Source organism: Eptesicus fuscus, chromosome 21, assembly GCF_027574615.1.
Source record: "Eptesicus fuscus isolate TK198812 chromosome 21, DD_ASM_mEF_20220401, whole genome shotgun sequence".
Classification (NCBI taxonomy): domain Eukaryota; kingdom Metazoa; phylum Chordata; class Mammalia; order Chiroptera; family Vespertilionidae; genus Eptesicus; species Eptesicus fuscus.
The window spans coordinates 1,041,474-1,296,595 of NC_072493.1; the positions used below are offsets into that span (position 1 = coordinate 1,041,474).

General features: G+C 49.8%; 2 protein-coding genes, 1 long non-coding RNA gene and 1 other non-coding gene across 8 annotated transcripts; 1 reads left to right on the forward strand and 3 right to left on the reverse strand.

Annotated features, from left to right (window-relative positions):
* Nucleotides 1-6,963: 6,963 nt before the first annotated feature.
* Nucleotides 6,964-37,871, forward strand: AMFR (autocrine motility factor receptor). Of its 3 annotated transcripts, none has more exons than XM_054710023.1 (14): nt 6,964-7,388; nt 15,687-15,779; nt 18,927-19,091; nt 21,961-22,113; nt 24,585-24,625; nt 24,782-24,914; nt 25,734-25,867; nt 27,122-27,232; nt 27,755-27,945; nt 28,546-28,622; nt 31,976-32,110; nt 33,938-34,021; nt 35,220-35,404; nt 36,314-37,871. In XM_054710023.1, the coding sequence occupies exons 1-14, from the start codon at nt 7,122-7,124 to the stop codon at nt 36,459-36,461; spliced, it is 1,917 nt and encodes a 638-aa protein (XP_054565998.1). In that variant the 5' UTR covers nt 6,964-7,121; the 3' UTR covers nt 36,462-37,871. The 3 variants fall into 3 exon arrangements, with proteins under 3 accessions (XP_054565998.1, XP_054565997.1, XP_054565999.1); XM_054710022.1 differs by having other exon boundaries at nt 6,966-7,388; nt 28,546-28,649; XM_054710024.1 differs by lacking the exon at nt 6,964-7,388 and adding an exon at nt 8,244-8,325 and having other exon boundaries at nt 28,546-28,649.
* Nucleotides 37,872-42,687: 4,816 nt separating this feature from the next.
* On the reverse strand, nt 42,688-158,001 carry GNAO1 (G protein subunit alpha o1). 3 transcript variants are annotated; one of them, XM_008152325.3, is made up of 8 exons: nt 157,884-158,001; nt 157,630-157,672; nt 82,472-82,613; nt 60,012-60,172; nt 58,793-58,921; nt 57,726-57,855; nt 46,400-46,553; nt 42,688-42,875 (listed from the first exon to the last, which is right to left on the reverse strand). In XM_008152325.3, the coding sequence occupies exons 1-8, from the start codon at nt 157,999-158,001 to the stop codon at nt 42,688-42,690; spliced, it is 1,065 nt and encodes a 354-aa protein (XP_008150547.1). The 3 variants fall into 3 exon arrangements, with proteins under 3 accessions (XP_008150547.1, XP_054566398.1, XP_008150549.1); XM_054710423.1 differs by lacking the exon at nt 46,400-46,553 and adding an exon at nt 53,674-53,827; XM_008152327.3 differs by lacking the exons at nt 42,688-42,875; nt 46,400-46,553 and adding exons at nt 51,903-52,090; nt 53,674-53,827.
* Nucleotides 158,002-170,089: 12,088 nt separating this feature from the next.
* Nucleotides 170,090-170,164, reverse strand: MIR9338-2 (microRNA mir-9338-2). The gene is given in 1 exon segment (NR_130579.2): nt 170,090-170,164. It is a non-coding gene; the product is annotated as a microRNA mir-9338-2 (primary transcript).
* A 53,724-nt stretch (nt 170,165-223,888) lies between these two features.
* Nucleotides 223,889-227,543, reverse strand: LOC129147783 (uncharacterized). Its single transcript, XR_008555002.1, has 2 exons — nt 227,437-227,543; nt 223,889-224,231 (listed from the first exon to the last, which is right to left on the reverse strand). It is a non-coding gene; the product is annotated as an uncharacterized LOC129147783 (long non-coding RNA).
* Nucleotides 227,544-255,122: the final 27,579 nt, after the last annotated feature.

Sequence of the window (255,122 nt, forward strand, 5' to 3'; positions counted from 1 at the left end):
CACACGGCTATGCCGATGTGAAAGCTGTATCGTGTTTTTCCCTATTTCGACTTGAGAAAGTCAGACCAAGAGTCCCTGGGCAATTTTATTTATAAACATTCAAATTCATTTAGTTGAGGTCCTGTCAAACCTTCACATGGCTGCATATCAAGCAGTAACTGTAACTGGGCCTCTGCTCAAGTTGTAGGTGAGCTCCATACTCCAGGACCCAAAATGAGCAGGTTTCCTTTGAAAAAGCCCCTAGTTCTGTGGCTAGTCCTCTTCCCTCAAGGGCTAACAGTCCTGCCCTCTGGTTCACATTAGCATATTTCTAAATAATTACTTTATTGGTGAGCTCACTGATTAGCTGAGTCCTAAAACATTGGGGAAGGCAGAGTTGGAAACTGCTTGACCCAGCCCACTTTCCATGATTGCTTCTGAATCCAAGGGAAAAGCTACAAGCGACCACATTCCGGACCACATTAGCTCTTGCCACTTGGGGTGGGTGGAAAGAGGTAGCCTTTTTTTTTTTTTTTTTTGGTGTGTGTGTGTGATTTATAAAGTGCTGTCAGTAAAAGAGTGAATTGAGTCATCTGATTTGAGGCCACTCATGTCCTTTGTAACTTAAGCTCTGACCTAGAAATTCTTTTTTAATCACTGCTTTCCAGTATAAGTATTTGAGTCAGTCATCCATACACTGGGGTCGAGGTGAGAAAAACCTTTCATTTAAGCCAGCTGGATGATTAACCTTGGAATGTTGGAATGTAAGAGATCTGGGTTTGAATGTAATATTCATAACACACAAACATAAATTTTTAAAACTGCATTTGAACTGGTTAGTTGTAGTTGTATCCCCACACTCTTGTTCTGGTTTCTGGGAGGAAATAGGGATGTTTAAATATGATGTATTCCTACAGCATTGGAAGAGGGTTCAAGGACAGTTTAACAGTAAGGTCTTGGATAAATAAGCTTATCACACTTCTTCAAGAACTAAGTCTTAAATTGTGCATTCCAAGTCTCTACATACTAAATACTGAATAGTTTTTAAATGAGCTCTTGATTAACTGACATATTTTTGATTGCCTTCTCTGTTCAGGTTTGTTTATAAATGCATGCTCTTTTGTATTGTATAACTATAATATTTGTCATATTATTTTCCCTGAGTAATCCAAGTAGTACGTATTTTATCTAACACTACTAAATGGCACTGGGAAATACTCAATGGAAGATTGAGGGGGAAAAAACAAAAAGTTTTACTCAAATGTTTTAAATCATATTTAGCATTGAAAACCCATTTGAACAAAAATGAATTTTTTTTCTAAGTGATGAAGATGTTTGATTTTTTATTTTATTTTTTTGAATACTCACCTGAGGATATTTTTTTCCCCATTGATTTTTAGAGTGGAAGAGAGGGAAAGAGAGAAAAATATCGATCGATGTGAGAGAAACACATCGATTGGTTGTCTCCTGCATGAGTCCTGACCAGGGCCCAGGCTGGCGAGGAGCCTGCAGCCTAGGTACCTGCTCTTGACCAGAATCGAACCCAGGACCCTTCAGTCCCCAGGCTGATGCTCTATCCACCAAGCCAAACCGGCTAGGGCAAGACTTGTGATTTTTTAAAATGTAGGTAATACTTAAAATGGCATATGATAATCTATGAATTTGTGCTTTTAAGAGTCGGTCTGGGTTTTTATCATCTTACCTTGTAACTAGCATTGTGTGGCTCAATTATTACTTTGGATATTTAAGAGTTCCTTTAAGGGAGCGTTTTGTTTGGATAAAATAAATTAGTCCATTTTTTTCCTGCCATAATTAATTAGCAGTGAGAGGTAGAGGCCCTCTAGATTCAGCAGGCCAGCAAGCAGTCAGTTAAAAATTCCCTTTCTTAAATGACGTGACTCTCCTGCTTTCAGGTTTTTAATGACTTTTTAGTTTTTAAGTATTTGTTCAGTCATTTGAGATAATGATGGTGTAGCTTTTCACATTGGAATTCCTCAAACTTAATGTTTTTACTAGTTTATAGTGTTGGGGACAGTATGTGCCCATCACTAAGACTGTGTCACAGAGTGTGCATGGCCAGAGGGGGTTAGTGGTTTTTGACTGTAACGCAAGTCAGCTTCTGTAACATTAGGTTTCATTTTCCGTAATTATTCCACTCGTTTTCTATCACTTATTTGGGTTAAACTGGACTCACTTCGATTTCCCTTTGTTGCTTAAATATGTGATGAGAAACATAATACTATAATTTTCACTTCAGCCATAAAAGACACTTTAGTATTAGCTCCTATTATATTTATAAGGTTTGTTTTGGTGAAAAAAGGACAAAAACAACAGACGAAAGCCTAAGTCAGTGTAGATTGAGCCAGTTTAGGTGTAGTGTGTATTTTAATGATGGGCTGTATTGTTAGTCATATTGGGGAAATGTTGAGGGAAAGATCACTACATTTATAAACTTAAACTTGTGGTTACTGTGTTCACATCCTAGAGTACAGGCATCATTTAGAGTTGGGCTTGGAGAATTTTTCTCATATTAAGTTTTCTCGTATAAATATACAGAAAATGTATACAAAGAAACTGAAGTTTTGGTTATATTTTTATATTTGTAATTACAGTAAAAGTTCGATTAAAATGGTCAACTGTTGTTTTACATTTTTATTTTGTTGTCATTTCAATTAAAACAATTTAAAACAATGACTCTGTGACTGTGCACGCTACAGTTCGTATGCCATTCAAATGCGCAGGCTTCTTTTTCTTTTTAAATACTATTCTCATTGTCATTCAGCTGTGGGAAAAGCAATCTCTTATTTTTTTTTAAAATATATTTTATTGATTTTTTTTTTACAGAGAGGAAGAGAGAGGGATAGAGAGTTAGAAACATCGATCTGCTGCCAGGCACACACCCCACTGGGGATGTGCCCGCAACCACGGTACATGCCCTTGACCGGAATCGAACCCGGGACCTTTCAGTCCGCAGACCGACGCTCTATCCACTGAGCCACACCGGCTTCGGTGCAGGCTTCTTTTTCAGTGCCAGTGGCCAGGGGCCATTGGGTAAGAGGTAGACAAGCCTAACAGCGAGGGCCTGGTGCACAATGTTGGCCTCCCCCCTCCTCCATTGGGTGGGTTAGAAGTGCTCTTAGGCAGACTCGGTGTCTGGCAGTGTGAAGGGATCACACTGCATATGGAACCTGAAGACGCATTTAGAAGTTGCCACACAATCGCGTTAACTGCTGTGTGTTTTCATCACTGGGGACTTAGTTTCTTCTTCAGTAGAAGAGAGTTGACTCCTGCAGTTGGTTTATTTTTTTAAAAAAAATATTTTTTATTGATTTCACAGAGGAAGGGAGAGGGGGAGATAGAGAGAAACATCAGTGATGAGAGAGAATCATTGATTGGCTGCATCCTGCACGGGTATTGAACCTGCAACCATACCACATGCCCTTGACTGGAATTGAACCCAGGACCCTTCAGTCTGCAGGCTGACACTTTACTGAGCCAAACCACTAGGGCAGTGGTCGGCAAACCGTGGCTCGCGAGCCACCTGTGGCTCTTAGGCCCCTTGAGTGTGGCTCTTCCACAAAATACCACGTGCGGGCGCGCACGTACAGTACGATTGAAACTTCGTGGCCCACGCGCAGAAGTCGGTTTTCGGCCTGGGCGAGTCTATTTTGAAGAAGTGGCGTTAGAACACTCAAGGGGCCAAAGAGCCGCATGTGGCTCGCGAGCCGTGGTTTGCCAACCACTGCACTAGGACACTCCTATAGTTTTTTCTCAAACTTGCCTGGAAATCATGTTCTGTGACACCTTGCTTGCTGCTTATGCAATACTGTGTCATTTAATTTCAGCATCTTAAATAGAAACAATTCGCCCAAAATATGAGACTATATGTGTTATAAAAACCATAGCCTAAGGCTTTATATCTGAACAAAAGTTGAACGAAACCTGACAAAGTTATTGCAAAGTTCTGAAAATTTTACTACCTGTACATTTTATAGCAGACACCAAAGAGCTATGAAAAATTATGAAAGAAAAGCTAAAAATTGAAATGTACTCATTAACGTAGTTTTTTCCATACAAACTTGAGAACTTGGCTATTTTCCCTCATCTGCTGGGTATCGTAATGTCTGTCACATTGATCCCCCTGGGGAAACACCAGCTTTCCATGGAGTACCCATAAGGCTACTGGATTAGACAACTTCCTAGGTCGATGTTGAGAATCTTAACAGAACTACTCAGCCTTTCTCATGGGATGTTGAAAATCAAATGAGATGATGAAGATGAAAGGATTTCAAGTATTTTAAAACATGAAAATAGAAATAATGTATTGGGTGTGAATCTTACCCCACATAAACTGGTTTGTCTGAAATGAATTTTTTAAATTGAGTTTATTGGGGTGATATTAACAAAACTATATAGGTTTCAGGTGTACAATTCTCTAATACATCATCGGTATATTGTGTGTACACCACCCCAAATCAAGTCTTCCATCATCATTTATCTCCTCTATCCTTTTCTACCTTCCTCCACCCCTCTTTCCCTCTGGTAATCACCATACTGTTGTCTGTATGACACATTTTAAAATTTCATTGAAATCAAAATCAGCTGTCATCTCTCAAAGATGGTAGGAAATTCAGTCTCAGGCATTGGGAGTGGGGAGCCCACCCAGGACCCAGAGGAATCAATCCGGAAGGCATGGTGGTCTGAAATGAAGGTGGAGGTGTGGAGAGCGCAAGCCATGGTGGACTCCACAGGTACTTTTCTTGGCCAAGCTCAGCAGCCCTCTAGAGTCCGACGCCTTGCCTCCTGCCACATTTGGGCCTTGGGACTCCATTGACACAGTCGGGGCGCCTATGGCCCAGCCTTCCTGGGCACTGTGTCCTGCCTTGTCCCCTCCCCCGGTCCTCTCCTGGAGTAGGAGTACCGAGAGCCACTTTAGAAGGTGGGTAACCGTCCTTAACAACAACAAAGCGTCCTTCAGGGAAGGATGTGCAAAAGCGGGAGAGGAAGAAATGTTGGCAAAACAAAACTAATATCCTAGTAAAGTGTCCAGACGCAAACCTTTAAAAATCTTCTAAAATGCAAATAAAAAATTACTATAGAGTGGGTTAATTTCACCTATTCTCATATTGGATCTTCAGAAAGTTCAAGTTTTTAAAAGTTTACAGGAAGCTTAGACTATAGTTCTTACGTAGTCAGAATCAGAAATAGTTGCTGTTAAACACTTTACAAAGTCATTTCAGAAAACAGATTGAAGTGTTTTGTTTTAAGTAGTGAGTAATTCCACAGGAGTATAGCACTCTGAAATTTAAGATGGTGGAATATAATAAGGGGCGATCTATTAACAGCAATCCTTATTGGCAGGACAAGTTTGCTGTGGCATGTTGTGACTTGGATTGAATATAGGTCATCTGATAGTATGGTTTAGAAATTATGGGGGCTCAGATAAAGTAGAACACTTCCCTGGACAATTACTATCATTTTTTCAAAATAAAGCTTTATTTTACCAATGAAGATAAAAGTTTAGCATTTCAAATGAACTGAAGTCTACATACAGGCCTCACATAAAAAAGTGTGTGGCAACCACTTGCCCGCCCTCCCTGCCAAGGTGGAACTATTATGCTCCATTACAAGCCCTTTAATAGGATTTTTCTAAAAATTCCCAAGTGGACGGCAATAATCTTGAGAGATCCTCCTTTTGTTTTCTAATTGATTTTTAGAATTAGAGTATTAGGCATAAAAGAGACCTTGAAGATAATTTAGTCCTTTTGAAAGTTTGTAAGATTCAATAAATACATACTGAGCACCTACTGTGGGCCAGGTACTGTTAGAGGCCTTGAGGGTACAGTGAGGAATAAAACCCCAAAGTAACACTTTCGCTTGGTAGCTGTGTTTGTTTGTTTGGGTAATGGCTTTATTGAGCGGTAATTCACACTGAGATATACCTCACTAAACTGCAATCAGGTGACTTTTAGTCTATTCAGAGTTGTGCAACCATCACCACAATTTTAGAACATTTTCATTACTTCATAAAGAAGTCATATTTGGCTCTCCCCTCCCCACAGTTCCATCCTGCCCCCATCCCTAAGCAACCATTAATCTCCTTCCTGCATCTACAGATACATTAGCCTGTTCTGGACAGTCTACCTTTTGTTGGTCTGGGCTGCTTTCACTTAACGTGGTTTCAAAGTTTGTCCAGTTGCAGCATGTCATTACGTCACTCCTTTTATGGCCGAATAAAATTCCACTGTACCCCTTATTTATGGTTCATCCCTCCATGGACATGAGGGTCGTTCCACCCTTTGGCCAGTCCAGTAACGCTGCCGCCAACGCTGGTGCACAAGTTTTACGTGGGCGTGTGTTCCCATTCTTTGGCTGGAACGCTCCCGGCAGTGGAACTGGCCGAACTTTTTACAGAACCGAGTGGATCCATTTTACATTTCCTACCGGGTGTGGGGAAACACATTTTATTTCCTGCTAAATCAGGTCCGTTTAGACTGCTCCAGGCTCCTCGTGAACCGCAGGAAGTTGACGATCGGTTATTGGCGACACTGAAGCCTCGATTAGTAGTCTTTGTTTTGGGGTCAGGTCCCCTTATTGTTCCCTGTTACCCCCTGTCTCCGGCCACCGGCAGCCGCTGGGCCCCAGGGCTCAGGGTCACATGGGGGCGGGGGCGAAGGGACTGAACCGGCCGGACGCCTGGTGGTCCCGGGCCCCGCGGCCCGAGTTCCACGCCGTCAGCGCCGAGTGACGCGCGAAGGCTCGGCCCCGGGCGGTGTCGGTTGGGTCGGCGGCCCGGCCGAGCGGGCGGTGGGCGGAGGGGAATGCTGGGCGCTGGGACCCAGGGCCTGCGGCCGCGGCCCTACCCGGCCAGGCGGCGGCGCGACCGCTGGGGGCGGGGGACCGAGGCCGCGCCCCCGCGCCCGTCCCGCCCGCACCCCGCGGGAGGCGGCGACCCGCCCCGAGCCCGCGGAGGCTCTTCCGCGCCGGCAGGGGCAGCAGCGGCAGCGGCAGCGGCGCGAGCGGCCAGGAGCGGCCCGGCCCGGCCCGGCGCGGCGGCGGCAGCGACGCCAGAGCCCGTGGGCGCCGCGGGAGGCCGGCCGCAGCGCGGGGAGGCCTGGGGGCTGGAGCCCGCCGCGCCCGCCATGCCGCTGCTCTTCCTCGAGCGCTTCCCCTGGCCCAGCCTCCGCACCTACGCGGGCCTCAGCGGCCTGGCCCTGCTCGGCACCCTCGGCAGCGCCTACCGCGCGCTCAGCCGGCCCGAGGCCGCGGCCGCGCCGGCGCCGGGCGAGCCGGAGCCCATAACGGCCCCGCTGCAGCCGGACCCGGCCGCCATCGCCCGGCCGAGCGCGGGGGGCCCGGGGCTCCGCGACGTGGCCCAGTACCTGCTCTCCGACAGCCTGTTCGTGTGGGTGAGCGAGGCTGCCCGGCGGGGGGCGCGGGCGCGGGGCCGCCGAGGCCCCATTGTCGGCGGGGGCGTGGCTGGGTGGGGTCGCCGCCCCCGGGCCCCCGAGAGCGAGGTGGGGGGCCCGGAGCGCGGCGCCGAGGGGGCGGCGAGGTGTTGGGTCGGGGAGACGGGGGTCGTGAGGAGGGCGGCCCGAGGGGAGGGGCGCGGGGGGACACATGGTGGGGTGTCTGAGGGACCTCGTGGGGGACCGGAAGACCCCCAAGAGCAGGTCTCCACTGGGGAGTGTGTCCGGCCCGCCAGTGGCAGGCTCTTCCGTGAAATGGGGGCGGGGGGTCGAGCGGCCTCAGCCCGGGCTGTGACGCGGCGAGGCGGGCCGGGCCCGGACGTGCGCGCTGGGGACAGGCCGTCCCCACAACTTGGTGTTGGGCACAGACCCACCAGCGGAGCTGCCCGTCCCGCTGCTCCACTGATGACGCACCGCCTCCTCTCCTGTCCGAAGGCGGCCCGGCCCCCGGGATTGCCGAGGAGCCCGTGGCCGCCGGTGCGGAGGCGCCGGTGCGGGGCCGAGGCGGGTTCGCGTCTCCCACGGCGCCGGCCCGCCGGCCCTGGCCCGGCCCCTCCGGCCCGTGGTCGCAGGCCGCCCGGGTCCCGGCCGTCCGCTGGCGCGGGCGTCTGGGTCTCTCCGGCTCGCAGGCTCCCGCTGGGCTGCAGACGCCTGAGCTGCACCCGTGTGCGGGCGACACGCCGCTGGTTGGTGGTCGTTGACCGGCTGCACGGTGCGGGCTGGGGGCCGGGCTGCCTCCGGCCGGACGGGTCAGCGGGCGGCGGCCACGCTCCCCTCCCCTCCCCGCGCCGGCGGTGGGCTGGCAGCCGGCGGGCAGCACCGGACCCTAACGAACTCCTGACCCTGTTTCACACCCGCGTTTGCATTCGCGTTACAGGTAAACAACTTGAGGTGATGTGAGGAGGGCGTTCGCAGTGTGAAGGTTCCAGGTTTTGATGTTTTTAAGTGTAGGATATAAATGAATCTTGGAGAGGGATCCACTGTGGTATTTACAGAACCACCGCTCGATTGTTTAATGGTTTATCCCCCCTCGGAGTTTTTATTTTATTGTTTTACAAAATCCATGTTCAGATTTCAAGGTTAACACACCTCTTCATAAAAACAAAGCCTCTTGATTTTTTTCCTGTGAAAATTGTTAATTTAAGACATTTTTTTCTTCCTAGTGTTTTCAATAGCGGTCATGCCTCAAGCAAATTGATCGTTTCGTCCTGTCGATATGTTTTTCCTTTCTCGATTGAGATTCTTCCTGTTTTTCTTCCGTCGTTTCTCTTTGGTTTCCATACTTTCATCGTGGCCTGCCTTGGGTTCTGGGCCCTCCACGTGTTTGCTGTGAGTCTTCCTTCTCACCCAGTGAGGACATAGTTTCTGCTTTCGGAGCTGGTAGGGCTCACCATCTCAGACTCCCTCGGGTGGAGACGGCATAACCGGGGACTAGATGGTGGGGCGTTTGTGAGAGTGGATCCTCTTTGTGCCCTGCCCAGGGACTTTCAGATTCCATTTTAAAAAGCCAAGCAAGACAGACAAACACTGATCTCTCTGCCAGTTTGCAAATCCTGCTAGCTAGTGTTTGGCAGTTGGAATCTCTGAAATGTATCTTTATAGAGCGCAGTGTAGATTCAGGTAGGTCTGATGGCATCTCAGGAGGTTTTGATGAGTGAACTCAAAAACCTTTCAAAGGTGCCCTTTGGGGCACTCTGGAAGGCACGCCTGTGACATTTCCCCTCCCCTCAACAGTAGTCCATGTACAAACCAGGCAAAATTTGTAAGTGACAATAGACATGCAAAGAAAATACGGTGGAGTTTGGAAGAAGAGAAACGATGCCTCGGGAAGGATGCCTGGAAGGTGGTATTTGAACCCAGCCTTGGAAGAGGGGCGGGATCCAGCAAGCAGCACAGGCATTCCAGTAGAGAAAGCGGCCTCAGAGGTGTGTGGACAGTGTTCGTGTATACAGACAGGTCCGTAAACTGGGCTGTTCAAACTCGAGTGGCTCCTGATTTCAGAGCGAGCTTGGTTGGGAAGGTTAAGGGGAGTCTCAGGAGGTGGGGAAGTCACGTGACCCCTCTGTGTGAAAGAAAGGAAGAGGCGAGCAGCCCCTCTGAAGGTATTACTCAAAGTGTGGACACCTGGCAACTTGGTCCATTTTCACTTGGGGTGCTTGCAAAATGTAGATTCTCAGGCTCCACCTGGGGATCAATTCCAGGGAGAAGGAGGGAGCTTTGGAATCTTTGTTTTGATTAATGTCCAAGGCGATTTTAGGCACATCCATGGTAGAGAACTGATCAGGGAGAGGATGGGGTGTGGGGCTGATGTCTGGGTGTCTAGATCTAGCTGCAGCACTGAGGAGGATGGACATTACTTTGTGGGCCACAGGGTTACGGGGAGGAGGCGCTGTCAGGAGGAGGTGATCTTTCAGGGGCTGGTCTGTGGCAGCAGTGGGGAAGATGGGTTCGTGTAGATGGGAAGAAGCCAGGAGAGGTAGTGACCTAAGGCCTCCTCCCTGTAAGGAGGTCACTCCAGTGGCCCTCTGGCATGGACTTTGAGAATAGGTTGGGGAGGAGGCACCAGGATTCTTATATTGACAAATACTCGGGTTTGTCATGATCACTTGCTTCCTCGAGTCTTTCTGGAACTTTCATTAGAAAGTTTCACTCCAGATAAGTTTTATTTGTTATTCATTTCTAGGCTCATTTTATCTTTCCATATGTCCCTTCCATTAAGGCACCTCTTGAGTCATTCTGTCATTGTGAATTGTTCCGGTGTTTTGGCGTTTCCACTTCTTCATTCTTTTTATTACTCATTATTTTTATTACTTCCTCCTTTCTGTTTTTTTTTTTTTTTTGTATGGACTTGCAAAAGGACATGGTAAAATGGTGAAATAGAAATATGGAAATATGAAACAATAACTTAATTATATACAAATCTGACTCAATTATATGCAAATAAAATAATTTAAATAGAAGTCTCAAGGGAAAATAATCACCAGAAACAAAAATGGATAAAAGTAAACCGACCATTTAGAGCAGAGATTGGCAAACTGTGGTGGCCTGTTAGGCCCAACCTGTTCTTTTACAATCTGTCAACCAATAATGGTTTTTACATTTTTTTAAGGAGGCATATATGACATATATATTCGCATTTCGTTGCCCATTAAAAGAAAAGTAGCTGACTTCTGCTTTGGAGAGCCCATCTTCACATAACCATACAACTTCAGAACTGAAAATAATTTACGAGGCTTGAGTCTGTATGAGTTGAATATTCCAAAGAAAATTAGAGAAAAATGTTAGCTCCATAAATATTGGAGGTGTAGAAAGAGACTACTCATAAATAATAGGATATAAGTCTCAACAAACAACTTAATATAGGAGGAATCTTCCAGATCAGGGGGAAGAGACGGCTGTTTGGTTACTTGCTGGGTATGTACTGAGTGCTTTGCGTACACAGTCGCATTTATTTCCCTAGTGTTGCGAGAAGGGGAGTGAAGTGTAATACGGGGCCATGTGCCTCTGCATGTTATCGGCATCTTACACCGTCACTGGGAGGCTGCAGAGGGGTCAGCTCTTCCAGTTGTCCCTAAATGGTGTGTGGGGTGCGGTAGTTAGTGCTGGTGTTAAGCAGACTCAGAAATGTCCATGTTCATCATGTCCTTGAAGCAATTCCTGGTAGTTTACCACATTTCATCACAAGCTCATAAATAATGCCCCTTGGTGGCCAGCATTTTACTGAATGAAAAATACCTCCAAGGTTACACAGTGCTGAACGTGGCTAAGCCATGTGTTCTCACCCTCTTCTCTTTTCCTCGAAGGTCAAAGAAGCTTGTAATTTAGTTTCTAAAGTAGAGAAGTTATCCCTTTTTGGAATGACACAATATTTGTGAAATTAAGACATTTCCCTATAAATTTTTAGTTGCTTCCAGTTTTATGTAGTTTAAGCTTTTCTATAAAGTTCGCAAATGGTATCTTTTTCTTTTTACAAAACTTCCCTTTCTAGTATCTGTATAGTTTCTCAAGCCTTTTTTCCTTTGTCAGCTGATTGTAGTTGGCGCTCATTCAGTGCCAACAGGGATCCCCAATTTGAGGTGGATGAAGGAGGAAATTTTATTCAGTGCAAACAGCTCAATTATGATACAACAGGGCTGAGAACAGCACAGCTGTGAAACAGCTCAATGAGGAAGCAAGGCTGTGGGGCGGCCCAGGGGTGAGGCCCCTTTCCGGCTGGACAGCTCCGCTCTGCTCCAAACAAGATGTCTTCAGGGTTTCCACTGGAGTGGAGGAGTTTCACTCCTCAGTGGAAAGAGAAAGCGAACTCCCGAACTCCCGTGTCAGAGTGCAGCTGACTTTCTGTTTTCATGCAAATGAGGACTCCACATCTTCATAGTTTGATTGGTCCAAAAGGCACTGTCCTGATTGGTCAGAATGGAGCCACTCTGATTGGTTGGTGAAGATGCTGATGGTGGTACAGCTTCACAGCTCTGACTAGATTGGGAATGCCTCCGTCCTGCTGGTGAAATAGGATTCCAGGAACTCCTTTATAAGGGCCGGTTCAGGTAGCAGGAACACAGATCCTTCTCCCTTAAGTGCAATTTGGGTGAAGAGGACCCTGTTTAGAAATGGGTGCTATGCTCTGCTTTTACATTTTTTTTTTATTAAGGTATTATATGTGTACATATTTTACCATTGCCACCCCCCACCCCACTCCCATATATGCCCTCACCCCCCCAAGTTTTGCATCCGTTGGTTATGCTTATATGCATGCATACAAGTCCTTTGATTGATCTCTTATCTCCCCCACCTCTCCCTAACTTTCCCCCTGTAATTTGACAGTCTGTTTGATGCTTTACTGTCTCTGTATCTATCTTTTTGTTCAAGTTTATAATGTTCTTTATTATCCATAAATGAGTGAGATCATGTGGTACCTTTCTTTCATTGACTGGCTTATTTCACTTAACATAATGTTCTCCAATTCCATCCAGGTTGCTGCAAATGATGAGAATTCCTTCTTTTTTATGGCAGCATAGTATTCCATTGTGTAGATGTACCACAGTTTTCTGATCCAGTCATCTGCCGACGGGCACCTAGGCTGTTTCCAGATCTTAGCTATGGTGAACTGTGCTGCTATGAATGCTTTTACATTTGAGCCCACTTAGTCACCAGGAACCCTTCTTAGTATCTTCTTTCTCAGGGTCCACACTGCTTACCCTTGCTAATATTTAACTCTGCCATTGAAATTAAAATAGGAGCCCAGCAGGTGTGGCTCAGTGGTTGAAGTTGACCTGTGAACCAGGATGTCACAGTCAGGGCACATGTCTGGGTTTCCGGGCTCAATCCCTAGTAGGGAGCATGCAGGAGGCAACCAATCAAAGGTTCTCATCATTGATGTTTCTCTGTTTCCTCCCTTCCTCTCTGAAATCAATAAAGTATATATATTTTAAAATAAGAAATGGTAACGTGTGGGTGATAGGATTATGAGGGCTTTTTGTTTTGAGCTCTTATTTTTTAAAAATCAAAGATACAAAATTTGTACACCTTTCTTTGAATTTAGAAAAACTTCTTTTAAAAAGTTTAACTGAGAAATAGGAACTAATACTTTTTTTGTTTTGTAGTCCACGGTGTTGGAGAATGCTGCTTTGGGTAGAACAGTTATTAAGCGATTCTAAATTTGATTGCTTTCCTTTGCTCCCACAGCAGCCTGCTCGTTAGATGTCTCCAAGTTAGGTGTCGCGTAGACTTTAAAAGCTCTTTGGTTGGAGGTGCTAAATGTGTTAGATTCATTTCATTTCATGTGCTTGCGTGCAAAAGCAGGAAGAACTCTTTTTAAAAGCCTGCTGTAGTTCGGTTAGGGTACTTTTGACTGATTTTAAGAATCTTGTTCAGCTGGGGGATGTAGCCTGAGGGGTTGTGGTTGTGGTTTTGTCTTAGGACGATTTTCTTATCATGAGAGAGGTTTCCATTGACTGGTTTAGAAACACAATGGAGGTGAGCTTTTTAATATCTATTTCATTGCTTTAAAAATTAGGATCCTCATCCATTTGTTGGGATGTTTTGAATGGGCTGTTCTACTGGGAATCCTAAGTTAGGGATACAGGATGTTTTGGATAACTAATTGGAGATTTTCCCCCTGGTTATTTGAAGGATTTAATTACCACAACAGTTTCTATTTTCAGCAGAACTATTTTTGTTTCAGTTCTTTAAAAATGTGTCACACACTTCCTTGCCCCATTAGGCAGGCAGAATAGAACTAAACATAATCTAATGTTTTTCTAATGCAGGGGTTCTCAACCTTTCTAATGCCGCGACCCTTTAATACAGTTCCTCATGTTGTGGTGACCCCATCCATAAAATTATTTTCCTTGCTACTTCATAACTGTAATTTTGCTACTGTTAATGAATCGTAATGTAAATATCTGTGTTTTTCCAATGGTCTTAGGTGACCCACAGGTTGAGAACCGCTGCTGTAGAGCCTAAGACCATCGGAAAACACAGATATTCACATAAAAACAGTAGCAAAATTACAGTTATGAAGTAGCAACGAAAATAATTTTATGGTTGGGGTCACCACAACATGAGGAACTGTGTTAAAGGGTCGCGGCATTAGGAAGGCTGAGAACCACTGCTCTAAGGAATCAGGGCTGTTCTAATGAAGGGTGGATGATGTGAGATGCTAAGGGGAACCTGGAGAGATCTTAGGGAGCTTGCTTCCTTATATTACTATCTCTGGCTTTTCCCTCCCTCCCTCCGCCCCTCCCTCCATTCTTCCCTCCCTTCCTGTTTCAGTAAAAACAAACATTATTTGCTTCTTTAAAAAGTAGAGGGGAAAATGACCTGGGAAGAGGAATATGGCCACCTTAATGTAAACTTAGTGAATCAAAGACTGAAGCAGCCTGTACTTTGAGCTGGTGTTCGTTTTCATTTGCTCTAATGAAAGCCGTCTTTACTCTCTTTATCAAGGTTCTTGTGGCTTTCTGGGGTCATGCAGTGTTTTAAAAACCATTTGAGCACCAGGAATGTGTTATGCCACATTAGCCTCGTGGTTAGGGGCAGCCTACCCTTTCATTTTGTAAGCATTAGATTTGCCCATCTCTTTGATTTATTTTAAAAATTATATTTTTATTGATTTCAGAGAGAGAGAAACATCAATGATGAGAGAATCATTGATTGGCTGCCTCCTACATCCCCCCTACTGGGTACATGTGCCCTGACCAGGTATCAAATCTTGACCTCCTGGTTCATAGGTCAGCGTTCAACCATTGACCCACACCGACCAATTATTTTAAAAATTGCCCACCTACTGCTGAAGAAGGCCTTGATTTTGCATTGGTGTTTCATGGTGGCCTTTCAGTTCTCAGTCCCTCCTGCTAGTTTTCTTCTACCTCCTTACTGGTTTATTTTCCAATCCCTTCTGATGTCCCTGAACCTTGACTGTAAGGCCAACAGTAAGCATAGAGTACCTTTGATTGGCAGATCGTCCCATTACAATGAATTTTATTTATTTATTTTTTAATATTTTATTGATTTTTTTACAGAGAGGAAGAGAGAGGGATAGAGAGTTTGAAACATCGATGAGAGAGAAACATCGATCAGCTGCCTCTTGCACACCCCCTACTGGGGATGTGCCCGCAACCAAGGTACATGCCCTTGACCGGAATCGAACCTGGGACCCTTCAGTCCACAGGCCGATGCTCTATCCACTGAGCCAAACCGGTTTCGGCTACAATGAATTTTAAAATATACATGTGTATTTTAATTCTCAATTCTTAATGCTCTTGTGACTCTTTTGTGACCACCACATGCTTCTCCCCACCTCCTATTTGTTTGACAGGCAGGGCCGGGTATTTGGGTACTGAATTCTGCTGTTCATGATAAACCTCATTTTCTAGAAAACTTTTCTTTGCGGCTATCAAAATCTTTATGTAGGAAATGATGTACCTACAGTTTGTAAGGTACATAGAGTTTACACATGCAGTACAAAGTTTACACGGTTTGGTTAGGACTAAAGGGGAACGTGGCCTCTGGAGGGTACATTTTGGAACAGGCCTCTGAATTTCCTGGAGCCTCTCCTCCCTCTCCTATCCCCACACCACCGTGTAAAAGTGTGCCCTTCCGCTGTTACCTGTCTGGTGCAGGTAGAGAGCTGGAAAGGCTCAGCCATTGGGCATGATGGCTGGATTCCTAACGACCTTCGAGAGCTGCTTTGGTTTTCAACAGAAGGAAACAAACTTTCTCTCTTTGGTTTGTGTGCAGGTTCTAGTCAACACTGCTTGCTGTGTTTTGATGTTGATGGCTAAGCTAATCCAATGCATTGTGTTCGGCCCTCTTCGAGTGAGCGAGAGACAGGTAAGTCCAGACGGCAAGGATGGATTCTTAAGACCAGATTTTTTTTAGTTGATATAATTTGAAATTTCCAGAAAAGTTGCATGAATGCCACAAAGAATTTGATTCCGAGTTAACATTTTGTCTCATTTGCGTTAACATTTGCCTATTGTTTCTATATAGTACTTATTTTTTATGATCTGTTTGAGAGTAAGTTGTGGTCATAGGCCCATTCTCTCCAAATACTTAAGTGTGTATTTCCTAAGAGCAAGGACATTTTCTCATATAACTGGAGCACAATGGAATGGTCAAAATCAGGAAGTCCAGCATGGATAAAAATACTTGACATAATCCGCAGTCCATATTCAGTGTAGCCAAGTTGTCCCGATATTATTTATAGCTGCTTTCCCCATGACTTTTATGAATGTAGTTTTAAAAGATGCATAGATTTTAGTTTGAATAATCGTAACTATCAGTCTTTAAAGTATGGGATTCTTTTCCAAAGGAATTTACTGAGAGATTTTAATTTTTCCCTTTGGAAAAGTAATTTAGGACTGTTCTACAAGCAGGAAAGTAGGTGATTTCTTCTTCTTTTAGGTGAGACAGTCTGACTGAACATTATTCTCAGAATGCATATGTGAGCAGGACATGCTTTCAATAAAGAATGATTCCACAAGATACTGCACAGATCAGCAGTCCCCCAAAGCTTTTAGTGGATAGAGTATAGAATGCTGTGTTTTAAAATAAGAATTTAGAACTGGCCGTTGAAATAACAACGTACAAACAAAACTGTATTTTACTTTATCTCATCTCAGTGGTGAGACACAGGAACCTACTCCATTTAAGAGTACAATGGCTTCCCTCCTTCCTTACCCTTTTCAACCCAGATCTCCTGTTATCAGATCAGCAAGGTCTTAGTTTAGAGCTGAAATGCACTCACTGTGGGGGTGGGGCTCTTGGATGCTGTTATGAGCAGAACTGTTTGTTTTCCCAGAGACTTTTCGTGAGTATCATCACTTTCTCCAAAATATCAACTCCAGAGGTCTCCCAGATGGGATCAGTGGAATGTAGGCTTTTTTTTTTTGGGAGGATACAAAGCTTCTTTTGATGCTCTCTTCTTCAAGAAAAACTTTTGACTTGTGGGCCAGAAGTTGGTCAGGCCAGGCAAGCCAGCTAATTGCTGATGGATTGAGCTGGCACCGTGAGCCTTAGATACTATTGCTTTCTTTTCCTGAAATGTTAAGTATCCGTTTGAAACTTACAGAAAACAACCTCGGAGTATTCCAGAGATTTTTTCAAGACCTAGCGGTAATCATAATGGGCACATTTGTCACTCAGCTCTGTGTTCAGTTTTTTTCAGTATAGAGAACATTTTCATGTGGTTCTGTGATGACTTTTTGACTAATGTCATCCAGTAGCATTTATTAAGCATTATTTTGAGTTAGGACTCAACAGAATTGACATGGGCTTGCTCTGTGAGTGTTTACAGTTCAAGACTAGAGGAATGCCAGAGGCAAAGACAACCTAAAATGGGACAAATGTTAAAGTGTAGTCTAAAGTGGAGGCTTAGAACCAGGAAGTTTTTTAAGCACTTAATGCCTATTATGGTGGCACTTGCCTAAGCACTGTACGTATATTAACTTACTTAGTTCCCCAACATTTTATGAGGATGAGATATAAGCCATGAAAAGACCCCTGTAATAGGTGGGGACACCAAAGCTTGGGGATGTTAAGTGACTTTCCCAAAGTCACACAGCAGATAGATGGCGGAGGAAGATTCTCACCAGGCACACACTGTTCTAGGTTCACTGTCCGCTTTACCTGTCCCAGGTCTGAAACAGACACCCCACCAAGGGCTCCTGGTTCTTTGTTCTTTGTTCAGAGGGTGTACAGTCAGTGCCATCATAAAAGTTCCCGAGAGTTCTTTACATCGTCGTGTATCAAGTTGTTACACATTTAGGTTCAAGTTCAGTTTTTATTCAATTTTGCTTTTTCTGTTTTAATTTTTGACTTTGTGAAACATTGACATGATTCAAAACTATATATAAAGTATATTTAGAAGTCACAATTTTATCCCATCACTCCCATAGATGGCTTAATAGTATAGTATATTTTAATATCTGTTGGCTAGATGCCCCTCATTGCCCTTTTTGCAGTATAGGAAAGAGTTTTTAAAAAGTATGTTTTCATTGAAGTTGTTAGAGAGAGAGGAAGGGGGGGTGAGAGAGAGAGAGAGAGACATCGATGTGAGAGAGAAACAGAGATCAGTTGCCTTCTGTATGCACCCTGACCAGGGATCAAACCTGCAACCCAGGCATGTGCCCTGACCAGGAACCAAAATGGCAACCTTTCAGTGTCCAGGACAATGCCCAACCAACTGAGCCACACCTGCCAGGACCAGTATAGGAAAGATTTTAAAACTGGAAGTCCTCAGAGTAGGTAGGGAGAGCACAGTGAGGCAGATATGCACTGGTCATGGGATGTGCATTTTCATGGCTTCTTTGGAAGTCTGGTGGATGGCTCAGTAATGGTGAAGAAGTAGACGCTCATACAGAGACATTCATCACACCATTTTCTGAATGGCGAAAAACTACAGTTTCCGTGTTCATCTGTAACCGCTTAAATGATATATCCAGAGAATATTCACTGACATTGGAAAGGTTCTTACATATGATAAGTGGAATGTTAAGGCTGATGCCTTTTTATTGTGCATTTTTTTTGTACTTACATTGATTATGGGCTGCCAAATGAGCTTATGTTATTCTTGAATCTGAAGGCGTTTTAAAAAAGTCTACTCTTTTCTATGTTTGTTCTAAGAATCCAGAAAGCAGACATGGTAAAAATGCTGTAGCCCCCACCATTCCTTTCTATTTTGTGTTGGAAGTGTATGTGTTACTTAATTCATCAGGCACTAGACTAACAGCTCTCCCCTTTTGGTGGCTGAAATTCCTTAAGTGATTTAGGATTACACCCCAAATTTGCAAATTACTTTCCAGGTGACTTCTCTATTCTTCAGAGGGCTTATTTTTTCCTTTGCCTTTTATTTTCTGTGGACGCGATAGAGCTGAGAATAGAATATTTTCTCCATAGAAGTCAGCTTTTGTTATGTTAACTTCTCTTAAATTGGTCAGGTGTGATGGTACTAACCTTTGTCAACCTCTCTCTTTTTAGCACCTCAAAGACAAGTTCTGGAATTTTATTTTCTACAAGTTCATTTTCATCTTCGGTGTGCTGAACGTGCAGACGGTGGGAGAGGTGGTGATGTGGTGCCTCTGGTTTGCCGGACTCGTCTTTCTGCACCTGATGGTTCAGCTCTGCAAGGACCGATTTGAATATGTGAGTGTTGGCCACGCCCTTTGCTTGCTGTGTTGCCCTTTTGCCAGGTTTGTGTACTTTTCCGTGAATGAGCCGTATGAGGCGTGTTGGGGTAGCTCTCTAGAGGAAGGCTCCTGGATCTGGTACCCACTGACTGTTTCTTTTGTTTGTTGTTGTTCATCCTCACCCGAGGATATTTTTCCATTGATTTTTAGGGAGAGTGGAAGAGAGAGGGAAAGACAGAGAGAAACATCGATGTGAGAGAAACACATCGATTGGTTGCCTCCTGCACAAGCCCTGACCAGGGCCCGGGCCGGGGAGGAGCCTGCAGCCAAGGTGCTTGCCCTTGACTGGAATCGAATTCGGGTCCCTTTGGTCCGCAGGCCGATGCTCTATCTACTGAGCCAAACCGGCGGGGGTCCCACTGCTTGTTTCTTGAGGGACTTTCTGCAGCAGCTAAGGAGTGTGGGATCAGTGCCTCATAGGGAGGTTTCCTCCCCTATCCAGTCATGTATTCCATCACAGCCCACGTGGGGCCAGTTCACCTACACAAACTGTTTCCATCACAGCACAAGAAACCTTAATGTGTAAACTGAATAAAAGCTGGTCTCTTCCAGAAATTTTCTAGTCTCCTTTCATTTCCTCCCTCTTAGTCTGGTTCTTGGAGCTCTCATGCTGATTAGTTTCCACCGTTTCCACCCCTGGGCAAGGACTGAATTAGCTCTCTGGTTTCCTTGGTTCCAGGAGAAGCGAATCCTTTTCTGTCTGGGCACAAGATCTGCATCGTGGCTTTCGGTCAGATCAGAGCTCTGCAGGTGGACCCTCACTCTTGGGTGCTCCCAAACTAATTTCATGAACCTGGATAAACCTACAGTTCGGCCTCCAGTGAAACCCACTCCAGGGCCTTGTTTGCCCTTTCTTTACCCGTCATCATGGACCAGCGGCTCTTGCACCTCTGTGTGAGTTAGTTCGGTCTCAAAGGCTACAGCTTTCACAACTCAACCTCCCTAACGGGTTTGCTGTCTACACCTTCCTGCTCAGGACCTACAGCTCCAGGCCTTTTCTGAGCTGTTGCCTCTTCTTGCATATATTAGCATAGCATTATAGTAGGAAGTCTGCACCTGGAACATTTCAGTTGTCCTAGTCCTGACAGACTCCAAGTGCCCTCAAGTGGTTTTGGGGAGGAGGGCTAGAGCAAGATGAGAAAGAAACAACAGAAGTGGTGCTGTGCTGAGCCCTGTTAAATGTTAGAAGAGGGGATTACATGCCTCTGGAAATTGCTTCTAGAGGCTTATAATCCCACTGGTAAGAGGATCCTTGAGAATTTGAGATGAAAATATCTTACCTAATAATAGACAAACATGTAAATTGACTGTACCTTTGCTACGCCCATAGCCAATCAGAGTGACTATGCAAATTAACCAAAAAAAAGATGGCAGTTAATTTGCATACATAGGTACCCAGCACCTGTGTCCCAGGAACATCCTGGCACCCAGGTCACTGAGGTAAGGCCTGGTGCAGGAGTGGACCCCCTGCGATTGATCGCCTAAGCAGAAGCAGACCCCCTGCGATTGATCGCAGGGAAATGGGGCTCTGCTCCTGCTCAAGGCCGAAAGTGATCGATCGCAGGGAGCAGGAGCGGACCCCCAGCGATCGATTGCAGGGAGCTGGGGCTCCGCTTCTGCACAAGGCCGAAAGCAGACCCCCTGTGACCAATGGCAGGGGGCTGGGGCTCTGCTCCTGCCCTAGAGGCTTTTGGCCTGGGGAGGCCTGGGCAGGGGCAGAGCCCGCGATCAGAGGGAGCTGGCGGGCCCCTGCCCACACCTAAAGCTTCAGCCAGAGGCTTTAGGCCTGGGCAGGGCCCAGCCGTTGATTGGTGTGAACTATAGAGGAAACACCTTTTCTGACTGCACATTGGCTAAGCTTCCTGATGCCACTGGTAATATTCTTAGTAACTTGGGTAATAAGAATCCAAAAAGGTGATCTAGGGTTTTTCCACCACACTTCTGGAGAAAAAAATGAAGGTCCGCTGCTGGAGGGCTAAGAAATGTCATATCCTGCCCTAGCTGGTTTGACTCAGTGGATAGAGCCTCAGCCTGCAGACAGCAGGGTCTGGGTTCGATTCTGATCAAGGGCATGTAACTAGGTTGCAGGCTACTCCCTGGCCGGGGCCCAGATCAGGGCTCATGCAGGAGGCAACCAATCAAAGTGTTCCTCTCACTTTGATGTTTCTCTCTGTCTTTCCCTTTCTCTTCCACATTCTCTAAAAGTCAATGGAAACATATCCTCAGGTGAGGATTAAAAAGAAAGAAAGAAAGAAATGCATATCCTATGAAAGACACATCTTGAAAATGCCTAAAGAAAGTTGTCATTTTTTCTTGGTGAAGGGACTGGAGTCCGTGTTGATGAAAACACCTTGGTGGCTGCGGTGACTGGCAGTGGCTACAGCCCTGGGGTGATGGGGCTGGTGTCTTCCCCTGATCAGCCTGGTTGCCTCCCACAAAGGGAGGCCAGACTGCGGCTTAGGCCCGTGGGGATCGGGCCTAAGCCGTCAGTAGGACATCCCCTGAGGGCTCCCAGTATGTGAGAGGGGGCAGGATGGGCTGAGGGACGCCCCCACCCCCAGTGCATGAATTTCGTGCACCAGGCCCCTAGTAATGTATATTGTTGTATGCAGTAGGTTAAATGATAAAGGTCTCTATACTTCAGCTCATGTCATATTTTGGTTGGTTGGAGGATTTTGGCCATCTGGTAATGGGATGCTTTTCTGTGATTGGCATTGGGCCATGCAGCTATGCACGGATCCCCAGGCAAAGCCACCAAGATTAACCTTGAGTTTCTCACTGCTGCGAAGAAGAATGAGCTCCTTCTCCTGTTTTGTACATTTCAGCTCTCTTTTTCTCCCACCACACCGATGAGCAGCCATGGCCGAGTGCTGTCTCTGTTGATGGCGATGCTGCTCTCCTGCTGCGGGCTAGCGGTTATCTGCTGTGTCACGGGCTACATCCACGGGATGCACACGTTGGCTTTCATGGCCGTGGAGGTAAGATGCAGACAGGCTTTTGCTCTGATCACATTTCTGAATATTTTCAAGGAAGCTGGAGGAGTATGGACAGGTATTTGCACCCATGAAGTGACTGATGGACACCTGTCTTTCATTTTAACAAGCATTTTTTGAGTCTGTTTTGTGTTGGGTACTGGTACTGAATGCTTTTATTTGTGTTATTTCATGTATTTTTTTCTACAATCTAATTAAAAGTGGTTATTTTTGCCATCATTTAAGTAGTGCTTACTATATCCTAGGAATTGTTCTAAATGCCTTACCTGTATTGATTCATTTTTACATGTACTTACTCATTTCATTATTCCTGTTCATGAATAAGGACACGGGCGTAGAGGGTGGAGCGAATTGCTAAGGTTCCAGAGTGGCAAGTGGCACAGTCTAAGTCCAGAGACTCCCAAGTAGGAAGGTTTTCCCTTAAGACACTATAAGCCCTGATTAGTAGTAAGTGAAAAGGAGCACTCTGTACTTGTTTTTTCTTAGGTAGGGCAGGAATTGACATTTTATAGACTAATATAATATTTAAAATCTATTATTTTGAATGAATAATTTAGTGTTCATGTATATTTTAAAATTTGCTTTTTAGACCTTTCTGAAAATACCGATTTCTACTCAATAGAAGTCAAAATTCTCTGTGCTTACATTCTGAGCCTTTGCTTTTTACATCAGGCCAAAGACAAAATACTTTTTATATTGTCCATAATAGCTATTATTAATGAAAAAAAAGAAATAATAACTATATTAAGGCTGACGAGCTAATACCCAAAAACATTAAGTTGGAAGTACTAATTGGGAATTAGTTGGAATAGGGTTAAAATTTTTTTGCTTATAATAAAAAAATTTTTTTTTAGCTTAAGAGAGTTCATTTTTGAGTATAATATAGTAGTGTAAGTAAAATTAGAAAAGGAACATTTAAATACTTAATAAAAACATTTATAATCCTGGTTGAATACTTTCTATATGTGAAAAGTATGCAACTATATTTTCTCTCTTAAAAAATATTTTTATTGATTTCAAAGAGGAAGGGGAAGGGAGAGAGACATAGAAAAATCAATGATGAGAGTCATTGATCGGCTGGCTCCTGCACTCCCCCTTCTAGAGATTGAGCCTGCAACCTAGGCATGTGCCTTGACTGGGAATTGAACCGTGACTTCCTGGTTCATAGGTTGATGCTCAACCACTGAGCCATTCCAGCTGGGCCTATATTTTCTCTTGAAAAATATCTATCTAAAACTTTACACTGACTAGTGTCAATTAGCTTATTTTAAATATATTTTATTATAAACCATCATTTGAAGAATAATGTGTTTTCCTTTTTGGCTCTCTTTTAATTAATATTAAGCCAACCTTTGAACAAGGTATACCTAAAAATGAAGACACTTAAATCAGGCCTATGGATCATACTATAGTACATATTTTATTTCAATTCATTACTGTTTATTCTTTTAAGATAATTTATCACGCTATAGATTTGCTATTTTGAGCTAACTTATATTTTTATATTTATAGTGTTTCTCTTCTATGTATGGTAAAATATTTTCCATTTATAACTGGGAGTGTCCTAATCTCAAATATTAATTTAACAGTTCTGGCAGATTAAGAGGAAAATCTTAATTTCTATAATACAAAGACCACGAGGGTTTATTTTGTTTTTGTTTCCTTTATTCTCTTTTCGTGGAGTGCACACAGCGTGTGTGGAGAGCAGGGGCTCATATCTCGGAGAGTGCTGTCTAAACTATACTTTGGGTGTGGGGTCACCAAGTACCAAAAACCCTTCTTAGGTAATGAGCGGTGTAACTGAATGTTGTATAAAATAGAAGTGATCATCCACTACTAGGATGATTTCAGATTGTAGAAGGCAGCCTTAGGAGATGGACAGGTGTAATTGATTGTCACCTGTCAATAGAAAAGGGCTCAGAGAAGCTGGGTTGCTAGATGATGAAAATACTCCATGGAAATTTGAAGCAGATGAAAGAAAATGGTTGGTAAACTTGAACTACCTGCCCTTTTTCCTTTTCGTTTTATTGAGGTATAGTGACATACGGTGCTGTATAAGTTTATACAGCATCATGTCTTGACTTCATATACTGTGAAATGATTATCATAATAAATTTTGTTAACATCTATCATCTCATACCGACACCAAAACTGTTTTTTTTCCTTGTGATGAGAACTTTCAGGATCTGTTCTCGTCGCAACTTTCAAATACTAGTATAGCACACAACAGTGTCAACCAGAGTCCTCGTGTACATTACATCCCTAGGGCTTATTCTTATAACTGGAAATGTGTACACCTTTTGACCCCCTTCACCCAGTTCCCCACCCACACCCCTTGACAACCTACTTTTAAATTGAACTGAGCAATGTTTGACTTTATCATTTTGTAAAAGTAAGTTTGGCCTGAGGAATCCTAAATTTGACTAAAAAGAAAAATATGACTTTATTTTTTATAGTCTCTTCTTGTCACAGTGAGGACTGCTCATGTGATTTTGCGGTGAGTAGAAATTTGGGAGGGAGGTGATTGAGATCTATCCATACAGTTGATTTTAAGATATAAAATATATTAAAATGTGACTATCCTATATCATGTTTAAACCAAATTCAATTGTAACAAAAGAATATTAAGACGATTTTTCTGTATTCATTGCAGATACGTGATCCACCTTTGGGACCTCAATCACGAAGGGACATGGGAAGGGAAGGGAACGTATGTCTATTACACAGATTTTGTCATGGAGCTCACTCTCTTATCTCTGGACCTCATGCATCATATCCACATGTTGGTAAGTTTTCTCAGGGAGCACGAAGGTTTTCAGAGTCAGGAACCCTGGTTCGTACATTAATGAGGGAAACTGCTGGATGAACCATAGCAACGAGCGCAGCTGTGCCCGTCCCTCTCTGCCGCTGGGTATAAAGTGGTCCTGGAACCACTGCGCCCCGCTCCGGGGGAGTGTGCTGACTCTCCTGGGAGACTGGTTAACTCTATTGACCAAGTCAATAGATAATTCTTTAGCAAAAAGTTAAGGGAATTCCTTTTCCCATAGTTTCTGTGGGTTCTAATATTTCGTGGTTATTTTGTAGATGGTAATGGGAATTGTTGCAGAGTTAGCTACTTCATGGATTCATACATTTTCCATTTTTGTAGTTAAAACTGTCTTTGTACTTAAATCCTCCCCCTTCATTGTTTACGTTTTACTTTGGTGTGCAAGAAATGACAATGTTGAACTCCTTCATTGGTTAGTACTTAAATGATCTAATAATGGTGAGAATTAACATATTTGGCAGGCAGTTTATTTAAATTATAGTCTATCAAAGAAGTATTTAAAAATTACTGGGTTAGACTCACACATTTCTAAATACTTTGAAAGTAACTTTGAAAATATACCTAAAAATCCCCAAAAGACATGTATAGTTTTTGTTAGAAGAGCCACCCCCCCTCAACAGATGCTCAGAGATCACTGTTGACATTTTGTTTTATTTACGGCTTCTTTCCATATTCAAATGCATAACAATTAGAGCTTCTGTTGCACACCTCGCCTTCATCACTCGCAGGTTCACATTCATTTTTCATGTGTATTTTATTCTCTTCCCCTCTTGTTAAGTTATTTGGCAACATCTGGTTATCCATGGCCAGCTTGGTCATCTTCATGCAGCTGCGGTACCTGTTTCATGAGGTCCAGCGCCGAATCCGCCGGCACAAGAACTATTTGCATGTCGTTGGGAACATGGAAGCCAGGTGAGTAAGCACAAGTTGACATGGCCCGAGTTGTCTCAGTTTAGCTCTCTAATGATAACCGATCCCGGGTTAAATGAGAACTTGCTGTTGTGAACTGGTAACAGAATGGGGAAGATTGTAGGCTCTGGAGCCAGACTGCCTGGCTGTGAATCCCCACCTACTTGTGGTTGTGAGTGGTTCATTTGACTCTCTGTGTATTTCCTCTCGGGATGATAGCAGAACCTGGCTCCTGGAACTATTGGCAGGATTCATGGGAGGATAGGTGCAATCAACTTAGAATATTCTAGTACTGTGTACGTAGCATGTGCTCAGTAAATACTAGGTTCTTTTTTTCTGTTGAATTTATTGGGGTGACATTGGTTAATAAAATTATATAGGATTCACATATACAATGCTATAATAATCATCTATATATTGTATTGTGTGTTTACCACCCTAAGTAAACATTAGTTCTTATCGTTAAGTCAATTTTATCATCATCATTATTATATGGGAGCTTCCTTGGGCATCTGTCCTCCTTATTATTATTATTTTTAACATATATTTTTATTGCTTTCAAAGAGGAGAGAGAGGGAGAAAGAGATAAAAACATCAATGATGAGAGAGAATCATTGGTCGGCTGCCTCCTGCATGCCCCCCACTGGGGTTAAGCCCGCAACCCAGGCATGTGCCCTCGACCGGAATCGAATCCGGGACCCTTCAGTCCACAGGCCAATGCTCTATCCACTGAGCCAAAGCGGCTAGGGCTGTCCTCCTTGTTTTAAGAATGTGGGTCTCATTTATTCTTTACTCATGTGTATTTATTACACACACACATGCGCGCGCACACACACAAGCACACACACTCACACACTCTTATCCTCATTGAAGGAGGCACTCACTTGCCAGCCTGAGGCTAAACAAGCCTAAAAGTGTGAGATTAATGGGGACCCTCTTTGTGCCCGAGGGGACTGTTTGGCTCTTTGGGGGTCTTCACTCCTCTTCGCCCAGAAATGTTTCCTGAAGTCATCACTAACAGGAGTCATGGTCAGGACAGAGTTTCTGCCTATAAATCCCTCACTTGCTCTTTGATAGGCCATGAAGGAAAGCAGGCGTACTATTTTGGATGGCAACTTTTTACGGGGTCCTCTGTGACTGTGCTGATAGAAAAGCTCCTGTCTTCGTTCCCGGCTAGAACGAGACACCTCCTGGCCGCACAGGGCGCGTGGTGTACGCCGTGGAATTGATTCCTCGGGCGCATTCTGTCGTTCGCAGGTTTGCAGTTGCAACTCCAGAGGAGCTGGCTGTCAATAACGATGACTGTGCCATCTGCTGGGACTCCATGCAGGCTGCACGGAAGCTGCCCTGTGGCCATCTCTTCCACAAGTAGGAGCTCCGGGAAGGGCCACGTGGGATTGGACTTCTGCCTGGGACATGCGGGTGCTTTTGTGCCGGGCTCAGTATGAATCCTAGCAGGGGAGTTGGGGACGTTACCTCAGACTGACCAGGTGCCCTTCAGGATTTTGAAGAGAAGGCCAAGGTTATGACGGCGTTAGCAGCGAAGGTAGCGTGAGAGAACAGATCGTTGGAGTAGAGAATAATTCAGCCACGTGCATTTTCAGGTGCTCAAATAGGGCTTGGAAGGGTGATGGTGAGCCGTGTGATGAAGTCGTATTGGAGAAGGGTCTTGGTAGATGACCATGTATGTGAATGAATTAATGTTCACAGCTGAACATTCTAGGAGTATGTTAGAGTGAAGAGGTAATGTCAACAGATGTTTCTCAACATTTAAATCTCACCTAGTGGTAAATAGAAAGTAAAGTTACAACACATTTGATACATTCAGAGTACTTCTGGTGAGTCCTCACAAAATATGCTAAGGAGATGTCATTTTGCACTTTTTGGCAGCTCCTGTCTTCGTTCCTGGCTAGAACAAGACACCTCCTGCCCGACGTGCAGAATGTCTCTGAACATCGCTGACAATGATCGCGTCAGGGAGGATCATCCAGGAGAGAACTTGGATGAGAACCTGGTTCCTGTGGCAGCTGCTGAAGGCAGACCGCGCTTAAACCAGCACAACCACTTCTTCCACTTCGACGGTGAGCGGGTTTCAACCGCTGAAACAGTACCCAGGGGGTTGATGCTGCTTCAGTTGGGAACTGCCCTGACAGGCCATTGTAACACAGTATTTCAGTTTCAATTGAGAACGTTCAGAAGGTATCGATAGCGCCGAGGGGTTATTGTGGACCAGGCATTCTGCTGGATTCTGTGTGAAGGTGGCTGGCTGGGGCAGGGAGGAGGAGGAGTGGAATGGGCTCAGGCGTGCCTCCCAGGAGCGCTCCTGACCACTGTACTAGCTGGTGACCGTTGGTTCGCTGGTGTGGTGCTCACGCCTGGGGTGCAGGGTCACGGAGCCGCCTTCCCAGTGGGGTCTCAAGCAGAAGCAGAGCTGGGCCCTGTTCGTTTGCCCGCAGATACCAACGTTCTGCCGCCCAGCAGCGGGGAGGAGCGAGAATAGGAACCACACTTAAAGTTCCAAGGCCTTGGGCACCGTGTCAGGGGCTGTGGATCATCCTGTCATTCACACTGTCGGATTCCATAGATCCCAGGACTAAACTGGATGCGTCCACATTTCTCCTGGCATTCTCTTAGGAGGAGTGCTGTTCAGATCTCACACCGGTGCTGTCTCTCTGTTTCAGGGTCCCGGATTGCAAGTTGGCTGCCGAGCTTTTCAGTCGAAGTGATGCACACCACCAACATTCTAGGCATCACGCAGGCGAGCAACTCCCAGCTTAACGCAATGGTAGGGACTGCCAGCTGCTCAGAGAAGAGGCTTAGTGATGGGAGGGGAGGGGAGGCTAGACACGTGTGTGCTGAGAGCGACCTGGTTGGTCCTAACTTCGCTCTGGCAGAACGGCAGAATTTTTAGGGGCATTTTAGTTATTCACTGAGATCACTCAGATTCTTGTGTTTTACATTGGTTTGCAAAATTCTTTTTTACTTTGTGGTAGATCCTTTTCTGGGTACTGCGAAGTTCATTCTGTTGTGATCTAGACCAATCTTGGACTCTCCTGATTTTAGCCAAAATAGTTAGTGGGGGAATTATTGACTGGAGTGAATGATGTGCCTTTTATTAACAATTGTGCTAGGCCTACCAAATGTTTTTGTTTTGTTTTTTAATTAAAAAATATATATTTTTATTGACTTCAGAGAGGAAGGGAGAGGGAGAGTGGGATAGAAAGATCAATGATGAGAAAGAATCATTGATTGGCACGTCCCCCACTGGGGATCAAGCCCACAACCCGGGCGCGTGCCCTTGACCGGACTCAAACCTGGGACCCTTCAGTCCCAGGCTGATGCTCTATCCACCGAGCCAAACCGGCTAGGGCTAGATTCTTTGCATTTTTTTCTAACCTTTGTCACATGGTGAATTATTTTGCAGTGTTGGAGAAACATGTTGGACCATGGTTGAAATTTAGTCTTCATTGTGATAATAAGTGCAGGAGTGTTAACATGCATCCTACCTTAGACCTTCTTGAATAGGACCTCTGGCTGATGTGGGTAAGCCTGCCCAGTACGTCAGCAGGTCATTAGTCATTTGCTCATTTATTCATTAACTTAATGTATTTTTTTTAACAAATTTGTAACGAAAGCTTGCGACAGGCGATACATGACGTGAACAAGTAAACAAGGTGGGAGTGTTATTCTGTTGGGGAGACTGACTGTAAACAGAGGAGGTCATGCTGATGGGTGAGTGCTCTGAAGGCGGTGAGGCAGGGATGTGCAGGGGGTGGTAAAGGCCTCGGCATCAGACCCTTGAGAGAAATGATCAGGGTGAACCCTGAACCCTGCACAAAGCTCTGCTTGAAGTCACCGTTGGGGTGGGAGAGGGCAGGTGCACCTCGACAACCCGCTGACATTCATCTCTTGCCCTGACTGAGGCTCAGTCAGAGGAGGCATTCTGAGAAGTTCTCTCTGACGAGGTGATACTTAAACTGAGACACGGAGGATGAGAAGGAGGCAGATCGGAGGGGCCATGGCCACGAGGGGACGGAACTAAGCAGAAGGTGGCGAGTCAAGGCTGTGGGAATTCTCAGAAGACGAGGTTGGAGAAGTGCATGTGGACATGGCAGTGGAAGTGGTCGGTTAGCTGGAGAACAACAGCCGTTTGTGTGGCCTGAGGCGTTGAATACAAGATTGTGGTGGATTGAAAACTGCATGCAAGCTGAAGAAACGACAGTGCCTGACCGTATGCTATAAAAGGGAGCAGAGATGTGGTAGCTTGCTGGGGAAGAGGCATCAGGGGAGCTTTTTTGTTGTAGGTTTTTTTCCCAAACATCTTTGAACAGATCATTTATTCACAACTTGCACAACCTACAGAGGAGGATCAAGTGAAGTCACGCTGGCACTCAGCCAGGCCGTCGGCAGTTGAGGGCGGCACTGTGATGGGCAGAGATGGGCTGCAGCCGAATGCGGCCTGTCCCGGCTCGTGTCGGGCTCTGTGTGGAGACGGGTCAGGCAGCCGTGAAGCCGTGCAGGTGGCTCACGTCACCTGCCTCCTTACAAGACCAGAATGGCGTTCCTGGCGTTGGTGTGTAGAATACTCCTCCGGGAACAGCCTCTTTTGAGCATAACTAACTCACAAGAACCACCCGTTCTTTATGACGGTCCAGTGTTTAACTTACTGGGTTCTCTGGAAGGAGAGCTTTGGCCAAATAAAGTGAATCTTGGGCATTTTTAACTTGGGAAATGCGGGAAGCTGTTGAGCAGTAGGGATGAATGTCAGCGGGTTGTCGAGGTGCACCTGCCCTCTCCCACCCCAACAGAGACTTAAGCAGAGCTTTGTGCAGGGTTCAGGGTTCACCCTGATCTTCTCTCTCAAGGCCCTGACGCTGAGGCTCATTCCCCCTCTTTGTGCAGTTCTAGCAGCATGTTCCTTAGGAGCCACTCCTCTCCTGATAGTAGTAGACTACTGTACTCCATGGCAATTATATTTTTCCTTTCCCCCCCTTTTTCCACCAATAAAACCTTGACCATAAGCACTGTAAAGTACACATACGGAAGTAGAAAACAAGGTCTGGAGCCTCTCGGATGAAAGTCTGAGTGGTGGTGTGCTGACCCTGGTGCCTGCTCCCCCCTCGCACGCACCTAACCTGGAGCCCTAAGTGGACTGGCATTTCTAGAGTGCAGGTTTCAACCACGACTCCAGAGCGATATTAGCAGTTCACAGTCCTTTTTAAAAAAAAAAAAAAAAATTTTAATGATTTCAGAGAGGAAGGGAGAGGGAGAGATAGAAACATCAGTGATGACAGAGAATCATTGATTGGCTGCCTCCTGCACACCCCTACTGGGGATCGAACCCACAATCCAGGCATGTGCCCTTGACTGGAATCAAACCTGGTACCCCAGTCCACAGACCGACGTTCTATCCACTGAGCCAAACTGGCTAGGGCTAACAATTCACATTTATTTATAATCCTTTTTATTCAAATTAAGGTATTATTTACATACAGTAAATTCACCCTTTTCAGTATCCAGTTCTGTGAGTTTTGTCAAACTCATATAGTTGTGTAACTACCACCATTATCAACACAGAACAGTTCCATTCCCCTTCCCCCCAAATTCCATGGTGCCCCTTTGTAATCACTTTCTCTCCCCACCTCCACCCTCTGGCAACCACTATAATTTTGCTATTCCAAAGTGTCATATAAATGGAATTTTTGAGTTGGGATTCTTTCATGTGACATAATGCATTTGAATTTCACCCATGGGGTGTGAATCAGAAGTTTGTTCCTTTTTGGAACTATGTCTTTAAGGAGAACACATTTTTATACCCAACTTAATGTGCACTTTTAAAAACTGGAATATTCTCATTGAGCCTGTTTTAGGATCCAGTTGGACTTCTGTCCCTTTTTATTTTCAAATCGATGTCTCAAGTTATCTGTTGCATCCTGGAGAAGTATAAAAGGGAGTGTGGTTGCATGGTGATCTGCAGAATAGAAGTGGCCCCTTACCTTAGCTTTCATGGCAGATGCCAAGTTCAGTGCCCAGAGCCTGCCACACCAGGCCCTCCGGGAGGAGCTGTTGAGAGTGAACATTTCTGTGGCCTTTACCTTTGTATTCCTATAGGCTCATCAGATCCAAGAGATGTTTCCCCAGGTCCCATACCCGCTCGTGCTGCAGGACCTCCAGCTGACACGCTCAGTTGAAATAACCACAGACAACATTTTAGAAGGACGGATTCAAGTACCTTTTCCCACACAGGTGAACCGGGGTCTTAAGCATGACAAAGGGATTCTGTCTTCACAAAGATTTGATCCTCTAGAGACTTTTAGTTACTTTAACAACTAGATATTATTTATGATTTAATGAAGGGTTTCTGAAATTTGCCTAATGACTTTCCAAATTATGACTGAGAACAGACCTACCAAAGAGGCTCGGATTAAGACAGGAACAAATGTATTTAGATCATTATTTTTTTTGAGTGTGTGTAGACATACCCTGCAAACCAGCCTACCCTTGTCAGACCAGCAGGTCATATCATTGGTTCCTTTTGGACAAGGATTGGCATCCTTTTTCTGTGAAGGGCAGATAGGACTATTTTAGGCTTGGTGGGCCTTACAGCCTCTTTGTAACTTCTCACCTGTACCCTCATAGCACGAAGGCAGCTGTGGAGCACATGTAAATGAACGCAGGTGTGTTCTAGTGAAGCATGAGTTATAAAAGCAGGTGGAGGGTGAATCTGGCCCACGGGCTGTAGTTTGCCAGCCTGTCTCTAGGAGATAACGCCCTCGGCCCCGGTCGGCTGTGCACAGCGGCATGGTTTTCCCTTCGTTACGGTAGCTATGTGAGGCTGTGCTCTTGGCTTTTCTAAAAGGTCACGTTTCCTGGCCCACCTAGATAATCAAAGCCTAAGCGACTGTTACAGCAGAACAACTGGTCGCTATGACGTGCACTGACCACCAGGGGCAGACACTCAATGTAGGAGCTGCCCCCTGGTGGTCAGTGTGCCCCCACAGGGGGAGCCGCCGCTCAGCTAGAAGCCGGGCTCATGAGCCTCTCCCACCTCCGCAGCAGCACTAAGGAGCAGTGAGCCGAGTGGTAAGAAGCCTGCCACTACGGAGCAGCGAGCTGAGCCGTAAGGAGCCAGGGATCTGAATTGCGGGGATCGGGCCTAAGCCAGCAGTAGGATATCTCCTAAGGGGTCCCAGACTGTGAGAGGGCACAGGCTGGGCTGAGGGACACCTCACCCCAGTACACAAATTTTGTGCACCAGGCCTCTATTCACATATAACCCCATTGATGGGTACAAGAAATGTTAACATCTTAAAGGAAAGCTTTGTGGCAGGACCAGAGAATCATCTATCAAGAAATTATTCAACTTCTATATACAAAAACATGGAAATCTATGAATAAAACCCCAATACTTGAGAATCTTTGGAGGGGGTGGGCCTGGATTCGGCATCAAGTGGGCTGGGATACTCACTGTGGCTCGCTGGTCCTTGCCTGTTTGACCTTGCTGTTGGCTTTGGGTGTCCCAGCTGCAGACCCCGGGACAAGGAGTCAGTAATTAATTTGGGAAGTGTCCCAGGAAACAGGCGGCTCGTGGGGCTGTGAGAAGAGGAAGGGAAGGTGGCTAGTAAAGCGTTTGCTATCAAGCAGGTTCCGGGCGGGGCTGACTACAGCTGATCCCATGGGGGGCTTCTGGGATCCAGTTTTTGAATGCATTGTCCCTCCTGACAGCTGAGGAGCTGCTGTGTAGACACCAATTCCCAAAATTGGTTGGTTGAGGGCTGAGATGAAAAGAACAACAGCTCCTGTTTCACAGACGCTGAGATGAATGAGGCAGTCAGATCAGGGCTTCCCCAGCGTGTGTTGTCATGTGACCTGCTGCTGTCATTTTGTTTCTGTGCAGTTACTGATAGTAGAAGGGACACGGTCTGCACTCGTAGCAGCGTTGCCATTTCTGGGAGCTGTAGGCCTTGTTGGGGCTCAGACCGGCGGGACCTTAGCTCCCTCTGCCTCCGGGTGTTCCCTGTGCTGCACTTTAGGCTCGGACGGCTCTGGACTGACTGGTGCTGTCTCTTTCAGCGGTCAGATGGCATCAGACCTGCATTGAGCAGTCCTGCGGACAGGCCAAACGGTGACCTGGACGAGGGAGAGACTGCGGCCCAGGTGAGGCCTGACGCCAGAGGGAGGGAGAGTCGGGGGCTGGGGAGGAGATGTGTGTGCCTGGCAGTGGTCTTCGGTCCTGCCTTTTACAGAGTTCGTGAGGCTCAGGGCAAGAGCCTGAGAGAGGGCGTGCACCACGTCTGTCTCCGGGTTTAAGGTGAACCCCCCGCGCAGGCTGCCTCACCTGTGCGCATCCTCCTCCACTCACCACCAGTTCTTTCTAACCTCCCCTAGGCTCAGGCTCAGGCTCAGGAAGAGAGAGCTTAGGATGGGCCGTGTGACCCCAGTGTGTGTGCGTGTCCCTGTGTCTGTCATTTTCTCTCAGATCTCCCTGCCCCATCAGGTACCAGAAACCTTGACTATACTTGGGAACTTGAGCTGACTCTTTATGACCACCCCTCCCTTCGTGGGGGTCACATCCCCCTCTGAGGGGTTCTCTTGGGCAGGACCCATCCACAGAACAAGTGGAATCAAACTTGCTCTCCTCACACACTGATTTCTCAGTGTGTTGGTCACCACCAGTCCCGCTGTGCCCCAAACTCGAGGGATATGAGTCAGGCGACTGTTCTGCAATCTCCTCACTTGCTTGGCTGAGGCGGAGGGAGGTGAGGGTGCAGGTGACGGAGCAGCTCTTAGGCCTGTCCTCAGCCTCTTCCCCTCGTCCCTGTCGTGGCCTGGAGGTGGCAGCCATGCTGACACCGGGCAGCTGGGGCTGTGTCTGCGCACGGGAGCAGACATGCTTGGCACCTGCTTGAGCATGTGGGGGCCCAAACTGAGAGAATCCCATGTTTATATCCTCTTACACAAGAAACCACATGATCTTATATCTGTTTAAAAAGATCCTTAGAATTTACCCTCTTTATCTGCTTGGCTGTTTTCAGAGCCAGGAGAGGATATAAAATTTGTGTGGTGAGCATGATAAGACTTGTTTAAATTTTAGAGCAGTTATTAGAATTGAACAGAAAATTCCCAGAATGCAAAGCGGTGGTTAACGTTTTTCTTTCCAAGAGTGCAGTCTCCAGGCATGGGTGTAATTGTTTACCTGTTCAGTGTGAGTCAGGTTCTGCTGTTACTGGTGCCCACGCCCCACGCGTGGCCTCCCTGTGGGTCCCGGAGATTGCTCTCCGGGGCCTCTGGCCAGGGGGGATCTGCCTGGGAGGGCGGGCTGTGCTCACCCGGCCCCTCGCTTCCTCCTGTGCAGGCGGAGCGCGTGCCGCTGGCCCTCAGTCCTCGGCTGGAGGAGGCGCTGGACCTCAGCGAGGTGGAGGCAGAGCCCAGCGAGGGGGAGGACTTCGAGGCCCGGGGGAGCCGCTTCTCCAAGTCGGCCGACGAGAGGCAGCGCATGCTGGTCCAGCGCAAGGACGACCTCCTGCAGCAGGCGCGGAAGTGAGTGCCGGTCTGAACCCCGGGCAGAGCCAGCGGCCCAAGGCCCTTGTCACGTCGGGCCCACAGCAGGTCTTCTCAGACAGGTGCCAACATGGACAACCACTCCATGTCACCTAGACCAGGGGTCCTCACACTCTTCAAACAGGGGCCAGTTCACTGTCCCTCAGACCGTGGGAGGGCCGGACTATAGTTTACAAAAAACGATGAACAGATTCCTGTGCACACTGCACATATCTTATTTTGAAGTAAAAAAACAAAACGGCAGAAACGCCCGCATGTGGCCCGCGGGCCGAGGTTTGAGGATGCCTGGGTGACAGTCGGGCTTTAAACCCCTCGAGAAACCAGAGGATCTGGTAACATTGGGCTCCACTGGTGACTTCCGGCGGCTGCCGCGTCGCCGTCTTCTGTGACATCTTCAGCCACGTGTACCCGGACAGCGCTCTTGTGCCGCGTGCTCTAAGCTCTTTCCATTCGTTATTCGGACTGTTGGCAGCTCTGAGAGGGAGCGCTGTAGCTGTGCCCATCGACAGGCTCACAGCTGGAGAGGGCAACGCCGTGCGGCCCAGCCCGGGAGGCCGGTGCGGCCGGGGCCTGGGCTCCCGGGGACCGCCGGGCTTGTGGCCAAAGCCGTGGGGCCGGGGCCAGCACTGTGTTCGTTCGAGCAGGGTGGGCCTTGGTGACTGGGGAGGGGACAGCCAGAGGACGGACGGCTGGGCTGCCTCCTCCCCGGGCGGAGGACATTTGCTCCTCTGCTCAGGGGCGGGTCTTCCTCCTGGGGCAGAGCTGAGTGACAGCTTCGTGAAGGTGCCTGGAAAAGGAGGGGTGAAAAAGAGACGCGTCCTGTGTGTTTCTGTGTCTGTCCCAGAGCTTTCCTTGTGCCTCATGCAAATCCTTTGTTTTCTGTTCAAGGCGGTTCTTGAACCGAAGTTCTGAAGATGACTCGGCCTCAGAGAGCTGCCTGGCCTCGGAAGGCGTGACCTCCGACCCTGTGACCCTGCGTCGGAGGATGCTGGCTGCGGCCGCGGAACGGAGACTTCAGAAGCAGCAGACCTCCTAGCGCTTCCCGGCCCTGCCCAGCCGCCGCCCCGAGCGGCGCGCCCGCCGAGGAGGCCTCGCCCGCCCGCCCGCTGTCTGAAGGGGCCGGACTGCGTTGCCGCTGTACAAAGCATGTCCTCATAGTGTTCGGACAGCTGACAAATGTAACCCTTTTCGTAACCTTTCTGTGTGACATTTCTCCTCGTTAGAAACACTGCACATGTTCACTCTGGGCGTGATCTCCCTGGCAGTGCCTGGGCTTCTTGGTTGGGGGGAGGCCAGGAGGCAGCGGGCAGCCAGAGGCCCTGCGGCCGGCCCTTTGATGACTGCTTTATGCACAAGTCACACCGAGTGCTGGTGTCTCAGCCCCCGATCTGGCAGGAAGTGGGGATGGGGGCCGGTTCAGGACGAGTGGGATATGCAGCGGGAGCCCACGCCACACCACTGGAGGGTCTGTCTCCTGCTGTCCTTAGAGGCGTTCAGAGTGGCACGGGGGCCGGAACCGGGCTCCTGGACCCCGGGGCCGGCAGGGCATCTTGGAAAAATAACTCTTGGTTTGATACCTGGAGCAGCCAGGGTAGCGTGTGAGCGGGTGACCCGTGTGTCCCAGGCCATCCGGGACTTCCTTTCTGAGCCCCAACCAACGCTGGTTTTATTTCCGTTTATGCCGGTGCTGCTGCATCTCACGTGTTCACCCTGCGTGTCGTCCGCTCCTCTGCATGTCAGTGGCCCCCAGGTGTGTGTGTGGGGCGACAGCATGGAGGGGGTGCGCAGCAAGCTTTGGTTTATGGTTTGAATTCCTTGGTCAAGTAAATTAGGCACTGCCCGCGGCTGTGGGTTTGTCCTTGGAGAAAATGTGGGCTTAGAGATGGAGAGGACATTCGGGAGGGCTTTGCTGGAGAAATAAAAGCTGCCTTTCTGTCTTCTCTGGAGCCCTTCGTTCTCATTACTGTTCCTGTCGGTGTAAACGCGGAAAGGTAAGATATGGCATCCACCTGCTTGGAGCAGACGCAGGTCCTGGCCCTTTGCAAATCCATTTCACATTAACTTGAAGGATTTGAAACATGCAGTGATAGGTTACATAGTTCAGTTTTATGTCCTATTGGATTAAGTTTTTTTTCTCCTTAATGTTTGAAAACAGTTCTGATAGTCCTTTGGGGGAGAATCCAGTATTACCTAAAATTATTGGCAAAGTTAAATGTATTTTAAACGGAAAGTTTCTAGAATGTTGAAAAGTAATTGAAAAAAGAGTGATGAGTAAATGTCTAGGCCAAGATAATTTATTTCAATAAACCTTTCAGAAGCCTTACCTTTAAAACGCTGTTAGTACATTTCTGTGATTTAAAAAAAAACAAAATGTGTTTTGTTTTGCTGAGAGCATAGCTATTTGTTTTTATTGTAAAACAATAATAATAATAAAAAGCAATCTCGATTCTTAGTGTGCTGTGTGCCGCTGGAGCTGAGGCGTGGCCTCCAGAGGAGCCGTTGCTGGATCCATGTTGAGGGTGTGCCGTTTTGGGTGGAGGGTTTCCCATCCTTATGCCTGCGGGGGGCGCTGATTAAAGACGGCAGTGCGTGTTTCAGATGTGTGAGCAGAGGAATTGTTTGAAGGCAGTTTGAGGTCTTGAAACAGTGGCACCTCGCAGTGACAGTGATGGAAGCCGGCGTGGTGCCTTACCAGCTTCGAGTGACCCAGGAGACAAGTCCTAGACTCGCGGCTAGATTCTGCATCTGGATAGCTAAGGATTCTGGGTACTACCCACTCAGCTTTTGTCACTTCTTGGGGGCGTCTGGGATAGATGCCAAGGGCAGTGGCAGGAGCTAGACCAGTCCCCTCGGGTCCCTGTCCCATGGCCTCTCCCTGTCCTGGCTGCCTCCAGGTCAGGGAGCCTGTGTGCTTTGGAAGTGGTCTGTATTACTCCTTCCATTTCCTTGTGGGGTCCTATTTTGTTGAGATCTTGGGTTTGGGTCACCAAGTTTTGAGGCTTTTATGTGGACGTTTTGTGTTGCTACAAGTGCTAGGTGCCCAGGCGGCCACTGGGCCTCATTTCCCGCTTGAGCTGAGCACCCAGTGTGCCTGCAGATGTCCTCTCTCGGGGTGGCTCTCCCCGTTATGGGAGGGGAGCTGGGAGCCCCGCTGAAACGACCCAGCAGGTAAAAGGAGCCACGGCTTTGCATCGAGCTTGTTCCTGAAGAACCTGCCTGCTCGCCCGGACGCCCTCTGTCTGGAAGCCTCATCTCATCGCCCAGAAGTGGTCCCAAACCCGAGTGGGCGTTAGAGCCACTCGGGCTCGGCCCCCACGCTCCTCGCTGTAACTGCATCGGTCCCCCTGCATCCTTTCCTCAGACGATGCTCCGGACTCATTTTCAGGAAGATCAGGCCAAGAAAGTTCTGTTGGGAGAGAACCCTGCCAGAACACGGCTCACTTTTAGCAAACTTCAGCAATGCCGTATGCTGACCGTCACGGCCAAGCTGTGGCCGGAGTGCAACCTTCCCATCAACAGAGCTGGCATGGGCCTCCCTGTGCAGGTAAGTTGGGGTGAGGGGGGCTGGTGGGAAAAACACTGGGGTGGCCTGGCTGACCAGCAGGCTGGTCCTGGCTGAAGAGGGCCAGCTGGTTCTTTGTAACAGGAGGGAACTAGCTTGCTATCTGTCTCTGCAGGAGTATCATCCCCTACCAGTGGCCGGCAAACTGTGGCTCGTGAGCCGCGGTTTGCCGCTCTGTTGACTAATGAGTTTGCCGACCACTGCGTAAGGCATTACCCTTACCCAGAAGTTTTGACTTCAGGTTAAAGACATTAGTACATTAAAATGTTTTTTAAGTGTTTTTCCCTAAGGCAGTGGCTTGTGAGCCGCAGTTTGCCGGCCACTGCCCCACTCCACCTCCACTCGATTCCCAAGCCCTGGAGTTCCCCGGGCTGGCAGTCCCATCTGTTGGGGTGTGGAGAGGGTTCCAGTGACCTGACCTCCGAGGCCCTCCTATCTCCCTGGACCGCACGATGCAGCACTTGCCTGCCTGGCTGATCAGCGAGCCATGGGTGTGACGCAAGGACTTTGATGGGCCGTGCTCCTTCCCTCCGGGTCAGTGTCAGCCGATTGCTGCTTACCACAGCCATCGCCGGGCGGCCCCGGAGAGCGGGGGGCAGGCTGCGGCCCGGGGAGCCGAGCACTGGGCTCCCTCTGCCGGCTGTGCTGAGCTCAGCTGCCCCTTGTGTGTGTGGCCTGCAGGGGGCTTCCCAGCGCCCAGGTGCAGTAACAGGCTTCTAAAGATGGCCAAGTGGCCCAGCCGGCGTGGCTCAGTGGTCGAGCATCGACCTAGGAACCAGGAGGTCATGGTTTGATTCCCAGTCAGGGCCCTCACCAGGGTTTCGGGCTGGATTCCCAGTAGGGGGCGTGCAGGAGACAGCCGATTAATGGTTCTCATCATTGATGTTTCTCTCTCTCTCCCTTCCTCTCTGAAATTAATTAAAAAATATGTAAAAAAATAAAGATGTCCAGTTGGGGACAGAGGGTCCAGGCAATCTGGCCTCCTCCTTGGGACCACCCATTCTCCCCCTGCAGTGCAGCCACTGGGAACAGGAGGAACAGGAGCCTGTATTAGCAGGTTTGGGACTGCCCGCCCTCCCAGCTTTTCCCCTGCCCAATCCTCGATCCCACGCTACCCTCAGAAACAAAGCCAGCTGCACGTGGGGAGCCGGGAGCCTGGAGGAAGCGGGCACCGTGGGCAGGCTGGCCCATCCTCTGCCCTCCTTGCGCCCAGCTGGCTCCCCTTGGTGGCGGCACCGAGGGCACACGGAGAAGGCCATGGGGGTTCTCTCTCTGCCACCTCCAGCCTTGCCCGCCAGCCCCCCAGGGTCTGCGGCCCACTCAAGCCCTCCTTCCCTGTCCTGTGAAAACAGAGCCTGCGCGTGGGAGACCAGTACAGACAAACATTCTCTTTATTGAGCTACACATGAATTTTCCATTAGTCAGAGAAGTAGACTGGCAGTGTGTAAGATATCACAGAAACCTCACCGATTGGGAATAGAAAGGCTTAGAAAGACCGTGGGCTTTTTTTTTTTTTTTTCCAAGTTTTTTTTTTTTCTGTATTTTTAATTTTTTTGTGTTTAGTCATTTTGCCTCCTTTTTATCTGAAATGGCTGTGACTGGTCTTCAGCAAATGTCTTAAAAGTGAAACGGTGAAGAGGGTTGGGGTTTGAATACGAGTCAGAGTAGAAATGACAGGACTGGTCATGGAAACTGGCTTTCGTGTAAACACTGCATTCCATCTTTGCCTTTTAAATTTTTGTGTGTTTTTTTTCCTTTTCCATCTTGTGGCATTTAAAAAAAATGTGGGGGATTTTTTTTATTGTTGTTCTTTTTATCTGCGGCACAAACATCCATCCTCACATGAGAAAGAGTGGACACAGGTTACCGAAACAGAGGAGAAGGTGGACACACACACACACACACACACACACACACACACACACACGGAGCATCCATCTGAGACCGAGAAGCAAAAAACGTCAAAGGAAAACAACCCGCAACCGCGACCCCCAAAGACCAGGAAAGCTGCTGGCCGGTGTGGTGCACAGGGCTCATCGGGACAAAGAAACGAGACAACTGGCAAACGATGATGAAGGGCATCTGTCGAAGGGGGTGGCGGGAAAATGGTTTTCGATGGGGCTCTTTATGCATATGATCCGGATTCTTTGGGCCAATGAGAGCTGTGCTTTTTCTATACAAACCTGCGCTGAGTGTGTAGCTGGAGTGGTTGGGTGTGTGTGTGTGTGGGGGGGAGGGCGGGGGGTGTGCAAGCGCAGCCCGGTCTGAGCACATTCTGGAAACCTGGTGCGGACAGATAGGCCTGGCACCTCTGCAGGGATGCTGGCCCCACACCTGCCACTAGGTGAAATGGGGGAGAGGGGTGCAGATGTATGTTTCTTTATTCCAAAAAAAAAAAGAGAGAGAGAAATATGGATGTAATGGTGAGTTTTCCATTTTCCTTTTAAGCTACAAAGCACATGAGAAATGTTCTTTTTTTTTTCCTTTCAAATTCTAAATGTAGAGACTCAACTAAAACCGGGTTTCTACAGCATTCTACAGAAATACACAGCCGTCAGTCACTCTGGGGTCGTAGGTTAGACAGGGGCTTGATACAGAAAGGCTGTGTGTCTTACAAAGGCCAAAAGGTCATGCTACCAGGAGATCAAGGTCAACAGCAGAGAGTCCGTGAAGCAGTCTGTAGAGAGAGAGATAAGGGGGTCCAGTCGGACCAGTTTCTTTGCTTTTAAAAACCAACAAACCAACCAACCAACAAACCCTGGCGCATTGCTCATGTGTTGGAGGCGGGCAAGATGGGGCAGCATCGAAGGAAGATGAGAAGGAACCCCAGGAAGCCCAGCCCAGGCCCCTAGAGGCCTCCTCTGTGGTCAGGTCTGCAATCCAGCCCCTCCCTGTGGCCCCTCCTGCCCCCATCTCCCCCTCACCCCCTTCTCCCTAGCGCCCTGCATGTCCCTGCCCTCAGCTGCTCTGACAAAGCAGACCAAGTCTCCCTTTTCTGACTCTTGCCTGGTTAGCATGAAGAAAGACCAGGGGACAGTGGACTGGTCAGAGCAATGGTTCTTCTAAGTCCTTGAACCACCACCACCACCACCACCCAAAGAGAAGCGTCCTTCGTTTTCCTGTTGTTTTGGGGGGTGTAGGGCAGGGAGATGGTTAGGGCATTGGCCATTTTGGAAAGGATTTGGGGATTTGCAGAGAGCTGGGCAGAACTGAGAGCTTGGGGTAGAAGCAGAGATGGGCTGGACTGATGCCAGGCCACTTGGCCTCCCGCTGCTCGCAGACATGGGTCTCAGAGGGTGAACCTACGGGGCTGGTCTCCCAAGTCAGGACTCCATCACAGCTCGTGTGTGTGTGTGTGTGTGTGTGTGTGTGTGTGTGTGCGCGCATGCACGCGCGCAGGCACACAACTGCATGCTCATGGGCTGACCCACGAAAACCTTGATCTATGGGGTGGTAGTCAGTTCTGTTCGAAGCTCTTTCTAGTACAAACTAAAAAGAATTTTTTAATATATATTTGTATATATATATATATATATGTATATATATATAAGTTTTTGTTACGCCTTTTTTTAAGTTTATTTACCAACTTGCATTTGTCAGTGGTGTGTGGTGTGGTGTGTGTGTGTGTGTGTGTGTGTGTGTGCAAGCTTTTCTGAGTGCTGGAATCATTACCAAGTAGGTTGCTATACAGGACAAGAGGTCAGTACAAGCCGCAGCCCCGGAGGTTGTTGGCAATGATGATGTCGGTGACGGCGTCGAATACCACCTGGATGTTATTCGTGTCTGTGGCACAAGTCATGTGACAATAGATTTCTTTGTTGGGGGAGCGGTTTTTGCTTTCAAATTGTGCTTGGATGTAGGCGGCTGCGTCTTCGTAGGTATTGGGGCCTGTAATAAGACAGAACAGGGAGAGGCCCCGGTGAGAGCTGGCAGGGACGGGGTGGGAACCCCCAGGCCAGAGGCGGGCTGGGGCATTTCCCAGAAAGCAGGTGCGATGGGCCAAGAAGAGAGGAGGCTACAGACAGACACTCGCTCTCCAAAGGCGTCCTTGTATTTTACAGCCAAACCCACATGCGGCTCTGCATTCGCCTGGCTTCTGGCTTTTCAAGGTGTCTCACTGTTTCCACCCTGGATGGACCCAGGAGCCCTGGGCCGACAATGGCTACAGAAGGTCCCTTTGCTTTCTGGATGAGCACCCTGAGGCCCTGCCCCTGTCTGCCCTTCATAGCACTCACCCCTGGTCTAAACCAGTCCTGCTCGCCCGGCCAACATGGCTCAGTGGTTGAGCATTGACCTATGAACCAGGAGGTCATGGTTTGATTCCTGATCAGGGCACATGCCTGGGTTGCAGGCTCGATCCCCAGTAGGGGGTGTGCAGGAGGCAGCCAATCCAGGATTCTCTCTCATCATTGATGTTTCCATCTCCCTCTCCCTTCCTCTCTGAAATCAATAAAAATGTATTTTAAGCCGAAACCGGTTTGGCTCAGTGGATAGAGCGTCGGCCTGTGGACTGAAAGGTCCCAGGTTCGATTCTGGTCAAGGGCATGTACCTTGGTTGCGGGCACATCCCCTGTAGGGGGTGTGCAAGAGGCAGCTGATCGATGTTTCTCTCTCATCGATGTTTCTAGCTCTCTATCCCTCTCTCTTCCTCTCTGTAAAAAATCAATAAAATATATTTTTAAAAAAATGTATTTTAAAAAAGAAATAAAAAGAAACCAGCCCTGCTGCTCTGATAAACCAAGACAGTGGCCTCTGAGTGGGGGGAGCCCTGGCTGGTGGGGATCCAGGACTCCTGGTGTCACAGGGGATCCTGGGGGCCGAGCTGGACCTGCATGTCTCCCTGCACTTGGCAGGGCTGGGGTGCCCCTATGCAGTCCTAGTTCTTGGGTGAGTGGCCAGACTTAAGGGCGCTGGTATCCCCTGGGTGGGAGGTTTAAGGTGCTAGCAGCATGTGTAAGGCCAACTGGGCCCCGCTGCCCCCACCCTGTCCCTCGCTGTCCCCTTGATGCCGGCTGGGGCCTGGTGGGGGTATCTGGAGGATGCAAAGACAGTTCTGTTTAATCAGTTGCACTCCCAAACCCATGTGGCTCTGCCCTGTGGACAACTTTCAATCACCACAAAATACAGAGCAACACAGAATTTCCCAAGCGCCCAGCAAAGGGAGAAGCCTCAGTGCCACTAGGATCTGGGAGCTTGGAACCAATACCATCCGGTGCTGAGGGTGTGGGCCATACCCCCCGGCCCCACCCAGGCCCCACCCTCCTGCAGTGGGTGTGAGCTGCATGGGGAGGCGGGGGCTTGGGCTGCCCAAAGGCTTCTGCAGCCAGATAACCCAACGTGAGAGGTTGCGGGGGAGGGGAGGGTCATCCCTGGAGTCGGGGTCAGGACGAAGACCAGCTCTGCACAGCCCACACAGCCCAGAACCTCTCTCTCAGCCCATAAGCGGTGAGTCTGTAGTGAAGCCATCAAGTGAGTGGCAACTCGAAGACGAGACAGAGTGCCAGAGTGGACCCCATCAAGGAGATTGCTGTCCAGAGAGCACCAACACAGGGCACTGATTGAGGTGCAAGTGCCTGGGAATGACTCCGGGGATGCCCAGCTCGTGTCTTCTCAGCATCTGCTGAGTCCTCGCCCTTAACAGCCAGCACAGAGCTCGCCTTGGCCATCCAACTACTACCTGCCCCCCGCCTGTCCTCTGACCCTCTGCTTTGTGTCCCCCGTGGGCCTTGGCACCCCATGGGGCTACTTCGTTGGTGACGATCTGTCCTCCGTTGTGGTGCCGTTTGACCCAACAACAGTGCCGTGGTTGGGCCCCTCCGGCTGCTCTGCAGAACTCAGATGTTTCCCAGATTCAGACCGACTTCCCTGGGCGCAGCCAGTGCCTCCTCCTGCACAGCCACTGCGTGGGCCACGTCCCAGGCTCCATGGGGCTGGGTCGCAGGGGCCAAGGAAGAGCCTTAGGGTGGTGCCTGCCTGAGGGTCTGCCAGGTCCTCTGGCTCCTGAGACTCATCGGTCACCACCGCTTTCTCCAGCCTGAACTGGTCCCGCAGGGCCCTGGCTGAGGCTGGGAGAGAGGTCAGCAGTGGCCGCCTACAGACAGGGCCCTCCTCGGCCTGGGGACCTCCGGGCCTGTCCCGGGCCGCCCTGCAGAGGGCGCCTTCCACCTCCTCCACGGCAGCTCCCCCGGCCTTGGTTCCCATCCTCTGAGTAACCAACGACGGCCAGTGGGATGCAGACCAGGCCCCGGGCTCTGCTCTCCACTCACCCCTGCGGCCACCCCGCCCCGCAGGCACTGTGGTGCCCAGAGGAGGAACGGGCCAGGGGGTTCGCCTGCCCAAAGGTGCAGGTGGTCTGGCTCCAGAGGCTGCTTTCTGCCCCTGCCCGCCGGAGACATGCTCCTGACCGCTGCCCGACCCCAGCCTGCCGCCACCCCGGCGGCCACCCCTGCTCCTAGCACCCTGGGGTGGGTGGGAGCCTTGCTGATGGACAAGCAGTGGAGCACCAGTGACAGCCAGGCCGTGCTCAGAACAACCGACGGGCCTTTCTCCCCACGAGGGTCAGCGCCGGCACTTCCCCGCGGGGGTGGGGGGGGGCGGAGGGGAAGTGGGGCCCTGGGAGCCCAGGCCGTGCACGCCCCCCCTCCCTCGGGGCTGCCTGTGAGGGGTTCCTGGCTGAGCCAGCCTGCACACAGCCTCCTCTACTGCAGGGTGCAAAAGGGGCCCCCAGGAGCTTCCCCGTCCAGAGGGACGAAGGCTCTGCACTAGCCCCTAGCTGTGGCCCGGGGCCCGCCAGCCTACAGCAGCGCCTCCCTCGGCTGCCAGCCCGATGCCTCATCCACCGGCTGCAGGAGCTCCCTGTGGGGTCTGGGATACATTCCCCTGGGAGCCAGCTGGGAGGAAAAGCCCCAGAGGGGGTGGGAGAGAGGCAGGCAGGGAAGGAGGAGGCTGCGGAGAGGAGGAGGAGGAGGGTTTGGTTTGGGAAAAGATGGGAGGTGGAGGAAGAGGGGGAAAGCAGGCCTGATGCTGGAGGGGTGGAGGACCTGGCGGGACATGGGCCGGTCTCTGATGGTAGAGAAAGCAGGTGTGGTCACGCACAGGCCACGTGGCTACCCTTTCTAATTCAGGCCAGGTGCTGTGAGGCCAGCAGCCGCCTGGGGAGGTTAAGGGGAGGCCACTGGGGAGACCGGGGAGGCAGGAGACCTCCTCTGGAGGTGAGCAGGTGGAAGGGGGAGCCTGCTGCCCTGCCTTGCCAGCTCACTCCCAACTCACCTGGTCACAAGCACATGGATCAGAAGGCCCGTTTGCCCCCACACCCAGCCCGTTCCCGGAGCCACAGGTTCACGCCTGTGCAGGGGACCCCGGTCCCTGGGAGGCGTGGGGCCTTCTCCTGCACAGGGCCCCGAGACACCCACCTGTGTATTCAGGAAAGCAGATGGTCAGAGGTGACTTCTTGATCTTCTCCCCAAAGAGATCTTTCTTGTTGAGGAAGAGAATGATGGAGGTATCGATGAAGAACTTGTTGTTACAGATGGAGTCGAAGAGCATGAGAGACTCGTGCATGCGGTTCTGCGGCCGCAGGCGGGAGGGAGAGAGCGGGACAGACAGCGAGAGGGAGACACGGAGACAGGGAGAGATCAGAATTAGGTTTGAGAGAGAGGAGCTGGGCTACTCAGCAGCTCAGGAGGGGCTCCCGGGCCCGTGGCTTCTCGGGAGGCGGACAGACAGAATTGTGATCTGCTACACAGCACGGGGTTGCCCATGTCCAGCGCCCAGACCCATCTATGCCCCTTGTCTCAGGGCCAATGGCAGACAGTGACCCTACCATGGCTCCCCGGGTGAGGCTGAGGACCCGGGGACCGGGGCTCTCCCCCTGCGAAGTCCCCAGCCACAGGAGGGTCTCCCTGAATGTGTGTGCGTGGGTGTGTGTGCATGTGCATGTGTGCGTGTGCATGTGTGTGCTGGGGGTGGTGGTGATTGGATGGGAGCCCAGAGTTGGGCTTTGGCCCTTTCTGTCCAGACCTGCCCTCTTGAGCCCAATCTGTGGGTGGGGGTGTCCTCTGCGAGGGGCGAGGGACTGTGTAGGTCCCTCCTGTGACCTCGGGGAAGTCACACCTGGGGCCAGCCGTGTGGGGGAGACGCGTCTGCCCTGGCTGTCTGCAGGGGAGCCCGGGAGACGGGCCACACCTCCTTGTACACAAGTCCGTTTAGCAAATGAATGCGTGTGTTGGCCTCCAAATAAAGCAGAACCTCCAGGGACAGCCTCTTCCTGGGCCCAGGCCGAGGCCAGCTTCCTTTGTGGTGGGATGCCAGGCGCACACTCGGGGCTGGAGGGTGGAGGGTGGGGTGGGGGGAGGGGTCTCTTGGCAGTGTGGGGAGCCCGTCTCTCTGGGAACGAACCCCTTTCTGCACGGGAAGGTGACTTCCTGCGATGGACCTCCCTGGGGGAAGGGACAGCTGCCCTCGCCCTGGGAACATGTCCCCCTCACACCCAGCTCGCTGGGCCTGCAGCTCGGGCCTAGAGTGATTCCAGGGTACAGTCTCCCTCTGAAGTCAGAAGACTGAACCAAACCAGGGCAAGAGCAGAGAGCAGTGTGGGTGCCACTGGGCCTTATTCTCCGAGATTGGGGGGGGGGGGCACAGAGCGGGGCAGGAGGCAGCAGTAGGAGCTGAGGAAGCTGCCTGTTCTGTTGCCATGGCAACTTCCCCTATCTGAGCAGGAGGAGGGGAAGGTGGGGACACGTCCTCCACGGTCACTACGGCCCACTCTGCCGGCCGGCTCTGCACCCAGCACTTCCCCTGCCTCGTGTTGGTTAATCTCACCAACCCTTAGGGGCACGGGAGTGTCACGGGCCTCTCCAGGCACTCGGAGTGGTCTGTGGCCTTCAGAGGAGGAAACAATGAGGGTCATGATGGCCCAAGAGCGCCTCATCACACCTGTGACCCGCAAGGGTATCGGCCCCAGACCCTCGTTCTGCGGCCGAGGCTGGGGGGCGGGGCAGCCTGCGTCCTCTGTTGCTTCTCGGGAGCCACCAGACAACGGTCACTCCTCCCTCGGGGACCTGCCGCAAAGGTCCCTGTCCCTTTCCTCTGCTAAGCAGATTCGGCAAACCCACGTGATCTTATCACCCTCCTAGCCTCGACCAGTCACCTTCATTCTTGGTCCCCCCACAATCCTGTTCAGGGAAGAGCGAGACTCCTTGGCCCCGGGCATCTCAGAGCGTCCGTAAGGGGCAGGTGGCGGTCTCCCCGCGGGCCAAGGGCAGGGCCTGGGGCTGTGCGCTCAGCTCACTGGGCGCCGCGGAGGGCAGGGTACAGATGCTCCTTCACCACGGACTCTACAGGAAAGGCCCCCCACAGAGCCGCCTGCCCACAGCCACTCAACCCGGCGCTGCCAACGGCACGAGAGGCCCGCGCCCAGCCGCACCACGCGGTCCCGGCCGCACCGCAGTCCCGGCCGCACCGCGCGGTCCCGGCCGCACCGCACGGTCCCGGCCGCACCGCAGTCCCGGCCGCACCGCAGTCCCGGCATTGCTTTGTCTGCAGACACGGGGGTCACCGTGGGGACATAAGCCCAGGCGCTCCCAGGACCAGAGGGACCACCAGGGTGCGGAGCTGAGAGCGGGGAGGGGGTTTGGCTGGGCTGAAGGGCTCGTCCTCCAGGGGCCCCAAGCTTAGGTCTGGAGGAGGAGCCCAGGCCAAGACTGGCTAAGGACCCGACTGGCACAGTGCCCCCCCCCAGGCGGATGTGTGCCAGGCCCTCTGGGGCGGGGCTGCTCGGTGCAGCTGGGGCTGTGGGAACGGCCACAGGCTCCTGCTCTCCCAGAGCTCAGTCTGGTTGGGGAGAGGCAACGCCACACACGCCACACGCCACACACACCACAGGTCTGCAGGGCCCGGGAGGGGCCGGGGGGCAGAGGGCACGGCGCGCAGTCAGACCCGGATTCTCCGGGGGGGGGGGGGGCTCTGGAATGTCTGGAAAGAGGAGCTGATCCTGAAGGTGCGGGGGAGGAGGGGGCAGCGGGTGGCACTGAGCCCCCTCCGCGCCCCGCAGGCCTGATGGCCACCCCTCCCCGCACGGACCGGAGCCCATCACCAAGGAGCCAAGAGCCCAGGACACCCCACACTCGTGAGGGAAGAGCGGGCGCTTTTATTGACGTCGGTGACCAACAAATCCACGACGCGGCCAGTGAATTGTGACAACCACTAGAGATTTATTAGCCCACAGCCACTCTACTACAAAGTTACAGTTACTATGGGTGGGCGGAGGCGGCGGGATCGGAGGTGGGACCGCTGGGACCTACGGTAGAAGGTTTGGGAAGGAGGGAGGGGCGGCCAACCCACCCCTGCCTGGGACGGGGGAGGAGAGCAGAGCGGCTGCGGCAGCAGTGGGGAGGCCTGGGGGGCAGAACCAGGAGGGAAGGGCCTGGCTGCGGGGGCGGCAGCAGGGACTGGGGTGGGGGGAGAAGGGGCACAGGAGCAGAGGTGTGTGGAGCTGCTGGCTGCTGAGCAAGGGGTGCCCTCACCCTGGTGGTCTCGGTTCGGTGCGTGGGGCCGGGGGACGAACCCTTTCCTTCCAGAGGGACTCTGACCAAGAGGGCCATGGATTTAGGACTCGGGTGCTTCCTGCTTCTGCCCTGACAGGGGCCTTCATCTGCTGGGGTGGCATCTGCCTGGAGCCCCAGGACCCCCTGAGGGAAGCGCCCCCCCCACCCCGTCCGCTGCACTGGAGGTCGGGGAGCCTGACCACCATCACACAGCGGCACGGAACGGGCTCTCTGCTCGGGGTGGGGGCAGAGCCCACCCGTCCTCAGACCACAGTCCACAGGGCCAGTGCTTGGGCCCTGCCCCCCGTCAGGCCACACAGCCTTGGGGACCTCCTCAGTTCTCTGCACGGGAGTAAGCACAGGCCCGCCACAGCACGTCACACACGTCCCCCTCCACCCGCGACGGCGCCACACCCAGTCACCTTCAGCGGTTACGCCCCCTGGCGGAGCCGTCGGTGACAACGCGGACGGGCGACGCAGAGGACAGCGAGGGGATTTCGCCGCGGACCCCCTCTCCTCCGGGACTCGCACTGCACAGCCAAGGCCACCCTGTCAGGCCTGGAGGGTCCGAACGCGCAAGAAATGAAGCAGCATGGGGGGGGGCGGGGGGGGAGGGCAGGAAGGCCCAGGCGACCGGCTCCCCCTACTGCTGCCGCCGGGGCGGGCGGGGCCGGGCGGGCTCTTGCCGGCGCTCTGACCACTGTGCTGGAGGGGGCGGCGGTGAGGGGCGCCGTGGGCCTGGGGAGTCGGTGACTTCCACCTCTAGGACGATGGTGGGGTTCGGCCACATCCCCTTTTGTCGATTGCTTTTGAGTCTGGGGTCCCAGGGCAGAGGTAGGGGCACAGCTGGCCACCCCAGGGCGATGATGCCGGGAAATAACTGCTGTGTCTTCAATGCTGGGCAAAATGGCTTCAGGGGCCGGCTGCCTGTGACCGGACGTTGGTCTTCGGCTCCGGGGCCTGTCCCCTGCCGGCCCAGCGGCTGTGCAGGAGCAGCGCGAGGGGAATGAAAGCAGGGGGGCTGGGTGGAGGGGGCTCCTGCAGGCCGGCTGCCTGGGGGTTTCCCCGAAGGCTGGGCGACAGCGAGAGAGCCGAGCCAGGGATGGGCTCACCCGGGGGCCCCGTCCCTGCAGGCACTTGGCACTAGGGACAGCGCTTGAGGGGGGAGCCGGAACCTCGCAAGGCGCTCTTCCCATGGGCACACGGCTGCCTGGGCTGTGGGCCGCTGGCATCAGCCAACTGAAGTGCCGATGGCCGGAGGCCAGCCCAGGCCTCGGTCGCCGGAAGTTACCCTCCCCCCATTCCTACCGGAGGCCCTAGGACGCTCGTGGGGGAGGGGTATATGGCAGGGCACACTTCAGGGTGGTGGTCCCTCCTCTGCCCCGGGGGCCGGCAGGACACCAAGACGGAGGGAAGCTGGGACTGGCCTCGGGCTGGGTGCGCACCCCTCCCGGCCTCCCCCCTGCAGAGCCAGCCCCTGCGGCTGGAGTCGAATTCGCTGTAAATTCAGAAGGAAAAGCACAGCTGCTCACCCCCCGCCGACAGCGGCCCGAGACGGGGAGACGGGGAAGGCGATGCAAGCACGGCGTGAGGCCCCATCGCCGTGGACACGCTACCTCCCCTCCGCATCCCCGCCGCCCACCTCTTCCCTTCACCGCGGGACTCCGCCCTCCCACCATCCACCGCATGCCTTTGCAGTCAGTCAGACTCAGAACCAGAACCTTTTCCAGACCCACGAGGAGTCCCGGACGAGGGCTCCCCAAGGATGTGCCTGGAAGGAGGGCCCGGAGAAGGAAGGGCTTGCACCCCAGGGCTGAGATCCAAGCGGGGGAGGGAGGAGGCACTCGCCAGGCCTGAGCCCTTGGACCCACGCACAGCAGGCCCAGTCCCGGCCTGGCTTTTGATGACGGAGCTGCCCCGACCAGAGAGACCCCAGGAAAAGATGGTTCCCACTGCCCCTCCCCTTCCAGCGCCCCGCCCCACGGCTGCCCCTACCACCTGCACAACCCCAGAAGCCGGAGACCCTGGCACTGCCAGTCTGAGTCACCAACTGCAGGGGCTGCCCGTTCGGGGCCCCGACGGCGGCCTTGGCTCCACAGCTCCCTCCTGAGGATGACGCACTGGAGGCGGAGCGGAGGCGAGAGCTGCGGGCAGCAGGGTGGCCCGCCCCAGGCCTGGGTACTGGGACCCTGCCCAGCCCGTGTCACCATGTGCTCTGATGCCTGGGGCCGGGCGGCTGTGGTCGGTCCCTCCCCCTTCGGTGCCAGCCGCTGTGCTTGCTGGTGCAGAGAGTCTGAGAGGCCCGAGCTCTGGTTCCCGGGGATGGTGGGCACGGGCCGGGTGGGGGGCGGGCGGGAGGCCGGGCCGGGGCTCAGTAGAGGCCACAGCCCCGCAGGTTTTTGGCGATGATGACGTCCGTCACGGCGTCAAAGACAAACTGGATGTTGTTGGTGTCGGTGGCGCAGGTGATGTGGGTGTAGACTTCCTTGTGGGCCGACTTGTTCCTGCTCTCGTACTGGGCCTGGATGTAGGCCACGGCTTCCGTGAAGGCGCTGGGGCCTGCGGGAGAGCGGAGAAAGGGGACAGGTGAGGCGAGGCCACCGCCGGGGCCCCCGGTGACAGCCGAAGGAGAAACCCGGCGGGGTGAGGGAAACGCAACCGCTCAGCTGCAGACCCTGCAGGCGGGTCCTCTCCTGTCCGTGACCCCCCGAGCAGGCCCAGGTGGGTAGAAACTGGTGCGGTGAGCCCCTTGGCCTCCTCCTCACCCTCCCCTCAGGCTCCCCGTCCGGCCCTCGACTTGTTCCCTCCCTCGGGGTGTGCACATCGCTCCGCTCCTGGGGGAGCCCAGGCGGAGGGTTCCCAGGAGAGCAGCCGCTGTTTGGGGAGGAGAACCGGGAGCTTTGGTGGAAGCCCCCCCAGGCTCCAGGAACTGGGGCCCAGGCACGGGCAGGCTGCCAGGACCCTCGGAGGGAGGGCAGGAAGGGGGGCTGGCCTTGGGAGCCACCGCGCTAAGTCTGGGTGGCTGCTGTGCAGACTGGGAGGCACCTCCCTGGAGGGGGCCCAGCCCCTCAGAAGACAACTCTTTCCCAAACCTGGGCTGGAGGGGCCGGCAGGTCCTCACTCAGGCCTCCTCAGTCCCAAGCCAGACGTGGTGCCCGACCTACCCCGCCTGCTCCCCCTGCCTCCCAGGACACAGCGGAGGTTAGTCAGGGCGGCATCCCTGCACCCCCAACTTACAGCTAAGAGGGGGCTGGCTGGGGGTGTGGGGCCGCTGAGCCCCATCCACTTCTGGCTGCACGGAGCTGGGGGCCTGGATGCGGGGCAGTCGGCTTGATCTTGGGGCAGGGGAGGGAGGCCGGGGGCCTGGTCAGGCTGGGGACGCCCACTCACCTCTCTGACCAGGCCTGACTATCAGGGAGAGCTGGTGGGCCCCTGGGCTGCTCCGGCCGCCCGACAGTTAGGTAAACCCATGCAACATCATCATCATAGCACCCTCCCCAGGAGGCCCGGTCCCTGCCGCCTGTGCAGCTCCCTCACCTCCCAATAGGCCATTAGGATTTCGTAACCACCATGTGGGAGGTGTCATGACAGTTGTTAGTTATGACCACAATGGTCACAGGAAGAGATGTCCAGTGAGCACTTGCTGTGTGCCAGCTGCCAGGCCAAGCGCTCCATGTTCACGAGCTCACATGGCCCTCCCGGCTGCTCTGCGAGGGAGGGCTGGACAATCACTGTCATTATCCCCATTGCACAGACGTGAACACTGAGGCCCCGGGAGGTTCTGCAACCGGCTGCGAGTGGCAGAGCCAGGGGCAGGACGCTTGGGCTGCTGGGCTCGGCCCCGCGGTGACCCCAGCATGCTGGTGTTGCCCCCACTGATCATCTCTATTGACAGATGACCAAGCCGAGGCTGAGCTCACACAGCCAGGGCTCTGGCCCTGCCTCCCCTGGCCAGGTGGCCCCACTGGCTGCCCGGCGCCCCGCCCCCCTCACTACAGCACATGGTGGGGGGCTGCCTTTGGTTTTGTGTGGGATTCTCTGTGGTTGAGTCGGGCGCACCCTCAGGGCACACGCGGGGAGGCCGAGCTCCGGATGGGGGCCGGCTCCCCGGGCGCCTGGCGGCCAGGCTCCTGCGTCCCCACCTGTGTACTCGGGGAAGCAGATGGTCAGCGGGGACTTCCTGATCTTCTCCTCGAACAGGTCCTTCTTGTTGAGGAACAGGATGATGGACGTGTCCGTGAACCACTTGTTGTTGCAGATGCTGTCGAAGAGCTTCAGGGACTCGTGCATGCGGTTCTGCAACGGAGCGGAGAGGCGGGTGAGCGCCGGGGCGCGGCCAGACCTCCCCCCCGCCCCCGGCCACCACACAGCGGGACAAGCCACGGAAATGTCCACCGACGCGGCGGGACGCACCACCGAGGGACGGAGACAGGAGGACCCACAGGACAAGCGGGCGTGGTCCCGCCTCATTCCACACGCGGCAGGCTGGAGCGGAGCAGGGCGGGCGGGGTGGGGGCGCTGCCCCAGCCCTCCTCCCCCAGAGGGCTGACCCGGCTGGGGCAGCGAGGTCGCTGGGGGGACTCCAGCTCACGGAGAGGACATGCACCATGCACTCGGGGCAGGGCCACCACTATCCAACACGTCTACACGGAACCGTGGGCCATGCAGAGTCCTCTACCGGGCGTCATTCCGATTCGCCAGCGGGGGTGGGGGTGCACGCATTCCGTTGGGGCACATTAACCGAGGACAAAGAGATCCTCGAATTAATCCCGAGTTGGAAGCAGACACAAGGGGACAGCGTCTGGGGGGTGATCTTGCTGTGGGTGGAGATTGGGTTGGTTGGCTGGGCCATGGCTGGGCCATGGCTGGGCCATGGCTGGGCCATGGTTGGGCCATGGCTGGGTCATGGCTGGGCAGGGGTTCGGCTCCTGGTGAGCTGCTTAACCCGGCAAAACAGATGAAAACAGAGAGGAAGATAAAAGCCCAGCGGAAAACATGAGAGAAAGAGAGGGGAAAAAACCCTGAAAAATTGGTTCAACCAGTGTCAGGGCCGGGAAGTCAACGCAGGTCCGGCCTGGGGCCCCCGTGCAGGCTCAGAGGCCACGGCCCTGAGGGCCCGCGGACTGCGTGGCTGGAGATGGACGCGAGGGGGCGGGGCCCAGCCTGAGCCCAGCGCCTGGAGAGGGGGAGGCGAGAGTGGGCGGGCGGGCGTCACACAGCAAGTCACCCGCGGAGCCCGGACCTGCTGCTTTCAACTCGTAGCTGGTGGCTGCACTGGAGGGAGGCGCTCATACCTGCCCGGCGTGGAGGGTCCCTCAGAATCTGCTCATGATTTGGCCTTGGTTTGGCAAATTAGGGCCCTGTAGTGGTGGTGCCGGCGGTGGTGGTGACGTTGTGGCAGGCTGAGACCCGGTGCCGCCGAGGCCACTGGGTACGAGGGCAGGATGAGGCCCCGGGCTCCTGGGTGCGGTGGACACGGTGGCTGGGCGGTGGGCGGTGGGCGGCAGCCACCAGCTCCAGGAGCCACCTCCAGGCAGCTGTCCCGGGCAGTCCAGACTCTCACCTCAGGCCAGGGAGGGACCGTGGGGCTGACCAGAGAGGAAGGCCGGGACCGAGGGCTGGTCAGCAGGCCTCGTTCTTGCTTCCAGGGCAGAGTCCGTAGCCCACAACTTGTCCTTCGGCCACACTCCCGGACAGAGGAGCCGGTGGCTGCCACGCACCGCGTGGAGTCCCGAGTGCAGGCTGCCCTTCACAGCCGCGCCAGGCTGAGCGCCCACCGTCAGTCACCCTTTTGAGGAGCAGGACGTCGAGCGGCTGCCTCTTGGCAGGGCCAGCGCTGGACCCCGGGCCACGTCTGTCTGGTTCCCAGCCGCCCAGCGCAGCCGCGTGTCCTGGACAGACGGTCGTCAGCTTGGTTCCGTAGCAACGGTGTTGCTCTCGCTGCCGTGGGCGACGAGCCGCCTTCCCGGCCGCTGACCAGTTCTGACGCCCGTCCTGCCCCGCGGGCGCTGCTCTCTCCTGGGCTGTCCCGCTGGCTGCTTTGGGGAGGAAGGGCCCAGGAGGAGCCCGTCCCCCGCCTGGGCCCACCTGCCTCGGTTTCCCCAAGATCCTCCGCTCCAGCCCCAGGGAAGAAGGCAGGGCACACGGGGAGGAGGGGAGGCGAGTGAGAGGGACAGGAAAGGCAGGAAGGAAGAGGAGCGTGGAAGGAAAGCGCCCGGACACTGCCCAGCTCAGCAGCCAGGGCTGGGGAGGAGTTTGCAGACGGCTGGCCAGGCCGGACAGGGCAGGCAGACGGGAAAGGCTGCCCGAGCTCGGGGCCTGGCATCTGCCCAGCCCCACGGTTAACGGAGACCTGAGGGCCAGGGAGCTTCCGCCCCGTGGCTGCCAGGCCCACCCAGACATCCCTCTGCCCCTGCCCTGCTGCGGGCGGAGAGCCCTGCCCGTGCCCCGCGGCCTGGCACTTGGGTTGGAGCTGTCCGCAGGCCTGGCCGGCAGGACCCAGAGGAGAGGCCCGAGGGAGAGAAGCCCTCCCGACCCACTCTCCAGCCCTTCCCTTCCTCTGAAACCCACGGCCCTGCTTCCCACTCCAGGCGCCGCAGGGAGAGGTGAGCCAAGTGGATGGAGCTCGGACCCAGGGTGGCCACTCAGACCGCGAACGGCGGCCTGGAGCGCACAGTGGACCAAGGCAACAGCGACACGGGTGCCGGGCAGCCAGGAGCCGCCCGGGCTGGGGTGCGGTCAGGGTCGGGTCCAAGCACAGCACGGGGTGCACGTCTCTCCCCGCCCCCCGACGCCGGTGATGCCACAACCTGCCGAGGTCACTAATGAAGACGGCGCCACCAGAAAGAGCTGCACGGCTGAGGCCCCGAAGCCTCCCCCAGGACAAGGCAGGGCTGGGGGGGTTTTGCTGAACCCCAACTCAGGGGTGCAGCTGGGCCTGAGGAGGAAGGGCACGTGGGCACCCAGCCTGTGGTGCGAGTCCGGACCACCCACCCGGGCAGCGGCCTCGGCCCCATCTGCCCGAAGCCCCATTGTGTGTGGTCTCTCGGGACGGCGGCTGCTTCCCCCACAGCACTGCGCCCCGCGGCCCCCACCCCGCGGCCCCCACCCCGCGGCCCGTCAGAGCTTCACCGCCGCCGGGGGACCAGCAGGCAGGACTGGTGAGGAAACGGACCCAGAGAGAAGACAGGCCGGCATGACGCAGGCCTTCCTCCAACCTCATTGCTGCCCGAGAGGCTCGGGGCTTCGGGCCTGTGCGGGCTACAGACAGAGGAGCTGGCCAGTGCCACGGGCGTGACCCCAGTGCCACGGGCGTGACCCCACAGCCCAGGAGCCCCACTCCTGGGAGGGGCTGTGGGCTTGTCTCGGCACCCTCGGGGGTGGCCCACACCAACAGCCGGCTTCCCTGGCAGGCTGTGTGGCTGGAGGCCAGACGAGGACTCTCAGAGCCCCCCTGTCAGGACAACCACCAGTGACAGCACAACCACAGCCTCGGGGCGGCTGTGCCAGGAACCTTCACCTGGGCTCTAGTCCGTGGCCAGTGACCCCACAGGTAGCTACTACTGTCGCCCCGCCCCCGCCCCTTCGACAGGTAACAGGAACCGAGCGGAGAGGGTGCTGCCTGGATTGGGCAGCACACCGGGACTAGGAGCCGAGCGACCCAGCACCCTCGCCAGCTGAGCGACCCCCGCTGAGGCCGATGGCCATTCCGAGGCCCCAGATGGGACGCGATGCACATCAGAGGCAGCAACCTGGGCTGGTCTCCTCCAGAGGTGCCCGCCGCCCGGCCTCCCCCCTGCCCGGCGCCACCCTGCAGGCCTCCCCGCGCAGCAGCCCAGCCACCGCAGGGACGGCCGTCAGGGCTGAGAACTGCTCTTTCCGTCTCACGCACATTCTTGCCGACACCCCCGCCCCGATTCTTTTAGGACTGGCTTGCTTCGGGCCTGACCTGATGCCCCCAGACTCTGTCCTGTTTATCAGAGAGGACCCACTGCCTGAGTCTGTGTGTGTGGGGGGGTGCCTGTGAGCAGATGCCCACGGCCCCGCCCCAGCTGCCGGCCCGTGGCTGCCTTTTCTGTACCGGTGTCACCAGACATTCCCCAACCACGGCAACCCCAGCCGCTCTGGAGCTGCGTGGACCACCGCCGCGGTCTCACCCCACCGCGCCCACGCCTGGCGGGCCCAGGCCACTCACCGTGGTCTCGTCTTCGTGGAGCACCTGGTCGTAGCCGCTGAGCGCGACGCAGAAGATGATGGCCGTGACGTCCTCGAAGCAGTGGATCCACTTCTTGCGTTCAGACCGTTGGCCCCCGACGTCAAACAGCCTGCGGGGAGACAGGGAAGCTGGGGTGGTGGGCCGTGGGGCCCAGGCAGGTGGGAGGGGGTGCCGGTCAAGCCCCGGGGCCGGAGGAGGAGGAGGGGCTGGCCCTGCCCCGAGCAGCTCCAGGAGCCCCGCTCCAGGTGCCCAAAGACCGACACAGCCATTCGTGGGGGGTGGGGGGCGGCCTTCATTGCGGTCTGCCCCACCACCGCGCTGTGCTTACACGCAGCGAGTCCTACCCGCCCTCGCGTCTCCAGAGCCCTCCCAAGGGTGCGCCTCACCTGGCCAGGACACAGGGCTTCTACCTGTCTACCCCTCCCGGCCTCTCCTCCTGCTCCACCCGACACCCAGGCATCAGACCTATAGGCACGTGGGGCAGGACAGGGGCTCCCAGGCCTCAGTGTGCGAGGTCACCCAGGTGGCCATGCCACCCTCCGGCGGGCTCACACCTCGGGATCCGGTGCCGAGGCGCTCAGAGCTCGCTGTGTTCTGCTCCTGGGGAGAGCCTTGCTCCTCCCAGGCCTCGGTTTCCCCAGATGTGCTGGGAGAAGGTGGGCCAGCTGATCCCTAAGCCCCTTCTAGCTGAGATTATGTGGGTCCTTGGGGTCTCATGGGTATTGTTGGGCTTACCCATGCTCACCCTCTCCCCCTCCCACCAAGGTGTCCTGGGAGGTGACCCACCTTCTCCCCCTCAGAGGTCACCCAGGGACAGGCTTCCTCCCATGCCTCAGAGCCCCACTCCAGGACCCCTCTTCCGGGAAGGCTTCCTGCTGACCCCACCCTGAACTTGGTGGGAAACAGACCTACAGACAGGTCCCTTCTCCTAGCTAACTGCCTGTCCCCACGCGAGAGCTACAGAGGCAGGCCGCTACCTGGGGCTGAGGCCGAGGGGCTGGCAACACCCATGTCCTGGTTGGGGCTCGGAAGTCCCCCGGCCTCACCTGAAGTGAAGGTTCTTGAACGTGAAGTGGGTTTCTACGATGCCGGTGGTTTTGACCCTGGTTCGGAGGATGTCCTGCTCGGTGGGCTGGTAGTCGCTGGCGCCGATCCGATCCAGGCTGTCCAGGTAGCTGGGGACGGCACACAGGGGACCGTGGGGCAGGCTGCAGGCACAGCTCTGAGCTTGCTGGGCCACCCCCTCCAGAGCCCGGTCCCCCCAGCAGGGCCCCTCGAAGGCCATGGAGGGAATGATGGCACCACCTTGTCCAGGGCCAGGGGTGGGGGTGGGAGGGTGCCGCACATCCTCGAAGAGCCTCTAATTCAGACCACAGGGGCCTCTGTGCACAGCTCCAGGGACGCTCAGACGAGACCCCACTTTCCAATGAGACTAACGGGCTTATGATGCTGCTTTGTCGTTTCTTCATGACAAAACGATAATGGCCAACACCTGGACTCTATTCTTCACTGGTGATCAAGTTCCATCTTTAATTTCCAAGTTGCATGTACTACTCTATAGGTTACAGAACGGAGGGTCGATGAAGGTCAGACCTTGCCCAGCTGGGAGCTGGGCCTTGAGCCTGGACATCTGGCCCCCGAGTCCACCCTGGAGTCTCTGTAGTGTTCCCAAGAGGCCCCTAGCATCCGCCCGCCCTGCTGTGCCTCCTGAGAGTTTACCCAGGGGTCTGTGGGACGGGAGGTTCATAGGTCACATAGGGGGCAGTGGCTGGCCTGCCTGGGACCAGGTCTTTTGCACCAGGCCCCCACTTCTGGAGACAGACCAGGCCTTTGCACCCCACCTGCCCAGGCCGAGCACCTGGAAGGCTTTGGGGGTCTGTATGGGTTAGGTGTGAACCCAAAGCCAGGATGGGATCTGGGAAATCAGGACTGGGCTCCCCCAGGGCCAGCCAGGCATCCACTCCTCGTGCCTGGGGGCAGGGAGCCGCACACAGCGGGTAGGATCCCCAAGTGTCGGAGGCAGGGTGAGAGGCCCATCCTGCCTCTCCCTGTCACTGTCCCAGCGGCTCTGACCTCAGCCCCACCCAAGCCCTGCCCTCCACGCGGTCCCTGCTCTGCACGCGGTCCCTGCCCTCCACTCCACACAGTCCCTGCTCTCCACGGGGTCCCTGCCCTCCACTCCACACGGTCCCTGCCCTCCACGCGGTCCCTGCCCTCCACGCGGTCCCGGCCCCCCCGGCGGCCGCCCCCTGCCTGGTCACTCACTATTTGGCAGAGTCGTTGAGCTGATACTCCCGAGAGCGGTTGAAGCACTCCTGGATCCCCGAGTCGCCCCAGAGGCGCACCATGGCGGACAGCAGCTCCGGAGAGAAGGGCTCGGTGTCCTCCATCCGACTCACCACGTCGCACACCATCTTGGCGTCGGCCTGCGAGGAGACATGGGTGGGGCTGTGAGGCTCGGTGGGGACAGAGAACCTGCTGGACACCTGCCAGGGCGCCGGGACAATGCTCAGCCCCAGGCCTGGTCAGGAGAAGCGGGCCACTGTCTGAACATCTGCCCCCCCCGCAGCCCCGACCCCATGCCTCCGGATACGGGCACAGTCTGCTGTCCTAGGCCCCGAGGGACCAGCCCGCGCCAGGCTTCGGGGACTTCCAAAGCAGGGGTTTCCGACCGTGCCCGCAGCTCTGCGCCGGTGGGCAGGAGGGAGTGGGCAGGGCTCTGTTCTGCCCTCCAATACCCTGAGCAGCCCCGCTTTCACTCATTTTGAAGACTGGCATTTTGCAAAGTTCTTTTGGGGGAAATGTCAATGTTTTTGGCTAACAATTTTCTAGACTTCTTTTTTAAAAAAAATATTTTTATTGATCTCAGAGAGGAAGGGAGAGGAAGAGAGAGAGAGAGAAACATCAGTATGAGAGAGAATCATGGATCGGCTGCCTCCTGCACGCCCCACACTGGGGATCGAGCCTGCAACCCGGGCCTGTGCCCTGACCGGGAATCGAACTGTGACTGCGCTCACAGGCAGAGCTGGGACTCAGACCAGGAGCCTGACTCCAAGGCTGGCCTCTGTGATCAGACCCCCCGGTGCTGGGGCCGCCACCGACTACAGCACCTCAGAAGGCAAAGAGGCCAGGCGGAGGGGTCCACACCCAGGGGGACACGCATTTCCAGAAAGGTCCACGCTCTCCAGTGCCTCCGGAAATGACCTTTCAAATAAACGCTTGTCGCGGGGTCGGCTTCTCGAGGAACCTAAACCTGGACAGAGTGGCCACCTGAGCCCAGGCCCCAGGAAAACCATGTCCTCCGAGTCTGCACACATCTCTCTGGGCGACGGGACCTTGCTCAGCACACTCTCCGGACCCCAAAGCAAGGAGCCGGCCACCTGCCTCGTGGATGGAGTGCATGGTGAGACAGAGCCCCCGGAGGTGGCTGGGAGTGGGTGTGCTAGGCCCTAACCTCATGGGCCCCCCGGAATCTGGGTCTAATTCATGGGCACAACAGTTACTACTAGACCATTACTCTACTCTCAAGGCCTTTCAACCCCCTGCCTTCGGACTGCGCCAGAGGAGAGCCAGTCTCCCCGGTTCGTGGCCCGTGGCTCAGGAAGAGAGTGGGAGGGGCTGGCAATTCACAGGTGTCCTCTGGGGAGGGAGAGACACAGAGGAAATGAGGTCAGCACCGGGGAGATGTGTGGCCCACAAAAGATTCTGTGCCAAAGGCATGTGGACTCGTCTTCTGGGGAGACTTCCAGAATCGAGCTGCCCGGCTATGTAGCTATTTCCAGGCCAGGGCTGTCTGCTGCAGAAGGCCAATGAGAAAGTTCTGGCAGCTGGGTCCCCTCCGGACGCTTGCCCTGGGAAGGAAGCTGCTGCTGGCCTGGAGGCGGGCAGGCCACGCCCACGAGGCCAGCCCCGCCCCAGGCCCCGCCCCCAGACTCCTGGGCCTCCCTCCGCGGGCCTCCTGGCCTCCCCAGGGCCCTGGCTGGAGATGAGTTTCTTCAGGGCCCGGGCCTTGGGTGCCCTAGGCAGGCAGTGGCTCGGGGAGTGGGGAGGGGGAGAGGGGAGCAGGGGTGGTGCCTCCACCTGGGGCTAAAACCAGTGCGAGGCCTGTGACTCAGGGACCCACATGCTGCTGCTGCTCCCAGGTGGCGGGTGACCGGGAAGCCCCAGTCCTCTCCCGCTCTCAGCGTGCCTGCCCGCCTGCCCGTCTGTGGAATGCAGCCAGCGGACCCGGCCAGACCTTCCCACACGTCCTCCTTCGGGCCTGCCGCCAAGGGTTCTGCCAGGCCTGTGAGAAGGCAGTCAGGGCCTGAGGGTGGGCAGGGCAGGTGACTTCCTGCTGAGGGAGGGACACATTCCAGTCGGAGCACCCAGAGCCTCGTGACACCTCACAGGGAGGCCACGGTGAGGGTGTGCTTTATAATCGCCTCCCCCAAGCCGCCGTGGACTCCCAGGTTTGTCGCTCTGTGTGTGGCCTGCCGCCCTTCCCAGAGATGTGGTCACACCGGGAAGTGGGATGGGGTAAGGGGTGACCAGGGGATGTTGGCATCAGCCCAGCTGAGCCACTAGCCATGATGGCCACACGCTTGCCATTCACTGCCGGGGACTCGGAGGTGCCCAGGTGTACGCACCGTCTAGACTGGGATGCCTAACGTCACCGTACGTAACACTCAGGCCTTCAAAACCCTTCCCTTCTTTTCAGGGCGACATGGCCTTTCCGACAGACATCAGCGGCAAAGGGCGAACGTTTAATGAAGGGCCTCTGCCCTCCCGAGGGACGAGATGTCAAAAATGTGGGGAAGTGAACGGGAATTTTCACGCAGGTGACCCGGGTTCAAATCCTGCCTCTGCAGCTTTTTAGCTGCGCGACCTTGGACAGACCACTTAACCTCTCTGGGCCTCTGCTCTCATTCGTTCCCACCCCCCAGGGTTGTTTGTGCCGTTGAGACAGGCGAAGGATGGGACACAGCTTTGCAGCATAAAGAGCCCTGCAAATGTTAGTTATTATGAGCAAAGATGAAGTCCCTCAGACACAAACAACAAGCTGAAGGAAAGCGGGCCTGCTTTGTACAAGACGTCAGGCAAGCCTGATCCTCTTGATAACAATAATCACAGTAATTATAATAATAACCCCTTCCACTGGGGGAGCTGCTTTGGCCTTTCAGAGTTTCCCCTCCATCTCTAATCTTTTAGGCCAAGAGAAGTGTGAGTGCGTGAGTACACACACACACACACACACACACACACACACACACACAGTCCTCTGGTTGCAGGGAAAAGCCTCCATCCACTCCGCCCCGCCCTTGCGCTGCAGTTGTCCCGGCTCCCACCAGGGGGCAGGAGTGCACAGGCCAAGGGGAGAGGGAGCCAGAGCTGGACAAGCCGAGCACCAGCAGCCAGGCGGGGCAGGCCCATGGGCACAGCTGCCTTCCTTGGCTACAGGCTGTTCCTCCAGGGGAAGCGAGCGGCAGAGAGGCCCGGCAGGCATGGCAATGCCAGCAGGTGGAGAATGGCAGTGGCGGGAGCAGGGAGCATTCTGGGCACTTAGCGACGGCCAGCCCCAGCCCCCCAGGCCTCGGCATCTGTCTTTGTTAGTGGCAATGATGGGGGCACTGCAGGCATTTAGTGGTTGGAGACCAGGCGTGCTTGCGGCTCTTTCTTCCCTTGGGCTCAGGGGTCTTAGTTGCAGCAAGCTGTCAAATCGCAGGGTCTATGGGGTGGGGTGGGGGGTGATGGGGGGATCTGGGGACCTCCTAGATCTACCACTTGCCTTAGGGAAGGGAGCTTTCCTGGTTCCCCAGAAACATCCTGCAGCAGAACCAAGGATTTGGTGCTGTTTCCCCTCTTGTCCCCTTTCAAACCTGCCCAACCTTCTCCATCCAGCCATCCATCCATCCACGTATCCCGGTAACACCTAGCTAGGATGCATCTCTTTTGAACATCATGCATCGACCCACGTAGCCACCAGCTACTCTTGTTCACCCATCCACTCACTGCCACACCCGCCCATCTCCTTACCTTCCTCTGTCCTTCCCCGGCATCTGTCTATCCATTCATTATTCATGTGTGCACCATTTCTTTCCTTCCTCCCCATCTCTCTATAGCCACCCACCTATCCAGCCAACCCTATACTCATTTATCCACTGCACACCCACTACCGAAGGGTCTTGACCTTCAGAATGTTCATAGTGGTTGAGAAATGATGGCCCCCAATTGCCTGGACACAGATGAGGGGGAGCCGGGGGCTCCGGCCTGCTTGGGAGCTTTGTTGTCATGGTGACTCCTGGTCTCCTAGCTGCCACCTCCTCTGAAAAGGGAGCTGGAAGGTGAGCGCTCAGCCCCAAGGCCAGCAGGGCAGAGGGAAGGAAGGAGAGAGGGAGGGACCCCCTCCCTGTCCACCTGTCCCAGCAGCCCAGTGGCTGAGCGGACATTTGCCCTCCAGGGAGGCGGGCAGGACGACTGTTCCTGGGAACCCCGAAACCCAACCCCGCTGCCTTCTAAGCTGAAAGGGACAGGAGCTGCCTGCCCCCACCCCCACCCCCCCGCCATGCCGCTCCTTCCACTCCCTCTGCCCGGCCAGCAGCAGGCAGTGCCTTTGAAGTTGGGTCTTCTGTTCCCACTGCAAACTTTCCAACCGCTCAGAACCAAAATCAGAGGCCCACACCCGGCTCGCAATGTAAAACGCCACCCAGGTCTCCCTCCCCGCAGTGTCATCTTAATGAGATGGAGCCGGCTTCATGTTTTCTGAACTGCCAGGTAAGTTCTCTAGGACCCTGCCCTCCTTGTAGCTATGTGTATCCTCAGCAGAAGGTGCAGGGAACGACTTGAGGCGAGTCTGGGGTCTGCAGGCAGCTCAGCCCGCTGGCCGCGGCCCCGGCTCCGGAGGCTGAACACACGCGGCGCGAGGGGACCTGGGAAGGCAGCGGTGAGGTCGGTTGGGGGTTCTCTCCTCCATTTCATTCAACACAACACGTTCTGGGCCTCTCTTCCTTGGGGAGCCTGGCCAGCACCCCAACTTCCCTCCCCAGCCCACTGGCTAGGCAGCCCCTGCCGCCTTCCTCACTCAGCTCGGCACTGTCTCCCTGCTCACACTGCTGGCTGAGGGCCACGGGGGACCCCGAATGAACACCCCTGAATCACGACAGGGAGGTTTCCACTTCTCTTTCAAGGACTCTGACTGAAGGTGGGGAAAGAAGTCCCAGCTCGGTACCACCGAGTCTCTGACTCCCCTAAAGACTTGCGAATCATCCCTTTCGACAGAGAGGGAGCAGGAGGCTGAGGACGGGTCTCCTCTGGCCTCCGAGGCATTGTGAATGTGCTGACCCGCAACCCCAACTCTGTCCTCAATGACTAGGTCAGGGAAGGTCCCTGTCATGGGCTGGACTTGTGCCCACCCGCCCCCCCCCCCCCCCCCCAATTCATATGCTGAAGCCCTAACTGCCAGGACCTCAGAGTGTGGCTGTATTTGGAGAGCGCCTTGAAAGGGGTAATTAAGTTACAAGGCGGCCAGTGGGGTGGGCCCTCACCCATCGTGGCTGGTGTTTTTATAAGAGAGCAGGACACAGGCCGCGGGAAGACCACGTGAGGACAAGGGGAGCCAGCCGGCCACGCCCCGAGGCAAGGAGAGGGGCCTCAGGAGAAACCAGCCCTGAGGACTCCCTGGTCTGGAACTCTGGCCTCCAGAACTGTGAGAAAATAAATTTCTGTTGTTCAAGCCCCCCCTCCCCCGGCCCCCTCCCCTGGTCCTTTGTTATGGCAGCCTTGCGAACCAATACATAATCCAGCCCCCAGATGGGACTCTCCTTCAGGCTGAGAGTGGGGGTTCCCTCTCCATCATCCCAAACTCTATCTACAAGGCTGTGTAGGGTCTCACGCCTACCTCCTACCTCCCCCTGAACTTCATCCCGAGGCACCTTGCCCTCACTGGCCACCTGCCAGCTGCCCTGCTCCCTCTCTAGGTTTTGCACATACGCGGCAGGCTCACTTCCACCCCAGGGCCTTTGCACTGGCTCCTCTTGCCACCAAAAATCTTTGGGAGATAGGCTCCTTTTTTTCCCAGTCTGTTTAAAAATGACGCCCGAGAGGAAGTTTTCCGACAGCATCCTCCCCCCGCTAACGCAGGTGCCTCCTGTTCTCCCACGCCAGCTCCCTTTCCTTTACTAGCCCTGACCCCAAGGTGTCATCAGATGTTTGTTTCCTCCTCGGCTCTCTCCCACTTGGGGAGACGGTGAGTGCCATAGGGCGGATCATCACTCCCGCGAGGTGCTGAGACACGGCAGGTGTGAACAGAACCAGGATGCTGTCCCGACGCCACAGAGCGATGGAGAGGGAGGTGCCGGCTCTGTCCCACAGAGGTGAACGGTGCCCTCCCCGGCGCCTACCCGTGGCCGCTGCACGCTGGCACGAGCACACGCGAGGAACGCACACGCGGGGCGGTCGGCGAAATTCTGAAACCGAGTCACGCCCGGGTCGGGCCGTTTACAGAGGAGAAGGAATTTGTTTTATGATGTAACTAGAAGCCCACTGCACGAAGATTCGTGCAATAGACCTTCATTCACCTGGCTGCCTGCACCGGGGACCCAGGCCTTGGCTCTGGCCACCGCCTTCTGCCTTCTTTCAGGGTCGGGGCTTGGCCCCGGGCAGCGGCAGCGATCTGGGTGCCTCCCACCGGCCCGGGTCCTTCAGCCGCTCAGTGATCAGAGCAGCGGGAGGCCCTGCCCCTCCCGCTGGCCCGGGTCCTTCAGCCGCTCAGCGATGGGGGGCGGGGCAGCGCGTCGGGGCCGCCATCTTTACTGGGTTAATTTGCATAGCACCCTGATTGGCTGTGGGCATAGCGAAGGTACGGTCAATTAGCATATTACCCTTTTATTAGGTAGGATGTGTGTGACACACCAGAGGCGGGGGAAGGGGGTGACATCACGTGAATCTGTTCAGAAGTAGCAGAATGAGTGGTTGAAGGCCGCCTACAGCCCCCAGGGCCCTTCTCCACTGACCCTATGCGCACTGACCTCGGAGGTCCTGTTTCAGGCCGGGAGGTTCCAGAGGTGGTACCCGGATGGGACCACGTGCATCGACCGGGTGTGTGCTGGGCGCTCCTCACAGCATTCTTCCTACCCTCCCAGACACGTGTGAGGTGGAGTTATTTATAGACAGAAAACATGTTTTTCCACGATCATTCAATGGACTCTAGAGCAGCTGTTTTTAATAATTCATGTCAGAAAAGGGAAATGTCAGGGCAAGCCATGAACATGAAGTTGAGGACACAGGTGGGGCGAGGACTCAACACACGGTGATGATACCAGTAACGTGGGCGCCGGGGCCCAGTGGCGGGAGGCTGGCGGGGCTGGCTGTGCCCAGGGCACCTTCTGAGCAGCAGCCAGCATGCGACCCCGTCACCATAGGGCAAGGCTGACCAGGGAAAGAAGTCTGACTTGTCCCGAGTGTTATGGGAAGCCACGGAGGCTTAAAGGAGAGAAGAAATGCCCGAACAACGTGGCTCAGTGGTTGAGCATCGACCTATGAACCAGGAGGTCACGGCGGGGCCACATGTCCGGTGTTGCGGGCTTGACCCCCCCAGTGTGGGGTGTGCAGGAGGCAGCCGGTCCATGATTCTCTCTCGTCATTGATGCTTCTCTCTCCCTCTCCCTTCCTCTCTGAAATCAATAAAAATATATTTTAAAAAGTAAAGGAGAGAAGAAATGACATTCTGTTCTTGAAGCTCGCCGTGGCTGCTGTGGGTGCAGGAGAGCCAAAGAGAGGAGGCTACAGGGCACACGCAGGAGGCGGGTGCGGGCAACAGATGAGAGGCACCGGAGGTGTGGGAGGTCGGAGCCGGAAAGGCCCTTAGAAATAACGCCACCCACGCTCTCTCCGAGGTGGGCCATCCGAGATTTCGGTCTTGGCTCTGCCACTAAGTATCTGGGTAGACTGTCCAAGCCTTAGCACTCGCATCTGACCAGTAGTCCCCACTCCTCCGGTGCTGGGCTGTGAGGGTTGAAGGAGGTGATACACCCAACTGCTGTGCCAGCATGTGGTGAGCCGTCAGCAGACGTCGGCTGTTACTATGCCCCACGGCTGGCCCAGGGTGAGCGGGCTTCCGGCGGCCACCCATTCCTGCACCCGTTTAAGTCACCTGCCTGGCGTGACCACTCTGCCTCTCCTGGTTTACTTCTCAGCCTGCTTCTCTTCTCGACGCTGTAGGTTCTGTGAGGCCTACTCCTCCCAGGGGCTTCCGCTAGCAGCTCCCATGCCTGGCGCTCCCCATGCCGACTTAGTTAGTAATATTCTGATATAAATATAAATATAAACATAGATCTAAATATGCCTCCAACGCCCAGGCTTCCGTGGTCAGAGGGAGGCTTTCCGAAATCATTCAGGGAGTTATTCGGCACCCTGAGTCGACAGCTTGTTGGAAAAAGTGATTCAGAGACAAGAAAGGAAGGGAGAGAGGAAGGCGGGGAGAGGCCCGGGAGGAAGGAGAGGAGGGCCTTTGGGGGTGGGTGCAGCTGACTGGGGAGGGTGCTCGGTAAACGGTGAGCGCTGGGCAGTAGCCGCTCCTCAGTCACGTGCGGACGTCACGCCAGGCCCTTCTGGAAAGGCCTCTATCTGAGAGAATTCGAAGCAGCTGATGGGAGGAATCAGGCCCAGGGCCCCACCTCTCCAGCGCGGATTTGCTCCCATTTCACCCTTCAGTAAGGAGCCAGCAAAGCCTTCCTTCTCCGGGAGACCTGGGAAGGCTGGCCGGGCCCCCGCCGCCCCCCGCCCCCGTCCCCCGCCAGCACTGGGGGCTGCGCCTGGAGCGGGAAGGTGAGCGTGTCCGCCCGGGCTCTGGGCTCCGGGCCTTGCTGGGGCCGCTGACCTGCCTTTGGGGTCAGGCAGGCCTGGGGCTGGGTCCTGGCTCTGCCCCCTATCAGCTGTGTGCCCCAGGGCAAGTCACGCAACCTTTCTGAGCCTCGGTTTCCTCATCTGTAAAACGAGTCCAACCCGATTACTTACGGAGCTCACAGGGATCGGGCAAGCTTTGCCAAACCTCGGTCCTTTCTGTCCTGCTTTCGCCATCTCTGCCCAACCCGTGGAAGACCCCTGGCCTTGTGCGTGTCATGTTTCTTTACTTGGCTCAGGACACACTCCAGCGCCCACCCTCTGGCCTTGTTCTCTCTGGGCACCATGAGCTAGACGGGCTGCGTGCTTGCTTTCTGGCTTCGTAGGAAAAGAAACACATCCCTCTTGTGATGGAGAATGTGCCCGAGACTCAGCAGCGCCACGGAGCCCGGCCTGCGTGTGCTCCATACGAGGGGAGCTGTTACTTCCCCGCTGTCATCGCTGTCACCCAGAAGTGCAGGAGGGCGGGAGTGGCCGTGAGTCTCTCCAGGCACCTGCTTCAGGAGCCCTCCCCCAACGTGGGGCGCCAAGGCCTGGACCCCAGCCTGGGTTCCTCCCGCCCCTCTCTTCGCATACCACCTCGTGTTTGCACCTAGGACAAAATCGTCCTGCACAGAGAGAACTTATTTTTAAAAAAAATTATCTAGTTCTCCATAAAGGAGGGAATCCGCCGGGCCCAGCCCAGCTGCACACATTTTCCCATCGTCACAAAGCCCTCTCCTCAAATTCAGCAAAACCTGAATTTGGCCCTAGCTGGTTTGGCTCAGTGGATAGAGCGTCGGCCTGCGGACTGAAAGGTCCCAGGTTCGATTCCGGTCAAGGGCATGTACCTTGGCTGCAGGCACATCCCCAATAGGGGGTGTGCAGGAGGCAGCTGATCGATGTTTCTCTCTCATCGATGTTTCTGACTCTCTACCCCTCTCCCTTCCTCTCTGTAAAAAATCAATAAAATATATTAAAACAACAACAAAAAACACACCCTGAATTTGTAAGAAGGGTAAAGTACTCTGCCCAGCATTGCCTGGTGACTTGTCAATCTGGCCCAGATGACTAACCCAGAATTTCCTAATGCAACTCCACCAGGAAGATGTAACTTTCATTAAAAAAAATAAACGAATAGGAAACAACCCAAATCCCAAGCTTACGGAAAATGCTCCCCTACAGAAACAAACACGCAAGCGAACAAGCTGACCAAGCAGAGCAGGTGTGCAGGCCGGCCTGTGTCTGCAGAGGAGACGGGCTTGGGTGGGACTGGTGAGTCCCAGGTCCAAGAGCAGAATCGGCACTCTCCGGCGGTGTGAGCTCTGCAACTGGGGGTCAAGGTGGGCCCGTTGGGGAGGCTGCTATGTGGGTGAGGGGCAGGTGTGAGTGTTTCCTGGAGAGAGGGGTCGCCCTTGACTGAGCTGGGAAGCAGGTGGACTTAATCTGACCCCACCCTGGCACAGGGATCCCTTGTCCATCCCAAAGGGCTGTTTTCTCAGTGAGGTGACGGCTAATTCCTCACAGGCCTCGGTCCTTTAACCAGGACCTAGAGATGTTTTAAAAGCCGTTCACACTCAGAGGGCTCCGTCCCCGCCTGGGGGTTAGGCCTGGGGGACGCACTGTGAGGGGCCCGGCACCACTCTTGGGTAATGTGCCCCTTGTAGGAGGAGTTCTGGGGTGGCAACAGCTTCCAAAGAACCGGGGTGTCTCATTTTATTCCGAGAGAAGACACGTGGGTCCCAGAACCAAATCAGACTCTGGCCTGGAGCCCTGAGATCCCATCACAGCTTCTGCTCAGTTTCCCAGAAACCTCCCCCAAAGCAAGGCGCTCTGGCTGCAGACAAAGGTGTGCTTTCCTGTCCCCACTGCCCTGGGCCCGGGCCGCTGGGGCCCAGCAGGTTGGGGGGAGAGGTAACAGGCACCTGAGGGGTTCTGGTCTTTTGACCCCTGGATCCTTGACCTCCACAGCTGTTTGCCTGTTCCCCGGGCAGGGGCTGGGGCAGCCGGAGCCCAGTCCACTGCTGAAGCTGCTCCCGCGCGACCAGGGACCACCTCAGCAGCCCTGTTTGTGCAGGCGCCCTTGAACGCAGCCTTGGCCACCGGCTGCAGCTCAGCTCCGCCTGGGAAACGCACGCTCCGCCTGCAAGGCCGAAGGCCTCTGTTTAGCTGAGCTCAATTCCCCAGCCCCTCACCCTGGCAACGGGTCTTTGGGGGATTTACATCTCATGCATCACAACAGGGGAGCGGCCATTCAGCAAGTTGGTGGTGGGGGGGAACCCCACAACACAAAATCAGTGTGCCTTAACCCCTCCCCCCACCAAGAGCACAGCCACAAAACCAAACAGAATCAACAATAAAAATTTCCCACAAGCCCATTGGGCCTTGGCCGACAATCAACAACCAAACAGGAATTCAAACTTAATCAAACGTTCATGTCTTCCTTGTAAAGCTCAGGAAATCAGTAATTGGTTTTATAATTGAATTTTCTGATCACGTATCAAAGGAATGGGTCTTGCCAAAGGCCGAGGAAAGGCCTGGCTCCAGCAAGGACGGCCAGGCAGCTCTGGAAGGTCGGGGAGGGGCGCTGACTGCTGGTGGGCTAAGGCGAGAGCCCGGCATTTATAACCAGAGGAGCCGGCGACAGCAGAGCCTGCCCTGGCCAAGGGGTCTCCCCGCAACACTCACCCCAGGAGCCCTGTGTTTCTGAATCCTTTAGCAATGGTGGCCGAGGCACGCAGGGGGAAGATGGGGAGGCAGGAGGCAGGGAGACCGTGTGGGTAGGGAGTGAGGAGGCCTGTGGGGCAGGGCCTGCGCAGAGACTGGGAAGCCATAGGGGCCAAAGCCATTCTGGAAAGGAAGTGGGGCCCAGGAGAGGCAGGAGGAGTCCAAGGTCTTTGCCCTGAGCTACTTTGAGGAAGGAGGAGTTTTCAACATAAAGCAGGAAGGCAGAAGAATTGCTCTGTGCGGCCTGGCTCTGCACGGGTTGGGGCTGGGGTGCTGACGGACATGGGCACCCAGGCGCTAACAGGTCCAGCTCAGCTTTTGCGAGCCCTTGCTCGGTGCTTAACAGTCATCATTTAATTTAGTCTTCACAGCAGCCTACGGAGATGATCATTTTGGTCCCCATTTTACAAACCAGAAATGAGAGCTGTTGGGGCAGAGGTGAAGGGGCTGCCCACTCTGAGCTGTGGAGCTGGGGCTTGGAACCAGGACGGTCAGAGCCCAGAGTCCAGAAGCTCACCCCCTAATGAACACAACCTCTCTCCCTGCAGAGAGAAACATCTCGCAGCCAAAGAGAAATAACGAGAAAGGGGTCCCCACACGCAGGGATGGAAGCTCGAGAGCCAACAAATCGACATTCATTAGCTCACCGACTTAAAAACGTCCCTGGTAAAGGCGGGCCATAGACTGGAGAAGGTATTCACCACACGTGTATCTGACAAAGAACGTGTATCCAGGATGTATCTCAAAAAACCACCTCTCACAACCCATTAAAAAGAAAGAATGAGCCCTAGCTGGTTTGGCTCAATGGATTGAGCATCAGCCTGCGGACCAGAAGGTTCCAGGTTCGATTCTGGCCAAGGGTCGGGCTCGATCCACAGTAGGGGGTGTGCAAGAGGCAGCCAATCAATGATTCTCTCTCATCACTGATGTTTCTATCTCTCTCTCCCTCACCCTTCCTCTCTGAAGTCAATAAAATATATATATATGAAAGAATGAAAAACGCATGCAGATACTTTACAAGAGAAGATATACACATGGCCAAAAGGCACATTCAAAACTTGCTAAATATCACTGGTCATCGGGGAAGTGCAAGCTCAAAGCAGGATGGAGTATCACTCCATGCAAACAGGAATAGGACGAGTCTACGTGTTGATGACAGCGTGGGACGGCAGGGGCACTCATACGTTCTAAATAGTACAACACTTGCCCAAGCTGGTTTGGCTCAGTGGATAGAGTCCCGGGTTTGATTCCGGTCAAGGGCACATGCCTATGTTGTGGGCTCAATCCCCAGTAGGGGGCGTGCAGGACGCAGGCGATCCATGATTCTCTCTCATCATTGATGTTTCTATCTCTCTGTCCCTCTCAAGGAGAAAAAATATATTTTCAAAAAACACACACACAGACACAACCACTTTGGAATGTAGTTTGGAAGTTTCTCATAAAGTTAACACACCCTTACCATATGACCTAGCAATTCCACTCCTGGGTATCTACCAAGAGAAGTAAAAATGTAAAAATGCGTAGCCACACAAAAACTTGCCCGTCAGAGTTCTAGTGGCATTATTATTCACATCGACCCCTAGAATGACCCCTCAGATGCCCACCGACAGAGGACTAGATAAACAAAGGGTTTATACTTGGGTAGGCCGGAAGCTTGGCCATAAGGAAGTCCCGAGTGTGATGGAGAGAGAGCAGCAGGACCCACAGCCGGGCAGAGGGCCTGGGGGGCAGTTTGTCGGCATCCAGATCCCTCCAGTCCGGGATTGTGAGGGGAGGGTAGCAGCCCCTAGTTCTGCAGGCCTGGCCCTGCGGCTGTCGGGGGCTTGGCCAGGGCGGGGAGAGCACGCAACGGTCTGTGGGTGTCGGGGAGCTCCAGGTGCCCTGGTGGTGCCCTGGGACATGTGCCCACGTGCGGGGCGCGGGGCGAGGGTCAGTGAAAGGTGTACCTAATGTCTGCGACAGGCCCAGCGGCACCCCTGGCCCCCCCGCCTGCTCCGGAGGCTCTGCCGTCACACTCTCACCGAGCCACAGCCTCCCCTCCCCACCACGCAGGGAGCCTTCCAGATTGATCAGGACGAAACTGGCAGCTTCACGTGGCCGGTCATCTCCCCGCCGCCCCCAGACAGGGCGACCCTTGACACAGATGCAGCCACATAGCACTTGACTGTTTTTGTGCCCCGTTTGCTGGCTTCACCCCCACGGCTCGTGGCCGGGGGTGCCCGTCCGCACTGGTGCTCCCGTGGGGCTGGCTCCAGTGCGGGGCTGCCGGCTGCGGGAACACCAGCGCCCCCTTGAGAGGTCAGTCTTCAAAGGACACACAGGCCCTGCCTTTGAAATTCAGGTTTCTTTTTATTTTTGAAAAATTTTTATATGTTTATTGATTTCAAAGAGGAAGGGAGAGGGGGGGGAGAGAGATAGAAACATCAATGATGAGAGAGAATCATTGATCGGCTGCCTCCTGAATGCCCCACACCGGGGATCAAGTCCACAACCCTGGCATGTGCCCTGACCGGGAATCAAACCGTGACCTCCTGGTTCATAGGTCGATGCTCAACCACTGAGCCACCCCAGCCTGTTTTTTTTTCCTTTTGGATACAAAGGAAGAGCCTTCTGCTTGGCCATCACCTAAACTTAGCAATTAAGTTCTGCCAGAAGAACTGACAGACGTTTGTTTTGGGATTTATGGAACTGAAGTGGCGGGGCTGGCTGGAGGGGGCAGCTCAGAAGCCTGTAGGACCTGTGGGACAGGGACTTGCCGGAGGCCGCACAGCAGAGGGAGCTGGGCTGGGCCTGGCGCCAGCTTTCCTGTGAAGGGTCCCGTTCCGCTGCCACTGAGCTGAGGCCTGGCACTCCTCTGGGTCAGGGACCCCCACCTGACCAACACCCCGCCCCTCGATGCTCAGTCCCTGGCTCCTGCCCTCCAACGCGGGTCACAGTGAGGGCAGACGGCCCCGCGGCCTCTCTCCCCACCAGGCTGCGTGGCCGCTGAGACAGGCCGGGGGGGCTGCTTTCCCACCCCCCCTCTCCCCAGAGGAAGCAGCCTCGTTCCAGAGGGCAGGCCCGAGGCTCCTCTCCCCACCCAGCTCGGACACCACGGGACTTGGGGCCCAAGCCCGGGCCCCGGCACGCTCCCGATGGTGGCAATGGAGCCGTCTCTCCACCCACTCACCCCGGGGCTGGCGAGCCCCAGGAGCCAGGGAGGGGGCAGACGAGGCCTTCATTGCTGTCAGCACCTTGGCCTCATCTGCCCACAGGCCAGCGGCCACAGTGCGGCATCAGAGCCCACGGCTGCTTCCCCGGGCGCATCGGCGATTGCTGTGCACCAGCTCGGGGCCGGGGCCTGCGGAGGGGACTCTCCTGGGGGAAAGCCGAGATGGAGATGGTGGACCTGCCTCCGCATCGGACTGGGTCACAGCACACACCTGGGCCAGGCTGCTGGGCTCCCTCCCGGTCCACAGCCCTGGGACCTTGCAGAACGAGGACAGTGATGGAGTCGACGTCTCAATCGGGTCCTGCCGAGAAGCAGGGCGCCCTCGAGGGGGCGGGGCGAGGGGGTGAACGTGTGGAAAGTGGCCAGCACCGTGCGGGCCCCGGTGAGCGTGCGACCCCATCACACCGAGGAGGGAAACTGAGGCGCTCAGGTAGTGAAGGAGCCGGTCTGAGGTCACCAAGCTCAAGAAGGTGGATCAGCTTTGACCTGTGCCCTCAGCGCCCCCACGCAGCAGCGTCACTCTGAGGACACACCCTGGGCTCTTGCACTGGGCTCTCTGAGAGGGGAGGGAAGAGTTCCAGACCTGGGCTCCAGGCTGACGGCTGAGCCTTGGACTTGGGCCTGCGGTGGGTGGTCTCTGGGGCGGGGGTGGGGGGAGGCCCTTCACTATCAGGTGCACAGCCGCCGACCCTGAAAACAGTGGTGGACCCCCAGCCTGGCTGCCTTCCTCTCCTTGGCCAGCGGTCATCGGGGGACCGGCTGGCCTGGTACCGGGCACTGGGAAGGGGAAAGAGGGCTGGGAAAGAAGTGTATGTGTGGGGGGCGCCCACAGGGCTGGAAAAGCTGGACCTAATTTGGCAGTGAGCTATTTCAGGACTGTGCCCTGGGGACCTCGGACCAGCGATATCGGGGAGGGGAGTCTGGTAGTGCAGATGCCGGGCTGAGGAGGGAGGGCGGAGGGAGGGAGAGCCAGACTCCCAGCGCGGGCCGTCTGGGCCAGACGGGGTCTGTGGGGTCAGTGTGGAACACAGTCCTGCCGTGTTGGGAGGGTCACGGTGCATGGCGAGCACGCCCTGTCCGTGGCATTTGGCTGTCATAGCTGTAGAATCACCCCTACCTTACAGCTGAGGAACAGGTCGGGGCTGGGCGTGGAGGGAGCAGAGGTCAGGAGGGGTCAGAACACCCAGGAAGGGCTGCGGTCAGGAGCTGGGGCAGGGGGCAGGCAGCGGCTCTCGGGATGCACAGAGCCCCGACCAGAACCCAAACCAACAGGTTATGTCCTCGGGGGAACTCCCTCTCCTCCCAGGAGCCCCTCAGGCCACTGGAGCCTGCACTGCCTTGGCCACAGCGACTGGTTGAGGGAGAGCATGTGGCCCAGGAGGGGCCAAGGAGAGGGGGGACTCCGCCAGGACCTGGGGGCTGCTCAGGGGAGGACCACACAGGCACACCCCTGTCTCGGGATCTCAGGTCAGGAGTGGTGGGAGGACGCAAAACATGAACTGCTGTAACCCCCGCCTTGCGAGGTGAGGGAGAGATTTTGTGGGGTCCACGGCGAAGGCCACACAACGGGACAGAGGGGAGAGATGAAGAGAAGCCGGGACGTCATCTGAGCTGCCGAATCAGGCCTCGCCTGCAGCTGTACCTCCAGACTTCTTCTTCTTTTTTTTTTTAATATATATTTTTTAATTGATTTTTTTACAGAGAGCAAGGGAGAGGGATAGAGAGTTAGAAACATCGATGAGAGAGAAACATCGATCAGCTGCCTCCTGCACACCTCCTAGTGAGGATGTGTCCACAACCCAGGTACATGCCCTTGACCGGAATTGAACCTGGGACCCTTCAGTCCGCAGGCCGACGCTCTATCCACTGAGCCAAACCGGTTAGGGCTCCAGACTTCTTAATCGACGGGCCAGTTGACTTGATTTTTCCTGGGCCACTCTGTTACTTACAACCCCAAGTGTCCTGACTCACCCATACCGAGGGGGTCTTTGGCGGTGATTCGAGACCACTGCGGGCTGGCTTGCAGATACAGGAGGGGAGGAAGCAGAGGAAAGCAGCAGATGGGCGTGTGTGTGTGTGTGTGTGTGTGTGTGTGGCTGTGGGAGGGGCAGACAGATTTTGGTTTTCCTAGGGAGGCCCCCCCGCCGACTCCCCACGGGTGGGGTGTGGTACTACCTGCCTCCCCCCCCCCCCCCCAGGAGCAGGGTCTCTGAGCTGGGAAGGGACCCAGATACCACCTTGGCCATCCACCCACACCCAGCCTGTGACTCACACACAGACTCTCGCCCAGAGCTGTAAGAGGCCATGGGAATCAAGGAGGCCACCTTCTCAAACCAGGGGTGTCTGCTCCCTGCCCAGGCTCGAGACCCCCACCTCTTTCTATCTTTGTGTCCAACCTGCTGCCCCGGGCAGGGTCTGCGGGGGCGCGAGTGCTCCGTGTCTGTGAAATGACGCGCTGACCAACGGAACAGGGACAAGGAGGCCCCACGTTGGCTGGTGACTTGAGGCAGCCTGGTGAGACGCAGGGAGAGCTGAGCCCTGGTTCATAAACCTCAGTTCCAGTCCTGGGTGGGCCACATCGCCCCTGAGGGAGTCCCTTTCCCATCGGAGCCAGATGGGGCCTGTTCTGTCCCATCTGCAAAATGGAGCAGCAGAATCGATCGCCTTCAACGGAGGAGTCCCGAGCTCTGTGAATCTGGGCAGGCAGAGGGGCGAGGAGGGCTGCCCCTGGCCGTGTACCCGGTGCCCAGCACAGGGCAGGTGCACGCGCTGCCGAGGAGGGCTGCCCCTGGCCGTGTACCCGGTGCCCAGCACAGGGCAGGTGCACGCGCTGCCGAGGAGGGCTGCCCCTCGCCGTGTACCCGGTGCCCAGCACAGGGCAGGTGCACGCGCTGCCGAGGAGGGCTGCCCCTGGCCGTGTACCCGGTGCCCAGCACAGGGCAGGTGCACGCGCTGCTGCCCGGCAGGCAGGCACCTCTTCCTGGCCTCAGGTGTGGGCACGGCCGCTTCGTGGGTCACCTCCCCCAGCGCCTCGTCAGATCTGCCAGCCACCACTGAGGCTTCTCCAGGCCCCGGGGAAGGCAGGCGGACGCAGGCCAGCGAGCATCCTTGTTTCTGACTGTTTCAGAGTTAGTGCAAACCCCCGGGCGAGCAGCGCGGCGCCGTGGAGATGGCACCGCAATATTTTCATGATCAAAAAAAGGACAGTGTTCTGAGCTCCACGGTGTGACTTAAGTGACAAGATTTCTTTGACCAGAGGAGATCCAATGACATTCTGGAAGCGAAGTGTGAAATATGACGCAGCCTCCCCAAAGAGCTGCCATTCTGGGGGGGCCGGGGGGGGAGGGATTCCTAACGAAGCCCCTCGGAGGGACAGAAGCGCACCGGGCAGCGATTCCAGCCGGCCGGGCTCTGTAGTCCAGTGCAGGCCAGGCAAGCAATTAGGCGCCGTGTGCCTGTTTCTAACCTGAAAAATGCACCGAAAACCTTACCCATTCCTCACTAGACAAGTGGAGGGTAATTCACTGACTTTTATCAGTAGTGATAATTTTACATAAATTGGTGAAAAGGACAAGAGCCAGAGTATTGCTGAGAACCCTCTGTTGTCAGGCACTATCCTCCTAAGCACTTCACAGGCATTCTCATTTAATCTTACAGCCTAGAACCGAGGAGGGCGTTAAGATCGTGCCCATTTTACAGATGAAAACACTGAGGGCTGAGGAAGGTAAATAATTTTACCTTCCAAAGAGCTCGTGGTAGGAGTGGGAACCGAATTCAGTCCCCTTACTTCCTGTGTCAGGCACTGTATGAGACGAATAAGATCTAGATTTTGGGCTTCCTGGACCTTAGAACGTAGTGAGAGAAATCGGCAGAGGCACACATGAGGAAAACAAGAGCCTTTCCAATGGAATAAAACCTCACACAAACTCAAGGCACTCTTTCTTTGCTGTTATCCCATTAGCTTGCAATGTATTTTATATATGCAAGTACTAGTATATGCACGCACACATTTTTAGGTGTTGATGTATACACATGTGCGTGTGCGTGTGTGTAAATGTACTGACACGGGCCAGGACTGTTCACAGACTTTCTCTGTGAGCCTCCTAACCCTGTAATTGTCCAGTCCCCCAGATCCTTAAGGGGCAGGTGGCCCAGTCTCTCTGCTTTTGTGATGCAGAAGGGGCCGGGGAAGGAGGAAGGGAAAGACTCCACTTCAAAAGATTAAGGCAATTTGCATAATAATGAGCTGGAGAGTGAGAAGGGAGGGAGGGAGGGAAGGAGTTAGAGAAGGAGGGAGGAGGAGAGTGGAAGGGGGGAGGAAGGAGAGGAGGACAAGGGAGGGGGAGAAGAAGAAAGAGGAAGGAGGGAGGGAGGGAGAGGAAGAGAGGGACCCACTGATAAGCAGAGAGGAGTGGTGGAAGGGGGAGGGAGGGAAAGGTGGGGACAGGAGGAGGAGGAAGAGGGTAAGAGAGGGAAGCCCTGTGGGCTGGGGGTAGAGAGAGGGTCTCGGGGAACTGGGGAACTTGGGGAGGTGAGCTGCTCAGGAGAGTGGGGGTGGGACAGACGTGAGGAAGACAGAAGGGCTATGTGGGAAGCTTTGGGTCCCTTTCCACGTTTTTAGAGAGACTTAGAGAAAAAAGATGGGATTCTTGGAATGGTCTAATGCTTTCCCTGACGGTACGGAGCCGTTTAACCGGGACTCTGCTCTGGACTGAGCCGTGAGGACTGTAGTTCCATTGGGGCTGTGTCTCCATCCTCCACGTGTATATATTTTGTACTGCGTGACCTCGGGCAAGTCACCTAGGGTCGCTGCACCTCATTTTTCCCCTTGTAAATGGGGTGATTCACGCCAATGGTTTAGCACAGGCCCTGCCGCAGGGAGCCGGAGCCAGAGACTTCAGTTCTGAGTCCCTCTGCGTGGGGACCACTCCCAGCCGGAGACCCCCCAGGGGGAAACCCCACCCGCGGGGGTGGCCCCGTCTCCTGACTCTCTGCCGCGGTCTGCCTGTCCCCAGGCATCCGGGCTGGTCCCACTGGAGTTTCAGTTTCCTGATCCTTATCCTTCGGCCCCAGGAGCCAGTCACAGGTCCCTTTCTTCAGTCACCACACTCCCTGGCTGCTCGCATTTCCCACCCCCATCGAGACCCCGAGGCGGGGAGGGGGGGTCAATTAGCATAGCTTACCCAGCTTTGGTCCCTCCCCCCACTAGTCCACCCTGCACGTGCCATCATGATAACTAAAGCTCACGTTTACCCATCCCTCCCAGCTCAAACTCTCAATGGCTGCCCACTGCCGGCAGGATAAAACCCAAACTCCTTGGCATCCTGCCCCAGGCCCACCGCATGGGGACCTGACCCATCTCCTACCTTCCCCACACCTGGCCCGTCCCCTAAGCCTCTGTTCTGGCCACTGGCCTCGCCTGTCAATCAAATCTCCTCTGGTCCTACTCAGTTCTTCCTGCTCGAGTCCCTGTCATCACCCGCCCCTGCACCTGCCATGCCGCACCTGTTTCGAGGACAGTTCCAGCCTCACCTCCCGCAGGAAGTTTCCCCGACCAGCTTGTGGGATGACCAGCTTGTGGGATGAGGAGCTCAGTCAGCCTGGGGCCCTGTGTGCCCACGAGCAGGGCCAGCTCCCTGACGGCCCCGTCTCACATAACGTTGAATCTTCACGAGGGCTCAGCACAAAGCCGACACGTGGTCGGTACTCAGCCCACGTTGACTCACTTAGCGATGAAATGACAGGTACTTTCCCTTTGTTCTCTGAGAACTGGAAAAATTAGGCACGCCATTCCCCTGTGCCTGCCGGCTGGTTAACTGAGACTCAGCACCGCGCTCTCGCTTCGGCTGAAAGGCAGACGGAGGGCAAAGGCCCGGGGCCTGTCCCGGTCTGAAGATCAGACCAGGCGTTTCCTGCTCTGGGCTTGAAGGCCAGAGTTGACTAAAATGAGTGGATATATGTAAAGTGCTCAGCACGGCGCCTGGCAGCTAGTAGGTGCTCAATAAATGATGGCTGTTTGTTGGGGGGGGGGGGGGACGCGGGGTGCAGGGCTAGGGGAAGAAGGTGAAGGGATTAAGCAAACAAAAAACCCACAACACACTCCTCATAGACACAGACAACAGTATGTGGATTAGCAGACGGGAAGGGGGTGAGGGGAGGTAGAAGAGAGTAAAGAGGGGCAAATGGTGATGGAAGGAGACTTGACTTGGGGTGCTGAGCACAGTGCAATAGACAGATGATGTGTCATAGAATCATGCACCTCAAACCTTTGTAATTTTATTAACCAATGTCACCCCAATACATTCAATAAAAACCACAGTGTTGGTTACCACGGTGGCCGTTCCCGCTAAAATGAATGAAGCCCGTACCACCTCAGCCACTCTGCGGGTCTGAGCCGGTGTTTGCTGACGGTCTGCTTTCTCCAGCACCCTCCCACCGCGCCCATCCCGCGTCCCCAGCAGCCAGCGCAGCGCCCACGTCACGTGAGCCCCCCAGCCCACCGTGAGGCTCAAAGGGAGCCAGGCTGGCGGGCAGTGCCCTCTTTCCAGCGGCCCCGACTCTCTGGCCCGAACCAGAGCCTGTCCCTGGGGAGACGCTTGGGGACAGGCCCTCCTGCCAGCGCCCAGCTCCCTGCCCCGGGGCCGGCCTCGGACACACTGCGTCACCCAGTTCCCCCGCCCCTGGAGGAGCCAGCGCCTGAGCCGGGAGGACGCTGGGCCGTGCAGTTAGGACTCTGTGCGTCAGCATTGAATTTTACACGCACAGCTCGGTCGCAGGTGAGACCTGAGCGTTTTCCTCCGGGATGGAGGTGATTTTTAGCAAAGACAGGATGTGTCTTTGCTAACCACACGGCAAACCGCACAGCAGTCAGAGGACAGGCTGCCCATCCAGAGGCTCCCTGTGGGGCCAGAGCGCTGGAGGCCTCCGCCTGCTCCCCTCCCCATCCCGGTCACAGGAGAGGCACTGGGACTCAGTCCCACCAGGGTCCGAGAGCAGCTCCTGGATAGAATTCCCTGAGGTTGTCTCCCTCCCGCCTCCCTCCCCCCCCTCCCTCCCTCCCTCCCTCCCTCCCTCCCTCCCTTTAATTTCCTTTTGCCAGTGTGGCTGCATCAAGTTCAGTCTTACAGTTAATGCAGACATTTGCAAATAAGAAGCTTTTATATTCTTATTCCATCCACCACTTACCAGCCGCCTGGAAACTCAAGTGAAAAACAGTCCCTGTTCTAGGACGTCCCCTTCCTACAGGGAGGGGAGCCCCTTAGGTTCTCAGACTCACCCGCCCTGGTTCGAGGGAAGAAAGAATCAGTTCACATGGCTGCTCCCTCACCCCCAAACAAGGCACGGAGAGCTCTCCTAAGGAGGGGATGGTGGCCATGTTACATTTGAGACCTATTTCCTCACCACAATAGGAAAAGCCGGCGTGGCTCCGTGGTTGAGTGTGGACCCAGGAACCAAGAGGTCACCGGTTTGAGTCCTGGTCAGGGCACATGCTCAGGTTGCGGGCTTGATCCCCAGTAGGGGGTGTGCAGGAGGCAGCCGACTGATGCTTCTCTATCATCGATGTTTCTATCCCTCTCTCCCTCTCTCTCAAATCAATAAAAACATTAAAAAGTGTTTTCTCTGTTCGCATAATTGCCCCTATGCAGTGCTGTGGGAGTCCCCGTTCAGAACAGTCACCCGCCCTTTCTCATCTACAAGATGAGCCGGGAACTCTGTGGCTGTTGTCCTTGTTGGCGACTTTGCCGGGAGGTTTGCCCCCAGCGAAGCCCCAGTGCCAGGTGGGGACGGGTCTCCTGGCTCAGGGGGTGACTAACTTCTCCCCCACATACAGCACCGTCTCCGGCGCCGGAAGGCAGCGTGGCACGGTCATGGGGACGCGGCGGGGACCGAGACAGGCCTGTCCTCGCCGGGCCCGCGCTCAGCGGCCTACCTTTCTCTCCTTGTCACCGTATTCGATGCCCAAGGTGTCCATGGCCCGGACGATGGCTGCCAGGGACTGGATGGTGTTGCTGTAGACGACGGGCTTGTACTGCTTCACGTCTTCTCCCGAGAAGCCATCTTCGTGGATGATCCTGGAGAAAAAGCACACACAACCGATGAGTGCGCCTCGGCTCCGGGCGAGAGCGCGCCTGCGGAGCCCCGGCCGCCCGCCCGGCGGAGCTGGCTGAGGGCCGGGTCTGATCCGGGAGCTGAATTACTGAGCCGCTGCATTGGGACCATCGGATCTGAAGGAAAATCTACCCGAATCACTGAAAATTCACCTGAAAAAAACAGAATCGTGGGAAAGAAAGGCAGTGTTTTTATATCCCCTACACACGCGAGCAACGGCCGTCAGCAGGTGTGATCGTACTTGAACGCGCTTAGCACGGAGGGCACGCACGGAGCGCCCAATCGTTAGCTCTCGTGCTTTTAAGCGAAGCTCAGGGTCTTACCGACCCACTCAGGAGGGCAGGGCTTCCCCTCTGCGCTAAGTGCTTTACACGCACCGTCTCATTGAAGATTCAAAACAATCTTAGGAGATCAAAACTATGATTTCCCACATTCAGGGGAGGAAACTGAGGCTCCGAGAGGGCAAGCCACCGACCCGAGGTCACACAGCTGGCTGAGTGTCACAGCGGCAGTCGAGGCCCTGCCTGTGACCACCAGGCCGGCCGGCGCTGATGGGCAGGGCTGCCGCCTCTGCCCTGGGAGCCCAGAGCTTCACACACAGTGGGCATCAGGGCACTTCCTGCAGCGCCAGCCGAGGAGGTGAGGCCAGGCACGGGGGTGTCTGGTTTGAGGCTGGAGGAACAGCCCGGTCTGAGTCCGGAAGGAGACAAGGCCAGGCGAGGGAGAGCAGGAGGGAGGCCACCGGGGACACCTCAGCGCAGTCAGTAGCATCTCCCTCTACAGGCTGAGTGACAGAGTGCAACGTCACGTCCCGGAGACATCATTTGAGCCACTGGATCCAGCCATGCCTGAAGCTAACATCGTCCCTTCACTGGTGAGCGATGGACGCCAATAATTCCTCCTTACTCCTGTATAAGCTAGTAGGACCTGAGTTTGTCACTTACAGCCAATAGCGTCCGAAGCATGTTTTGGATGACAACCATAGTCGGGGTCATCGCTGAGTAGACTTGTTTATGAACCTTCTGTCTCTACCACCCGCCTGTCAGCCCTTGGACTTCAGGTGACCACGCCGCAGTTCCCCCTTCCATACCACCTGGCACGGGGCTGGCCCTGGACAGGACTCCCAACCGCAGGAGCCGGGAGTACACAGGGGCACAAGACTACCCCTCTCCGAGGAGCTCCCCGAAGGAGGCAGACGTGTGTGTGTGTGTGTGTGTGTGTGTGTGTGTGTGCGCATGTGTATGTGCATGCCAGGGTGGGAACCCACCGGCGTTTTATGCCTGCAGAGCCAGGGCAGCAAAGGGAAGCCGAGCCTGATGCCCACCTGGAACTCAGGGCTCTGAGAGGTGTTGCAAGCCCCAAACCGGAGGAAAGACGGGGAGCGAGCCAAGGCTGGCTCTGCCGGCCTGAGCGTCCGACTTTGGACCGGGCCGCCCGCTGGACTCTGGAAACCTGGCAACACAATGGGGAGATCTCGAGAGGGAGGGAGAGCGGCACCCAGCCCCGCCCCCCGAGAGGGGGGCCATGGAGGAGGGACCCCTGGCCTCCCTCACCTGGGCTCCCTCTGCTCTCTGCTGCCCCTCCGTGGGGGCTGCGCTCCGCAGTGAGGCTCCCAGACACAGGGCCTTATATGGTCACGGAGCCGAGGCTGGGGCTGGGGAGCTGGAAGGGACCTTGGAGGGTCCAGCAGCCACTCTCTAACCACAGATGCCTCTGAGATTGTGACGAGGGCAGCCACACACAGCTTTGCCCCCAATTTCTGGTGGTTCAAGACTCACAGAGCCTCTGCTGCTGGAACACGCCGCTTTTCTTTTCTTTTTTAAAATATATTTTATTGATTTTTTACAGAGAGGAAGAGAGAGGGATAGAGAGTTAGAAACATCGATGAGAGAGAAACATCGATCAGCTGCCTCTTGCACACCCCTTACTGGGGATGTGCCTGCAACTAAGGTACATGCCCTTGACCAGAATCGAACCTGGGACCCTTCAGTCCGCAGGCCGACGCTCTATCCATTGAGCCAAACCGGTTTCAGCTGGAACATGCCGCTTTTCACTCCGCTTCCCGGCCGGCCCCTCCTCTGCTTCCCTGCCTGCACCCCCCGCCCCATCCTCCACCACAATCCCTTAAGAATCTAGGTAAAGGGGGCGTTTCTAGAGATAGACTTGAGCCCTAACCGGTTTGGCTCAGTGGATAGAGCGTCGGCCTGCGGACTCAAGGGTCCCAGGTTCGATTCCGGTCAAGGGCATGTACCTTGGTTGTGGGCACATCCCCAGTAGGGGGTGTGCAGGAGGCAGCTGATCGATGTTTCTCTCTCATCGATGTTTCTGACTCTCTCTCGCTCTCCCTTCCTATCTGTAAAAAATCAATAAAATATATAGAGACAGACTCGAGCTGTGTGACCAGGCCTAAATGAACGGGGTGCTGGGAGGGTGGCGGGGGGCAGAAGGGGTCCACGTTTTAAACGACTGGCTGGGCAGAGGTAAGATGTGTGTGTTTTGCTAAGTAATCCTGGTGGGACCGGGATTTCTGAGTTCCCAGAGTTCCCAGAGAGCAGAGGCACTGAGACCTGGAGGCCCTGATGGGGGGTGAGGAGCTCTGCTCTCCTCCAGGGATAAAGGCTGTCTCCCTGACGGCTAGAGCTGGAGCTAGCCTTAAGGGTACTGCCTCCTTCAATCCCCTCCTCCTCTCGTCCACACAACCGACTGCTGCATGTCAGGTAGACTTCCTAGAGCACCCAGAGACAGGGGTGAACAGGACAGACATGCCCCTGCCTTCAAAGGACTCACGGGCTAGTAGGAGAAGATAGGAAAAAAAGAAGTAAACAAACAAGTAATGTTAGAGTAATACCCACAAGAAGGGTAGTTAATGATGGATGGGGGGGAAGGGGGCAGAGTTAGGAGTCAGGAAAGGAGGTGACATGTAAAGCTGAGGCTTGAATGATGAGAAGGAGTGGACCTAGCATTTATGTGAGGAAGAGCACTTTGGGCAGAGAGGACAGCAAGTGCAAAGGTCCTGGGGCACCTTGTGTTAGAGCAGTGGTCGGCAAACTCATTAGTCAACAGAGCCAAATATCAACAGTACGACAATTGAAATTTCTTTTGAGAGCCAAATTTTTTAACTTAAACTTCTTCTAACGCCACTTCTTCAAAATAGACTCGCCCAGGCCGTGGTATTTTGTGGAAGAGCCACACGCAAGGGGCCAGAGAGCCGCATGTGGCTCGCGAGCCGCAGTTTGCCGACCACTGTGTTAGAGGAAGGATGAGGAGCCAGTGGGGTTGGAAGAGAGGGAGTGGGGGAAAGGCCAGTGAGGGCAGCAGAGACCCGATCGCAAAAGACGATGCACCACTTATATTTTTTTCTTAACACGCATTAAACAGTCACCTATTGAAAGAGAACAACGCCCATCTGTGTACTTTCCCAAACCATCTTGACTTCCCATGGGGTTCTGCTCCACGTGTGGATCCATTTAAAAGGAAGCTCCCCCTCTCTTCCCCGACGTCTCCAGGCCTGATGGAGGCCTGTTCTGGGAACACTCCTGGATGCCAACCCACACAGCTGAGCAAAAAAGGAGCAAAGAAAACCCGCCATCCGGCAGCCATCGTCCCACCGCCTGGAGGGAGGCTCCGCCCAACATGCTGGTGACTCTGACAGTCCTTCTACCTGGGAGCCCACCTGTGTGTTGTTTCTCCTGAAGTGAACTCACACTGCGTGGCTCCGTGTCGCCCAGCAGCCGTCACTGGCTGCCTGGTGGCCCATTGTCTGAATGGGCCCTCAGTCATTCAACCCACCCCCTGCCAGGGGACATTGCTTGTGGATGGAGCTCTTCCCAGCTTCCACCAGCTGCTGGGGAGGCTGCCGGACCGTCAGCCCGTTCCTCCTAATGAAGACAGAAAGCTACACACCCGGACGGAACAAGCCAGAGGCAGGGCGGCCCCCGGCCTTGCGGGCTGGGCTGGGGTGACGCGTGCGCAGACAGATCTCTCGGCGATTTGAGAAGAGAGGAAAGGACCCAACGGAGAACCAGCTCCTTCACTCCGGGTGACAGTGTACGGCAAGAGAAAACACGATTTAAAAAATAAACGAGACCCCCCTTTAGTAATTAATGCTCTATTAAAACACGATAGCCCGATATTAGAGCCATAGAGACTACAAGGGACTTTACAATAATAGCATGAGGCGGGCCACTCCCGAGGGGAATGAGGGCTGCAAAACCAGAGGTGAGTCCTGGGGGAGTGACTTGCAGAAATCTGTTCTGAAGATGCCGTTTTTAATAAGGGGGAACGCGGGCCAGAAGCAAAGACGCCAGCTGCCAGCTGTCAGCAGACGGAGCCAGGGGCCAGGCCGGGACTCGTGGTTCCAGGACAGAGCCTCTGCGCTGTTATCTGCGGGACAGCGTGGCCCCTGCCCTTTCCCGAGACTCTCGGCGCTGGTGGTAGGGGTGGGGGTGGAAGTGCGTGCCAGCGCCCAACGTGTGTGCGTGCGTGCGTGTGTGCGTGCGTGTGCGTGTGCGTGTGTGCGTGTGTGCGCGTGTGCGTGTGTGTGTGTGTGCGTATGTGTGTGTGTGCGCGTGTGCGTATGTGTGTGTGCCGCTCTGAGAGCGAGCTGCCTTCTAGGCTCTGTGCCTTTTTCCCAGGTCTCAATCCTGGGACCCGGCTTTGGATGACAGAGATCCTGCCTTGGCCTTGGAGGCAGAAGACTCAGGTTCTTATGCAATTGGCTGCTGACAAGCATCACACCCCCAGGCGAAGTGGGCGGGAGAAGGCCCCCTCCGGCCAGCCCTCCTCGGTCAGCATTGTGGGCCTCGGCCTGGGCCCCCCTCGGTGTTACCGGAAATCCTTCGAGGCAGCTCGGCCAGCCTCCCCAGAGGAGCCCCTTGATCCCCCAATCCACCCTCAGCTTCCAGGCGCCGGTCCTGCCCCTGCCCCTGCCCGTGTTTCCAGGGGACACTGCCGCTTTCCGTGCTGGCAACACCCTCACGTCATCACTCCCGGGGCCTCCCGTCTGGCCTGGGCTCTTCCACTGACCAGTGGGCGTGAGCTTGGCTGTCACGGGGCCTCGTGCCGCTTCCTGTGCGCGCTGCCCCAGCCCCTCGGACAGGCCCTGTCGGCTTTGGGCCTCGGCTGTGTCAACTCCCTGTGGTCACTGTTTCGCTCCGGTTAACCAAGCTCCAGGGTCAGGTCTGTCTCTGCCAAAGGTCGTCTTGCTGGGATACAGCAGCTCACAAACCACGGACAAATAACAGAGGCGCTCTTGGTGGACCAAACACTGAGATGTGCCCGGCCGGTTGTAGCTCAGGGTTGAGAGTTGACCTATGAACCAGGAGGTCATGGTTCGATTCCCGGTCAGGGCACAGGCCTGGCTTGCAGCTTGATTCCCAGTGGGGGGGGGTGTAGGAGGCAGCCGATTAATAATTCTCTCTCATCACTGATGTTCCTATTTTTCTCTCCGTCTCCCTTCCTCTTTTTTTAAAAAAATATTTTTATTGATTTCAGAGAGGAAGAGAGAGGGCGAGAGAGAGATAGAAACATCAATGATGAGCCGAAACCGGTTTGGCTCAATGGATAGAGCGTCGGTCTGTGGACTGAAAGGTCCCAGGTTCGATTCCGGTCAAGGGCATGTACATTGGCTGCGGGCACATCCCTGGTAGGGGGTGTGCAGGAGGCAGCTGGTCGATGATTGTCTCTCATCGATGTTTCTAGCTCTCTATCCCTCTCCCTTCCTCTCTGTAAAAAATCAATAAAATATTAAAAAAAAAAAAAAAAAAAGAAACATCAATGATGAGAGAGAATCATTGATCGGCTGCCTCCTGCACGCCCCCTACTGGGGATCCAGCCTGCAACCTGGGCATGTGCTCTTGACCAGAATCGAACCTGGAACCCTTCAGTCTGCAGGCAGACGCTCTACCCACTGAGCCACACCAGCTAGGGCTCCCTTCCTCTTTGAAATCAATTAAAAATATACTAAAAAATACACGTATTAGGTATTTCAAAGATTTCTCAGGGTGAAAGAAACAAGGTTGAGACGCTCTGAAATGAGGACCTGTACACCTCACTGAGCTCACGCTCTCTCACCTGTCACCCCTCAGACCACTCTGGCTCCAAGAGGGCCCGTGCCTCTGCGATCCCGTCTTCATCCTGCCTTGTCTTCCTTACAACGTCGACCACCACCCGAGACGCATACTTACTGCCGCGGTGCCTGCTTCCTCCTGTGCCCAGAGTTTCAGGGGGGCAGGGACCTTGTCTGCCTGGTTCACGGACCTCAGCCCCTGAGCAGCGCCCGGCCACAGGGAGTGGCCAGTGAGTGTTGGCTGATGGCTGAATCAAACAGGCGACTGCTCAGCTAGGAAGCGACGGGTCTGCACATGGCTCCTTCTGTGGAGGTAGGCGGCCTTTACACGGTGGGTCGGAAGGAACACACATCTTTCCCCGACCCACCACCGTCCCCTCTCGCCCCTGGCTGCCTCTCCTGCCTCCACCGTGGTTCTCAGTGGCTTCCCGGGGGGCCCGGGACCTGTGCCTTTTCCCCAGCGATACTCACTCGCCGGCGTGGGTCACCCCCTTAACCCTCACTGGTTCTCACGGGTTTTCTCAGGGTCAGGACACACAGCCACCGTACGTTGTCCGTTCCACACTCACTTCTGGGAAAATCCAAAAGCCGTTCTTTGAAACCCAACCGTGAAGTTCATTGATGTCGCCAAGAGATGAGAGTGCGTTACGGCTCCCTAGCCCTTTTCCCTTCGCCTATGCAGGGACCCGCGTGTTCACCAGACACAGCAAAGGCCCAGGAGTGCGGCGAACTGGTTCGGTGTCGATGCCCCTGCCTAAAGGAGCACCGTCCCTGCCTTCCCACGTGCCCGGTCAGGGCAGCTGTGGGCTGCCCTCCCGCCTCCGCGGACACAGTGAAGTGAAGCATCCCATCAGGGCATTGTGTCTAACGCACGAGCGGACCGCACGGCGGGGGCGGAACGCACCAGCAAGGCTGCCGGGCTTCGCTCATCCTGATGGGTCCGGGGAAGAAGCCCTCCCTGCCTTCCCGCCTGCAGTGTTTGTTCATATTCACGTTCCCTGCTCGCTGGCCCTGCATGCGTCCTCGCGAACACGGGAAAGGGAGAAAGGGCCGCGAGAGCGGCTGCCTCAGGCAGAGGCCTCACAGGCCTGACCCTCACCACCCCCAGCCACCTACCCCGCCTCCTTTTCTGACGCCGGGTGGACAGGTGCAAAGGCTCTGCCATCAAGCGGACCCGTCCGTGGGCGGGCTCCCTCACCGCTCACGGCACGACTCGCCCAGGGCTGGGGGTGAGCTTCGTTCCGGCAAAGGAGGGCTGCTTTGGCTTCCCAGCTTCTCTTCTCCTTCCCTTGGAGAACCACCCTTCCTCCCACTTTGGGGACCCTCTCTCCCGTAGCCTAAGTTCCAGGGGTGAGCCCCTGACCCACACCTGGATCCAGCCAGTGCAGACACACCTGGATGCAGCCACGCCTGAAGCTGCTTTAACACTAGGCTCCTCAGTTACATGAGCCCACGTGCTTCCTTTTGTGCTCCGGTCACTCGGAGGCGGGTCGCTGTCCTTAGCAACCAGGAGTTCTGATGACTGTGGAGGCACCGCAGTCCTCCAGTCTGTTTGGGAGGACGGCGGCAGGGCGCTGGCCTAGCCCTGTAGCCTTGCTGAGCGGAAAGGGGGTATCTGGTTACTGTGTACCTTCTGAGGGCCCTGAGGGTTACAACCCTGGGGGGGGGATTATGGAGGGGGGGAGGGGGGAGCATCGGGCATCGACTCCAAAGCCACTTCACAGTGGCCAAGTCGGCCTGGGGGGCATTTTCTCTTGAAGACATTCCAGGGACCAGCAGCTCCCAAAGTATTGTCCGCTGCCCAATCCTCAACAAAACCAAACGGAACAAAACAAAACTCCACACAGAAAACACCAAACCAACCCCGAGGACGTCACCGCCCTGCTTCTCTTCTGGGTTACAGACAGGCGTCCTGGGAGAGGCGCTCACAGCCCTTGGTTTTCCCTTCCTGTTCTTTTTAAGCGAGGACTTGTTTTTCTGCTTTTCAGCACGTGATTGGGCAGGGAAGGACACGAACACGCCACCGCCGACCTCCAGGGCAGAGGGGCACGAAGGAACCCCGGTTCTCCGGGCCAGACCACCTGGCACGCACGCACGCAGGGGACGGCTTGGAGGCCTGCCCCAGGTGCCGGGCCGTCCGGGGTGAGTGTTTGTTCTGAAACAAAGGGGCAAACAAAGAGCACCCTTCTCAGCGGAGGAGCGTTCAAGGCCAAAGGCACAGACCACAGAACGGGGCTCCTGGGAAATCACATCTCTCCCGCCCTCTCGGGGGAACGCTTGTGGAAAAGTCTGCCAAAAGCAAGTCTGAATCCACTTCCTCTCCAGGGTCACTATGTCTCCCCCAAACCAAATGGCAGGGGTCTGTTGCCACATCCGTTTTCTCTGGACAAACGGGGCCACGTGCGCACCCAGGCGGCCCCGAAGCTCCTGGATGGCACCCCGTGAGCCACATTCTTCTGGCTCCCTCTGCGTCATCCCTTTGTTAGGTCTTTGAAAGCGAGTGAGAGAGAATTCCAGGTGAGGGCATGGCCTGCCAGACCAAGAGAAATACAGCCACAGAGACACGCAGCAGCCCCCCGCCCAGCCAGCCTTCCTTCCCCCATGCGGCCCAGGAAGGGTGCCAGTCTGTGCGGTGAATGCTAACAGCCCCGGCGTGGCCTCCCGGGTCCCCCACCCCGGCCTTTCTCAAGCAGATGGAGCCTCCTCATTAATAACCACGATGCCATGGTCATGGCCCAAACAGAGAGTCCATAAACACCACTTTGTGGGCTCCCTCATCGATTGCCCTTTCTAGGGATGTTGGGGTGGGCAGTGTTCTGCCCCAGGCCAGAGGCATCCACTCGGGCTGCGGGGGGAGCAGACCCAGCTGTGCCACGCTCGGCCTATTTTTGCCATCACTGGGGTCGGCATGCAGGGATCGGGGCTCAGCGGATGGCTTGGAGCATAAGCAGTACCCGAGCCCTCCCTGAGGCCTGAGCTTCTGCAGAGGAGGAGGAGGGGGAGGAGGGGGAGGAGAGGGAAGGAGAAGGAGAAGGAAGAGGGAAGGAAGAGGAGGAGAAGGAGGAGAAGGAGGAAGAGGAGGAAGAGACCTGCTCTGGCCCAGTGGCTGCAGCTGAGGGATTCTGAATGACCAAGCCTGAGACTGGCTCCCACTGGAGACAGCCGTTGGAGGAGGACGGCCTCTCAGCCCGCCATCCTGAGCTCCGCCACTTGCTCAGGATGAGTCCTGGAGGCAGTGAGTCCTCAGGCCGCCTCAGGAGGGACGCAGGGTCAAGACCAGAGGAAAATGCACACTGCCTACGGTCCAAACCCTCTCTCCGCACGCTGCTCAGCACCCCTGTAGTGGGGCTGGGGCTGGGGAAGAATAGTAACGGCCACAGGGGGCAGCTCTGTTCTAAGGTCTCCGTGGACATTCACATACTGAATTCTCCCGACGACCCTTGAACTCACCTTCCAGCGTCCGGCCTTAGTGAAGCTATGGAAGTGTGCGTGCAAGCGTCATGTTCCAGAGGAGGAAGCTGGCCAACAGGGGCTTCCCAAGCTGTCCCAAGGCCATGCAGCAAGAAAACACAAGGACTCCCAAGAGCCCACGCTCCTGAGCCCGCTCCGGACAGCCCTCGGACCACGTTTCCAAGGAATGCTGGTGGCCGCAAGCCTGTTCGGAGGAAGGAGATCAGGCCGGCGAGGGACAAAGCCCCTGACCAATCGGACAGGAGAGAGACATTTTCATACTTAGAAGGGGTACCAACAATCCGGAGGTTTCTCTTGCCACCCTGGTCTCTTCCATGAGATGCTTATGCCTCTTTAAACACCTTCCCAGCTCTAGCCAGTTTGGCTCAGTGGACAGAGCATCGGCCCATGGACTGAAGGGTCCCAGGTTCCATTCTGGTCAATGGCACGTACTTTGGTTGCAGGCTCAATCCCCGGGCCCTGGTCAGGGCATGTACGGGAGGCAACCAATTGATATTACATCCATATTTCTCTCTGTCTCCCCATTCCCTTCCAGTGTCTCTTAAAAAAAAAATCAATGGAAAAACATCCTCGGGTGAGGATTCATAAACAAACAAAAACACCTCTGCAGCGTCACAGCTTGATCCTCGTCCAATGAACTCGCTGCCCTGCCCTTCTGCACTCCCCCTCTCCCTGCGTCTCAGCGCTGTCACTGGGCTGGAAACCCCTTGCAGGCAGAAACCAGCCCAGATTCCCGCGCAGAAAGCCAGACACGTGTTGCTGAAGGAGTGGACAAGAGCGGATGGAAGGAGTCTGTCCTGGGAGACCTGACTCTGCCATGTGTCCCCCTCACAGGAGATTTCTGCTTACCATCACCATAGCCAACTGCTGGACCACTGTCCTAAGTGATTTCTGCATAGACTGCGCTTTACGCTCCAACGTGCACGGGACCAGGATGGCCTAGCCGCAGGGCCGGGGACCAGGGAAGACGGTGGGAGGGGTAGAGAACACACACCATTTTTCGGTATCCAAGGTGGACACAATATGAGCTCCCAAGAGTGACGTTCAACTCAATAACACTCTCAGCCCCTACTAAGCGCAAGGCAAGGCTTTTGACCAGGAGGCAGCATCCCGGCATGTGAGGCTAACGGTGCGCTCGGTCCCGTTTCGGTTCCAGCAACGGACGGGCCTTCCTGCAGGTGCTGCCGCGGCCTCCTGCACAGCCCCGGCGGGGCCTTGCTGACTCACACGATCACAAACACCCCGGGGCTCTTCGGCTGGAACGCGTCAGCAAGTATCCCGCCCGGACCGCTCCGTCGTTCCAGGCCTGTTACCATTCCCTGAGCTCAGATAACGGGCCCTCTGAAGCCAGGCATGTGCCTGGCCGCGCTTCCCACCACCAACACAGCTCTGTGTACTGGAGTGACCTTGACTGTGATGTGTACGTCAACGTGAGAAGCACCGACCGGGCTCCGGAGGCTAGAGGTGCCAGGGGCAACCGTGGCCAACTGCAGACTGAAACCTCGCCAGAGCAGGCCTAAACCCTTACTTCTCTGAATGGAGAGACGGGACTCCCCTTCCCGCCCCTGTGCCCGCAGCACCCCTCAATCCTGTGATGGGGAGGGGCTGTCCGGAGGCTGTGAGCGTGGCAGGGCCAATGTGTAGGAGTCTCTGACACCAGCCCACAGGGAAGCTCCGGGGACACGCGCCGGGTCTCCCAGGATGGCGCGTCCCCGGACTTCAGCAACATCCAACACGACCACTCACGTTCCTGAACACAAGGAAGGCGAGAAGGCTGAGCGAGGCCTTCGCAGTCCAGCCCGGCTGCCTCCTGTGCCGTAGACGTGGTGCGGGGCTTCCTCACCTGGCTGCTGTGCCACTGCCCGGAACGGGGACCGACACCCAACACTCCCTTTAGCTTTGACGAGCATTCTCGCAGATGGTGTTTGAACAGTAAGCACCGCTCCCAGGGATTAAACATTAACTTTGTACCAGGCATTTATGTCTGTGTTCCCATCGAATATTCGCAACACGTCTCAGGGGCAAGTAACACACGCATCCCCATTTTACAGAGAAGGCCACTGAGACACAGGGAGGTCAGCATCTGCTTGGTCAAGGTCTCTGAGCCGGAAGCAGCAGAACCGGGGCCCGAAGCAGGGTCCCCTCCGTAACCTGTCCCAGGAGCCCTGGGCATGGCCCCGTTTTACCGTCTTGGGGGGTGCATGAGAACCTTAGTGAGGGGTGGCCCCCTGTCCCACTGTCCCAGAGCAGAGGCCGCAAACCGGCCATCTGCAGCCTGGACTTGGGCCAGAGAAAGCTGTGTTTTGTTTGGCTTGTAATGGTCTTGAGTTTTTGGTTTAGTTGTTGTTTTTTTAAATGGGAGCAAATGTTTATGGTCCAGGAGAATTCTCACAAAAAGATACTGATCTTATGAAAAAAAAAAAAAAAATCGGACATTCTTGGTGGATCCTGTGGCCAGGGCCAGGGCTCTGTAGTGACCCACAGGCCCCTGCAATTCACAGCCCTCAGTCTACTGCCTGCTGGCTCTGTGGGCACTGTGACCCCTCAGAGAGCCGGCTCCTGGCATGTTCCTAGTAGAATAAGCATCTCCAGCACGCTGGTAGAAAAGAAGAGTGCTATAAACTAATGGCAGATTTTTAAATATTTTGGTTACCCTAATAAATACAGGCAACCAGGAATTTGACAGGTCCTGTGCATCTGGAACATTCAGTGTGAACCATGCTCAAGCCTGTGTAACGGTCCAGCTTGCTTCCATCTTGCAGCCTCAGGGGAGGATACACGCTCACCCCCCGCCCCCCTCCCCGCCCAGGATCCGACAGGTTGCACGGCTAACCAGAAGGCTCTGCACAGCTGGGAGCTTGGCCACAGTCCATGTTTGCACTTAAGTGCTGCTTGGTCAGACACATGGAACACTAATGACAATCACGTGGCTTCGGCTGCCGAGAAGGGGCCCAGAAGTGATGGGAAGCGAGCCTCTTGAGCAGCCAACTCAAAGGCACTCAGCCGACGGGGGAAAGGGTCCTGCAGTGCACTGGTTGGCAATGAGGAAGGACTCCAACCTCTAAACAATGGAGAGCCCCGGGCGCAGACCTCCGCGCCTCCTTCCATGCACACCAGGCACTGCAGACTGAACAGGCCCCTCGCCGAACTGCTGATTTCCCTCTAAAATTTCTCCCGTCAGTTTCCCCACCCGCTAAAGGCAGATACTATTGTCTACCAAAGACTGTGAGCGTGATACCTGTGCGCGCTCTCTTTCTCTCTTTTGCTAAAAGGGAGATTTTTAAGTGTTAAAGAGGTGTCAGAGGCATAGTAACACCAAACTCAAGGCTCTGGATTTGTCATCATCAGAAGAACTGAGAGAGAACTGGGACAAGAACGCTCCCACTATGGGGTTCAGTGTTGCCGAAGGCTGTGTCCTTGTTGCTATTGCAAATCATCTTGGGGGACATGGACAGTGATGGGCCCTCACTGCGAGGGGCCTTGGAGCATAGGATTCTGGAATCTAATCCAGTGTTTAATCGATTCAAGCAGACAAGAGAGTGGAGGGGTCCTGGGGGCCGGGGGGTTAGGGCCTCTGGGAGTCAGTCACAGCAACAGCCTGCCCAGAGGAAGGCAGGGGTAGGGCGTTCCCAGTCACAGCTGACCCTCTGGCAACGGAGAATGGGAATGACAGGGAGCAGCAGCCAGAGAGAGACGACCTTCTTTAACCTGCCTGCCCACCCCGAATCAGAACGGCCAAGCCTTTGGGCAGATGGGGGTACATGGGGGAGATCTGACTAAAACACTGGTGTGGGGATCTTTCCCTTTGACTTGGGGACCAGCGGAGCAAGAATCAAAAGCTGCAGATACTGAGCAGAGCCTGGCCAAAGGAGACATGTGGACACCAGTGGGAAGGGGAGTTTGAAAGTGGCTTTGCCTGACTGGCCTAGGTCTCCCTGGACCCCAGGATGCCAAAAGGCAGCTGGACAAGTGGGCTGTACTCCCCCTGCCCCTGCGGCCGAAGGAGAACAGAGCCCAGGGAGAAAGGGAGCAGACAGGGGGCTCACCTACCGCAGTGCCACTGGCCCGGAAGGAGGAGTGCCAGCCCCACTCCACAGCAGAGGGCCAGCAAGGAACAGTATGCTGCAGGAACACGCACCCAGCAGATCATCAGAAAAAACCATGCACACACCCGGCGGAGCAGAGCTGCTCCAGGAGACAGAGGACAAGCCAACCAGAGAATCACACGTGCCCTAAAGCAGTTCAGGCAGGTGGGACCGGCTTTCTGCATAGTTAAGACAAAGTCTTCCCAACTGTAGTAGGGGAGTCTCTGTTGAGATGTGACTTAGTGGCCTGGAAGATCAAATGAAAAGGTTATCTCCAGCCGAACCGGTTTGGCTCAGTGGATAGAGCGTCGGCCTGTGGACTGAAGGGTCTCGGGTTCGATTCCGGTCAAGGGCATGTGCATTGGCTGCGGGCACATCCCCGGTGGGGGGTGTGCAGGAGGCAGCTGGTCGATGTTTCTCTCTCATCGATGTTTCTGGCTCTCTGTCCCTCTCCCTTCCTCTCTGTGGAAAATCAATAAAATATATTAAAAAAAAAAAAGAAAAAAAAAGAAAAGGTTATCTCCAAAGCTATAAAGAGAAACAATTCATGAGGGAGAAGGAAGAAGACATGGAGGACAGATCCAGGGAGATCTAGCTTGAGGATGTCGGGTGTTTCTGAAGAAGGAAAGGGAACGGATGGAGGAGAGCCAGTAGTTAAATACACATGGAAGACCCGAGTCTATGAATTGAAAGGAAGGACGAAGAAGGACTCTGAAAAGAGAAGGGACATACAACAAGAAAAATTCCAACACACCCCAACGCTAAAAATATTAAACCATCCTGACAGAATCAACGAGTCGACGGGGAGGAGTACAAACATATTCCGGCCTCATCCTAAGCCGGAGACCTGGGAATGGTTCTAAAGGTCCCTCCCAGGAAGGGGGGGAAGCAGGAGGGAATGGAGCCGACTGGAGGGAGAAATCGTTATTTCACGTTATCTTGTTTTCAAGCAGTAGTGGAATAATATGTATTTGATTATGAATTAAGGGGGAAAGAATGTAACCTTTAATAAGATGGAAAAGTAGGAACTCCCCAATTGGCATGGGAAAAAAAAGAAATGCAAAGCCACTACATCAAACCAGCATAAACAAGAGGAAAGAAAAATACGAAAATAGCACTGGAAGGAAATTAAAAACATGCCATCAGATGGAAGAAATGAAATAAAGAACGACAGTTCATAGACCAAGCTTCTCATTAAAAAACAGAAGCGGTCGGATTGGGTTAAAAATTAAAACAAAAACCCACACGCAGGTACGTGATGCTTATATGAAAACTAATTAAAATAAAGTGTAGAAATGTCGGAAATGAACGCACAGGCAAGTAGATACCAGGCGAATGCAAACAGAAGGGAAGCAGGAGTGTCCAAATGAATTAGGTAAGGGGACATTTTACTTGAAAAATAGTGCAGAGGATAAACAGAGATATTTGTAGTGATAAAAGGAACACTTATGAAGCAGTTAAAAACACCAGGCGCCTGTAAACAACATAAAGCATGTTTGGAAGAGATACATTTTAGTGTGGAATTTCAAAAGTGTCTATTTCAGAAATGGACGACTATTGTGGGCAAAAATTAATGAAGATAACAGAGAAAATGAATAAGATCATTCGAGTTATGAGAAATACCAGGACCTTACATTCCTTGAATACGGAATGGTCTAGCTTAGGAAATCTGGATCATTTATTAAAAATGGATCACATATTGGGTCACAGAGATACAACAGTAACAAATTTTACAAAGAAAAGCTTTTATAGACTTCAATCTCTGATCACAAATAAATAAAATTAGAAATTTAAAAAGGTGAGAAGAAAAATATTGACTTAGCGATGAAGAAACCCACCCTAGATAAATCCAGGTTGAAGAGGAAATTAAAGGGAAAATGACTAACGACCTGGATGCAATTAAGGAGAGGATGTCATACCAATTCCCCGGGACAGAGCAAAAGTCATGCTCTGGGGAAACCCAAAGCCTCTACGATTAAAGAAGAAATAAAAAAAAAAAAAAAAAGGAACTTAGCCTTCTCGAGAACTTACCAAAAGAATGAGCCAAAACAAAAGAAACTACAATTGTAAATCAGTAAGTTGAGAGCTGGAATAATAAGATTAAATATAGTAGACTAGAGGAGAGTATAAATACAGAGATTAAGAGAAAAAGCAAATACACAAAGATCAGAAATGAGAAAGGAGCCCCAACCACAGCTTCAGAAGAGGAACAACAAAATCATCAAGAACACCACATGCAGCCCTCTGACATAAGCCTAAAGTCTGATGATTACACAGCCAAATATAAATTACCAAAACTGAGCCAAGAAGAATGTTTGAATAGATGAATTACCAAGGGAAAATTGGAAAGGGGACCAAAGATCTACTCCTGAAAATGGCACTAGGTATTTAATACCACACAGATTCAGTGAATTTTACCCAACCTTTAAATGACAGATAACTGCAACATTATTTCAAAGATGGAGAGTTCCCCAATTAATGCTATGAAGCTACCATAACTTTAATTACTAAACTATGAAGAAGAAAGAAAACTACAAACTATTCTTATTTATTCAAATTCATGCAAACTTATTTTTTAAAATTATCAAATCAAATCTAGGCAAGTATTAAAAGAAAACATGTTACAACTAAACCTGTTCATTCTAGGAAAGTAAACAGTTCAACAGCTTTAACCATGAAACCACCAAGATGTCATGGATAACGCCATATGGTCACATCAATAGATGCTAAAATTTAGATCGTTCTCAATTAAGAAACAGAAATAGAAGCTAATTATGTATACAACATAGAAAGTATTTACCGAAACCCAATAGTAAATATGATTATAAATAGTGAAAAATAGTGAAATAGTGAAAAAAAATCAAGAACTACATAATCACCATTATTATTTATCATGGTCTATTACTACTAACTAATGTTGTAAAACAAGAGCTAAAATAACTTTTTTGGTAAGGTGGCTGGATACAAGATAAATATTAAAAAATTAATAGTTTTTTTTCATAGTAACAATTACCTAGAAAAAGGAAATCAAGAAAATAGCCCCATTCCCAATAGTGAGGAAATTATAAATATCTATGAATAAATTATACAAGAAACTTACAGAACCTATACAAAGAAAACTACAAAAATCTTCCTGCCCATCAGTTCCATTCCTAGGTATACACCCAAGAGAAATGTGTACACATGTTCCCCAAAGGATATTCAAGAATGTTCCTAGCAGCGCTGCTGGTAATAGTTCAAGGCCAGAAACCATCCCCTTCACTTGCAGAAGAAACAGTTGTGGTTAGTCACACAATGGAATAATGTACAGCAATGGGAGAAACAATTGCAACCACACGCAACAATACAGATAAACCTGAATGTCAAGTCAAGGACACAACCAAAAGAGTAGGGTTCCCTTTATGTAAAATATAAAAACAGGCCAATCTGATCGGTGCTTCTGGAGTCGAGGGAGCGGTTTCCGAGGTGGGGTAATGATAAGGAGAGGGTGCTGGCCAGGTTTCACATCTTGACTTGGGTGTTAAGCACCTGGGAGTATTCACTTTGTGAAAATTCATCAGGCTGTACATTAAGATGTGTGTATTTTTAAATATATGTTTATTGATTTCAGAGAAGAAGGAAGAGAGAGAGAGATAGAAACATCAATGATGAGATCGGCTGCCTCCTGCAACCTGGGCATGTGCCCTTGACTGGAATTGAACCTGGGACCCTTCAGTCCGCAGGCCGATGCTCTATCCACTGAGCCAAACCAGCTGGGCAAGATATGTGTATTTTTAATAGGTATGTTTTACTGAAAAGAAAATACATTTTACTAAAGGCTGTAAAAGCAGATTTGAAGAAGAGATATGTGTTCTTGAATGAGAGCACTGACCATTACAAAAAATTCCCCTATGTATATTGGAACTTGATACAACTTTTCATTAGAATTTCAACAAGGTTTGGGGTTTGAATTTTTTTTGGGGGTTATGTTTTATTTTTTTTAATTGGAAGCTCAGTCCTACGAAGACTTGACCTCTCCCCCCGACTCCCAGCCTGGAAAGGAGGCAGAGGCTCAATGCTGGCTCCTTCATCCTGCTCTGCCGCCCCTCCCCCCAGCTCTGCTTCCAAACACGCCAGGCGCATGCAGCCCCTTAGGCCACAGCCGGTGTGAAGACCTTCATGTCAAGGGCACACCTCCTAGCGGGGGGCGGGGCCTGAGAGGAGCTCAGCGGGGTACCCCACAGCTCAGCGTTGAAGCTGGCAGGTGGTCCCGTGCAAGTGCCTGCCAGCACCAGATGTCTGAAAGGAGTGGTCAATGCCTGCCCCGCTGGACTGTAAAGGACCTTTTCATTCCTCACACGCACCTCTGGCTTGCTTTAAAGGCTCTCAGACAACTAAGCATTGCCTGATGGCTGTCTTACTGGGCATGGCACATACCCTGTTAAGGAGGAAGGCAGCTATCCTCCTCCCCATCGTCCGGGGGAAAACGCAGAGGTTTGGAAAGGTAACGGGACGTGCTCAAGGTCACAAGCTAGCCAGGTGCCGGGCTGGGGCTCCAACAGCGGTCTTCTGACTCCACATCCCAGGCTTCTCCCTGCTAATCTCTGCGATAAGATGAGTCACACGCTGCTGCGGGTGAGATGAGGAATGGTGGGGGTGATGGGCCCTGGCACCAGACCCAGGGTCCTTGAGGAGAGCTGGCCAGAACCTGGGTCAGGCTAGAGGGCCCAGAGGGGGAGGGACCGTTCCCTGCTCAAACACTCGGCTCCAGCGATGGCTGCTGCTGGTGCTATCTCCTTAGACACTCAAAGGTCAGGAGAGAGCGACTCCCCAGCTGAGAGCTCTGGACCAGGAGGTAAGAATGCCGGCCCATCACCCCTAATCTCGCTATAGCCTCAGAATCCAGCTCCAGCAGGCACCTCCGTGGGGTGACTTGGCTCCACCTGCCGGAAGGGCCCTGTGAGCTGTGGTGGGGGGCAGGCCAGTGCACCCCAAGGCAGCAGGGCGTCTCTCCCTTATGAAGACAGGGCCCTCCCAATTCCCAGGAGAAGGCACAGTGGGACTGGGCCGGGCCAGGGGGACGGCGTGGAGGGAGGGTGTCTGACTGAGTATTCCTGGGGATGGTGTGTGGATGAGGTGCTCCTGCTCTGAGAACTCAGTGAGGACTGAATCCTCAGAGGGCTGGTACCCACAGCAACAGTCCCAAGTCCCCGAGGAGGCTTCCGCCTCGGATGTAGGAGGGAAGGACGCAGGAGGGAAGCGTGAACGGCCTCCCCACGTGAACACACTGAGGAAGCACCCTGGGCTGACACCACGCTCAGCGGCGTACAGACACCATCTCCTTCCATCCTCACACCTCCAGGACGGCACTATTGCTCTCCCCACGCCAGAGGGCAAGCGGAGGCCGAGAGAGATGCGCCCACCTGCTCACGGTTACACAGGGAGCCGGTGGCAGAGCAGGCCTGTGCTCTTTACCAAGGCGCGGGGTGGAGTGCCCCAGCCCATGCCCACTCCCTCCGGGCTGGCCCCGCTCTCTGCGGCCGAACGCCCCCCCAGTCAGCCAGTACGATGCAGGACCCGCTTCCCAACCCTCATCGCACAGGGTCCTGCCAGCAGCCTGGCGTCTGGGGCGCCAGCTGGGGGCCTCAGAGTCCGAGGACCTGGGTTCACAGAGCCTTCCCCACGGAGGCCTGCATTTGCCCTGCCATCCAGAGACTGGCAACCAATGGGGACAGAGCACAGCACCTACAGTTCACCTTGGCCCTTCCCAGATGTTCTCGGTAAACCATAAACCCAAGTTCCTGAGCCCATCAGCTCGCCGGACACGGATTGGCCCCTCTCCTTCTCCGAGCGGCTGTACTTTGAGGATGGAGGACGATTTCTATTCTCCCTGTAATTTCTGCCCGTTGCTCTTCTGCAGGCAACAAACCTAACTGATTGCCCTCACAAGGCCTCAGAGCATAGGAGATAGGAGCCTCTGGTTCTGTCTGTACTCCAGGAAAAGTACTTACAAATTCCCAGAAATCGAATGGGCTGCTTTAGACGCCGAGACAATGGCAGCCTGGCTGGTGGGCGAGTTCAGGATGAGGCCCCACTAGGTACCGAAATGACGCCTGCAGGGAGAAGCTCACCTGGTACCAACCTTGGGAGCAGCTGGGTCCGGCCCGGCCTCTGCAGGACCCCAGCTGAGATGGCTGGCGTGCTGGCAAGGGGAGGGCGGGGCAGGGGAGTGTGAGGAGACTCATCCACAGGCAAGCTCTTCCCCATAAGGAGGCTGTTAGGAAAACCCAACGCGCACTTGACCACCTGGGGTTCTCTATTGGCATCCTCCTTCCTAGGACCCATCTGAGCAGAAGGGGGAAATGTTTGCTGACTATTTTGCCAACGTTAATTAACTGTTATTAAAACATGCCCTTGAGCTTAACGACGCCCTGTATTTTACCGTTTACATATCACACGCCCTCCAGGGATGGTAGCTCCTTGAGCTGACTCTTCAACTTGATTCCACTGACGAAGTTTTAGGCACGTCTCCTGCTAGTAACCACGCTGATTCCCAGCCGGTTATGACGGTAACGGGCAATGCTCCTGGCAGAGTCGCCTACAGCACCGGACGCGGGGTCACAAGACCTGGTTCAAAGCCACGCCCGCTATTGCCTCTCTGGAGTCTCTCAATAAGTCACCGGATGCCTCTGACCCTCCTCTGTAAAATGGGATCATTCCCATCCAGCCACCTCCACAGGGGTTTTATGAGGATTAAGGGAGTTGTCCGTGACAGCCTGTGAAACACGCCCTGGGAATGCGGAAACAAAACACGTCAGCTCTTTCTTGGACTTGGAGGTAGCATCTCGGATGGGATATTTGTGGTTGGGATTACCTCCTATCCTCTTACCTTTTTCCCAGTTTCTGGAGCTTGGTGGGGGGGCACCCCACCCAGACCCTTAGCCCGTGTCATCAGGTGGGGTCTGAGCACATGGCCTTCCCCAAGGCCACATGGTTGGTTCAGCAATGGGATTGTGAGCCAATCAGAATCGGCGAGAAGCAGTGAGCCTCTTCCTGGGATATCCGGAAGCAAACCCCACTCTCCCTCGGATTTGAAGCTGAGGCTGTGGATGGCCTGCCACGGAGGGGTGAGCCCATCTCAGAGCAACGCTAACACGGGAAAAGCGGAGACACAGCAGTGCTGGGATCTCTGAAGCCCTCGGGCCAGCCCTCCCGTGACGGGCGCTGCTGAGATTCTGTTTTCTGTTCACCAGTGTGGGCAGGGTGTCTGTGATGTGCAACCATCGGAATGGAAGCAGGGATGACCGAGAATCACCGCAGCTCCTGCCTATGTTTCCAAAGGAAAACAGTCCTACGTGCTCTGCTCTCTGCCCAAGAGCCACCACCCACACCTGGACCGAGGACACCCTCCCGTCCTGCTTCTCGGTACAATTCGTCCTGACCGTTCAGGGCTGGGGCAGACACTGTTGGTGGCCAAGCCAGCCACCGCGTTCCCTCTCTCCCTTGCTGGCCAAGTACCAGCCCTGTCCTGGTGTCCACAACTCGCCCCGACCGGTCTGAGCTCCTCATGCAACTCCATCCCTGTGGCCAGTGGCTGGCTTAAGAAGAGCTGTGAGACCCACACCTGCCCGACGGGACACAAAAGCTCCTGAGACCAGGGAGGGTTAGGCCCACCCGGGCCCCTGGACTGAGGTGTCGGAAGCCGCATCGTCCTGAGCTGCTGCAGCGAGGAGCCAGCTCGGGTCTGAGACTGGCAGAGAGACAAGACAGAAAGGCTTGGGGTGTCTGATGGCCTCCTTGGGCAGTCGTGGCATTGTTTAATGTCCAGACTTCTTGACATGTGAGCTACTAACTTCCTATATGGTGTAGGGCAGTGGTCGGCAAACTCATTAGGCAACAGAGCCAAATACCAACAGCACAACGATGGAAATTTCTTTTGAGAGCCAAATTTTTTAAACTTAAACTTCTTCTAACGCCACTTCTTCAAAATAGACTCGCCCAGGCCGTGGTATTTTGTGGAAGAGCCACACTCAAGGGGCCAAAGAGCCGCATGTGGCTTACGAGCCGCAGTTTGCCGACCGCAGGTGTAGGCCATTTGGAGTCGGGTTTTCTGTGACTTGCAGCAAATAGCCCCTGACTGATACGAAAGCTCCATTCCCTCTCCTCCCCTCCCGGGAAATTGCGCAGACGTCGCCAGGCCATAGAGACGCCCTCCCCCCCAACGCTGCCCGCCCCGGGACACGCTCCCCGTGTTCTCCGTCACCTCCGGGAGAGAGACAGTCTTCATTCCAGGAGAGGACTGAGGAGACGTCGAGGCTGCATTTAGGCTGAGCAGGGAGGCGCCTTGTGACAGTGACGGCCATGAACTTGGGAGAAGGCAGATGTGGCTTCCTGTGTCCAAACGACACTCCTGACTTGCTGCCCAAGCCCGTCCCTCCTGTGTCCTGTCTCAGTGAGCAAGAGATGCATTTTATCAGTCACTCAGGCCCCAATCCCAGGATTCCCCTCGACCCTCTCTTTCTCTCAGGCTCCCATTCAGTAGGAAAGGAAATCCCGTTGGCCTTCCTGACCACTCTGCCGCCCCTACGTCACTACTGCCCTGGTCCGGGCCACCAGTCTCCCCCGCGAACAACTTCAACAGCCCAACCACCTCCCTGCCTCTGAGCCTCCCGGGGCTCCCGCTGCCCTCCCAGTGCAAGCCCAGTCCCGAGCACGGCCTCCAACACGGCCTGAGCACGCGGCTGCAGCTCCGCAAGCCTCTGTCTGACCCTCAAGCTCACCAGAAAGTGCTGCCACCGCGGGGCCTCTGGACTCCGCATCTGCTGTTCCTCTTCCCTCACTCCCATTCGTCTTTCGGACCTCTGCCTAAGTTCTCGTTGGAGGCACGTCTCTCTGACAATCACCATAAAATAGCGGCTCCCTCTATCCCTCTTGCTCTGCTTTATTTTTCTTCACAGCCTACCTGCCCGATACGTTTTTTCCCTAGGCAGGGGTGGGCAAAAGCAGGTCTACAGTTGTGAGTACAAGAAGCACAGTTTATTCTTGTATTACTAGTCATCGGTGATTATTGTGTTATTCTCCATACGAACAACTGTATTTTGGTGTCTGCTTCCCCACCCCGGAGAGAGCTGGGGCTGTCTTTACGCGGCTCCAGGCTCCGGGCAGCGCGTACTAAATTCCCCTCCAGCAGACAAACTCTTTTTGTGCCTCCTTCCCTCCCCCTCCCCACCAACAGGGCTTTGTCCATAGCTGGTGCTCACAAAACTTGCCCGTTAGACCTCATGTTTGTAATAGGATCCCATCGGCACTTTGATTGAACGCAAGTGTCTTTGCTACACGTGGGCAAGGATGGGAGAGCAGCGCAGAGAGAGAAACAGCAGTTAAGGGGTGGCAGTTTCTGTATGTTCATTTTGCTAACCTTTGTTGTGAGGGTCAGCACACTTAAAAGGCCTAAACATGTTATACTATTAAACAGTTTCAAAGGCCTGTTCCTGTTTTTCTTAGTGTAGTCGTTTAAAGTCAAGCAGTTTGTTTTGTCAAAGGTAGCAACAAACTCTCCCTCAGCATCCCTCGTCCCCAAAGACATCCACAGAGACGTCAACGCATAGCCTTCCGGGGCCTGTGAGCCTCCACCGGTCTGCGAGAGAACGGACATCCAAGATCAGACTGCCTGTCTTTACAAATTTAATTTGCACCTCTAAATAGCATGACATGAGGGTTACTGACCAAGAAGTCAGGCGGTTTAAACAGTTTCCTTTTTGACTTAGAAAGGACTAAGTCCAATCCTCTCGCTTGGGCAAACTGCTTGCAAATATGCATTCCTCCAGCCAGTATTGATAAGGAATCAATCACACTCCTGCCCCAGGAGTCCCTGTCTCCGTAGGCCCTAAGGCTCAGGGAGACAAATGGGTGCTTATTTTTACAGGATTTTAGGGAAGAAGATGGGATTTAGGTTTTGGAGGAGGACCGTTCAAGTCGCTCTAATTCAGTTATTGTTGAGCAACTATGATGTGCATGGCGTTCTGGTAGGCCCCATGCATTCAAAGATAAGGGGCTGGCCGTGAGCAGCTTATAGTCCAGTATGAGATGAGATCTGGGAAAAAGAACCTTAATCCACAGCAGAAATGCCAGCTATGCCGCCAGGAGCCCAGGGGAGGAGGAAGCACGCTGACTGGAGAGGCAGGGGGCTCTGGGAGAGCCATGGCACCTTGCGGCCTCGGAGAGGTGGGTGTGACAGGCAGAGAGTGGGACGTGCGGGTTGGGGTTATTCCAGGTAAAGGAAACCATGCGCCCTGAGGCAGGGAGACAGCAGAGCTCAGGGCCCAGGTGGTTCTGTTCTGCTCCGATGGCTGGCCCAAGTCCATGTGCTCTGGGCAGTGCAGCCGTGTGTGTGTGTGTGTGTGTGTGTGTGTGTGTGTGTGTGTGTGTGTTCATGACTGAGGGGAGCTGAGCTGGGCAAAGGCTGCTCCAGCAGGCATGTGGAGAATGGATTAGACAGAGGAGAGAAGAGGAAAAATGTCCAGTTAATGGGTCTGTTACTCCAGAGAGGCAGGCCAGAGAGGAAACTGAACTTGTCAAAGTGGGCATTTTGTTATGAATGCCTTAGACTGATGTCACATAGTCTTTTATGGGTACAAACTATCTCTCTATATCAGTGATGGCGAACCTATGACACGCGTGTCAGCACTGACACACGTAGCCATTTCTGATGACACGCGGCCGCTGAGGTGGCTGCATTCCGAGGATGAAACATTTGCTGCTCCTGAGGAGGAAACATTTGCGAAATAATGTTTTTTCCTCAAAGTGACACACTACCCGAGTTATGCTCAGTTTTTTGGCGAAGTTTGACACACCGAGCTCAAAAGGTTGCCCATCACTACTCTATATAAAACCCTAATATGCAAATAGACCGAACAGAGGAACAACTGAATAACCGGTCGCTATGACGTGTGATGACCACCAGGGGGCGCGTGCAGAACATGCTGGGTATCAGCTGGGGCGGGATGGTGGAGCAGGTGAGTGGGGGCGCCAGACCAAGGCGGGGCACCGGTTGCTGTCAACGGGGTGAGCCTCTGGTGATTACTGAAAATTCTTTGCTCCCGCATGCTGCGGTCCCGCCAGGTGCTCGCACCTGCTGCCGGCGCCAGAGCTGCTGCTTGCACCTGCTGCCGGCACGGGCCCCAATCGCTCTGCGCTGTCAGTGGGTGCGAGCGGGGGGCCAGTGCCATCAGTGTGTGGGAGCAGCAGCGGCAGTGGGAGCAGGGCTGCCAACAGACAGGGGACGGGAGGCCATGACAGGAGGGGCCTGGCCGGGGCACGGAGGATGGGCCGAGACCCGCTCCTGAGCCCACCGCAGCCACACGGCCCACAGTTCCTTTCAAGGTGCACGAATTCGTGCACTGGGCCCCTAGTTACACAATGAAAAGGCCTGTCTGACTAGTTAACAAACATAAACTAAACTTTCGCTCCTTAAAGTCTTTTGGAAAAGGCTGGTGTCCAGGGAAGAGAGATGACAGGTTTGCCCCCAGGGAAAGGGCTGCAGGAAAGGAAAGGAGGGGCGAGTGGGGAGAAAGGACAGCAGCCAACTGGCCACATTCCGCTGTGGTGGGGAGGGTGCGTGAAGGAGGATTCGAAGTGCAGAAAGCAAGGCGCACAGTAGGGCACTAAGGGACGTGGTGCTGGGAGCTGTTCCCTAAGGAAGACACTGAGCAGAAGAAAAAGACTTTGGTTCACGAACACTCTAACTCCCCTGCCTTTCTTTTGGCCCCAGCTGGGAAGTTTCTTTTTTTAAAATATATTTTTATTGATTTCAGAGAGGAAGGGAGAGGGAGAGAAAGAAACATCAATGATGAGAATCATCGATCGGCTGCCTCCTGCACAACCCCTATTGGGGATGGAGCCCGCAACCCAGGCACGTGCCCTGACCAGGAATCGAACCGTGACCTCCTGGTTCAGAGGTCGACATTCAACCACTGAACCACGCTGACCGGGTCGGAAAGTTTCAGGAGACACCGAACTGGCTCACCCAGCATGCACAGCACCTTCCGGTCGCGGGCAGTGGCAGGACCCAGGGGCACCTGCAACAGGGTCCTTGCTTCCGTGTGCAGGGCTCCGAGGTCTCAGATTGTGACCTGGCGTGTTACCATGAACACAGACACCCTACAGAAGAGGTGTCCTCCCTGGTGCCCTGTGATTGCAGCCGGCAGGGGTTTTCCGTAACATGACCCTGGAAGAAAGCTTAACACGGTGTCGGGAGGCCTGGGACCGGCCAGGCCTGAGAAGGTGCGTGGAGAGGAGAGCCATGATCGAGCTAAGGGAGAGCATCAGCACCAAACCAGTATTACACGGAACATTGAAGGGTATTCTTTAAGAAGAGGACGAAGAGAAGGAAAAAAAGATAAAAAATGAACAGTAAAATGGCAATAAATATCTACTAACAATTGAATCTAAAAATCAAAATGAATGAACAAGAAAGCCTAATGAACAAAATAAACTGGTGAATAAAATAGAACCAGAGGCTTGGAAACATGGAGCAGACTGACGAATCTCCGAGGGCAGCAGGGAGGGGGACAGAAAGAGATTAACCAAAGATCTTACCTGTGGACAGAGAGTAGGGTGGTGAAGGCCTGGGGCAGGGTGGGAACCAGTGGAGGGGGCACGTGGAGGGGAAAAGGGAGCTATCTGTAATACTCTCAACAATAAATATTTAAAATGAATGAAAGAAAAAAAAGAAAAGAAAGGAGAGCCTAGGTGTTAGGGCCGTATTCGGAGTCACCCACAAGCCCCCTTCAGCCACCCAGGCCGGGATGTCCCTGAGGGAGCAGCCCAAGGGGTGGGTAGGCTGAGGAAAGAAGGCTGACTCTGTCCCCAACTCTCCCAGGGACCCCGCAGAGCTCTCAGCTGGCAGGAAGCAGGGCGCAGTCATTAGGGAATGTGCCCTGCACTGGGTCAGACCCGGGTTTGAATCCTGCTGCCTCTGACACGCCCAATCTAACTTACACACCTCTCGTTTAGTCTCTCTCCTAAAATGCCTGTATTGCCCAGCCGGCACGGCTTAGTGGTTGAGCGTCGACCTATGAACCAGGAGGTCACTGTTCGATTCCTGGTCAGGGCACACGCCTGGGTTGTGGGCTCGATCGCCAGTAGGGGGCGTGCAGGAGGCAGCCGATCCATGATTCTCTCTCATTGTTGATCTTTCTCTCTCTCTCCCTCTCCCTTCCTCTCTGAAATAAATAAAAAAATATTTTTTAAAAATGCCCGTATCATTCACATTTGTAACAAGATTCACCTGTGTTTGTTTCTTGTCCCTCTCCTCCATACAACCTCTAAGCTCTGTGAGGGCAGAGACCATGTTGGCATTGCTCATCGCTTCATGGCCAGGGCAGGGCCCGGCACACAGAAGCACCCACTAATTTGCTAAGTGAATGGATGAACCCAGGGAGCAAGTGACTTGACCTGCAAGCTCACTGGGTGTTTCTGGGGCATGTAGTGCCCTCAGCACAGTGTGTGGCCATCGTAGCATTGGAAGCACCTAATGTGTGCATTCCTTCCCCTAGGACAGTGATGGGCAACCTTTTGAGCTTGGTGTGTCAAACTTCGCCAAAACACTGAGCGTAACTCGGGTAGTGTGTCACTTGGAGGAAAAAACATTATTTCGCAAATGTTTCCTCCTCAGGAGCAGCAAATGTTTCATCCTCGGCATGCGGCCGCCTCAGCGGCCGCGTGTCATCAGAAATGGCTACGCGTGTCAGTGCTGACACGCGTGTCACAGGTTCGCCATCACTGCCCTAGGAAAATGGGGGGCTCGGCCTGGCTCTTCAGATGTCAGGGCAGAAAGCAGCTGACCATCCGTCTTACCAGCCCCACCATTTTGCAGACAGGAAACCCAGCACAGAGAGGGGGTGGCGGGTGGGGGGTGAGGATTTACCCTGGTGATCTTCAAAGAATGCCCTCCACCTACCCTCCCCCTTGAACTCTCAGCTCCGGCCTCCAAACTTGGTACTGCTGGCGTCTCCACTGCGATGTTTTCTATTCCCAGGGGGCCATGCTTTGACAGAGAAAGTACATCGTATCAGTTCCCAAATCTTACTGACTCCTCAGGGGCCAGCTCAAATGCTATCTTCTGCAGAACACGTCCCCAGGCCTCCTGCACCCAACAATCGCTCCCTCTCTCCAAGTCCCCAGCCCTCCACGTGGCCCAAGTGTTCCCCGCCTTTGCACCAGGGTGACGAGTGCACCTACCTACAGCACATTTACCTTCTTACACCCGTCAGCTCCTTCTGGGTCAGGAGGACATCCACTTCTTTCATACTTTGCAACTATCTAGGGCTGTGGTCGGCAAACTGTGGCTCGCGAGCCACATGCGGCTCTTTGGCCCCTTGAGTGTGGCTCTTCCACAAAATACCACGGCCTGGGCGAGTCTATTTGGAAGAAGTGGCGTTAGAAGAAGTTTAAAAAATTTGGCTCTCAAAAGAAATTTCAATCGTTGTACTGTTGATATTTGGCTCTGCTGACTAATGAGTTTGCCGACCACGGACCTAGGGCAATGCCTGCTATGTTCAGGAGTTAATGCATGAGTCAGTCACCTCCCCCTCCCGCCCCTTTAACTGGCCAGGGCTATGAACTCTTCTACAATAGACCCGAGCGACACCCCAGCCAACCGAGTCAAAGGGAACGTCAAGGCTGTGATTCCAAGACAAATCCATACAAACTCAATTTAGCAGCTGCACAGAGGAAAAGGAGCACTCACCAATTTCCGCGAACGGAGAAATGACCCCGATTATCGCACCAGCGGCAAGAGCCTACCCGAGGCCACGCCTCCGGGACCCACAGAGGTAGATGAGGCCTCTCTATTTAAAGGCTTTCCTCATCTATAAGATAATAGATGGTGTCTGAGGGACTTCTTCCTGGCTCAGATGGCCTAAGACTCTAGTGGAGGTTGATCCTAAAGGCACTATTTTGCCCAATGGAAAATGCTATAGTAAAACATGTTTTGAAATTTAGAGTCTGAAATACTAGTGCTAGAGTAGACCTCAAAGCAGCCCACACCTGGCTTATTTTCAGAGCTCTCCAGGCATAACTGGGGGTCGTGCGAGAGACCTGGAGGACGGGGTGGCTCAGAGCACTGAGGAGCCTGCCCTTTTCCTGACAGCACGGTGCTTGCCCAGCCTGGCTGTGGTGGCCGGCCCCCTACCCACTGCCCTCCTTGGTTCCAGCCTTCCACAAGGAACTCCTGGGTGGTGATGAAAGCCTCCTTAGCCGGGATCTGAGTGAGCAGAGGAAGCCAGGAGTCCAGGGAAGGGAGGGTCTCACGGGGCCCAAATGACCTTGGAGAATCATCATCTGACAAAGAGGTGGAATCCCCCAAACCTGCAGTTGGCCTTCCCCACCAAGCGGCCACAGAACACAGGCGATCAGGCTTGCTCCACTCCACAGCACCCCTCAGGCCATGAAGGGTTCAGTTTCTGCTTCTTGCTAAGCAGAGTCAAGTATGTAACTGCTAATCAGAGCTTCTCATCAGCCCGAGGTAACCAGGGTTACTGCCTGGTCGGATGTAATTCCAGCCAGCAGCAAAGACGCTCCGCGGTCTCGTTAGCCTGCGGGATCTGATCACAGATAGAATCCCTACCAGGATTTGTTTTTCTTTTCCTTTTTTAAAAAAATATCTTTTTATTGATTTCAGAGAGAGGAAGGGAGAGGGAGAGAAATACAGAAACGTCAATGATGAGAGAGAATCACTGTCTGGCCACCTCCTGCACACCCTCCACTGGGGATTGCGCCTACAACCTGGGCATGTGCCCTGACCGGGAATCAAACCGTGAGTTATTGGCCATTTCTATATCATCTTTGGAGGCGTCTATTCAGATCCTTTGTCCATTTTTTAATCGGGATATTTGTCTTTTTATTATTGAGTTATAAAAGTTCTTTATATGTTCTGGATACAAATCCTTTATTGTTTTTCTATTCTTTGGGTTATCTTTGCATTTTCATGATGATGTCCATTAAAGCACAAAATCTTCAAACTTTATGAAGTCTAATTTATCTGTTTATTTCTTTTGTTGCTTGTGTTTTTGGTGCCATATCTAAGAACCCTTTACCAAACCATAAAGATTTACCCGTTTTATGGGTTTTGCTCTTAGGTCTTTGATCCATTTTGAGATGTTTACACATGGTGTGAGGTAAGGATCCAAGGTCATTCTTTGTGGCTATCTAGTTGTCCCAGCACCATTGGTTGAAAAGATTGTTCTTTCCTCATTGAATGCTCTTGGCACCCTTGCAAAAAATCAGTCGACCATATATGTATGAGTTTATTTCTGGACTCTCAATTTTATTCCATTGATCTATATGCCTACCAGGACCACAGCCTTTTTTTAAATATATTTTATTGATTTATTACAGTGAGGAAGAGAGGGATAGAGAGTTAGAAACATCGATGAGAGAGAAACATCGACCAGCTGCCCCCTGCACGCCCCCCACTGGGGATGTGCCCGCAACCAAGGTACATGCCCTTGACTGGAATGGAACCTGGGACCTTTCAGTCCGCAGGCCGACGCTCTATCCACTGAGCCAAACCGGTTTCGGCTAGGACCACAGTCTTGATTATGGTTGCTCTGCAGTTAAGTTTTGAAATTGGGAAGTGTAAGTCCTACTTTATTTTTCTTTTTTTCAGGATTGTTTGGCTATTTGGGGGTCCCCTGACATTCTGTATGTCAATGTCAATGTCTACAAAGAAGGCATCTGGGATTCCGACAGGCATTGCATTGAACCTGCCAATCATTTTTCTTTTCCCTCTTTTCCTTATTACTACCACTAATACTAAAACCTGCTAGCATTATGAGAAGATAACCCACGTGAAATGCCAGCATGTAGTAAGAGTTCAATACACATTTGCTGTTAGTGTTTTTGCTATGACTGCTGAGCCCGAGGCTATCAGGAGAGTGGGCTGAGTGACCTCCATGGCACCCCCTAACTCTGGCGGTGACCTCCCAGGAATGTGGGCTGTTGTCAGGTACAAGTAACTCCCAAGCCCAGGACTTTCATTGTCCCTAGCGTGGCTTCCCATGGAGGCTCAGACCGGGGTTCCTGCCAGCGGACAGTATGACCTCTGGTCAGAGTCAGCAACCACAGGCCTGTAATCAGGAGCTACCGTGAGTGATAGAACCCACACGCACTCCATCCAAATGCCTTTGCAGCTGCCTGGCAAGAAGAGGCGCTGGACCGCATGGGAAGGAAAGGAGCGGGTGGCTGAGCATTTCTCAATCGTTAGTCTCTCATGATTTTTGGTCACAGCCATGTACCACCGTAGCTGATGAGCTAAGTCCTTTAATTTAATTCTAGTTCTAGAAAGAAACATTATCTTATTACTTAAAAAAGACATTTTACATCACTGCCTTAAGTGGAAAACCAGTATCGCATGCTTTAAATAGTAGATAGGCATGAAAACAAATACAGTGGCCCTAACTGGTTTGGTTCAGAGGATAGAGCGTTGGCCTATGGGCTGAAGGGTCCCAGGTTCGATTCCGGTCAAGGGCATGTACCTTGGTTGCAGGCACATCCCCAGTAGGGGGTGTGCAGGAGGCAGCTGATGCATGTTTCTGTCTCATCGATGTTTCTAACTCTCTATCCCTCTCGCTTCCTCTCTGTAAAAAAATCAATAAAATATATTAAAAAACAAACAAAAACAAATACAGTGGAAGCAAAACCATATAATAAAACCATATAAGAAACTGCTCTTTGTTGAAAGGGCAGATTAGCAAGCCTCAGTAGGAATTACAGACATCCCAGTGCCCCGTGGAAACTCTCCTTTGACTTGACCAGAAGCTGGCAGAGAACAAAAGGGCTCACTTCCCCCACTGGGTCACCCGGGTACCACCAATGTTGCACAGTAGGCCCAGGAAGAGACGCTTCACCTCCCAGCTTTGCTGCTCAATCATACTGGCCTCCCTCACGGTGGGGATCACAACACAGGCTCCAAGCATGGTCACCACGCCAAGTGCGCCGAGTTCGTCGGGGACGGTTGCCTGGGCGCGGCGGCGGAGCACTGCGGGTCTGTAGGCGAGTCCCGCGTGGCCACCTTGGGGTGCCTCTGCCCTGCCTCCGGCCGGCCGGGCTCTGGGAGGCCTTCGGCTTCTCCACTCTCCGGGCCACGCACTCACTCACCTTCTGCAGCCCCAGGGGATATGGCGAGTGGTTTTACCATTTGAAAGCCTGACCTCAGAGCTCCTTTGGGGAGACAGGACTGCTTTTTTCGAATGGCTCAAGGTCAGTTGCTGAGACCCCCACCCCCGAAGGCACTGCCACAGTCTCTGCCCGGTCACCCTCTAAGACGCTGTATGCTATCTGTTGCTGTCTTTTGATGAATAAATGACAATCCTAGCCCTTGCCCTTGGGAAAGCGATCCATGGCTGAAGGCTCCAGGGGTAATTAACAATGACTTATGCAAGGGTCCCGCCCCTGGGTTATATGCAGTAGTTCCCACATTAGCCAATCTGCTCCAAATATGGAAATTCTTCACTCTCCCCCCCAAAAAAAATAACAAACACTCAGCAATTATCCCCAGGGCTCATCGTTAAAACCTGGAGAACGTGGTGGCTAAGCCTCTTCAGCAGAAGACTCCAGAAGGAAACAGCTATTCTTATCTGGTGGTGCACAGCCCTATGGGCTCAGGCACCTGGGCACAGGGCCTGTCCGGGATGTCTCTAGAACCCTCTCTGTCCCTGGAGGGATTTTCCCAGCTGCAGGAAGCCGAGGCTTGGAGGGGAATGCTGACCCATCTGCTTTCATTAAAGCATCTAGTTACCAAAGAGAGTTCTATTAAACCGTTGTCCTTTTTCCTTTGTTGAGACAATCTACGCAGTGCTTCTGCGTGGCACCAAGGCCATTTCCCATGGTTTCCATGGCGCCAAAGCTGGTCTTCACCTTGGCAATGGGTGATGAACTGAGCATACTCATAGTCACAGCTCAATGGGGGCGGGTCGCAGGTGGAGTGTTTGTAATGGGCCAGCGCAAAACTTTCCAAGGTGCCCAAGATGTGAGTCGGCGATGCAACCGTAAAGCACGTTTTCTGTTGCCTCCATCTCTGACGGCGAGGAGAGCAGTAGAAGAACTTCAGGAGATGCACGAGCACACAGAGTGATCTGTATTCCATTTGGTGACGCAGGAAAGCGCTCACAGTGCATGCTGAATGTAAGAAGGCCTAACAAAATTATGTGTTCATTGGATACTAATTTTTGTTTAAAAACATGTACATATGGATTGAAAGAAGTCTGGAGATATATACATATATGGTGGTTTCCTTTGAGTAGTGGGAATACAGGTCAGGTCATATTTCTTTTCCTTCCATTCTGAAGTCTGTATATTCTAATGTACCTGTAATAAACAGGTATTAATTATGTAGCAATGATGCTATTTAAGAATAAATGTGTGTGGAAGGACATGCTATGCCAATGGGTCTGAGTCTATTGCACCCAGGGTGGAAACGGACCAGGAGCAGAGTTGGGGGAAAACAATGGCTCCCCTGAGCCTGCTTCCCAAAAGAAGTACCTTTTCAGCAAATTCTATTTCAAAAATAGCTATGTTGACATTACCACCATTAACGAAGAATGTCAATAGGATAGGAAAGTAGGACTCTACTCTGTGGCGTGATTCTCATGGGTTTGTCTCCACTTCCCAATCTGAGAAGGTAGAACCCAGAAGGTCTCAACTCTGAGAAGGTAGAACCCAGCTGGGCCTCTGAATGTGTCTGGGTGTCTGTGAGTAGGAAGCACCTTTTAAAGAAAGGATGCTCCTTTCCAGACGAAGAGGGAAGAGAAGGAACTGCCAACCTGCATCTCAGCCTTGCTCAGATCCCACGCCCAGGTGGTACTTCCAAGGCTGTCATAGATCAGGGAAAGCTGACCCTCTTGGGTACCACCTTTTGAAGACCTTATCTTGTGGCCAAGCATCAAGAGGATCCAACAGGTCTGCTAAAAAAAGTGGGCCCACCGAAGGATGCATATGCACATGGATCTCTGTGATGGGGGTCCATGACAGAGACCCCCTGCCACATGCATCTCCTCCCACCCTCACTTCCTTAGAACATGGTAAGGTGTATGAAACAGTGCGCATGGCTCAAAGCTTTGAGAAAGATGGAGAAAGGAAGGTATATCGTGGCTAGCTATGAACTACACGGATGAACTGTACAAGTGGTATCACAGGTACCTAGACCCTAAACTTGGCTTTTCCATCCATTGCCAGCTGGCTTTGCAATGTGCAGCTGCTAACTAAACAAACAAAGGATTCACATTTTAATTTGTGCTCCATAACATGTCCATTTTTCCCCCCTAGGAGCCAGAGTGTTTGTTATTTCTTTGCAATTTCAGAAGTTATGAAATGATTCATGGTTTTGTTGGAGCTGAAGTCAACCAAAACCATTCATAATTGTGAACAATCTCAGTTATTGTTAGAGGGAAAACGCCAAGGCATCTGTGCTTCCCAAAAACACATGGGGGGAGAATTCCAGTTTGGAAATGGAACGGCTGTGCTCCCCCCAAGAGTTAAATTTACACAGATCGATTTCCAGGGAGAAACAGTGGGGTGGCCACCAGAATTCATGATTTCTCCCCTCGCTAGCACAGGGCATCCGTGTGGTAACACCCCCATACTTGTAATCACCCGTGAAATGCCTGTCTCCCCTGCACAAGGGTAGGATTCTTGAAGACAGGACCGCATTTGTCTTACTGACCCCCATGTGCAGCTCTGTGTGTGGCACACAGTAAGTGCTTCATCAACACCTGCTGAATGACTGCACAAACCCTACTGGGCTAATCCTTTGATTCTTCATATTCTTTGCATCATATTTATTTGTGTGGGTTGATAACATCTACAACTATAAGAGAGTCCGATTTAAAAACGAAAGAGAGAGAAGATGATGATATTGCCAAATATTCGTTGACGGCTTATTATGGACCAAAGAATGTGCTGAGCACATTATGGATAGCATTCCACTTAATTCTCACAACAACTTTATGAAATCGGTTTATCACTCCCATTTTACAGATGAGGTAACTGAGGCACAGGTAAACAGTTATCCAAGATCAGTAAGTGGTGGAAACTAGACACAGATGTCCCAACGCACAAACTCACACCCTCCAGCAACACTGCCATTGGTTAAAACCTTCTGACTGTCTTTTCCAGAATGTATTTAGAATCTGAAAATATTTAACAATGTAAAACTTCATTCTCTCTTGGTGAGTCTGACATCGTGAAGCAAACAAAAAGTCATTCAAAGCCGTAAGGTACGTGATGATTACAGAGGGTCACTGAGTTTGGGAACAAAGCTGCTGGTGTGACGATCTTGCCATGTGACCGGCTTGCTCTGGTGAGTCATGGGCCACTTGGAACGGTCCCTCCAGGGGAGAAGTAACATGGAACAGCGAGCAGAGCACTGGGCAGGGAGTCAGGGTTTGTTTACAGGATGGCCGAAGACTGGTACTTCCTCTCCCTGACCTGGACCCTAAACTGCTGGGCTGTGCAGTGCAGGCCTGTTTGGAAGTCATGTCTGGGAATTTCTAGGTCGTTAAGGAGGGCACCAGCACTTCCCCTTCCTCTCTTCCAATCTACACTGACCGTCAATTCAGTTCGAATGATCTCTCTCAATGTGCGTGCATGTGCGTGTGCGTGCGCATGCGCACACACGTGTGTTTTGGGGGGGATAGAAAATATATAACTTAACACTGGCTCTCTTTTCTTTAACACATTATATTTTACAAGTTGTGCCTAAGGTTTGATTTTTCTTTTTTTCCCCCCTGTTAATCCTCACCTGAGGATATATTTCCATTGGTTTTTAGAGAATGGAAGGGAGAGGGAGAGACAGAGAGAAACACTGATGTGAGAGAGACACATCAATTGGTTGCCACCCACACGCACCCCAACTGGAGCCGGGAACTTGCCCTTGACGGGCAATCAAACCCAGGACCCTTCAGTCCACGGGCCAACGCTCTATCCACTGAGCCAAACTGGCTAGGGTTCGATTTTTCAATTTAAACCACAGCCAGAATTACCCATGACTCACTTCTCCCTCCAAGGAGATCAGTGTGGATTTGATAGCGAAGGCCAACCGGTTCAGCAGCTCCAGGAAAGATCTGGGAAGCAATGAGGGGAGAACACCGTTTCCTCTCTCCACCTAAGAAGTGGGGTCAGGATGAATGCCCGAACTCAGGGGAGACCTGACAAAGGCTTGATCTTCAGACTGGTGCGTCGTTTCCCCACGTCAATACGAGCTACGACGCTAACGGTGACCATCTCAGGGAGACCAGGGTAGTCGTGTGATCATTTCAAAGGACAAAGACCCCCTGAGTCCTGTACGGAAAGTGCCACTCCATTTCCCTTCCTGTTTTACACACGGCCATGAGCTCTCCACAGCTCAAATGATGAAGGTAAGTATCTCATCTCCTGCCCGAATCACCCCATATTCATCTTAGTCCAGCAGGCAAGTACTAGTAGCTAGTTACAGGTGGGCTACTCTTCGTTAGCGCGAGGACAGAGGTGGGGGAGGAGGGCAGCAGGTGAAGGACGTAGAGGCTGTGGCCCCCACAGCAGGCCAGCCAGGGAGACCAGAGGAGGGCGGGGCACCCTCCATGTCTGCATCAAAGTCCCGTGGAAAATGGAAGGTTCTCTCTTAGCAAGCATTCCTCCACGAGCGCTGCCTTAAAAGACAAGCTCTAGATCAGGGGTTCTCAACCTTTCTAATGCTGTGACCCTTTAATACAGTTCCTCATGTTGTGGTGACCCCCAACCATCAAATTATTTTCGTTGCTACTTCATAACTGTAATTTTGCTACTGTTAATGAATCGTAATGTAAATATCTGTGTTTTCCGATGGTCTTAGGCAACCCACAGGTTGAGAACCGCTGCTGTAGAGCCTAAGACCATCGGAAAACACAGATATTTACATTATGATTCATTAACAGTAGCAAAATTACAGTTATGAAGTAGCAACGAAAATAATTTTATGGTTGGGGGTCACCACAACGTGAGGAACTAAATTAAAGGGTGGTGGCATTAGAGAGGTTGAGAACCACTGCTCTAGATGAATGTGAGCTCTAAGGGAATGCCCAGGAGCTGAGGGGAAATGGCAGGTGGGCGGAGGCTGTAACCGTGGTGGCCATCCAGCTGGGCTGCTCTCCAGATCTCTAGCCTCCCTATGTCTTTGTGGTCTCTGTGGGCACTCACTTCTTCACCTAGAAACAGGCTGGGCTACATGCTCTCTCTAGGATTCCACATCTATATCAAGTTTCTGGATGATCTAGAGACCGAGACTTCTATGAACATCCCGAAGCCACTTGCAAACAAACCAGTGTCCTGGAATCTCTGGAGGAGCCTAATGCTGGCAGAAGTGCCTTGTCTCCATCATCAGCCCTCACAGGACATGAGGACCTTCCTCTCCTCCTCCTCAACTGCACCCCGAGAGTTGGGAGCTGTGGCTCAGCACCTCTGCCTGGTCAGAGAATGGGTGCACTTGTGGCATGTAAGCACCTGGCACCCCATTTAAACTCCCCAGGGAGCTGGGGTGAGAGGGACATGGATGATGCTCTCAGGGGAAGCTGGAGGCTGAACCCTAACCAGCCAGGCGCAGTGCAGCTGCAGATGGCCAAGTGCTCCGAGGGAACAGGGCCTCTGACCCAGACCGATGACCAGGATGAGAGAGGTAGACTGCTCTCCTCAATTCTCAGGGCCCAGACGTGTTCTGGAGAATCTCTGACTTGGGCAGGGCCTCTGCACACCCAGTGTGGTCACTGGAACAGCAGTGTTGGGGGCCGGAGGGGAGGGTGGGTCCAATTCTACACTGCTTGTCCTCAAGAACTACTATACCTCCAACAAGACTCTAGAAAGGAGAAGCCAATGACATAGGGGGAAATGGACGCTGTGGACCCCGAGTCAGCTCTGAACTAGTTCACAGGCCCATCAGGCTTCGGCCTTTGGTGAGATCTCCCCGAAGTGGGTATCAGAGCCCCATGGGAGAGCCCGAGGGACTGTCAACCCTCTTCTCAACTGCATGTCCTGGAAGATGGCCTTTTGCTGCAGGCCCGGAGAATCTGGGCTACCCCCTCCCCGCCCCCCTCCGCAGCTCCAGAGATCGGTTTGATACGCACACCCCTCCCCATCCATTAGCAGCCCGGCCTAAGGACGTCCCGGGCCAGGGGGCCGAGGCCTCGAGCTTGGCTGGTCACGCAAGTTTTGTTCAGGCCTGTGCCGCTCTCTCCCCTGGTTGCGCCTGGGTCCTTCCGCCACAGAGGGTGAGACAGGTGGACTCTCCTTGGGGTTGGGGTGTCCCCTTTCACCTCCGCCCGGAGACAGGCCTTAAAGATACCTCACTTGGCCCAAACCTGGCTGCTTGGGGAATAAAACAATGCGCAATGCGGTGTGGCTATCCGGAGGAACACGCTGACGTGGGACGGGGTGCAATCAATCCCCGGCTCGGGCGCCAGGCAGGGCTGAGGTTACCGAAGGCAGGGAGCCGGGGAAAATCAACATCGCGCTTCCCGCCAGAGCTGGGCCAGCACTGAGCCCGGCTGCTTGTTTTGGGGCAGTGCCTCGGCCATGTTTCCTCGAGTGGGGGTAAAATCAACACGGCAGGCCCAGGGTGAGCAGCCGCGGTGGTGCCAACCCGCAGGAGAGGGAATGTGAGCCTTGGGGGTGGGAGGCGGGGCAAGAGTTCAAGACGGCCACGGGGCTCTTGGTCCCGCCTCCCCCCCTTCCCCCCCTTTGATGGCAAAGGGCAGTTCGCCTTCCAGAAGCAGCCCCGCAGGCAGCATCTTCCCTGGGAAACTCCAAAGACAAACGGTTCTCACGAAGGCAGCTCTCCGGCTGGGGCCCGCGCACACCTGTGTGTAGTCACCAGGAACAGAAGTCCACACGGCTTGGAGCCTCAAGGCCCGAAACGCTCAGATGACACTGTCACCTTCCAGGAAATCGCCTCACGCTCTGCTTCTGAGTGCCACCCTGTGACCTGCATCCTCTGGGGGTGCTGGCTCCTCATTCATACACAGAGAGGATCGGGCGGAGGAAGAAAAAGCCTTGCCCTGCAGAAAGCAGCTCGCCTGGTGCCTACTCGGCCTGAAACTGACTCTCAGGCACCTGCTTTGCTCTCCATACACGGAAGACCAACCATTCATTCTCTCATTCATTCATTCATTCATTCATTCAACCAGTCTTTACTAAGCATCTACTATGTGCCACCCCCTGTTCTAGAAACGGGGAGGGGGGTACAGGAGTGAGCAAAACAAAGTTGCTATCTGCATAGAGCTTTCATTCTAGTAATAATAATAGGAAGAGGTTAAGTGCTCAGTGAGTATGGGTGCCACTCTAAATGCTAGTCTCAGATAATCCTCAAAACAACCTTAGGGAGGTATGATGAACACCCAATTTACAGGGGAGGAAACCGAAACACAGCCAGAATCCCTGGTGATGGCGGGTTCAAACCCACTTAATACAGATGCTCTCTGCCTCCCAAGCTACGTGAGCATCAGCGATGCAGTCCTGACAGCGAACACCTTGGGGCGTGTCTGGAAAGCCATTTGGGGCGAGGACAGGACAAGCAGTTGCTCTGCTCACAAAAGGAAAGAGCCTGCAGGCTTTCTTAGGACAATACAAACGGAATCCGAGAGAAAGGAGAGCGGTTATCTCTGTGAAGCTCTTTCTAGTTAAAGGAGCAACAAGCTGGTTGGAGGGCACTCCACCCCCAACCTTTCTGAGAAGGCCAGACGTCCTATTTTCCCCAATATATATATGACTATGCAAGTAAAGAAAAACCCAGAATGGTGTAAAATGAAGAAGAAAAGTTCGGTACTCCCTGGTGTGAGCCATCTAGTTGGCCGGCCAGAGGAAGACCAGCTGTGAGAAGCCAATAGTGTGGGAACTCAGAGCTGCCTGCCAGGATTAACTACAGAAGTTCTCAGAGTCTTTAACATGCTCACGTTCATGTGTCTCTCCACAGCAAGGATATGCTAGGCAGCATTTCTCCACTTATTTGACCTTACAATTTGTGTGTGTGTGTGTGTGTGTGGGGGGGGGGGCGGGATAGGGTACAGAACACGTGCTAGAAGCCCATGGAACCAGGACTCCAAGGAAGGAGCCTGGGAAATGCCGGACCCACCAAAACCACTTTCTCTACCAGAAACAACGCTTGTCTCCTGGGCACATGTCTGAGGACGTCTGGACTTCAGCCAGTACCTTCGTTATGAGGTGTAAGGGGTCAGTCATGTTAGAGCATCAGGAGGCCCTCTCCAAGGTTTCAGAGACTTTTTTTTTGTAGGGGAGGCTGTAGAAGGGTGGAACATCAACATATCAGCACTAGGAAAGTGAAATGAAAAAAAAAAAAAAAAAAGCAGGTTCAAGTCTGGGCTCTGCCATTGTCTTGCTGTGTGCCCGCAGGCAGACCTTTACCCTCTCTGGGCAGCAGTCCCACTCACCTTCTGCAATCGATGGGAATGGACCAGATGGCTCCCACAGCTCCCACATTCTCTTTCTTGCTGACCTGCCATCCAAATGGGGAACGTGTTTGGGGGCAGCCACATGGATGACACCGGGACTGAGCCACACCTGTCTCCTGGCACCAGGCTCCACCTTGCCAGGGGCCCTGCCCTGCTGGGGGGTGGGGGTGGAGCGGGGAGGGTATTGAGCCTCAGAGGAAAAGAGGCCCCTTGGGAAACACAAGTTGGGTCCCCAGAGGATCGGAAATCCTTGACTTCAGATGCCAGTGCCTAGTATTAAGCCTGGCAGTTTTTGGAAGAATCACAGACGAGCCCCTTGAAGAAGCTCTGAGCACAGTCTGCATTCGAATTTATTTAAATGGCTCAGCAGGCAAGGGGTCGTTCACCCTCTTCCTTGACCCAGTCCTTCCCAAGTGTTCCCCCAAACCCTACTATTTTTCCAGTCCCCACTCCTATCTCCTCCCCAGTCCCCACTGCTACCTGCCAGTCCCTAAGCACCTCCGCATCTTGCCAGGGGCCCTAATCCCATACACTTCCTTCTTGTCCATTCTCTACCTCTTGACCTTTCCCGGAACTGCCCTATTCTTCCCAATACCTTGACAGTGTACCCAGCCCTTCCTGTTCTTCGTAATCCCCCATTCCTCCTTTTCATTCATTCAACAAATATTTATTAAGCACACAGAACGTGCAGCTGCTCTCTGAGGTTCTGGGTGTACAGCAGAAACAAAAAAGACATGGACCTGGCTCTCAGGGAACACAGTCTAGAAAGGGAAACAGAAATGAACAAGTGCCGACGTGAGAGGTGGCGATAAATGCAGGAGAGTTAAGCAGAGTCGGGAACAGTGAGTGACGAGGAATGCTATTTTAGGGCAGGGTGTCACAGAAGGCCTCTTGGAAGAGGTGACATTTGGGCAGAGACCCGAATGAAGGGAGCCCCTTCTCTGGGTAAGAGTGAGTCTGTTCTGAGCCACTCCCAATGGCTCTCAAAGCCAGCCATCTGGGCTTCACAGGTCGAGACCCGGCCATGGAGAGGCTGGGCCGGGCTGCACAGGGACCGACCCAGTCCCTCACCGTCAGCCAGCCAAACTGCCCACCTGCCACGGCCGCGCATCCTCCTTCTCCTCGCCCCTGGCTGTGTCTCTGAGTCCTGGCTTGATGATCTATCCCTGAGGTGGGGTTAACCAGACAGGGAAAGCTGAACAAAGCCTGTTTCTGGACAGGGCACACAGCCAGGGCCCCCGCTGCACCGATGACGATGGGCAGGCCTCCCTTCCTGCCCCCGGGCCTCAGGTGCCCTGGCTGTGAAATGCGAGGGATGGATGGTCTCTGAGAGCCCTCCCAGCTCTACACCACGGCCTGCCTGTGCACACGCTGGGCCGCGTTTCCGGGAGAGGCAAAGAAAGAAGGAACGGAGAACCTTGTCTCAGAGCCAGTGCACGCCGCTACTCCCTCGTCGGAGAGGATGATGGGAAGCTCAATCCCGGAAGCATAGCCCAGAAAAGAGGTCCCCTCCCAGGTCCCTAGCTCTCCGACATCAAAGTCTGGTGGGCTGCCTGGCCGGCGGGGCTCAGTGGTTGAACCAGGAGGTCACAGTTTGATTCCCAGCCAGGGCACATGCCCAGATTGTGGGCTCGATCCCCAGTAGGAGGCAGCTGATCAATGATTCTCTCTCATCATGGATGTTTCTATCCCTCTCCCTCTCCCTTCCTTTCTGAAGTCAATATAAAAACACACACACAAAACAAAAACAAAAAAACGAAGTGTGGTGGGCTGACGCACCGTGGTCCATTCCGCATACCGCACTGGACCTCTGGCTCATATGAAACAAACCCTAAGGTTTGTCCCAGCAGCTTCTGGGGTGTTTCATTCTCTGCACCACTCTGGTTGGGGTGAAGGGCAGAGCCATAAAATCTGCTCGACAGGCACCCCTTACCGGGGGCTGGGCCAGGCGCTGTTTGCCGAAGGCCCTGTGCGCCCAGTGCAGCCGCCATCCAGGTCTGAGAGGACAGATGGTTCGGGCTTGGAAGCGAACATCCCGTTGCCTCTGGGCAAGCCGTGTTTGCACAGGGACAAGGGGCGTGAGAGCCCCACACCAGGCTCCGCCGTGGCCTTTGCTCAGAGCTCACACTGGGAGCACACCACCCATAAGGTAACTGCAGAGTGGCCGTTTTAGTTGAAGTTAAAAAAAAAAAAAAAAAAGTATGTCCTAGAAGTGACTAACTAATCAAAAGCATCATTTTTATAGTAAAACAAACAAGAGGAGTTTGGTTGACTATATGAAGGCAATGCAAAAATTCATATGAATTTTAAAATGAAAAAGCCAGCCGAAACCGGTTTGGCTCAGTGGATAGAGTGTCGGCCTGCGGACTGAAAGGTCCCAGGTTCGATTCTGGTCAAGGGCATGTACTTTGGTTGAGGGCACATCCCCAGCAGGAGGTGTGCAGGAGGCAGCTGATCGATGTTTCTCCCTCATCAATGTTTCTAACTCTCTATCCCTCTCCCTTCCTTTCTGTAAAAAATTAATAAAATATATTTTAAAAAAATAAAATGAAAAAGCCAGATGTCAAAGGAGCTGTGGGCTTGACGTGGGCTGGGTCAGGCCGTGCCCTTAGGCTTCCCTGGACCCACTCCCCGTGTGCATCCATGAGGGCGACGTGGGAGGAGAGCCTGGGAGGCTCTGGGAGTGTACGGAGTTGGGTTTTTGCTCACTCCTGCTACATGCCAGCCATGGTTTTAGGCACTTTGGATTAGAAGCACTTGAGTTTCTGGGCCTTAAGGTTTTTTTTGTTTGTTTGTTTTAAATCTGTATAATGGAGAGAATGAAACTTACCTCACTGGGTTACTATGAAGATGAAATTAATCACATGTATGTATGTATGTATGTTATGTATGTATGTAGCATCTCCTAGAACCGTGCCTGGTAGTCAGCAGAGATCTGATTCCTCGCAGCTCTGTCCCCCAACCACGGTAAAGAGAACAATGGTATCTTCCATCAAAGCAGATATTCTGTAAGATGATGCCCCTTCCACCCTCTAAGTCCTCCTTGCAAGCAGTGAAGTCATTTTCCATTTCCCTTCCATCACAAAACCTCACTAAGCAGTATTAGGTTACAGAGAAAAGGCTAACCTGTTCAATCAACAAGTATTAACTGAGTTCCTACTATGTGCTCAGCATGCAGCCGAGCAACATGCAGTCTTTTCTTTGCTCCCCGGAGCACACGTGGGGGAAGACAGATAACAAACAAAAAATACTCAGACATGTCAGGTGGCAGTACCTTTAAGAAACAGAAAGCAGGGTAAGCCAAGAGGCGATGATGGTGGGGTGGGCTGCTGACTTACAGAGGGTGGGTGGTTTGCGAAGGCCTGTGAAAGTGACATTTACACGGACCTGAAGGAGCGAGGCAGCCAGGCAGGGAGATGTGCTCGCAGCACGCAGCAAATTAATTAGCAGCCCTGGGGCTTGAGACCAAGTTTTCTGACCACCCAGTGTGCTCCCCGCTGCACCAGCTCGAGGCCAGCAGGCCCAAGACGGCGGTGGGGGGAACATGGGAGGAGCACACCACCGGGATCCACAGGGCAAGGAGGAAAACCCTACAATTTCTAGTTAATATCTATTTTGCTATTTGTCGTTAGGCATTTCAATACACATGATATAAGCATATTTTTATTATATTATTCATAATATTACAACATATGTAATATAACATAGAACTATGGTACAATAATGTATCTGTAATATAAGTATATGTTAAATATATAAATGCATATATGTAACACAGACTCCAACATCTTTCACTGAAGGGGTGCGTAATCGGAGCTCTCTGGGAGCCCTGCTGCTCCCGGCCCTGGCTGGGCCCTGACTGCGATTGGGACCACTTCCTCTGTGCACCGGGAATACAGACTTGTGCAGACGGAGGCAGGCTGGCCTCCCTCCCCGGCTCTGGAAAGTGCCGACACCCCGGAGCAGTGCTCAGGGCCACCTGGGCGTGCCAACTCTGGGGTGAGACCTTCCTGTCAATCCTGCTATGCCACTCCAGGTCACCAAGCCCAGCAAGGCCCCTCGGTCCATGGGAGCCAGGCAGATGGCAGCTACCACGGCAGGCCGGTGCCCCTCCCGCCTCCCCGGCGGTGGGTGATGCATCTGGTGACGCTGAATTCCCCTGTGACATTGCTTATATCACCAGAAAGAAAGGCTAAAAGGCTGCAGATGGAGATAAACACCCCCCTCCCCACCCCCAAAGCCTCATTAGGTTAGCAAACTAACAATAGTAATACAGCCAGGGAAAGGGGTGGGGGAGTTTTAAGTATCTGCTGAGTCAGAAAGATCACAATCCTTACCGCTGAAGTACAATAATGCCTTCGGTTGTGAAGGGAGCAAATGACACCCAGCACAGGCCCCAGTGGCTGGGGGACCTGCGAGGGAGAGGCGGGAGCCATGGGCTCACTCCCTGATATGCGAGGACCGAGCACAGAACCAGCCTGCAGAGGCCACTACACCTGGGCTCCTGCAGAGCCATGCCTCCCGGGCCAAGCGCGTCACACGTGTGGAAAGCAGGCAGGTGGTGAGACAGCAGGAAACGGAGGAGCCTGTGGCGGTGGCCAGAGAATAACACTCTTGAACGCAATGCCATGTATTTCTTTCTTCTTTTTAAAAATACTGTACAGGCCAATAAAACAAAATAAAACAAGCAAAGATCTCCCCCTCATCAAACAGACACACACACACCACAAAAAAAGCCACACTCCATGCAACACATCTCTGCTTTGGTCCGAAGGCTTTCCAAGCTTTGTGAAGACCCACTTTTCAAATCCCAGGAGATGTAGTGTAGAGTGACGATGAGGATGTGGTGGGCAGCACTGGCAATGGTTAGGCTTCTGGGGTGGCATCGAACCCAACTAAGTTCAAGTTCAGCGCTGCCATTTCCTGTGTGCAACCGTAGCTAAGTTTCTTAGCCCCTTTTATCCTCAGTTTATGGTCCTGTAAATGGAGAAGAAACCACCAAATGGAGAGCTACTGGAAGGGTTAGCACTTCAACGAGGTAAAGAATACCAGTGCCCAGAACTTCCAAAACTGATGTCTAATATACACTGAGTGGCTAGATTATTATGATCTCTGAATGCATAATAATCTGGCCACTCAGTGTGTATGTATGTATCAATCAATCTATCTATATACACACATATTAGAGGCCTGGTGCATGAATTCGTGCATGGGGTGGGGTCCGGCCAGCCTGACCAGGGGAAGGGGACATGGGCGGTTGGCCGGCCTGCCTTCTGGTCGAACTCCTGGTTGAGGGGACAATGTGCATATTAGCTTTTATTATATAGTATATACACTGAGTGGCCAGATTATTATGCATTCAGAGATCATCATAATCTGGCCACTCAGTGTATATTAAACATTAACATGGCCCCAACAGACCGAAATCCTCCCTCCACTGCCCTCTCCTCCTCTCCACCTCCGATCTTTCCCACCTCAGTGGGTGTCACTGCTAACCACCCTGTTGCTCAGACCAAAGACCTGGAAATACTCCTCCAGTTCTCGCCTCCTCACCCTCCACAGCCGGGCGGAGGTGAGCTGGAGCTGGCTCAGGCTGGCTTACAAGAGCTAACTTCACAGCCACATGAGTACCCTGAATCAGCCATGGTGGGAATATGACACCATACACACGGGCACGCTCTACCTTCCCACCCTGGCTGCCTGGCCCACCACTGTCCTGACCATAGGTAGGCCTTATGGACTCCAGCCCGGGTCCTGGTTTCCAGCCCCTCTCACCCACCTGGGAGGCCATGTTGGCCTTCTCCCATCTCCCTGCTTCTGCTCGTGCCCCTCCTATGCCCATCCTCCACACAGCAGCCAGAGTGAACTTGCAAAGACTAACTCAGATCATCCCTCTCTTCTAATGAACTCCCTCCAATGGCATCTCAACAGACTCAGAAAAAAATTCTTGAGGGCCCTTGCCTGCACCATCGCCCCTTCTTGGCTCCAGCTCATCACATGCTCACCAGTCTCTGTCTTCATACTCCAGTTCCTTCTGCTTGGGAAGTCGTTCCGGACCCTTGCATGGCTACCTCTCTCTCATCCTTGGTGGCTCGGCTCAGGCTGCACTCCTTAGAAAGCCCTCCTTGACCACCTTCCCAGCCATCTCCCATCACGCTCTCCTCCTTGATTCTCTTCATGGCATCCAGTACCTGCAACTTACTGTGTGTGTGTGTGTGTGTGTGTGTGTGTGTGTGTGTGTGTGTGTGTCTTCCTGAAACTAGAACAGCAGCTCCCTGAGGGAAAGGCGTCTGGCTCTCCCATTCACCAGTGCCTAGAACGGTCCACACAGCAGACACTCAATATGCACCTGTCTCACTGATAAAGGGGGCTGTCATGATAATGCCACGGTATTACCCGCTGCTTCCCTGCTGGAATGAACTCCATCATCCCATCAGAAGGCAGGGCAGTTGGCTCCAGCCCCATCAGACCTGGGCAGGCCCAGATGCCGATCTGACAACCAAATGAAGCTCAGGGCCCAAATAATTCCCGCCAGTACCCTCTGGGTGGCCAGGGACAGCCACCACTTCCCAACCTTCCTGTCCTCCTCCATAAAACTGGGAAGAGCACACCTGCCTCAGGGGAGTCGTGTGAGTCGATGTAAGCAACAGACAAAAGTGCCATGCCCTGGCCTGGCACACAGTAGGAACACACATCAGTTTCCCTTTCAAGGGACCACCCACCACATACTTTGTTTCTCCAATGAGCTACCCGGTACCGCTGACACTGACACCTGACTATTTCTTACCTGAGCAAGAATAATTCAGATCATTCTCCTTAAACACCCAGACACAACGATGAAACCCTAACGCCAATGAGACAGCATCAATGCCACATTCTGCTCTACGGAGACACAATGGCTTTGCCTGTGGCTGCCTGGTGTCAGGGGCCACCTGGCACAGCCTCGGGGCCCAGAGACACTGGGCACCACCCATCCTGCCTTCGCTAGCTCTCTTGGAGAGAGAGGGCACTACCAGCTGCCCAGAAAGATCTCACAGGCTGCCAAGCTGCACTGAGCTCAAGCAGAGGCAGTGCGTCTGTCCCCGAGGCTAATGTGAACGTTCTTGAGCCATCCTTCAGAAAGGTGCCTGGAACCCAGGGTGACTTGGGATCCCGGAGGTGTCCAGATGGGCATGGATGGGGCCACCGAGTTCCAAGGAGCCAAATGGTGCCCAGTCCCACATGTGGTAAGTGTAAGGGGCAGACTGAACCCAAGGCCCCTGGCTCCGCCATGCAGGCTTACATCAGAGCAGACTGACGCAGGCCCAGGTGGGCTCCGGACAGGCTGCCCCCGTCCTGGGGAGCTGCCTCGGAAATCTGCAGACAGGCCTCGCCAAAGGCCACCCCTGGGAAGGAAGGGAGGGGGCTCTCTTCCATGTTGGTTCTTTCTCTCCAAGGCTGTGCCCGGGGCCACAGTCCACGCCCCGATCCCACTGGATGGGCCTCTGGCTTGGCTGAGACCACAGGGTGGAGAACCCCGTAGAGAAGTGAACACAGCCTGGTGCAGAGGAAGACATGCTAATACAGGAGGCAGAGGCTGCGTGCTGGGGCGCTGCCATTACCTGTCGCCTGAGCTGCTGTCTTCCCCACTGAGCCTCCGATTCCCAGCGGTGAAGCGGGGAAGAGCCTGGACTGGTGATCTCTATGAGCCCCTCCATTTCCGACATTCTCCAAGTCTAATGGTGCTCATACAGGTCATTCATTCTTTCTGGTTCTGGTTATTCATTCAACATAGACTTGCTGAGCATCATTTCTGGGCCAGCCACTGTGGTAGGTACCATGGGGGAATGAAAGAGATGATGAAATTGCAGTCTTTTCTCTCAAGGAGTTTCCAAACTCATTCCTTGGGCAAGTTACTTAACACATCTATGTCTCAGTTTCCTCGACTATAAACCAGGTTTGATAACAATTCCCGCAGCGAGCACTAAGCAAGCGTTACAAGTGTGCCGGGACCGGAGCCGAGGGCCTTCACCAGCAAGCCTCACACCCCGAAGCCGGGCTCTTCCCCCAGGTCCCTGCGAGGACCAGAATGAGGGCCTCCCAGGGATGGCCACACCCTAATCCCCGGAACCTGGCCAGGCACAGGGGCTTTGCAGATGTCATTAAGGTTATGGATATTGAGATGCAGAGATTATTCCGGACAATTAGATTAGGTGGGCCCATCTAATCACAAGCATCCTTCAAGCAGAAAACCTTTCCCAACTGGGTCAGAGAGAGACACTGTGACAGAAGAGGAAGCAGGGAGATGCCACGGAGAAGGACCCGACTCCCCACTGCTGGCTCTGAAGGCGGAAGGGGGCCCCAAGCCACGGCATTCGAGCCTCTAGAAGCGGGCCCAGGCCTTAACTGTTCACCCAGGAAGAAAAGGGGACTCCTACAACCTCAAAGAACTGAATTCTGCCAACAACCCCAAAGAGTAAGAAACAGAGTCTCCCCTGGAGACTGCAGAAAGGAAGGCAGCCTGCGGACACCCAGAGTTTAGTCCCGGGAGACCCGTACCAGACTTCTGACCCACGACTCTGAGATAATAAATATGTATTGTTTAGGCCACGAAATTTGTGGTAATGTGGGTCAGAGGCAACAGGAAGCGAACAGAGTTACTCCACACGCAGAAGGGGCGGAGTGGGTGCTGGGCCCCAGTGCCTGCACTCTATGCACCTGGAGCTCAACCACCCCTTGGTGCTCATCTCACAGCCAGTGCATGACATGATGCCAACTTGCCATGCCTGGTACTGCCCGGTACACTGACGTGCTCAAAATATACCTATTAGCTACGGCTTCACTTTCATCATCGGCTCGTACAATCCAGTAGCAGAGCTACGTCTCGTTGATTCTCGCGTGTCAGTGAAGAGGCGGAGGACATGCTCTCCCAGGCTCGGTGGCTCTGAGGCTGGTGCTTGGCTCTCTCCACTCTGCATTTCCACCTCAGACATGATTCCCCGTGTCCAATGAGCACACGTGAGGGGGAGAAGATCTCACGGGGGGATGGCTTTTTTTTTTTGAGGGGGGCACCAATCCAGGGAATTGCAGGGCTCCAGGGTTTAGGGGGGCACTGTGATAGACGATCACATCATCCTGGCTGTAGAGGGGCAAACCCTGGGCCCATTCATGGGTTCATCTGGAGGATTCCTTAGAGGGGCAGCCCACCACCTCCTGCTGCAACAACCCTAGGGTTCTACAATTTTGGGGGGACAGGGGGTTCTCTACCAGCCTCAGCGGTCTGCTGCAGGAATCTCGAGAAAGGACTGCAGAGCACGTTGCAAGCCAAGGAGGCTGCCTCACTTGCCCTCCTCAGAGCTGTGAACACGTGGCTGCTCCCTCCCTCCCACGGACATGCTCCGCTCTTAATTAGGCTCCCATAAAGATCTCTGCTTCGAGATAATCATAGACTCTCAGGGGCATGCCACTCTTAGCTGTCAGCTTCCTGTAGGAAGGCCTTACAAAGGTTTCAACCTCCTGCTCATCTCCAAGTTGAGCTTTCTTCAACCTGCTGCAAACTTCTCTGCTTGACTCCCAGCTCTTCTCCCAAGTCTCCCCCACATCCCACCCAGCATCCTGCCGTCCCCACACGGAAGTAGAGTGCTTATCATCTCTGGGAGCACACCGTCTGGCCACCGTTCTCTCTGTCTTAATTCCCTTCACCAGCCCCGGGAGGAAAAGTTAAAGACCACGTGACACCGGCCTGTGGACACCTTTGCCGAAAGGATAACAGTGACCACGTCACACCCGGTTCACCGTGACAAGCTGCCTTTGGAGAACGGACAACTGTTCTCGAGGAACAACACTCTCATCTCGTTGCCTGGTGCAGAGTTTTCCTACCTGCCATCCACGAACGCGGAGGCAGGGTGTGGCAGGTCACTGGGAGACTGCCAACCCGTCGACAAACCTTGCTTTTTCCGATTCAAAGACGCAGGGTCATTTTTCCGAGGAGACTCTTCATAGCGTCCATCGGTTTCTCAAAGGGTCTGTGACCCCAAAGACAACAAGAACCCCCATTTTAAGACCCTACACTCCTCCAGGAGGCTCTGAATACTTGGAGGAGAAAGTTCAAGTATCTTTCTATTCTGGAAGCCTGGAATTATCATGGACCCTGGTCAGAGTCGGTTCACAGTAAATTACTTTTAAAGGAATCCTTTCTGAACGCACTGTCCAAGGTGACTTGTTCATGGGCGGAGGAAAGAACGCATGGAGGAGATGGGGTGCGTCTTTGCAGGCAGGTGGGCATGATGGCAGTCTCCCAGGCTAGGAGGCTGCGTCCAGGGCTGCCTCCAACGTCAGTTTCTTTACCTGCACAAAAAGGCCAGCGTTGCCTGGCCGGGGTGGCTCCGTGGTTGAGCATCGACCTATGAGCCAGAAGGTCACGATTTGAATCTCGGTCAGGGCACATGCCCAGGTTGCGGGCTCAATCCCCAGTGTGCGGTGTGCAGGAGGCAGCCGATCAATAATCCTCTCTCATCATTCATGTTTCTAGCTCTCTCTCCCTCTCCCTTCCTCTCTGAAATCAATAAAAATATATTAAAAATAAAGCCAGAGGCATGTGTCCTGCATGGCTATTGGAGGAGCTCTGAGAAGGTTTCGCAGAAGCGCTGGGGTGGCGGAGTGCTGTCCGTGAGCGTCCCCATCGCCTGCCTTCCTGCTGTGCTTCTTGCCGAAGGAACGAAGGCACGTACTGCAGCAGGGCATGAATGCCCCACTTCTGTCTGCTCCGCCACCTCACCCCGCCACTTCCCTACAACTCACACCCCTGCAGGAACCGGAGGTGGGTGACAGTCCCTCCCCACCTGCCAGGAAAGGCGCTGGAGGCCCAGCACACATCACCTCCTCGCTCAGGAACGCGGGAGCCAGCAGGGCATCCGGGCATCCACGTGGGAGAGGGCAGCTCCACTCAATACGAGGGGGCAGGGAGGAATGAAGAGGAAGCCACGGTGGGATATTTGAGAGAACGCCCGAGCCCCCCTGGGGCCAGGCACAGCTGCTCGTTGTTTCTGGCAATTCCTAGAATATCAGAAGGACCTGGCGTTTGGACGGAAATGCAAGCCCACCCAGGCTCATCTCAGATTGTGAGCTATTCGGCATCCCCTGCCTCCGTGTGAGCACATGGCTATTCCCTCCTAGAAACATACCTGCAGTCTCTGCCCCTTCTCAGACTTTACCACGCGTCCTCATGAATGTGCTTAGATGTTTCATCCACCTTATTGGATGTGAAGCTACTCAAGATTAAGATCTGCCCAGCCGGGTGGCTCAGTGGTTGAGCATCCACCCATGAACCAGGAGGCCACAGTCTGATTCCCGGTCAGGGCACATGCCCTAGTTTTGGGCTTGATCCCCAGTAGGGGGGCACGCAAGAGGGAGCCCATCAATGCTTCTCTCTCATCATGGATGTTTCTAACTCTCTCTCCCTCCCTCTGAAATCAATAAAAACATATTAAAACAAAACAAAACTGGATGCGGAAAGAGCCAGCACTTGACTTGCCCCCGTAGGCAGTGCAGAAGCCAGCGTGTCAGTTGGGTGTGATCTTTTAGAACCCAGGTTCACAGCAGCAGGATGCCGAGGCTCAACCTGTGGCACCAGCACCCTGGATTTAATACGCACCCTACCTGGCTGCCAGCGCCGAGCCGGACCTGCTGTCCGGTTAGAAGGGACTATGCAGCACTCGCCTCGAATTGAACGAGAATACCCAGTGGGTCTCTTCTTCGCTGCATTTTAAATCACAGAGCTCGCGATGATGCTGCAGCAGAACTCCAAGGGCGAGGGCATGCCACGGGGGACCTTTATGCATTAGTTACACTTGAAAGATGAAAGGTTTCGGGGTAAAAAAACTTACCAAATACGGCAAATAATCAATCTCAAGCCCTAAGTCATGGAAAATATAGCTAGTGTGTGCACGAAGCAGTTATGTTCAATGGAACCTGTTCTGTTTTTCATGTGTGTGTGTGTTTCAGTTTCTATCTTATAAAGATGTCCTGCAAGAGAGCCTTGCCCATGTAAGTTTACTGCACACCTGGCCCTGAGCGAAGTGCTCTACCTGGACTGACTCGGCTGTTCCTTAGGACAAGCCTATGGGACAAGTGCTGTCCGTGTCCTGTTCTATAACTGAGGAAACGGGCACCGGGAGGGCACCGATGGACCAGGCAGTCCGCCTCTGAAGCCTGCACACCGAGCCACTGGGCTGTAACGCCCCGACAACCGGGCTCTCGTTCGGCAGAGGGAGGCAGGGGTTAGGGTGCACTTGTGGTCAGTTTCTGTAAGGCCCTCCCATCCATGACCGCATTTGCGACCCCCAGCAGGTAACTGAGACCGACATGGCAGGTCGCATCAGCACGTCACACGGGTGAAACCCCCAGGGCTCAGCGAGGGACAGGACGCGCGGACTCCTAGCCTGGCCAGCGGCAGGGGCACCTGAATCCTGTGCTTCACAGAGGCAGCCAGGTTTGTGCCAACGAACGGGCCGTGGCCATGAATGCGTGTGCCAGGCAGGGGGCTCAGGGCATCTGAGGTGGGTGCTGGGCCCTTCCGCCGGTTCTTCACTCCCAGGGGCACCTGTGGGGGAGGAAGGAGCTTCCGGGATGGCCGGTGCTGGTAGCTGAGTAGGGAAACTGAGGCTGTCTGGGGCCTGCCTTTCTCTTCTGAGGGGTCAAACACCTCCCCCCAAAGAGCCGCCCTCCCTGGTCCCCACAGAGTCAGACTCCGGGAGACTGGGAAGGGCATTGCTTAATTTCCCGGGCCTCCCTTGACTTAGCAAAAAACAGTATTACCTTTTAAATAATCCTATCTAATAAAAGAGAAACATGCAAATTGACCATACCTCTGCTCCACCCATAAACCACACCCACAAGCCACGCCCACCAGCCGATCAGGAGTGAGTATGCAAGTTAACCCAACAAATATGGCGGCGGCCACAGAGCTGGAGAGAGCAGGAGGGTTGGGTTGCCTCCGGCGATGGAGGAAGCCAAGCTTTCCACCCTGCCCTGGCCTGCCATGGCCTCTGCTCAAGGCTACAAAGTTTCAATTATAAAAGATAAATAAATCCCAGATACTAGGGCCTCCGCTTGGGTCGCTGGGGGGCATGGCTGTCCTGCAAACCACCACAGGCCCCCTCGCCCAGGCCGCCCCATGCCCCAAGGGAACCCCCACCCTGATCCGGGACACCCTTTAGGGAAAACCAGCTGGCCCCCACCCATGCCAGGCTTCTATCCTAGCTAACAAAAGAGTAATATGCAAATTGGCCATCACTCCAACACACAAGATGGCTGCCCCCATGTGGACACAAGATGGCCACCACAAGATGGCCAGCAGGGGAGGGCAGTTGGGAGGGACCAGGCCTGCAAGGGAGGGCAGTTGTGGGCAATCAGGCCAGCAGGGGAGAGCAGTTGGGGAGACCAGGCCTGCAAAGGAGGGCAGTAGTGGGGCGATCAAGCCTGCAGGGGAGGGCAGTTAGGGGTGACCAGGCCAGCAGAGGAGGGAAGTTGGGGGCAACCGGGCCTGCAGGGAAGGGCAGTTGGGGGGACCCAGGCCTGCAGGGGAGAGCAGTTGGGGGGGACCCAGGCCTGCAGGGGAGGGCAGTTGGGAGGGGACCAGGCCTGCAGGAGAGGGCAGTTAGGGGTGATCATGCCTGTGGAGGAGGGAAGTTAGGTGTGACCAGGCCTTCAGGGGAGGGAAGTTAGGGGCAATCAGGCTGGCAGGGGAGCAGTTAGGCATCAATAAGGCTGGCAGGGGAGTGGTTAGGGGGTGATCAGGCTGGCAGGCAGAAGCGGTTAGGGGCAATCAGGAAGGCAGGCAGGCGAGCAGTTGGGAGCCAGCAGTCCTGGATTGTGAGAGGGATGTCTGACTGCCTGTTTAGGTTTGATCCTGATCAAGCCTAAACGGGCAGTTGGACATCCCTCGAGGGGTCCCAGGTTAGAGAGGGTGCAAGCTGGGCTGAGGGATACCTCCCCCCCCATGCACGAATTTTGTGCACCGGGCCTCTAGTCCAACATAATAAAAGCCTAATATGCAAATTGACTGAATGGCGGAACGACTGGTCGCTATGACGTGCACTGACCACCAGGGGGCAGACACTCAACGCAGGAACTGCCCCCAGCCTGCAGGCCCCAGGCCAGCCAAGGCGGGTGCCAGAGGGGACCCCCGATTGCCCCACTGGTCATCCCACAGATTGACCCTGATCGCTGGCCAGGCTAGGGACACTACCTGTGCACAAATTTTGTGCACCGGGCCTCTAGCTGAGGTATAATTTACATAGAGTAAGCACTATAAGCCCTAAGTGTACAGATCCATAGATTTTTAATAGATGTGTAACCTGTGTAACTGCTGCCTGGGCCAGGACTTCACTGCCTTTAGAAGTTTCCCCTAGCAGCTGAGCCAAGGCCAATGTGACAAGCTTCTCCGCCAGGAGACCAGCAAGACAGGGCGGCCCATACTCTGGGTGCTTGTCTCCAAAGACCACCCAGAAATGACTGGTCCTGCTGAGGCCATGCAGAGTCAGCCCACGTCACGCCTTCCCTCCCCTGTCCCTCCTCTGTCAGGACACACACACGCGCACATGTGCACGCACACACCCACACACACACACACACACACACACATACACGCAGGAACCACCGCCCCTCACCTTCAAGCAGCCAACCTTGCAGGGGAATAATAGTCCACATGCCCACAGACAAAGGTCTAAGCCGGTCTGTGACGGAGCTTCCTTTCTGACCCCACCTTTAAGTAAGATCATACCCCAAAGAACCGCGGACCCCACGAGGATGCTCATTTTCCCAGCTCATTTGCGACTCCATTTACACAGACGTCTTCGGGGGCTCCTCACACACACCTGGCACACGCCTGTCTTAGGGCTTTCGCACTTTCTACTCCCTCTGCCTCCAACACTCTTCCCCGTTGGACATGGCTAGCTCCCTCACCTCCATCAAGTCTGTGCTTGATTTCATCTTCTCGGTGTGGCCTTCTCTGACCACTTTAAAACTGCACCCTCCTCCCCATTCCTGACCTCCTTCCTGCTTTGCTCTTCCCCGTAGCATCCATCACCTGGTGACCCTCTACATATCTGACGTATTTGCTTATTGTCTATTCCCCCCCCTCCCCGCCCCAGAATGTAAAAAATGCTCCATGAGGCAGGGATTTGCTCAGTTCCAACACTTAAAGCAATTCTGGGCACACAGTTGGAGCTCAATAAATACCTTCAGAGTGAGAAAAAAAAAAAAAAGAACGATGGAAAGCATTTTAACCAAATGGTTTCAACCCTTTATTGCAAGGGCTACAACCAGCTGAAAACAGCCAGGCCTGGGGCCTTGGAAGAATGAGTGTGGGTCTTAACCAAAAGTAGAAAGTGGGAGTGGCCTGGCTTAGCTGAGTGACCTTGAGTTCTCACGCAGATGAGCAGCTACCCAGCGTGCCCACCACTGGGGAGGGTTCCTGGGGGTATCCCTGCCCATCACCCAGTCCGACCGTGTGTGGTACTCATGTGAGCCCACGCCCCATCAGAGCACTGCTGCTGTAGAGACTTTTCCTACCAGCCTCCTTGCTGCTAAGGCCAGCCCAGCATCTTCTGTAACCAAGGACAGCACCTCAGCTTACCTAGGATCGACGTGTCCGGCAATTTCTGTGAGTGGAAACCCTGCCAGGAACCCAGAAGAACAATGAAGAACTCCGAGTCCCAGGCTGCACAACAGTCGCACCTGTCACCATCCCTGACACGTGGAGAGCATCTCACATTTGTCAACTCATTGTTACACACTTAATCCCGTGTCATCAACAGGCAGAAAGGCAGACGAGTCCAGGCACGGAAGCACAAACACTCCAGTCTTAGAAACGTGCCCCAGGTCCTCACTTGCATCCTGTTTGCTCTCGCCCTCCACGCTATTGAGACAAACCCAGTCATTCCGTTTTCCAGGCCATGGCAGGTTCAGAGTAGAAGGGGAATACGCGTGAGGCAGGCACACTGCAAACAGCAAGATGCTACGGATGCCAGCGAGTGAAGAGATGGGAAATTCTATAAAGCATATCAAAGCAGAGTTCACCACATTCCAGGACCGTGGTGGGAGGGCGGGGGGGGGGGGGGGAGTCTGTACATCGACTGCTCTTAGTGGCACTGCTGATTCTTAGCACAAATAACTAAAAAACAACGATGTGGCAAAGGTTAAATACTGTGGGGCCTTCAGTTACTTCTGTTAACACCAGACGACGACTTTCTTTTGTAAATGTCTCTCCTCGTTTCTAAAACTCTCCCGGAATTAGTAAGCAGGGTTTGAAAAGAACATTTACATTTTTAAAAAAGTAACCCCCCCCTCTCACAAGGAGCCCGGGACAGGACTTCCTGGCTTTTCTCAGTCGCTCAAGGCCTTTCTCCCATCCGCCGCCGAGCAGCCCGTGTGCACACTCGCATTTCAGACCCAGGCTGCGGTCCAGGCCGTCCTTCCTCTTTGCCATGCTGCTCATTGTTGAGCTCCGGGGCTGCATCATTTACAGTCACCCCGTGGAGGGCCGTGTGCTCCCGAGCAGGAAGCTGTCACGCTGAATGGAGCGCTGCTGGGCTGTGTGCACAAACAGGCCGCTTCACAACTCCTCTGCGCAGCCGTGCTGGCCGACCTCCTGGCCGCGGGCTGCTCCCCACCATCAGCGAGGTTGGGGGAAGGGGTGCCGGGAGGGCCCACAACCATACTCTCCCGGGTCCGCTGTATAACACAGCAGGCTCATAAAATCCCGGCCACGTTTTCAAGTCAGGACCGAAACAAGATGCCCAGGGCAACTCCTAATTTGGTCCCTAGTCCCCAACAAGTTGAGCCCAGATTTTTCTCCGTTGGGAGGGAACTGCGCAGGGGGCAGGGGTGGAAACTGATCTCGGGCCTTGCGAAGGCACTTGACCCAGGAGCTGACAATAAGCAGGCCTCCGGGAGTCTGGAGACGCTAGTGCAGCGTGTTTGCGGCAGCCCGGACCTGCACAGGGCCGGGCCCTGGGAGACGGCGTGGTTGAGGGTTGGAGGCCCAGAGAGGTCTGTGGGAGTCTACGCTGCGTGCAGAAGGTGTGCAGATGGGCATATACATGACAGGGCAAGGGAACGCCTCCAAATCTGGAATGTCCTCAAGGTGATGAGCCTGGAGATGAGCCAAACACATGCTTTGGAAAACCACTCTGAAGCTCAATTTCTTCATTAGAATATGGGGATAGTCAATAACCGGATCATGAGTGAACTGATGGTGTATATTAAGCATTTTAAGTAATAGGGGTTCAATAAATATTATTGCCTTCTCCCCAACCCTTCCTGATTACTCTCCCTTGGGAAGTTAAGGAGAACGGGGACCCCATTCATTCTTGCTGTTACTAGCTAGCCATAGGAACCTAGACAGGTCTCTCCCTTGTCTGGGCCCCGCAATCTACAGAGTAATCATTAGACTTTAGACAAAATTAAGGAAGGTTGACGAATGCAAAGTCAATATTCCAAAAACCATCTGTATTTCTATATAACAGCAACAGACACAAAAAGCAATTCATAAAAAGCAATTACAAGACCATCAAATATCTAGCTATAAATCTAACAAAAAGCATATAAAAATTTCCCCATAGACATACAAATAACCCCCCAATACAAATATTTTGAAGAGAAATGATAATAACCCGAATAAATGGGGAAACCTAACATTGTCATGGATCAAGAAGTCTCGAGATCTAAAGATGTCAATTCTACCCAAACAGATTAGTGGAGTCAAAGAAATACCAATCAAAATCCCAATAGGTATATGTGTGTGTGTGGGGGTGTGTGTGTGTGTGTGGGGGGGGTGTGTAGCACAAACTATTCTAACATTTACATCAAACACAAAGGGCAAAACACTCCTAAAGAGGACCCAGTTGGGGGTGTTTGCTAAACCAAATATCCAGACACGTTATAAAGCCACACTAATCAAGATGGAACAGCACTGACACAGGAATACAGAGTCCGATGGAATGGAAGAGAGAGCCAAGAAACAGGTCCCCGCATAGAGACACACTTGACTTAAGACACAGTTGGCTCTACAGAACAGTGGTGCAAAAGTGGCCTTTTCAACAAGCAGATCTGGGACAAATGGTTAACCATTTGGGGAAAAGAAAACTTTCACCACATATAAGAATCAATTAAAACCAAGAAGGGAGACGGGAAACCATAAAAATACTAGAGGAATCCACAGGCAGAAAAATCTCTGACATATGCCGAAGCAATTTCTTCACCGAAACCGCTCCTAGGGCAATGGAAACTAAAGAGAAAATAAACAAATGGGACTACATCAAAATAAAAAGCTTTTGCACAGCAAAGGAAACCATCAATAAAACAACAAGAAAGCCCACTGCATGGGAGAACATATTTGCCAATGATATCAACGATAAGGGTTTAATCTCCAACATTTACAGGGAACTCATGCAGCTTAACAAAAAGAAGATAACCCAATCAAAAAATGGGCAACTGACCTAAATAGACACTTTTTGAAAGAAGACAGAAGGAAGGCCAAGAGACATATGAAAACTTGCTCAAAGTCACTAATCATCAAAGAGATGCAAATCAAAACAATGCAGTACCATCTCACACCTGTCAGAATGGCTATTATCAACAAGTCAACAAATGACAAGTGTTGGCGAGGATGCGGAGAAAAAGGAACCCTCGTGCACTGCTGGTGGGAATGCAGACTGGGGCAGCCACTGTGGAGAACAGTATGGAGTTTCCTCAAAAAACTGAAAATGGAACTCCCATTTGACCCAGTGATCCCACTCCTAGGAATATATCCCAAGAAACTAGAAACATGAATCAGAAAGGATATATGCACCCCTATGTTCATAGCAGCACAATTCACCATAGCTAAGATTTGGAAACAGCCTACGTGCCCATCAGCAGATGAGTGGATCAGAAAACTGTGGTGCATCTACACAATGGAATACTACGCTGCGGTAAAAAATAAGGAGCTCTTACCATTTGCAACAACATGGATGGAGATGGAGAGCATTATGCTAAGTGAAATAAGCCAGGCAGAGAAAGATAAGTATCACATGATCTCACTCATTTGTGGAATATAATGAACAACATAAACTGATGAACAAAAATAGATCCAGAGACAGAGAAACATCATTCAGAACGTCAAACCTCAGGGAAGGCAGGGGACAGTGGGGGTAAGTGGGAGAGATCAACCAAAAGACTTATATGCATGCATATAAGCCTAATCAATGGACACAGACAACAGCGGGGTGGGGGCATGAATGGGAGGTGGGGGGTAATGGGGGAATAAGGACACATATGTAATACCTTAATCAATAAAGAAATTTAAAAAAAAACAAAGAAGGGAAAACTGAAAGATCTGACTACAGTAAAAATGAGAACATTTTTTTTTTTATCACATTAACAAAGTGAAGACCTAGAGAACAGGAGGTAATTATTTGCAATGAATACATTTGGGAAAGGACTAGTATTCATAACATATAAAGAACTCCCACAAATCAATGAGAAAATTACAACCTAAAAAAAAAAGGTGGCAAAAGAACAGGTGATTCACAAAAGAGGCAATCCAACGTCCATCACATACATAAAATGTTGTCCACCTCATCAGTAGTCCAGAACAGGTAAAGTCAAACCACAACCAGGTACTACCACTTACCTGTCAGTTTGGCAAACATTAAGAAGCTTGGCAACATCAAATAGGAGCAAGGATTTGGAACGACAGAAACCCTCTCTGCTAGTGTGAGTGTAAAACGGAACCAGCACCTTGGAAAACATGTGGCATTATCTAACCCCGTGGACGATTCCCAGCAATTCCACTTCACAGAACACTTCGCAAATGCATGTGCCTCAGGATCTCTCTAACCAGGTATGCACAGCAGCATCCTTCATTATTACCCAAAGCACATAAACAGTCCAATGGATAAACAAACTGCAGTATACTCATAGCTGGTACACAGCAATGAATTCTATTTAGCAATGGAGTGGATAACACTGGGTAGGGCAAAAGCAGATTTACAGCTGTTTGCATGTAAATAATACGATAATTAATAAAGAAGAATACAAGAATAAAAGTGTTTCACCTACTCACAACTACGAGCCTACTTTTGCCCGACCTTGTGTAAGAGGACGCCTACATAGGGGGCCACGTCTACAGAAAAGCAAGGAAACACCATGAAAGTCAAGGTCGTGGGAGTGAGGGAGGCTGCTGTGACCAAGAAGGGATATTCAGGGAGCTTCTTGGATTCTAGCAATGTCCTAGATTTTCACCTAGTGATTGTTACATGAGCATCTGCTTTTAAAGCACTAGTTAACCAGGTAAGATTACCGCACCTTTTGCATGTATATTGACCTGTGTCATAACAAAAATGCTTTTTTTGTTAAAACAAAAAGACAGTTTCAATGTTACCTCCTCCAGAAGCCTTCCCATATGGCACCGAGCCAGGGGCTACCTCAGCATCCTCACCTCACAGCTGGTTGTAAAGCCTAAAACTGGACGGCATCTCCACCCTCGAGGGCAGAGATGGACCCTGTCTTGGCTCACCACTGTGTCCTGTGTTGAGCACATGGTAAGTGCTCCATAAATATTTGCTAAATTCATCAGTGTCTGCACTGAAGGAGGTGAGCTGGTGAAAGTAATTAGCCCTGAACTAATCAATGGACAGCCAGGAAGGAGGTACGGAGCGATGTGATGGAAGGAGAGACACCCCCAGTCAATAAAACTGGGACCTAGCTCCTCATGTTCCGGCCACGTCACCTTCAGTAAATCACCTTTTCTCTGATAATAAAAGTGATATAAATAGCTACTATTTAGTGCATTTGAACCCTGTGCCTTTAGCGGTGTTGCCTCATTTAATCCCCACAACGTATCTGCAAGATGTTTATTTTTCATCTCTTTTTACTGATTAGGAAACAGGTTCAGGGAGCTTACATAATTCTCCCAAATCACACTGACAGCAAAAAAAAAAAAAAAAAAAAAAGCAACGCCAATATCTCCAAAATGCATGCTTCTGATCCTTAGACGCCGACTCCATTTCACCTCCGTTTCTTCACCTGTAAGATGGGGATGTGGTGATTCTGTGCAGCCTGATGGGGCTGCTGTAGGGCTTGAAGGAGGCCATGAAGGTAGAAGCATCCTGTCAGCTGTAACTTAAAGCACCACTCAAATGTCAGACAGATATCCTGGGCACCGACCAGGGCCCCCCAGAAGCAGGTGGCTTCTCCCCGCAGTGAGCTTCCACACCAGTTGTAAAGGAAAGCTATGTCAACGGGAAAACCAGGAACACGCATCAATACGCTGACTGCAGGAAGCCACCGGGAACTGCACACAAGACGGGCTGAAGACCAGCGCTGAGTGGACGTGCTGCTTGGACTGTGCACGGAACTGTTCATACGCGTACGCCTGCTGTCCACCTTCCGCACAGCAGCATACAGTCCGATGAGTTTTATTAAACATACACGGTTGTGTAATCACCACTACAGAGAAGATAGAATATTCCTATCACCTCCAAAAGTTCCCTGTGGCCCCTGGTAGTCAATCTCTCCTTCCTACGATCCTTAGAAACCACAGATGTCATTTCTGTCCCCATGGTCTTGCTTTTTCTCCGGAATGCAGAGGCATCTTTGTCATCTATAGGCCAGGTCAAGTTGTCCTGTCTTTCAACACCCCCATGGCATTCAGAATGAAACCCAAATGCCTCTCCAGGGCCCCCAGGCCCTGCATGGTAGCTCCTCCCTGCCTTTTTTTTTTTTTTTTAATTATCTTGTTGAAAGTATTACTGATGACCCTCTTTCCCCTCACTGGCCCCTTCTAGCCTGCCCCGGGTCCCACTCCTTCCCCAGGCCTCTTTAATCTCATTTTGCGCCACTTTTCCTTCCCAGGGAGGCCTTCTTTTTGCTCATTTCAGCCTCGAGCCTTTGCATCTTCGATTCCTGCTTCCTCAGATCTTTCCTGACCCCGCGATCTTATCCCTCATCTCCTCCAGCCACTCTGCACCATGTCATCCTGGTTTCCTCCGTGAGAACACATCATGGCGTGAAATGGCCTTGCTTACTCACTCACTCATTTACTGTCTACCTCCCTTCTCTAAAACTATAAGGTCCTTGAGGCCAGGGGTGGGATGGGGGTGGGAGGGGCTTGTTGGTCTTATTAAGAGCTCTAGTCCTAAAAACATGGAAAGTGCCAACACATGGTTGGTCATTGGTAGTTCATAGAGCCAAAGATGTTAGGGAATAGTGAGGTCCACGTGATTGAAACTCTAAAGAAAGGATTCAAAGAAGACGCAGACTTCGTGTTGGACGTGGGGGTAAAGGGTGGAAGGAATGGCTCTGACTGAGGACCAGGGTCTCCCCACTGCCATTCTATCAGCCCTTCCCCAAAGTCCCCCACTGAGGGGGCCACAGAGTGCCTTGGAGACAAAGCAGGTGCCTCTCGGCCCTTGCCCGTCGGCGCCCTCAGGTGTGTTGCTCTCCAGAGGCAGGGCCTCCCCAGCTCTTCTGGGCTGGAGCCCCTCCACGCAGCCGAGGCTGTCTGCCTTGTGCTCTGGGCTCACTGCAGCAATCCTCGCCGTGGAAGAGCAGCACACGATCCTGCTCTTGCAAACCCGGCCAGCATTACGAGACCAATGCCTACCTTGCATGGCAGGCCTCCAACGCTCAGCGGAGAGCACACGTGGATGCAACACGCACGGGTGTCCACAATTCCCTGAGCTGATGTCCCAGTTTTCTTTCTCAATTAGCACTCGATTTCTGAAAGCTTCATTTTGTTATAATTTATTATCCCAGTTGGGGGTGGCCAAGGGCGAAGGCAGGGAATTCCTTTGCCAGGAGAACATCTGTTTTGCGGGTCAGCAAGATTTAAGTGATGACCTGGAGACTCCTCCGGCTCCTGTTCTCCAGCCCTCTCCCCAGTTGGAACTACCTCGGAGTCTACTGAAGGCAGGTTCCGCTGCTCACCTCCACCTTGGGGGAGCTCCTTCCCGGGGCCCCCGTTCTCCTCTGCACCTGTGTCCTCACCCCAGGGGCATGGCACCCACTCTCATGACCCTACCACACAGGGAAGCTGAGCCCAATTCTCCTTCCAGCTCTGACCTCTCTTCTAAACACCAGAATGACTTCCTGAGAAAACCACTGAACATTGCGAGCATAACGCAAGCGTTATCCTGCAAGGACCAGAGACGGGCCCTTGTGCTTTGACTTGCTACCTTCTTCCTATTACCTCTCTCCTGCCCCTGTGCTTCCTAACTTGACACGTAACTCCACTGCCCGGGTTCAAGACGGGAAGACCTCTCTTCTCCATGTGCTGACCCGGACACCAGGTCTCAGCTCTTCTTCCTCCAAAATCTCTCCTCTATCCAACTCCTTACTGACTTGCCCACCAATTTCCTAGTTTAGACGACAACAACAACAACAACAACAACAACAACAACAACAAATCGCTCTGTTCCTAAGCCTCCTCTCCAGTGTCCCTTCTCCAAGTTCCCCAACATGGTGCCCAACTATCCTACCATGGAGGATGCAGTCAAAGAATACACCCCTTAGCGAGATGCCCAGGAGCCCTACACTCCAGCTCTCGTCTTCCTTTCCAACCACTTCTCCTCGTACCCCCACAAACCCCCAACTCTTTGGTCACAGAAGGCTGTCCACCACGCCCGGGCGGCGCCCTGCATGTTGATCTCTTACTTCTGTGCTTCAGCTCATACTGTTCCTTCTTCCTGGAAGGCCTTACCCTTTTCATCAGGATGACTCTGGTTGTCAAGGAGAGAATTCCAGCTGAAATAAGTTTATGTAAAAGAAGAGATTTATTGATTCACATAAGTGCCCAGTCCATACAGCCACCACCAGAGATCACAATAATATCACCACATGTCCTTCTTACTTCCTCTCTTCCCATCCCCTCACCCATCTTCCACGTCTCTCTTGTAATACGCAAGCTTCCTCCTTGCAGAGAGCAATGGAGATGTGGAAAAATGGCCAGAGACGGTTCTAGGCTTCCATCATTCCAACCTAGGAGGGTATTACTGCAATCCCAGACAAAGAGTTTCTTCTCATAGTAACTATAACATTCCAGAGAAGGACAGTGACTGGCCTGGCTTGAGTCCCATCCCATCCCTGGGCCAATCACTGTGGCCAGGAGAACAGGATATTGTGAATGGCAAGGCCTGAGTCACGCCCACTTCCATCTTTAAGTGCCAGGAGGCAGTGAGGGGCAGCCCCACCAGCACAGCCTAGAATGAGGGAAGCCAGGCAGAGTAAAACACCGTGTGTCCACTAAACTCCCATTCTCCACCTAGCTGCCCTGAGGTATCATCCTGAGTGCAACTTAAATCCCATCATTGCCTCTTCTCTGCCCTGTGCACTGATTGGTCTCCTCCAAATGACCGAACTCTCTGAGGACAGGAACTGGATCCCTCTGTGATCAGCAGAAAGCCTCACCCAAAGGTGTGACTCCAAAAATTTTTCACGGTCTGCAATTACTTCGTCCAATTATTTGTTAACGGAGTTATTGTCTGATTCCCTTGGGACATGACCTGCTCACCACTGAATCTCTAAACACCTAGAACAGCGCTTAACACAGGTGCTAGATAAACACTGGGCAAATGAATACATCAGAAGCTTGAATGGAAGAGATTACCAGTCTTTGGTGTGCCGGTAAATAAGCACAGCTGCTTTTTAATTCCTCCCAATCCACAGAGAAAAATAAAACTCTCCCTAAGTTGTCCTTCTTCGGCCTTCATTTTTCCTGTGTCGGGAAAAACACTACCATCCCACCAGCACCCAAACCAGGAATCCTGGACTCATTCTTGTCTGCATCCTTGACAACTTGGTGCCTTCTCAATGTCCTTCCGATTTATCATCAAATGTGTTCCATTATCCCTCTGCCCAAATATCTCTTAAATTGGACTCCTTTTCCCACCCTTACTCTCACTGCTTTAATTCAGTTCTTAATTTTTTTCCCACCTGGATCACATAAATAACTTTCCATCTGGCCTTCTAACCTCCAGACCTGACTCCCTGGTCCAGTCCACGTAGGAGATCTTTCTAAAGTACAAACTGATCCTGCTACTCATTTCTGAAAAGCTTCCAATAAAATCTAATTATAAGAAGAAAATCCAAAGCCCTAGCACAATAGTGAAGGCCACTCATGACTCTTATCTCTGTCTCATCTTTCACCTTTCACCTCTTGACACCTTTTTTACATATTGTTCTCTAAATCAAACCAAATTATTTTACATTCCCGGCATGTTCCTTATGGTGACATACCTTTTTGTTTTAAATTTTAGAGAGAGGGGAAGGGAGAAGGATAGAGAGAGAAACATTGAATGAGAGAGAAACATTGATCGGCTGCTTCTTGCATGCCTCCCACTGGAGATAAGGCCCGCAGCCTGGGCATGTGTCCTAACTGGGAATTGAACCGGTGACCTCTTAGTTCATGGGTTGACAACCTCTAAACTTCCTGCCTAGAGAAGGCGCCCTCTGTTCTCCCACAGCTTCGTGGCACTTCCTGCCCTGAAGTGTAAGCATCTTTCACATGTAGCTTCCTTGAGGCTGAATTCTTTGAAGGTAGAGACAGACCTTTCTCTCTACCTCCATCACATCATGTATATGTCTAGCACATAGTAGGCACTCAGCAAATGCTTATGGATGGACAGATGTGACTGATGGATCGACACATGAGTAAATAGTTGCATGGATGGATATCTTACTATCCTGTCTTTCCCAAGTCTTCTCCAAGCCACTAGCTTCCACCAGAGCCAGCACCTTCACTGGCAGCTTCTCTCTTCTGCCACCTACAAATGGACCACGCCTCTGAGGCAGGAATGGAAAATGACTTCAGGAACTGTCCAGAGGATGGTTAGGGAACACCCTGGTATCAGAATCAATGTGATACATGATGATGGCCACCACTTCTACTTTCAGAAGGAACCCAGCACCAACCAAACACTTTCTCAGCTACCAACCTCAACCAAGGCTGGTGCCATCCCACTTGCTGATGGGTACTGGGTCCCTGCCTGCTCACGCTCCATTGATGGTGGTCTAGTAAGAACTGTGTGGGGTTAGAATGGAAAGGACATAAATTTTGGAATTAGACAAATCGGGATCTTAATGCATTGCTGTTCCTTACTATGCTGGGTGGCCCTGAGCAAGCCATTTAACTTCTCTCAGCCCCACTTCCTCATCTGTAAAATGGAGCTGATGACTGCATTTCCTCATAAGCTGGTGTGAAAAAACAAGTGAGGATGAGGGATTGGATTGAAAATGATGACCACAGCCTACGATCATCAAAGGCTTGCAGTATTATGATTCTAGCTCATGTAGAAGTGAATTTGCATTCCTGGCCGATCTCATTTCTTTCTCTCTTTTCTTCAACTAACATTTATGAAGTACCTCCTTTGTGCCAAACACTGGGCTCAGTGCTGTTTTATGAGCAAAAATAAGTCTCCATTCCTGCTTTAGAGAGTCTTGGTAGGGAGGGGGCATCCAGACCAGCAAGGGAGACGGATGCATAAACACCTAGTTAACTTACAAGGTGTAATAAACATTCGTGCTCTGAGACCTGGAGGCAGTGCACCCAGGGTTGATTTTACTGCATGGGGATTTTACTGTCTGTTGGCTAAGACACAGGTAGAGAAACCAGGGTAAATCATTGACCATGGAGTCCTATCTTTATATTTACTTATATACCCTACCCTTATATACAATGAACGCATAATAATCTGGCCACTAAGTATATATTTTAGAGGCCCGGTGCATGAATTCGTGCATGGATGGGGTCCGGCCAGCCTAGCCAGGAGGAGGGGACATGGGTGGTTGGCCGGCCCGCCTGCTGGTAAAACTCCTGGTCGAGGGGACAATTTGCATATTAGCCTTTTATTATATAGGATATATACTGAGTGGCCAGATTATTATGCATTCAGAGATCATAATAATCTGGCCACTTGGTGTATATCCCCTTTTCTCTTTCATCCATTCTCGGTTGAGAAATCAAGTGAGTAGGGGGACAAGTTCAGAGCACTGACTATTAGCTTTGCAGTATTTTATTTTACTTTAATTTTTGGTGCTATGAAAAGTACAATGTTTTTCCTCTTCTCTGTAAAGAAAATTAGAACTAAAGATGGCTCAGCAGATAAAAGCTGTGGGCGGTAAATACTCCCACAATCCCCCCTGCATTTCAGGCTTCTCAGTTTCTCTTTGCATCTACTGTGTCTTAGAGCTAGAAACCTGCAAGAGGCCCGAGACATTCTAGAGTGCAAGCCCATCTCCCAATTAAGACATGAATTAGGGACTAAATGACCTGCCCAAAGTCAAATTAGACAACGAGTCAAAATTAAAACCAGTTCTCCTGATCCTCCCCCTTTACCGACCTGCAATCTCTCAAGGGCCTGGATCGTAGGCACGTGGACCCCGGCAAGATCCTTCACCTGCAGCCCTCCTGGTGGAAGCCAGGGCTCTCTCCATCTCTAGGCGTCTGGAAGCCACAGACAAACTTCTCCTCCTAACATGTCATTGGGTCTCTCTTCCCAGCAACATCCTGTTTCTTACTAACAGGATACTTTCAGATCCTCCTCTCTGGTTTGAGAGAACCACGTCTGCATGAACAGTTTGGTTAGAGGTGGTTTTCTCAAAATGCCTCTCTGGACCATGACTTTCCTGGCTGACAAAGCTTTGCGGTTGAGGTTGCTCTTGTGCAATTACCTTGGCCTTAAAAGAGCTTTCACAGGTACCCCTACCCCTGCAAGATGGAACCATAATCGATACTTTTATATTTATTCATTATTTGAAAAATATATTTTTATTGATTTCAGAAAAGAAGGGAGAGAGATACAAACATCAATGATGAAAGAGAATCACTGATCGGCTGCCTCCTGCACGTCCCACACCGGGGATGGAACCTGTAACCCGACCATGTGGCCTGATCAGGAATCGAACCCTGACCTCCTGGTTCATAGGCTGACGCTCAACCACTGATCCATGCCGGCTGGGTGGTGCTTTTATATTTAGAACCTTGCATCAGGGACCTCAAAGGCCCTGAAAATGAAGGTAATTCCCAATTCCATAGACCACTTAGGATCGGAAAGGAGCTTGGGGGTAGACCTGGTCCAACTTTCTAGGAAACAGAGAAGCAGGGGCAGAGCCACTTGTCTCGACTCCAGGTCCAGTGCTCTTTCTCACTCTGTAGTATCACTCCAGCTTCTTGGGCCGAAGCAGCTGCGCCATCAAAAATGTCACATCGCTTATGACAACACTGTTTGTTATATAACTGGTGCTGCAGAGCAGGCAAGGGGAAGAAGCCATGAGCATGATCCACAGCACACCCGCCCCGCCCCCCCCCAACCTGGCTGTCAGGGCAGTGAAGTCCCATATACTGGGGAAGAGAACTCCACCTGGGAAGGGAGCACCTGCTAATCAATCAAAGGAATAAAAACTAGAGCTGACATTTATATGATTTTTGCAAACTATTATAAGGGCAATTCATATGGTACATCATTGAATGCTCACAACAACCTTATTAGGTAGTTACTTTTATTATCAGGCCATATTATAGGCAAAGAAACTGAGGCACAAAAAGGTAAGTATCATGTTTAAGGTCACACATCTAGTTAGTGGTAGAGCCGAGATTTGAAGCCAAGCAGTTTGGTTACAGAGTACATGATCTTAATCACGTCTCAAGTTTAGAGAAGCATGCTAAACTGCTTCTCTAAATGAGAAACTACCTAGTTCTTTGAATCAGTAAATAGGTCATTATTTCTTCCTCTCCTTCCCCTCTCTGCTGGTGACTGATAGGTTGCATGCTTTCTTTTCTAACCACTATTGTACATAAATGGGAGGCGCAGAATAAAATAAGAATGCGAGACAAATTCCAAAAAATCCTTAGAACGGAGTTCATCTGAACACCTTCAAGCTTTTTATGACGATGCCATCAATAAGAACAGTGGAGTGAAGCGCCCTTCTCATAGCATCTGCTGTTTGAAAATCCATGTAGTACGTGTGTACACACACACACACACACACACACACACACACATTTACTTTTCTTCCTTCAAAATCAAAAGTTGTTCATTGCTAGGGTCAAATTTGGGGCTAACTCTTTCCAATATGGTTTCCACCCCCGCCCCCCAGTCTGAAATCATCTCTTCACCAGCTTGTCTATTGTTTTTTTGGCTCAAGATGTGCTGTTGTGATAATGGTCTATCTAGCTTCACAAGAAAGGAGACTTAAAAACACCCTGGGAGACAGGGAGCCAAGTCCCCGAATCCAGAGGGCCTGAGCACATGTCAGAAAAACAGGACCTTCTTCTACTGATGTTAACTCTCCAGTGTTAACAGAGAGAGGACGCTGTGAGCAGCTGAAAGCCATGGTGAGCCTGCCCTCTCTTTGGCAGACGAGGCAGCTAAGCAGCACAACATAATCTGGGGAACTCCTGTGCTAAGGACCCAAGACTACTCTGATTCCAGGCGTGGTAAATCAAATCTATCCCCACACAGAGAGAACAGGAATTCTGGGTGCCTTTTCAGTCATGTCAATCCCCCCTAAAACCTCACCCATTTCATCTCATCAGCAACAACACGTTCCACGAGCAGACAGGTTCTAGTTCAGAATCCAACAGGTACCCGAGGCTCCAAATTCTAGAGCTGATGCCTTAGGAGATCAGGTGGACTGTTGGCTACTCCTCTGGCAGGAAGGTCTGAAGGTATTTACAGCTCAGTGAACAGCAAGCAGAGAGAGAGAGCACCATCCATCAGCAAAGGAGAGCTCATCTGCTACTTGATCTGACATTCTGTTCGCGCTCATGCCTTCTCCAGAGAGCAAATGCATCCATCTGAATAAACATGGAGGGGGAAGAAGCGAGGGGAGCAAAGCAGCCAAGAGAATGATTGCAGAAATAACAAGTCCTCCGACCTAAAAGAGTGGCTCTCAGCAGGGGACCCTTTGGGGATGTGCAGGAAACGCCCTTTTAGACAGAGTAATTGCTGCAAGTCGCTATTTGCCTCCACTCATGCCTACCACTTAGTAGGTGCTGAAGAGGGGTGTGTTGAATGAACACAGGCTTGCCCAGAACCCAAGCCAAACAGCAGACACCCTAATTATAATACCAGGGTGAGCTCGTCGGAGCGAACCACCAGCTTCTGGCTGCAAGTGACATCTTAAGGCTGCCTTCCCTGACAGCGTGGGGTCTGTCCTCGGAATCATATTCCATTGTAAGTATAAGGGCCGGATATTTATATGAGCAAGATGTCTTTATCAGGCAAATCCTTAAATCTGGTTTACAACGGCACTGAGCACACAGCCAAAGTGCTCCATTTACTGTGCGTTTGTGTCAAGCATAGCATAGCAGCTAGAAGGCCATGCCTCACGGTCACTTTTGAAATCTCTTATCTTCCCAAAAATCCACTTAATGTTCCAGAGACAGAGAGCCTGGGCAGGACATCGCAGAAAACCCAACACCTGAAATGAGGGCAAACTGTGGTGCCCATGGCAACGCCGCAGTTCATTTTACATTTTCATCAGGTGGATGGCCAAAGAGCAGTTGTTACTATTTGCTCAGAATGGGAAGTCACTTAAAGTGATATTCAGTTGATTCGATACTTCATAAAATATAATTCTTTTTAAAAATATTTTTATTGATTTCAGAGAGGGAGAGGGAAAGAGAGATAGAAAATCAATGAGAGTCACCGATTGGCTGCCTCTTGCACGCCCCCTACTGGGGATTGAGCCCACAACCCCTGGCACGTGCCCTTGTCCAGAATCGAACCTGGGACCCTTCAGTTTTCAGGCCAATGCTCTATCCACTGATCCAAACCAGCTGGGGCTAAAATAGAATTCTTTAAGAGATTTCTTTCTAAAGGTTTTGGTAATTAAATAAAATGAACTATTCTAGAATCTTGATTAGTCTGAATAACTAAAAGAGTCCCATTGATGGCAAAATGGTGAGGTTGGCCCTGGCCGGTGTGGCTAGATTGGTTGGAGCATCATCCCATGCCGAGACATTTAGGTCATGGGTTTGATTCTGGTCAGGGCATATACCCGGGTTTCAGGTTTGATCCTGGTCGGGGCATGGAAGGAAGGCAACGGATCAATGTTCCTTTCTCTCTCTCTCCCTCTCCCTCCCTCCATCACTCAAATAAATTAAATAAAAATATTAGGGGAAAAAAGATGAGGTTTTATCAAAGATGAGGCCACAACCTACAAGTAAGCAAAATTATTTAAAATCCCACTCGTAGAAAAGGACACTGATTACTCATAGTATGTGTGAAATTCTATTTGTGCTGTTCCAATGATCAATGTTTATTTCGGAAAACTGTTACAAAATGCACTAAAGTGTTTGGGATTGTCTTGACACACAGCTCCCACACACTAGTTCACAATCACATACACAAATTCAATAAAACCCAGAAAGCTGTGTTCAAACGAAAGTTTTAATAAAGTATTAAGAACCAGGCTTTTAAAAGGACAGTCGAATCAGTGACATCTCTAAAGTGGATGCAAGTTTCCCATTAAAACATGCATCAAGCAAAATAACCCCAAAAGCCAGTCTCCCTCAATGTTCCTAGGCTGATGCAGGTGCTGACACTTGTGGTAAGCAGCATGTGCCAGCCAGTGCTTTATCATACAACTCCAGTTATTACAGGCATGTGTGGAAGCCTGTTCCTTCTTCTAACTAGCACGTTACAACATGGATGACAACACAGGCTGCATGGAATGGCTCGTGGCTCGTCTGAATGCTGGTTAAGAAGGATCTGGCTATGTCTGAACAGCCACAGTCTGCCCCTCTATCCAACAGGCTGAGCTACTAAATCGCAGACCCCATGAGGAAATCAGTGAGTTCTCGTAGGATGTCACCCACGGAGAACTCTAATTTCATCTGCCCAGGTAAAACAAAACTGCAACCGAATGAACACGTATGCAGGGCCTGATGGGCTGGTCACAGATGGTACTGCACAGGCAAGTCCGAAACTGCTTTCTGGAAATGCCACCTCGATTTTCAGGCCCAGCCCCACCCACAGTTCAATTCTCCTGACTCAAGTGATGCTCAGCCAAGTGGTGATCAGCAAAATCATCTCTGCATGGGAGGACTCAAAAGAATTTGTCACTAGGATACAGTGACACCAATCCCACATTTTGTGGTTAATAAAACAAGTCCTGCATCCAGCTTGGCACAAGGCCCTGATCTGATTTATTTCAAGCCAAGCTGGAGGACGTACAGAAAAAGCTGCCATTCATGAATGCTTCCAGATAGGCCACCAGGGTCCCTTGTAGCAAAATTTACATGGGCCAGAAGTCTCTCTGACAGACCTTTTGAGCAAACGTAGCCTAGTTCCTAAAAAGAGTTGTATTTCCTTAAAAAAAAACCCCCCAAAAACCAAAAAGTAATAGTTTTGCCTACAAAATCTCAGTCTTGCTTGACATTTTTCTCCAAAAAGGTGTCCTGTGAGTGACAAAAGAGGGGATGGGGGTGCAGGGAAAACAAATGCTTGGAGGTCTGATTTAACCATCTAAAACATCACAAGCTTAGCGTGGTTCTCTCCCCGCCCCCTCCTCCTTAATGGAACCAAATAGGAGACACGCAGGACTTTCCCAGGGAAGTCTACATACAGCCTTCATTTAAGATTTCCTGCCCCAGGACATAATTAGGAATTTTCATTCTAAAATGGCACACCTATTTCCTCAGAGAGTCCTGCTATCTTTGAATAAAAAAGGCTAGGTGCCCTTTGGGGGACTCAGTGTGTATTTTTAAACTTCTTATTATACCAACCTAATTTATGGGGCATGTTTAAGAAAACCAGGTAAGGAGTTGATTTGGCAGATGCAAAGTTAATTTGCAGACTCTAGCATACCAGCCCCTTTCTTCTCTCTCTTCCCTGAGCATCCCCAACGCCTTCGGCCCCCTAGGAAGCAGCTCGGCTCTCTCCGCCCGCCCCCCCCACCCTCCGACTCGGTTCCGAACATCAACGAGTCCCTCCGAGCCCCGCACCCAGCCCGCGCCGAGCCTTGCCGAGCACTGCCGAGCGGAGCACCATCGACTTTTCGGGCCTCGCCCTCGGCTGGGCGCTGTCCACCACTCCAACGCCTGAAACACCACCCGGCTCCGGTGGCCGGGGGCCCGGGCTGCCACGGGGCTCGGAGCCCGCCACTGCGGATTACAGTCTTCTGAACTTTTCACATGGCCCCCTTGGCGCGAAAGGGGTGGCTCTGCGGGCACTGACCGACCTGCAAGGGCTCCCGGTAGATGCAACACGCACCTGGCTGCAAAGAGCAATTCCCCAGGCCCCGCCTCCCCATCCGTTTGTGTTGCAAAAAGCCCCGGAGAAACCCGGGCCGAATTACCCGTGGCTCAGAGGGGTGCGGCGGGCCGAGGGGGCCTTTGCACAGAAAGTCCCAGGGGCCTCTCGCACAAAAATAGGAACGTGTCACGCAGACGGGAAAATTGTCTCCAAGTCGCTGCTCCCTACCATCATGGCGCCGCCTAGAACCCGCTTGTCATGCCTGTTACACATGCAAGAATTTTTGCATCTTGTGTCTGAAACCGCCAGCACGCTTCGTCTCCCACCCACCTTTCCACGAAAGGGGTTTTTATTTTCCCTTGTTTTCCAAGGGGATGCAATTACTTTGGCTATTCTGTCAAGTTGAAAAATAATCATTTTTGTTTACTGCACAGCAACCCCTAATTAGGAGCTGTTGTGTGCACGAAGGTGTCACAGCAAAGAGACGCGGAATCCTCGCTAAATGGTCTTGAGGAACTCCTCCATCCGGAACCGACAGGCCCGCGGAAGCAGCGGGGTCAGGAGAGGAGGAGGCTGCACCCCTCCCCTGCAGGCCACCCCCGCCCCAAGCAACCTGCCCGGGTTCAAACGGCCAGGGATGGGGCAAGAAGCGAGCCCGGGAGTGGGAAGGAGGGGCGAGGCTCCTTATTGAGAAAGTGGGGAAGGGAACGAATATCCCATTTTGTTTTAATTTTCCACCATCACTCAAATCCACCCCCAGTTAATTAAGGAGGGGAAACTGATATCTAAGGCAGAAGGGGCGGTGGCGAGTGGGGCCTGAAGTCCGCATTGTGGGCAGATTACACGGACCGCGGCTTATGCAGAGTGTAAATAAATACACTGATAAAGGCCAGAGGGGAAGGAAAACTGCCGGTGTCAGGACAGCAAACGCTGGGAGAGGGGGCGCAGGAGGGGGGCAGCAGGGGGCGGGCACTCAGCTCGCAGCCAGCCTCCCCTCTCCACCTCGGCCTTAGATCACAGCTGTGCCAGTCACATCCACTTAGACACCCAGCCCTGCCCGACCACACGCCCCTTCCCCTAACCCTCATTCCCTTTTCTTGGGGGGGGCGGGGGGGACCACAGCCTCCCAATTCAGCACCAAATCCATGAACAGCAAACATCTGATCCTCCACCCCAGCCATCTAGGGCTGGGTCCCCTCCATGTTTTAGCCAAGTTCAAAATCACTGCCCCAGGAGAAGAGCGGGGGAGATGGGATTGTAGATGTAGAGTAGGGGGTAGGGGGTGGAGGGGGGAGGAGTGAGAAACAGAAGGAAACAGACATAGAGACGGAAATGGAGGCAGTGATACACACAAAACACCCCACGAGCAAGAGCAATGATCATAACCATGCCAATAGTGTGAGGTCCTGATCAATATGGCGGACACTGTCATTCACACAACCACAAGCTCTCCCTGTCTCCCCTCCCAAGAAAAAACCACCCACCCAGGCAGCTGGGGTGAGGGACCGAGAACCAGGGTAGGGAGTGGGGGAGGGGAGTCCAATCCAGGTGTGTGTGTGTGTGTGTGTGTGTGTGTGTGTGTGTGTACAAATTAAAAACCGGGCCTGGAGAGCAATGTGGAGTGAGCAAGGTAACAGCAAAGATAAAAAATAATTCTTAATAAAAGTACCAATGCCACGGGGACTTACTTCATCTGCTTCACAATGGTGCTTTTTCCTGATTCTCCAGCCCCTGTTGGGACAGACAGGGGGGAAACTGGTCAGTGTCAGTTTGGGGAACGGGGTGGAGGGTGTGGGGGGGGGGGGCTTGGGTAAGGCATGCGAGAGGGTGGGCGATCGTGGTGATGCCCCCTCGGGGCCCAGGTTTCCCGGCGCGAATGGGGTGGGGAGCGGCGGGGGGGTGCCGAGCGGCCCGGGTCGGTGGGGGTCGGCCCAGTGCTTACCCAGCAGGAGTAATTTCACGTCTTTGGCGGCGCTGATGCCATCCTCTTTGAGGTTTTTCTCAATCGCCTTGCTCCGCTCGAGGGCGGCTCTCTCCTCGGCGCTCAGAGTACATCCCATGGCGGCCCCTTCCCTGCCACAGCCCGCACGACTCGGCTGGCACGGCTCCCCGGCTCGGCGCGCCCCCCACCCCCCCAGAGAGCAGAGCCTGAGCTCAAAGGGGGACAAAAAAATCTCGATATCCTCCCTTTGGCTAAAAACAGAAATGTGGGGAAACCAGAGCCCCCCCAAACGACAGCCGCTCACAAGATTCTAGCAGCGGAGACTCGCGGCAGCTGGCGGGGCTCTGCGAGTGTCGAGGCGAGGGTGGCCGGGGTCTGGGGCTCGGGAGCCGAGGCAGGAGGAGCCCGCGGTCCGAGGAGGCGCGGGCTGCAGGCGCGGAGGCTGGTGCACAACCCAAATAAATAAAATAATAGTCGAGGCAGGAGCCGCAGCCGGAGCCGGCGGAGGGTGGTGGGGGGCAGGGTGGGTCCTTCGGCCGCTGCTGCCGGAGGAGGAGGCGGCGGCGGCGGCGTGGGGTGTGGAGGGAGTGGGTTGGGGGGTGCTGCTAGTGCATGTGCATCGCCGATCCTCAGCCGTCGGTGCGTCCGCGGCGCCTTCGCCGACCCCCGCGCGCTGGGCAGGGCTGGGCAGGGGGCCGGCCCGGGGGACAGTCTCTAGCGGGAGGCGGCGGCGCGGTCTCGCAGCGCTCGCATCGCCCGGAGCCGACAGGAGACCGGAGAGCGCGAGCGAGCCGCGGGCAGCCGGGAGCTCGGAGGGGAGAGAGGAGCGAGAGAGGCCGGGAGGGAGGGGAGCAAAAAATGAAGGAGGGCTGGCGAGCGCGCGCGCCACAGCCCGGGGGGGAGGGGGCCACGCAGCGCGCGGTGCGCCAGCGGCTCTGCGCACCCCGCCGGCCGGGCCGCCCGCTGACGTCAGCAGAGCCGCGCGCCGGCCCCGGGGACCGGGAGGGCGGGGGCGGGGGAGCGCGCGCCCGGGCCCGCGTCAGCTGGCGGGGGCGCGCGCGCGGCGCGTCCTTTCCACCCCCCGCTCTCCCCGCACCCCCTTCGCTTCCCTGGGGCTCGCGGCTCCCCGGGTGGGCGCGTGCGGGCCCGGGCGGGGGCGGGGCCGGGCTGGGCGCGCGCCGGTCCCCTCCCCGCCCCGCGCTCGGGCGGCGCCGGCCTCGGTGTCAATGGGAGCGCGGGGCTGGGCCTCCCCGCGGCCGTCAGGTGGGCCTCCCGGCTCGCGCCCCGCGCCGCCTCTCCCTCTCCGGCTTCCTCTCCATCTTGGCTCGGGCGGCTCGCCTTCGTGGTGGTTCTCCGGCCGCCGAGGCCGAAGGACCTCAGCCAGCGTGAGGAGACCGTGGGTCTGAGGAACCTGCGTTCCAGAGAATTCGCCTTTGAGGCGTGGGGGCGGATGCGGAATTATGGCTTCCTGCGCCCCCCAAACCTTTAGGGAGCACGTAGTACGGCTGTGCGGAGAGGCACACAGCAGGAGGAGACGAAGCAGGGCCTGGCCCCCAGCCTCGGCCCCCGGTGTCCGCGCCGGCAGCCCCGCCGGGAGCTGGGGGGGCGCCCGGCTCCAGCGAGTGCTCGCTCCCGGCGCGGCGTCGGGGCGCTCCGCTCCTTCCAGGCGGCTTGGCTTGGCGGAGGTCTTCGCACTGATTTCTCCTGCCCTGCCCTTTCCCAAAACACAAGTCCACACAGCGAATTCTGAACAGATTTTCTTCCTTCCCTCGTCTTCAAAAAAAAAAAAAATTTCCCCATCTATTTTCTTTTTGCACATGAAGACCCAGAAACGCGGGTCAGTTACTCCGTGTCCTGAGGGAACGCGTACACATTCGCCAAACATCAGCCATGTTCTGGGTGGTCTCAGACTTCGGAGAAGCCAGTCCTCACTGCACAGACATCAGCTCCCCAGACGGCCCCGGGGGACCTCCCAGAGCGAGGGCCGAGGGAGAGGTTGCCTGGGGACAGGAGAGGCAAGCGGCCCGGGGAAACGTGTTTTCCAATAGCTGGGCCTCTCTGTGACTCTGAAAGCAAACTTGTTTGTTTCATTTCAACAATAGAGCACAATACACCCCCCCCCCCCTGTTTTGGAAACGTTACCCAGCATAAAAATACATTTGCAATGGGGGGTGGGGGTGGAGTTCAGGCCCACCCAGGAGAAAACATTTTTCCCCTGAATTTTTTAAATTATTTCCCAGTATGGGTTTGCCGCATTCTGCACAAATAGCTATGTCAAAAGTGGCATGTAATGCAATTTGAATATCTAAATGTGAGCCACATTTTACTTTTCTAGGAATCTGACAAAGGACTCAGAAAGAGTTGTTTTATAAAGTAAATAACTTCTTCCCCATCTCTCCTCCCAACCCCACCTGCACTCCAGTTTACTTTGGTGTGTATGTTTAGAGGGGAGCTTAGGGGATAAAATCTGGTTTGCCTAAAATTAGGGTGTCACTGAGAGTCAGTTTTCCAGATCAAAAACAGAGCTAAGGTACCCAACATTCAATAGCATTTATTTCCTCATAAGTTTGCCAGGATGATTATGCAGATCTATCAGATAACGGAAAATATTCAGCAGCCTCACCAAGACTCTTCTATCCCTACAAGACGACATTTGAAAGCTTGAAAGGTAAGACTATAACCATTTCTTTGCAGGTGATGGGTTATATTTTATATTTTAATGCTCTTACATATCAAGTAATTCTTAAGAGCTAAGCTCTAGGGGCATTGTGGCTTGTTTGGTTGAATCAAACTATCCTTGATTTTTGGTATATTTATTCTTTCTTGGTATCATACCTGGTCTGGTAGAGACGAAAACCTATTTTGTGTGTGAGTGTGTGTGTGTGTGTTTCTCTTTATTCACTCAGTCCTTAAAAAGCACCCACTTACTGTGTACAGAGTAATGTTCTAGGCACTTATGGACGTTGTACTTCAGGTTTGTCTACCTTGCTTTCTTGTTCTGGTCACTTTGCATCTTTATTGATGGGCTTCGTACAAGACGGATAGCAACCCTCTTCGTACATTGTGCTTCACAGCTTACAGAGCGCTTTTGTAGAAATGATCTCATGTGGTCCTCTCCATAACCCTCAGGTACTGTGGTGTGGGAGGAGGAAGAACTCATGAATCCAGATTGACCTGAGTACCTATTTTACAGCTGAAAAAACTGAGCCTCTGGGGGGAGGGTTAAGGAACTTATGCAAGATCACGGGGTCATTATTAAGTAATAAGCCAGGGCTCCTTTTACAGGCTTGTGGACTATTTGAAAAATAGCATGTTATATAAGTACATAAAGCATTGCCTCCTAGACTCACAGAAAATTCCCTATCCTAGAACCCTATTGTATCCTGGTCCCCCCCAAAGGAAGTGAGGATGAGAACATCCCTGTTCTCTGTGAGGTATTAGTTATTAGATAATACCCCAATATCTGTCCACAATGAATTCCTGTGGGGATAGGGAAATGACAATCCTAACATCAGGAATGATCAAATTCATTTGGTTTTATTTTATATGATCTTCAGAATTATATTTCTCTGGTCATTGCTGTTGGCCAGAGAATAATGCTCATTTACTCCACCCTCCGTCAGCATTCCTCCTTGCCCCCCCCACGTTGTTAAACACATTTTTTATTTTTAAAAGGTAGTTAGAATATTTTATGTGCTCTCTAAAAGGAACAATGGCAAAAGCCTACATTAGGCTGCCTTTTTACTGCAGGTGGCTCTAATTCAGGAGGAAGTAACTTATGACATAAGATCCTCCCGCTCTGACGTACAGAATGTGGGCTGTCATGAGGAACTGAATTTCCTTATTTGTCCCCTTTTGTTATTACTTTTACTAGATATGTGTGTATTGACAATCTGTGGTGTTTAATATATTGGTTTAAACTCAAATGGAGGTTTAGATATGAGCTTGGATTCGTGAAATCTTGAAATCCCTGGAATGTTCTCTCAAAACCATCCACATGAGGATCAGTGTGTTTGTTAAAGGTTGTCACCTGTCTTACCAAGTCACACTCTTCTGCAATCTGCGTTGCTAGCCAGTCCCCACGTGGTTTTTCTGTGTACAACACGGGAGGGCTTAAATAGACTCTATATGTGTCAACCACTTTTGCTCGGAGCTTACTTTCTTAAAATCCAGTATCTCACATGCTTCTCAATTCAACTTTTAAAAAAATGTTAATTGGTGTGGTATGTGTGTGTGTGTGTGTGTGTGTGTGTGTGTTTTGTATTTCTGCCAAAGGAAAAATTATGAAAAGCACTACTCCTTATGAACACTACTGTCATGGGAAGAAAATAGGCTAACACGTGTGGTTCATGAGCCAAATGAAATCAAACTAAGTGTCAAGTGAATTAGACATTTTAGGGAGAATGGTAGATCACTGGAGATTTTAGTTTTCTGCACGAAGGGTTTCTATTATAAAATTGATAGTTCACAATCTAACTTAATGGTGACTATAATTTAGAATGTCTGGGTCAGACTAGTATATGTCTTAGTGTTTTGTGATAAATATCTGGCATTAATGAGGGCAGAATCAAAGATTTGTTTTATGTCACTAGAAGGCCCCTATTTTACCCATATTCAGCACTTCTCTGACGGATAGTCTTTTGTGCACATCTCTCAGACTTACTGAATTAGTGGTTCTCAAATGTCATTGTGCATAAGAATTACGTGGGATACTTTTTAAGAATGCAGATTCCTGGGTCCTGGACTTTGAATCGTAAGTCTGAGGTGGAGCCAGGAAATGTTCATTTCTACAATGAGACCTTCTCCTTCATGGGATGCCAATGCCCTTTGAGAAACACCTCAGCGGACTTGCAAACCCCGTTGAGGTGACTGAGTGACCTGTTCACTTTGTGTGTATCCCGAAAGGCCCATGGTCCAGAGGTCATCATTTTTAATACTTCTCAATTAAATTCACCTGGCTATAAGCAAGGGCTAAACCAAATCACATATTTAAGTTCTTCCCTGCTCTGCAACTTTTTTGATTTTTCTGATAGAAATTTTGGGACTTGGTGATTCTAGAAAAAATTTAAGATTGGACAAGTTGAAAAAGGTAATGGATGTTTTCAGGTAAGGTTCTGACGTGTGAAACTGCACTGATTTTAAACACACAAATGAGAGATTTATTGGCTTTTAGAAGCATGTGAGAAGAGCAAATGTTTTTGAAGTTCCCATCAGAAAATTCTTGGCTAAGTTTTGTGTCTCATTTGTTATTTTGTAGAGTTTATAAAAATAAATGAGTTTCTTTATAATAGGAATAAAAGATGCCAGGGGAAGAAAAAAGGTTTTGTGTACTTTTAAATGAAGGGATTTGAATAAAGGGGCAGATTAAGGCTCGCAGGTAATTGAATTGAGCTCTTCAGTTGTTGAAGTCCATTATGTGGTCGTTCTTAAGAGTTGTACAACAGCGTTAGTTGTTGTACTTTGATGGTACAAGAACCCTGAAGAGGGGCTGCTTCGTGGTTTTTCTCAATGTAGGAGAGTAAGAGAATTCCACAAGGATGCGTTTGGCTTGAATGGAGTGGGAAGTTGGAAGGGCCTAGGATGTGAGCTTTCAAATTGATAAGATTGTCCAAGAGCTGAAATTAAAGTTGGAAGCTTTAGCTTAATAAGAAGGCGTTACTTAACAGCCATGGTCCCTGTTGTAATTTCCTTTCATTAGAAACCAAGATCCTTATTTGTTATAATGAGAATAATAGTACTTTTCAACCTAACGGGGCTGGCATTGATAGATAAGATGAACAGGTACACGTTTGTAAAATATTTATTTAAACCTTATTAAGTGCTCCAGAAGACAGATTTCCTGACACAAAAGGGTTTCTTGCATTATTTATCTTATTTCCTATCTCCACAGAGCCTTTCACACATGCAGCCCTAACACATTTTAGACATCATCTCATTAGTCTTCTGCAAGCTGCAAGGTCCAAAGTCTTATTTTTTGCATTGCTCTTAACAAATAGAAATGTTTTTGTTATATTTGCGAAAGCAAAAAGTAGGTGAATTTTGTCTGAACTCAGTTAAAACCAGTTTGAATTGGCCGTAACAACTGTGAGTGGTGGGAGGGCGAGGCTATCAATGAATTCAAACCTTCTAGAAGAAGACTAAAAGTGTCTGACCAGACTAAACGGGCTTCATTTCGTGACCTGGCTGCATCCTCTGAAGTGCACGTGGTTTGGGGTGTTTCCAGTCTGCCAAGTACCAAGAACATGGCGTTCTAGTGGGGTAACATGGTTCTTCAGTTGAGCTGACATTTGAGCGTGTTTTCTGTTCCCCAAAGGCCGGCAAAACCCTGACCTCTGTGGCAGAGGAGAACATTGTATGAAATTCCTATGTGTGTGGGGGAGCACTTCTATAAAATTGAAAAAGGGCAATTCAGAAAGAGAAGCATTTTCTACCAGACACCTATCCCATAGGACTTTTAGCTTGAATCAGTTCAGAGCTTGAAGCAGAAAAAAGAACTGAACCAATGTTCTTCTTGAGCTGCCCCCGTAGTCAGCTGTCTTTCCCCAAGACCACTGTAGCCTTGGGAGAGGCCTAAGAGAAGAGAAAATGAAATGGAGGGGGGAGGACTTTGAACTACTTACATCCAGTGTAAATTAAAAACAGAGAGGGCATATACACACCTCACGGAAAACACTGAATGTAAAGGCAGACAGTGATTGAAATTAATGAGATGAATGTCCAAAGGCAATCTTAAAAAAAGTCAATGGTGGGATCCCGGATTGAGAGGTGGGATGAATGGGGCAGGGAAAGAAGAAGGGTAGATTTTTGGAATTCATCAATTTGATTATCCCTGTGTGTGTGTGTGTGTGTGTGTGTGTGTGTGTGTGTGTGTTACTTCAGAACCTCTCCTTCTCTTCTAGGAACAGTGACACCAATCATTCTTTCCTTCTCTCCCATTTCTGCTCCACTTCTATACTTAGCTTTATTGCCCCCTATACATATGCTTAGCAAAAAAAATAGTGATAAGAATATTTTCCCTATCATTGCCTTCATTTATGTGATGCATATTAATTGTTTATTGTGTGCCAGACTCTGTGTTAGGTGCTGGGAATACACTGTTAAATATAACACACATGATCCCTGGCAATCAGGGTACATAAAGCCTCTGGTCTTTGAATTATAGCAACCTCTCAACAGTGTTTGATTTGATCCTTGGGTGTTGTTTTTTTTTAATCTTTATTGTTGAGAGTATTACAGATGTCACTCTTCCCCCGCCCCTCCCCCCATTGCTCCCGTCCACCCAGTTCCAGCCCTGCCCCAGGCCTTCGACACCTTATTGTCTGTGTCCATAGGTAATGCATATATACATATAAGATCTTTGTTTAATCTTCTTTCCGCCCCTCACCCCCCTTCCTTCTGAGAATGGTCAGTCTGTTCCATTTCCATGCTTCTGATTCTATTTTATTCACCAGTTTATTCTGTTCATTAGATTTCTTATTTGTTTATTTTGGTTTTTAGATTCAATTGTTGATAGGTATGTATTTGTTGTCATTTTGTTCATATTTTTTATCTTTTTCTTCTTCTTAAAGAATACCCTTCAACATTTCCTATAATACTGGTTTGGTGGTGATGAACTCCTTTAGCTTTTTCTTGTCTGTGAAGCTCTTTATCTGACCTTCAATTCTAAATTATAGCTTTGCTGGGTAAAGTAATCTTGGTTGTAGGTTCTTGCTATTCATCACTGTATATTTCTCGCCACTCCCGTCTGGTCTGCATAGTTTCTGTTGAGAAATCAGCTGACAGTCGTATGGGCACTCCCTTGTAGTTAACTAACTGCTTTTCTCTCCCTGCTTTTAAGATTCTCCGTCTTTAGCACTTGGCATTTTAATTATGATGTGTCTTAGTGTGGTCTCCTTTAGTTCCTCTTGTTTGGAACTCTCTGTGCTTCCTGGACTTGTAAGTCTATTTCTTTCACCTGGTAGGGCAAGTTTTCTGTCATTATTTCTTCAAATAGGTTTTCAATATCTTGTGCTCTCTTTTCTTCTGGCACCCTTGAAATTGTCCCAGAGGCTTCTTACACTATCTTCATATTTTTGGATTCTTTTTCCTTTTTGCTCTTCTGATTGGGTATCTTTTGCTTCCTCATATTTCAAAATCGTTAATTTGATTCTCAGAATCCTCTACTCTACTGTTGAATCCCTGTATATTATTCTTTATTTCAGTCAGTGTATGCTTGATTTCTGACTGGTCCTTTTCCATTTTTTTTGGAGGTTTCTAGAAGATTCTTGAGTAACCTTATAACTGTGGTTTTGAACTCTATATCCAGTAGTTTGCTTTCTTCCATTTCTTTCATTTGTGACATGTTTCTTTGTCTCTGCATTTTGGTTGCTTCCCTGTGTTTGTTTCTATGTACTGGGTAGAGCTGCCATGTCTCCTTGGGGTGGTAGAGTGGCCTTGTATAGTGTCTCAGCCTCCCCAGTCACCTGAGCTGGGAGCTCTAGGTGCACCCCTTTGTGGGCTGAGAGCACAGTCTTGTTGTAGTTGAGCCTTGATTGCTGTTGGTGTCACTGGGAGAAATGGACCTCCAGGCCAATTGGCTGTGAGGACCAGCTGTGACTACAGGGGGAGAGCTGCTGTGCAGGAGACACCCCTATGGAGCAGGACTTGCTGCTGTGGGGCTTTTGCCCATTGAGTGTGTCTCTTATGGATGTGAAGAGTTGTAATCTGGTATGGTCTCACACTGACCACTGGGTATACTGGCTCTTGGGTCTTCAAGGAGGTGCAAAGTCAGCCACTCCCTGGGGCCACCCAGCAGGAGCTACAGAGAGATCTGCAGATTCCTCCTCTTTGTATCGGATTTGGAAGTGCCCAGATGAGGCCCAGCTATGAAGCAAGGCAGGCTGGTGCTGGTGTCAGGTCTTGGGCCTTTTATTGGTAGGTTTGGGGCTCGCTGATCCAGCTGCAGCTTGTTTGAGAGATTTTACCCTGAGCAAGGACAGGCCATTCATACGCAAAAGCCGGTGCACATAGCTTGGGTGGGGTGTAAATTGGTTGAGGCTGGGTCTTAGGGAATCATCAGGGTGGAGCAAACAGAAATGGCTGCCAGTCAGCCCTAGGACTGGGGAGGTCCCAGCATAGGAACAATGATCCCTGTGAGCACCTCCGTCTGGGAGAAAGCCGCCCTTGGTTCTTGCCCCGCTGCCAGACAGTTTAGTTCCTCCTCATATGTGTCTGTGTTCCCCAGAGCCTCGCCCTGGTGCTGGAGCTCAGAGGAAGCAGGACCTTGTAAGTTCAGTTCCTGGTGCCAGCCTTTAAAGAGGAGCAGCTGGGTCTCCAGCAGCCTGTGTGTCACTCAGCCCCAACCCGCACTGGTCTTTACTGTCTGTAGTTCTTACTGCCCGTAGGGACTTCTTGTCTCAGCTCTGAGAGCCTGGGCTGGGGGTCTGGTGTGGGGCTGGGACCCCTTGCTCCTCTGAGCAGCCTCCACAAGAGAGATCTCCCTACAGCAGTGATGGGCAACCTTTTGAGCTTGGTGTGTCAAACTTCGCCAAAAACTGAGCATAACTCGGGTAGTGTGTCACTTTGAGGAAAAAACATTATTTTGCGATATTTATAATTTAAATAACATAAATGTATAATTGTTATATATAATTGTATTTAATAAACCAAAAACTAAATATTTAACTTACCTGCTTAGTGACTTCTTTGTTCATCCGTCAGTCGGTTTCTTTTGTTGGTCTTGATATTATTTAGCTTGTGTGGGGTGCCGTGAACTAAGATAAGTGAGGGGGAGGGGGAATTCTTTAACTAACCTGCCTATTAGTGCCTTTTTTGTTGCTGAATTTCATTGGCTAAATCTTCAATTGAAGGTTGGTATTTTGTACACTTCAGGCCCAAGCAAGCGCTACTAACTTCATCTGTCAATTTGTTTCTTTTGTTGGTTTTGATATTATTTAACGCTGAGAATAAGGCCTCACAAAAGTATGTAGAGGGAAAAATTGTGAGTAAAGCCATTGCTATATTTTTCAGGGTGCTAAAAGCGTCTGGTAGTCGGTTCCACGCACTCCAAATTTCCTGTTCGTATTGGCACTCCTCTTGATTCTCCAAGCGGCACCTTTCCAGATTCTCAAGCTTTGACCTCAAGTCAACAAACACCTGAGCCCAGATACTGTCTTGAAATTCTGCAAGTTGCATCTCCAAATCATCAATTTGCATCCATTGGAAACCATTTAATTCCAAACTACTGTAGACTACTACATCAGGATACTTAATTATTTTCATGGTCTGTTCTAGACTTCTAAATTGACTAAATCTATCACTAAACTGGTCAAGTAACGAGTCTAAAACATGCTGGTACTTCATATGAAAGAGTTCCATTTCATTTTGTACAGCTGCACTGGCCTTCTCAAAATACTTTGTTACTCGAGGAAAATACTTATAAGTTTTAGTTTCTACATCTCGCTTGAAAATTTTAACTTTACTTTCAAAAGCTTTTATGTATCCAAACATAATGTCAATACTTTTGCCTAAACCTTGTAACTTTAAGTTCAGTTCATTAATATGAACAGAGAGATCTGTAAAAAACATCAGGGTGTTGACCCACTTATCATCATTAAGCTGAGGAAAGTTTCCCAGATCCTTATCCTCAAGAAATACCTTGATTTCTTCAAAGCACTCCACAAAGTGCTCAAGAACTTTGCCTCGGCTCAGCCATGTTACATTATTGTACATCAGCAGTCCACTGTAGGTAGAATCAACCTCAAGTAAAAGTGCCGAAAATTCTCGCTTGTGAAGGGGGCGAGCAGCTATTAAATTAACTATTTTTGTAACAACTGACATTAAGTCGTTTAAGTCGGTGAATCCTGCCTTGGCACATAAAGCCTCCTGATGGATAATACAATGAAAAGGCACAATCGGATGTCCAATAGCTCCTGTAAACAATTTGACAAATCCGACTTTTTCCCCCCACCATATTTGGTGCCCCATCTGTCGTCACTGACACAACTTTAGAGATATCAATGCTTAGGTCATGAAATGTTTGTATAACAACCTTACATATTTTGCTTCCTGATTTACTTGTTGACACTGATAATAACTTTATCAACTCTTCTCTTATTGTGAGACCATCAGAATATCGACCAATAATGGCCAACTGAGCATGTGATGTGACTCATCAAGAGAGATCGAAAAATATTTATACTTCCTTATGTCTCTCTTTAATTGATGTTGTACGTTTGTGTTCAGTCTCATTATTCGGTCTTTTATGGTATTTCTACTGAGTGGTAACTCAGAGATTCTCTTAATAATTGCATCTTTATTCTGCATATCGTGAAATAGAACTGGTGCACATCTTAGGAGAGTTTCTTTAATAAATTCTCCCTCACTGAGTGCTTTTCCATGCTGAGCTATAGAGTGAGCAATGCTCAAACTTGCAGATGTTAAATTTGTAGAGCCTTTCATAAATTTAAGGATGGAATTAGATTGGCTCTTATAAAGGTGTAGCTGCCTGGAAATGTATTCCTTCCTTTCATCCTCATTTTTTCCAAGAGCTGGGAATGATTAGTTTCAAAATGTCTATTTATATTCCACGTTCTGCTTACTACTGTTTCAGTACATAGAACGCAAAATGATCTGCCATTTTTTTCTATAAAGCCATACATCTCAGTCCATGTCTCTTGAAAGCGTCGGCCACTGCTACTACCACTTCCTTTACTTAACCTTAGTTTTTTATTTTTGGGGTTCTCCATCAGGGGGGCAGTGACAGAAGATAGAATTATAGATAGCTTGTTAGGCCTGCAGGCAATTCGGGGTTAACTAGCCTAACTAACCACAAAATGGTGCATATAACTGTCTTTTTAGGAAAGGGCAGGTTTAAGAAGCAGAAATAGGGGTTAATAAGGATGCACAATAGTAATAGTGGTGAAATGGAGTCTGCACTATGGAGCAAGATGGTGTTCCTTATGTGAATTAAAATGGCTGCAGCTATTTCTAATGGGGGGAAACGGCACCCATAGCACGCTACAAACCCTCGCCTCTCCCAGCCTTCCCCTCACTTATCTCAGTAATGATGGATTAGAAATCCATGACACCCCAGAACAGTAGATAATGGTTGCTGTGGCCTTGTTACTTGTAATGGCAGGGCCCCCAAAGATGCGTCCCCCACTGCATTCCGCTGCTCCCTGCTCTGCCGGCGGAAGTGAGGGCAAAGATCCCGGCTTAACCGGAAGTCCAGAACTAGACGCTCTGTGCCGGACTTCTGTTGTTTTGGCCTACAGACCTCCGGCACAGAGTGTCTACTCCAAGACTCTAGTCGCAAATGTTTCATCTTCAGGAGCAGCAAATGTTTCATCCTTGGCATGCGGCCACCTCAGCGGCCGTGTGTCATCAGAAATGGCTACACGTGTCAGTGCTGACACGCGTGTCATAGGTTCACCATCACTGCCCTACAGATTAAAAAAGCGGCACACGTGGGTCCCAGACCAGCCTGTTCTGTGCCTCTGCACTTCCTACCAGTCTCAGTGTGCTTTTTTCTTTATCTCTAGTTGTAGGACTTCCATTCAGCCAGCTTTCTGGCAGTTCTGGATGATGGTGGTTCTGTATTTTAGTTGTAACTTGATGTGGTTGTGGAAGGCAGCGAGTACAGGTGTTTACCTACGCTGCCATCTTAAAATCTCCTGATTTGATCCTTTTAATAGCCATTTGACATAACCAAGATTTCTATTTCTACTTCATTCATAACGAAACTAAGCTTAGAGAAGTTAAAATGATTTACCCAAGATCACATAGTTGGTAAATTGTGTAATCGGAATGGTCACCTTAATTTTCTGAATTTCAAGACAGTGGTCTTTCTGCTACACCATGCCGTTTCCCTAAGATCCAAGGGAAGTACGTAGACCAATATATTATTCATATTTTACTTAATAACCTTACCTCCCTTTGTTAGATATTCTTGATCATTATAAATGAAATTTATCCAAGCAACTCATGACCCCATGATATTTATTCAAATAACTATTTCCAGCTCTTAATGTAGAATAGATTATCTTTGTAGTGCATAATTATCAGAATTTCTCTGTTTTGCAATACCCCCTCTCTCATAAAGATAACAACCAGAAATTGGAAGTAGGTGATATATAACTATTAAAGGAAGATATTGGAAAGCTTACTCCCTATCAGTTTGGACAAATAACAAATGTAAGTAATTTTCAAAACTAAAGGGGAGGAGTAGACTGTATGGTGATTACAAGAGGGAAAGGAGTGTGGGAGGAGGATGAAGAGGATAAAGGGGGGATAAATGGTGGTGTAAGACTTGATATGGGGTAGTGAACACACAATAAAGTGTACAGATGATGTACTAGTATTAGAGAGTTGTACACCTGAAACCTACATAATTGTATTAACCAATGTCACCCTAATAAGCTCAATAAAAAAATAAATATCCATACTATCCAAAGCAAAAATTTAAAGTAATAATAAAATAAAATCATAAGAAAAAAGGAGTGAAAAGAACACTGTTCTGTGAATCAAGAGACGGAACTTTTAGTCTTGGTTCAGCCAACTTTGGGAAATTAAATTTTCTTTCTAAGTCTCAATTTCCTCAATCAGGGACTGGATTTTAGGTACGTTATATATTCTACACCCATAATTCTAAATCTGAGTTGAAAGGACAAGGAACCTAGAGATTGGTATTGGGGAGACTATAGAAGGCAGAGCTATAGGCCCCTCTGCAGGGCAAAGCAAGAAAACATCACAGATCCATTCTGTCCTGAATCTGAGTCCATCTGTTCCACTTGAAAGGGCTCCCTTTTCTTTTTTCCTCCCTTCAAATCAAGAATGAATCTTTCATATTCTTATGGCATTTGCTTAAAAAATATAACACGCTTGTACACAGAACAACCCAATATTATGGAAGGACTGTAGCTTTGATTTTTCAACTTAGAAGGGACACCATTCCTAGATATACTGGACTTTTTTCTTTTTAAAGCCCATCCTGAAAGGTTTTCTCCAGATTGCCTTATATCCCTTTCAGCACAGCAGGCAGATAATGGCTCGTAATCACCACCCAATTGATTTGGAGACGAGAGAATTTCTTCACGGGGAATGGGATGCATAGGGGAACATCCCTTGGTGCTGGGGAAGGGTAGCCAAGGGGGTTGCCTCGATCCAGGAGTGTGACAGCCAGTGGTCAGTAACCAGAGGGGCAGATGAGCTTCTCAAGGTGTTGACCTTCTACCAGAGCCTTCACTGGATCTATTCGGTCCTGCTCTTCTGGCATGAGCTCTAACCGTCCTCCCAATTCTTCACTTACTTCCCACACCCCTCAAATGTGTCTTGGTTAGTGATAACTAGTTGCTCCCTGCCGTCTTGCTGAAAGGGTTTCATCAAGTTAATGGAGGAATTCACCAAAGTGCTTCCACAACCGTAAGGATACCAGTCTCCAAGCATGAAAGAACCAAGGATTTGTGGGTTTATCCAACAGTGACCTAAAACTTCAAGTTTTTTTTCTTTCATTACACAAGTAACCTTCTAATTTAAGGGAAAGTAGCTTTGAACAGAAAACACCTGTGTTCTCTACCCTAGAATGACGAGGCTATGACGTTTTGGAATTTCTTATTGGCTCCAGAATCTTCTTGCCCTCTGTTCCCCGTAGGAAGCTATTCTATTTGGAAACCAGCTTCTTTCCCAGCTAACTGTAACTACCGAGAGAAAACACCATCACCCCTTTGACAATACTCTGAAGCTATGTCTGAAACAGAATTCAAGTAAGGGATGGGAAGTTGGGGACACTTAGCTTCGTGGGGCAGTCTAACCCTTGTGACAGGTCCTGGACTAATCCAGAGTATGAGCAAGGAAAATCCCAGCATCTCTAGATGTGCTACTTGGTGGCCGAGCATCACATCAGTCTCTCTGCTTGTCCTTCTTTGAACTAACCCCGGCCCTAGGGAGTAGGCTCTCACCTTGGTCATTGGGACTGGTTCCAGTTATAGGACTCTCAAGTTCTCTTGTATCTGACTCTGACTCTGTTTTGGATTGCACATAGTCTGTTCATCAGTGTAATTTAATTATGGAATGCCAGTGAATGCCTTAAAGTAGCTCATAAACCATTTTTTGTCTTTGTCATTAAAATGTGGTGAATAAAAAACTTGTTTCATGCTGGAAAATGCTTCTTATGAGATCTATTATTTGGGAATACAATGCACAGGAACGTTTGTTTCTATCTACCTTGAAAAAAAATCCCCTTCAGAGATAGCACGTGGAGAGCAGCCATCTGTTCAGGGTTACACCTCCGAATTGCTGTTTCTCTGAACTCGCCTGATTCTGTATATGTTAATTTGAAAAGTAAGGTCTGTTTCCCCCCTTTGTCACGTTCATTTATCAACACCACTGTAAGCATGTACTTACATTCTGGTGTGTATTAGTGACTGTTCATTGGCTGTTGAATAACTGGGAACCCTGGGGTCTCTGAATTCAGTTGCTGACTATTTTTACTCTGCCACCAGACTTTACAGAACAAGTTATTGTATATGTCTTACCTTTGTCTTACTCCAAAATAAATAGTCTTGAATGTTTATGAAATGAGGGGCAATCAGACGCTGTTCAACTGGTTAGGACTCTAGTAGTGCTGAGCTGAGGTACAGTGGAAGGTAAAAGAGAAGTATGTATGGCAGTAATCTTCTTTTTAAAAAAATATTTTAACATTGAATTTTAGAGAGAGAGGAAGTGATTGTGATCCAGCTAAGAGGTTTTCCCTGTTACCTTATTTGATGAGGCTTCTTTACTGAACCATCAAGGTCACCCTCATAGAAAGAAAGCAGAGTAACATCTGGATTACGAAGAAAATTAAACACTTTTTCTTAAACCTGTCCAATTACTATGTTAGAAGATATTATTATTAAGAAATTAGATACTACACTGCCATAAAAAGGAATAAAATTTTACCCTTCAGGACAGCATGGATGGATCTGGAGAACGTTATGCTACATATGTGAAATAAACCAGTTAAGAGAAAGAAAGTACTTATGATTTCACTCGTATGTGGTATTTAATGAACAAATTGAACTACCAAGCAAAATAGAGACAGACTCATAGATAGAGAGCAGCAGGCAGCCCTGATGGAGTGGTGGTGTTGGGGGATTATGCAAAAAAGAAAAAAAAAAGAGAGAGAGAGAACTCATGGACATGGACAACAGTGTGTTGTATGTGGGTAGGGGCAAGGGGATGTGTGGAGGTGGAAGAGGGCATAGAGGGGATAAATGCTAGAAAAAATAAGATCAAATCAAATTAAATTCAATTTAAAAAAGAAATTGAAATGGAAGTACTAGCTCTCCCTTCCTGAGATTTGCTTGGAGAACCTTCTGGGTTCTCTTCTGTAGTTGGCTTTGGTGACCTTGTCATGTCTTTTTAACCTTCCTTAATTCATCTAAGTCATGTCTCATAGAGGTTTGTTTGGGGGTTAGAAATGCGTTGACATTTTTGGAGTAAGTGGTGAAGTGGACAGAAATGCTATACCTAAGGAAGTTTGAAGGCTAATGCAAATATTTTAATTGTTCTTTTCAACTCCCTTTTTGGAAGATCAAGGAGCATTTTATTCTAAGATCATATACTTCTTTAGCAAAGTTAGCTGAGTACCATGTATCAGACCATGACCGCACCCTCCTCTGCTCTCCTGTGTTGGCAGACGATGCTCCTGAGAGCCTTGCAAAGGCCTTCGTTTCCCATGTGCCAGGTGACTGCATGGTGGCCATTTGCAAGGACTTCCATCTAGCTATCCAGTCAAGAGCAGAGTGTGCTGTTTTCCACTATGTAATTAGTACTTTGCCATATACTGTTTGATTACAGTTAAAGGTGTCACAAACGTAAGCTTATTAGAAAGTAAGCTCCGTGAAGGAGGAAGCCAGGGCTTATTTCTCCTCCATTTCTCTCCCACACAAAACAGCAGTGAGGAATTCTTTACCAGGGAGTCTGTGGATGAATGGTTTTTACACGATTGTGTACTCACTGAAATTCTAAGAAAAATTATTTCTGCACGTGCAGTTTTCTATGAAGAGGGTCCATCATTTTCATTAGATTCTCAAAGGGGTCAGTGGCTCCATGGTTAACCTCCATAGGTTAACAACTCTAATGGACTTTTAATGAATACTTGAATGGTAGAAACTATAAGAAAACAGATGTGACCTCGATGTATGAGAGAGAGTTGACATGATGGAAAGCATGCTTGGGATGGCTCTCAGTTCCCCAGCATTGGAGATATTAAATTAATAGCTGGATAGCAACCCATCAGTGATATCATTGGGATGTTGATCTATTCTTTTTTGCTCTGTGATTCTATTTCAATATCATCTTCATTAGAGAATACTTCTAATTCTTCATGCATACCTCCTCCTCATATTCATTTTTGTCTGACTTACTCTTTGGACTGCATATACACCTAAAGAATCTTTTTGGCAGATAGCCAGAGGCCTGTAAATCAGACTATGAGAACCATGGCCCTAAGAATGTGGGTGAAATACTGAACAGCAGGCAGGGAACTTGGCATGAACTCGAGAAAACAAAGAGAAGGTGGAATGATTTTTGAGTCAAGGATAAAAGATTCATAATATAGTAGTTGACAAGTGGGTTGACATAGTTGCTAATAAATTAAACAGAATAGGATTTAATTGAGTACTAAATTGGGCTAGTTAGCTTTAAATTTAGACTTATGAACAATATTTAGTTTAGGATGAAATTTCATTACTTTTATTCAAAGAAATTAGGACAATGCAACTCCAGAGATGAGTTTCAGAAGTTCAAAGTGTTAAAATCACACTCATTTTCAATTATATACATATACAGATTTGTACATGAATATGTAAATGTATGCAACAACATAATGCCTTGACATCCATGGAAATATGGCTCCATCTACATGAATGCATTCATTCACACATATACAAGTGTAAAGAAGATTAAACATTGTATCGAATAAAAAACTTTTGCAGGGATATCGAGTATTTCAAAGCAGTTGAATAGCCAATGTATGAGAGGAACATTTTAGGTACTATAATGATGTCTCTTTGGGGGTTAATGTTACAAAACTTCACAGGACATATAAAGAACTGAGTCAGAACCTAAGCTGACAGTATCATACTAAGAGATAGCCTAGATGAGAGAAATCTTAAAGGTATCCATTATAATCTAAAGGAGATCGGCTCGGTTATATCCTCCAGTTTTCCTTTAGAAGTGTATTTATTAAATCATGATCACCAACAACTCCAGTCCTAGTTTATTGGGTTAATTGTAGGGCCCTTTCATCAAATGCTTCCTCAAAATGCTTTCTGGTGATCTTCTGAGCTGGCTGTTTTATTTACTCTTTAGTATTCTGCAAAGTCTCAACCATTTTTTAGCATGTGCATTTTTGATGAGTAGGATATTGCTATTTTACATAAATTTTGTAAACTCTTTGAGGAATGCAGGAATACATGGAGAGGATATGGTTATGAGCGTCTTCCTTTATTTAATCCACCCACCACCAACCTCAGAGACCATTATGAAGCTGTACTTATAAAAGCTAACTGATTTGCCAAGTGTTTTTGCTCTGAAGGGACATCACCTATTTTTAGCAACAAAGAAGTGTTAGGAAGAGGAGGAAGACATACCTCAGAAGGACAGATCTGAAATGAAGCCCAGAAAACTGAACAGAGTGGAGTGGAAAAACAAAAGAGTGCCTAGTGAAAGGTGGCCGAAGTGCAGAACTAATGTTCTGGATGGTCGTCTGAAAGCCTCAAATAAGAGTTCTGTTAGTAGAGGATTTAGGGAATGTTATTAAAAAGGGCTCTTAGCCAATCTAAGAAAGGAAACCAGGACATGGGAAATTGAGCTGGTTGTTTAATTTGTTTAGTAATCTGTATTTTTTTTTTTGATTGAAGTACTATCAACACATTTATTGAGCAACTATACTTGTACAAAGTGTTGTGCTAGGAAATGGGTGTGAAGGGTGGGAGGATGGTATTTAAAAAGTACAAGATAAATATGTGTTCTCCAAAAGCATACGGGAAGCTACGAGTTAGGTACTGTGTTGAGTGCTTTCTGTATATTATCCCATTTAATCTTTAACGGAGCTATTGTGTTAAGAATTAATATTATCCCTATCTTGTAGATGAACAGCCTGAGACTCAGAGTAGTGAAGTCCTTCCTCCCTCTCTCCCCCCTCTTTCCTTTCTTCCTCCCTTCCTCCATACCTCTTTCCACCTCTCTTCCTTTCAACAAGGTTAAACTCAAAAGTTAATAGAACATGGTGCCTTTCTTCTAAGGGTTCACTTTTTGTGACGGTAGCAGAGTGATAACTATGTAATAAATGCTATAGTAGATGCCCTAGCTGGTTTGGCTCAGTGAGTAGAGCATCGGCCTGCGGACTGAAGGGTCCTGGGTTTGATTCCGGTCAAGGGCACATGCCTAGGTTGCGGGCTCGATCCCCAGTAGTGGGCGTGCAGGAGGCAGCCGATCAGTGATTCTCTCTCATCATTGATGTTTCTATCTCTCTCTCCCTCTCTGAAATCAATAAAAAATACATATTAAAAAAATCTTATAGAAGAGGTATGAACACAGCCATATGGGAGCTCAGAGGACGAAGCATTCCATTCTGCTAAGTGACATCAGAAAGGGATTCTTGGAAGAGGTACTATTTTAGCTGAGTCTTCAAGGATGAGAAGGAGTCTGTCTAATAGACAAGGAAGATAAGGAAGCAATAACAGTGTGGCAGATATTGCTGGCTGCTCACTCAGCACCCAGTACCTTCTCTCTCTCTTGGAGAGCTGAGCTTTTGTTCAGGTGTCTCCTCTTCTGCTTGGCTCAAGGGAGGGTGACCCTATCCTTGCCTTTAGGAGTAAATGGTGATTGGTTTAAGCCAGTTAAACCATGACATGTCCTCACAAAATGGTGAAAATTGCCATCCAGATGCATAATAATAGCTGGGACTGCTTTCAGTGTGGCACTAATATGAAGCCTATCTCAAGGAGGATGAACAAGGAAGTAGCATTTTAGTATTTGAAAGGCGAGGTAAAATTACCTGGGCTCTGTCATATTCATGCATTTAAATCTACTGGGAAATTAAGCAACTGAAGCTGTGCACTGTCATCACCAGAGTTGTTCACGTGAAAGAATGAAGATGTTCCAAGGAAAACCTTCAGGCTCCTGCCAGAAGATGTTCCCAGCTACATAAATGCCTAATTCAGCTACTAGTCCTTGCAAATTAAGCAGCTCTCTGAAAATTCAAGCTTCAGCCAGGAGCTACATCCAGACTCAGAGGTTGAAATCAGTATCTCCTGCTGATCAAGCTGTGACACAACTGAAGTAGTAGGTCTAGCTCCTCATTTAATTCTCTGTGAGCTCCTCCTTTCCCTCTGCAGTGGTGTGGCATTTAATATTTAAGTCCTTCATGTACACCATAAAACTTGCATTGTCAAGGCCGATAGAGAACTCTACCTATTTCAGTCTTTACTCTTATTTTTAGAGCATTAGGTAATGAGTATCCTAGTAAAGTCAGCAGAGGACAACCAGATGACTTGGAATAATAATTGACAGGTAAAGGACAGGTAAGGAACGCTGGTCCGGCAGGTAGTGGGTAAGAGCCACAGAACAGTTTGGAGAGAGATACTTTATTTTCAACTGCATCCAGTAACACTGCTAATAATAATAAAACAGTGAGGCTAATAAATGGAAAAAGAGCATTCCAAATGAGCATATTTGTCATTTAGAAGCAATGTTTGCAAAACAATGGTTCACTTCCAACCCCTGGAGGAAACTACTGTTAACAGCTAATTGTGTATCTTTTCAGAAGCTCTTTATGAATATATCAGCACACGTAAACATATCTTGTATTTTTACATAAAGAAGTCATGTGACTTGCATCATAAATATCTTTCCATATCAGATCTTAATGGGTCTTTCCAATTTCTTTGAACTATTGCAAAATATTGTGGGAAATACTTCAACTGTTCTCCTAATAATGGACAGTTAGGTTGTCTATGAACTTTATTCTTTCATTAAGCCTGCTGCAGCAAATAACATTCATACAGCATTGATACAAGTGTGAGTGTGTATGTAGGATACATTTCTAGAAAGCAGAATTTCTGGATTAAAATCTATGTATATTTTAAACTTTGATAGTTAATGCAAATTCCCATCCTAAGAATAAATTCCTTGAAGAAGAATTGATGGGGCAAGTGATATGGGCCTTTCAGAAATGTACCTATTTATCTTCCTGGGAAGTATCTCAAACTTGATAATCTGAAAACCTCCTAAAAAAAAGGACACCTAGAATACTAAATAATATATAACAACGAGCTAGGCTTGCAAAAAAGCAAGACAAATCCCAGGAACCAAAAATAGGAAGCTGAAAACCAAGGGAAGAAGGAGGCATTGAAGCCACAGATGTCCAGGGGTGTTTTCTGCTCCAGGTAACCAGGATGCTCAGTGTTCAACAGCCACATGAAGACAAGACCTTGAGCCCAACCAAATGGAGAACCAAGGGGAAACCAAGACTCACAGGAAACTGGAGTCTTCAAGTGCTACCAGGAAAAGATGGACGAGAAAAAAATAGCCAGCAAAAGGAGATAACAAAGCAAAATCTCTGGCTTGGCCTCGTAACATAGTGGGTAAAAAGTGTCTCCTGAGAATTTATAACCTCAGGCCTGCCTTTACGTGGTTTAGGAGCTCTAATATAGACCACCTCGGGCACCTTGCGTGCCTAACGGAGGCAAATGCAAATTCTCTTTAAAGACATGTGTCTTTAACTCAGGCTGCGTAAGATTCCCATGGATATAAGGCTTGATTGAATATAAACTCTCATACGGGAAGAAACAGATTTCTATGCATGATTGTACTCAGAATAAACAAGAGTATTAGACCTCTGGATCTTCGGATGATTGAACAATCAGATAGTGGAATATAAAATGAGTTTTCTACTTTTAAAAGGTTTAAGGAAATGATATCAGAAGTAAAATGTTACTAAGAACATACACATAATCAAGACCTGGCATAAAAAAACAAAGTAGAAATTCTAAATATAAAAAAATGATCCTTAGAAGATTAGACTCAGTTGTAAAAAGAATTAGCAAACTGGAAAGATCTGCAGGAAGTACCAAAGTGCAGAACAAAGTTACAAGGATGGAAAATATGAAAGACTTTGAACATGTGAGCTTGAAAGGGACAAACACAGACTGCATTGGCATACTTGGTGGAGAAGAGAATGGCAGAGGAATAGGAAATGTTTGAAGAGATAATAGATGAGAATTTCCCAGAATATATCAAAGATATGAGTCCTCAGATTCAGGAGGCACAATAAATTCCAAATTTTCCCATTGCATTTGAACACAAATACAATTTTAATGAAATATAAGTATATTTTCAAAAACAAAAATTAGTGAGATTGTTTTCTATTTTGCTAATATCTTTAATATTTGGCTTAACAGATAGCTGGGTTCTCATATCTGCTTCCACATTTAATATGTTCCAATATTACATGTCATGTAACCTTTGGAAAACTCCAACTTGTGAGAGAATGAGAAAAAAAAAGACAAATCATGTCTTAGTATTTACTGCAAATACACTTTTGACCTTGCAGAACTCCTAAAAGGCTCTCCGTTTCCTCAAGAGTCTCTAGAGCACACTTTGAGAACCCTCATTTAGATTAAGTTTTCTGTTATGGGACATGGTTGGTGAACTGGGTGTTACAAACAAATTTTCTACGCATTCACACATCCACACTCCATAAATGCACTGCATAAATCGTGATTTTTCAGGGAATTAGAACACAATAATGTACTCTTGGAGTTGAAACAAGAGTCAAGGGATTAATTTCATCTCTCTTCCATGATTCAGAGGATACGTCAGGGTCCTGCAATGCCATCTTTGTGAACATCAAGTATATTTTGTTGGTATGTGCAGAAGTCTTGGGTTATACCAGATATTTTTTTGGTTAATAAGATGGTAGATAAACTACTTGTTACTGCAGGATGACTGAATGATATATATCAAAGATGACTATGATTCTCACCACATCATTGCAAAACTGCCCAGAAGTGGGAGAGAGACATAGTCATCTACCAGAACACCAGCACATTGGTGTTTCATAAGGAAACTGATGCAAACATTGATGCAGAGACACTGACTCTGGAGGACAACGGAAGAGGATTAGAGGATGTTTTTTCATTGTCTGGAAAAAGTCTCATTTACATAGCTTGAATTAAATTTCGCCATCAACTATTCTTTCATCTGCATCTGATTGTGTCTTATTTCCGATTTTATATCATTAAAGAGATGGTCCCCATCTGAATATGTTAAGGGATCAGATTCTCTGTTGATTTCATCCACATTAAACAAAATGATCCACATGTTTTTCCTTTCTTATTTATTTCATTGTATAAAATCTAAGATGCAAGACATTATTTCAGTAGCGCCCAAGAGAAGGACAGTTATAATAACCCATTGGAACTCAGACATCTCAATTTCAATTAAAAAGACTAACATTCTCTCTAAATATTTAGGTGAGTCCACAAGGCTTAATCCTGATTCATTTCTACTGGATCATAGATAGTAGAAGATTAGCTGGCCAATCTATGACTTACAAAATGACAGGAAGAATTAAAAACTGTTTATTCTCTACCTCATTACAAAAAAGGAAATGATATAAAATTTGTTCCAGTAGAAGTTTATTATGCAAACATATATTGAGTACCTCCGGAGTAGTAAGCACTCTTCTAGCCCCTGGGATACAAAGATAAATCAGAAACAATTCTTGCCTTCATAGCAGAGGAGATAAACCTGTAACTAAAAACTGATTCTGAATGTGACAAGGTTTATAATAAAGATATCCTATATAATAAAAGGCTACTATGCAAATAGACCAAATGGTGGAACAACTGAACAACCAGTCACTATGATGTGCGCTGATCACCAGGGTGCATGCACGGAATATGGTGGGCGTCGGCCACGGCAGGATGGTGGAACAGGTGAGCGGGGCCACCAGACCAAGGCGGACCCACTGGTCGCTGTCATTGGGGCGAGCCTCTGGTGGTTACTGAAAATTCTTGGCTCCCGTGTGCCATAGTCCCGGCCCTGATTGCCCCTGAGGGCTTCTCCACCTCCCCCTGCTCCTGAGGGGCTATCAGGGCAGCAGCCACTGCTCACACCCGCTGAAGGCAGCACTGGCTCCAATAGCTCCATGTTGTCAGCGGGTGCGAGCGGGGCCAGTGCTGTCAGTGCATGGGAACAGGGGTTGTGGGAGCAGGGCTACTGGTAGACAGGGAACCTGGGCTGCAGTGGGAGGGGCCAGGCGGGGGCACGAAGGATGGGCTGAGACCCACCCCTGTGCCCACCACAGCCTCATAGCCTACAGTTCATTTCAAGGTGCACGAATTCATGCACTAGGCCCCTAGTGTATTATAAATACACATATAAATGTCACAAAGTTGTATGTAAATGTCACAAAGGGAATGATCCATTCTGCTTATGGGATCAGAAAAGGCTTTATCTTTGAGTTGACTTGAGGAATACGTTGCAGTTTTCTGGGCTATAAAGGAAGGTAAGAGTATTCTAGGCAGAAAGCACACCATGTGCAAAGGCCTGGCATATCCAATCAGTGCAAGTAATGCAGTTTGGCAAGGCTGGAGTGAACGGTGAAGATAGAGAGCAGTTGGAAATGATGCTGCAAACTGGGTAGGAATCAACTGGTCAAGGAGCTATAGCCAAGCAAGGAAGCCTAAACTTTGGCTCATAGGTCTCTGGTTTTCCGGATATGCCCTAGAACTCCAGGGGATTCACAGAGGTGCCTGAGGTGTGGGTGTTCAATAGGACCCACTCAACTTTACATGTGTGCATGTCGGACTACATTTTACTCAACAGTTGTTTATTGAGCATAGACTAGTTGCCAGACATTTTACTGCCATACATAATTCATAGCTTTCCAGTGCTAGGTGTCAGATACTCCTAGCTATAATTGGCGGGGAACGGCTCTAGGGTGTCAAGAGAGTGATTTGATCAGATCACTTCTTAGAAATTTCACTGTAGTTGCAGTTTGGACAATAGGTTAGAGAGCAGAAAGGCTAGGTAGAAAACCAAGGTATAAAAATCAATAGAACTTGAGGTACATTGAATATGGAGATGAAGACGATGGCATATTAGGATAAGCCCCAGGCTTCTAGCTTAGAGGAATGCGCCTACCATAAGGAAGAACCTCTGGGGCTTTTAACTTTTAGGGAGATGTTGGAAGAAGGAGAGCCGGTGAGAGAGGCTGAGGTGGGGAGCATGGGGGGAGGAAAGGAAGGGAGGGGGGAAGAGGCAGAATTTCAAGAAGGGAGATCTGTAGTCCAGTGATTTCAGGAAGATAGACCAAGAAGTATTCACTTGATTTGGCACATGGGGAGGCTTGGATGACTTCAGCAGGATCAGTTTCCGTGGAGGCCAGATTGTAGTGGGCTGAGAAGTGAGGAAGTGGAGACAGACTAGTTTATCTTCTTCATGAGAATGGCTGTGAAGGCATATTACTAGAGAAAATGCTGGGGTGGGAGGCATGAGGTTATTAATATGTGTTGGAGAGGAATCCAGGATGGAAAATTGAAGATAATGCTGTGTGTGTGTGCATGCATTTGTGTGTGCGTGTTTGTGTGTGTGTGTGTGTGTGTGTGTGTGTGTGTGTGTGTGTAGTTGCTAAGGGAGATCCTGAGCAGGTGGGAGAAAGCTGCTTTCCAGCATCGTCTTTATTGAGAAGCCCTAAATATATAAGAATTTAATAGGAATGTATGTATAGCCTTTGAGGATGATTTTAAAACGAGAAATGGTGTCATATTCTCTAAATAGTTGTATTTAGTACATATATATATATATATATATATACACACACACACACACACACACACACACACACACACACACACACATATCTGCATATCCACATATTTGGTGTATTTTGGGGGAAGTTTAGTGAGAAAAATTTGAAAGTAAATTTCAGTTTTATTAGGGTCCTGGAGGATTTGGGGTATCAAGGAACCGTGGAATCCAAATCATTTTGGTTTAGTTATTAAATTTCTCTATTGAGGACATTCAGACTTCTGAAGCACAAGCCTGCCTTGGTTTAAGTCTGACTGATACCTTAATAACTCATTTTGGAGTGCACAGGGAATCTCAGGAAGTATTTTTATCATTGACGACTCCTGCAGAAACTCTTTCCTCTCTCGCCTTTCTCCATCTCTTTATCCTTGTTGGCGTTGAGTTTTCCGTGAGTTGCCCAAAGCTGTTCCCCCACTCCCTTTTAATGTACCTTACAGGATTCAATAGTGGTTTTCCATTGATCATCCATTTATTTTTATTTATTTATTATTTTATTTATTTATTTATTTTTTAAATTACTTTATTGATTAAGGTATCACATATTTGTCATCAACCCCCTCCCCCCGTTCCCTTCCCAATCCCCCCCACACGCAAGCCCCCCTCCCCCTGTTGTCCGTGATCACTGGTTAGGCTCATATGCAAGCACACAAGTCCTTTGGTTGATCTATCTCCCTTCCCCACCCTCCCCTACCTTCCCTCTGAGGTCTGACAGTCTGATCAATGCTGTTCTTGTTCTTCAGTCTATGTTGTTCATCATTTCCCCTAGATGAGTGAGCTCATGTGATACTAGGAATACACTTATAGGGACTGAAAATGAGACAGGCAATAATGGTTATGCTGAGAGGCAAATGAATCAGTCTGTAGTGAGTTTCCTTCTGGGCCAACAGTTCTTTTGAGTCCCGGTTTCTATGTCCAGCAGTTGTTAATGTGTTCATAACAGCAATGATATTTCAGTTCTGGATGGTGGACAAATGGTGGTATTGCTGGTCCGACCCTCTCTGGTTTGGTCCTGGGCAATCTGCAGTGACGCATATCTGCTGACTGCTAGTATGGCAAGGCATGGTCAGCGTCTTCCATCTCTGGACTGTTTCTCTTCTGACTTCATGGCTGGAGCACTCCCGTCAATTCCTCTCTATTGCAGGAATCCACATGTCTCAGAGTTGTTTTCTGAAAATATACAAACATATTCTCGACCAAAAGTTAATAAAGGAATCTTTTCTATAAATTTGACTTGCGATCCTTTTTCATTTTTTTGCCCAAATGATTTTCCTTTGGCTTGTTTTGACACCATGTATGTTTTACCTGGGTGACTTGCTGTTAGCATTACAAATGAAAGTTAATTTTCTAAAGTAAAAATTTTCTAGATGCAATTTATTTGCAGGATATTTTTCCTTACATGATATTCTTCTACTATCCCCCCTTTTTTGGTTTAAATATTGGGAGGCTTTTGGAAATTTTATGCTGTAATCTTGATAGCTTTTAAATTTTACTTTTTTGCACTAAAATGTGACTGCTTTAGGTTCATTATATGTTATTGATCATCCATTTAGATGAAATATTACTTTCTGTTCCACAGCTGGATTTTATCAGAGATGCTGGTGACCTTCTGAGACAAGCCAGATGTGTGAAGTTATTAGCCTTTGGGGATGATTTTAAAATGAGAAATGGCGTCATATTCTCTAAATAGTTGATGTCATTTCTGTGCTTTAAAAACATCATGGGTATATAATAACCTGTGAGCTGTCACTTGCTATGATCCTGCCTGAAGGGCTGGCGGTGAGGGGAACAGATGGGAAGATTGATCTGGTTAACACGTAGCTCTGAATGGGGGGCTAAAAATCCGTTTGGCCCTGACTGGTTTGGCTCAGTGGATAGAGCATCGGGCCATGGACTGAAAGGTCCCGGGTTCGATTCCGGTCAAGGGCATGTACCTGGGTTGCAGGCTCGATCCCCAGTAGGGGGTGTGCAGGAGGCAGCTGATTGATGTTTCTCTCTCATCGATGTTTCTAACTCTATCCCTCTTCCTCTCTGTAAAAAGTCAAAAAATATATTAAAAAAATAAAAATCCATGTTTGTTCTTGAATTTGTTGCTCATTTTCAGTGTGGCGTGGGAGACATGTATTAAATCCCACCGTATGTCAGGTAGAGAGTGAGACAGCATCCACAGGTGGCTCAGAGGGGAATGCAACACCTAGTTAGCAATTAGGAGGGAGTTCAATCTAATACCAGAAAATGTTCCTGACAGCTGGGCTTGTTAAAGTATGAAATGGCCCTTGGGGAGAGCTTGACTTGGCACAGGCTTCACCTGGCCACAGTATTTATTAGTGATTATGAGAGTCAGGCGAGGTCTCCCAGACGGGAACAAGCCTGGTTTCTATGGTGTTTTATAGGTTTTGACATTGATTTTGCTCCAGACAAATAAATCTCTGACTGTGAACTTCTTCCCACCTTAATTCAGCAAAAGAAACATGCTCCTGGTTTATTCAGCACACCAGCTCTCTCGGCTTCTGGGAACTCCTCCCGAACATGTGCGGTTATGATTTCCAGTCTGTAGTCCCTGATTTTATGGTGCCAACATGTGCTGACTTATCTTTCACTGCTAGGCCAGCTCTCCTGGCACCTGTCTTGGATCTTACAGTTTCTCTAAACAGTACCCAAATGCTAGATTGTCAAAAGGAAGTTGACAGAAATATGCTGTGCTACACACTGGGAAAGGAGTTAATAAAAGTAGCCTTTTAATTGCTGTAGTAATGATTTAGATGGGCAAAAAGTACTAAAGTTAAATTTGCATGACTAATTAATTAAGCAAAGCCCACAATTGACAAACATAATTAGCACATTCAAAATTGAAACCACATCCTGGTTGTCTTAACTTGGAGCCAGAAAAGACACATGAAGCACCCAAAGCCCCCTTCTTCCCATGGTGTAGATCTGCTTGCATGTTTAGGTGTATTACACATGGAGCATCGTTAATTGAAAAGCCTTCATGAGGATCTTATTTATTTTTTTAACAGGAATTTTCATGAGTTTTGGCATATTTATTCAATGTTTCAGCAGCTAAAATTTATCAAATAGAGCAGAAATCTTCTCCAATAGGGGAAAAATATCTCTATATCTATTATCTATCTATCTATCTATCTATCTATCTATCTATCATCTATCTATCTATCTATCTATCTATCTATCTATCTGTCTGTCTGTCTTCACCTACCTTTCATTTATTCACCTATCTTTCTATAAATTCTTATTGGATCAGCTTTTATGCTACATAGATATTTTGTGTGGGGAAGTGGTTTGATCTGGAGACACGGGAAACTATGTAATGCCATGTTGAGTTACCATGGAGCTCTCTCAGTAGAAATTCATACTGCTTTCTGTAGCAAATCCTTGAGGTGCCAAAGTAAATCAGAGTCTCTGGAGTCCTTGCTGAGCCAAAGCCATGCTGGGTCTGCAGAAGTCGGGACAATATGCTTTCTGCAATTCAGTCATGCTCAGTCAGTGTGTGCCATGCTTTGTCACTTGGCTACCAAAGTAGAATTGCTGTATTCAGGGTACCACGAGGAAAAGTCACTTCCCCTGTAGCCTAGACATCCTTCCTCTTTCCATAGAGCAATGACCTTAAATCTCCTAAAGACCCAATATACCTGGGTCAGGCACCATGTTCTGCTCCCCATGGCAAACCCTCAAATGTACCTGCAAAACCAAGTTCTCATTCTTAATCGCAGCACAGCAAGTGGCACACCTCCCTTCATGCAAATCGACTCTTAAAGGTGCCACCCACCAGCGCAACAGACTTCATGCGTTCATGGAACGGGTGCCAGACACTCTTCCACATACAGGCCACGCATGTCTGACACCAGACTGGACCTCTGCCACTTACACGTGTGCCTCCTTGTATAGGAATTCTTTTAATGGCAGATATCCTGATTCTGTGGAGCTTGTAAGAACTTTTCATCCTCAACAGAGAGTAAGAAGCATTATGTGATTGTAATTATGAAAACTTTCAAAAATGCAGAAAAGTGCTGAGGACAATACTGTGAAATACCTAGGTAGTCAACAAGCAGAATTTCCAAATGGTATTTGTTATATTTGCTTCAGATTTTTATTTTTAACTCAAAGAACGAATGCTTTACTGATAATCTTTGATCTCTTCCACTTTCATTCTTCTTTTCCTCCCTGTGGGCCTTGCCAGGGGCATCACTGTTATGGTTTTGCTGTATGGCCATCCCCTATATTGTTTATATTTTTTACTAGATATAGAATATGCCTAAAATACATGTAGTATTATTTTCATACATTTTGTAAACTGATGGTTGCCAGATGGGAGGGGGATTGGAGGGTTGGGTTAAAAAAAAGTTGAAGGGATTAAGAAGTACAAATTGGTAGTTGCCAAATAGTTATGGGGATGTAAAGTACAGCATAGGAAATATAGTCAGTAATATTGTAATACCTGTGTATGGCGCCAGGTGGGTACTAGACTTATTGGAGGGATCACTTCATAAGTTATATAAATGTCTAACCACTATGCTATACACTGGAAATTAATGTAATATTGAATATCAACTGTAATTGAAAACAACACACAACTCCAAGATATATTTTGAACCTGGGAAGGAAGTAAGGAAAATTCTTAGATTCCCTTGTTTTTATTCTGTGAGCTTCAAGTTTAATGGGAACAGGAGAGAAAGTGGAGGTTCCAAACAAGGTGAGGAGTTGGATGAAAGACCTCCAAGGTAAGTCCAGGACCTGAAAGGTGACCCGTACAAAGATTACCTGGAAAAAACCCACTCCTCCTGCATTCTCAAAGTAGGCAGAAAGGAACCTTGCCTGGCTCAGCCTGGCTCTAGGTGAACGGAGCCAAAACCATGCTGGGTCTGGAGAAGTCGGGAAAACATGCTTTCTGGTGAATAGGCTGTGGCCAGAGGAGAGAAGGACTAGGGTTGGCATTGCCGCATCCTACAAGTTTGTTTGTTTGTTTTTAAATATTTTTTAAATTGACCTTTACAGAGAGAGGAAGGGAGAGGGAGAGAGAAAAACATCGATTGGCTGCCTCCTGCACGCCTCCCATTGGGGACTGAGCCCGAAACCTGGGCATGGGTCTTGACCTGGAATCTAACCGGCAACCTCTTAGTGCACAGGACGATGCCCAAACAGTGGAGCCACACTGGCCAGGGCTGCGTCCTGCAAGCGTAGAAAGAGCCCTTTCAGAGAACAACTCTTTTCCCTGTCATTCAGTTCTAAATCTTTTATAACCCCACTTTAATTTCCTCTTTAACCTTTGATTATTTACAAGTGCAATTTCCATTTCAAAATGTAAGAGTGTTTTTATTTTTACTCTCTTTTTTTATCCTAATTTAATTGGAGTGTGGTCAGAGTATGAAAACTGTATGCTATTAATTTTTTGAATTTTGTTGAAACATTTTTATTATGTAGTGGTTAATTTTTTGTAAATATGCCACCTATACATGAAAATGTATATTCTCTAACTTGGAGGGCAGTCTGGTGTTCTCTCATGTCTCTCATGTCATGTGTATGAATTGTGTCATCTGCTTCTTTGTCTGATCTCTCTACCAGTGTCTGAGCCAGTCGTGTTAAAAATCTCCCACTTAAATGTGGACTTACCTAATTTTCTTTGTAATCCTATCAGGTTTTTTTTTTCCATTTAGCTATGTCTAAACTGTAAATTCATACAAATTCATGATAGTTACATTTTCTTAGAGATTCGAATAAATCATTTCAGAGTGAAGCTCTTTATCTCTGCTAATGCTTTCAGCCTTAAATTCCACTTTATCTGCTATCATTGTTGTTCACTAGAATTCTTTTGCTTAGTATTTGCCTGGTCTATCTTTTTAATCTCTTTATTTTCAACTTTTCTGTGTTAGTTTTAGGTTGTCTCTTGAAAGTAGCCCATTGCTGACATATATATTTTTATTCACAGTTATACTAAGTTTCTTAATTACCTGAATTTAATTTGTTTTCATTGGTCGTGATTAATAACATAATTGGAATTATATCTATCATATTATGTTATTTTATATTTACCAAGCTTTTTACCTACTTGCGTTTTTATCCTTTCTTTGCTCTATTCTGGATTTTACGTTTTTATTATTCTTTCCTTCACCTCTACCCCAGCAGTTTGAAAATTTTAGATTCTGCTTTTTAAATAATTTCTTTACATTTCCTGGCAACTTGAGCCTCAGTTTCTCATGTGTGACAGATATAAATAGTACCTATTTCAGGGTTTCTGTGATGATTAGGATGATGCACATAAACCACACAATGTCTGTTAGAGATTGATATAGATAAATATAGATAGATATAGATATATAGATACATGAGTCATTACATCACATCCAATAGACCAGGTTAGAATAGACTACAATCTATGATATAACAGAATATGAGCCTGTGACTTGTAACCCGGTTTCTTCTGCTCCTCCTCATTATCCTGGAATTTTGATGCACTTTTTAAGCTTTGGGGGGATGGAGAATAGCAGGTCATTACCCTTCAGGTTTGGGGTTGTGTCTAGGAGCCTGTGGTTTTTAATGTTGGACAGAAAATTACAGACTTAACAGGGGTTTGGTGCCCACATGGAGCTAATGGAAGATGAGTGCTATGAAAGGTAGGGATCTTATTCATAGGCACATTCTTCCCTGGGGAGCCATCCTCCCTGTGGTCTGAGCTTTTGATTGAATCCTTGACAGTTTGAGCTGCAGGAAATCATTGTGGCTTTGGCTTGTGAACAACCAGTAGTGGAAAGGCAGGAATGAAAGAAGTAATGCTTTGCCCTGGCTGGTGTGTCTCAGTGGATAGAGCATTGGCCCACACACCAAAGAATCGAGGGTTTGATTCCGGTCAAAGGCAAGGGCATGTACCTGGGGTGTGTGCCCGCCCCCCCACTCTCCTACCAGGCCGTGTGTGTGAGGAAACAACCACTTGATGTGTCTCTCTCCCGTTGATGTTTCTCTCTCCCTCTCCCCCTCCCTCCCTCCTTCCCATTCTCTGTGAAAAGCAATGGAAATATCCTTGATTTATATTCTACTAGAGGCCCGGTGCACAAAATTTGTGCATGGAGGGGTGGTGTCCCTCAGCCCAGCCTGCACCCTCTCCAATCTGGGATCCCTCGAGGGATGTCCGACTGCCCATTTAGGCCCGATCCTGGTAAGATCGGCCTAAACGGGCAGTCGGACATCCCTCTCACAATCCAGGACTGCTGCCTCCCAACTGCTTGCCTGCCTGCCTTCCTGATTGCCCCTAACCGCTTCTGCCTGCCAGCCTGATCACCCCCTAACCACTCCCCTGCCAGCCTGTTTGCCCCTAACTTCCCTCCTCTGCAGGCCTGGTCACCCCCAACTGCTCTCCCCTGCAGGCCTGGGTCCCCCCCAACTGCCCTTCCCTGCAGGCCCGGTCACCCCCAACTTCCCTCCTCTGCCGGCCTGGTCACCCCTAACTGCCCTCCCTTGCAGGCTTGATCACCCCCAACTGCCCTCCCTTACAGGCCTGGTCCCTCCCAACTGTCCTCCCCTGCTGGCCTGATCACCCACAACTGCCCTCCCCTGTAGGCCTGATCCCTCCCAACTGCCCTCCCTTGCAGGCCATCTTGTGGTGGCCATCTTGTGTCCACATGGGGGTAGCCATCTTTGACCACATGTGGGCAGCCATCTTGTATGTTGGAGTGATAGTCAATTTGCATATTACTCTTTTATTAGATAGGATTGGCTAAGGATTTTATAGAGGTCATTTATAGAGGTACATAGTGGGAGTGGGGATTGGGGGAGAGCTGGAGAGTGGATTATCCTATCTATCAAAGAATAATATGCAAATTGACCGTCACTCCAACACAAGATGGCTGCCCCCATGTGGTCAAAGATGACTGACCCCATGTGGACACAAGATGGCTAACACAAGATGGCCATCAGGGGAGGGCAGTTGGGAGGGACCAGGTCTGCAAGGGAGGGCAGTTGGGGGCAATCAGGCCAGTAGGGGAGGGCAGTTGGGAGGGACCAGGCCTGCAAGGGAGGGCAGTTGGGGGCAATCAAGCCTGCAGGGGAGGGCAGTTAGGGGTGACCAGGCCGGCAGAGGAGGGAAGTTGGGGGCGACCGGGCCTGCACGGAAGGAAAGTTGAGGGGGACCCAGGCCTGCAGGGGAGAGCAGTTGGGGGTGACCAGGCCTGCAGGGGAGGGCAGTTAGGGGTGACCAGGCCTGCAGGGGAGGGCAGTTAGGGGTGACCAGGCCTGCAGGGGAGGGCATTTAGGGGCAAACAGGCTGGCAGGGGAGCAGTTAGGCATCAATCAGGCTGGCAGAGGAGTGGTTAGGGGGTGATCAGTCTGGCAGGCAGAAGCAGTTAGGGGCAATCAGGAAGGCAGGCAGGCAAGCAGTTTGGAGCCAGCAGTCCTGGATTGTGAGAGGAATGTCCAACTGCCCGTTTAGGCCCGATCCCAGAAGGATCAGGCCTAAACGGGCAGTCGGACATCCCTTGAGGGGCCCCAGATTGGAGAGGGTGCAGGCTGGGCTGAGGGACACACACCCCTCCGTGCACAAATTTTGTGCACCGGGCCTCTAGTCTTAAATATCTATATGAATAGCTAAAGTGACAAGACTTCAGACAGAGGGTTGAGGACATGGTAAAACTCGCAGCTAAGGTGAGTAAGAGGGCTGCACCCCATTCTCTGCTTGGGGTAACATCTATGCCAGTGATGGCGAACCTATGACACGCGTGTCACCCCTGAGGTGGCTGCCTGCCGAGGATGAAACATTTGCTGCTCCTGAGGATGAAACATTTGCGAAATAATATTGTTTCCTCAAAGTGACACACTACCCGAGTTATGCTCAGTTTTTTGGCGAAGTTTGACACACCAAGCTCAAAAGGTTGCCCATCACTGGTCTATGCATATAGAGTTGAGGGTCTGGTCAGGAAAAGGAGTGGAGGTCCAAGTGTGATGGGAAAGACCTGGAAATCCTAGGGATTCCCCTTCAAAGTCAGAAATAAAAGGATGGTCATTTAGGAAGTAAATGGAACTCCTGCTGACAGGAGAAAGGAAAGGGAGAAGGACAAAGGGAGGAAGAACCGGGATCTGAGGGACAAAAGTAATCAATAGAGTGAAACAATAGGAAGGTTAGAGCGACAAAATCGAGTGTTAGTTTACTAAATTCAAGACATCTGGTCAGCTTCCCATTGGAGAAAGAGAACACTATGAATAGATCAAATACATAGAGAACCTTGAATGTCAGGGTCACTATTCCTCCTCTATCCCATAATGGTTTGTAGGTCAGGTGAGAAGTTAACATTTGCTGACTTGCGTTTCATTTTTTTTATTATTTCCTCTTGTCCTGCATGTGAAGAGGCAGTGGACCTTTAAATGACCCAATGGCAGAACACCAAGGGAATAGGGACAAGCTTACTAGTAAGTGCCTGGCCTAGATAATGAGTCTTTGAATAATCAAGAATGGGGAGTATTGTCATCCTAATACTGGCGCAGTAATTAGACTTCGATGCTTTGAACTAGGCTGTGATAATTTGCATGTGTGGATGTGAAGCTGGATAGTTTTTAATTAGCAACTGAATAATTGGTCCTGCATTTCCTCAGCAGAGGAACATCTTGGTTCACATTTCTGGGAAGTCTAGAAGAATGAAACAGAAACTCAGCAACACAGATGCAGTGACCACAGGTGCTCTTTTGTTTTGCTGAAGAAGTTCTTTTCAATGCACACAGTATGCCATCCCCAGGTCACCTTTCAGACTCCCTGTTTTGAGACACAGCTGACTCCCAATTATAAAAGTAAAAGCAATTATCTGGATGCTCACCATGAATTGAAGATTGCAGTTTGATGCTTATTTATGAGAAATAACCCACACCAGGAAAACAGTCTATTTAAAATGCAGCGTGCGCTCTGACTGATTTGCAGCAATAACAACAGTCACATCCCTGGTGGTTCTTCAAGATGTTCCTTTCCTCCCGTGCCATGGGAAGCAAATGTTCTGCTTGGATTTTGATGTCTCTCTTCCTAGGGTTGCACATTTCTGGGCTCTTTGCATATTAGAGATGAAGGGAGAGAAAGAACTAAGAATCCCAAACAATGGCGTTTTAAAACTCAAGTTTGGGAGTTATTTTGATTCACAATTAAGATTTCCACATTGTTTGAACTGAAGTTAGAAATTCAGTTGTTAATTAAAGCATCCACAAAATGGAATCTCTACTTTCTCCCAAACAGCATCCTTCTCTTTTTTTAAAAAAAATATTTTCGTTGATTTCAGAGAGAGGAAGGGAGAGGGAGGGATAGAAACATCATGATGAGAGAATCATCAGTCGGCTGCCTCCTGCACGCCCCCTACTGGGGATCGAGCCTGCAAGCAGGGAATCCAAACTGTGATCTGCTGGTTCATGGGTCAGTGCTTAACCACTGAGTCATACCAGCCAGGCGGCATTCTTATCTTTTAAGCACAGAATAGGTTTGTGATTCTTTAGCTCCTAGTATGTGCAGAACCCAGAGAAGGTATTACTCACCTCAAATATTCTTAAAATAATCCCAATGAAATACAATCTGAACAATACAAGTATTCCTTAATTAATTGAAACTCTGCTTAAAAATAATCATCTTTAGGGATTGGATGGTGGAGAATATTTACAGTATTTAAAAAATGTCATACTATATTTACCATAAATGATAAAATTGAAAGAACCAAAACAGAACACAAAAACTGGAACTCTTGCCAGTAGGGCCATCAGCGTTATGCCGTCTCACCATGTGAGTCTAGCTGAAAGGTAGAAATTCCTGAAGCCTGGTGGTTTACTGGAACTCCAGGCTCTTTTTAAATGAAGTTTAACATTTACACTCATTCTTTTCCCTCTCTTAAACTTTCTGGACTTAGCAGACATGTTGGTACTGTTCTAATGTTTAGATCTTATTTTAAACTAGAGGCCCAGTGCATGACATTCATGCATTGAGGGGGGTGTCCCTCAGCCTGGCCTGTGCCCTTTCACAGTCCGGGAGCCTTCAGGGGATGTCTGACTGCCGCCTTAGGCCCGGTCCCCATGGGGTGCAGGCCTAAGCCGGCAGTTGGACATCCTTAGCGCTGCCACCATCGCTGCAGCACTCGCCAGCCGTGAGCCTGGTTTCTGGCTGAGTGGCGCTCCCCCTGTGGGAGTGCACTGACCACCAGGGGGCAGCTCCTGCACTGAGCGTCTGCCCCCTGGTGGTCAGTGCGCATCATAGCGACCAGTCGTTCCACCGGTCAGTCAATTTGCATATTACCATTTTATTATAAAGGATTGTGTATCTTTTAAAACTTGTCTATCCAACTAGCTTATAAGATTCTTGAAAACTGGGGCCATATATTCAACTTAAAAATAATAATAATACAGCCTGGCTGGTGTGGCTCAGTGGTTGAGTGTTGACCCGTGTACCAGGAGATCAAGGTTTGATTCCCAGTCAGGGCACATGCCTGCCTGCCTGGGTATCTGGCTCAATCCCCTGTGGGGGGCATGTAGGAGACAGCTGATCAGTGATTCTCTCTCATCATTGGCGTTTCTATTCATTGCTCCCTCTTCCTTGCTTTCTCTGAAATCAATAAAAACATATTAAAATCTTACATAACACCTGGTAACATACCTTGATACATTAGAAACCCAATAGATAGACACTTCATTGATTTCATTGCTAATATTTTTAATCATGTCATGTGCTTGAAAACCTTCATTTTCTTTAAATATGTGACCTTAAGAGGTTTGCTTCCTTCTGAAAGGTGGAACTTTTATTACATTTAGGAACTTGGTTCCCCATTAAATGCACCTATTAACTGAGAGACACCTGTATAAATATACCCCTCCCTCCACTAGCACACACGCAGGCAAAAATAAATGTGATGGTGGAAGTGATGGAGAATGGGGCAAGTCTGTCTATTTGCGTTAATTAAAAGGAGACCGTGATAACTGCAAGGTAACTAACAGCGCGAGGCTGTGTCCTGTATCAGAGCTCACAGAGAGGGCGAGAGAGCAGTAAGGCTTTGTGTTTAAGGAGCAGAACGGAAACTCCTTTTTTCTATACCTGGTTTCCTTAGAGCGTCCTACTTTGGGCATATGGAAATTTCCTACTCCCCAAAACACTTATCAAGCCCACTGCGGTACCACCAGTTTCCCTCTTGAACTCTGAATATGAGGGTTGGAGAGAGCTGGCAGTTCTGCAGGCAGAATTAATCTCCTAAATTCTGTGTGTGCCTTTTGGCATGGGACAGAGCAGGGGAGGACAGCGTTGTTGGTATTAATATAGTAAATGGCTTCTCTAAGCTGACTTGGTTGTAAACAGGATGCTAGCGACTTGATCCTGACAATAAGCCTGAATATTATTCCCCTCCATTAAAGAGCATTTTAGGGCATGGCTCTTACTTCTTGCAACAGTTGTAGGATAATCCGGAGGGTAATGGCAGCAGAGAAACAGTGGCAGATCTTACTAAAAACAGAACCGAACTCTCTTTTCTACCCTCTGCCCTCAGCAATGAGTATCTCTTCTGAATATTCACTGTTAGCTGAGCCCCATTCGGAAACTTCCCGTCTTCCTGTTGTCACTATGACTTTCTGACCGTAGGGCTTAGAAGTGCAGGAGAAGGAGTGTCTTTCGTCCCATATCACACAGGGCGCTGCTGCCGTGGTTTCCGCTTGCCTTTCCTCCTCTCAGGGAAAACAAGAGACCTGCTTTCCACAAAAACCCCGCCAGAGCTGGGCCAGTTGTCTGGGATTCTCTGTAATCTAATAGAGCACGTTTAATGACTCAGGAGAGGCCTGCTGTCTATTGCAGCTCGTGGCTCATGAAAAGATATACTATGTTAATTTTCTGAACTGGGTCTCTGAGACCGAATCACATTATTTAGGTAATGCCTCTCCTGAATGAACTGCAGCGATTTGAGTGTCCAGCATCTCCAGCTCACCAAGGGAAGGGCATCCTTGGATGTTAGTGAGCTGCTACATTCCGGCTGGGCTGCATCCTCTGTGGAGGAAAATGGCTAATGGATGCAGGTTCTTCATGGTTTGGGGTAAAAGAAGACGTATTTGAGTCCACAGGAGTGGATGTAAGGACTGACATGATTCAACACATAAATAATCTGGGAGAAGAAGTAAGCTGTAAATCACTGATGCAGACAACCTACCCCCTGCAATAGCTTGTTCACTTGTCTGTGGCCCCCACCTGAGTAGTTTTTTTTGTGTGTGTTTTTTATACTCCTCACCCAAGGACATTTTCATTGATTTTCAGAGAGAGAGCAGAAGGGAGGGAGGGGGAGAGAGGAGAGAGGAAAGAGGAGAAAGGGCCGGGGGGCGGGGGGAGAGAGAGTACCGATGTAAGAGGGAAACAGATTGATTGCCTCCAGTCCATGCTTTCCTCTGGGCAGCACACTTCTCCCCGTTGATAAATGTGGATAGCGAATGGCGCGAGCCCCTCCGTTTAGAACACGTCATTGGTCCTCATTGCTCAGAACGAACTCGAAACTCCTTAACGCAGTGTGCAGGGCCTTGTGCCCTCTTGGTGCCGCCTTCCGCTCCAGCCTCCTCTCTCCTCTCCAGCTGGGTTGAGCTACTCTCAAGACACCAAATGGCTGTAGTCTTCTCTGGGCCAATCTCTGTGTAGGCATTCTGCCTGGAATATTACCTGCCACCTCCCCTCATCTGTCTCACTTTTAACAACAGTGCTAGTAGTTAAACTCTGGGCTAAGCAGGACTTACACGGATTCTTTCATGTAATCCTACAACAACCCATGAGTACCATTACGATTCCTATTTCTCAGATAAGGAAACCGAGGCTTAGTGAGTGTAAGAGCCCTACCCAGGCTCACACAGTCAGTAAGCGGTAGCACAGCGAGTTCAGCTAAGTAGCCTGACCCTGGAGCCCGCTCTGAGGCTGTGCTGCCTCCCAGCATGTGAGCTAAACAAGGTTATGTGGCTCTCCTCATTACTTAGACATCACTGGCTCCAGAATCCCTCCCCGTATGGCCCTACTCCAGCCTCTAGTGGGTCACTGCTCTTCCTCTGCTTGCCTTCCGTTTCTCCCCTTACTGCACGTATCATACAAACCCCCTGCCATTGCTTGTTCACTTGTCTGTGTCCCACACCTGAGACCCACAGGGCAGGGTCCCTCCGCCTCTCTTGCCATTTTATCCCCAACAGCCCCCCAGAAATAAATGTTTATGGCCCTTTGATTAAACGGAGCTCTACTGAAATCCTGCACTATTCTGGCAGGAAAAGGTTAATCCTCATCCCACAGATTTAAATACTCAGCAGCTTCTCCTTCCTCTGGGACTCCAGAATTATGTGAGGAGACGGAGGCTGTCTTGTGGTTAACAGAGCCTCGTCATAGGGGTCAAGGCTGCCACTCGAACAGGCTTTTGCTCACTCTGAGCTTTCTCTCCCCCATCACGTTCTGGTGTACAAAAAAAAAAAAAGAGATAAACCAGGAAGTGGCTTGTAGCTTTACAGAAAGATTCGCCAAAGGATTCTCACTTCTCATTTGGCCTGTTACCCATGTCATGTGACACTGAAGCTGGTAGAAACACTGGACTGTAGCCCACCCAACGCTTTACCATTGGAAGGAGCCTCAAATTCACCATTAATTAGTGGCCAAGCCAGGGCTATCATCAACATCTTTTATTTAATGATGGACTTATTTGGTGCACGTAAAATATGAATATAATTTTTTTCTTTACCTTCACATTGATAGGAATAAATGTGTTGGCTCTGAAACAACTTATAACTATTTGTACACATCATCAGTGCAGACACAAGAAAAAACTTGGTTGAAGTCTAACATACATTCAGAAAATTGTGTATAGCTTGGTGAATTTTCATAATGTGAATATAACCATGTAACCAGCACCCAGGTCAAGAAAGGGGACATTAGGTCCTTGGTTGATTACCTCCCACCCACCCACCCTCCCCTACCTTCCCTCCGAGACCATGGACACAGACAAGGGGGCGGTGAGGGCCTGGGGCCAGGGGGTGGGGTGGGCTAAAGGGGACATATGTAATACTTTCAACAATAAAGAGTTACTAAAAAAAAAGAAAGAAAGGGGACATTAACAACTGATGATTTTTACTATAAATAATATATAATTACTTTCATATTATCTCCTAAATATGTTCTATAAAATAGATCACAGGCTTATAATAACAGGAGGTCCTTATGGGGGTGAGTGGAGAGGGAAAGGAACTTTTAAGATGGCAATTTATCCTCATGTGCAGCTCTTAGCATCATGGTGTTTAAAGCATGTATCTGTTTGCTTTTGTGTAATGAAGATGTGGCTATTGATGTGTGCTCAGGCTGATGTTGTAAAGTCATAAAGGGCAATCTTGTGTGACTCTGACGAACATTCTGTAGTGCTCACATATCTACTTAAAGCATTTTTTTGATGATTTGTTACATGGGATTTGTAAGCATAGGTGTGTATACTTCATTCTTTTAAAAACAAGTGAAATCTTGAATCTGTTATTAGCTGTATGTATACTCTGATTGCATGGAGCTCTTTATATGTTTTACTTACTCTTTGGGGCAAACTTGAATGTAATTCTGAATGGAGTGACTGGCATTAATGTGTGTCTTGTAGAGCTGTCCTGTCTCGGTTCTAAGCCAACTAACCTATTACCCAGCTTCTTAGCACCAGGCTTTAAATGTCCAATTTACTATTACCTGACATAGAACTTTATTCCTGATGTAGACATTACCCAATACTTTGGACAAATTATTTAACCTGAAACGTTTTCTTCATTCCAACTACTGGAATTACCAATTCTGTCACATCATTATAATAAACATTTGGGGGATGAAACTTCTGCCTAAAATTGGATCGAAATATTATACTTATCAGAAAGGCCATTACATTACATGAACATTTTCATTGTACAGTTCAATTAATAGAACAGTGACTGGGCAATTTCTTGAAGAATTTCTCATGATCTAAAAGTTGCTTAGCCCAATGGATTTTTAATAACATCCTAAGAAAGCTTTTCTTCCTCATTCCCTATCTCCATCCAAGGATAAAATTCATCCATTATTCAGAGCAGTGGCTCAACTAACCTTAGTCCAGAAAAAAAATTCTTACCTGGTTTAAACGTACTTCCTGCTGTCTAGAATAGCCCATTCAGCAAGCAACATATTAATCTACTTAATTAACATGTATTGTGCCTTCCTTAAGGCCAGGCAGGGTTCAATTATTCGCTATAGCTAATTTTACCTTTCTCCTTTTTGTATCTCATTCTGCTCCCCCTTAGTCTTATCAGCTTATAACAAAAGCTCAGTAGGAGACTAGCAGTAGCATGATAGAATTAAATAGAATGTCACTGAAAAGCCTGGGAGTTTGAAAGGTGCCTCTTAACTTCAGCAGGGAGGCGGGGTGACACAGACCTTGCCCTTGGCTTGGAGAAGTTTGTGTGGCAAGTATATGACGGTTATTCCATTTGTTTGCTATTACTGGACTCTATATTTCTTACATGAGAACCATATTTAAACAGGATCACTACTGAGTGTACACATTCCCCCGTAAAGGGAAGTGCCGTCATCCTGTTGACACCACCGAAGCCTGTTAGGACTATTAATTTGGTTGTTCATTTAGGCATGCATGGTTGCCACAGCAACAACACTCTCATAGCTCCTTCAAGCCCTTTGAGCAATGAGCATCTGTTAAGGTGTCATAGTTTCTATCCTTCCTGTCACAGACTGAACCCCTCACTTGCTCTCCTCATGAGCTACATATTTATCAAGAATCCCTAGAGAGAGAAGAGACTTTGCTGGAGCAGGTCGAAGGAGAGGGCTAAATGAAAACGGAGGCCTTTGTTTCCCATGGGTTGCTACAGAAGACCTCAGAATAGGTGGCTTGGAAGTCAGATGATTATGAACAATTTTGGTCAGCTGAAATGCGAATAAGTCCTTGGCAAAGTTCACAGCCAATCTCTTATACAGGGTGGCCAGGACACCAAGTGTCCTGCTGAGAGCCAAAATTGTAGATTCTAGCCTGTGGTATGCCGTAATAGGGTCCAGTCTCTTGCCAACTATTTTTCATATGCCAAGACTTTCTCCTTAAGAACTGTATGGTTTTCAGAAAGTGCGTGTCCTGAGGGGACATATTTCCTCTTTTTTTATTTCCTCTTAACCACGACTGGTAGTGGAAGCTTACATATTTTCAAAAGCCTTTGTTGGAACTAATAGATAACCATCTTCTAAGAGAGCGGTCGCCAACCGGTGGTCCGTGGACCACTGGTGGTCCATGAGGTCCGAAAGATTGGCAACCGCTGTTCTGAAACACTATTCAACATGAGTCCTTGTCTTTGATCCTGTCCTAATTTATCTCATCTGTAACTTACACCGTCAGAATTGGAGGAGAGCAACATTATGTGCTTGCCAAGAGAAAGGAGCGGAGACAGGGGCAATCTGCCTTTTACAGCTGTTGAGATGAAATATATTAAGTCTTTGCAGAATCCTTAGTTGAAACTTACGTGTAAAATGTTAGGGCATCTGACTCAGTAAGTTTATCAAAACATCATTATAGGTTTCCTACTCCTGCAATTACTCTGATCAAGATGATCAAGAACAGATTTCTGTATTCATTTCTGCAGAGAAGCTTACTCATGTCTCTTCAAAATTCTCTTACCTAATGATACCTATTGTTCAATAATAGATAATATTTAACAGAACAATCTTTTACTTGGGGAAAATTATCTTTGAGAAGAATCTACTTAATCAAGTAATTGTCATTTCCACCTTTCAGTTTAGAGGAGAAACTTCTAGGCTGAGTTCTATTCTTAGGTAGGAAGGTTGAGTCTGGGTTACTCTGGCTTCCACAAGGCAATGAGTGTGTTCTGAGGGCTTCTTTTTTTTGCAAATGTTTGTGGGGACTCCTGGGACCAATTTTTGTAGAATACTCCTATTCCCACCTACCTTTCTGGACTCTTTTTCTTTCTATTCCCATTTTATCAGTAAAGAACTCTTCTCTTCATTTTATTTTTTTACTTCCCTAGGATCATAAGATTATAGTATTCTTGAGGTAGAAAACACCTCCCATTTTCTCGTATACATTTCTGTCTTTAATACTTGCAGTCCTTAACTATGCTCATGTTGTCCATTTTTAAAAATTTGTGTACATTAATTTGTTACAGATGAGCACAAACCATACATTTTTTATTATATGCAATTTATTATACCAGTGCAGTTTTAAAGGAATCAGCCCTAATTACAAATAAAATTTTTTTCTAGTTCTAACTCTGATTTTAATTAATGGGATGACCCTGGATAAGTCCTTTAATTTTTCTCGATTTCAGTTTCTTTATCTGTAAAATGAGAACAGCATTCTTTATAACTTATTATAAAGATAAATGAGATACGATATGTGAAGGCTCCTGGGAAAGTGTGAGGTACTGTATATAAGTATGAGGTCTGTGCATAACCACTTACACTGAGTGTCTCTGGGGTCCACATCAGCCTATTGGCTTTGACTGTACCCTGGGCTAAGGTGGCAAAAATCCTATTATAAATCCACTGCAAAAATGTAGATTTACCTTGACCAAATAATTTCACTACTAGAAATCTATACTGAGGAAATATTCACATGTGTGCATGCAACCACAAACGTTAACTGAAGCATGTAATTGGAAAACTGGAAACAACCTTAATTTTCCATCAGTAGGAAGAAAGTTAAATAAATATCCACACCACGGAATACACTGCTCCTCTAAACAAATAAGATTGATGTATTCTGCAATTGCATGGAAATATCTTCAAGACACAAGTTGCATGAAAAAGCAATTCACAGAACAGTACATAGTGTATTATCTTATTCACTAGAGGCCCGGTGCACGAAATTCGTGCACGGAGGGGAGTTGTCCCTCAGCCCAGCCTGTACCCTCTCCAATCTGGGACCCCTCAAGGGATGTCCGACTGCCCGTTTAGGCCCGATCCCTGGGATCGGGCCTAAACGGGCAGTCGGAAATCCCTCTCACAATCCAGGACTGCTGGCTCCCAACTGCTTGCCTGCCTGCCTTCCTGATTGCCCCTAACTGCTTCTGCCTGCCAGCCTGATCACCCCCTAACCACTCTCCTGCCAGCCTGTTTGCCCCCGACTTCCCTCCTCTGCCGGCCTGGTTACCCCTAACTGCCCTCTCCTGCAGGGTTGATCACCTCCATCTGCCTTCCCTTGCAGGCCTGGTCCTTCTCAACTGCCCTCCCTTGCAGGCCGGGTGCCTCCCAACTGCCCTCTCCTGCTGGCCATCTTGTGGTGGCCATCTTGTGTCCACATGGGGGCAGGATCTTTGACCACATGGGGGCAGCTATATTGTGTGTTGCAGTGATGATCAATCTGCATAGTAGTCTTTTATTAGATAGGATAGAGGCCTGGTACAGGGGTGGGGGCCAGCTGGTTTGCCCTGAAGGGTGTCCCTGATCAGGGTGGGGTTCCCTTGGGGCGTGGGGCGGCCTGAGCGAGTGGCCTGTGGTGTTTGCAGGCAGGCCACGCCCCCTGGCAACGCAAGCGGAGGTCCTGGTATCTGGAATTTATTTTCCTTCTACAATTGAAACTTTGTAGCCTGGAGCAGAGCCAAGCCTCGGGCTCCCTCCGAGGCCCACAGCCATTTGTGTTGGGGTTATAATTGAAACTTCGTTGCCTTAAGCGGGTGTGCCCGGCCAGGGTGTGCGGAAAGCTTTGCTTCCCCTGTTGCCGGCGGCAACCATGGCCTGCTCTCTCAAGCTCCATTCTGCCGCCATTTGTTTGAATTTGTTTACCTTCTATAATTGAAACTTTGTAGCTTGAGTGGAGGCTTAGGCCTGCAACGGCTGGCAGAAAGCTTGGCTTCCTCTGTTACCTAGGAAACCTTGCTCTCTGTGGCTGTAGCCATCTTGGTTTGGGTTAATTTGCATACTCGCTCTGATTGAATGGTGGGCATGGCTTGTGGCTGTGTCGGAGGTATGGTCAATTTGCATATTTGTCTATTATTAGATAGGATGACAAAACACACACAGAGAAATAAACAGAAACCTCACCTACATATGCAGTGTATCTACACTAATAAAAGAGTAAGATGCAAATTGACCATACCTGCGTGACGCCCACCATCCAATCAGGAGTGAGTATGCAAATTAACCCAACAAAGATGGCAGGTTAATTTGCATACACAGGCGTTCTGCACCACCCAGCCGCTCCAGGCCTCTGGGCAGCATGGGAAGGCGGAAAGGCAGCTCTGGCCGGAGCAAAGGTGGTGCCGGCAGCCAGGGGAAGGAAGGCCCTTTCTTGCACGAATCTTCGTGCATCGGGCCTCTAGTTTGTATATAAATTTGTAACAGCCTTATGTCATCGTATATCCCTATGTCACTCTTATTATACCATGCAATGTGGAGAGTAGAGGTTAAGAAATGGGTTCTGGTGTTACACTGTCTTCAAATCCTGGCAGGACACTTGTGACATGTGTAATTATGGGCAGATGACTTAACCTTTCTGTGCTTCACTTTCCTATCCCTAAGATGGATTTGACACACTATGTGCAGTATAATCCCAATTATGTTTTTTAAAAAAATACATCGGTATGCACAGCAGAAAGACTGACCCACCAATATACCAACAGTAGTTATTATTCAGTGGTTGGACCATGAGTGACTTCACTTCTTTTCTTTTTTAAAATAAATTTCCTATAATAACAATGTAAAAAACAAACAAACAAAAAAAAGAATTTGACAGTTTTACCTAACTCAAATTATTTTAAATGCATAAAAAAAAATCCAGATGAACACATTAGATTATTCTGTGACATAGGATAGTGTCAGTGTTTTATGAAGTTAGAATATTTTACAGCCTAGTTGTTTCCAGCTTTCTCGTCTTGTCCCCACTTCAGCTGTAACTCCTAATTGTAGACTCTCCATTAATAGTCTCCTGCCATGGTCAGTATTGTGCTAGGGATATGGCAGACACTGAATATCTATATTACAAAAGAATAATAACATATTATCTAACAAAAAAAGAGGGTTTTAACTTGAATTTTTCTATTAATTTATTCATTCATGTATTAATAGTTATTCAGTAATTCAACAAATGGCGGTTGAGCATCCCTTACAGAGCAAGCATAGTAAGTGTTGGTAGACAGTGGTGATGAAAGGCTATGAAACATCTAATTCGACTTAGTTCTCTCGACTTGGAGGTCTGCACTGGTCCAGGTTTTAAACAGAGTTCATGCTGTCACCTACAATTCTTCTGTGTGAAGAATACCCTTCAATGACTCAGATGAAAGGGAACAGAAGAAGCCAGGAGGGCCCTGGAGAAGCTGATGGAGCATGAGGTGCCCCAGATGATTCTGAAGGCCTAAGACCGGAGCATCCTTTGCTCTGGTTGAGAGATCTGTAGTGAATGTGCCAGTTATAAGCAGGGCTGAGCTTGCACAGCACGTCTAGGTTTGAGGGCATTACCTCTGGAGCCACACTGCTTGAGTTCAAAACTAAGCCCACCACCTATCAGGTGGGCAGGGCAGTCTTGGGCTAAACATATACTCTCTGCCTCAGTTTCCTTACCTGTTGAATGGAAGTAATATGACTTCCTTGGGTTGTTTGTAGATGAAAAGATATGATATATTTGAAGTACCTAGCATAGTGGTTAATATATTCAAGCATCCAACAAATGATAGCTATTATTCTTTAAAAATAAATCTTATCAAAGAATAAAGCAGTCAGTCCATCAATGTGGGGGTCCCTGATACCAGATAAATGTGGAGATAGGGTAAGAACAGGAGATTTTAGGAGATGGTGAATGAGAGTCAGAGATAGGGTGAGAGTACAATTGATATAGGCCCGTGGTGGGCAAACTGCGGCTCATTAGCCACATGTGGCTCTTTGGCCCCTTGAGTGTGGCTCTTCCACAAAATACCACGGCCTGGGCGAGTCTATTTTGAAGAAGTGGCGTTAGAAGAAGTTTAAGTTTAAAAACTTTGGCTCTCAAAAGAAATTTCAATTGTTGTACTGTTGATATTTGGCTCTGTTGACTAATGAGTTTGCCGACCACTGATATAGGCCAAAGAATCAGAGGACCCCAGGATTTTAGAATCAGAATCCATTCACTCATCCATCCATTCATTCCGTATACTGAGCACCTACTATGTGCTAGAAGCTGTTCTAGTTGCTGAGTCTACGCAGTGACTATAACATTGCTGCCCTCTTGAGCTTTACATTTTAGTGGCAGAACTGGGCCATATGATCCCTTCTTGTCACATGCAGGAACCCTGCTGCAATGCGCCACTGCTGCTCTCTGTCCTCTGTGTGTACATGCCGTGGGAAAGCGCATGAGTGAGCAGGAGCAGCACCTTCCACAGTGGACAGCTGGAAATGCGAAGTGCTTGCAAAAGTACCTAAGTGTAACTCTGCATTGAAAAGAATACTGAATTCCGAATAAAGCTAACCTGCTTCCATTGGATAGCTTTAGGAAGACCCCAGAGGCTCAGAAGAAAACGAACTTTGGCAAATGCCATCCGGGATTAGAAGGGTCGGAAGGAACAGATCACTCAGGTGTGTGGCCGTCGAGAATGCAGCAGAGGGTTCTGGCAGAACTGCGGGGAGACCCTAATCTGCGGAGGCAGAATCACGCAGTGTGGTGAGGGGGCTCCTGTCCCCATCTGGGAAAAGTTCAGTGGCCTCAGATCTGACTTTCCTCTCAGCCGTGCCTGCCCAGCTCATTACCTCCTGTGCTCCACTATCTGCACTGCCCAAGCTCTTCCTGAGGAGCAGGCAAACCTTCCCTCCAGGGAGGTCACCACAGATTGCAGTGCTTTGCTTCATGCAGACATCCCCCCAGGGAAGGAGCCGTCACTTTCCCTGCTGGGCCACAGATTGAGGAGCCCCAAGGCTTGATGGCAGGCCAGTGCCAAACCAAGCTTCCGGAACCAGGCCGAGGCGCCGGTTGGTATCTGAACTTACCTCCTCTTTCAGAAGAGCATTCCTTGCCTTTGTTTCTTATTTGCATTTAATCCCCATGGATCACAATTTTGTTCTGTGGATCCATCTAGCAAAACACACGATTCAAGGGCTCTCGGTCCTTGACTGGCTCACAGAACTACAGAATTCTGAGAACATCGGCCCTCTCACTACAGATGTGGAACCAGGGCTTGGGAAAGTCAAATGACCAGCCAAGGTCAAGTGGCTAGTTGGTGAAGAGTGCTGGACTAGAGCTAAGGTTGCCAGGGTTCTGGCAACCACACAAACACATTTTTTTTATTAGCAATAGGAACATATGCTCAAAAATAACTCCTCAACCTCCTAGAAGAGAGATCTCAGATGTCATAAGTAAGAGTATAAAGTTGAGGTTTGAAGTATCCTTTCCCTTTATTTTATTTTCAATAATGTCTGGCTTGGCACAGCCTTGACTCTGAGGTGTGTTCTACTGGAGTAGCCTGCGTGTGTGCCTGTGTGCCTAGGGGTGATGTCAGCATGGCTCTCCGAAGATTTCAAGAGGATGCCTTCTCTTGGGTTTTATTTTGTAGGAAAATAAATCTGTGGTGGTTTTGGGTTTCCTTGTCTTATGAGCTGGGGGAGTCAGCCAGGAGGCCACTGTCTCTTGATTTTCTATGTGGTCATCATCTGTACTCCATTCAGACCACAGATAAGACCACTGGATCGTAAAATATATCTCAGGGACTGTCCATGTGGTCATCAGTGGGGAGGGAGAGGAGAGGTATGCAGACAAGCAACTCTGACCAAAATATTTCTTCTGAAAGCTCTCATACTTGCAGTGTGAATTCACCACTGGAAGACTGCCATGCTTTCTATTTTAAGATCCCATGTCCCTTATGTGTCCCTTTGCTGCTGCTTACTCTGCTCTGTGGTGTGGAGAGTAGAGATGAAGACAAAGCATCCTGGAACTGGACTATCTGACTGCAAATCGTTTACATTTACTAATTTTGTGATTATGGACAAATGACGTAATCTTTATGTGTTTGTTTCCTATCCTTAAAGGGATCTGACACACTTATGTAATTCAAACGATTGCTATGAGGACTCACTAGACATAGTATAGACACAATGGCACCTACTATGTTAGTTGTTGCTGTTAATGTCTTCCGCTTGTGTAGCCCAGCGGTGTGGAAAGAACACTGGGTCATGGGTCAGGAGACACAAGGTCCGGTCCTGGCTCTCACTTTGTGCGGCTACATGAACTTGAGCCAGTCACTTGATCCCAGCTCACAGAATGCAAGACACAGAAGCAAGTATTTTGTCTAATCTCCTCAACTTACAAATGAAATTGGGTCTTGAGAGAGGAAGAGGCTCACCCAACTCCACAGGGAGTTAATGCCCAGGCCAGGATCAGCTCGCACCCGCTCTCTTGATTTCTAGCCCAGAGCTCTTATATTCATTACTTTGGGGACAGAAGACCTTGCCAAGTGTCCCCAACTCTGCTGAAGATCTGAAGACTTTGGAGTTGGCAGGCAAAGGGTTCCTAACAAGCTGTCTTTGGGTTGTGGCCATCCCAGAGGCAGCAGCCAGTGCATTCTAATATGTCATGGTTGGTGTAAGTGTCAGAAGCAAAGAGATGCCTCTAAGATGCTACTGGGGGAACGCTTCTGCACCTCTGGCAACCCCAGAAAATTCCTTCCCGACTGACAGGACAAAGTTGAGCTGGTGCTCAAAGCCCAGCGGCTTTATAATTGACTATGTTTCTTCTTCCTTTCGTGGCTCCTGGCAGAAAAACTCACAGTGACTGTGTCTCTGTCTTAAACTGTGGATGTCTCCTTTTGAACTCTCACTATAGGCCCTTCCCATCCTTTTCCTTCTCTCTTCCAACTTACACTCAGACCCTGGAATGACAGGTTGATCAGAATATACAGTTTCGGGTACATGGCTTTGACCGGTAAGACCTTCTTTCTGTTTTGCAGCCTGGCCACGACAGACACTCAGCAAAGCTGTTCCTCTGCTCATTATTCTAACTATATCCCAAGTTTCTGTCTCTGGGGCATTGCACACAGTATGCCTCTCCATTGATTCTTGCTGAATCCTCTCAGATTAACTATTATGTTTCTCTGAAGCCCCAATAGTCTCCCCACTCAGAAGTGGCCTCCTGTTCCTTAGAACTTTCAAAGCTTGTATTATTGTGACCAATAGGTTCTACATGTCTGTAGTGTTCTCTCTCTCTTAACAATCTCCTTAAGAACAATATATTGAGCCCTAGCCAGTTTGGCTCAGTGGATGGAGCGTAGGCCTGGGGACTGAAGGGTCCCAGGTTCGATTCCGGTCAGTGGCATGTACCTTGGTTGCAGGCACATCCCCAGCAGGGGGTGTGCAGGAGGCAGCTGATCGATGTTTCTCTCTCAATGTTTCTAACTCTCTATCCCTCTCCCCTCCTCTCTGTAAAAAACCAATAAAATATATTAAAAAAGAACAATATATTGACAATTTTTTCTCCCCCAAAGCATTTAACAGAGTTCCTTGCCTATTGCAGGAACTCAGTTAGACCTGCTTGAATAATTGCTGATTGTTAGTGGGTTGAGTAAGGGGTTCTAGCTTTAATCAAAGTGCTATTCCTTTATATCAAACGTGCTTTCTCCCACCTGATCAATGTGGCTTAGGAGGTCACAGTTTGATTTTGGTCAGGGCATGTGCCAGGGTTGCGGGCTCGATTCCCCAGTAAGGGACATGCAGGAGGCAGCCGATCCATGATTCTCTTTCATTGATGTTTCTCTCTCTCTCTCCCTCTCTCTTCCTCTGAAATCAATAAAAAATATATATATTTAAAAGTGCTTTATCTCCAGATGTCAGTTACAGCCATTTGAAGGCTCCTTAAAGCGTTGGCAATGCCCAACCATTTTTGGAATTCTACTTGTTAGAAATCTGGAGGGATACATTTTTGAAATTAAAGCAAACTAAAATTAATTTTGCTCTTCTTTTTTTGTTGGTCCAAACCGACAACACAAGACAGGCAAGCAAAGCAAATTAACATACTTTTAAAATGCAAATAAAAGTTCAAGGTTGTCAAAAGCTGTGATGAGTTAAAAAGCCCTGAAACTTTGAGTCACCCATTCATTCATTCATTCATTCATTCATTCAGCAAACATTGCATGCAGTTTGATTTCCTGCATTTCAGGAGGAAATACAGTTGTGTTATTTTGTTTATGCAAAATCCTATATAACTTTATTAGAGCCCTATGTTCTTAGCGAATTAGTGGTCAAAATAAATTTTTGTTCACAGAAGCACCTTGTGACAATTTATATTCCCAAATTCAGGGAGGTGGGGGTGAGGAGAATGCAAAGATTAATCCTTGGACTTTCTTAAGCCATTTCTCCCCCATTTTCTGCTCGCTTTTTACATTTTGTATTTAGAGAATAATAGGTGAGTTTTCCTGTGGCTAATTAGAAACATGTAAATGGAACGTCTCAGGCCAGTAATTAAACCGAGGAGCTCCCTGGGTAATGCTTGCTTTTTCGCTCCCAGATTGTTGTGAGTTCAGTTCCTCTTCAAGCGGCACTTTTCATTTCTGTTTTCTTCACTCACAAAGACTAAAGCAGCCTGAATTTTACAATAGCATCTTGTGAAAGAAGAGGTGGGGGGAAAGACGCAGTGGCTGACATAAAGTGAATATCTCAATAAAGTGAGTCAGACGAGTTTTCTGTTTCCTGGTGCATATTAAAGTCATGTTTGTACTGTAGTCCATTACATGTAATAGCATACGTCTAAGCATGTACATACCTTAATTTAAAAATACTTCATTGCTAAAAAAATGCTAATCGTCATCGGAGCCTTCAGGGAGTTGTAACCTTTTTGTTGGTGGAGGGTTTGTTGGTGGAGGGTTTTGCCTCGATGCTGATGGCCCATATATGCCTGATGAGGGTGGTGGTCGCTGAAGGTTGTAGTGGCTGTGGCAATTTCTTAAAATAAGACAGCAGTGAAGTTTGCCACATTGATTGACTCTTCCTTTCACAACTGACTTCTTCATAGCGTGCAACACTGTTTAATAGCATTTTACCCACAGTAGAACTTTTCTCCAACACTACGTTGCTGCTGCTTTATCAGCTGAGTTTATGTGATATTCTAAACCCTTTGTTGTCATTTCAACAGTCTTCACAGCATCTTTACTAGGAGTAGATTTCATCTCAAGAAACCACTTTATTTGCTCATCCATAAGAAGCAATTCCTGCCACAGCCAGTTTGGCTCAGTGGATAGAGTGTTGGCCTGTGGACTGAAGGGTCCTGGGTTCGATTCCGGTCAAGGGCACATGCCCTGGTTGCGGGCTCGATCCCCAGTAGGGGGTGCGCAGGAGGCAGCCAATCAATGATTCTCTCTCATCATTGATGTTTCTTTCTATCTCTCTCTCCTTCTCCCTTCCTCTCTGAAATGAATAAAAACAAAAAAATTTTAAAAGTCAACCCCTCATCCATCACATTTTAAAAAATCTTTATTGTTGTTATCTATGACAATTTTATCATGAGATTGCAGCAATGCAGTCACATCTTCAGGCTCCACGTCTGATTCTAGTTCTTCAGCTATTTCCACCACATCTGCAGTTACTTCCTCCACGGAAGTCTTGAATCCCTCAAAGTCATCCATGAGGGTTGAAATCAATTTCTTTCAAACTCCTGTTAACATTGATATTGTAACCTCTTCCCATGAATCATGAGTGTTCTTAATGGCATCGGGATGGTATGTTCCTTCTAGAAGGCTTTCAATTACTTTGTCCAGATATATCAGAGGAATCACTGTCTGTGGCAAGTATAGCCTTATGGAATGTATTTCTTAAATAATAAGACTTGAAAGTTGAAATTACTCCTTGATCCATGGGCTGCAGAATGGATGTGGTATTAGTAGGCATGGAAACAACATTAATCTGGTTGTCCACATCTCCATCAGAGCAGTTGGGTGACTAGGTACATTGTCAATGAACGGTAATATTTTGAAAGGAATCTTTTGTTCTGAGATGTAGGTCTCAAAAGTGGGGTTAAAATAGTCAGTAAACCATGTTGTAAACAAATGTGCTGTCATCCAAGCTTTGTTGTTTCATTTATAGAACACAGGCAGAGTAGATGTAGCACAATTTTTAAGGGCCCTAGGGTTTTTGCAATGGTAGATGACCATTGGTTTCAATTTAAAAAGTCATCAATTGCATTAGCTCTTAATGAGAGAGTCAGCCTGTCCCTTGAAGGTTTGAAGTCAGGCATTGACCTCTCGAGTGATGGAAGTCATAGTTGGCATTTTATTCTGATACACGGCTCTTTATTCTACATTGAAAATTGTTTAGGGTAGCCACCGTTAATTATCTCAGCCACCTTCATTAATTATCTTCTGGATAACACGCTGCAGCTTCTGCACTTGTTGCTTCACCTTGCACTTTTATGTTAAGGAGACGGCTTCTTTCTTTCCATCTCTTGAGCCATCTTCTGCTAGCTTCAAACTTTGCTTCTGGTGGTCCTCACCTCTTTCAGCCTTTAGAGAACCGAAGAGAGTGAGGACAAGAGATTAGGCTTTGGTTTAAGGGAATATCGTGTCCGGTTTAATCTTCTATGCAGACCTCTAAAACTTTCTCCGTATCAGCCATAATGCTGTTTCACTTTCTTCTCATTTGTGTGTTCACTGGAGTAGCACTTTTAATTTCCTTCAAGAACTTTTCTTTTTCATTCACAAATTGGCTAACTGTTTGCTACAAGAGGCCTAGTTTTTGGCTTATCTTGGCTTTCGGCATGCCTTCTTCAGTAAGCTTAATCATTTCTAGCTTTTAAATTAAAGTGAGAGACACGTGACCTTTCCTTTGAACACTTAGAAGCTAGTGTAGGGTAATTAATTGTCCCAATTCCAATACTGTTGTGTTTCAGGGGATAGGGAGGCCCAAAGAGGGGAAGAAAAACAAGAGAACAGCTGGTCTGGTCGATGGAGCAGTTGTAACACACCCATCATTGATCAGTTAAGTTTGCCGTCTGATATAGGTGCAGGTCACAAACAATTACAACAGTATCATCAAAGATCACTGATCACACATCACCCTAATAAATATAATAATAACGGGAAAGTTAGAAATATTACAAGTATCACTAAAATATGACACAGACACAAAGGGAGCCAGTGGTGTTGTAGAAATGGCACTGATAGACTTGCTCCATGCAGGGTTGCCACAAACCTTCAATTTGCGTAAAATGCATTATCTGCGAAGTGCAATAAAGCAAAGCACAATGAAGCGAGGTATTCCTGTAGTGCACTTTGATGCCTCCAACTTGAAATCCATGTTTTGAGAGCCTGATATACCTAATAGTATTTGGAATAAAAAATTTAAATCCCAGAGCTAGGGCTGTTGGCAGAGAAGAATGCTTGTGAAAAGTGGATGTTAACATTCATCTCACTTCTCACCAGTGACTACAAAGCACCTCCATTCTTCTCTGGGAAGCCTGCTCTGTATACATGTCACAGACTCATGGCATGTCCACTCTTCCTTTGGCTGCTGTCCACAGAGCTATTCAGAGCTGTTAACCTTGCCTTGAGGCTGTGAGCATTTATTTTGGGTAAGAAAAGGTAGAAGGAGAAAAAGCATTTCTGGGAACCCATTGTTTTCTATAAAACCATGGAGCCTTTCCCAGAGCCCCTCTCTTGACAATCAGAATTACCCTGGGGATCTAACTGTGGTTAGGAATTTATGTCTTCAGGCTGAAATCCACTGTTCTCACTAATTTGCTTTCAGGTACAGGTGCTGTGTGCCCTTTTAGCAATGTCATGGCTCTTTGACCATATTCATAGGCTCCTGGGCAGTAAGATGTTTTGAAAGCCAATAAATACTAAGATATAATAATAGATTTAAAATCACTTCTCTGCTAAAAGCTCGAGACAAACTTCTCTTTGCTCCTGTGAGTCCCTTAGCTCATATAGGACATTTGCATCCAACAGGGTCTCAGTAGCTCTTGTTTCTTCTGCTGTGACATTGTCTTTATGATGTCATGAGTGGTTACCATGGTGGCCATGATTGTGATATGGGAGATGTGTGAATTCAGGTGTGGAGAAGCTTAGCAGTGACAGATGGGTCTTTGAGAAAAAGATGAATTTCCTTTCATTCCAACTTCCTTAGTAACAAAAGGATGAAGCTTTAAAAAAAGGAGGTGGGGGGGGGTGGAGAATGTGCATGTGATAGCTGAGAATTAGCCTTTGAACTGCATGCTTCTTATGCTTTGCACAACATATTGGAAAGTCTTCCAGTTCATTGTTTTCTTAAAAATTATATTTTGATCACATATCTTATAGTATGGTGATAAAAATAACTTTATGTTCTTTCTTGGAGAAAAAAAGATGGCTTCTGATAGAAGAAGTCCAAGTTGAACAGGGAATTCTTTTGAATGATACCCTGGGAAGCTCAAAGGTGATATGTTTTTGTCCATTTGGGGGAAAGAAAACAAAGGTTACTGCAATCCACAAAACACTACAAAAATGAGATAGAGCCACGCTCACAATGTAGCCAGACTGGCTTGCTGCTGGCATTTGACAAGCTCGGAAAATGAGACTGCAAAACCCACAGGGAATTCTTTCCCCTGGATGGTAATGAAGTACCCACCATACATTTATTTCTTGGGTTAAGGGGTGGTGGGGGTGAGGACCCGGGTGCTGCTGAGAGAGTGTGTTAAGGAACTGATCTGGAATCCGCTGCCTCTGGCTTGGCATAATAGATTTCATTACTGCTTGTTTGGAAGCTCCGTCTTTTCTTGGAAAGCACCTAGTCCAGCAGACTCTCATAGTCAGTGGGGTGGCTGGTGACAGAGGAACCAGCCGAGGCGAGTGCAGGGAGGCCGTGTGCCCTGGATTCTGAATAAGGGACCTGGATCCCAGTCCCAGCGTTGCCACTGTGGATTTTTCTCTTTGACCTTAGCCAAGGCCCTTAACTGTTCTCTTTTCTCATCCTATTAATCAAATGATGTTATTGCAAAAATAAATATTTCGGGTATAAAATATACTTTTTGGGTCGGTTACAAATGCAAGCGATTATCTTAATATTTGGGGATTCATGTCAGCAGAAAACTGTGTAGTTGTTTTCTTGTCCAGTCGTGTATACTGCATGGACCTTCAGGGTGCACGTGGGTACTTTGGTGAGCCCTAATGCTGGTTGCTTTGGGGGAAAAGAGGGTGTAATAGTCAGGATTCTCCAGAGAAGCAGAGTGGATGGGATCTATCTAATCTGTCTGTCTGTCCATCCATCCGTCCATCTAGCTGTCTAATCTTTCCCATGATATGCTGCCTTTAGGCTGGAGGTCCAGGAAAGCCAGTGGTGTGGCCCCAGTCTGAGTCAGAAGGCCTGAGAACCAGGGGAGTTAATGATGTGAATCCCGGCCGAGGGCAGCAGATGAAATGAGCTCAAGCAGTGAGGCAGGACAAAAGGAGCAGATTCCTCCTTCCTCCACCTTTTGTTCTGTTCAGGTGCTCAGAGGATTGGACGATGCCTACCTGAATCTGGCGGGCAGCCTTACTTGACCACGGAATCAAATGCCAATCTCATCTGAAAACATCACTCACATACCCAGAAACAGTGTTTAATCTGGGCACCTCGAGGTCCATTCAGGTGCCACATAAAATTAACCATCACAGAGGGTATGTCCGCCCCTGGACAGTGCTGAGCTCTTACGGGATCAGTACATGTCCTCAGCCTGGTGTTTGGGACCTTCTCTAACAACTCTCCAACCCAACGCTGCGATCTCATTTTCTTACTCCTCGGGTCAAACTGTGTTGTCCCGACATGCCTCTGGCCTTCCTTGCAGGTGTTTCTTCTTTCCTTGCCCAGCCATCCCTACCTGTTCTCCGGCTTGCACATTCTATATTGCTCTCTCCCTATGAACAAGTCCCATTGCATGTACAGGGAGTGCACTGCACAGGGACATCTGGCCAGGGCAGGGGGACATGGTCTTAAATCCAGCCATGTGACCCACAGAGGGGCCGTGTCTGCTCGGAGGAAGGGTACCTTTTCCTAATTGAGAAAAGGCACTGGGCAGGGGAGTGTGTCTCTGACTGTATTGATCAAGTTAACTTTTTATCCACCTTTGTCCTACTTGAGATTACAACCTCCTTGAGGGCTCAGGCTTTTATTTCCTTATGGGTATCTCATGTGGAATAATGCACAACTTTGTTTTGAATTTTAACCGAGCTCTGGGTTCTGAGTACAAGATTGTGCTAGAAGCTCTCTAAAAACCCCGTATTTACTCATTTCTTTACCTGTATGCACATTGCAAAGTCTTTTAAAAAAATATATTTTATTGATTTTACACAGAGAGGAAGGGAGAGGGATAGAGAGCCAGAAACATCGACCAGCTGCCTCCTGCACACCTCCTACTGGGGATGTGCCCGCAACCAGGGTACATGCCCTTGATTGGAATCGAACCTGGGACCCTTCAGTCCGCAGGCTGATGCTCTATCCACTGAGCCAAATTGGTCAGGGCTACCTTGCAAAGTCTTTAATGAAAGAGAAATACATTCCCAATAAATATCCGATTGCTCTCTTATCAATAGTATCAATGGGAAAACTGTATACCATTCTCTTTTTTAAAAATTTCTGTACCTATCTTGGTTTCTGGGAAGTAGGGGTAAGGAATGGGACCATTTCCTCGAGGCCGGATTTTAGATGAGGCTCTTGGGTCTGGACCTGCGTTCTCTCCTGCTTTCAGAACCACATTGCACTGGGCTTTGTGATGGGCCTGATCTGACTGCTCACTGAAGAGCCAGGCTCTGCATGATGTGTTGAGGTATCAGGTACAAGAGGCCCTATCGCAGCAGGAGCAGGTCCAGAGACCAGCGCTCCCTGCATGTGGCACCTGGAGAGAGAAGGTGACCGAGTGGTGGTGTGAAGCACTCAGAAGGTACTGAAGATGTGAACATGAATGCCGTGTGCAGATGGCTCTCTAAATGTACATCTTCGCCCCAGACCCATCTATCACTGATCTTTCCTCTTGGGGGTCTGAAAGGCTCCCTCAACCCATACGTCCCACACTGATCTCAGGATCTTTTCACCGGAATCTGGTCATCTTTTGGTGTTCTGTCTGTCCAGAGGCACCGCCCATCCATCTGGTTGGTAAGCTCTAGTTTGGGAAATTCATTTGCTAGGATCGCTCTTCACTCCCAACTCCCCAGTCCAAGTGAGATGGATATGATTTCCTCCTCATTGAGCTCCCACATCCGGTCCCCAACCCCTTTACCTCACAGCAGCCGGAGCAAGCATCTTAAAATGCAAATCTGGTTGTGTTCCATGCTCCCCAAACTACCCTCCTCCTCTGCTTAAAACCTTTTAATATTTTTTAATTTCTCTTAGGATAAAGAACCACATCCTCACCAGAGCCTCTAAGACCCCTCATAATCTGACCCCGGGTGACTTCCCTGGTTCCATCGCAGACCAGCACCCCACCTCTGTCTAATCTTCTTCTGCTCCTCACAGGCCCCAGGCCCAGCCAGCTCCCTCTGCCTGGAATCCTCCCTCTTGTGGCTGCTGCCACTCCCACCTCATTTGCCTAATTCATGCTTCTCACTTTTCACATATCAGCTCAACTATCCCTTCCTCAGGGAAAACGTCTCTGATTCCCCTGACTACTTCAGCACTTCCTCCTTGGCTATCTCAGAACACATTTCCTTATCAAATAGCACCGCTTATAAGCATACATTTAGTTTTGTGGCCATTAGATTGATGTCTGTTTTCCCTGAAAGGATCTAAGCTCCGGGATGCTTGGCTGAGTTTGCTCTCTACTACATTTCCGGGGCCCAGCACACTGCCCGATACACCTCACACGCCCATCTAATCATGCACGGGATGAATGGGTGCGTGACTCAGGAATGGAGAGAGCCACCCGGTGGGATAGCAGTGTAGGCTACACGGGAGGAAGTAGCCAGAGGTGAGGTTGCAAACAAACTTGTACCTGAGATGTTGTAATCTGTGCATGGGGGGCACTCTGCAGTCTGTGACGCAAGTATGTGCCAGGCAAGAGCTGTGTTTTAGAACAGTAATTCTGAGAGGTCTGGTGTGGCGGTCAAAGGGTCTTGGAACCAGGGGGTCACATTAGGAGGCATCTGATGAAGATGGCCCGAATTTTGGCAGTGAAAGAAGAAATAGAAGGGTGGGGACCAATGCCTTTAGTATTTCCCATTTTCATCACCCCTCCCCCCACCACCATAGGAAAGGCCGTAGTAGGTCAAGGGGCAATACATGACTTAACATTTCTAACTTGCCTGGCCTGACAGGGAGAGTGAGAGGGGTTTGGAATCAGTGGGGTAGTGGGCAGTGTGGCAGAGCCATGAAAAAGGTTTTTTTTCTCCTTTCCCAGCAAATGTGGCCCATGGAAGGTTGAGAGGAAAGGGCACTCTTAGGACCTGCAGCCCTGAGCTGATGGCGAGTTTGTGTGTGAGGGGGTGTGAAATCTGGGGAAACTCCTTTTGGACTAGACGTGTCTGGTCCCTGTCTTTCTGTCCTGACCTGAGAAGCCTGTCTTGGCATCATCCTGTCTTATCTGACACTCTGGAAATGTCTTATAATGAAGGGTGTTTTGAGAAGGGAATAGTGTGGCGGGCAGAATGGTCTTGGGACCAGGTAGACACATAATAAAGGGTGTTTGCCTCATCCTGGGCTTGGGACCACAACTCTTATTTAGCTTACTAGAGGCCCGGTGCACGAAATTTGTGCATGGGGGGAGGGGGAGGGGTGTCCCTCATCCCAGCCTGCACCCTCTCCAATCTGGGATCCCTCTCACAATCCAGGACTGCTGGCTCCCAACTGCTCACCTGCCTGCCTTCCTGATTGCCCCTAACCTGCTTCTGCCTGCCAGCCTGATCACCCCCTAACCATTCCCCTGCCAGCCTAATTGATGCCAAACTGCTCTCTTGCCAGCCTGTTTGCCCCTAACTGCCCTCGCCTGCAGGCCTGGTCACCCCTAACTGCCCTCCCCTGCAGGACTGGTCCCCCCAACTGCTCTCCCCTGCAGGCCTGGGTCCCTCCCAACTGCCCTTTCCTGCAGGCCTGGTCACCCCCAACTTGCCTCCTCTGCCGGCTTGGTCACCCCTAACTGCCCTCCCCTGCAGGCTTGATCGCCCACAGCTGCCCTCCCTTGCAGGACTGGTCCCTCCCAACTGTCCTCCCCTGCTGGCCATGTTGTGTCCACATGGGGGCAGGATCTTTGACCACATGGGGGCAGCCATCTTGTGTGTTGGAGTGATGGTCAATCTGCATATTACTCTTTTATTAGATAGGATAGAGGCCTGGTGCACGGGTGGGGGCTGGCTGGTTTGCCCTGAAGGGTGTCCCGGATCAGGGTGGGGGTTCCCTTGGAGCGTGGGGCAGCCTGAGCGAGGGGCCTGTGGTGGTTTGCAGGCTGGCCACGCCCCCCCGTGACCCAAGTGGAGGCCCTGGTATCTGGGGTTTATTTATCTTCTACAATTGAAACTTTGTAGCCTGGAGCTGAGCCAAGCCTTCTGCTTGCTCTGTGGCAGCATCCACTTCTGTTGGGACTTATGTATCTTCTATAATTGAAACTTTGTAGCCTTAAGCAGAGGCCTGGGCTGGCCAGGGTGTGCAGAAAGTTTGGCTTCCTCCATTGCCGGGGGCAACCTTAGCCTCCTGCTCTTTCCAGCTCCGTGGCTGCCGCCATTTCTGTTTGGATTTATGTATCTTTTATCATTGAAACTTTGTAGTCTTGAGTGGAGGCCTAGACCAGCAAGGGCAGGTGAAAAGCTTGGCTTCCTCCATTGCTGGGGAAACCCAAGCCTCCCTCCTGCTCTCTGTGGCTGTAGCCATCTTAGTTGGGTTTATTTGCATATTCGCTCCTGATTGGCTGGTGGGCGTGGCTGGTGGGCATGGCTGGTGGGCGTGGCTGGTGAGTGTAGTAGGGTGATGGGTAATTTGCATATTACTCTTTTATTAGATAGGATACTTCCCTGTGATTTCTGTCATCTGAACCACAGCGATAGCATTGGGGTGATAAAATGAATTGCTCCACTGTCCCGCCATGGTTGAATTTGATAGAACGCAAAACTTGATGCCACTAAATTTTAGGTTTTTGCGAATGTCTTTCATGGATCTAGCATCCCTTTCTAGAATATAACCAATATAATCGTACCGTAGTGTTCATCACTCATCTATCTTATGCCATTTGATGTTTTTAACTATAAGCAGGGTCGAATCTGGCTGTGCCAGTTGTTCATTGCCCAGTCTGGCCAGCGCCACTAATGTAGGCTCCCTCAGGAATGGCGCCCCCTAGAGGTGTGTGCAAGGTGGAAACCCTCTCCTTATTTTGCTGGCTCAGAATGGTGACATGCCTTACTCAGTGTCATGTGACAAGTGAATGTGACACTGTCGCAAGGGCCCAGCTTCTGAATCTAAATCCAGTCTTAATTTTGCTGTACCTCAAGGCCTCCTGGCTGAGCAGTGCTTGAGTAAACAAGTGAATGGAAAGGTGAATCCTCCAGTTAGGAGCCAAATGGGGACACAGGGTCATGACTTGTCTTAAGGTCCCTTAGTGCCACTAGCAGAACCCGCTGCCCTGCGCTGTGGTTCCCCTGCCTGGACCTCATCCATTATCTGTGGACTTTGCCCACCAGTTGGGCCCAGATGATAGGCTGTGGGGGTTTTCCGACCTTCCTTCCTGAACCCCTTGCATCTTTCTGGTACACAAGGCCACACCTCCCCTGCTTGTCTTACTCCCTCCGGGCCTTGCTGCCAGTGGCTCTAGGTCATCCTCTCCCAAAAGGAGTTCATTAATAAAAGGGAAGATTGTAACTCAGTAGGGCGGTGTGAAAGATAACATAGCCTTGAAAACACAGAGGAATGACTTCGTAAGGGTGGGATTCCTGGCTGGCCGGGAGAGTCGTGAATCTGTGGGACTTTTATACGAGGGAGCAGGAAGCAACCATAGTGATTACCTAATGCAGCTGAGGAAACTGAGGCCTCGAGTTAGTGGACTGGCTGGGGCTGGAACCCAGAGGTTTTCCCATTATACCCTGTCTCCAAGAGCTCTTCCAAACTGAACTCCTTCCTGGCACCTTACGTGACTGAGGGCAGCCCTGCCTTTGGACCATCTATGCCCCATCAGTGTGTGGGGGAGCAGGAGGGCAGTGCCGAGGGGACAGCTCAGCCAGCAGTGTGACCCCAGGACCCGTGCTTTTAAATGCCATTATGAAACGCAGTCCATCTAGAGCTCCGTGCCTAGTCCCATCAGACTAATGCAGCCGTGGTGGTGGCCGGCAGGGTGGCGGCTGACTCCCTGGCAATCTCCCGGAGCCCGGGAGAGGGATTACACTCACTCAGGCAGCCTTATCGCCGTAATAAAAATGGGAGTTATGTTTATCGACTCATCTGGACTGCCCATTTAGACGATTACCCCATTTCCAATCCCATTTCTAGAGAAAAGAGGATTGCTGGACACTCTCTCCCACCCCCACCCCTGGCAGGGCCCTGGATGCCGGTGGTTTCACGGGGGGATGTGTTGGAGGTAGGCACGCAGCAAGCCAGAGCTTTGCCCTCTCTGTCTCCCAGAGCTGGCAAGCCACCGCGGATCCCTGAGAAACAGCCTGGCAGGGGCCTGAAGCCGCTGGCTGGCGTCAAATCTCCCTGTAGGAGACTGTGCTGGCCGAGTACACGTCACCCGTGTGTTGCCCCTCTGCCTTCTCTTATATGCTACTTCAAAAAAACGAAAGCAGCCCCTGAGCTATGCTCCTGTCTATGCAGTTACTGAACCTTATCTCTGGGAACCCAGGTCTAAAACAGCAGCATGTATTTGGAGCAAGGTGAGGAGGTGGTAAGACAGAAAGATCCCCGAGCAGCAGGAATACACATTACAGTTTCTCTTGTCACACGGAAGAGCCTTTTGGGCCCTTGCTCAGAGCCCATTGACTCTTACTTAACACATAGCTCTACTGAGCTTGGTAAGCTGCTGTCTGACACCCAAGCAGAAGGGAAGTGGGAATTCAAGATGGGGGGAGAGACCACCACAAGCCAGAGCCAATAGTTAAGAGCTAGACCAAAGAAAGGGGGGACATCTGTGGGGACACCTGTGCACGGTAATACTGCTCAAAGGGGGATGCTGGGCGAATGACTCTGAAGGGCCCTTCAGACTTCTCATTTCATGGCTCTGAGAGGCAGAGAGGCAGGGAAGAGGGACATCCGTGGGGAGTTGGGACCCAGCAGGCCTTGTGATTGGGGAAGCCCTGAGTTTTGGTGCTCAGAAATACTCAACTGCTTTTGCTGGAGTCCTCCACATCTGCTTTTGATCCTCCTTTATTCTTTGCCAGCAAGAGTAAATTCTTGCTGATGCTTCTAGAAAGAGTTCTGTGAGGCGTCTGAGTGTAATGGGTAGACATGGGCTTGGGGTGAGACAGGCCTGTGTTCAGACCCTGACTCTGACTCACAGCTAGCTGGGCACTCTGGCAAAGTCATTGAGCCTCCGTGTCCTCACCTGTCTATCTCCTGTACAAGTTGTGTATCATGTCCTTTCCCACCTGTGATCCTTCAGTAGCTCCTTGCTGTTCTTCTCACTCCTCTCAGGGTGACCTTCATTCCTAGTCAAGAGTTTCCAGGACACCTGGTCAAATTTAAATCTCAAACGACAAATAATTTTTTTCACCATGCTCCAAAGATTGCATGGGATGTACTTATACTAAATAAAATACTGAGTATCTGAAATTCAGGTTTAACTGGGCATCCTGTATTTTCAGATTTAGAATCATTTTAGGTGTATTGAAAAATGATGAAGTTAGTACAGAGTTACATAAACATTAATGTCTATGTCAGAATGATACAGTGGTCACATGAATGAACTAATGTTGGTATATTACCATTAACTAAAGCTTAGCTTTATTATTTTCCTTCGTTTTTACCGAATGCCCTCCTCTGTTCCGGGAGCCCATCCAGGGCGGCACACCAGGTAGTTGTCAAGCTCCCTCAGGTTCCTCCTGTCAGTCATTCCTTGTTGTTGTTGTTTTTAATTTAAATTCTTTATTGTTTATAGTATTACATATGTCTCCTTTTCCCCCATTGACCTCTCCCCAGCTGCTCCCATCCCCCAGCACATGCCCTCATCCCCCTACTGTCTGTGTCCATTGGTTATACTCATATAAGTCCTTTGGTTAATCTCTTACTCCCCTTCTCCTCCCCCCACCCCTGCCACCGCCTTCCCTCTTAGGTTGGACGGTCTGTTTGATGCTTCTATGTCTCTGACTCTATTTTTATTATTTAAATATATTTTATTGATTTTTTACAGAGAGGAAGGGAGAGGGATAGAGAGTTAGAAACATCGATGAGAGAGAAACTCAGCTGCCTCCTGCACACCCCCTACTGGGGATGTGCCCCCAACCAAGGTACATGCCCTGACCGGAATCGAACCTGGGACCCTTCAGTCCGCAGGCCGACCCTCTGTCCACTGAGCCAAACCGGTTTCGGCTCTGGCTCTATTTTTGTCCATCAGTTTATGTTGTTCATTATATTCCACAAATGAGTGAGATCATGTGATATTTATCTTCTCTGACTGGCTTATTTCAGTTAGCATAATGGTCTCCAGGTCCATCCATGTTGTTGCAAATGGTAAGAGTTCCTTCTTTTTTAGAGCAGCATAGTATTCCATTGTGTAGATGTACCATAGGTTTTTAATCTACTCATCTGCTCATGGGCACTTAGGCTGTTTCCAAATCTTAGCTATTGTAAATTGTGCTGCTATGAACATAGGGGTGCATATATCCTTTCTGATTGGTGTTTCTGATTTCTTGGGATATATTCCTAGAAATGGGATTACTGGGTCAAATGGGAGTTCCATTATAAAAATTTTTTTTTGAGGAAACTCCATACTATTCTCCACAGTGGCTGTACCAGTCTGCATTCCCACCAGCAGTGCACAAGGGTTCCAGTCATTCCTTGTTTTTGATGATCTTGGCAGTTTTTTTTAATTACTTTATTGATTAAGGTATCACATATTTATCATCAACCCCCCCCATTCCCATCCCAAACCCCCCCATATGCATGCCCCCATCCCCCTGTTGTCCGTGATCACTGGTTAGGCTCATATGCAAGCATACAAGTCCTTTGGTTGATCTATCTCCCTTGTCCCCACCCTCCCCTACCTTCCCTCTGAGGTCTGACAGTCTGATCAATGCTGTTCTTGTTCTTCAGTCGATGTTGTTCATCATTTCCCCTAGATGAGTGAGCTCATGTGATACTAGGAATACACTTATAGGAACCGAAAATGAGACAAGCAATAATGGTTATGCTGAGAGGCAAATGAATCAGTCTATAGTGAGTTTCTTTCTGGGCCAATAGTTCTTTTGAGTCCCGATTTATATGTCCAACAGTTGTTTATGTGTACATAACAGCAATGATATTCCAGTTCTGGATGGTGGACAAATGGTGGTAATGCAGGTCTGATCCTCTCTGGTTTGGTCCTGGGCAATCTGCAGTAACGCACATCTGCTGACTGCTAGTATGGCAAGGCCTGGTCGGCGTCTTCCATCTCTGGACTGCTTCTCTTCTGTCTTCATGGCTGGAGCACTCCTGTGAATTCCTCTCTGTTGCAGGAATCCACATGGTCTCGGAGTTGTTTTCTGAAAACATACAAACATATTCTTTTTTTTTTTATATATATTTTATTGATTTTTTACAGAGAGGAAGAGATAGGGATAGAGAGTTAGAAACATCGATGAGAGAGAAACATGGATCAGCTGCCTCTTGCACACCCCCTACTGGGGATGTGCCTGCAACCAAGGTACATGCCCTTGACCGGAATCGAACCTGGGACCCTTGAGTCCGCAGGCCGACGCTCTATCCACTGAGCCAAACCGGTTTCGGCTACAAACATATTCTTGACCAAAAGTTAATAAAGGAATCTTTTCTATAAATTTGACTTGCGATCCTTTTTCATTTTTTGCCCAAACGATTTTCCTTTGGCTTGTTTTGACACCATGTATGTTTTACCTGGGTGTCTTGCTGTTAGCATTACAAATGAAAGTTAATTTTCTAAAGTAAAAATTTTCTAGAAGTAATTTATTTACAGGATATTTTTCCTTACATGATATTCTTCTACTGTTCCCCCTTTTTTAGTTTAAATATTGTGAGGCTTTTGGAAATTTTATGCTGTAATCTTGATAGCTTTTAAATTTTACTTTTTTGCACTAAAATGCGACTGCTTTAGGTTCATTATGTTATTATTTTACTGTCAAATTTAATACTCTAACAATCTTAGTTTACCCTATAAATATTAGTGGAAAGAATTATTTGCATCCTTGAGAAGGCTTTAAGCATTCCTGGTATTAGACTGGGTTTAGATATAGGGCTGCTGCTGTCAGCCAAGTATCTGTTTGTTGCCTGGGTCCAGATGTGAGCTGGGCATGGGAATGCGAAGCAGCCATGGGGCAGGAGACCTCCCTCAGAAGGGGTGAGTGTTCAAACCCCTACAATGTTGGGGGGGTGAGGGTCTGTGCCCCACCTCTGTTGATCCCCAAGTTCTCTCCTGATGGCCCCTCTGCGACTGGGCCTGTCTTAGGTTGTTCCTTCCCTGAGGAATCTTACCCGTCTCTGACTAACCAGCCATCCTCCAGGGCCAAGCAGGGTGATGTGAGGTTTAGTTCTGTCTCCTTGGTCGCCTATGCCCCCATGGTGATCTTGGCAGTTTTGAGGGTTACTGGCCAGGCGTTTTGTAGAATATCCCTCACTTTTTCCCCCCTCATAATTAGACTGGGGAAATGTGTTTTTGGGGAGGAGGACCACAGAGGTCAAGTGCCATTCTCATTCTGTCATCGGAAGCATATGCATTAACCACATGACTTATCACTGTGGATGTTGACCTTGATCACCTGTCCAAGTTCATGTTCATCAGGTTTAGCATCCTGTGCTTTTATTTGCTAAATTCCAGGCATATGAATCCTCCATGACCAGACCCCTGGCTTCTTGTTACAGATGTTTTTCTGCTCCAAACTTAGGAACTGCTGGCTATTCCCCTAATGAACAACTCTCATTCTCTCCCTCTGCCAGGCTTGCTTTTCTTCCACCTGGAGTGTTTCACTTATTCATACAGAAGGCCAGGTTAGGTACTGGTGATCTGCCCTGGACCCACTCTCAGGTGGTACTGGTTACTCTGTGGTTATGATGTTTACTTATGTCTCCCTAATCCCAGTGCATATGTAGCATCTGGCACAGTGCCTGTTGGAACTCAAAACATAATCCTATATAATGAAAGCCTAATATGCTAAGTGTCCGGTCGTTCAGAGCGTAATATGCTAATGATATGCTAAGGCCGCTCAACCACTTGCTATGACGTGCACTGACCACCAGAGGGCAGACGCTTCGATTCGTAGATTAGCTTGCTGCTGGAGTCCAGCCTATCGGGACTGAGCAAGATGGGCCAGACATGCCCTGGAGCCCTCCCACAGTCCCTCCCCAGCTGGCCAACCTCCCTCATCCCTCCCCGGCCCAGATTGTGCACTGGTGGGGTCCCTTGGCCTGGCCTGTGCCCTCTCGTAATCCAGGACCCCTCAGGGGATGTCGGAGAGCTGGTTTCAGCTCGATCCCACAGGCCAGGCTGAGGGACCCCACTGGTGCACGAATTCATGCACCAGGCCTCTAGTTGTTGAATAAGGGAACAATTATTCCAGACAATGCAGATAAACCTCTAGCACAGCGCCTGCCTTGTAAACAGTAGGTGCTCAATAAGGGCCTGTTTCTGTCTCTTTCAATATAGGAAATAATCCTCCCTAGATCTGAGCAACTATATTAAGTTTGTGCTTGCCCGACAACCCCATCACAGGCTCCTACAGGAGATGAGATTCTGGAGCAATGGTCTCCTAGGATTCACTGAGAGCCACAGTTACCTGCATCAAAGCATCAAGGAGGCCACTTAATGACAGAGATGTTGGGCTAAGTAGGCTACTCTCGGTCAACCTGCAAATTAAAAAGGCATGCTTCTCCCAATGGACACACTTCAAATTATGAACCCATTGGCCCAAATTTCCATAATCAGGCCCTCAGACCTTCTTGTTATCTAGTGAAAGGGACCTACCTCATTCTCTTTTTGTGGCCCACACTCAGCACATGTATGAGTGATATTTATACCTGGTGGTGCTTGTTCTTGATGACTAGTATACCTGCATGTTTGTATGTATATTAATTTTTTATTTTCACTCATTCAGTGTATTTGTGACTCTACTCTGAGACCCAAAGTGGGGGGAGACACCTCATGTAGTGGTTCCAGGAATCTCTGATCGATCCTAAGACTAATTATATTATCTACTTGGTGCCAGGTTCTTCACCTTCTTCACCTCCCATTCTCTCAATAACCATGCAGATTGAGAATTATTATTCCCTATCACTAATGAGAAAACTGCATTTTGGAGTGCTTTAAAACTTGCCCAAATGCGTGGTGGATCCAGGCTCTGAACTACGGCTGTGGACTTCGGACTCCGAGCTGCATCCACTGGAACTGGCTGCCTCCCCGTGGTTCAGAACGTTTTGTAAGACAGGATCTGCATCCCCGATGGCTGGTGCTCATCAGAATGTTCTTGGATCTGCTCCTCCCTCTGACCCCAGGCCACTTCACTAGAGCAGGTCGCCATGAATCTATGCCTGTACACTGACTGAGTGTACAGAGCCTCCTTCATGGATTCCTGGCCTTGGGTTCCCCGCCCACAGACAGATCACTGCTATGCTGCCATTGCCGTACTCGGGACTCACAAGATGGCCAATTTTTAGCCCTACATGTTCTTTGCCTTGCTCCCAAGATGCTATACTGTGCTCCTACTTTATATCTAACTTCACCTGAATTAGCCACAGTCTTTTGCCTGCCCCCTATGCCGGCCATCCACATTTCCACTTCACATGCTGAATCTGTCCTTGGAGACCCAGTCTTCTCTCTATGCCCTGGAAAGATTGGTCCTTTTCCTTTGGAAGCAGAATGTCACAGGTATAAGGTTTGATCAGTCTTCCTTTCCCTGGGAGCTCCTAGGCCACAGGCTCAACCCATGGTGTCTAGGAACCATCATAAAAGATCCACACAAGGCCATGTTAATGAGGAATACAGTCACTGCCAAGTGGCTGACTCTCCAGGAGTGGTGATTGTGCAGCCTCTGAATTTATTCTCTCTGAGGTCACAAATGGCCCAGCAGTTGAGCAGAAAGGTTAGTCAAGGAGGCTTCAAAGAGTTAGCTGTGCCAGTATGCTCACAGGAGGAGTAAAACATATTGGAGTGAGAACAATAAGGGCAAAGGAGGCCCAGGAGGTGGCAGATGACTGCCAAACCCAGGAGGACTTCAGAGCTGAAAAGTCAAAAGAAAACAGGATGGAACAGGCCATCATGATTTGTCTCATGTGCAGGAAAATGGGGACAATCGCTCAGGTTTGGAGCGGGAGAGAAGGAGAAAGAAAGGAAGGATGATATATTTATTGAACTCTTGGTATATTGCAGGCACTGTTTCATGCGCCTTCCATCTTATTACCTTAGTTAATGCTCACAGCCCTGAGTGATCTGGACTCGCAGTGTTTCCATTTTGCTAATCAGGAAATTGAGGCCAGGGGAGGGTAAGTGAGCTAGTTACCCAGCCAGTAAAAGGTAGAGCCAGGATTGAACCACACAACCTGTCTCTGCAGTCTGCTCTCTTAGTCATTAACACCACAGCGCCTCCGGTCCAGGGGGAGAGACAGGCAGTAAACCAAGGATTCTGCAAATATTTATTTAATTACCATGGTGATGAGTGATGGAAAGGAGAAGCGCTAGAAGCTTTGTCTGAGACAGCTGGGAGACTCAGTCGGGGAAGGGAAGGGGTATGTTTCCCTAAAGATGTGTCCTCTACGCTGAGCCTTTGTGGGGGTCTGCTCATGACAGAGGCAAGAGGGGGGCCATGCTGGTGGAGGAGGGACAAATGCCCATCTTGTACCCAGAGATATTAGACTGCTGCCATCTCTTCTGTACCCCACAAATAGCCAGCCACCTGTTTTCCTCAATGCACAGCGTAACCTGGTCCCCTTTAACTTGATTCTTTCCTGTAATGTTGACCGTCAGGAGGTTGCTCTGATTGCTTCCCTATGCCCTTGACCAAGGATTGGCAAACTTTTTCTGTAAATGGCCAGATAATAAATATCTTGGGCTGTGGGCCCATCAGTCTGTTGTAACTACTCAGGTCTGCCGTAGAGACGCAAAAGCAGCCACAGGTGGTATGTCAATGAATGTGGCTGTGTTCCAATAAAACTTTATTATGGATCCTGAAATGTGAACTTTATATAATTTTTTCATCTCACGAGATACTGTTCTCCTTTTTTATTTTTCAACCATCTAAAAATGTAAAAACCATTCTCAGCTCATGGGCTGGCCATATAAAAACAGGTAGGGGGTAGGGGCTGGATTTGGTCAGTGGCTGTAGTTTGATGCTGCTGCCTGGGATCATATTTCCAGCTACCCTACCTATGCCCTATCCCCATTGACGTCTCCAAAAGTCAAGCTAATTGCTCCAGTCAAATCAACTCCTTCTCTGGATGTTCTGATTTCTGTTAATGATCTGGGGTGTCTGTTCCTTAGGGGAGGTAGGGGCAGGAAAAAAAAAAGACAAGAACCACTGTTCTAGCCATGTTTGGTCATTGTCACTTCTCAGACCTGCTGGGCACACTCCTGCCTTTGCTCAGCTTCTGCCCCACCTCTCTCCTCCTTTTCACCACCAAACTTCTCCTAAGATTGTGTCGACTCCCTGTCACCATTTCATCACCTCCCACTCCTCACTCCTCACCCCCTCCAATCTGGCTTCCACCACATCGCTCCATAAAAACAGCTCCCACAAAGGTCACCGATGACCTCAGTGTTGCTAAATCCAAAGGACATTTTTTGGTTCTCATCTTACTTGCAATCGACACCGTTGACCACTCTCTCATTCTTGAAAGACTCCCTCTGACTTTGGGTGCCCTTTCTCTTTCTCCTTTGTGCACCTGCCCTCCGCTGCCTGGCCCTGACCTGTTGGGATTCCTAGAGGCTGGATCCAGGGCCTGTTCCTCTCCCTCGAGCTACTCTCTTTGGGTGATCATACATCAGTAGCTCCCATCCTGACTTCTCTCCTGAGCAGCGGTCCACCTCTCCAACTTTGTACCTGATATCTCATCTCTCAGGTGTCTTAAACCGCCTCAAACTTGATGTGTCCAAAACCAAAGTCATCCATTCATCCCACTAGCTACCCAAGTAGCAAGCATTTTCAGAGCTCCTGCTATCAGTCAGACATTGATAATTGCCAAGGCCACAATTTTTCATAAAAAATAAGACAGAATCCTGCCCTCAGGGGATTTATAGTTTATTGCAGAGACATACTAGTACATTGACCACACCTTCAAACCTCTTAATTCTCGCAGCTCATCTCTCTCTGCCACAATGGCCCTTGCCCACTGTCCTTATCTGGGTGCTTGGCACTGCCATCTATCCAGTCCTGAAAGCCAAATGTATCCGTGCCACCTCCCTTTTCCTTACCAGAGCCCCATAATCTAGCTTGCAGTCTTGTTGACATACCCCTAAATAGCCCTTGACATGATTTCTCCTCATCCCCACTGCTGCTCTCCCGGCCCTGGCCTTTTCCATGTCTCTTGCTGGACCACTGGTTCATCCACTCTGGTCTACAGTCCAGCCAGATGATGTTTCCAAAATAAAACTCTCATGCCCCCCTCCTCTCTCCCCTCCATATAATTGCACCAATTGAAACCTTCCTAAGACTGTCTGTTCTTAGAATAAAGGCTGGGAGCTTCTCACGGAGACCTCTCAAGACCCCACGTGCCCCTGACGGGCTCTGTGGCCTCATCTCCACACACTATCCCCCCGACGCCATGCTCCAGACTCCTGGACGGTTTCAGTCCCTTGTTCTCCTAGCGCTTCTTTCTCACCTTGAAGCATGTCACTCCCTCAGTTGGGAATGCTGCAGGCCCCTCTCTTTGCCTGGATGTCTCCAGCTCCCCCTTCAGTTCTTGGTTCCACCATCACTTTCTCAGCAAGACCTCCCCTACCTTCTCTGCCAGATCTACCATTCCTGTTAGAGCCTCAGGCAGAACCTTGGACCACCCCTCAAGGCCAGTTGCTACACTGCCATTTACATCTGAAGGTTCGATTCTTCTGTTAACAGCTTTCAAGGATAGGGATTCTATCTCTTTACTCAAAATTCTGCCATCAGTAGCTATTTGTTAATAGCTATTTGTTCATTGGGTGGATGGGTGGATGGATGGGTAGATAGATGAGTGGATGGATGAACGAATGTCATTACCTGCCTGAAGCATTTTCTCTATGCACCTTTCAAGGTCAGCTCAAATGCTACCTCTTGCAGGAAGCCTTTCCTGTTACACTTGGTGGAAATTCACCTCCCTCCTGTGTCCCTCTGCTCAGCATGTAACTGCCGCAACATCACTTGCCTTTTACCTTGGGCTCACAGCTACTGCCCCTGTGGTCTGGGTGTTTGCAGAGATCCAGGACCAGTCTTGCCCATCTCTGTAGCTCTCACTTGGCATGGTGCCTTGGACACGGGAGGCGCTCAGTAAACACTCGCGGCATTGATTTCTTTATGTAGTCCAGGTCATTCTAACCCTGACAGCGGCCCCTCCTCGAAACATGATGTCGTCACTGCTGAGAAAGGCCGGCAAGGGAGACTCTCAGCCTCTCCCACCCTGTCCTTTCACGGCTCCTCTTTCCCTGAAAGTTAGTTACTCGGTCACCCGAGAAGCTTCTCTCACGTAAGCGCACGTCAAGACTCAATGCGAAATCGCCTGGCCCTCACTCACTTTTCCTTTTCTGGGTGGGTGGTGGTGCAGCTAGTTTATTACCAAGTTTCTTCACTGCCTCAGGACCTATTTCATTCTGCCTGCTGATATGTTACATTTAATTTTTTTGAAAGAACTGCCTTACCTGTGTTTTTATCTACAGCTGTGTTTATATGGCTTTAATTGCTTCTTAATTGTAGATAGACATCCCTTTATTTTTCTTGCTCAAGTCTGATGACTAAAACAGGAACACCGAGACCCAGTCAGCGCTCTTTCTTCCCCATGCTGATGGAAAGGGCTTTTTGTGAAGTTGGAATAGCTCCTATAGAGCATACCTGTTCCCAGAGTCATGGCTCCATTTAAAACAGTGTGGCGTGCTTTAATGTTAGCATCTTGAGTGTTTTGTGGTCCCAATTAAACTCACTTTTTACTGATCCCGACTTTGTTTCTACTACCCTCAGCACTTTGATATGTCATGCGAGCTCCCATCTGTCTGGCGTTTGGGGAGAGGCGAGTATTCTATGTAGTTGAAGATTCTGGTTAGTTGAGTTGCCATAATTGGTATGTACGGACCCCTGATTTTCATGAAATTCGAAGCACAGTAAAAATTCCTTTGCTGTATTGCTAAGCTGATTATTTAAAACGAGAGTGATGCTTTCTGCATGCAGACAGTAAGTAGCTCAGGGGCTCACCGCGTGTCTCCTCATTCGATCCTGACAGAAGCCCAGGGGCTGGTGTGGATGAGGAAACCGCTGCCCAGAGATGCTAAGTAACCTGCCGAAGGCCCCAGAGCTCGGGGTGGTGGAATCAAGATGCCTGACTCCAAAGCTCGCAACCGGTAAGACCAAATTGTTAATTTACGTTTTTCTGAGGATCCAGAGGTTCCCTTTGTCACCTCCTCCAGGCTGTCATGAAGACATTGCTTCTTACTGTGCCATCGCCCAGATGGTGAAGGGTTTTCACTGGACTGTCTGCCTTCCTTCTTGCCCTCTGGTCCCCACAGGGACTTTGAAATTCATGCATTATAAATAGATTCTATGATCCTGGGCCCAAAGGACTATGGGAATGGAGAGGTTGGAGCAGTAAGAGGTGGTTTTAAATCTTAGTTGAAATCCCTTAAAAAAAAAACACTAAGAAACTCAGGCTACACCTGATATGGGAGAGACCCAGATCAATCGATCCATCAACAAATCTTTATTAAATGCCACTAAAATGCAAGGCCCCAGGCTCAGTGCGATGGGCAGCTCTCTGAGTAGCTCTGGCTTTTACAGTAGAATTGTGATTTGCAGCTCCTGATGAAAAGGACTATTTATGGCATGCCAGAGCTTAGGGGCTTATGGCTGTTAAGTCTGTTTAAGCCTGCAACTGAGATTGAGGCTTTTTCTTGAGGGAAGAGGAAAACAAAACTAAGCACCCATCCCTCTGTTTGGAAGTGTGTAAGTTGAGCTCTTGTGTTATGAAACAGTGGGAACCGAACTGAAATGATCTTCCCTGGGAAAACAATAAACAGGAGGCCACTCGAGCTCACTGTATCTACAGGGAGGGTAAGGATGAGATTTAAAAAAAAAAAAAGAAGAAGAAGGAAACCTAACATTTTCATAGTATGTCTCAAGTACGCCTATTTTTCCTTTAAATGACTCTGAACTTATCTTGCCATTTGGAAATGTTAACGTTGGAAAGGGCAATTAGCATAGGGACATGTGGACTGGTCGAGAGTGTGAGGATGTGGGGCGGGGAGGAGAAGGAAGTAGTGGACTGTCACAGCTCGAAGGGCTGCCTGGAACATCGTGTACAGACCAAGTTTCATAGATGGCATTGCACACGGGGAGAGAACCGGGCAGGCCAGAGGGGCGCTTTGCTGGTATGCAGACCTGCTGGCAGAGTGCCATCATGGGGTGTGGCAATGAGGCTCAGGACTTGTTTTACCTCTGAGACCCTATGTCTCTAAACAGGGGTCTGTGGATAAACTGTGAAGAGCTGAGCCTCGGTTGGCCTCCAGCTTAGCTAAACAATGGTTCTTCAAGCAGCCTCATGGTGTAGTAGGGTCAGAGCTCAGCTTCTGTGCTCTGCAGCGAAGCTGCTTGGGTCTGAATTCTTACCAGCCCCATGAGCAAAGGACTCCATCTCTGTGGCTTCAGTTACTTCATCTGTAAAATGGGGATATTGGCAATAGCTACTTGGAGGGATTTCAGAAGGATTAAATGAGATAACACACAAAAACTATGTATTTATTTACTTATTTATTTATTGTTAATCTTTACCCGAGGATATTTTTCCATTGATTTTTAGAGAAAGTGGAAGGAAGGGGGAGAGACAGAGGGAGAGAGAAACATTGATGTGAGAGAGACACATTGATTGGTTACATGTGCCCCAACCAGGGCCAGGGATCAAACCTATAACTGAGATATTTGCTCTTGATCAGAATTGAACCCAGAACCCTTCAGTCCTTGGGTCGTTGCTCTATCCATTGAGCCAAACCAGCTAGGGCATGGAAACTATTTAGAACAGTGCTTGGCATGTACAATAGCAGATACTTAGAGAAATGAATGTTTGTTACAAAGTCCTCCAAGTGTGGCTCTGAGGGACAGATGTAGTGGGCCCGGGCTGGGCAGGTTTCAGGACTGTCAACAACCTGACAGTGGTTGTCAGATTCTAGATAGGACTGGCCAAAATGACACCTAGGCTTACTGTGATCTTAGGTAGATGATGACTTTCATTCTCTCTTATCTTTTGGGAAAGTATCACCATGATCTTTGATCATGAAAGACAACTATTGATAACACTGCATTTATACGCAGAGAAATCAAGAAGAAAAACAAAGAGATTTCAACTTCCAACAGTGATCTAAATGTGGGTAATTTCAGCTCCTTGTTTCAAACTGCTTTTATCTTCACAAATACAAAGATGGGGGAAAGAAAATGGAATACTACAGGTGGCATCTGCCGGACAGTGATAATGACCAAGGAGAATACAGGTTGGAATCTGAAAGGCTTTTGTTAGAACACCCCAAGCTCACGTGTCTTGGTGTCTTTAAGTCTTGGACAGATGGCTGCTGTGCAGTGCACTGTGGATGTAAATATGCATTTTAATGGTCATCATATCACATCTGCATGAAGTCTGCTGGGTCTGTGAGTGCTCAGTGCCCATAAAGCCCCTTAGTGCTGAAGGGAAAGGCTTAGGAGACACGTGGGAGGTCTATGATTGCACGGAGAACGGGGTGTACTTCTCTGAGGACAGATTTCCTGTGGGACAAGTTGAGGCTGTATGTTTCATTTGTGGAGCTAGATGTGGAGGCTGACCCCAGCTGATGGGCAGTGAGGAGCTCTGAGGACACTCCAGGCTCTGTTCCCACAGTCCTCAGTGCCCAGGTGTGGTTGGCTACACACTTGCAGAGGGGGTGCCAGGGAGGCAGCCAGCTGTGAGAAGCCAGAGAGCGAGGAGCTCTTTTGTGCTGACATGAGACATTCTCTGCTGCAGAAGAGAATGGGATTAAATAGAGACAGTGCAGTTGGGATAGAGTGATAGAAAGAAGAGGGGGCGAGAGAGAAGAGAGAGGTGTGATGTGAGATGAACATATCTGGAATTCAGATAATAGGGAAGTGAGGAAAGAGAGAGGCGAGGAGAGGAGAGGGGAGGGGATGCAAGGAGAAAAGAGGCATTTTCTAAGTCTTGTATTTTCTCTCCTGGGGTGTGGGTTTATGGAACACTGCTCTCATTCTGTGAGCCACTCCAATATCCTCCCACCCATGGAAGCCAATAATTCCCTTCCTGTTAATGGTAAGCCAGATTTAGTTGACTTTCTATGACTTGCAATTCAAGGGTCCTGACTAGATGTCAGGGGTTGTTGGGTGTCAGGATTTGCATATGGAGCCCCTCTTCCTCCCTATTGAGGCCTCTGCTGCCCCAGAGCACCCTCGGGTACCCTCCGAGCTTCCCAGCAGCCTCCCGGGGCCCTCCTCAGGTGCCCACTCCATAGTTCTGTCTGGCCCATCTCCTCTGATGCCAAACTGCCATTTGTTCATTTATTCAGCAAGAGTTTATTGAACATAATTGTGGTGGGAACACAGCAACCAGCACAGTGGAAATAAATACTTGTCTAAGAATCAAGGTTAACAAGTAATTTATTTCTTAAAATAAACTAAAAGCTATGAGAGGTCAGAGGAAGGAATGGCCATTATGGGTGGGGTCTGGAATGACTCTGTGGGTGTCATAGATGGGCTGAGAGGTGGGATTGGGACAATGGGATTGAAAGAAAACATGGGAGCTTGGTAGAGGGTATGGAAGCGTCAGGAGAGAGGACCAAGCAACCATAGCGGAACACCAGACCTGCCACGTGCTGAAGGGAGGCTCAGACCAGGGGCTGGAGCAGCCCAACCTTTCAGAGCCCTGCTGTCCAGTTAGGCCATGGGAGAGCCCACTTTCAGCTGGCGTGTTGATGCCTGGAGGAGGGCTTACCCATTGGTATCTTAATGGTGTGAGGAGTCTTCAATCCTTTACTCAAGAGACTGGCTAAGGGAACAGTTTCAGGCTGGGGAGATGGATGAGCTTGTTGCCTTGGGAACCTCGGAGCTTTGTTGCCACTGTGCAGTGTTCCTTCCACACCGCGGCTGACGCTGCCTCGGTGGTCGTGCCTGGCCTGGTGTGGGTGAGGGTGAGGGTGGAGAGGCACTGGCTGCTGAAAGAGGGAATGGCAGTGTGCCTGCCTTCCTGGGCAGGAGACTGTGCTCTGTCCTTCCCCTTCCTCCACCTGGAATTTTCTGTGGGAAGGTGGAAACATGCCTTTCCTGCCTTGGTACCACCTCTTGGTGCAATTCAATGGGCTGAGATGTGTCGGCTCCCGTAAGACAAGGAGGAGAGCTGTATTTTTAACTGGGCTGTTGGGAGGATCACGTTAAAGTCTATAATTGTTTAGTAAGTGTCCTGGAGCATAGCAAGTGCTCAATAAATGGTAGCTCTCAACATTGACCTTCTCAGCAATAATTCTGAGAGAACAGGGTATGAATTAGTGTGTGTGTGTGTGTGTGTGTGTGTTAATCTTAGTGGTTACAACATGATATCACTTAAAGCAGAGAAATCTAAAATGGACACACCAGCTAGGGAGGACTATTGAGTGTCTTTAGCTCGTGTACAGTTTCCAGTTTCCATAGAAACCAAGCAAAGAAAATTTGCTAAAGGAAGCCTAGAAAATAAGTAGATTCAGATCTGTATGATTATGTCTCCAACCCTTTAATGCACAGGCAGACTTTTATTACTATGATCTTATTGTCTCTTTAATATCTTCTTTTTTCTTATAAGATGCAATAGACCCAGACTCTTTCTATGCAGAGGATGACACAAAGTGTGGGATTTATTCTGCCACATTATCTATCACAGGCCCAATAGCAGTGCTTCCAAGGCCCCTCTTACTGTGTTTATCTGCCAGATACACCCAGCTTTGCCATTTTGTGAATATTCAGAGATGGTTTCTTGTTAACCGTTAAGATACAGGAGCTAAGAACCAAAAATCCTAGAATGGAGAGGGGCAAACTGAAATCCCAATGGACATTTTGGCAATGAGACCTGGGCTAGAATGGAAATATTGAATTCCCCTGCACAGGGAGGTGGTTGGGGTTCTGGGGTCATTTGATTACACCCGACTCCTTGGAATCCCTCTTTCGCTGTCAGAATTGGTAGCAGGAATGAGAAAGACGGCTCTGAGTCAGACCTGCCAACATTTGAATCAATAGCCATGCAATCTTGCTTCAATTTGCAAGCAATTTAAAATCTTTTCTTTAAAATGCCTTCAAGAAGGGAGGAATGGAGGGGAGGGGAGGGAATACCAAAGTGAACTTCATTTTTTTTCTGTGCAAAAGGGGAGTCTGGACTCTGTCATGGCTGATCCTAGTGCCATGGGCTCCCTTGAATGGTTCATCATTTTTAACTGCTTAGCACAGAGAAAATGAAAACAAGACAGGAGTCGGGGGTGGATAAGTGCCTTTGCATCAGTAAGAAATGTCTATATTGGTCTCTGCCCCTGGCTCTTGACACAGAGCTCCTAAAATCTTTCTAAATAGGGGTGCTGGGAGAATCTTTAGTCCTAACATGTAGTCTTTGAGCCTGGTTCCTGACACAGAGCTCCTAAGACCTTTATAATTTCCTGAATGATGGACCCATCTGACACTGAGCTCCTAAAACCCCTTGGAATTTCCTGGGTGATAAGAATCTCATTTTTGTTCTAATGAGGTACCTCTCCAGTGGGCTCCTGGATAGCTTTAAGGTAGGGACTGGTCACTAGAAAGACCAAGCCATGATTAGAAGCTTGGAAACCTAGCTTTTTCCCCCATTTAAAAAATATATTTTTATTGATTTTTTACAGAGAGGAAGGGAGAGGGATAGAGAGTTAGAAACATCGATGAGAGATAAACATTGATCAGCTGCCTCCTGCACACCCCCTACTGGGGATGTGCCCGCAACCAAGGTACATGCCTTTGACTGGAATTGAACCTGTGACCCCTCAGTCCCCAGGCCGACGCTCTATCCACTGAGCCAAACCGGTCAGGGCTTCCCCCCATTTTTTAGAGAAGGAGGAGAGAAGAGGGGATGGAAGTGGAGTTAATAATTGATCATGCCTATGCGATGAAGCCTGTGTAAAAGTCCCAGCAATCTGGGGTTCAGAGAGCTTCCAGGTTGGTGAACACATCTGCATACCAGGAAGGTGGCACACCCCAACTTTATAGGGACAGACACTCCTCTCTTGGGACCCTTGCAGATCTCAGCCTATGCAGCTCCTCATCTGGTTGTTCATCTGTTATCTCTATCATACCCTCTACTATGTAATAGATGGGTAAACATAGGTAAGTGTTCCTCCAACTTGTGTGAGCTCTTTTAGAAAATGATTTTATCTAAGGGGGGTGTGTGTGTGTGTGTCATGGAAATCTCTGATTTGTAGCCAAGTTGGACAGAAGTTGTGGGTAACTTGAGAGCCTACTACTTGCAGTTGGCATCTAAAGTAGGGGACAGTCTTGTGGGACTGAGACCTTACCCTGTGGGGTCTGCACTAACTCCTGTTAGTGTCAGAACTGAGTTGAATTGTAGGACACGTAGCTGGTGTCACAGAGAATTGCTTGGTGTGTGGTATTGTGAGTGTGGTAGTAGTGTGAGATTAAAGGAGAAACACAGGAGTGTGGTTTTTCCATCGTCGTCCCCTCGAAGGGATGTGATTGGCTTGCTGCATGGCCATGGAGGACCAGGCAGCAGAGTGGAAGCAGCTCTAGGCTGGTGTCAGAAGCTCTGGGGCCACCACGGTCCTGCCACTTTCTAGTTATGTGACCCACGCATGCATGTATTTCTCACAAGGGCCTGGCACAGGGAGTGCAGGGCTCAGGAAAGAGCATCAGCAAAATTGGAAATGCTTGCTTGTGAGTAAGCACATGATGCACATACAAACTCCAGAACATCACCAATTAGCCTTTATTGAACACTTACTCCGAAACCGGTGTCACTGTAATAGTGACACTGGGAAAACAACCCAGAGTGGCTCTTCCACGTGGCCTGGCTATGGAAGCAGGTGAGAGAGAGCTAGCGTTGCCCTGAGGGCAATAAACAGGAACTCCAGATCGGGACCACACACTCAGTGCCTCCTAGATGATCCCTCGAGCCCCCACTTGGCAGAGCCCCTCCCAGCCATCTCTGATTGCTCTTCTCAGGGTCACTCTTCCACCTCGGCTTCTGTAGCTTCAGACAAGAGTGTTGCATCTAGTCCGAGTTCTTAAAAGCATCCGGCATTTCCCCCATGCCTCTGCTTCCCACCAGGAGCCGAAACACCAGAAGCTTTCTCGCTGCACTTCGTTGTTGTGTTTTTAAAGAAGGGCAAGTCTTCACCTTATGGCTAAAGGAAGGAAAATGGAATCCCACAGGGAATATAGGGAGGAAGGTTTTCATCATCAGGCATGCATTGGTTGCCATGGCATCCAGACGACCACTGAATCACTCCAGGGAGAGGCAGCCTGAAGAGGACAAAGGCACTCCCCAATGTACTATCACTTATGTTCCTTCATGTCAAAGTTCTTCACAATTTCCAGTGAGCTAATCCTCCCAACAGGCCTGATGCGGCAGATCAATACTATTATCCCTTTTAGAGCTCAATATTAGTACCCACTTTAGGGCTCATTATTTTATCAGCCCAATTACTCCTTCTTTCAAGTCTCATCTGTGTCGTCTTGAAGCACTACTCTAATTTGTGATTGTGAGTCTCTGTCACCTCTGCTCTCCCAAGAGAGGGTGGAGCCAGGGTAGTGGTACAGGAGACACTTGGGGCTGCATATCATTAGTATTCGGGGTCTGTGAGGACTCTGACTAACAAGTGCTGGGCACCAACCCAGAGGCCAGGACCACCAGCCCACTCACCGGGGTGACCTCGGGAAGGTCACTTCTTTTTGGGACCCTTTTAGTGCATCTGTAGAATGGGGATCAGGATAATTCCCATCTCTCCTTGACTTTCCTTTTGTCTTTCACAGAGTTGTTAGAATAAAATGAGACCATAGCTATAGATAGACCTTGCAGTAGAGAAATACAAGAGATGATAATGATTGCGAGTACCAAAGCAATGAGTCAGTATTTGGACTGTGGAGTACACACGATGGGCTCATTTTATTATTTTAATTGAGCATTTTATATGATTCCATTTTTCACTCTTGAGCATATCAGTTATACCACTTTTTAAAAACTTCTTTTAGTGGTTGCCCTTGCGTTTGCAATATACATTTACAGTTGATCTGAGTCCACTTTCAAATAACATTATGCCATTTCACAAGTAATATATCTAATAATAACAAAATAATCCTAATTTTTCTGTCCTTTGTATCATTGCTGTTATTCATTTCACTTATATATAAGCATTTCTATCTGTCCATCCATCCACCTATCTAATATATACATAAGATATTCATATATAAGCATATGTAATGAAATACATTGATGCTATTATTTTGAACAAAATATTATCTATTAGATCAATAAATATTAAGAAAAATAAAAGTTTTTATTTTATCTTTAGTTCTCTTTTTGATACTCTTTTTTTCTTTCTGACCTATATTATCTTCCTTCTCTCTAAAGTACTTCTTTTAATATTTCTTGCAAGGCAGGTTCACTGGCAGCAAATTTTCTCTATTTTTGTTTGTCTGGAAGATTGTATTTCTCCTTCACTTTTGAAGGATAATTTCACAGGGTACAGAAATCTAGGTTGATGGTTTTGTTCTCTCAACATTTTGAATATTGCACTTCGCTCTCTTCCAGCTTGCATGGTTTCTGAGGAGATGTCAGATGCAATTCTTAATGTTCATTCCTCTATAGGAAAGGTGTTTCCCCCTCTGGCTTTTTTCATTTTTCCTTATCTTTGATTTTGTAAAGTTTGAAAATGATATGCCTAGATGTTGGGTAGTTTTTAAAACTTACTTTTATTAATTTGCTTGGTGTTCTCTGAGCTCCCTGGATCCATGGTTTGGTGTCTGACATTAATTTGGTGTGAGATCTGACTTCCCAAACACATTTGGCTGCAGAGGGGCCAGATATGCAACCTGGAAATGCAAGGAAGTCAACGCCCTGTGGGCTCAAATTGACCAATGGAAAACAGGTGACAGGAGGGTAAACGTCCTTTCTGTACCTCCTTCCACAGAGTCCTCCAAGGCACAGTTTTGCCTAGTCTCTGGGGACAACTGGTGTGACTGAGCAAGTGCATCTAACAAATGACCAGCTCTTCCTCCTGATGGCTCATGTCAGAGAATCACTCAGCGTATTAACCCATCACTTGGCATTCTTTCTCTGCTCACGTCCCTCTCCCTCACTCTCACTGCCTTGGGATTGCACCTCTCACGTAGAATCTTAGCACCTTATCATTACCTCAGGTTCCCTGTACCCCAGAAAACCTGACCTAAGACAGGGCCGAGAGAAAAAATTCCAATCCTCCGAACTCACAGTGGTCCTTTAAGAACTTGTCATTGTATCTCCATCCCCAAAGTAGAGTTCTTTTTCCTAGTTCCTTCTCTTTCAAAGTGTCACACTGTTTGTGATCTTGACCCCTCTCCTCTGAACTGGCTCTGGTTTGTCAGTATCCTTCTCAAGTGTGGTGCTGAGGATGGAATGTCACATATGATAGAAAGTTTTTCTCTTGAAAGAAGTATAAGCTGAGGTAATTTTTTGTGTGTTTTAGAAAGAAAATTATAAGTAAATGAAAATGAAACTAGATTGGATTTAATATATTAAGAAGACCTCTTTGATAATAATCATTATGATTGAGATTTGAGGGGCTAGGAATTGGGATATGGAGAAAGATCACAGTTTTCCTGAAAACCTTTTATAATAAGCCTATGTGTGAGACATTCCTATTTGTAAAAAAAATAATAATAATATTTTTTATCTTATTTGGCCCTAATAGCCTCTGGGTAGTGCAAATGTTTTCAGTATCCCTATTTTACACAAAGACAATTGGCTCCATGATATTAAATGAATATTTCATTGCCGGTAAGTGACATGGTGGGGATTTGAACCTGTCTCCAAAACGTTCTGCTCTTTCTGTGATGCCAGATTTATCTCAATATATTTAGAAAGGTCTAACCATAGTTACAGGGAGTGGAACTATTGATTTTAGGTCTCTCCCCATCACCCAACCGAAGAATAGTTCATGGACGAAACACCTGGGCTCAGAAGCACGAAGGCAGCCTGACAGAAGCAGCCTGTTCCCGCGAGAACGACATCAACCTATTGTTTCCCAAGACACTGCAGTCGGCTACTGAACCTGATTCCCAACAGGTGTCCTATAGGTGGGAGAAATTAGTAAATAACAGCTTACCTCATGAGAGAGGGAGGGAGACTGGAACAAAGGCAATCAAGGCAAAAAATAAAAATAAAAAAAACACACACCACAACAAAACACAACCAAAACCCCTTCATTGTACTTAATACTTGTATTTAACCAGAGAAGCTGGAACCTCTGTAACTGAGAAACCTAAGATACTTTATAAGACCAGGTTCACCCACAAAACGGTGAAAGGAAAATATAGCAGAATATAATCAGTGTCATGAAGTGTGGCTGAGCGTGTCGGTGCTGCAGGGGTTGTGATACCTGGGTGCCACCGGTGTCGAGGAGGAAGAGAAGAATGGAAAAGGCCTCTGACCTCAGCAGTAGCACTACCATGTTTCTTGCTGTGTGGCCACCCACAGGCCCCATTTATCTCTTAGACTTTTCTTTTCTACAAGGAATCATCCTGCCAAGGATCGAAGACAGAAGATAAATAGCACGTCTCCTAGCCTGCGGAAGAAATGTTAGGAAATGATAGCCTCGCATGGCTCAATCAATATCACTGAGCAATGCCATTGATGGGTTTTCATCTATAGTTTTTTTCTCAGAGTCAAAGCTCCCCCAGTAGCGGAGCAGTTAAGACATCCTCGGTGTGTTTGCTCTTCCATTGCAACGGTCACTGCTGTAGTTTGTGCTCTAGTCATCGCCTGAATAAATTATAACATAATCCAGACTGGTTTCTCTACCTGTGCTTTTCCCTCCCTTCCATCCACTCTTCACATTGTTGGCAGGGTTTTTAATGAGGAAGACTGTATCAATGTCTGTATTTTAATGAGGAAGACTGTATCGTTAGCTGCATTTCATACAGAAGGAAACTGAGACACAGGTGGTGAAATCAGCTCTATAAGAACATTAAATGAGTCTTCCTCATTAAAGCACAGGCTTCCAGATTATAGAGAAGGGTGCCTTCTGTGGCTCTCCCTCCCTCCCCAACTTCTGACTCTTCCCTGTGTGCACATTATTTGCCTTTGACTTTGCAGCTCCTCTCACACAAGGGAAGGAGAATATGTCCCACCCCTTGATTTTTGGGTTTGATCATGTGACTTATTTCAGCCAATATGATGGGGTGAAAGTGATGATGCACTACTGCCCACCCCGACCCTATGCTAAATGGACCCTAGAGAGAATTGAAAAGGGTGGGCATTGCTAACAAATGGGCCAGAAGGTTAAGGACAGTGTTCTACTCTCTCTAAAAACTCAGAAGCCAAAGCAACAGGCTTCTCCATGTGTTAATGGGTTAGACACCTCATTAGGATTGGACTGAGCTGAGATGGTTAGAAAGACCACTCTTACCTCGCCTACCCCTGTGACCCTGTGTTTTCAATTCTCTTGGGTATATGCCTGAAGTAGAGTTTCTGCTGGGTCATATGGTAACACTATGTTTACCTTTGTTTCCCCAATTGTTTTCAATATATTCATTTTAAAGGATTTCATGGTAGTTTTGTGAGAGACAGAAAGAGAGGTAGAGGAGAGAAGAGAAGAGGCAAGGAGGATAGGAAGAGGGGGTGTTTGTAGTGGTGAAGCTGCTGGGAGCTGCAGATTATGCTCAGCCAGGAGCATCGGGCCCCAGGCTGGTTGATGTCATGGGAACCGGCCCAAGTTCATCTGCAGAAGTGCAGCACATCTTGATGGGAGTTGGCTTTGCTTTGCCACGCCCTAAGAGTGGCTAGATCTCTAGATTGGAATAAAAATGGAACAAAAGGTTCATTTTTTACCTTGGAGCAAGATGGACAGACCAACACATTTTGTTTGCTGGCCGAGGAGATTGCTGTAAATAAGGGGCTCGTTGCCAAACAATTGGTCTCCTCGTACCAGCCTGCCCCACTCAATGGCAGGCCTGGCTGGGGAATGTTTTCTGGCCACCTTTGTCCTTTCATCTGCTTAAGCTCGTTATACTGTCACTTTGAGCTATGACTCTGCTCTCTCTGGCTCTGATTCCTCTGGAAAGGCTGCTGTCCAGATGTTTAGGTATTTAGCAAATGCACTTTCCCGATGCCTTGGCAGGGGGAACGTTCCAGTGGGGGTGAATATTTGATGCTCTTGGCTGTTGGGAACATGTTCGCTGAAATGACCAGCAAAGTCCCTGCCTCACACTCCCTGCATCTCGAATTCTCTTTATGGTGACAGCTGATACATCATTTAAAGGAAACTCACCAGGGAGCAGAGGGAAAACACAATTGTTTTTTCCCCTTTGCATTCTCTCATGGGTCTTGCACAGGCTTCCAGATTATAGAGAAGGGTGCCTTCTGTGGCTCTCCCTCCCTCCCCACAGATTTTCATCCCCCAGAAAAGGGCAGAAGGCCTGTTTTCATCTTCCTCTGATGTTTGCTTCTCTTTAAATCACTTTTTTCCCATAATACAAAAACTCCTCCCCACTGTGTTCCACTACCTACTTTACTATTTTGTGTATTTTAGTTTAGATTTTTTTTTTTTGAGCTAAGAGGATGTTAGAGAATATTTAGATCATTCTCGCAGTTTACAGATGGATAAAGAGGGGAAGAGACTTTCTCAAAGTCAGTGGTGGATCAGTGAGGGATCTAACATCTAAAACCCTTCCCATTGCCTCCCTGGCCTCTGTCTTAACCCTTCACCACCCTGGGACTCTGGGTGTTGTCCGCCATTATATCCCCAGCAGTCTAGCTCGGTGCCTGGCACATATTTCTGGAGCCAGGCTGGGTTTGAGTCTGGCTCCAACTTGTACCTCCTGTGTGTTCTTATAGAGCTGATTTCACCACCTGTGTCTCAGTTTCCTTCTGTATGAAATGCAGCTAACGATGACACCTACCTTAAAGGATACTTGTGAGAGGCAAATGAGTGAATACCTTGAAAGCGATAGGATAGTGCCTTTTCCTGAGTAGGGGATCAATGGATGTTGGTTCTTACCATTATTATTGAGTGAATGAGTGATTCTATGCTCATTCCCTCAGGAGCCAGCTTGGTGTCCTCCCATCTGTTCCTTCCTTTTCTAAACAACCATGCCCTACAACTGGGCTAGGAGGCAGAGCTGTGCAGCTGATATTTTTGGTTGGAGGCCTTTTGGGTGTACCTCTCTTGGATGTGAATCCAACCCTGGGAACTTGAATGAAGATTTCATGGGGATTTGGAGGGAGAAGCACAGTCTTTGAGCTCTGGATATAATTCCTGCTTTCATTTATGACCGGTCTGATTTAGAGTAAATCTTGTCTCAGCCCCTTCATTCATGCAAAGAAGCCTTTGGACACTTAATATAATTTTGTGAAGATTTCCAACTCCTTGGGGCTTTGCTGAGGAACATAGCAAACACAGTTTCAACATCTCAAAGGGAGGCTTAAACTGATAAAAATTAGAATCCTAGGCAACTGAGCTTTGCTGAACATTTCACTTCTTGTTATTCAGAGCAAGTTGTCTAACATGAATGCTGTCACTGAGACATCACCTTGACCCACAGTGGCTAGTGGCCTGGCTAAATTGTGCTTGGGGACTTGGGCATCTGTGAGGACTTGGGGCGTGTGAATGGTCTTCATCGCAGCTACCACCCCTGAAAAGCCACTCAGATAGATGTCATACCCAGGTCCAGGCAGGGCAAAGCAGTGGGCAGCAGCAGAGCTGGGACTAGAACTCTCTCTCCTGGAATCTGGTCACATCCCCTCTTCAGGGTTCAATGGAAAGCCTGGCATTCCAGGTGCCTCCCACTTAACATACATGGGGCAGAGTGACTGCTCAGTCCTCTAGGCCACGCTCAGCACACTAAGAGCAGTACCATGGTCATGTTCACAGACATGAGCTGTGTTAGGAGGACTCCTTCCTCAAACCTTTGGGAATGATGGAGAATGAGTATCCGGATCTTTTGAGTGACAGGGGAAACCAGTTGCTTCAGTTGCAAACAGGGGTGGGGTGGGGTGGGGTGGGGGAGAGCATGTTATTGCTCCATCACCATAGGATACTATGCTTTGAAAGTAAAAAAAAAAATCTCTGAAGAGTTACTTTTTTTGATTGTCTCTTGCAGAGTCCAAGCCATCACTTCCCTTACCATCACTTCCCTTATGCTGTTATTTTTGTTATTTTTAATAAGTCAACAAATTGGCTAATTCTCTTGGAAATGCTTTGATTTTAGGAAATGGGCGTTTTACACAATTCCCTTAGAGAAAAAAGAAAACAGATTTCCAAATGCATTACTAATAAGGAGGACATTTGAACCGTGTGATCGGAAATGGAGAAGACGTGATGAAATCTTGGGTTCAGACGTTCCATTTGACATGGATATGCGAAGGAGGTGTTGGAGTGCAGGCACTGGCGGATGCTCGCTTCCTCAGGACTGAGGAAGAGCGGGCCCAGAGCAAACTTGGATCTTGAGTCTGCCTCAAGTGGTCCAGTTCACTGCCTAGAATTGTCAGGGAACAGAGGCAGGAAGGGACATCCTTCGGTGTCACCCGTGGAGCTGCCCCTTGAGGGCAGGACCATGTCCTATTTTGTCTCCTAGCGTAGATCTCGCCCCATGTAGACAGGAACACCTATTTGTTTAAATGAAGCGGCTTTTAGGGACCCAGGGGCATTTCCCTACATTGAAATCAGGTGACATCTAGAGAACTAGACTTAACCAGGGCAGTTTTGTGGGGATGGGAAGAGCGTGCTTGGGAGCAGTCAGGAGGGAGTTGTGTCTGTCACGAAGCCATTGGATGGCTGTCCCGAAAATGGGTCATGAAGGTCCCTCAATGGCAAGAACACAGAACAGAAATGTCACCGACCTCATAATTTTGCTAAAACCTGGCCGTGCTTCCCTCCCTCCATCCTTCTAAAGCCTGTTTCCTGAAGCAAAAGCCTGCAGTTGAATATACCAACTCCATCAGCCTCCTATGGGACCCCACCGACAGAGGTAAAAGACAGAATGAAGTCAGTTTCCTTTAAAAGCATCATCTGACTTCCTTTGACCTCTTTCCTGATTTCTAACTTAATCAAATAAACCCACGTAACTTAAAACCATGCCCTGCACCCCACCATGCCTAAACTCATTTTAAGTATCTTTGGAAGGGAGGAAGGGAGCTCGCCTGGTCCAACTGGCTTCCTGTACTTGAGTACCTTGGTTTCTCAGAGACTGAGGGGGGCATCTCCCCTGTTTTCCATTAGAAAGATGAACAAAGGAGGGGAGGGGGAGCACAGTGCCAGGGAAGTTAAAGTGATCATGGAATGTTGAGACTGACATCACATTTCACGTTAGAGGTAACTAGAACAAGGAGAGAAGTGATGGGCCTCAAGTCCCATCAGAGTGGCAGCACTGGGGCTGGAATGGTGTCCTTTGACCCCTAGACAACAGCACTCAGTCACACTAACGCCTGGCTACCTGGTGAAGTGGGTTCATCTCTTTCCTTAGTTAAAAAAACCTAGTCCTGGCCAGTTTTTCTCAGTGGTTAGAGTGTTGGCCCATGGACTAAAGGGTTGCAGGTTTGATTCTCCTTCAAGGGCACGGAGCTGGGTTGCAGGTTCGATCCTGGCCTGGGGTGGAGGTGGGAGGCAACTGATCGATGTGTCTCTCTCATATCGATGTTTCTCTCTCTCTCTCTCTCTCTCTCTCTCTCTCTCTCTCTCTCTCTCTCTTTCTCTCTCTCTTCCCCTTCCACTCTCTAAAAATAAATGGAAAAAATATCCTTGGGCAAGAATTAACACTATAACAACAAAAACCCAAAAACAAACCTACAGGTTTCCCTTCCTTAAACAACAATCCTTTCTTGTTTGGTTCAATATAGATGTTAAATGGCTTAAGCTGCAGTATTTTGTAGGGATTAATTTGGAAAATTTCCGCTGTGTATATGTGTGTGTGTGTGTGTGTGTGTGTGTGTGTGTGTGTGTGTGTAGATAGATAGATAGATAGATAGATAGAGATAGAGATATAGAGATAGAGATAGAGATACAGATAGAGATACAGATAGAGATACAGATAATTATGTATGTATGTGTTTGTGTCTATGCCTGTGTTTCTGTGTATGTGTGTTTGGGCTGGAGTAGGGAGGAGGTGACTAGGGTTGGGCAGGAGGAGGATTGGCAGGACTAATCCCAAGTGTGAGAGGGCCAGGGCCAAGTTCCTGAGCTGCTGCCCTGTGCACACACCCACAGGACCCACTCTGCCCCTCCGGACCAGCTTGGGTGTGGACCTCAATGAGGGCACCACTGCCCTCTGCTGTATGGAGGTGAACGCTGCTGACATGCCTGCCTCACCTTGTCCCAAATGGGGGTAGGGGCACGGAGATACAATAAAAGGCTGTGCCTGTCGTGAGGCTCACCGGACCCTCCCGTCTTGGGGTCATTCTGCTCTGCCTGGGACATGCTTAGCTGTAGGCGGTAGAGCAAAAGCACCTGATGCTTGACCACAGGGGCTTGGTGTGGGTCAGAGGCAATGTTGCACCAAGGCTTTCCCTGGCAGGGTCTGAAGATGCTGGACAGTGCTAGCAAAGCTCTCAGTGCCTTTCTTGTCTTCCTGGCCCCTCTGAGGTCAGCACTCAGAACTCTTCCCGAGCCACTCCTGTTGAATTCTCTTTAAAGGTAAAGCCCATATTGGCCTTGGGTCAATCTTCTCACTTATGCAAACACAGCACCCTGGGGGAAGGAGCCCAAGTATTGCTTGCAGATAAGAGCACAGCACTTTTGCACAGCACGCTGTAATTTGTCAGTTGTATTCCCATTAGCCATCTCAGTTGATCTTCACAAACCTGTGAGTTAAACAGAGCAGCGATTGTGACTCTCGTTTAACAGATGGGGAAACTGAGGTCTAATCTAGAAGGTTTGTCACTCTTTGATTGACTTGGAGGTGATTAGCTAAGACAAAGTGTTCTTCATTAGGCTTTAGATTAAAATAAATTAAGCTATAAGATCATTAATGCCAAGCAAAATATCCTGCAATCAATCAGTATGACAAAGGCAAAGTTCCTAGCAGCACCATCTAGCCACTTTCTCACAACCCCGGGGCTTTGGCTTATGACCCAGCACCAGGAGTAATAGGGCAAAGTATGTCTACTCCAACTTTCCCGCGGTGGAAGTCACCCACAGTGCATTTTTAAAATGTGAACTTATTGACAATATTTAAAAAACAGATTTCAAATAAAAATACAACTAAAAACCTGGATACTATATATAACACAAGCATAAGAAGACTGAAAAGTGGAGAGGGAACAGATTGGTTAGGGATCTTGGAACAACCCTAGGAACAACACAGTGGCGAGTTTCCTGAGTTTTCTTTATATGTCATATGTCCAAGGCTTGGAACTGAAGAATTTAGCAACCCAGAAATAGGAATAAGCACAACGTTTCAACAAAGGTAGCTCTCTCTGGCTAAGATACTAGGAAAGGGACAGCCTCGCAAGACGGAATAAATCTACAGTCCAGCCCATCACCATAGAAAGACTATGGTCCCCTGCCCCTACATGCCAACACGGCTAAGTGAGTGGCCTGGACTACACGCCTCATGAGGGCTGGTGTCAGGAAAAGCCAAGGAGAGGACTGGAACTTCCGTCCCTGTGACCCAGTGACCGGCTCTCCCCCCTCCTCCCCTCTGCAGCCATGGTATCAGCAGAGACCTCTTGGGGAACTTGCGAGTTTGGACTCCCACCTCCACCTGGCAGTAATGAGGCTCCTCTTCCTACCCTGCTAAAGTGGTGCCAGTAAAGAGGAGGTTTAGCGGAGAGTCCAGACTTTTACCGTCACCCCACTGTAATGAGGCCAGGCTGCCATGTGGTTAAGGGGTCCATATAGACAGCCCAAGCTCCTGCCACTGCCTTTTAGTAACAAGGAGCTCCCTCACTCTCACCACTTTGAGTGTCAACAAAGACTGAGTGGGAAGCCTGCTTTTACCTCTATCTGGAAGAAACAAGCCAGCACCACCCCTTCCCCTGCTGGAATGGATGTCAGAGAAAGACAGGTGAAACAGAAGGTTTCCATAAGAGCCAGAGTCTTACAATGTAACACAAGCATGTCCAGGTTTCCAAAGACAGTCACTTGTCACACCAAGATCCAGGAAGTTTGCAAACTGAGTGATAAAAGACAATGGATGCCAAACATTGACATGACAGAGGTGTTAGCATTATCTGACCAAGTTTTTAAAACAGCCATGATAAAAAATGCTTCAGTGAGCAATTAGGAACATACTTAAAACTAATGAAAAAAATTGTAAGTCTCAGCAAAGAAACAGAAGATATAAAGAAGATTCAAAAGGAAAATGAAAACACACACACACACACACACACACACACACAGAAAAAAGGAGCTTAGTGGATGGGCTCAATAGCAGAATGGAGGGGACAGAGGAAAGAATCAGTGAACTGGAAGATAGAACAATAGATATAAATAGAACAGCAGAGCAAATAGACTGAAAAGTAGCAAACAGAACTTATGCAACTGTGATAAAATAGCCAACATTCATGTCATCAGAATCCCAGAAGAAGGGGAGGAAGAGACTGGGTCTGAGAAAGCACTCAAAGAAATAATGGTGGAAAACATCCCAATTTTGGCAAGAGACATAAACCTGTAGATTCAAGAAGCTGAGTAAACCACAATCCAAAGAAATCCATGGCAGGATGCATGATAGTTATACTTCTGAAAACAAGATAAAGGAACAATCTTGAAAGGGCCTAGAGAATGATGTCTTACTTACAAGAACAAAACAAATAAAATGTCAGTAGATTTCTCATATGAAACAATGGAGGCCAGAAGAAAGTGGGACAGTAATATTTTTTCAAATACTGAAAGAAATGAGTGAAAACATCCTTCAGGACTGAGGGGGAAAATCAAGTCATTCTCAAAGGAAGCAAATGCTAGAGAATTGGTTGTAACTGAATTGCAGAGGAAATCACAAGTAACTTAAGTGCTCTGAGACAGTGTTTAGGGCAAAAACACTCAGGAATGCTTTAAATGGCTAAGATGGATTTCCTTAGAAATGACACTAAAAAGAAGTTAGTGACCAACACATTCATCTTGGTGTGGAGCAGAGAAAATTTCAGAAAGCTGGAAGCAAAGCTTATGAGGAAAAACCGAGTGAAGTAGGGCTAGACCATCTATAATAATAAAAGCATAATATGCTAATTAGACTGGACGTCCTTCCAGACGACCTTCTGGACGAAGCCAGGGCTGCGAGGGAAGCCCAGGTCCTGGGTGCCAGAGGGAAGGCAGTGCTGGCAGCCAGGGGAAGGAAGGCCTACTCTTGCACAAATTTCATGCATCAGGCCTCTAGTGTTAAGTAAATGGCTTGGTAGGAGGAAATATTTAGTGATTATCTTCAAGCATGCCTTGAGAAATTTTATATTTTATGATGTCATAAAAAATTCTTCCCCTTGAATAAATGTGATTTCTTTTTTGCAGACCACTTAAAAACTAATAATTTTCTTCTGGTGAAATAGAGGCTAAGAGAAGCACAGAAAAATGAAGAGATTTGCATCAGGTGCCACTAACAGCAGCAGAGTAAAGACAAAAATTCATCTTCTCACCTTTAACCCACTGTGCTTTTCATTACTAATGGGATCACCATGTATCAGCTCCTCAAGTATAGAATTCAAGGGAACAAGCTGAGCATGCAGCAAGCTGGGCTTAAGTGAGACCAGAAGATTTTTCCTGTACATGACAGTTGTGAAAGAATGAACCTGGCTAGACTTCCCTAAATCTTTCAGATTTGGGTTCTGGGCTTTCAGGACTGTCTATAATATTTCACTTGGAGGCAGGAAGAGGAGTTTTCTTGGGCAGCTACCCACAGGACCAAATCACGTCCCATAGACCCCGCCTCCTAATACCATCATCTTGGGAGTTAGTTTCAACATATCCATTTGGGCGGGAGGGAACACACACATTCAGACCATAGCAAGGCAATTCAGGGCGAGAGTCACTTCCCCGGAAATGTAAGACAAACCTCCAGGCGTCCATCTGTTCTCATGACAAGGGAAGGGGGAAACCAGAGAGGTGAGAAAGAAAAGGACCCCTTGTTTGGCTGAAGGGCACTGACCAGAACACCTCAGTCAATAGCCCACATAGCTCCCAGGTGATCTGACAGGAGATCAATAGGTTCAAGCTGAAATGAGAAGCATCTGAAAAGCTAAGAAATATTACCTGGAGAATTGCACTAGACAGCATTGCACTCAGTACAGTTTGGTCTTGTCAGCTACTTGCCCTGCCTTTGTTCAGGAAGACTCTTTTAGATTGGAATTGGCGTGGCTGGGAAGCTATTAGATATATGTAGACTTGTGCTTTGTGAGAATTGGATCAAGCCCCATAGACTCTCTGGGGGGAGGGGGAGAGGCTAAGAAATCCTTTCACTCACAGTTGGGAACTTGATGGTATGGGATTTACTGGAAGATGCATTGCAGTTGGCTCAGTCTCTCTCTCTCTCTCTTTCTCCCTCTCCCTCTCTCTCTCTCTCTCTCTCTCTCTCTCTCTCTCTCTCTCTCTCTCACACACACACACACACACACACACACACACGCACGCACACTTTTCCTTCTTTTCTGTTCTCTTTTTTCCCTGGATGCCTATCATTAGGTGAGACTCCCCACATTCCATATTATTAAAGCATTGTCTATGGTGACCCATATGATATGAAACACAAAACTAAACCAAAAGTTAAAACTCAGGGAAAATGGAAGTTTTCTCCCCATTATTACTCCTATCCCCCTTTAAAAAGTCAGTCGCGCTCTGGCTGGTTTGGCTCAGCGGATAGAGCGTCAGCCTGTAGACTGAAAGGTCCTGGGTTCGATTCCAGTCAAAGGCATGTGCCCGGGTTGCGGGCTTGATCCCCAGTAGGGGGCGTGCAGGAGGCAGCCAATCAATGATTGTCTCTTGTCCTTGGTGTTTCTATCTCTCTCTCTCCCTCTCCCTTCCTCTCTGAAACCAATAAAAATATATGAAGAAAAAAAAAGTCAGTGGCAAACTCAAATAATTTTTCAGTAATAAATAAAATCCCCATTTCAGAATAATTAGAAAAGTGTAATATTCTGTTAAAAGAGGACTGCCATCTATACTACACACAGATGACTAATGTCCAGATACTTACAGTACAGCGAAATCTGCTGTGTAAAATCGAAGGATTGCTTCCAGTGATTCAGGACCGTCATGGTCTGCTAGGGCCTCGTTACCTCATTATGAGTACTTCTCATTATGTAGGACTCCAACTGGGAGCATACAGGAGGCTGAGCTGAGCCTCTGCTGACATGTGGACTCCCGGGGGAAATTTTATATATAATCTGACTGATGTAAGCTTTACTTCTTTGACATTTATCTCTTTCACAAAAGTAAAAGGCTAAGAAAAAAAAAGTCTGTTTATTTTAGCTTTACTTGTGTTTGGGTTCTGAGAAGCAGAAGACTCATAATGCTCTGAGCTTCTTCCCATCTTCCCAATGACTTCCTCATCTGTGATTTCACTTGGTGGTTCTTGCATCTCTATGTGGTTGGAAAGAGACAAGTAGCATCTCCCCACACTATGGATTGTAAAGCAGAGCTCCTGGCATACGGGAAGGGTATTTCCCAAGCTCCCCTCTCCCTCCACCTCCTGCCTCCCCAACTCTCCCGTCCTCATCCCCATGCATCTAAACGGGGCCTCCTCTGTGTTCTACTTCATGGCCTTCCCATCAAGAGCGCAGTTGGTACAGAGACATCCCTCTTTCTTCCAGGTTCCATGCCATGTGTCCCAGCACTGTGCCACTTGGACAAATGGTTTATCCTTGGGAGCTTTTTCTAAAGAGGCAACATGTTCTAAGAAGCAGAAGCACTAACCAGGGTTTGGGGAATCAAAACTCAAATCTTGGCTTCACTGAAACTCCTCAGCTTTTCACAAGAACAATTTTCCTAAACCCCCTGAGCTTCAGTGTCATCTCTGAAACGGCCTTGGTCATCCTGCCATGCCGTCCTCACCAAGTCCCGATGGGGAATGAATGAGCTAATTGGCAGGGAAGCCCATGCGGGGTCATCTGGGTAAGAGTGCTTAGTCCTTATCTGTCCTCAGGTTTAGCGTTTTGCAGGCACTTCGCTGCCAGAGCAATGAAGCATCTGTGAAGAACTTCCTCCCATACAGTTCATCCTGTTGGGGGGCTAGTGAGGCATGACCTGAACCTCTCTTTCTGGGAGACTAACCTGAACCTCCTGGCACTCTCTGCTGTCACTCATTCTGACTCTGCACGTGGCCAGGCCTCACCTGTAGATGCAGCATCTGGAAAACCAAGAGGTATGATTTGAGAGCTCCAGTATCCCGGCAGCTCTGCCTCAGGCAGAGGCTTGGCTGACTTCCCTCAGGGGACACACTCTTTCTCTGAGGTGAACCACATCATGACTCTCGCTCTCTGAGTGGGTTTACTATTATTCCGTCGTACTTCCCTTGGTCAGGGGTGGAAGAAAGCGCTAGTTGGCAAATTCAGCCCCATGCAGCAAGGCTCTGGGCTCTGCTTGGCTGAAGTGATGTTAATTCCTTCACCACTTGCCCCAGCATTTCTTCAAGGGCTTTGGGTTGAAGGTGGGGAAAAAGATGGAAAATCAGACATGAGGCCATGTACTATTTATAGTGGTAATGGCATGGAGGGGTAAAAAACCCTGTCTTGGAGAAGGGGTGGAGAATGGGGTGTAGATGCACATGCTCTTACATGGGCAGCCACATGGACGAGCACATGACAGGAGCCCAAGCAGCTGATGACCGTCGTCAAAGAGCATGTCCACATGTTTGCTCGACCTCCCTCATAGCTCCTGCCCCGCTGTGACAAAGAAGCCTGCTAACATTAATCAGTGTTTTTATTTAGGAAGATAGTGTCTTGGCTGGTATTTTCCCTTGTAGGAGCTGGCTGTCCTAAATGTAGTAGAAAATTCCCCTGAAATCCACAAATCAGGCCAAGGAAGGGAAAGGGAGGGGCCCGATGATTTTCCCTGAGAAATGATGTTAGTCAAGAAACACAGTCTTTAGGGATGG

Excerpts from the sequence above, each read along its gene's own strand:
- AMFR (XM_054710022.1), top strand. The coding sequence starts at position 7,122 with ATGCCGCTGCTCTTCCTCGAGCGCTTCCCCTGGCCCAGCCTCCGCACC. Across the intron at positions 27,233-27,754 it reads TGTGGCCATCTCTTCCACAA|CTCCTGTCTTCGTTCCTGGC; the intron begins GTAGGAGCTCCG and ends ACTTTTTGGCAG. Across the intron at positions 28,650-31,975 it reads ACTCCCAGCTTAACGCAATG|GCTCATCAGATCCAAGAGAT; the intron begins GTAGGGACTGCC and ends GTATTCCTATAG.
- GNAO1 (XM_008152325.3), bottom strand. The coding sequence starts at position 158,001 with ATGGGATGTACTCTGAGCGCCGAGGAGAGAGCCGCCCTCGAGCGGAGC. Across the intron at positions 60,173-82,471 it reads ACGGTGACAAGGAGAGAAAG|GCCGACGCCAAGATGGTGTG; the intron begins GTAGGCCGCTGA and ends GTCTCCTCGCAG. Across the intron at positions 57,856-58,792 it reads TTCAAGAACCTTCACTTCAG|GCTGTTTGACGTCGGGGGCC; the intron begins GTGAGGCCGGGG and ends GTCTCCCCGCAG.